The following is a 288,358-nucleotide window of genomic DNA, read 5'->3' on the forward strand; positions in this document are numbered from 1 at the left end:
ACTGGAGAAAGTTTGGAGGGCTTGTCCCCCTGCTAAGTTCATGGCAGAAGAAATTAATTTTAGCTGGGGATTTCCTAGTACATAGTTTTGGCAGTCTTCAGCCACTACACCACACCTAGTGTCTAGCAAATACACTGGCACCCATTTCTAAGCTTAAAATAAACCAGACTAACAATGTACTGCTGTGCATGTTTACATAGGACGTTAAGTATGGCTTCCTTCTGTTACATGATTGCAAAGTCTACATTTGGAATCTTCCACATTCATAACCATCACATGCCCTTCGGTTTCAAATAGGCAACCGGTACTTGAGTACACATTACTTCTCCGATGCACCAATGTGTAGCTAACTTCAGACTAAACCAAATAGGTTTTGAACTTTGAAACACTGTTATGACCAAAGAGATTCTACTGTAGCCATATTCCAGCATTTTGCAAAACTAGAGGACAGAACTGTGTATGATGTTCAGTCGTTCAGTTGTGTCCGACTCTTCGTGACCCCATGGACCAGAGCACGTCAGGCACCCCTATCCTCCACTGCCTCCCGCAGTTTGGCCAAACTCATGCTAGTAGCTTCAAGAACACGGTCCAACCATCTCATCCTCTGTCGTCCCCTTCTCCTTGTGCCCTCCATCTTTCCCAACATCAGGGTCTTTTCCAGGGAGTCTTCTCTTCTCATGAGGTGGCCAAAGTACTGGAGCCTCAACTTCAGGATCTGTCCTTCCAGTGAGCACTCAGGGCTGATTTCTTTAAGGATGGATGAGTTTGATCTTTTTGCAGTCCATGGGACTCTCAAGAGTCTCCTCCAGCACCATAATTCAAAAGCATCAATTCTTCGGCGATCAGCCTTCTTGATGGTCCAGCTCTCACTTCCATACATTACTACTGGGAAAACCATAGCTTTAACTATACGGACCTTTGTCGGCAAGGTGATGTCTCTGCTTTTTAAGATGCTGTCTAGGTTTGTCATTGCTTTTCTCCCAAGAAACAGGCGTCTTTTAATTTCGTGACTGCTGTCACCATCTGCAGTGATCATGGAGCCCAAGAAAGTAAAATCTCTCACTGCCTCCATTTCTTCTCCTTCTATTTGCCAGGAGGTGATGGGACCAGTAGCCATGATCTTAGGTTTTTTTTGATGTTGAGCTTCAGACCATATTTTGCGCTCTCCTCTTTCACCCTCATTAAAAGTTTATTTAATTCCTCCTCACTTTCTGCCATCAAGGTTGTGTCATCAGCATATCTGAGGTTGTTGATATTTCTTCCAGCAATCTTAATTCTGGCTTGGGATTAATCCAGTCCAGCCTTTTGCATGATGAATTCTGCATATAAGTTAAATAAGCAGGGAGACAATATACAGCCTTGTCGTACTCCTTTCCCAATTTTGAACCAATCACTTGTTCCATATCCAGTTCTAACTGTAGCTTCTTGTCCCACATAGAGATTTCTCAGGAGACAAATGAGGTGATCCGGCACTCCCATTTCTTTAAGAACTTGCCATAGTTTGCTGTGGTCAACACAGTCAAATGCCTTTGCGTAGTCAATGAAGCAGAAGTAGATGTTTTTCTGGAACTCTCTAGCTTTCTCCATAATCTAGCGCATGTTCGCAATTTGGTCTCTGGTTCCTCTGCCCTTTTAAAATCCAGCTTGCACTTCTGGGAGTTCTCGGTCCACATACTGCTTAAGCCTGCCTTGTAGCATTTTAAGCATAACCTTGCTAGTGAGCGCAATTGTGCGGTAGTTGGAGCATTCTTTGGCACTGCCCTTCTTTGGGATTGGGATGTAGACTGATCTTCTCCAGTCCTCTGGCCAATGCTGAGTTTTCCAAACTTGCTGGCATATTGAGTGTAGCACCTTAACAGCAGCATCCTTTAAAATTTTAAATATTTCAGCTGCAATATCATCACTTCCACTGGCCTTGTTATTAGCAGTGCTTTCTAAGGACCATTTGACTTCACTCTCCAGGATGTCTGGCTCAAGGTCAGCAATCACACTACCTAGGGTGTATGAGGCCTCCATATCTTTCTGGTATAATTCCTCTGTGTATTCTTGCCACCTCTTCTTGATGTCTTCTGCTTCTATTAGGTCCTTCCCACTTTTGTCCTTTATTATAGTAATCTTTGGACGAAATGTTCCTTTCATATCTCCAATTTTCTTGAACATATCTCTGGTTTTTCCCATTCTGTTGTTTTCCTCTATTTCTTTGCATTGCTCGTTTAAGAAGGCCCTCTTGTCTCTCCTTGCTATTTTTTGGAAATCTGCATTCAGTTTCCTGTATCTTTCACGATCTCCCTCGCATTTTGCTTGCCTTCTCTCCCCCGCTATTTGTAAGGCCTCATTGGACAGCCACTTTGCTTTCTTGCATTTCCTTTTCATTGGGATGGTTTTCGTTGCTGTCTCCTGTATAATGTTACGAGCCTCCATCCATAGTTCTTCAGGCACTCTATCCACCAAATCTAAATCCTTAAACCTGTTCTTCACTTCCACTGTATATTCATAAGGGATTTGATTAAGATTGTATCTTACTGGCCCAGTGGTTTTTCCTACTTTCTTCAGTTTAAGCTGGAATTTTGCTATAAGAAGCTGATGGTCTGAGCCACAGTCAGCTCCAGGTCTTGTTTTTGCTGACTGTATAGAGCTTATCCATCTTTGGCTGCAGAGAATATAATCAATCTGATTTCAATGCTGCCCATCTGGTGATGTCCATGTGTAGAGTAGTCTCTTGTGTTGTTGGAAAAGAGTGTTTGTGATGACCAGCTTGTTCTCTTGACAGAACTCTATTAGCCTTTGCCCTGCTTCGTTTTGAACTCCAAGGCCAAACTTGCCAGTTGTTCCTTTTATCTCTTGACTCCCTACTTTAGCATTCTAATCCCCTATAATGAGAAGAACATCCTTCTTTGGTGTCATTTCTATAAGGTGATGTAAGTCTTCATAGAATTGGTCAATTTCAGTTTCTTCAGCACCAGTAATAATAATAATAATAACACTATTAGTGTCAGGACGGCTAACACTAATTAAAATCACAGCAAAAACATAAACACAATCAATTTAAAATAACAGATTAAAATACAAATTTAAAAATTCAATATTAAAACTGCAGTCTCAATTTTCAAATAACCCACCAATAAAAGAATGAAACATAAGTATCAAACAGAAACAGTAGTTGGTGCATAAACTTGGATTACTGTGATGTTAAAAGGCCTGCCTTGGATTCGTATCGAGATCATTCTATCATTTTTGAGATTGCATCCCAGTACAGCTTTCGACAATCTTTTGCTGACTATGAGGGCCACTCCATTTCTTTTACAGGATTCTTGCCCACAGTAGTAGATATGATAGTCTTCCGAACTGAATTCGCCCATTCCCGTCCATTTTAGTTCACTGATGCCCAGGATGTCAATGTTTATTCTTGCCATTTCATTTTTGACCATATCCAGCTTACCAAGGTTCATGGTTCTTACATTCCAGGTTCCAATGCAATATTTTTCTTTACAGCATTGGACTTTCCTTTCGCTTCCAGGCATACCCGCAACAGAGCGGCCTTTCAGCTTTGGCCCAGCCGCTTCATCAGCTCTGAATCTACTTGTACTTGTCCTCCGCTCTTCCTCAGTAGCATGTTGGATGCCTTCCGACCTGAGGGGCTCATCTTCCAGCGTCATAACTTTTATATGCCTGTTGTCTTTGTCCATGGAGTTTTCTTGGCAGGGATACTGGAGTGGCTTGCCAGTTCCTTCTCCAGGTGGATCACATTTAGTCTAAACTCTCCGCTATGACCTGTCCTTCTTGGGTGGCCCTGCATGGCATAGCTCATAGCTTCCCTGAGTTATTCAAGCCCCTTCGCCACGACAAGGCAGTGTTCCATGAAGGCAGTGATTCATGAACTGTGTATAGAATCCCCCAAACAGAGATTATTACCGATTTGCTTATTCTGAAGGAAATTCTGAAGTTTGGAAGTCACTGAGTTGAATAGTAAACCAGTAAGAGATTGGATAAATAACTATTTACTTTATATTAATTATCCCTGGTATGCTTAGAAGGCTTCTGAGTTATGTAGCATCAAAGTTGTTGCTAGCAAACACACACATACACCCTGCAGCCAACCGGTTCCCTTTAACAATAGTATTTTATTACTGCAGGAAGAGCGCTCAGGATCCTTAAATTTCTTCAAAATATTTACAGATAGGCATTGCGTCAGAAATCATACTGCCCTTACATTGGCTTAGTCATGAATTTGAAAACAGCTTCTTGTTTGGGTATAAGGAGGGAAATCCTCCGCTAAATAATGCAAGTCTACTGAGAAAACAAACTTACTTGCTTTCAAATCAAGTGATCTCTGAAACAGTACATCTCTGGAAGCTTCAAATGGCAGATTAATTTCCATCATTAATTTCCAACATATGTTTCACAGAGCGTTAACCATAACCATATGCTCTCAAAACACTATGCTTGAATGCCGTTTGCCATTCACTCACAAGGGCAAGCGCCTTAGACAAGGGTGGGTGGGGAGAACCATTTTCTGCCATATCCGCCCATGAAAAAAATAAACGATAGTCAGAGGTTTCTACACATACACACCTCACATTATCTCCATCCTCCTAATGAAAGCAAGAGGCTTTATCACAGCTCAAGGACATGTTCCACACAGACAGAATAATTCAAGGAAAGTGTGGAGCAAGGCTGGTGGAGAGGGGGTTGTCTGGGGAGCATGCATGGCTTGGGAGAGTCCTGAAGGCCAGGCAGAGAGGTCTGAAGGGCCACATTCAGGTTTGGGGGCTGAGGTTCCCCACCACTGCCCAAGACGTTTATTGTGGCATGGTAAGCGACTGTCAACCTCATGAGAGGCAGGAACAGAACAGTAACACCATTTGTTTTGAATAATTTGTCTCTTTCTGTAGTTCTTTGCCCCATTTCTTTCCCAAGTTACACCTGATTCCTACATATCTTCAGATTGCAAAATCTCACAGAAACAATAATAATATTGAGGTCAGTAGAAAAGTACTGGCTCAAGACAGCAGAGGATCTGGGCCAACATGCCACATTTATTTATCTCTCCTGCACTTGTACTGACATTCCTGCCACAACAGCAAAATGTGTTCCACAATGGTCTGGCAGTTCCCAGGAGAGAATCTCTCCGAATGAGATTTATAACAAATCTGTATTGCTGTTATATTTTATAACCATTCATATGGGGGAATTTCTGTCTTCTGTGCAGTTCTAAAATACTTTATTTGGTCTGCAACCAACTGCAGGATGTATTCTAGAAACAAACAAAAATGAAGTATCCTTCTAAGAATCAGTCCATAAATGTCTTAGTCACTCCAAACACATGAATTTTGAGGGAAATGGTTATAGGGGTTTTTATCTTTAGATCAGCTGGATTTGAAACGCTGTGGTCAAGGGAGAAACAGTATTTATCTCTATGAAAATCAACAAAGGTAAAGGGTGTGTGATGTTCCATATAGGGAAAGAGATAAGCTATTTTAGGATTGCTGCCTATGTTCTCCAAGGGCATTTGACGATCCTCTGTCATACCTGGGATCAATCTAAAACCTTATAATGAATTATTGACTCTACTCATGCAACAAATACTAGTGATTGTATGGGGCAATTACTCTCAAAAAATACGGATGATGGCAGTAAGCTAGTGATATGCTATTGTTTATACCAGGAATGGGGAACCTGTAGCCTCCAGATGTTGGACTCTGAGCAAAACAGACTGACTTGTGAGATTACCCTTGCTTTGCTATGTTGTTGTCTATGCCAACTAGGGCTGACAGGAGTTATCTGGAGGACCACAGATTGCCCATGACATCCCTACACTCTTCACTTAGGTAAGTTCCATTGAATACAGCATGGCTTACTTCTGGGTAGATATGCATAGGATTGCACTGTTAATGCTGATCAGTTACCCAGGTTTCAACCACTTGCAATGAACCCTCTTCATGCCTGCTTGTAAGTAAGGCCAATCGAGTTAAGTGGGACTTACTCCAAGGTATGCATGGACAACCTCTGTCACACTCAAGGTTTATCCAATGAAACATAGGCTACTTGAAACTTTACATAGTTGGATTTTTCACTCTGTGGCCGTAGCATCTATAAACAGGATCAAAATGGGTCGGGGTAAGAGGATGCCACTGGTTTCTTCCCATGCCAGCCACAATTTTGCTAGGGCATTGGCATAGGAACCAGCCACATAACAGAAACCTAGTTGTGCAGAAGACTTCAAAGATCCTCTAGTGTCTAACCTAACCCTTGCTGAAGAAGGAAATCTTCTGTCCCAGCATCCCTGATAGGTAGCTAGCCAGCCTCCACTTTTAAAATTCTAAGGAAGAAGCAAGGCAGTCTGTTCTACTGGAAGGGTGGCAGACTCGCCTCCCTTAAAGAGATTTTTAATCCACATACTGTACATGGGTCCCAGTTACAGTCGCTATTGCTGGGGGGCTCAAGCCCGTGCAAGGGTACCAATGCAATACAAAGAAGCTCGCTTGATGGTGAAAAAGCTATTCCCTCTTTAACCCCCTTAGCTAAATAATTATGTGGGACCGTGTGTTTGCGATCAGTCCTTCGGGTTTTACGTGGGTGTAGTTATCCCAGAGTGAGTAATAATCCACCTTGTTTCGGGCGCGATTCCTTCTGCCCAGATCCTCCACAGACGGAAGCTGATCGCTTCGAATTCGCAGATACTTTGTGAAGGAGCGGCAATTTCGACGTGCTGCTGCTGCTGCCCGGGCGCGAAGCGAATGCTCTGGGCGAGGGGAATCCCCGCCTCATTTGTAGCCATTCAAGCACCACGTGCACGATGCGGCTCCCAATGGAGCCCCGCATCTTTCTCCTCGAGGGGATTTCCCCCCCGTCCTGCCACTTTCGAGTTTCCCTCCTCCTTTCCCCCTCTCCCCTTCCGTCTGAGGGAAGGCCTCTCCGACGCCTCGGAGCAAAAGAGCCTCGCTTCGGATTAAGGCCCGCTCGCGCGGCTGCTCTGATCTCTGGGCCTGGCCGCTGCAGGGGATTTAGTCCTCGCAGCTGCGGCAGCGCCAGCGCCTCGGCCGCCTGACCCAGCCACCCCGTGACTCTCTGCATTCAGCTCGGCGGGAGAAACATGAAGCAAAAAGCCCCCTGAAACCGCGAGAGGAGGCTGCTTTGGGTGCTTGGCTGCCGTCGGGCCTGCTGCTCCTCCCTCGCTCGCCCCTCATGGCCTCTCCGAGGCTGGAGACCTTCTGCTGCCCCAACCGGGACGCGGCATCACAGCTGCTGCTCACTTTCCAGCCGCAGGTCTTCTGCGGGGTTTGCTTGGGCAGCGCCTCGGCCGGCCTGGCGCTCAGCGCCCTGCAGCTGCTGCCCAAGAGGGGCCAAGGCGCCAGGAAGGTGCCCAAGGCGGCGGCGTCCTCGTCCTCCACCATCCTGCTCCTCATCTCCGCCTGCGACATGCTGGGCGCTTTAGGTAAGGAGGCCACGCTGCTGGCCAGGGTCGCCCCCTTCTTGCTTTCCAATGAGACTTCTTAGCCGCGTGGTGGTGGTGGTGGTGGTGGTGGTTTTTTGGGGGGCGGGGAGGGCGATGGACGACTTTTGCATTGGCAACCTGTCGCTTGGGGCCTCAATAGGGTTGCAGACTTGGAGGGATGGTTCAGATTCCGTCTCCATTCCCGTATGGGACAGCTGCATATTCCTGCATTGGACTAGACTAGATGATCATCAGGGTCCTTCCCCCATTACATGATTTCTGTTCCCTTCAAATCCTATTTCATAGAATTGCGAAGTTGGGTCGAGGGTCATCTAGTCCCAACGCAGGAATCTTTTGCACAATGTGGGGCTCACGATCCTGAGATAAAAGAGTCTTATGCTGGACTTAGCTAACTTAAATCTCAGGGTTGTGGGTTTGAGCCCCATGTTGGGCAAAAGTTTCCTGCATTGCAGGGCGTTGGACTAGATTTCCTGCTTGGTCCCTTCCACCTATAGCTTCCTGTTGAGACTGCATTCAGTGGCAAACCCAAATTGACCTCTGTCTCATGTGGTCAGCCTCCTGGTCACTTGCACAAGTGTCCAAGAATGTACTGTACCTGGTTCTAGGATTCTTACGATATCCTTCCTACTTTTATTTTTCCAAATGGACAATTGAAAGGCAAGGGACTATTTTGCCATGGTAAATTGTGGGTGAAGCAGTGGGGGCCGGGGGCATGATACAGATCCAGCCTGCACAAGTTAGCAAGAGGTTAAATCCCCTCTACCATCTCATTCCAGGATCAAAAACTAAAACCGCCTCTCCACCATTGAGCTACATGACTGACGTTAATTTATAGTTTAGTGGCCACCAAGTCTGTTTGTACGAATGGAATTTTAAAGCCCTACTCTCGGTTGTCCCTCCCTCCACCTCCAAGTAAAAAAATAGTGTTTGTTCTGATATTATTATGCAAGAATATATAACACCAGGGAGAGAATTAATGCAACTGACGTTAACTTATAGGGAAAAAATAGTGGGGTGTTAACAGTCATTTATTAATTTCAAAGCAATGTCTTAATGGAAGAAATAGTGCATGTATTTGAAAATATACTTTTTACATATTTTTAGATGTACACTAAGTTGGCTTTAAATGTCATAAATGCAGCAAACTAAGACCCAAACCAATGAATTCAAGCGACAAGAAAGGAGATTCCAACTAAACATCAGGAACTTTCTGACAGTAAAAGCCGTTGGACAGTGGAACAGACTCCCACGGGAGATGGTGGACTCTCCTTCCTTGGAGGTTTTTAAGAAGAGGTTGGATGGCCATCTGTCATGGATGCTTTAGCTGAGATTCCTGCATTGCAGGGGGTTGGACTAGACGACCCTTGGAGTTCCTTACAAGTATACAATTCTGTGCTTCTATGAAATACACACGATGCTACATTTTCAGCCAAAAAATGCTTCCAAAGCAGCTAAGCATGAATGAAAAACAATGAAACTTCATAGGACAGGAAGTTGTGAGATGGTATGTTGAGATTACATTCAGTGGCGAACCCCAATTGACCTCTGCTTCATGTACTGAGCCTTCTGGGCAATTGCAATAATGCACCCGATTTGTCCAAAAGTAATGAACTGAAGTGACAGAGTAGAAAGAAGTTAATGGTTTAGTTCAGACAATAACATCAAATTGTGGCTTGCTTTGCCATTACATTGAAATTGGCAAGCTGTGGTTTGCAATTACCCACCAAATCAGAATTGAAAATCCATTTCAAATAGTAGTTTCCCGTTCTGATTTCAGGTTCCATAGTTTTCAAATTCAGTTTTGCACTTTGTGTGAACCCAGTTGCTCTCTTATAGATGGACAGCACTCAGTGCAAAGAAACTTGCATACGGGGTTGATACATTTTCACGTCGGGGATAGGAATGGTCGCGGGTGCCGGGGTGTTTTTCCGACGGCTTGGAGCGCTGAGCGGGGCTGCTGCGGTCGAGGCGGCCGCCTACGAGGCTCATGGTTTCCATCGGAGTGACCGAGATGACTACTTAAAAGAGCTCTACGAGACAGCCAACAAATACAACTTCCTTCACAGCCTGGCCCTCCTGGCTGTTTCCCACTGCCGCTATCCCATGATAGCCGGCAGCATCCTGTCCCTGGGCATGGGGGTGCCCTCTGGTGCCCTGTATTACCACGCCATGACAGGGGACCCGGTCTTGACCAAGGCGGCCCCTTATGGTGGTTCCCTCCCCATCCTTGACAGGATCGCCATGGCCTCTTGACACCCCCATTCCGTCTCCCTGTGCACCCTCTCTCTACCATCGCTGGTGCAGCCAGCCCTGCCCCTCATTCTCCCTCTTAGGATAGCCAGAAGGGAACCCTAGGAGAGGAGAGATCTGCCAAATGTCAGAGTGGGATCCCTTGAGGTCTTTAGCTCGCCCGGGACGTGTCTCTATCCCGCGTCTTGGAATTCCCTAAATGCCAAATCCCTTTTTAAAAGTCAAGATCCTTTTTTTTCAAAAAATCGCAACCAGATTTGAGTTTGTGATGGAGGAAGAGCTTAAGCCTCGACATGAAATGTCTGATCAGTGCTTTCAGTTGGTGCTAAATTGGTAATAAATGATGAGAGTGGTTTAACTTTTAAGAAAGAAAGAAAAGAAATTTGCATAGTTATACATTGTCTATATACCATTATTGCCTTTCCCCTGCCCTACAAATTTAAAATCTCAAAATGATAATTCATTTGGAGCTGTCTTTGGAGCTGAATCCTGTTTGATGACTGGTTGGTAATTGCTAAGGCTACAATCCTGTCAAGGAGCAAATACCGTTGATGAGACCTACTTCTGAGCAAATGTGTTTAGGATTGCTTTGTATATGTTCTAGCAAAAATGCAGATGAAGAGACTAATGCCCAGTTGACACAGGCTGTGTCCCATTTTCCTCCTCCTCCTCCTCCACCACCTGTAATGTTTGGACTTGTATTTGTAAATACTGTGCATCCTGTATACTGTGTATACTGTAATGCAAAAGTTTGGTTGCAACATACGTTCTGCTTGAAAATGACACTCTCCTTTCTGCCCCCATCTTCTTTAACACATAATTGCATGATAATAATTCGAGAGCAGGCAGCAAGGCGGAACTATATCTAGATAAGAAAGCACAAAGGCAAAAAAGCTAGACCACAGCAGCTTCAGCACCTCAGGCATACCATAGTAGGATTTGGTTGAAACAGCTGAGCTTTTAATCCCTGAATTGTCTCAATTCATGAATGAAATCCGTAAGTCTGATCACTGGTCACTCACATGACGGCAGTTTGAAGACTGGGAAGGCGAGCATGTGATTCAATAACTCTGGGAACTTTGTGCCCTTACCTTTGACTCCTTTCTAAGGATGGAGCATGCAGGATCACATAGCATGACAGCGCCCATTGCATCCTGCTAGGAACAATCCCTTCACTTATTTTGTGAATTGGTATATTTATTATATCACCATGTAAAACTGTTATATCACCACACAAAGAGAATGGCAGTCTTAGTCCTCCCTTATAATAATAATTATTAAGAAGAGACCTGCTGGATCAAGCCAACACCTTATCTAGTCCAGCCTCCTGGGCTCAGTGGCCAACATCATGCCTGGGTTTGGGAAAACATTTCCATAAACAAGGTGAACATAGAACTTGCTAGAGTCACAGCACATTAAAATGGATTTTTCCTCCTCCTCCTTAGGTGTCATCTTCAGATCAACTGTCTGGTTGGGGTTCCCAGACTTCGTAGCAAACATATCTGTGGTGAATGGGACGGATGTTTGGCCTGCTGCCTTCTGTGTAGGAAGTGCGGTAGGTAACAGATGTGGCCATGGTCCACGCAAACTGGTTTGTTTATCACATTTGCATTCTAGCTTTCATTTGTGGAGGTCAGGGCAGCATGTGTTTGGCCTATTGCAAAATCCTGCAAGGTGAGTTAGGCTGAAAGCAAGCAACTGGCTCAAAATTGGCCAGTGGGAATCATGGCTGAGTGGGAATTCCCACAGGCATCTCTTATCTGATCCAACAGTCTGTGGATCTGTGCCATTAACTGTGTTAGGGAAGAGTGCTAGCAAGGCCCCAAGAGCCTAGATAAAAGTGTTTTTTAATAACAAAGAAGCGACTCTGAGCTGGTTCCACAGAAGGCACTCCCAACTGCTGCAAGAACTTTTAAGTCTGTTGGCAAACTGGGAACTTACAAAATGGAAAGCCTCAAAAGCGATACCATAAAATCCTCTCTCCTGAAGTTCTTGAGCATTTATCCATACCTTTTCAAAATGGTTGAGTCACCTGAGGGAGGAAATCAAATAACGTGAGCTGGGGTGAATTTGTGCTTTGTGGTTGGAAGTTGAGATACTGCACTGCCACCGTGATGCACCCACTGTGGGAAGCCACCTAGAAAGGCCAGCCAAGCTGCCAGTGAAGATACGCAAGTGGAATGACTAAAATGGTGTGGAATTGTGGGAAGAAGTTAGGTGGTGCAGGGAAGGAGCACACTTAATGCTGTTTGACTTGTGCTGCCTTCAAAGGCTCAACTTTACACCAGCTCCAGATGGACCTGGTGCAATACATTTCCCTCTTCAATGGGAGGGTTTTTTTTTTTTAAATACCCCCTTACATCTGCCCAACCCACACTGCCAGTTGAGTTCTGATGTGCTCTCAGTATAAGGCATAAAAAGCAGGGAATTGATAAAAGATAGTCTTCCTTCTCATAATAAATTTTGAGATCCCCCCCAAAAAAATAATGATTTTAATATTGTCGTTGAAAAAGCAATCCATCAATTGCAGTCCTGTGCACATTTACCCAGGAGTAAGCCACCTTGAGGACAGTAAATCTTCTAAATAAACATGCCCAGGATTGTGTTGCATAGTTTCTTGAACTAGTTAGCAGTCTTTGCTTTGAGTAACCAGCATTTTTTTTAAAGGGTGAAATGGATCTTTTGGAATCGGGGCTGAGCAAGGGGAAACCTTTGACTTTTCAGAGTTACAAGAAGCATGATTTTTAACTGTGGCTTTTCTGCAGGTAAACTCAGCAGTTGCCACTGGGGATAATGACTAATTAAGAGAGGAGACAAATGACTGAAAGCTCAATGGAGCCTTAAACACCCAGAACTCCAGGAGCTGAAGAGAAAGTAAAGGTGGAATAATAAACGGTTGCTGGACCAATTTAAAGGGGAAAGAATGCAGCAGAATTCCAGCCTTTGCAAGGAAGAATGTTAGAACTTGTAAACACAGACATGAAAGATCACTTATCTAAGGTCTAGTTGTGGGAAAAAATGTGAATTATCTACAGATAAATGCCATGGAATTAGCTTGATTGAAACCTGCACATTCCATGTTTCCACCGGCCTTTCACGAGGAATATATGTAGCAGAGCTTACTATGCAGATAATCCTTTTCTCACAGCTTTTTTTCCTCCCGTTTTTGGTGAAGCAAGAAATAGCCACTTCTTATCAAAGCGATTCATGTAATAATATTTTATTCCATGCAAAATGCCGTACTTTAGATAGGCAGGTTCCTCATGAATATTCCTAGCTGGATGAGAACCAAGTATGGAAGTTGATGCCTGCCTGTTCCAGTTGATGCATTTTTATACCAGGGCTACTCTTGTCTTTAAGCTAAGGCAAAGATAGGGGACCTGTAGCTCTCTGGATGTTGTTGGACTCCCAATACCCATCAACCCCAGCCAGCATTGCTAATGGTCTGGGATGATGGGAGTTGTGGTTCTGGAAGACCCAGAGGGCCACGGGTTCCCCACCCCTGATTGAAGGGGTAGTTCCCACCCATTGGGTCAATACCTTTCTCTGGGTGACCAACACTTTTGCTGTCATAGGGTGAGAGCCCAGTACTCTGAATTTGGCTGTGCAGATAGACAGCAGCCATTTCTGAAGTTGTGGCTAGTTTCTCCAGCTACTGCCATTGCATGCATTTATTTGCTGATTTCATTTCTACCCCACACACATTGGCTTGCGCTGCGATTTCTCCATGTGACTGGCAAGTTTATCAGGAGCGGGCAGTATAGTGGGAATGGTGAGAACCAACCTCAGAAAGCCTTGCTTTACTTGCAGCATTTGACAATCCTTTTATGTCATCAGGTGTCCTTTCCTAGGGGAGGAAGAGTCTGAAGTCAAATTACGTTTTACATGTGTAACGTTTGCGCGAGGCAACTGATCAAATCATACGCACAAGAACTGAGCCTAGGGCTAATACTCAGTCACTTTGATGTACACTTTAGGATGTAACTTTTCAAGTTTAAGTGTCCCAATATTTGTCTGTTACTCTCTGCAGCTATGAAATACAAGATTCCCCTCCTCTTTTTTTCTCCCCCCCCCCCACAGATGTGGATCCAACTCTTGTACAGTGCTGGCTTTTGGTGGCTGTTTTGCTATGCTGTAGATTCCTACTTGGTGGTTAGAAGATCGGCAGGGATGAGGTAACGACGTTAAATAAAACCACACTTTAAAAATAGGGCAATATTTTCAGCATTATGTTTTTGTTCATGCCTCAATGTACATTCAGATCTGATCTGCCATTGTTACTTTATTTGGATGAAAGCTTGCCTAACACTAGCCTGGGTTTACCTCATGAGTCATGACTACTTTTGAATATTCTTTGCTAGCAACTCAAATGACTTTTGCTTTCCTCAGTTTTCCACCAGTGTGTCGATTTCTTCATTGAAGTTTCCCCAAATGTCAGTTTGTAGTTAATACACACACGCACACAGCATTCCAAGAACTGAGCTGCAAGATTTGTGTCAAACTCCTTACCAATAACTACCGGTAATTTGTTTCCCAAACCGTTGACCTCACTGTTAAAAGGGAGGAACACATGATGTGTGTAATGCTGAAGCAATTTCTGACGTCCAAACCTTTAACTTTCCATGTATTTCTAGTACAATTGTGTTGTATCACATGATGACGTGGGGCCTGGCGATCTTGCTGTGCGTGGAGGGAATTGCGATGCTATACTACCCTTCAGTTTCTAGGTAACCTTTAAGTTGATTAGCTTTTATGATTCACACAATGTTTCAATGGATTCAGTTGGACATGGCAGATGGCATAGGTTTGTCAGGTTGTGGCAGTTGCTTAGGCCATGGCTTATTCAGCAGCCCACCAGCTAAAAGCCAGCTCTGCCATCTTGGCTCTCGGTTGGTGTGAAGTCCACGTGCATCTGAGGAAATGAGCTCGGTAACGTGGACCAAGTTGCAGCTGGAAGGCATGTGATGCAGACACCTTTCAGAAGCCAAACAGGCCTGGTTCTGGTCATATGGATGGGAGATTTCTTAGGGACTCTGCCTACACTGTCTTTGCAATGCATGTGAAGAATAATTGAATAAAACCTTTGCTTTAATATCGGAGCTGGCTCAATTAAAACCTTGAGGGTCCAAACCAGATGTTCTGAGGTAAATATCGTATTTTTCAATGTATAAGACGAGCTTTTTTGACCCAAAAATGAGGTTCAAAATTTGGCTCGTCTTATACACTGGTAGTGCTGAGGGGGGACATGCGAATGGTTTTTTGGTGCGAGCCTGAGATTGTAAGTGGTGATTGGCCGCTTGATTGTTTTTGGGGGGGGTGCCAATAATCGCTCACCTGCCAGAACATAGCACACAACCACTCGCGTCACAGAAACCACCTATCAGCTCCCCGATCGCCGCCAGCAGCCGCCAGTCATGTTCCCGCTTGCTGGGACAAGGGCAGCTGTCTATTGGCTGCCGCAGCAGCAAGCAGGACAGCTAATGGCGGCGATCAGGCAGCTGCGACGCAAGTGGTTGTGTGCTGCATTCTGGCAGGTGAGCGATTTTCGGGATTCCCCTCCCCCCCACAACAATCAAGCGGCCAATGCCGAAAATGACTCACTCGCCGGAACGAAGTGCCAGCCAGAGTTTTTACTGCCCATTTTTCTCCCCGCCCCTTCAGTTGCGAAAATGGTCTGGAGCATGCGATTCCCCATTACGTCACAACCTACGTTCCATTGGTGCTTGTTCTTGTGGCGAACCCAGTCCTTTTCAGCAGGACAGTCACCGCTGGTAAGATTCCAAATGGCAATCAGAATTTGCGCGTGTGAATGAAAAACAAATATTAGGAACGCGTCTTAACGGATCATGGTTCCTTTTTAAATCAAGGGACGTAGGTAATCGGAAGGAGAGAATTGAGAACTTCTATGAATCAAAAAGTGGCTTCCTGAATAGATTACACCTCCGTACCCAGAAACTTTCAGAAAACTTTTAGAGGGATTCAGCATCGTGCTAAATGATCCTTCTGCCAGGGCAAGCATTTTGGAATGCCTCCCTTTATGTGCTCTTCCAGAAGTTCTCCCGATCCCCTCCCCCCAAAAATGAGCCAAGGGGTATGCAGACTAGGAGAAGGGGAGAAGTAGAAGTCTGTGCCAAGGGCTTTGGCTGACAGGACTCAATAGTTAAATTCTGCCCGTTATTTTATCTTCCTTAGAGGGAACCTGGTACTCTCCAGATGTTGGACTGCCAACTTTCATCATCCCTGACCATTGGCCATGCTGGCTTCTGCTGGTGGGCTTTGGTTTCATCAACATCTCGTGGGCCATGGTTTTTTTTTTAAAAAACAGACCTACCATATACTTCTGCCTGGCTATTACTGTTGCTCTTGCATAGTGCCAATCTTAAGAACAGATTGCATTAGTGACGTTAAAGTTTGGGCCCAACTATCCTGTGTAAGTTCTTTTGAAACCATTTTAATGGGGCTTGGACAAGAGAAGCAACATAGTGGGATGTGCCATTGATCTTCACTGCTGACCTTAAAAATGGCTGGGCTTTATCTCACGGCGTGTCCATTGCATTTTATTTCTCCTTTCCAGTTGCATCCTTACTGAAGGGAAGACAAGGGATCTATACAGAGAATGAAAGGCGCCTGGGGACAGAGATCAAAGTTCGCTTTTTCAAAATCATGCTGGTGGTCATTATTTGGTAAGACACATTTCCGCCCTTCTGCTTAATGGAATAGTTCCTTTTAACGATATTGTGCGGGCAAATGCATAGGCTGATGTTGCGTCAGCTCCATATTTTAAAAAGTCAGTTTCGTTTATCTGAAATTTTGACCCAGTTAGGGGTTTAGGTTTGTTTACATGTGCTCCCCCTTTATACAGGGGTGGGGAACCTCAGGCTCAGGGGGCAAATGTATCCTTCCAGACCTCTCTGCCTGACCTTTTGAATTCTTCCCAAGCTACCCCTCCCCCACTGCATCTGTTTCACATCCTGAGTGCTTTTGCCACCATGGCATGTCTCATTGAACTCTGAAAATGCCTCTTTCCTTGCCTGGACAGAGGTTGTGTGAAGGGGTGAAATTTAGAAATTAATCAAATGTACAGAGTTACATTTCTGATTGTTGCTGTGCCCCCCCCCAAAGGTTGCCAAGAAGGGAATGTGACCCTCAGGCTGAAGGTTTTCCACCCCTGCCCTTTATATGTTGCTGCTGCTAACAGCTACTTAGAATTTTCCTCTTTATGGTGCCTACAGCAATGAGGGTTCTCTCCCCTATCCCCCCCCCAAACCTCATATACCACAGCCCAGTACAGTGGTACCTTTGGGTTACAAACGCTTTGGGTTACGTGTTTTCAGGTTGAGTACCGCGGGAAACCCGGAAGTACCGGAAAGCGCCAGATCGCATTACGCGTGTGCGCAGACGCGGCGCTGCAGGTTACGAATGCTGCGGGTTGCGGACATGCCTCTGTCACGGATTACGTCCACAACCCGAGGTTCCACTGTATGCTATGGTATGAATACAAATGACCAAAATTAAATTCTGCAACTGACAAGCCTAGGGGCGAGTGGCATGTTAAAATTTAATTTTAGATTGGTTTCTCTGCCTCAGGCTGCACAAAGGGATTCCAAGGCAGGGAGATTTTGTACATGCATTCATCTTCTTTTATACTACCAGCTTTGAAAATTAGCGTTCAAAGGGAACTCTGCAAGCTCTTTCTGCAAATGAGTACAGCTATGCTTTGAAAACAAAGAACATGCATCTCTGCCTTCTTCTCTTGGTGCCTGTTATCAGCTGGTCATCGAATATCATCAATGAGGGCCTCCTGTTCTACCTGGAAATGCAGCCAGATATCAACGGAAGCCCCTTGAAACACGTCCGGAATGCTGCTCTGATCACGTGGATCATAATGGTAAGGGCTTAGCAATGTTTTTTTAGGGCTTCCTGACTGGACCTAATGGTCACGGGTCCCTTTTTTTAAAAAACAAGTGTCATTGGCAAGGTTGCCATCCAACAGAAAAGGGAGTCCCCAAAGACCTGCAGGGTGGGGCAGGGACAGAATTATCCTGCCGAGGACAGTGCAGTAAGTGATGAATTTGGAAGTTCACTGGATAGACAGAAGTGCCAGCCGCTTCATTTTTCTTTTCTTTTGGCTGCAGGTGTCTACAATACACGCAGTAATTAACTGCCAGGGGAATGTTTTAACTTGCTTGGATGCGGGCGGCGCTGTGGTCTAAACCACTGAGCCTTGGGCTTGCCGATTAGAAGGTTGGCAGTTTGAATCCCTGCGACGGGGTGAGCTCCCGTTGTTCGGTCCCAGCTCCTGCCCACCTAGCAGTTTGAAAGCACGTCAAAGTGCAAGTAGATAAATAGGGACCGCTCCGGCGGGAAGGTAAACAGCGTTTCTGTGCGCTGCTCTGGTTCGCCAGAAGCGGCTTAATCATGCTGGCCACATGACCCGGAAGCTGTTTGCGGACAAACACCGGCTCCCTCGGCCAGTAAAGCGAGATGAGCGCCGCAACGCCAGAGTTGTCTGCAACTGGACCTAACGGTCAGGGGTCCCTTTACCTTTACCTTAAATGAAGGGGACAAGAGTTATCATACATGAATAGCCTGGAAATAACATTCCCAGGAGTTTTGCCAAATTCCTCTCTGCTTATCTTTAGAAGTGGGGTGATTTTGACAGACATTTTGCTACAATGGCTTTTCAGATGGGATGGATGGATTTAGGGAATGTTCTTGCATATCTTTACTGCTGCATTTTATTATTTGTCGTATATGGCTTTTCAAATGGATTTTTTAAATAAAAAAATTCTCATATACAGTGGTACCCTTGTTCTCAAACTTAATCTGTTATGGAAGTCCGTTCCAAAACCAAAGTGTTCCAAAACCAAGGCGTACTTTCCCATAGAAAGTAATGCAAAATGGATTAATCCATTCCAGACTTTTAAAAACAATCCCTAAAACAGCAATTTAACATGAATTTTACTATCTAACGAGACCATTGATCCATAAAATGAAAGCAATAATCAATGTACTGCAGTCACACAATCAATCAATCAATCAGTAGCTGAACTGGGTTCCACACAGTCACAAAAACAAAACAAAAAAGCTGCAAAAACAGACAGACCTCAGCATAACACTCAAAACGGAAGTGTGGCACTCAAATCGGAAGCGTAAAACTCAAAATGGAGCACGTTCGGCTTCCGAAAAATGTTCACAAACCGGAACACTTACTTCTGGGTTTGCAGTGTTTTGGTTCCAAGGCGTTTGAGAACCAAGGTACCACTGTATGCTGCCTTGGGAGGTCCTTATACTGAAATGTGAAGTGTAAATAATTAAAACTGAATGAATTATTTTAAAAGGACCATGGTTCTTCATTACTCATGGCCATGTTAATTCTCGCCCTGCTTTTTGGTCCTTTAGGGAGTACTGAATCCAATGCAAGGGTTCCTTTTTACATTGGCTTTCTACGGATGGACGGGCTGGAAGTTGGACCTGCGCTGGAGAAAAAGCGAAATACCATGGGAATCGATGTCCACGTCAACAGCTGCTGAAAATGCTTACAGCTTGCCAAGTGGAAACTCTGTGAATTTCCCCGACTCAAAGAAAACGACAGCGGAGCCAAACCATCAGGCAGATGAAACCTTAAGCATGCTGTCTGAAGGTAATATTGGCAGTGATGAGAGGCTACCTAGGAACTCTCCTGTCTACCAGGGCTGGTAACTTTTACCATCTCAGGGCTGCTTCACCCTTGCACTCCTCTTGTTGGAAGACATGCATGTGGCATAGATCATATTTCAACACTGTTGATTCACCTATTCAGCTGCCAGTCAACACAAAGTGGAATTAAGAAGTGTACATGAATGTGTGATCTGGAGAATGTGCGATTCTGAATGAGAGTTTATCCTTCCCCTTGCTCACCAGTACCTTACTTTTTTTTCTTGTACTATCTTTCCACTCATCAAGACAGCCTTGCTAGAGAGAAAAGCAATGTGGAAGTTAAAAAAGTCAACTTTTTGACAAACAGTGCACAAGAATACCACTGTCAGAAGGTTCCTGCAATGTTCAGAACTTATTAGCATTGTAGTTTCTTTTGGCATACTTTGTTTTCTTGTCTCCTATAACTTGTATATCTTACGTTACATGATTTTGTTTAATAAATATATTACGGAACCTTGTAACCCTAGTAGCTTTCCTAGTTAGCTGAGGCTGCAACATTGCTGTGTTTTATTAGAAATACCTCCAGCATTGTAGTTTGAGCATCAGTTTTGGCCTTTCCCTTGTGGCATGCAGAAGAGCTTGCTTTCTTGAGCCAACTTTGGCATTTATTCTTTTCCCAACAAGGGAAAACATTTTTATATTACTGTACTCATCCCTGTTCCATGCTTCTTGATGTGCTTTTGCACCTTTATGAAGATGCCTCTTGACATAGTTGGCTTGCATAAAAGCACTGCACCTTCTCAAGGAAGTTGGCTACAGCAGCCTGAAAAGGAACGCCCAATATTCGGATTCAAAATATTACATCAGAAACACATGCAATTTACTCTTCTAGCTGGATTTGTATTGGGGATCTTCCAGTCAACTTTCATCTACGTACTCTGCACAATTTTGAATCCTAGCTTTCCTTCACCTTTTCTGCTGTCAACTCTTTTTAAGCAGAACTAAAGAAACCCAAAACACTCTGAGATGGCTGCAGTGGGGATCAGTGCTGCTTTACGGCAAGACTTGCAGGCCTGATTTGCCATGGGGCTGGTTCAAACTTTCCCCTGAGGTTGGACTCCTTGAGACCTCACTCACTATTGTTAGTCTGTCCTCCCAAGTGCTTATTTCAGCCTTTCTACCTTAAACAGAAGGGGAAGGTAGATGCATAAATGGCTATAAACACACATCCTAAGTTGTGTCGTTACACAGGTGGAAGTCAAACACAGCTGCTGCGCTACCTGAACCCTGTTTGTGTGGCACAGGACACCTTGCCTGTGGTAGATTTCATAGTTCAAACCCAGCTAGAATCCCTCCCAATCTTGTTTCAAGGTACACGATTAGCAGGGCTTCAAAAGGCATCCTGCTTCAAGGCTTTTTTTTGCACACAATAGTATACACCAGCCTTTCCCAGTGTGGTGCCTTCCACATGCTTTGAGCTATGACTCCCATGGGCCCCAGCCAGTGGTTCGGGATGATGGGAGGTACAGCCCAAAACATCAGGAGGACATCAGGTGGGGCAAGGTGTGAGAGTTTTAGCTGTACACCTACCTAGTCTCTCCTTAGCAGCCTTTTGCTGCTAAGTAGCATTGGTTCTGGAAGGCGGTTAACATTTAGAAAATAAAACATCCACTTAAGATGCCATTTCATCATCCTTTTTAACAAAGGAAAAGAACAACAACCCACTTGTTTTTTAAACATGTCGTTCCATTCCCTCACTCCATCACGTAAACGTTAGAACATAATCATGCCTTTCTGTTTACAGAGCCAAAGGCCTGGACTTGTGGGTCAAGATTTCTGAAGAATTCTTGAACAGAAACTGCCAGGCACACAAGAGATGCAGCATCCAACTGAGCAATGCAAACCCTTAACATTTAACTAAGCAAACAAACCCAATGAACCCCACTGTGAAATGTGCCAAAGGTGGCTGGTCTTTGTGATGTCAGCTAGTTGTTTCAATTTCTTGCCTTGGCAAGAGCACAGGATTGGGGATGGGGACAAGAAGAACACAAGGCTTATGACGCCTACATGTTTTTCTTATCTTACTTCTGACTGGCCATGCCAGATGCAGCATGCCTCTGAATGCCAGTTGTTGCAAACTGCCTAAGGGGAGAGTGCTCTTGTGCTTGGGTGCTGCTGGTGAGTTTTGCACAAGCATCTAGGTGGCCACTGGATGCTGGACTAGATGGGCCATTGGCCCAATCCAACAGGTGCTTCTTACATACCTTCTAACCTGGGCTATGTTATACGTGAGCTATATTAATGTGGCTTGAAATAAACTCTGGCAACAGAATTGGTTTGGAAATTCTTGTCGTGCTACCACAGTGGGAGAACATTTAAACGACGTCTGTTCCAATACAGGCCTATGCATGTCTACTCAGAAGTAGGTTTAAAGAAGCAGTTTCAGGGATGCCAGTCATGGGCACTACTACAGTGTGTTTTAAAGTAAAGCCACCTCACCACTTTACAGGAATCCATGGCAGATGTTTTTGCTTGGGTTCAACTCATGTTTAACTGGATCCTCGGATACATCTTGCACATGGCCACTGCCCAGATCTAGACAGAAGAAGGCTTCTGCAAGAGAGACTGGGAACTGGAGCCTGAATTTAGTGGACAAAAGGCAACACAGTTTTGATGAGGCAAGAGCCTCCATGGTATGTCAGCCCCAAGCAATTTTGGTTACACAAACCAATTCCTTCTTGGAATAGGGCTTGAAGGCCTGAGCGCACACAGTCCATGGCCACTAACTACATTCCAGCATATAATTGTGAATGCTTAAAAATAAAATAAAATTCAAGCCCCAGGATTCCTGGCATTCAGATTTTTTCTGGTCAGGGCAAACTAGGGAATAAGTATACTATTCTAATAAAAACATGGCAGGTAAACAAATAGTAGGCTGTGGAAAAAGCAAGCAGAAGGCCCTCATTACCTCAGACAGCACTAGAAATCACTCCTGTCTGAAACATTGGAGATCTGTTATAAGTCTACTGAGCTGGATGGGAGCAATGACTCAATATAATTAGTGCTATTTTTCTAGAAAAAGAGGTGCTGGAGCTTCTCTTATAATGGCAATGGCACCCACCTGAGAGGTGCTAGAACTGAGTTCTGGCTGAACTTAGACGCCCAGCTTTTTCCCTGACACGGACTCAAGGCAGCTTACAGATAAAATAAGAACTAAATATCAACAGAATTTTGTGTGTGTGTGTACACATACACTATTCAAAACAGATAATTACAGTAAGAACTCCATGGCACTAGCCCTTTCATTAAAAGCAGTTCCCAAAAGCTTGTTGGAATAAGGTGGTCTTCACCTGCCAACGAAAGGACAAGGAGGGAGCCAGTTTAACACCTCTAGGGAGTTCCAAAGTCCAGGAGCAGCCACCAGGAAGGCCCTCTCCCATGTCCCTACAAAGCATGCAGTCGTCTGTGTTCCTAAGGCACACACAGCTCATTCAGATACAAATTTCAATTCCAATTTCTTTGATACTTAAAGAGATAGCTAGAGTACTATAATTCAGTACAGGCCCCTCTCTAGTCGCAAGAACAAAGACTTGATATGTCAAGCATCTGCTATTAATAAAGAGCAACAGAACATAATTGGTCTTTCTCTGGTTCAGAAGAAAGGGCTTTGTTAAAAGAAAGCAGATCCCACTCGGTCCATTAGCGCCTGGATTGAGACATGCTGAAGCGTGGGTTAGAAGAGTAATACTGTAAACCAAATATTGTGCTAGAAGTGAAGAGAGAGAAAACAGACACACTCCTATGGGGCATGGGTGACAAGAAGTTTGTTGCTAGTCTGTGGCTTGTTCACATCAGTTCTGATTGGACTTCAAGTAGATATTGGGGAGATGTTTTTAGAGGCCTTTAGTTAGAATGTCACACACTCCATACATTTTTAAAAATTGTGCAAAACTCTTGCTTACCTTTACCCTAGCTTGCTGCCACATTCAGTCTTATAGAAAGAGATCTACTAAACATTTCATAGGGGTTATAGATTCAGAACTGTTGATGCCAATGAGCTGCAAATAAGTTCAGCCATCAACTCTCAGCGTGTGTGACCCAGGGAAAACATCAAACACTTCTATGCAGCAGCTGCTTTGGCATTAAAAGAAAAGAAAAAAAATGAATGGAAGCCTTTCAGGCATAAGAGCTCAACTAAATTCTGTATTTTCTGTGGAAATGTCACATGCTTTATTCCAGGTCATGAGGTCTTTCCTAGTTTTAACATCTTTGCTCAAGCCACCAACAATTCTTTCTCCAGACTTCCTGACTCTTACACCTGATAAGCTACCCAACATCTCCCTAATGCCTCATGGAACAACACAATCATCTTGAAAATACCGTTTCTATAATACAATACATAGCAGTCCACACTAAAGCAAGAGTCACTGTGCCTACATAGACATCCAGTCAAAATACTTTGTGGTTTGACACACTGGTACAGCGAAATCCCTGCTCTGTAGGGTTAAATGCAAGTTTCATGCTGTAAGTTTCCTTCATTTTTTCTTTAGTCAGCAAGAGAAAGACCAGTTTCTTCAGCCACCCCTCTCCCTCTCTGAATGTAATGAGAGATCTCTCTCTTTTTGTCTTGCTAGGTTCTGATGCTAGCACAATTGAAATCCATATCTCAAGTGGAGCCCATGAATTAGATGGTAATGATGCTGATGTTGAATAATTGGAAACTGTGGAGGACACCCTGATTCCCCCCCCCCAATAAAAGTCTAGCATGGAGTGACAAACAAGTCTTCCTCCTTTGAAATTCAGATTTGCCACCACTCTTCTGCCAGCATCTCCCCAACAAGCCTGATCACGCTTCCCTTGACTGACTTTTGACGGCTTTCTAGTCCTCAGTCTGCAAAAGCACATAACTAATTCTGAACATGAGCCTGAACCATGTTCAGATTCAGTAGCGATTGTTAAAACATTCCTAACCACATAATCACCACTGTGCTTTATTTTTGCCTCTAAACGTTGCTGGGATGTGTAAAAGGTCCCAAATGTCATGATACACACACACACACACACACACACATGAATACTGAAAAAGTATCACAAAGCTTTCTTATTTTTACTAATTTTCCTTTGCTTACCTTGGTTAATTCTAACGAGACACCCACACAGACCCTACAGACCAAAGGACACTATTTAGTAGACCTTTCAGAGATTGAAAATGTGTTCCTTGCTATTCCTTTCCATCCTTGTGACACACTATAAACTGTTGATACCTCTTCTAGTGGGTCAATCACCTTGATGTGGGAAAAGGTTTTTGCTGTTTCCTGACAATTGCACTGGCCAGACTCTGACACTGAAGTAGTGCCACCCAGGTGGCACAGTTCAAAGGTGAGGGGGGTCAAAGGGCAGCCCTGTCTACACACTCCTGTTGTGTTTACACACTTAATTGATTTTTTCCAGTTAATTTTTTTAGTTAGAGTAAAATATTTAGTTTTATTTTATTTGAAGATTATACCTTGCTTATAATGACAGCAAAATCAAGCAATGAGCTGCAGGTTTACAACCATCATTGCTGCTCAAACGCCATAGCGACAGCTTTCTCGTATTCTGACATAGGGTCCTATCCAACTAAGCGATGCTCAGAGTAGACCTTCTGAAATAAATGGACCCAAGTTAGTCATGGCCATTAAATTCAATGTGTCTACTCCCAAGTAGGACTAGATATATAACCCATCATCTCAAGCACAGCCAGTGGCGGAGGAAGCCTCTCCGCTGCCCGGGGCGGTGGAGCGGAGGCACCCCCTGGGGGGCAGGGTGTCACGATGCACGTCGGCTACACTACGCATGCCCCGAATTTCCGGGCATGCGCAGTGCATCCGGGCCGGCGTTGCTGCTCCCGAGTCCTGCGGTGAGCAGACAAGCGAGCGGCGGCTTGTGGGGCTGCCCCGTCCGTCCATAAAGAAGCATGGACGGGGTGCCGGGCGGTGGGGGAGGGGCCGGGGAGTGTCACCCCCTCCCCTGGAACGTGGGGTGGCCCGCCCCCTACACCCCGCCCTTCCTACGCCACTGAGCACAGCTCATCACTGAAAAGTTCACCTTTTGCATTATTAACTCAGCAAATGGTGAATTTCTGCATGTGAATCATTCCCAATGGTACCTTCAGAATTATGAAATCTTGGCTGGTAAATATTATTTGCTCTGCCCCTTTAAAAATGACAAGCTAAGTAGGTCCTGTCAACCTTTTTGGAGCCTGAACAGTAGCTGTGGGCTATCTCTGGTCCACCAAATGTTCCTCAACTACAACCCCAACAGCGCCCGAAAGCATGGCCAGTGGCCCTGGAAAGTCGAAGGAAGGAAGGAAGCCACAGTGCACCTAAGGAAATAGGCAAATGTTAATGGCACAGGAAGAATGAGAAACAACACACACAGAGATTTCTAATATCAAAATATAGCAATTTATTCAAGACACTGAATATGATCTGTTGATTCTCTCCTTGAAACAAACAAACTACAACACACAAGGTGATTTGCTGAAAGAGAGTGCGGGTTTGTGTGTATGTGTGTGTGTGTTTATAAGAGGGGAGTGGGTGTACAGACAAAATGGGGTGAGGGGAGATGTTGATTCAACAGAACCCGGGAAATGCTGAAATGAGAACCAAGCCCGGCTTCAAGTCTGACACAGACAATAAAACTTCAGAAGCCAGAATTCAGACTTAATCAGTGAGTGGCTGAAGTAACAATTCTGCAATTGATAAAGAACCGCATTTTTTTAGAAGGCAAAAAAGAAAACGAGAATGAAACAAGGACAAAGTAGAACACCCCCCACAAAAAAACCACAACCCTTACATTTGACAAAGTGCACTTCACTTGGCTCTAAAGTTAGTTTTTTTAAAATAAAAATGCAATCTCATATATGTCTTGGGGGACTAATATGCGTTGAACCCTAGAAATACTGGGCTTTTTGATGCCCCATATAAGGAACCCAGTGTTTACCAAGTTAAAGATGCAGTATCCCCCTCTCCCTGGGAGCTTGCTGGTCAATTCAGGGGGCTAAATGTCTCCAGAGGCAATTTCTGTAATATGTCAAAAATGTTTGCGGAGAAAGGATTAGCTCTTTCAAAATTCCAAAAGCTATTTGTTGGCTTAGACCAGTCTAATCTTATTACCTCTTACAGTGCAATCCTATGCATGTCTACATTACTTGGATACAAGTCCCACTGGGTTAAATGGGACTTACTGCCAGTTAAGTGGGGGTCGGTTTGCAGCTATTTAATACCTTCGGCAGTTGAGCAGCATTTTAAAAAAGTAAACCCACTGCAGATCTCCCTAACCTAGCAGTATTTGTAAACAGAAATAGTCAGCAAAATAACCAAGTTCTGTCTACACCCTGTGAAACACTAGACTTATTACTCAGAATAAAAGTAAAAACAATTGCCCATTTTGAATAAAATGGCAGAATTGGACATTATTCAACGTGGAAATATCTTCTGCAAGAAATGTGGGATTTTTTAAAAAAAATGTTGAGAGTTATCTGGATATATGACTCAGAAAAGAACTATCTATTTTTAAAACTCTAACCTTCTGAAATGATGTGACATATTGACATCACTAAGACTTGTCAATTAAATTAAAAACATGCAAGATATTTTTTTTCTCTTGAAGAAGATTCTGTTTTACAAGAGAAGCTATGCCTGGTTTCTTTTTTGTTTCTTTGTTTTAGCAAATCATGAGGAGGAAATAAAAGGGATACTGCATCTTTAAATCTGTATCAGATTCCATTCAAATTGGGGTTTTTTTTTGTTCTGAATGAGTAACACAATCCAGTCTACATCTGGTAGAGATTTTAAGCTTCTAAAATTGTGTTTTAACATAAAAATACTTCTCTTTTTTCCAAAAATACACTGGGTTCTTTCTTTTCCCAAAAAGTCATCTTTCTCCTGTAAAAAGCGTTCCCGGCATTGCATTCTTACATAAAGCACTTATTACACAATTTGTTGAAAGTGCCCTTGAGACCCTAAGATCTGAAGCATGGAAGTATTAAGAGAAAGAAGAAGCTGGGAGAGAAGAGACAAGAGTGGAAGGGGCAGGTGTGGGGGGCGGGGAGCAGAAAGAAGGGGAGAGAAAAAGTCTGTTAAAACTTTTCATTTTGCCCACCTGGCTGCATTTTCTGCGGGCATCAACGGAAGAAAGCAAAACAAAACAGACGAACAAAAACATGGGCACAATAAAGAAAGAAAAGAAATTCAGTTCAAACCTACTATGCCTGTGATCCTCAAAGGCTATCATATTCCAGCTGAAAGGGGGGGAGGGGAAAACCCATTGAACAAATAAAAGTAGTCTAGAAAATAGAAAGTGTTGTGATTACAAAGTTGTGTGTGTCATCAGTACAAACTGGTCTTTGAATGTCCTTTGGGAGAGCAACAGTAGTGTCCAGATTGGAAGGGGGGGGGGAAATACAAGACCACATGGAGGAGGATTCTTTCTCTCTCTCTCTCCCCATTTTGGTTTATCAAAGCATTTTGCTTTATAGGATTTCTTTTTTTTAATTATTATCATTTTTGGCACAGCTTTTCTCTTCTTTTCTGCAGCCATCAGAGCGAGTTCTCAGAGACCCAAACCAAACACTACGGGGTCTTAGCTGGTGGTGGCCTCTTGCTTCCAAAGGCTGAAGGTTCCAGGTGGAAACCATCCCCAACCCCTCCCCCTACGTGATTGTGTCTTAACTCCTCGGTGAAGGTTATGGACAAAACATTTTGCAGGCTTCTGCCGCCTGGGAGAGTTGCCTTTGTTGTACACTCTGGGGTCCCCCCCCGCCTAGTTTCTGTTTGTTTCCCCCTGTTCTTGCAGTTCTAGAGATGTTAAAAAATAGTTTTGAAGAGTGCTTCTACCCACACATTCAATGCTGGTCCATTTGCGAATTTTCTTCTAAAACATTTACTTTCGCAGGTCTAGAACACAAACCTAGAAGGCAGAGAGAGGTGGAAAATGATCAAAAACATTGTTCAGATATCTTAATATTGTTCACTCGTAATTGCAATGATCTGGGCGATCCAGCAGAGAATATTGAACAAGGGGAAAGTATCACAATCAGAAAGGTTCAGTTCACACAATCAGCCAGTTACAGGTCCTCTCTGCATGCTGGAGAAGCAAACATATACTCCTAAAACACACACTCATGAGAAGGATCCTCAGCATGTGAAATAATGCAATAATCTTGGGAGTCCATTTGGTTCTTGGAGAAAGCATACCACAGAGTAGCAGCATTCTTACAAATCACTGCTTCTGCCATCTGTTACAAAACACCATCAAGAGCTTAAGCTAAGACATTAAAGGTTACTTCATGGATCTGTTAAGTCTCCCAGCTACAAAAAGCTCTGCAGGATGTTTCAAAAGGATGAAATCAGCTGGAGACTAAATGGTGTTCCTTCCTCAAAGTACATATGGATGTGAGTGCACTTAAATGCCTCTGGATACTGCTCACTAACTGACAGGTCTCTAATCTTATCATGGGGGAAGGACAGTTTTAACAACCTGGGAACTATGCTCTTTTATGGGATAGGAACAATCACTGAAAAGACTCACCGATCCATCTGATGCACTAGCCCCCACTTTGTCTCCTTTAGCATTCCAGCAGACTTCAAATATTCCTCCAGTGCCTCTGTAGCTATGTACTAGAGTTCCATTCTAAAAAAAAAAATTTGAATCACCACCACCACCATTATTATTCAGGCAGCAAATATTTCTTGCTCTGCATTGTGTGTGTGTTTCCACAATGTTTCTAAGAAATACATGCAAATTATGCTTGGATCAAGGGCTCTAAACTTCAGGCCCAAATGCAGCCCTATCTGGCCCTTGAGACTCTCCTCTCAGGCTGCGCGCACACGCGTGCGCACCCACCCACCCTCTCTTTCCATGCCATATCTCTCACTGGCTCTTCTCCAGGTCCTCCTTGAGTGGTTTTGCCTTGGTGGAATGTTTCCTTGGGCTGTAACAATGCATCTTGCTTTCCGGGATGGAGTGTGTGTGCATACCTGTAAACCTCAGGCTTTTTCATGGTTTGAATGCAGAGGAAAGGTAAGAGACAAATCCATTGCCCCGCCTACTTCTGCCACAGGCTCCACCCACCGCTGGCATGTGAGCTCAGAAGACTGACCCCGAGAGAGTGTGCTCCTTGCACTGCTCTGTTGACAATGAAAAGGTCAAATCCAGGATGTGGGGGGGAGGGGCAGGAGAGACCGCATAGAAGCCTGCAGGCACAGCTCATTCCCAGCTTCATAAACCATAGTTACATCTGAACCAGGGCATTATATTCCAAATATATGGAGAATATAATACCCTGGGTTCAGATGCAACTATGGTTTATGAAGCTGGGAATGAGTAGTGTGCCCACACGCTTCTACGATGCCCTCCCCACTCGTTCAAGGTGGAAGAGCAATGGCAGATTTTCCTGGATGAAACATCTTTTCCTAACCCATAATAAATCTGCTTCCTGGCCTTCTTCAGGGGCAGACATAGGGTTCTACACATATGCAGAGGCAGCTGTTTCTCTCTTGGCTTTTAACGCAAAGTCGGACGAAGCTGAATCTAGATAAAAGTGGTTGCACTACACTGAACTACTCATATGGCCAAACTATATACATTATGCCAGCCTCTGCCAACCTGGTTCCCTCCAGATGTTCTGGACTACAACTCCCATCATCCCCAGCTAGCACGTGGGAGTTGTAGTCCCAAACATCAGCTGAACACCAGGTTGGCAAAGACTGCACCATGCTGAGTATGTAACATAGAGCTACATCTCTGTCTTTCCCTCTTTAATTTCAGGTTAAAGAAAGCCCAATTGCCGTAGGGACAGAAGTATGTGAAGACAGAAGTTCCTCATTGCTGTATGGTGGGAGGAATCTATTTTCACCCAGACTGGAGCTCCCTTCCTTGCACAATGTGGCCGTACAGAATACCACATACATCTCCTTCTTTGACAACAACATGTTGATGCCACAGGATCACTAGTACTATGATAATTTTTCATTGTCAAATAAAGCTTCATTTTGGTACCGTGGACTGTCTTCCTACAGGTCTATAACCTGAAACATCTGGCCAGTAAAAATGTGAAGAACTGCCTTTTAATTAAGTTTTATAACATCTGATGTAACAGGGTTGTACTTGGGTGAGTAATTTTGCTCAACAGCGACTGCAAGTGTCTCGTCTGCTACGGAAAGCAACGCGTCTCTCTCTGGGTGCTTCTGGTGCAACGTTGACTCTCGTCTTGCCAATTCACTCCCCCCCCCCCAATTTGGAGTAGCTCAAACCCACTCCGATTAGATATTTTAATCTTTGGATTAGACTGCATGCACATTTCGTGTGTGGTAAGGAAAGGAGCACAAAACTCTCCTGCGCTGTCACAGAATTTCTGGTCCCGCTTTGCAATTCTCTCTCCCCACACCTGCCACAACTTGTGCCATAATAAATATGTTTAAAGCTCTTGGTTGTCTCTGGTACATATAGCGAGGGTAGGGGACCGCATTCCCTTCTGGGAAACTACCTTTCTGGGAAGGGAGCATGTGCCAGCAGCAGGTGGGGCAGGAGGAAAAAGGAGATAAGAGCCACAACTGTGAATTTTTGCTTTGGACAGGCTAGCTTCTGCACACACTCCTCTCTCTCCTCTGTCCAGACACGCAAGAACCATGCTCCCAGAGTTCAAGGCCGCATTCTATCCTAGCAAAACAGGAGGGTGGCCTGGGGGGAAGCTCCCAGAGTCCCAATAAAGATAACTGTACGGCTCCATTTGGCTTCCAGACCTGAAGCTGCCTAACCCTGGCAAACAATATTACAGACAAGCTTTTATTTCAGTTAACATTATATCCAAGACATTTCTCATCGCTTGGGTGTGAAATTTCCATACCTGAGTGTTCCATATATGGACACACTTGTCAAAGGACCCACTGGCCAAGTATTTTCCGTCAGGACTAAAAGCTACGCTGTAGACAGGCTCTTGATGTTTGGTTAACATGTGAGTGCAGACTCCTCTTTCGACGTCCCACAACCGAACAGTAGAGTCGAATGAAGCACTATGGGAGACAGGAAACAGCAGGCGGTTTCACGTACCAAGCGTTGTCAAGGTTCTATCAAACTTCAGAACGTTTTCTTCTTTGCGCAAGTGGTGTGCGGTCAGTGAACTAGGGGCACTAGGCTTGTCCCCTAAGTGTCCCCCCAGCGCCTCCTTCGCAAAGCCCGGGAAGCTTCTGCCCGGCTTAGGAAGGAGGCGCGATGCTCCCACACGCGATGTCAGCCCCACAACCCCTCCAATTGCCTGCACAAGCTAGCCCCTTTGGCCCTAACTGTTCACCTATGAAAAATTTCACCGCACACCACTGCAAGTACCCATACATCATTCGACATGAGCACGGCCAGTGTAAGGTTTTTTAGGCTCCTAGAGAAACATTTAATTTGATCTCAACTCCTCACTTTAACTTCTGATTGTCAGTATTTGAGGGGGATTTTTTGGGGAGGAGGGAGTAAACTTGGTGTTCCAATTTCAATTTAGCTATGGACTTGACTGGGTGACCCATAATTAACCTACCTCATAAGGTAGCTTATGAGGATAAAAAGAGGAGGACCCACGTATGGACCTCCCAAACACCTTGTAAAAGGTAAAAAATGTAAAGGACTCCTGAACGGCTAAGTCCAGTCAAAGGCGACTATGGGGTATGGTGCTCATTTCGCTTTCAGGCCGGGGGAGCCAGCGTTTGTTCATAGACAGCTTTCCGGGTCATGAGGCCAGCATGGCTAAACTGCTTCTCGTGCGACAAGACACCATGATGGAAGCCAGAGCGCACAGAAATGCCATTTACCTTCCTGCCGGAGCGGTACCTATTTATCTCCTGGCACTTTGATGTGCTTTTGAACTGCTAGGTTGGCAGGAGCTGGGACCGAGCAATGGGAGCTCACCCCGTCACGGGGATTCGAACCGCCGACCTTCTGATCGGCAAGCCCTAGGCTCAGTGGTTTAGACCACAGCGCCACCAGCATCCCTAAACACCTTGTAGGATGGGTGGGATACAAATGAAAGAATCCCTATATACATAGTTAACAAAACAACTAAAAACCTTTCTGTTTATTTGAGCATGCATAACGCTGTTTCGTTTTTACCTTGCCAACATAATATTAGAGTTTGGGTTGTTGGTCCCTGGTCCCGTCGGACTCCATTTGATAGTATAAATCTCTTTGTTGTGTGCCTGAAGGTCATGTACACACACATCTTGCTTCATACTCCAAATCTATACAAAATCAGAGGGGAATAAAATCTGCACATTGAAATATTTTCTCCAGTTATAGGAGAGCTCACCAAGAAACATTTAAGAAACGGAACTGAAAAACGTAAATAAAGGCTAACATTTCATACAGTATTTCTAGCAACAGTTCTTTAAAATACGTCCCAAAGAATTACCTTTAATGTCATATCATCTGAGCACGACGCTAGAAGCATCCCAGAAGGATCCCATTTGATAGCATTGACCTCATTCTGAAATTTAAAAATAATAAAATTGGTGACAATTCTGTATCAAACTGCACTGTACCTTTTTATCCAGAAGAGGGCCATCTGGGTTTAATTTATAACAGCAACAAATAAACTATTGCATGTTAAAATTATTGGTTTGGTTCTTTCATTTGTGAAACAAGAGAAATGATATCTCATTAGCTAAATAGATTTATATAGACTATTTCATAGGATTAAAGTATAGTTTGCTGCCTTCTTTCAGTTTTATTTGCACAAGAGAGAACAAGTCCTCCTAGGGGAAAATGCCTGATACCAAGTCGGACAATTGATCCATTTAGTTCAGTATTATCTGTGCTGACTGACAATGGCTTTCCAGGACTCCAGGGAAAAAAAGTATTTATCATGTCTACTTTGGAGATGCCAGGGATCGAAGATGGGACCTGGCTCATGCAAAACATCTGCTTTACTACTGAACAACTCCTCCTTCAAGTAGTTACCTAAAATTGTGTGTGTGTGTGTGTGTGTGTGTGTGTGTGTTTCCTTCTGCCATTTGAGAAGGGAAAACTACTCACCAATAAGAATTCATTACAACACAATCCTATGCAGGTTTACTGAAAAGCCAATCCCTTTAAAACTTCATGGAGCTTACTCCCAAGTAAGTGTACAGATGAGTTTGTCACAAGGACTTTATCATCCTGCATTTATCATCATCAAAGTCTTGTTTTCTTGCAATGCTTCATTTGCACTTGTTCTTAAGAACAATAAAACACACTTAGTAGAAAGAAGAAGCGGAGGATGATTCATATATATATCACCCCTGAAATGTTCCAATGGTCACAGCAGTAACTGCAATAGGTTAAAAGGGCCATTTAAACTCACCGTATGGCCTTGAAAAGTTTTGACTGGACGATCACATCCTAGTCTGCATACATGTATGCACATGTCCGTGCTGCAGGATGCAAAAGTAGTGTTGTTCTGCCAGTCTACATCCAGAGCAGGGGCTGCAAAAGGGGAACCAGAGAGAGGGAACATGAGGACACCTTGCAAAGAAGCAAATAGACAAGGCTCCTTTCCCACTTCCATATAATGACTGGTACTTTGATTCTAGTATCCCCGCAATGTCATGATCAACATCCCAGGAACACCTGCACAATACCAATGTGTTGGGGTGCAGTAATAAGCATGCACCAAGATTCCCATTCCATCTCTCTCAATAATCTATTGATTAAGTTTCCTAGGTTGGATTCACCCAGGAAAAAGTTGAAAAGAGAACCTGCTAAAATTCCAAAAAAATACAGTCAAGGGCTTTCAAATAACGTAACAACAATTTCTACACATACAGTCGTACCTCTGGTTACGATTGCTTCAGGTTGCGTTCGTCACGGGATACGAACGCGCCGAACCCAGAAGTACCGGAATGGGTTACTTCCAGGTTCAGCAATTCGTGCATGCACAAAATGGCGTCACACACATGCACAGAAGCGCACCACGCACATGCGCAGCGCTTCAGGTTGTGGACCTTTCAGGTTGTAAATGGGGCTCCAGAACGGATCCCGTTCACAACCAGAGGTACCACTGTATTTGTCCTGATGCACAGAGCACATCTTGGGTACAAGCTGTTTCACAAAAACGCAACTGGTGTGCCTATAAAAACTAAAGACGCGGCAGCACACTGATACAGTAACATATGGCGGGATCTTGAAGGCTACAATGGAGTGGTCATGAAAGCTTCAGTGACATTTTTCCAACAAAAGGCAGGAATCCAAACGCGCACACTAAAAGTTGTCTTTGGTTCCCACCAAAGCATAATTCCAATATGATGTCCTGTCCTGGGTTCCATCTATCAGGCAGGAACAATCAGCCAGGCTATGGAGCTGGGTCTTTTCAGAGATGATTGCTACTGTATGAAAGCATAGCAGACCTTTTCTGAATTACTTAACGATCAACTGGTTTATTGTGATTTGTGTTTTAAATGTGAAAGCTTAAGCTGCTTTGCCTTTTGCTAAAATTAAAATGTTTAAAGAAATACATGGACGGCTTAATTAGCCTTACCTGAGTGGAAAGGAAACTGCTGTTTAGCTTCTCCTGTATGAGCATCCCAAATTATTGTTGTCTATGTTGGTGGGAGCAGATAGGGAGAAAAAGACACACATTCAGTACCAAAGAAAAGCAGGTTTCACTATGAATCACACTGTTGTTGACTGCTGAGAATTTCAGTTAGTCAAAAAACTCACAAAAAGGCATTTGTTCTAATACAACACAGATGTGGATGTGAGGGCGATCTGGCTGCGACATCTGTCACCCCATTGATCGCCAGGGTTGATTCGGCTGATCTGGCTGGCTAGGCGGGTGTCCCCTTCCTCCCTCACCGCTCCATGTGCGTCCCTCCCAAAGCTGCGCGCTCGGTGGAAGAGGACGACCATCCCAGATAGAAGGAGTGTACCGTTCTTCGGTCAAGGGTATACGATAGCTGCGCTCCCCTGCTAGAACCTCCAAACAAGCTCAAGGTCCATTTGTAGGAGCACAGATAAGAAAATCTAACATGGATAATGATCTGTCCTTATTACACAGGGGAAGATTAAAATCAGTCTGAGTCAAAAAATGATGTTTCTGTAAGGAGACCAAATATCAATTTCTTCACTTGAGCAAATCTCTCAGGTCCACACCACAAATGATGCTGTACTAGGCCTCCTGTAAACTGCAGTGTTATGTTGACAGGTGGTCCTTGTAACATCCAGCATGTGTTTAGGTGAATTTTATGATGCCTCCACAACCTGAAATTGATAGCCAATAACGGAGACACGGTAATGTTTGCATCACAATTGAGACTGATGCTACAGACGCTGCAGCAGAACTGGTCATATGATTTAGATCAGGTCCTTGGTTTTCCTCTACATAATTGAAAAGGTAAGCAAGCTTGGAAAATTTCAAGGTTTGTATAAGAACAAGATTTGCAGAAGCCCCAAGTGACTTCACAACATATTGCACCAAGGGAAGCTGTGATTAGGCCCCTTTTGAAAAATCTAGTTTAGATCTTACACTGCGACAAGTAACACCCTGTTTCCAACCATCCATTTCTAAGCAACGTAATGGAGTGAGTAATGGTCTCTCTACTTCAAGCAGTGCTGCAGGAAACTAATTATTTGGATCCATTCCTTTGTGTTTGAGGTTGCCTCAAGTCTGCTGATACCTTCCTCTCAATGTATAGATAATGCAATTTGAACTACACCAGAATCCACACTTTTGAGAATGAATCCACTATCAGTATACCTGATATTTTCCTGTGACATATTTTTAGGCACTGGGAAAAACAGATGTGTACAAATGCACATACACACGTGCATGAAAAACCTCTGACAACATTGAAGAGGAGAACTAACTATGCCATAGACACATACAAACAAGCAGCCTGTTTCAAGGCAGGCTGCACATGTAACAGATTTACTATCCCTTAAGAAAGCAATCACTCAATTTGATGAAATCTAGGCTTTCCAAAACACCTCCCCCCGCTCCCAGATGAGCAGAAATAAAATTTTGCTGAATTCCCAAGAGCTATTCTATACTTGCAAGCTATGCACCTCAACACTTACTTTATCAACTCCAGCACTTAAAATGTAATTTCCCTTTTTGTTCCACTTCAGAGCAAAGATGGGCCCTTTATGTTGACCTAAGGTGCTTGCAAGATTTCCTGCAAAGTATGAAAGACAATAGTTGGCTGCTTCAAATAGCTTGGGAGTTGAAATAATTCAGCAGCACGAAACATATAATTATTTGGAAACAGGTACTGTTATAAATCTTACCATCTTCTGTCCATATTCTTGCAAAGCCATCATAAGATCCTGTAGCCAACAGCGTCCCATCAGTCTGTAGGGATGTTAACAAAGAGAATCAAATGAGTGTTTTCTGCAGGAAGCACACAATATTCTGAGTCAGCTACAACCCACTAACTTGTCCTTCAAACCCCAAGTTTTCAAAAGCAAGCAAAACTAGATGCTCCACAGGGCTAGAGCAAGCATCATTACTGGGTTGTACCCAAAATTAAAGCCTGGCACTCTTGGCACCTAGAGGGAAACAAGACAACTAAAGCAGCATTGCACTGTCAGAACAATTAAACCACTAAGAAACAAAATTGTGACATAATTATTTTTATGAGGTATTTTAGCTGAGCTGAGAGATTTCATCCCCTTACCCTGCCAAACATGGCAACAAATCTATATTCCTCCCTTTTCCCTAAAGAAGACCACTGAGAAAAGAACAGAACAGAACAGCTTCAGTGGAACTTTTACATATATTTACTTAATTCCTCTTGGAGGCAGTAAGAATTAGAAACATGGGCTAAAGCCCTTCTGTTGGCTAACAAGACTGTTCTGCTGCACTGTGTATTTTGGGCCTAGGGACCGCAATAAAGCTGTGTGTGTATATTTACTGATACAAAAGTCCCAATTAATTTTGATCATTACAACCATTAATTTCATTTACTTTATCCTTTGAGCAACAACTGAAAGATTACTTCATTAAGAGTCTTCATAGCTTCTTGACTATGTAATAAGCGCTTCCTAAAGTGCTTTACAGTTCAGTGCTTTGCACACAACAAACCAACTTACTTTATGCATTCATTCATACATACATACATACATTAATGCATACAATCTATAGGCCACCCAATAACCGATGTTTTGGGGAGGCTTGTTTTTCCACCTGCCAAAATGTAACTGTTTTTAACTTCACAACTGGCAACTTGAGGAGGTGATAATTGCCTGAGACCTCATCTGAACTGAATGAAGTGTGGAGTATCTGGGAGCATTAGATTCTTGAAGGCTAAAGTATTTCAAGTGGAAACAGCTGGGAATAAAAGCCAGTTTCCCCAAGTTAACATGCAAATATGTGTTACGGTGTTTATTTTAAAATATGTTTGATATCATGTCAAGTGATATATAACCCCTGCCTGTGGCATTTGTTCTGTGATAGCTATTTCACACATGCAAGCCATCACCTGAAGTTCCATTCGTCAAGTGTGAACATTCATAGTGAACTCATCCGAAGCTCGTATGTTGTAGAAAAAGGAGATATATATAGTTCTGAAGGGGGGGGGGAGACTTGTCGGCCGCAGACAAAGTGCAAGGAGCAAACTAAGAACAATCCTTGGTTATAGATGGTAGTTTATCCAAAGTGAGACAAACCATGACCTCAGGTTTGGATATAATGCTAAGCCAAACCATGGTTTAGGCCTGGGTAGCATAGTGGCAGCAAGGAGAGGAGCAAAGGGACTGTGATACTTGCTCCGAGAACCCACACATTTGTTCAGTGCAAGCTTGGCCATTGTTTCAAACATTTTATTTTTCACCTAGGTTCAAATTTCCATTTAGCCTTAAAGCTCACAAGCTGACTTTGTTTCTAGTCACATACATCTCAGCCTAGCCTACCTCACACATTGGATGCGAGGATAAAATAGGGAGGGAAGGAACTTTGTTTTCCGCCTCAAGCTCTTTGGAAGAAATGAGGGTTAACAGTGTAAGTAAAGAAAGTAACTCACATGTACATGCTGTGTGCTTTCTCTCCTGCGTGCCACACCTAAGAGAATAAGCTGGTGCCTTGGCATTTAAGATGGTGCACCAGAAAGCTCTCGTTCAACAAAGAAGCTCAGCTATGATTTGGAATGTTTCACGTGACTTGGAATGTAGGTGGAAGCAAGCAAGCATGAATGAATGAATGAATGAATGAATGAATGCAAGAGTGGATCACACTACTGGCAGAACATGCAAAGGAAGGAGAAATACCCTTAATGCATCTGGAACTCATACGCCAGAGGGCATGAGGAACCTCTCCATCCTTAAGTTGCACCATAAACTTGAAAAGCAGAACCACAAATGACTCATGGATCTGCTTCTCAAGGCTTCCTGTTCAGTGGCCCTTGGCCAAGCCACTAACTCCTAGCTTCAGCCGGTAATATGAGGATAATCACATTGGTCCACCTTATGTAGTTGCTGCAGGTATCATAGATATAATACACTACATTTATTAATACTATTTTTTATTTATACACTTTTGATCGCTGACTAAGAGCACATTTTGTTACTATCCATGGGGGGGGGGGAGCTTCGTCTATTTATTGGTGGAGAATAACAATTGGGATAGGTTGCTATATATAACGATTTCCTCATATTTTTAATAGTGCAACTACAGCCATACGGCTCATTTCCCAGTCCTATTGTTTGCATTCATGTCATTCACACTTCTGCTCCTTCTTCTGGAGCTCTGGAGTTTAAGATTAGAAAACATCCTTGTCTGCCACAACCCCCGGGAGCTTTAGAATGTTTTGCAGAAAATTTATTCCATAGTGCGGAAAAGAGGATGGCAAGTGTGGAGCTATCTGCATTTTTATGCATGACATGCAGCAAAGAGGACAGATAACAACAGGATACAAACTAGATTTTCACTGCGCTGGGAAGAGGCATACGTGATTTTGCAAGTGGGAGACCTGATTCATTTGCAGACGGCAGTAAACACTGCAAAGCAAGGAAACCTTTAATCTTACAAACCTAGTTGTTTTGGCTGAGTTTGTCTTAGAGACAGCATAAATCTTTTACTCCAAATGAGGCACTCCAGAACTCTTGCATTGTTTTTGCAAATTAAAAGTTCATTACACTATTTATCTGTACATTTTTTTCCAGCTGTATACCAACCACATAATGAAGTCTATTCTTTTGTGTATTTGAATAATAAATTTGTTAGTCTTCAGTTCAAGAACAGTGATGCAAAAGTCATTATTTAGCAAGGAACCGGGGGTGGCACCTGAGCATGGTGCCACTGATAGACCCTCACTTGACATCAACCAGGTTCCCCGCCGGTTCCCACCACAGTGCTGCTGCCAGTCACTCACCTCACCCCGCCCGACCCCCTGGACATGTTTCAGTGATGGCCATTGGTGGTGCTTTTGAATGGGAGCCAAGCTGGTGCGCAGACCTAATCTGCAGTGGCCACTTGCCGAGTTAAATTACCCAGAATGCAATATCTGACCAAAATCAACTAGTGTTGCATTTTGGGTAATCCAACATGGGGTCACAGCAGACTGGAGTCACAACCACTCGCCACTATAACACGTCCGGGGGCATGGCTGGAGGCGAGGTGAAGGATGGGCAGCAGCAGCAGCAGCAGCCTTGGGTTGGCTAGCAATAGGCTCTTCAGAGCTCCAGAACCCTTGCCAGGTTCCCCAATGATGCAGGACTCTGACAAAAGGACAATAAAATATTTTTTAATCTTATGGGGTAAGTCATGGAAATGGGGAGGGTGTGGTGGGCAAATCCTATTTCTTACATTGAAGATTTGCTAGATCAAAGTCTATCAAGTAACAAGCGTAAAGTAACAGCATGGAAAGACTACAAAACTTTTTTAATGAGCTGTTAAATATTTTGTACTTGTTTGCAAAGAGGAACTAGAGCTACTAGGCTACGAGACTGAATAAATGACAGAAGCACTGCGAGACTTTTACACTTGAGTCGTTTAACTGGCCCACAAGCCATTCAGAGGTGATGGAAGAACTGCTTGCCCTTTCCAAAACAATCATTCTACCTACCTGCTCATATATGCTTTAAACATTTCATCCCACCTTTTGTTTTCTTTTAGGTATGTGGATGACTGCCACACATAATGACATGGAAAAATAAAGTGTTTCTGGCAAAATGCTGCAATTCCAAGGGTCCTCCATATCGCTGTCACGGAGTAGCTTAGCCCTCCTGAAAGAGATCAGCTGGTGTGCGGGGATCCCCCTTATCGTATATAATCCCCCTATGCACACTCCATCCATCATGGTGACAGATATTTTGCTAGTGTAAAATAACACCAGGTTGGAAAGGAAGCACCAAAATAACTTTAAATATATAGCAATCTACATTTCACAGAGACTTTCAAGAGTTTTAGCCAGAGGTCGGCAAGGTTTACCTCGCCTGGGCCGGTTCACTCCAGCGGAGATCCTTCTGCGGGCCGGATTGTGCGCATGCATTAGCACGCGCACCCGCAATTTCCAGCGTCTACGCAGATCCGATTTCTGGCGCCACGGAAGTGAGTCCCCACGCCATGCTGGTTTAGCGCAGCACGCAGGAACTCGCTAAGCAGGCAGCTCGGTTCGGGGGTGGCTCGTGGGCCAGTTAAACGACTCCTGTGAGCCGCTTGTGGCCCATGGGACTTAGGTTGCCTACCCCTGGTTTTAGCAGTCAACTTACATTCCAGTCCAACGATGTTACATCCTTATTGCTGGGAACATCATGTCCTCCTTCTCTTATGCAGTGCCTCAAGACGAGTTGAGTGGAACTACCATTACTGTTCTCATTTAGATTCCATATTCTGGCCGTAGAGTCACCAGATCTATCAAGAGGAAATGTGTTTGTCATGCACACAGAACAGGATAGGAATGTATATTTGTTAACACACAGGAAATGTTGTTTTTAAAAATCCAACAAACAAATAGACTGCTTTTCTTTAACAACAACAACAACAACAACAACATCGCAAGGCATGTTCAACAACAACATGATGAAATAATATAGAAACCGAAAACGATTGAGTAACAACAACTCCAGCACCTCACAACTTCCAATTTCTAACCATAACACTATAAAGCAAAACTGCAGTAGTAATGGTATTTGGAAACCTGACAAAACAAGGCTAACAAAAATGCACTACGAAGGGCAAGCCACTCTCTTGCAAGCTATTTCACTAGATGTTGGATTTTATTAGATGCTGGGGCCCTAGCTAGTAGCTATGTTTTAAAAGGGGGCTCAGGTAGCAAGCAAAGGCTTTCTGCCTGAGAACCCTAGAGGGCCCCTGACAATCACAGTAGACAATATGGCGTAAGATGGAGGAAGCAGTCTGACCCAATACAGGGCAGCCTCCTGAGTTCCTATAGTTGGTTTGAGAGAACACATTAGCCACAATGTGTTAAGACTATGTATATCATAACAATGACATACAGAGAGGGCACCACATTACTGATGCTACAAATCAGCACTGACTAGAGATGAATGCAACTTAAATACAGTGAGAACTGTTCTAACCCTTTAACTTACCCGGATGCTAGCAGATCACTGACAGGATTCCAGGCACAGATGAACACCTCTGATTCATGACCCCGGAGGACTGTTGCTTTGTTAGAAGGAATTTCAACATCCCCATCAATTTCCATTGGCTTTGAATGATTATCTGCACGACAAAATACACACATTGAGGTAAGGCAGTGATTACGTACTGTTAGTTATTCCTTTCAGTTTTGCTCTGTTTTGCTTTTTCAAATTTGCAGCATGTTACTCTTAGCTGTAATTATTTACAGAGAAGACTGGACAAAACCATTTAATTCCAATAACATATAACTTATTTGATTGCTTTATGCTGGCTGCATAAACATACACTTTCCTTACCAAGATCAGAAGGAAATGTAACTCTCTACATTTAAGAACAGGCTTTTTAAGCAAGTCATATTTAACACTATGATCTGGGTGAACTGCTGATAAGATGAGATTAATTATAACAACAATGAAAACCGCACACAGTGATTAGTTTCTGCTCCCTTCTGTACATTGCAAACTGTGCAATTAATGACAAGAGATCCTATAGGGAAAAGTAACACGTAGTTATACTGCCAAATTTTATTTACACATGGATAATTCCCAAATAAATTAATCTTTAATCCTAGAAATATAACATCCAAATGGGGGTTGGGGGAGATAGGGAAATAGCTGACTCAGAAACAGTAAGGAAAAACGGCTGAGACTTAGGGGAAATTCAATTAGACCACTTCCCCAAGCCTACCTACTGAACATAACACTGAGCAAGAATTTGAACTGTGGCTGCCTTATATTGCCTAGCTGTGCACTACTCTGCATATCTTTAGTACAGTGATGTTGAGATTAAAAGTCTGATTCTCTCCATGTTTCCTATAGTAGACCAGTTCACACTGAATCTGGGCCACTTTGCTCATCCCCACCCACACAAACCATGACCCCTGATGTAGTGTTATATCCAAACTGGGTGTCAGTTAATTTAGCTCACGCAAACGTTAAGCAGGTCAAGAACAAGGCGGTGCTGCAAAACATGGTTTGTTTGGAGCAAAGCGAAACACGGTCCCCATTTCAGACATGTTTCTCCCACCCGCTAGCAGGGAGGAGAAAATGTTCATGTGAATGAGGTCCCTGACAAAATGCAGGAGTTGAAGTTTCATAACTTAATTTTAGAGTGCTGGTGCCTATTCTATGTTGTCGAAACTGGGCATATCCTTATAGACTCAGACATGTGGTTAGTGCTGGCAAGCCTTGGGAATCTTGGTCTCAATAGAAAGCAAGCAGCTAATATGTTGGGATGTATCATGATCCTGAAAACCTGCAGCAGAATGGCTGCAGAATAACTATTCTCTGTGTCTTCATACAATTTTTGAGAATTGTGAACTCAAAGGAGTCTTCGTGTTCAGAGCTGTGTGGTTTTTAAATAAATCAACATTCTTCCCCAAGGTAACCCGAATTCCATGCCAAGAATGTATCAGTTTTGTGTTCTCCATAAAATCATGCAAGTTAAATACAAGTGCACATATCTGCATAATTTATTCTTCTAGTCAGAGGCAAAAAGGTAAGGAGCTGTGCTAGGTAATATAAGCTCTGTCTTGAAAGCCTACGGAGTCCCCTTCCCTGGGCTTCAAAAATCCAGAAGGTATTGGACAAAGATTTTCTACAGCCACAGGAACCTGGTCCCAAGTTGTTCAGGGCTTTATATGTTAACAACCAGACCTTGCACATGGTGCAGCAGCCAGTGCAGTTCCCTTAGGAAAGATGCAATAGGTGTTCCCCTCAAAAACCTGGCAGCAGCATTCTGAACCAGCTTCAGCTTCCAGACCAATCCCAAGGGAAGCTCTGCATAAAAAATAACCACTGCACTTCTCGAGGTGATGAATTCGGAGCCCAGACCCAAACCAATGGTTGTGCTGCAGTTGCACAAAATCTGGCACTCGTGAGCCACACGAATAGGAAGCATACTTATTGCATGTGCCCCATTCTCCTCTCCATTCACAGTGGCTTCTCCATTCTTTGGTGTGTTCTGCTGTGGGACAGCAGTTGTCGTTGCTGTAGAAGCTGTGGTGGCCGTGGTGGCCGGTGCTGTGACCGGTGCCGTGCTAGCTTGCTGTTGAGCTAATTTCTCCCGCAAAGCCTGCTGCCGAGTCTGTACCACGTCAGGCATTACTGCGTCTATCAACGATAGCGACTCTATAGGCCTGCCGTCAAACACTGTGCCGTCCTGAGGGAGGGGAAGGGAAATGAAAAGAAAACGAATTAGGAGGCTGAGAGGACAAGCGACACCCAGGAGAATGCCAAGCAGAATACGATTACGGAGCCATCTGTAACAACCTTCTGTAAGAGAAGCCTCTTGGCGAGTTTTTAATCACCACACTCTGGACTGCTGAGCACACAGTGACGGAACAACACTGGATTGAGTATTCTTGTTGAGATACAACTGGTGCCCACTAACTGTGCTTTCCAGAAACAGTTGCAGTAATTTTTGTTCCGATGGACTTTCCCAGCTGTATAAATGAGTCTTTACCACAAGCATCCATTTGTTAGGGTTTTAGTTTTGCCTTAAATGTATCTGTTCTTTTCATGTTTATAAATGACTTTAATTGTTTTTAATAGCCTTGAGGCAGTGGTTTTGAAGGTGAATAGTAGTAGTAGTAGTAGTAGTAGTAGTATGGCGTCCCCAGGCAGAGCTGGGAGAGACGCTCAGGAGCTGCTATTGGTCACTGTAGACAACACTGAACTACATAGACCAATGGTCTGACTCAGAATAAGGCAGCTTTCTAGGTTCCTAGAAGAGCATTGGCTCTGAAAAGGCATTCTGGGATCAAAGAATCACTGGAAGGAACTCTGAGGATCATTCTAGTCCAACCCCCTGCAATGCAGGAATACACAGCTGTCCCATAAGAGGATCTTAGCTGCAACCTTAAGAGTTATCAGTCCCATGCTCTAACCCAGTGTTTTTCAACCACTGTTCCGCGGCACACTAGTGTGCCGTGAGATGTTGCCTGGTGTGCCGTGGGAAAAGAGAGAGAATTACTTTATATATAGTCAATATAGGCACAGAGTTAATTTTTTTAACATTTTCTAATGGTGGTGTGCCTCGTGATTTTTTTCATGAAACAAGTGTGCCTTTGCCCAAAAAAGGTTGAAAAACACTGCTCTAACCAACTGAACTATCCAGGCTCAAATTCACCCCATTTCACCTTCACTTCTGTGATAATTAATAAGAATGCAAAAACCAAAGGCCCTTTCAGTCTAGCCTTCTCTTTCACAAGAGAGGCTAACTATGTGCCTATGAGAAGCCCATAAGCAGAAGCTGAGTGCAGCAGGACTCTCCCTACTAGCGATTCCCAACAACTGGTATTCAGAGGCACACTGCCTCACACACAGTCATCATGGCTAGTGACGACTATCTACTACATCTATAAAAAACAAAATTCATTTGTCAGTTCCTCTTGACATGTTTGTTCAGGATGAAGTCTAATCTGAAAATATTGGAACTACAGAGTATAGGGGAAGAAATCTGATGGGAAGACAGTATCTTTCCATGCCCCTCTGCTTTACACATGTGCTTCTTCTTCTTCTTTTAAGATAACATACTGTATTTTTTGCTCCATAAGACGCACTTTCTCCTTCTTAAAAAGGAAGGTAAAATGTCTGTGTGTCTTATGGAGCGAAGGCACTGGACAGCAGCGGGATCCCTCGAGCGGAGAGAAGCCATGGCTCCCAGCGGTGAGGGAGGGACGAGCAGCCCGAAATCAGGCTGCTCCCCCTTCCCCCTCCACCGATGGCAGAAAAGCAGGTGAGGGGGAAGCAGCCTGAAATCGGGCTGCTCCCCCTTCCCCCACAGGCCGCAGATTCCAGTCTCCTTTGTACAAAGACTACACACACACACACACACACACACACACACACACACCCCTTGACTTGATTCAACACACCCACACACAGCACACACACACACCTTGTGTTTATTCAACACCCCCACCCCGTTATTTGATTCAACACCCCCATACAAATACACAGACACACCTTGACTTGATTCAACACACACACACACACAGCTCTTGAGTTTATTCAACACCCCCACCCCTTTATTTGATTCAACACCTCCCTATGCACCCACACGCACACATGCACACACACTCCTTGACTTGATTCAACACACACACACAGCCCTTGAGTTTATTCAACACCCCATCCGTCCCTCCTCCCAGCTTGCTGTCAAGCCAGCAGAGCGAGAGCCGCTAACACGCTCTGTGCAGCTCTTGCTAGCAGCCTCCCCTTTCCCCTCAAGCCTTGGGAAGCTTTGGGAGCGGCGGGCAGGATGTTCACCGTTGCCCCGCGCTCAGAATATTTCCCCCCTTGTTTCGTCCTCTAAACACTAGGTGCGCCCTATGGTCCGGTGCGCCCCATGAAACAGCAAGAGAATTCAAAGGAAGAGCCCTTCTCAATGATTTAATGTAAACATCATTACAAAGAAAATCCAGATGCACAAAGCTATCATTGTTCCTCCCTATTAGCAAATGATGCCAATGAATGGCTTCTTTCTTGGTTGGTGGCATAGCCACCGGGAGGTCTACGGAGGGCTAGCTGTTCAGGAAGACACCAGGATCCTCCCTTGTATTTTTAGCTCTTGCTCTCTCCTATTCTTAGAGACACATAAGGCAATTGTATCCAATTGCTCAGTAAGGCCTAAATCTTTTCCAACCCTCTGGCACTGTAAATATACTTAATTGCTGACTATTCTGTATTGATTCCTTGCACAAACGCCACCTGGTTATCCCTTCAGGACAAAACTGTGGCTTGCTCTTGGGTAAGAGTCAACAGAGACAGGCAAGAGCTAGGTTCTTCAGTATCTAACGTACTCCTATGCACCCTCAAGTGGTGTGTGTCTCCACATAAGACAACACAGCTACTCACCTCATTGATGCTGATCTCTGCTTCCACATACTGCAGGCCTTTCTGAAGTATGGAGATGAGGGCAGCAGGTGGCACTAGTGTCCCATTGATGTTGGATTGGCTAATATGACTCTCTATTCCAAATGTGAAGGCTGAATGGGAGAAACCTGAAAGCAGGAAGGGAAGCCATGATAGAAAAACCTAAACACTCCTTAATGTGACACACACACCCTGACAACAGCGCTGCCCAAAACATTTGCCAGCCTAACCATTTAGGAGGATCCATTTACCAGATAATGTCGGGTGGTTACAAAGAACTACAACGGCCTCCTCCTTCTCCTAGTGTACTTTGCGGAGAATGCAGACTTCGCAGAGAAATAATTCGTGCTAAGCCGAAAGATGTTCTTTTTAAAAAACAAAACAAAACAAAAACACACACCATTCTGATGCTTAAACTCTTTGCACAGTGCACAGGTTGAATTTACCTACAATCCAATGCTCACAACAAGGGAAACATTATCTCATGCAGAACAAGACAAAGGCACCTTTTCAACCTTCTGCCCACAGTTCTCATTACCAACTCAATCCGACATGCACAGTGCAACTGTTCCAACAGGAAATGAGAACCAACCAGTCATCCCCAAGAGGTAGACTCTCTACTGCATGATTCTTTGCAGGCAACAACAATCTGGAACGGTACCACGCTGGCCCAGTGCAGACGTAATGCTGCTGGTCCATTAGCTGCAACACCATTCGTGCAATTAAGAATGGCGTGATTTTTGTAAAAAAGCAAATTGCAGATGTGGGACCTCAAATCAGACATGGGACCGTTTCTTTTTAACCCCCTCCCCCCTGCTGTTGTCCTAATCTGAGTCAGAGCCCCTGTGCCTGCCATTTGCATTGGGGGTTGGAGGGTCTCTTTTTTGCTCTAACAGCTGTCCCCCCCCCCAAATACCTAAAGGAGATGTGGGAGCCCTGATCATGACCATGGTGGGGAGGCAAAGAGTTTCCCCCCACAAAACCGCTCCCCACTGTGGGAACGCTTATATAATATAGTTGTTCCTTACTTAAACCTGCACAGCAGCAAACGGCTTGCTGACTCGTTTGAGTCTTTCATCCTTTTCTTGATTGTCAATCCCTTTATCCCTCTCAAAATAAAGATACACATGAATCTGATTAATAACTGAAATAAAGTAATTTACTGACAGATTCATTCATGTACATATTTAGGTTACAAAATTGGAGATATAAACTGTCCCCAGCTCTGATCAGTCCCCACACTAGCAATTTAGGTTTAAAAAGCTATTCACCCAAGAGGGAAGTGTGGTTCATGTGCAGTCATGAAGTAGCACAAGATTTCTGTATGTCTGGTCTAATGAGAAGGCAGAGCTGTGCTGCTAATCTAGACGCCAGCAAGATGCTGGAGGAAATATGGATAGTAATGGAGGAAGTGGACAGTGAGAAATAGCTCAACAGAGGTCCCTGATTTTCAGCCCTTCTGTTCCATAAAGGACATCTTTCTCACAGAGCTGAAACCAGCTCATCTACTGCTGTATATACATATAATCAAAGGAGAGGCAAACCGGATTCTGGAAGGGAGTTGAAAACAAACCATATTCTTAAGAGGCATGAGCTATATCACAAATGCTGGTCAAAGCTGACCTGATGAATAATCTGGTAGCAACTGGGAGTTTTGGCACACAAGCATTCACAGAGGCCTTGTAGGTGAGTACAGATATTTTCACCGCCATTCAGTTGGTGCTGACATCTGCTCTGCATATTTGGTTACTGAGAAGGCGATTAACCACCCACAATGGTGACAAACTGCATGCTCTTGAGTCTTCAGCTGGCGGACTATTCACTGTCAGACTGGACAATGCTGAGACTTTAAGCTGTGGCACAAAACCTTACTCTTCATCTGAAGGAAGACCAGGTGGAACCCTTAGAAGCAAAACTGATTGCTGTGTGAGATGTTCAGGGTTCCAGCCAACTAACCATGCTCTCGTCCAGAATATTCCATACCATTTTCTCCCTCCCTCGGTTTTCTATGCCGCCTCCTCAGGCTCCTCAGTCTCCTCATTAGGCTGTTTGGGCTTCCTGCCTCCCCAATTTATTGTTACCTAAAGGTATTTACAGTTTTTCAAACTTTAAATTCTCCCAAGTCTGCCAAGTTCTCTCTTATAGTATGTGGATGGTTTTGGCTTACATAAGGAACCACATAGGGACGTGGGTGGCGCTGTGGGTTAAACCACAGAGTCTAGGGCTTGCTGATCAGAAGGTTGGCGGTTCAAAACCCCGCGACAGGGTGAGCTCCCGTTGCTCAGTCCCACCTCCTGCCCACCTAGCAGTTTGAAAGCATGTCAAAGATAAATAGGTACTGCTCCGGCGGGAAGGTAAACAGCATGAAGTGGCTTAGTCATGCTGGCCCCATGACCTGGAAGCTGTACACCAGCTCCCGCAGCCAGTAACGCGAGATGAGCACCGCTACCCCAGAGTCGGACACAACTGGACCTAATGGTCAGGGGTCCCTTTACATTTAAGAAACCATACTCAGACAATGAGCTCACTGTTAGGACGTGGGGTGGGGGTGGGGAGATTCTATTGCAGCCAATGCAGTTTTACATGTACAACTCTACTCTGGAACTCTGAATTTAGAAATTAAAAATGTTAAGAATGGAAAAGATTCAAAGGAACAGAATAACCATGGTGCAGTTCAGTCTTTGATGGCCTCCTGCCATCTAGATGTTTTGGCTGATAGGAGTTGTACTGGGAGCCGGGGGGGGGGGGAGCCCTAGAGGACGCCAGGCTTATTTGCAAACACTTGCTAACTAATGACAGCTACTGTTAATGGTGGTTAGCACTGCTGCAGATGCAACTGTAGAAGGAAGGAAACATGCAAAAGGGTATAAACCATCATAACCATGATGAAGGACTGACCTAGATTATGAATACCAACTAACCAACATTACACCTCAATGAATTCTTCTACACACCATTTGCTGCCAACAGGAGGCAACTTCACAGCAATTTCTACAGCAATTAATATTTGTGTAACCATGAGCAAAACCTGAGTGGATAAAGAGCTAGGTATGCTTTGTTGTGATTTTTACAGTCACAGCACTGCTGGTTTAGAGAGCTGCTGTGATTACAGAAAACCGCTGCAAAAGGGTACCAAATTAAAAACATCAAAGCTAAGGAAAACTTCAGGACTGGAAACACAGAAAACTCATCAATATGTGCTACAGAGATGGCTTCGTAAGAGACGATACTGAAAGCTTAAATATAAATAATGTGCCTAAGCAATTTGGTTTTTAAAAGACAACATCAAGGGCTGTGTAAGGTCCACTGGGTGGTTGCTCATGAGTAAACGGCCAAAACTCTGTCCTGTCTTTTAGCAGTTTTATTGTGCATACCATTTACAGTGCAGAGCTAAAAGTTCATGTCTGTATCAGTCACTTGCAGAATCCGGGAGTGGCCCCTTCCGGCTGTGACCCCAACATAAGAGTTTCGGTATACACAATCTCCGCCTCCACTCCTTACGTTTCACCCCTCTGCGCACTTGGGGCGATGGAAATGGCGTGTCTCCCCCCTCTCCCGCGGAGCGAGGGAAGTGCAAGGTCTCTCCAACATCCCCAGAGCCTCTGCTCTCCAGCCTCTGAGCTGCCTGCCCCTCCGCACTGGAGACATCGCTGCTTCCTCCGCTGGAGGAGGAGGTGCTGCTGGTCAGGTCGGGTCGGGGCTCTCTGTAACATCCCGAAACCCCTTCCACCACCCTGCGCTGAGTCGGGGACAGTTCCCTGACTGGCTGGCTCTTGCAAACTATTTTAAAGCTGGGCTAACTTTCTGCAAGTTACTTTTGCAGCTGAAATTACTGGAGCACAATTATCACCATATTATTACCGGAGAATGAAGGTAACATTACAAAAACTTTGGGGTAAAGCACCACAGTTCCACCTCAAGCAGGAAGTTGTCTTATAACATTCTAAAGTGAAAACGTCTCAGCTGCCAAGAGCATGATTAGTTTATAAACTGTGCCCCTTTATAGTGTGACGCTGTGAGCTGTATTCTCTTTGAAAATGCATGTAACCAGTCCAACCAAGTCAATGGCCTCTTTATTTTATTTTTTTAAAGGGGAGAGTGCTATAAAGCTTGTGATCCATTCCTGAAGTGGGAAGTAGAATATATATTTTTAAAAAGCAAAACAAAACACACATACTCCACACAACATCATGATTTAAAGAAGTGGAACTTCACAAAATCCTGAAGAAGTTATTTAATGTTGAAATTTGTATATGTTAAAATAGACCTGCCATTGAAGGCTTGTCTAATAGTTTGTCTACGTATATAGTTAAGAAAAAAATCAGCTTCCTCTTCCATCACACACACATTCACTTCCTGTCCCATAGACTCCTAGCTCCAGCTTCCTGGAATGCCCTGGGTCCTTTTAGAACAGCCCATGGCTAGGTTTTAGGACTTGCTGCTTCTGTGTCAGAAAACTGACCTTTCGCTTCCTACAAGAAAGCAGCACTGTTTTTGCAAAAACATTCTACAGGCTGAACTTTCCTCTGCCACAGTTAGAATATTCGTGAATATTCCAGGGCTCCATGAACAATTAACTATGCCCTATGGACAGAATAGATGCAGGTGGCGCTGTGATATAAAGCACAGAGCCTAGGGCTTGCCGATCAGAAGGTCTGCAGTTTGAATCCCCACAACAGGGTGAGCTCCCACTGCTCAATCCCTGCTTCTGCCCACCTAGCAGTTCGAAAGCACGTCAAAGTGCAAGTAGATAAATAGGTACCACTCGGCGGGAAGGTAAACGGCGTTTCCGTGCACTGCTCTGGTTTGCCAGAACCAGCTTTGTCATGCTGGCCACATGACCCGGAAGCTGTCTGTGGACAAACGCCGGCCCCCTCGGCCAGTAAAGCGAGATGAGCGCCGCAACCCCAGAGTCGTCTGCGACTGGACTTAATGGTCAGGGGTCCCTTTATCTTTATGGACAGAATGGAGGAAGGGGAAATGGACTAAAAATAATATTCCAGTGTTACCAGTTTGCCTGTTAGTATTCTGAAAACACAACAGATCCTTCCTTTGGAGTTTTCTCTATAGCAGCTCCAGCTTCTAAGAAGACAAACAACCATTAGGAGAGTGAGGGAAGAATTCTGAAGCAGTGTGTGTGGATGTAGAATTAATCACGTGTTCCTGGAATGGGTGACTGGCCCGCTTCTGAAAGTTTTGAAGTGATATGCATTGAGTTCTACAGGTTTGATTCCCTCACAATGGATTGATGGGCCGTGCTTGTATTTTGCAGTCCAGCATCCAAAAAAGTAAAGCCAAGGAAGGAGGAAACGGAATGATAATCTGCTTCGACGTCTCATATAAAATACTACTTTTACACCAGGGCTTCTCAAACGTATTTGTCATGGTATCACTTCTCAGGTAAAAACAAAAAGATAAATGTGTACGCAACTCAGGGCTAATCAAATACAACCACTGCAGGAACTGCTTGAAGCGGCCTCTGTATGGTAGTTACTTCATGCAGTGAGCTGTTAGGGTAGTGGCTTGCTGAATAAGTAGGTCTCCATGGGGTGTACTGTCGCCACCAGCAATGTCTGACAGTAGTGGAAAGACAACTCTTGGAAAACCAATCCACAAGGCAATCCAGCGCATATGAAATGGCTCACTTTACGAAGCATCCATCACCCAGAAGGTGGCAGGCATATTATGAGAAATAGCCCCTAAGAAAACAATGATCGGCAGAGCCCAGCACAGATTACATGAAAAAGGAGAGTGTTTCCTCCCACGGAGACGTTGGAGGAAGAGAGAATAAAAATAAAAATAAATGAGTTGGCCTAATGTCACCCACCACAATCATTCAATTCAGGATGCGGAGAGAGAGAAATATTTCGCCCATATGAGAAATGGTGTCCAGGTGTCACAAACCCACACTTGTAATTATGAGAAATCTCCAGATATATGGGGGACAGCTATTCTACTCCCTCTTCTGATGGCTTCGGAGATGAAAGTCAGAGGAATCTATTCTCTCCATTCGTAAGAAAACAAATGGGACCACTCTTAGATCGTGATGCCAAAAAGCAACTTCCACATGACGAACATAAACAGAAATAGCATGCTGCCCTATCAAATAGCAAGCAAAAAGGGAAACAATTCAATCTAAACAAGGTAGTAGTGCAACATGGGGGGGGGGATGTAGCAAAACCATGTGAGGCAACATTTAGGCTGCATTCACACGGCGACTTATTCAATATCCCCAACAACTGCAAGTTTCTGCTGTATATTTGAGTTTTCACACAAAAAGCCACTTCCAGAAAATAGAATACAGTGGACCCACAATTTATGCTCCCTTTACATTCGTGATCGCAACCTGCAATTTTCTACTCTCAGTTTATTTATTTATTTCCCCTCCAACAGCACACCCAGGAGGTTTTCCTCACCAGCCTCTGGGAAAGAGATGCAAGGGCTCTGGAGTAGTCCCCCTTTGTGGGGGGGGGTCGGAGGGGGGTCCTGACTTTGCATGATTCTGCCTTTGTGCACAGACACCCCAGAACCGATCCCTCACGTAAATGGTGAGCTAACTGTATTACACATATATAGTGCTCGTTACAGGTAGGTAGCAGTGTTGGTCTGCCATAGTCAAAACAAAACAAAATAAAAAATTCCTTCCAGTAGCACCTTAGTGACCAACTAAGTTTGTTCTTGGTATGAGCTTTTTTGTGCATGAAGAAGTGTGCATGCACACGAAAGCTCATACCAAGAACAAACTTAGTTGGTCACTAAGGTGCTACTGGAAGGAATTTTTTTTATTTTGTTTTGTTTTGATAAATAGTGCTCATTTGCGTGTTATTTTATTCTGCTTGCAGCTCCTTTATCCTGGAAAATAATGGGAATAAAGTGATAAAATTTGGGGTGGTACACCGGCATGCTTTTGAATTATGGTGCTGGAGGAGACTCTTGAGAGTCCCGTGGACTGCAAGAAGATCAAACCTATCCATTCTCAAAGAAATCAGCCCTGAGTACTCACTAGAAGGACAGATCCTGAAGTTGAGGCTCCAGTACTTTGGCCACCTCATGAGAAGAGAAGACTCCCTAGAAAAGACCCTGATGTTGGGAAAGATGGAGGGCACAAGGAGAAGGGGACGACAGAGGATGAGATGGTTGGACAGTGTTCTTGAAGCTACTAACATGAGTTTGGCCAAACTGCGAGAGGCAGTGAAGGATAGGCGTGCCTGGCGTACTCTGGTCCATGGGGTCACGAAGAGTCGGACACGACTGAACGACTGAACAACAACAACAACACCGGCATACAGTTTTTTTCTTGGTATTTTCATGGGGAATCACCGGGGAACAGAAGGACGCATATGTAGAAAGGGTGCAGTGAGGTTTGTCCAATGATGTTTGTTATGTCACACCAAACCCACTGGTGTGGTGTGAATGAAATTTAGTGTGACATTCTGGTATATCGGTCAGAAAGCCACAATTCCATAGCACTTCAGTGTAAAAAGGAATATTAGAAAACAGTACAGAAGACCTAGCGTTATAATCAGGAAAACTAATGCCATGGATATTCTTGGTAGGTTTGTGAATCTAGCCCATAATGTCTTCCTTTGCTTACAAAGGCTGGATTTCCCCCACTCATTACAAGGCACCTGGTGGGAAGGAACACACCAAAATGAACATGATCCTGCCAGCATTAGGATTTCGGGTGCATTATTAGTTTGCTCATTTTCAAATGATAAATAAAAAAAGATAAAAATAAATAAATTTATGATATAAAATGTATAATTAGAAAAATAATGTAAAATAATGGATACTTTAAAAAAAAGTAGGAATGAATATTAGGAAGATATCAGACTTCTAAGATGTGTAGATATTCCTATAAAGGCAGCAGAGATCTATGGAAGCCATCATAATAATTTCCAGAAATGAGACTTGGATAAAGACTTAAATGCATCGTTGCAGTTACAAGTAAGTTTTGTCTTTTTAAAAAAAGAAAAGAAAAGAGGAAAGCAATTTCGTCAGCACCCCAACCGTATGTCCAGCCCTGAGTAGTTCAAACTGCCAGATATGTCCACTGGAAAATATCTCGCACTGTATAACATCTGGGCCTTGGGAGTGCCTTCTGAGACAATGTGGGGGAGGGGGAGGAAAGAGGAAAAGATGTGTAATGAGATCCTTGGAAATAGTTTCCCTAACCTTTAAATGGCAGTGACAGACCTGTTAGTAGATGCCTAACAAAAAACATCTTTCTAAAGCTTTTTTTTATAGCCGTGCACAATGAAGATGAAGTATACTGAAGAGTCAGTTACTTTTTTAATGCTTGCAGCACTGTAAGTCTTGCTTCTCCAGAATATTCTCCTAGTTACAAAACATTGTCTAGCCCCCGAATGGTGTGTGTGTGTGTGTGTGTGTGTGTGTCCCCGTCCGTCTATCCATCCATCCATCCATCCATCCATCCATCTATCAGGCATGTTTTTGCCATTAAACTGCATCTGAGGGCGATGGGCCATCATCAAGACTTGTTCCTTCCAGAGGGACTCACTCCACTATTCTACTCAGTGTGGTAGCAAGAAGTCCAAATGCACCCTTTTTTTAAGGGGAGGGGATAAACAGGGACAGGACACAAAGAGAGGACTGAAGCCCTCATGAAGGAATCCACCAGGCTGTGGATTATACAGTGGACTCATGATCTGATCTCACTGGATTGGATCAGGCGAGTCTACCTTGGAAGCAGAGTTCTGTGGGCTCTTCCTGCATCACTACTGTCGGGTACAGGATTTCAGTGTAAGCCATTAATTTAAGATGAGAATGATTACAATAATAATAATTATTTCCGAAGACCCAGAAAATGCACCCTGTATTACAGGTTATCCTGGGAACTGAGGACAAAGGATCTTCTTTTTTGAACTACATAGTGGCCAAAATTAGAGCACACATGACTGTTTGCTAAAATTCAGTGTGTGTGTGTGTGTGTGTAAATAGTAAGTGTGTGTGTAAATAATAACCTTTTTGTTGGGTTGAATGCCAGTTCTTTTCAATATCTGCCAAGAATATAAAACTACTGAAATTTTAGTCATCTGTCAAAGGAGGAGAGGAAACATCTTTTCTAGGAAAGTACTTCTAAAAACTTGAATAAGCTAGCAAAGATTATCACCATTTAACAGTTCTTCTTCATTACAGGTTTTGAGGAGGAGGAGGAGGATAAAATGAAACAAATCCTCTTTCCTATTTGCATACTGTGGCATTAGAATGAAAGGGCATTCCAGATTCTGCCATTCACTGTACCTAAACTTGCAGATCCATAAAATCTGAGATCTCTTCAATTTGGCCAGGATACAAAACAAAACCCTCTTTTACCTACACAGATGAACATTCTTTTCTGCTCTTTTTCCCCTTTGTGTGTGGAGGGGGGAGGAAGAGAAAGGTTGTAGGAGGCAATTGAGACAGCATCCAGATTCTTTTTATAACAAGGGAAATTATACTCTGCAGATTTAGTCCTTAACTGTGCTCTGCAGTCAGTCAAAATAACCACCAGTAACCAGCAACACTGAATAGGCCATCACTGTTGCCACACGTTAATGAGTTTGCAAGGATTTCCAACATTGAAATTATCCACAATTGCTCACTGCAGCTTTTCTAGCAGCCAAGACCGTGAACCCTCATTTTCTTTAAATTCAATCTAACTGCAAAGTGCCCCATTCAAATATTACACCACTCTAAAAGCAATGTATCAGTAGCTTCCAAAATAACTAACTTCTAGAATAATGTGGCTCAAAAACACCAGATAGTTCTTATATACGTTGTTCGCCAATTATTCAGAATCTAGGGCAGGAGTCACTTTCTCATGTGTGTGTGTGTGGGGGGGATCATTAGATGCAGCAGATAAATTCAACCTAATTAAATTCAAATTAAAACCTGAAAAAATATTAAGATGTTTCTCCTCTTTTACAGTTGCCCGAGTGCAAAATGTGTGTTTGCACAATGGAGCTGTCTCCCCTCTTCTCCCTCCCCCACATCTGCTCAAGGAGTTTCCCCAATCTTCCAGAGCAGATTTGGGGAGGCCATGGCGTGTGTGTGTGTGTGTGTGTGTGTGTGAGAGAGAGAGAGAGAGAGAGAGAGAGAGAGAGAGAGATTCTGCAAGTATGAATTTTCGCGCTTGTGTAATGAGTTAGTTGGATACTGGCCCTTGGTTCTAAACTCAGATTTCTATGCATGACAAAACCAGGAAAATCCTGTAGAAACTACTTTGTGATGGCTGTTCGTAATCAGATCTCTCAAAGATTTTACAACTACACATGGACTGTGGGAATACGTTACGTTTTCAGGTGCTCCTGCTCCTTGCCGCTGCATAGTAACCTTTCGCGCTATGCACGGAAGGCAAAAGGATCAGGCAGAGGTTTGCTGCCTGGATCCCTCCGTGCTAGCAGCAAAGCGTGCCAAAACAGCCTTTAGTAACGGTCGGAAAGAAGTTTCCCACCCGGAAACTCATCCAAATACTGTGTTGTGATTGGTCAATGTTGATGTTATGACGTTGTTCAGTTTACTAATAAATGGCCCCTGCTCTCTGTAGCGGTGTGTAGAGTGCGCGAGACAAGCCAAGAGAGAACAACCGTGCGAGACAAGCCTAGAGAGAGAGAAAGCGAAAGAGAAACCAAGCCGCACAGAGTAGTAGTCGGGAGAGCGCAACTCCACCATTGACTGCAGTCTTTTATTTCTAAATTTTATTTGGCCGCCTTCTTAGTTTTGGTCACCTCTTTTATCCTTTCCTTTTTGGAACCTCAAGCCTTCGTAACTCCAGAGGAGCCTTCGTGACTCCAAAGAAACCTCCGGAACTCCAAACAACAATCTCACGACCTTCAGCTTCATAACCAACGGACCCATTCACGGCCAGTGGGAGCAGGCACTCCGGGAATTACTGGCTGTCCCAGATGTTGGTTATCCCCACAATGGACTTTAAATAAAGTACAATAAATGCTGTTTCCACTCACTTACTTGCCTTTTTTATCGGCAAATGAACAATTAAATCAACCACAGCTATACACTCAATACAAAATTCAGCAGAGAAAATTCTTAATTTTACTACCATATTTCTTTCAAGCTGAATTGTGGTGAAGGGGGTGATTTGTGGGGCAGGGATCTTGCAGCTGGGGAGGGGAGAGTTGCAGCGCACATGGTGACCTCAACTGTTTTTCTTTCTGATTTGCAGATATGGAAACCAGTTTGGTATTTTCCTACACCTGAAAAGTGGTAAATAAATGTTTATAATAAATACTAAGGGCAGGCTCGGACACTTATTTAGTGAAATGCAAAGTGCAAGATATATGCATTTTAGTTAACAAAAATGAAGTGTAACAGTGGGGATAAATGCTACTATTTGTAAACTGTAAAATACAATGTATTGTTTATACCTCTAAATCTTGCTATGTAATCTGGCAACATTACAGTCAAACTTCTTTGCTAGAACACTCTCAAGGACATATATAGCACATTGCTCTAAAAAAAAAAAAGTTACCTGACTCCTGAAGATAGCGATACACCAAGAAATTCACTTCATCACTGGTTATGCTCATCTTAGCCCCACCTCAATATGATGAGGTCTGCAAGAAGTGTGATCCACGCTCTGTTTAAAGAGGAAGAATGATAAAACACAGCTTTGGATTACAATCACCTAGTTGTTTTTATTTAAAAATTTGTTTCTATGGCCACATACTAAGGTATACATTAATTTACATCTGAATTACAGCCAAAGTTCAAAATGAATTGACCACACGAAAATCATCATCATCATCATTTACGGAGTTGGAACAGCAGTTAACAGAAGTCTTGAAAGAGCTTTCCCCATGCATTGACAACCTCGCCATCAGATTACTGCAATGGGTTGAGCTGAGTCTGGTACAGAACACAGTAGCTAGGTCAGGGGTCAGCAAACTTTTTCAACAGGGGGTCGGTCCACTGTCCCTCAGACCTTGTGGGGGGCCGGACTATATTTTGAAAAAAAAAATATGAACGAATTCCTATGCCCCACAAATAACCCAGAGATGCATTTTAAATAAAAGGACACATTCTACTCATGTAAAAACACACTGATTCCCGGACCATCTGCGGGCTGCATTTAGAAGGCGATTGGGCCACATCCAGCCCCTGGGCCTTCGTTTGGGGACCCCTGAGCTAGGTTGATTGTGGAGGAAAACTACTCTCAGTGCCACGAAAATATAAGGCCCTCTGCAGCTCAGAACCAGGTTACTTTAAAGACTGCCTTGTCCCCTGTATACCCAATAGGTCAGAGCAGGGCTTTCAGTGTGGCTGCCCCTGTTCTGCAGAACAGCATTCGTGTTGAGATGCTGCAGACACCCACTATCAGCACTGAAGGCAGTTTTGCTCTGACAGGCTTCTCCAACAGAATGAATGGGTCTCTGCCATAAGTGTCTATTTTGCATTTTTTTCAACACACACACACACACTTGCTGTTTATAACTTTTTTTTGCTTTTTGCTATTTTCATTATGCATGGTGCCATGGTGCTTGCGCAGAATGCAATAATAATAACTTTGCATATAATTTTAGCACAGTGCTGCTCTCAGCGATTGCAAAGGACCTAAAGCCACCAGGCTCAGAGATGTAAAAACACATGGCAGTGGAAAAGCTGCAGCAGCAAAACCCTGTCTAGGTTTTTCCAGCTCTCCAGCAATACGGATCCGCTTGACCTCCCCTGGCACCTACAATTCTAGGTCAACCATACTCTATTTTTAAACAGGTCAAGTAGGATGCCTCCTCCCCCCCCCATCCATAACTATAAATTAGATTTGTGTCATAATGCATCATTAAAATCAAATGCAAACATTGGAGGACAAACAAGGAGGTCTATTTAGAACTGAGGCAGAATGTCCTTTTGCCCATTTGGCAGCACGGTGCAGCAATTCGGGTCATAAAGACCTTCATTGTTCTAACCCAACGTCAAAGCATTAAACAAGAGTTACTGACACCTTCCTTCACTGCAGAAACTACATGGTTTCCCCCAAAGTGTGTGGGGGGGGGATATAAAAGAACCCAAAGCAAAGCCCCCTTATCTGGCACTGCTTCACCAGGTGAGGTAGCACTTAAGACAACACTTAAGAAATTATTTGGCAGCGAATATGTCATAAAAGTACAAACTGAGTAACTTAAATATAAGAACGCCTATGTGTTTATGACCAAACGAGCCTCTTTTTCAAAGAAAATATTGTGCATTAAAAATAGAAGGGCTGTATTAGCTTTTAAACACATAAATATGCGTAGACAATGCATCAAGAGGCCATGTTTGTTTGTCTTTCAAGCTACAATACTTCTCACTACAGCAAAAATAACTTGATCTGGTAGCTTCAGTATTTACACTGCCCCCTCTGCCCACTGGAAAGTATTAAATTACATTAAACAAAAAATAAGAAAGGGCAGGTTATTAGCGTCGTAGCTGGCCTCTCTTTCCCTTCACAGCTAAGAGAGCCTTTGCTCCTTGAAAATGTGCTCAGCAATCCCTGTTGCTTAAGAGTGGCATCTGCTGCTTTAAGTCAGCTATGCTCATCTACAGGTGTCCCCAGAAGTGAAGGTCATGCATGACTCTAGCAGATGTCCCTGCATTATTTATGTGAGTCGCTCTTCGGAGCTGTGTGGTGCTTTTATTTTACTGTCCTCACATATTTCGTCAACAATTCAGATTGATTACCCTCACTGACACTAACCCTATAGTTTGACAATTATGGCAAATTAAGACCCTTCTTCTAAGCGTTAATTTTATTTACTGCGGTTATTTGTTCTTCATACAAAACGAACCTCCGTATTATTATTATTAGCTCTTGAGGAAAAGGCTTGGTTTCTTATCCTCTGTTCCTCTTCCTTCAGATGATTTCCTAATTAAGGCTCAGCTTTCAAAAGCATTTAATACTTTTTTTGGGGGGGGGAGTCTTAAAAGCACCTATCAGGAATATTCAGCAGTATAAGAAAGACACAAATGATAAAACGATGGTGCAAAATGGGATCATTGTTTTATCTTAAAGCCCAGTCCTGCAGCTAGAGAAAAGAACTGTTTTGTACATGAAATACTGGCTGTCATACCACTGCAAGATTAGTGAGTCGTCAGCTAAGCAGGTTGCGACTAAGCAGTCAACCAGAAATAGCCACTTTGGCACTTGAGTCAATGCCAGGATCACACAACACTGTTGCGCCACACAGAAATGGCTTGTGGTGGACAGGGAACATCTCACTCATTCATCCTTTCTACAGGCATTTGTGTCACTATGGAACTATTATGATTGTACAGTGGTACCTCGCAAGATGAATGCCTCGCTAGATGAAAAACTCGCTAGACGAAAGGCATTCGCTAACGAAAGGGTGACTCACAAGACGAAGTTTCCTATGGCTGTGACTTGCAAAATGAAAACGTTTTGCGTTTTTTTTTTGTCAAACTCTGCTTCCTCCGACCGTGCTTCACAAGACAAAATTTTCGCTAGACAACAGCACTTGCAGAACGAATTAATTTCGTCTTGCGAGGCACCACTGTATATAGCTTTGGAATCAGAGAGTTGATGCTTTTTCTTGTTGCTGAACTGCCCCAAGGTCATATTTAGCAAAACCTGAAACTCTAAAGATGCATCATGCATACATACAAACAAACAAACAAACAAACATACCAAAGTGCCTTGTAGCAGCTGGATGCTTCCATTAAACAAACAAACTCTTATTTATTTATTTATTTATTTATTTATTTATTTATTTATTTATTTATTTTTATGGCCCAAGATTTGTGATGCACCAGTCTGGAACATTTCTATTTAAAACAATAATTAAACTGCCAAAAATATTAATGAGTTACTATATTTCAGTCCACTGCAACATTCAGGGACTGAGCTACAAGATTCAAGATTGGTTCCAATGTAATAATGTATATTCAAATAATGGTCACACAATGAATGCATGTAGATAGACAAATCATATTGGAATGAGAGATTCATAAAATAGGTTTAGCCCAGTGGATCCTTCTATATTACTGACCCTTGAAAATTTACATTGAAAAACCCATTTGAACTTAGCATTTTTATGTATTTGTCCTTACAGAATGACACATAAGAAATCATGAATGAAAGAATACAGCCCTTAAGGGATATGGATACTAGTGTGCAGTCTGCAACAGATTTTCTGAGTAATTTCTGCCATGTTTGTTTAATCTCCCCCTGCTTGGTTCTAATTTATGACAGAGTTCAAACATATTTATTGAAAAGTTTTTATGAATATGAGATCATTGAATGACACCTCGACTGAGTGTAGCTCAAAAAACCACTTCTCAGAGCTCTTGACAGTACATAATATACACATAATTTTATTTGTATGTCACCTTTCCAAAGTTAAATCCATGCTCAAGGCTTACAACATGAAAAAATGTAATTACAAACATAACAAAATTAGTCATAAACAATAAATAAAATATCAAAAAGTATCAATAACAGGAACAACCACCCTCCAAACAAAACCTGCTGAACAATACACCGGCCCAAGACTGTTTAGCAGCCTCAGCTTTTGTAGCTGGAGTCAGTCAGCCAGAGTCCCGCCCTCCCAGGCCACTTGGAAAAAGGCCACCTGGTCTCTCAGTATTATGAAGGCATTCCTGCCAAGGGTCCAGCCATCAATGTGCAAGGCTGCATGTAACACACTTACAGAACAATCCCATGTCGATGGCAACACAGGAACACACAAAATATAACTTTCCTGCTTGTTTATTTTACAGTTCTGAGTTTCAAATGGAGTGGTTTGCAGGCATGTATACAATGTAATAATGGTCAACCTTTGAAGAAGCCGTTTCCCACCTGTTGTCTGCCAGGTGCTTAGGACTACAGACCCCATCATCCCTGACAAATGACCATGCAAGTAGAGGCTGATGGGAATTGTAGTCCAAAACATTTGGAGCGCACCAGATTGTGGAAGGCATGTTTCTGAGTAGCTGCAGTTCCATGGGCTTGTGTCAAATACCTGTTTCAATAAACCATATACACACACTTTGCCAGTCAAGGAGCCATTCTATAGATGCAGACATGTTACATTAGTACTGGCCAAAGTGATGTGAATTCTATAACTAAGCTATATTTTAAAGGGCCAAATGTTATTTGTTTATTTATTCACGTTCTTAGGCACTTACCCCTAAAAATAGACTCAAGCCCATTTACAATACGAAAGTACAGCAATATAAAATATGCAAAATTAAAACAGCCATATAGCTGCACTGACAATTAGTGGATGCATTTCTAAGAATGTACCACCACTGCCTCCACACACCCCACAAAAAATACCAAAACAGACAGCAGAAAAATGCATGGGAGAAGACAGCCTTTGCTCGCCACTGAAAAATATATTTACGTCGGCACCAAGAATATAGCTCTTAGTAACAATCCAAATATAGCTATTAGTAACAATATTTATTTACATGATCAATGATTCTTTTTTATCTTGATTACAATCCCTTTATTAATTAGATTAGAAGCCAAAGGAAAATCATTGTGTCTATAAAACCGCTTAAGTACACAAATCATAAATAACCTACATCCTCCTTCAAAACAGCTACTTTTTTCTCTCCATTTGCATTAGCATTCCAAACACCTACATCTCTGGATGCATTAATACATTTTGTCCTGAAGACAGTAAACAAGAATTTGCTTGGCATAAATAAACCACTTTGCATCTTCATACACACTGTTACTATGCAATGCTAAAAAAAACAAGGCTTTTTTGTTGTTTGTTCCTTCCATCTACACTTCTGCAGGTGCCACAGGACCAACCAAATACAGACAAGAAGGATGAAGGAAACAGAGGATGCCCTGGCTCACATGTCGTCATGTGAAGGTAAGCTGTGCCTAAGCATGAATGTGCAGTCTCCCAGGAAGGAGATGGCAGCTATTTAGCTCCTTCCTGGGTGTTTTGCTTTTGTACAATGCCAAGTTGTGCAGTGGCTGAACAGGTCATCCAAAGTCAGTTAGTTCTTAGCTACAGTATGTGTCTAAGGAAGATAGAGCTTAACCACCAGTTCTTGTTCAGACAACACTCAGTGCAGCATGGCAACAAAGGGGACGAGCAAAACAGCTGCAAGTTCCTTTCCAGGAAATCACATGTTCACACAGATCATGTGAACAGGTTCCCTGTGCATTCCGAGGCAATCTTTTCTTTTCCATAATGAACACTTCAGGCATCTGTGCGCACAGTAATCTTGCAGCTAATGTTTTGCATTTAAACAGCCCTGTTCCTTCAGGTGCCTCGTACTTTAAGCAAAAGAGTGCCTGAGTTTAGTTTTGTATAGTGTACCTTTTCTTCCACTGTTATAGCATAGCCTGCTGGTATGCTTTAAATTTACAAAGGAAGAACACAAACTTTGGCTAGGATTACTGGGAACAAGGTCAGAGCTTGCAACTTACTGGGTTTGGAGGACTCACTCAAATCACAATTTGCCAGTTCAGATGTAGCTACAAACTGTGATTTGATCAGACTAGAAAGTACAGTAGTACCTTGGTTTTCGAACGCAATCTGTTCCGGAAGACTGTTCAGCTTCCGAACCATTCAAAAACTGAGGCGCAAAGGGCAGTCTGCAATTTCAATGGGAAAAAATTGGGTGGGTGGGTGGACTCATCGGAAGCCGTTCGGCTTCCAAGGCGCGTTCGAAAACGAAAGCATTTACTTCTGGGCTTTTGGCATTTGAAAACCGAAAAGTTCGGCTTCCGGGACGCTCAGAAACTGAGGTACCACTATAGTCTACTAAGTAAAGTGTGTGATTTGGCAGGGAGCGGAGAGAGAGAAAAGAACATGGATAGCTCAGCTGGTTAGAACATGGTGCTGACAATCCCAAGCCTGCAGGTTCAATCCTTCTATGGGACAGCTGCATATTCCTGCATCTCAGGGGGTTGGAATATATGCTCCTCAGGGTACTTTCCAACTCTATGATTCTATGACTGAAGAATCAGAGAATAAGGTGTCTGAATGAAGCCTAAGTATGCAATCTTGATTAAACAATGTAAGAAGTGATTTGCCAGATCAAAACAAAATAAAAAAATAAGTGGTATCTGAAGAAGTGTGCATGCACACGAAAGCTCATACCAAGAACAAACTTAGTTGGTCTCTAAGGTGCTACTGGAAGGATTTTTTTATTTTTTATTTTGTTTTGACTATGGCAGACCATCACGGCTACCTTACCTGTTGCCAGATCAAATAAAGGTTCTCCTCCTTTAGCATTCTTTGCAAGAAACCCAGTGACTAGCAGGTATTAGGTGGTTCACCTAAAATCAAACAGTAGTCCAATGGTGGATTGCTATATGCCTTCTGCCAACACCTGGGATAGCACACATCATAAATCACTAACTAGCTCCCTGCATCTAACTAATAATTGTTCAGGAGCAAAAATCAATTTCCCTCTTAAAAGGCTGCTGATTATAAAGGATTGGTAGGGAGCCTACTGCAGTAAGATGGGCAAAATAACTGTGCCCAAACGATAAAACAAACCCATTTTAAATCACAAATGCTTAATCTGTCTTTGAATTGCTAGAGCAAACTCAGTTTAGTGGACAATGCTGAAGTATCAGTTCTGCAAAATTACGGCCTCAGGACTCTGATTGAATATGCAGAACTGGCAAAGCTGACGGGAAGATCCAAAACCAGCGCAACGAGCTGTTTGAAAAGGACTGGAGTAAATTTATACAATATATGAGAGAACATTGTAAACATTTGAAAACGTTTGCAGGTTTGAGTTAAAATACTTTGTAATGTTAATTTTTGGAACTGGTTTACAATGATCAAGGTAAATTTTTAAGTATAGAAAGAAAGTAAATAAGTTGATATAGAAATGCTAAGATGAAAGTGAATATTTATGAATGCCAGGGAGTGGGAGCGGGGGAAGTCAAGGCTCAGGGTGAGCAAAGCTTCAGGTGATGATAGGAATGGATTGTGACTATGGTAAAAAATGTAAACTTAATAAAACTTACTCAAAATAAAAATTAAAAATAAAAATTACGGCCTCAGGACTCTAGAGGAAGAGTTGCTCAACAACAACAAATTCGTAAGAGTCTTCCGACAAAATTGGAAGAAAGATTAAGAGTGTACAAGTTAGGGAGTCTGAAATGCATTCTGATTTTGCTTCTCCAAAAACATCGATCGTCATTATTTGTCTGAATACTACTTTTAATCATTTCGGCTACTGAAGATGGTAAGCATCACTGGGCCAGTACTTTGCTTCTTAAGCACATGAACACTGCACAGCAAGACCATATGCTACTACATCATTTTTATTCTTGTATTTCGTCATCTCTTTCTCAAGCACACTGGGATGGATCTGGACTTCATAACGCTTAGAGTAGACCCACTGAAATAAATAAAACTTACCAATTTAAACATTTAAAGTCCCACTGAGTTATATCCAACTCAGTTCTACTCAAGAGTAGTGGCCCACCCAAATTAATGAGCCTAAGTTAATAATGTATATTAATTCCAACAGGTCAACTCTGAGTAGAAAAAAACACTGCATACATTGGTTCAATAGGTCTATCCTAAGCACGACAAAGTCTGGATCCAACACACACACACTCCATTATCAACTATACAATATACTGGGCTCCTAAAGCAAGTTTTGTAAAAATCTTATTTAAAAACAACAACAACCCAGAATTCTATCTCCCCTAAAATCCTTTTAAGCCCTGCATTTTCAAGCTGTGCCCTATTTATAGAATCACCAGATGTTACATATTTTCCTGATCGCTTTCTGGAGGTGATGTAGGACATCTTTATTTTTATATAGTCCAGATGTTTGGTGGCAGGTTGTTTTTTAGCATTGGATTATTTTACCAATAGTTTCTTTTTGAAAATATTGTTAGGTACCCTGAGCCTATGGAACACAGAACTCAATTATTTTACATCTTGAAGTTACTAAAGAATCACAGGCACTTCAAGCTAGTGCTTTACTGCAATCCAATGTAGAACTATAGCCATGTGTTGGTATTTTAAATTGTTCCAGTTAATTAAAATTTCAAAAAATAAGGACAATAGGAGAATCCGTGTACTGAAATTACCTGTCCGAATCTTTTAAGCAGAATAAAAAGAAAACCACAATTCTTTCTTTTGAGGTAACTGTGCAGCTGCAATACAGCTGAGAAGTGTGTTCTATGCCATTCCAAGATTAAGCACCACAGGACAAAGAATCACATTGATGTCTTATACACGTAAGGAACAGAAGTCCATTTATTGAAGAAAAGATGCAAATAAACTACCAGTCTTCTCTTTGCAACCCCTCACGTATGCCCCTTGCACACTTTCCAATTTCTATTGAAACATACAAAAAATGCTTTACCCACCAAACGAAGAAAAAAGTTCCTGCACTATATACTATATATTACGATCTACTAACAGCAAATACACTATCCCAGAACAGATTTTTATGGAGCCATAATGGCACAACCACAAATAGGGAGGTATGAGCAGGCATGGAGGCTGGGAGAGAACCCTAAGGTTTCTGGAAGTGCAAATAACCTTTTTTGGGGGGGAATTATCTGATTGTGAGGCAGGAGGATCCCCAAAACAACCCAATGAGGACTGAGCATTGTTAGTGAGCATGGAATACTGACTGTTTTGCAGGGGAAGTACAGAAAACCAGGATGGTGGTAGTGGAATGGAGTATCCTGGGAAATGGTATAGCTGGGTAGCATTCTCAAGAAGAGCGCTGCATGCCTACAACGTTGTTGTTCGCATTCAGGATCAGGAATAGTTTTTTGAGGGCAGGACAAACTTGCAAGCCCCTTCCTACATGCCAACAGTGATCCAGTCCCATATAAAAAGCCTCGAGTCACGCAGGAAACGTTTTAAAATTAATTTTAATTCCGAAATTGTTTTTTCTGCGATTTCAAAACTACACCTTGCTGGGGTGTAAATCGCTTATTGAATAAATAACAATAAGCAACAACGCCATGCTTCAGAGCAAACACACAATTAAACTGGTAGCCAACTCATACTCAAAAGAGTACAGCCACTGAAATTCAACAGACGCTGCCTTGGTTCACCAGCTAAAACTTGCCGACGATTTTGTAACTTTTGGGTTGATCTGCCTGTCAATGTTTGGAATTTGCTTTATTCTGACAGACCAACACAGCTGCAAAGCTCTTATAAAATTCATTTTAAAGCTTCATTTTTCTGGCTTTTTTTGGGGGGGGGGGGGGTGTTCACTGCAAAACCATGAATTCTCAAACCAGTCAATTTCTCTTGCATTCTTCATAGTTGAAAGATAAAATACAGTAGCTAGGTGGCTTAACTCTGTGTGTGTGTGTGTGTGTGCGCACACACACACACACACACACACACACACACACACTCTACCAATAGTAAGGGCTGTTATACTGTCCCTGGAATCAATGCCCTAGCTTAATAAGACATTTGTGTCCCCACCTTTCTGCCTAGGCACAAAAAATTCTGGGACTGGTGGGTCTTGAGAGAGCATATGCAGAAGTAGACATCTCTGCATTTCAACAATAGCTGCACAAGCACACTATCTGTTCCAGAGAAGGCCCTCGCTCCAGAAAATCCCGCAAGGTCTGGGCAATAGGTACGGGGAAATTATTTTTCATAAAACATCCTGGAGCATGATCTACAATTTAGCCTACTTTTTCCCATCATCGTAATGGGTAGAGTGTCTTCTTTACAGAAAACAACCCCTTACCCCAAAGGAGCCTTTTGTTTGTTGGAAGAACACACTGCTCCACGTCCTTGTTTAAAGATAAAGAACCACAAGGAGAGAGAGCAGATGCTCTGAAGTTGCCTATTAATAGCAAGCACCTGGGCAGCAGTCAGAGCAGGTGCAAAGGTCACCTGGTCATAGTCTTCCCCTTTGCATAGTATCATAGAGTTGGAAGGGACCATGAGGGTCATTCTAGTCCAACAACCTGCAGTGCAGGAATATGCAGCTGTCCCTTATGGGGACCACAGCTTGTGCAAGGCAACAAATGCACAGATCGCCTCTGTGCTTTAGAACAGTGCTTCTCAGACTACCTGATGTGGCAGAGCCGCAATTGGCCTCTGAAGCATCCCACCAAACCTGGGCTGTGGTAGAGTCACCAGGGATCAGCAGCTGATGTCTCACGGATGAGCCCCAGTCTGTGGACCACCACTTTGATTAGCCCTACCCTAGTACCCTTTGCAACCCACAGGCGTTTCCCAGATAATGAGTTTGCTCAAAGTATGTTATGATTGATATTCCGCCATTTAAGCCCAACGTTTAGTAGACAGCCTTTGAGTAGCCAGTGAAGGTGTAGAAGGGAGATATGAATTGGTGATCCATAAATACAATACAATACACAGGTGGGAAATGTGGGAAAGCAGGGGTTGGAGGGGGGCAGGAGAAACATTGGGAAAGTACCACAAAAAAGAGATATATCTTTCAAACTGGGCAGTTCATCAAAGGTTAAATAGTTCATCTATCTGTCACGGTCTGGTCTACGGGTGAATGAAGTCCCGGCAGAGGATGTCAGGATGGGGGACAAGATGGCGACGTGGAAGCAGGAATGCGAGTCCAGAAACCCAGGGTCCAAGGGTCAGGGAGCAGAAAGTTGCGAAGTCAAAGGTCCGGGGGTCGAGAAGCAAGGGGTCATGAAAGCAAAGGTCCGAGGGTCGAGAAGCAAGGAGTCCAGAAGCCTGGGTCCGGGGATCAGGAAGCAGGAGGCAGGAATCAAGAGGCCAGGCGCAGCAAGGCAGGAAGCTTGTTGCTGTGGCAAAGAGCCGAAGCTGACCTATATCCCTTCCCGGCTCTTGCCACCAGGTGCAGCGAGTTACCAAACGGCCTCACCTGTGCGGCCGCGCCTTGCCTCTCCAGAACAAACTTAGGAAGGCCTCAGTCCTGCAAAGCCCTGCTGGTCACAGGGCCTGGTTCCTGCACGCACTTCTGACACTATCTACATACTACTGAAGTGAACTTTTTGTTGCTCATAGAAGAGCTGAGGGTGCCTTAAGGGCAATCCTATGCATGTTTACTCAGAAGTAAGTCCTACCGACTTAAGCGGTGCTGAGTGTGCGTAGGATTGCACTGTACAATTTACTTAAGAAAAACAGGGTGCCTTAGCTGCCAGCAATTTCAGAAACACTGCCATAGATATTACTGGTATACACCCCCTCCCTTTCCCCCCCTCCTACACTTAAAACCTATTAGTTTGCTTGGTTTACTTTTCAGTCCTCAGCTGGTTTTCTTAATGACATCAGCCTCCAGCATTTAAGGTCTGAAAGCACAAGTGGATCTTTTCCAATTCCCTTGGCTCCACAGTGAAAAGGGTTTTTGCTGTATTGATCTTTTCTTCATGGCACTTTGCTGAGAAAAAACAACAACAGCCCTCTTAATTAGTGTGATTGTGTTGTATTCTACATCGTGACCTACTTTTCTAAGACACAAGAACTTCAGTGAGCCTTTTTTCTTTTCTTTAAAAAATAAAAATAAACCCTGAGCTTTAAAAGTTTTTGTAAAAAAAATTATTTACACATTATCCTAAGTAATCAAGAGCAAGGGGGAAAGGAAATATGAAAATAGCTTTAGGATTAAAAACGATTCAAGTTAAAATAAACAAGGAAGATTAGCGGCATTAAGAACACAATTATTTGTGAAGCTGGCTTTAGACAGTGTTCCTATGGTGGACGGATATGTGGAAATTACAGTAGCTACATTCATGCAATACACTTATGAATTGAGCCCACATACTCTAATTATCTGGTTTATAAAGCAACTAAAGCTGACAAATTTAAAGTTTTTTTAAAAAAGGCTTCCTGGATTAGGGCCACCATAGCATCCGGCAGGTCAAGGGCAGAGCAAGGAAAGCCCAGTTTCACTCCATGAAATCTTAATGTGATATAGCAAAAATAGTCTTGCAGATATAAGCCATTTTAAGTATTATGAACTGCGCCCTTGAGTTCACAATTTGTTTTTAATGTTTGATGTTTCATTATGTTTTTATATATACTGAAAGCCGCCCAGAGTGACTGGGGTATTATTATTATTATTATTATTATTATTATTATTATTATTATTATTATAATGCATAAAAGGGGGTGAACTCACAACCATGTTACAGTGGTACCCCGGGTTATGTACTTAATCCGTTCCGGGTTACAGTACGTAACCTGAAAAGGACGTAACCCAAACAATTCGTTCTGCGCATGCGCAGACCGAAACCCCCTGAAAAAACCGCGAAAAATGCTCTGCGCATGTGCGAATCGCACATCGGGTTGCACTTCCGGGTTAGCGGAGTTTGTAACCCAAAAAGTACGTAACCCGGAGCGTACGTGACCCGAGGTACGACTGTACCTTGGAAAAGGTTTGTTAAGAAACCTCCATATACTGAAGCAACAGGAATGTGGAGCGCCAACTTATGACAAGTGAGTAGCATGCTTAACACCCATAAAGGTAAAGGGTAAAGGGACCCCTGACAGTTAAGTCCAGTCGCAAACGACTCTGGGGTTGCAGCGCTCATCTCGCTTTACAGGCCAAGGGAGCTGGCGTTTGTCTGCTCTGCAGTTTTTCCGGGTCATGTGGACAGCATGACTAAGCTGCTTCTGGCGCAACTGAACACCGACACCAGAGCAGCGTAAGGAAATGCCGTTTACTTTCCTGCCGGAGCAGTACCTATTTATCTACTTGCACTTTGACGTGCTTTCGAACTGCTAAGTTAGCAGGAGCTGGGACCAAGCAATGGGAGCTCACCCCGTCGCAGGGATTCGAACCGCCGACCTTTTGACTGGCAAGCCCAAGGCTCAGTGGTTTAGACCACAGCGCCACCTGCATCCCGCTTAACACCCATACTTCTCTGCAAATGTTTCCTAGGCCATCTCCCCCTTACTTTTGAGTTCTGAAACTTGGGGGGAGGGCAATGAAAAACAGCCCAATAGAGTACCTGAAAGGGAGAACTGCCATGGGTTCAGGTAAAATCAAGGGAGAAACAGGTCCCTGTGCATATCAAATTAAGAAGAAAACGGCCCTTGTGGGAAAATGTACTTGTCAACATACAATAATCCAAGGAGAACAAAATATGTTTTATGAGAAATGATTTTGTTCTATTAAGTCAGTCAAGAGGTATGATTGGCTTCCTTCATCAACCCATGCAGCTTTATGGTGTGATATTACAGGCCCCCTTTCTCTTTATGCTTCACTAGCTGATTACTTCTATGACGATTCCCTGATTGCTCTACTTTGTATTGTATATTTGTGGGTTGTAGACTTGCAGGGATTCGTGGGTTGAATATTTGTGGGAGTTTTTCTGTTTTTTATCTGTTGATGTAAGCAAATGTGTAGGTGTTTATGCTCCAAGTTTTATTGTTTCTTGGTTTATTTTTGTTTGATATGGAAAAGCTTAATAATCTGCTCTTCAAACTTTTTTTTAAAAATGAACAAGTAAAGCACACACACGCCCCTTTTAAGTCCTTGTCTTTGAGAGTGCACTACACCTCGATAACTGTCCTTGCAAAACATATCAATCACATATTGAGCTCAAAGTGCAGTGGGATGTCGGCTGGATCTGCAATCATTCCATTTCAGGTGTACATAATGGTGTGTGATATAACCATTTCACTTCTTTTCACAACTTCCAAAAGCCTCCCACCCCGGGCACCAATACTCCATCCTTCCTTTCACTACATTATCATTCATTTCCCTTCTCTCCTACAGGTTCTATCATCACAACAGCTTCTGAAACAGCCAATGTAAACCCACTAAAGAACACACATACACCCTGCTCAAGGGAATCACCACAATCATGCAATATGTTTTCCTCAGAACTGAGAGCCTGTCAGGTTCATATTAGACTTCAATGCATTTGTTAATGGATCCAGTTAAAAATTAAAGCATCATGTCTCCTTCAAAATAAGGAAACGCAAAGCAGCTGTAACCAAAATGCAAAGCAAATGTCAAGCAGAAAACAAGCGCTTAACTCTTATTATCTTTTCATTGTTAGCAATAAATGGAATATCATTATAAGTCGCACCAAATTGCAAAGCCTGCTCCAGTCTTCACCATCTCATCTTGTGCCAAGAAAGCACAGCATACAATAATATAATTTACCAATAATGTTACTATGTAAGCACAGCTTTAAAAAATATTCTGCTAACCCATATGTCATACAGTATTTGGGACGATTAGAAACATTTAACCCATATGTACTGGCACAGTTAATATCAACTGCCCTTGATATCCTCAATCTGCCATGCAGCCTTGAGGAATCTAGTGTGTCCTTTATGACAGCTGCAGAGTAAGGGGAGGGCATAAAGATGCAGCTGTCCTCTTTGCCTTTAAACCTAACTGTGTCACCTGTTAATTAGCAAGGCGGGTGGCAGACATGCTCTGGGCAAAGGGATCAAGAACTAGATAATCAGATGGATTGATCTCTGAACTGAGCCTCTCATTACTGAGTGCAAAATATACAGGAGAATTGCAGGTGGGCAGAGGAAGGGGAGTGGGAAACAAACAAACCAGGGTTTCCTGCATCCAGATTTTTACACAATACATGCTCATGCAAAAGGTATTCTCCACTCTCTCTTCTGCAGTGCACAATTCTTGCTCTACCCAAAAAAATCTCAGCAGATGCTTGGTGAGTGGAGCAGGAGATAACATGGACCCAGATTCCTCTTGCCTAAACAGACACCATTAAGTGTTAGACTTTTTGCCTCAATTTCTCAGGCAGATTTGTTTTTTAAAAAAATAAGACAATTTCTGGCAAAAGAGTCACAATAAGGGAACCTGGCAATTTGAATTGGGCGAGTATTTCACAGTTGCGACACTACCACTGAAGAGACGCAAATCTCTTATGCTTACTTGTCAGATATTCCACAATGGCACCAACAGCAAGGTGACCAGCATCTCAATTCCTGGGCAGGATTATATGGGAGTGAGCGGTCCCTAAGCTACTTAGGGCTTTATAGGCTAGAACCAACAGATCAAAGCCAGCAGAGCTGAAATAAGACCCAAGTAATAAGCTCTGACCTGCAACAACTATAGACAAACATCTGGCCGCCATATTTTGGACCGACTGAAGCTTTTAGGCTGTGTTCAAACAGTAGCCCCACTCACACTACATTGCAACAATACAGTCTGGAAGTAACCAAAGAATGAGTGACTGAAGCCAAATTTGCCTTCTTTAATAAATGGCACCGTTAGTGTATTTGCTGAAGCTAAAACACTCCTACCAACCACCACCAGCTGAGCATCCAGGGAATGCAAAATTCCCAAGCAACAAACCCATTCCTTCAAGACGAGTGCAATTCCATCCAGAACAGGTTGAACCACTACATCTGAATTGCCAGTGTTCTTGACTAACAGGGCCTCTGGTTTGTCTGAATTAAGTTTCAGCTTCTTAACACCTATCCCACCTAATGTGAACTGACTCCAGTTTATTACTTCTACTGTCTCCCCAGGACAAGTCAATGGGAACGAGATACAGTAGAGCTGTGTGTCACCTACATGCTGTTGACACCTCTGACCAAACTTCTGGATGACCTCACCTATTGGTTTCATGTAGATATTCAAAAGCATAGGAAACAAGACAGAACCTTGAGGTAAGTCGTGACATCTTATGTTTGAGTTGGTCATTCTCAGCCTAAATCCACTGAAACCACTGACTTAAAGGAGGCATAGGCAAACTCAGCCCTCCAGATGTTTTGGGACTACAACTCCCAGCATCCCTAGCTAACAGGACCAGTGGTCAGGGATGATGGGAATTGTAGTCCAAAAACATATGGAGGGCCGTTTGCCTATGCCTGACTTAAAGTCTATTTATTAATGGATCTACTTTGTATATAATTTTGGATATAACCCATACACACACGACGGTTTAAATAGTAACAGTAAATATTGACATTCAATATTTATAATAAATGTTCGATATTTATATTGAAGCCAAACTATATTATAAAATATAAATTAATACACATTCACTATTTATGATGCTCACACTATGACAAGTAACTAACAATTGCTTCCATAAAGAACAAGCTTGGAAATGGTGGCTAAACACTGAAGCGACAAAGAGAGACAGGACGAACATTTTCATCACACAGTAACAGAAAATGTTAGTAGCTAGGACAGAACAATCCCTATCGCACATGGGGCGGAGGGCAAAAAGCAACTGTGCCTTTATCACAGTATTTTACAAAGTATTTGTATTTACTAAGCAAGCACACTGTCATGCATTTTCCACATCACAAGGTGACAAGGTATTCAACTCAATATTTGCACCATTTCCAGTTTGGCTTTTGAAATGGCACTTCTTAGGGACCAATTGTACATGTCATCCATCAGTAAGTGCAAAACGGATGCATGATATCACCAGGTATGATAAATATGAGGTTTGATCAAATAGAGATCATTATGATTTCACTATAATGTTTTCTTCTTCTTCTTCACTATGATGTTACAGTTAAATTAGAGGGGAAATTATTTGTAAACAAAACAAAAATACTTTGAACACTGGGACCTTTCCAATTAACTAAATGGCAAGCTTGTTGGTTCCAGGACCCTGGCAAGATCTTTGTACAGCCCTAGATGGGCATTAAACCATTTGACATGGGGGCCTTCTGTCCAGCAAAGCCTGCCACTGCCAATCTGCCAGTTACATTCTCCTCAGGGAACATGTTTTACAGCTCTAGCCAATTCAGCTTCCATTGAAGTCTGTGGGAATGAGTTTTAGTAACAGTTTCGGGGGTGGGGGTGGGAAGTAGTCCTGCTCCTCTCTGAGAGTCTCAAAACAATATTTGAAACATGTACATAAAGGAGAGTTTACCTATAAGTGATTGCAGTACAGCAATGTGAAGTAGTATGAGGGAGACACAACTGTTCCAGGGTAAAGCCAGCAGGCCTGAGGTAAATGCCAAAGCATAACTTCCAGACAAGTCTAACATTTGGAATTTGGCATCTGGCATATTAAACTAAGCCTTGATCATGGGGCATCATATAATGTAGATATTAAGACACAATGACTTATCTGTAGTTACTCTTATAGGTCTGGGGATGCAAAATGGGGGGGGGGGAATATAGCTGGTGAGCAAACATTATTTATATTCCAAATGCCTACTTGAACGTGGGTGTGCTGGGCAGCTATTGAAACAGCGTTATGAAAAATGTGAACCGCAAGAAGTCTGAAATCGAGAACGAAACTATCTGATGGTTAAAAGGAACAAAACAACGACACTGAGGCATTTTATTTTTGTATAGTTAAGTTACTGCTGTTGTATTCAGTAATTCCAAGAGAGCAAACACAGAGAGTGACTGCCATTCTGCTAGTGGGGCCCCTCATTTTTAGACCGGTAGGCTATAGCAAGTGAATCCCAATGCATGTGAAAGGCATTGCACAATCCCCCAGTGCAGCTGCTCCCAATTGCACAACATCAACTCTCAAACTTCTTGTGATGACATTGCATTGGATCTCACTGGTTCATGGAAGACGGAAGCGTTTTTCACAAATATACTGACATGGTGACTTGTTTTCTCATTACGGAGGGGGTTAGTGTGCTTAACCACTTTCAGTGGTTAAGCAAAGTGCCACAGGAGATAAGTCCTTTGGTGATCAAACTCCATTTATGGAATGCCTTCTTCAGACATGTAAGAGAGACGCTTAACAAGTTATCGATATACAGGCACCAAGTTAAAGCCATCCGGTTTACAATGGTACCCCGTGTTACACACGTGATTCGTTCCGGATCGCACTACGTAACACGGGCATGCTTAACACGAACACCCCCCCAAAAGAAAAAACCCGGAAGTTTGCGCAGTTTTGCGCATGTGCGAAGTGCGCAGAATGCTTCTGTGCACCTGCACGTCGCGAGCTCTCCAAGGAGCACTTCTGGGTTGTGGAGGTCCGTAAGTTGAACGTGCGCAACACGGAGTGTACACAACTCGAGGTATGACTGTACAAGTCTTCTAATTATTGGTTCATGGTCTGCCGTTTTTTCCATTTTGAATATCTTACTGCTTCTTTTGCTAACCTATGGCTTTTATTATGTCAGTTTATTGTTTTTATTATGTTACCCGTTTTATTGCTTTTTGTCTGCTGGTGATGTTTTTCTGTATCATCATCATCTGATTATATTTATTGTTTTAGAATGATTGTTTAATCTTTTTTAATAGGTCAAAAGGAAGCATGTGCAATTAAAATAAATAAATATTGCTTGTCCAACAACTTTTAGAAGTGAACCTGAATTGAGGTGGCTTTTTTCTATTTTAAGAAAATGGAACTTTCTTAAGGTGACTAAACATCCAAAGAATAATAATTTGGAAAATGGGTCAATACACATAATTTTCATCTAAAGAGCATATCACCAGGGTTAAAAATACAACCAATAAATAAGCATTCCCTGCTACAGGATGACTTAGAAAACGAAGTCCTGTGTACAAGTCTACAGTGTTGTTTAAAGGGCACAGATTCCAAAATGGCACCTGTTTGGGATCATGCAACTTGACTCTACACCCACTGAAGTGATTCTGAGCTCACTGATTCAGCAGTGCTGCAGAGTTCAGGTATTCTGACTTGAGGGCCATGCATATTCATTATTATAAATGTCGTGCTAACTTGTTATTCAAGAAAATCATTTGCCATGTGACTCAGTACTGGATCAGTGCTGTGAAAGCAGCCTACAGTAAACTAGCAAAATAGGGAAAAGTTTTATGAACCTGGATAGCTTTCAGAAGGGTTATTTTATTAATGTTTAATAATCTACTTTGAACTGAGGAGCAGAACACAAATGCAAATTATCTCTCCATTATCTCTCTGTAACATGGTAAACAGCAATCTTCCATATGTCATATATTATAAATTTCTCTAGGCATCTTCTGATCAAAGCAACTTATTATCCCTCCCCTCCCCACCCCATTTATTGTACCAGAACATGGTATTTTTCAAATTATACAAATCAATCTGTTTTTTAACAAGGCATTTTAACTGAAGAAGAAAAAAGTGTAAGCTAATTTAGGCTTCAGTTGAATTATCTTGTTAACACAGGAAAATCCCACTTAATGTTATGGTCTAAAGGCAGATTTGACACAGGAAAGCAACAAGCATCGACATCTGGTTGATGCATAGGTGAACCAGGAACCGTAACTTCACTTGAACTGTGATATTTCCTAGGCACCATGAAAAACATGTTTCCTATTTATTTTCTGGAGTACTCCTTATGAGAGGTTTGAAGCTGATTTATTTCTACCATAGTTTGTTGCTTCATATGAAAACAAGAAGCAATGGTTAAGCAAAACCAGAAACAGAAGCTTCTTAATTCCTCTCAGCTGCAAGTGGCGGAGGGAGAAGCATGTGAGTAGTAAGAAGATTGCTATGACAATTATTTAACACCAACCATGCTGCAGGAGATGCAAGAGAAGAACGTTTATTGGTGGAATATTTGTGATTATCCCAGTAATATAACTATTCACCTCCACTAGTCTTGCCACGTAAAAATAATTATGGTGACTTCTGTTTTTCTAATAATCTCAAAAATGGCAATTGTTATAATCTAGCATTTGTAAAACACTTAGATAAGGAATCAAAATGCTATGTTTCATTTATTATGGAATACATGTAGAAATTAGATATCCAGTTCTTTAATTGTTTGAATTACCTGGTCGTGAGACCTCTGAGCTGTTGAAAACTGCTTCTTGCAGGCTGCTGAGAAGAGGTTGGGGGTTTGAGTTACCATGGAGATCTCTACATTCGACAATGGAGAAATCTAGAATGAGAAGATGCCATGGTTAATGAGATCAAGTTTGTACAGAAAGATAAGACCATGCATGTTCCCTGCTCCAGTTTATTACCCATTACCAACATCATGTGATTGCCTAACTAAGGGATAACCTAGTACATTCATATGTTCTGCTAAAAAGAGGCATCATGGCTACTGGAACGCAAACATTTGAACATAGAGAAGTTGTGAGACACGCCTGAGAATAGCTGAGCTCCACATCACCTGGGTAAAGCTGAGAAGTATGGCATACTCCTTCTGAGTCCGGGCTGGGATACCTCCCTACCTACACCAGCGTTACTTCTCCAGGAAACTAAGACAATACTAGAATGGACAGAAACTACAGTGTGGGTACCTCTGATGTAGCCCAGGGCTTCTTTTATTACCCCAGTATGTGCAGAAAATTGCTTCAGGCGCCCCATAGCTCATATCTAAGAGAAAAATGCCACAGCTCAATATTACAGTACATGTTTTCCATCCAAAAAGGCCCTACATTAAATCCCCAGGTTTTCCAATTGAGAGAAAAAAATGTAGCAAATTTAGGAATACAGTGGTCCTCAGGTTAAGAACTTAATTCGTTCTGGAGGTCCGTTCTTAACCTGAAACTGTTCTTAACCTGAAGACCACTTTAGCTAATGGGGCCTCCCGCTGCTGCTGCGCCGCCAGAGCACAATTTCTGTTCTTATCCTGAAGCAAAGTTCTTAACCTGAAGTGTTATTTCTGGGTTAGCGGAGTCTGTAACCTGAAGCGTCTGTAACCTGAAGCGTCTGTAACCTGAGGTACTACTGTAATCTGTACCCAAGTCCTGACGGGAGTCCTGCAGATCGGTGATCTGACTCAGTATAAGACCAGGTGTGGTCTGAGAACAAATAATGCAGCCATTTGCTGAAGCTAAGCAGGTCTGGGGTCTAATCAGTGTCTGGATGGGGGGACACACCAAGCCCCATGTATACTGCCTTGAGTTCCGTAATGGAAGTAGGATGGGCTACGAATGTAGTCATAACTCTCCATTGGTTTTTCCACACTAATCTTAAAATTTAGTTTGGAATAGCAACAAAAAAGGACAAAGAGGCTAAAAGGGATGCCTGCAACCAACCCAACTTCTTCAAACTATTTTCATATTTTATTAAATTAAACTGATTACTGAATAATAGTTTCAATGCCACCATTATGAAATGTTTTTATTTTAATGGAAGGGTTTGCTGAAAGTGTCTTAAAGTCACATGTGCAGAAGCCTTGCAGTATAATCCTATGCCTGTCTGCAGGAAAGTTGAGTCCCACTGAATTTAATGGGGCTCACTTCCAAGTGTGCACTGAGGCATAAAAAATAAGCTATGAATACTATGAATAAGTCAGTCTCTATTACTTTTTTATTTTTAGAGCATCCTATCTTTTAAAAATGTTATTAAAAACAACAAAAATACAAATAACTGTTGGATGCAGCTGTGATATCTACCAGGTATTGTGTGGTTGTACATTTAATTGTCTGAAAAAAGCTCACATCTAATGGAAAATTATCATAAATTCTTGTTATCTTCTATCACTGTAATATTTCCAACAGCTTATTATTTTATTTAAATTGCTTTAAAAATAAATAAATTATCGTTTTGAATTAAGTTCCACTCCACATTACACTATGCATGTGCATTACTGCAGTAAAATGTGGCTGAGTATCCCTGGTATGCATGTGTGAGGCTGAGGAAGTTGAAAAGGAAACAAAAAGCCAGAGAACCAGGAAATTACCTATAGCAATTGGCTATTTCTTTCTACCCCTTTTATATCTACCCCTTCCTTTTTAAAGATTCATTTCCCATTTCCCCTTGACTTTCCATTTCTCCTCTTTTAACAGGAAGTCAGTGTTTTGTGCACAGTTAAGCATGTGTGGAACTCATTAGAGTGTTTTTGGTTTACCCCTCCCCCCAGACTTTCCACACTTCTGCTGCTGAGACCTCCCTTTTTGTCCATTTTGGTTCCATAAGTGTGAGCATTCTCGGAGGGAACAACAAAGCAACAACTCTTACGTAAGTAGAACATCATTAACCTTTTATATTTCCTTCCATTGCCAACTGGAAAAAAAACCATAATTAACGTTCTGGAAACACTTCAAATGTACTAGATAATACAACATATCATGAAGATGTCTTGTGATCATACAAACCTAGGAGCTGATTCATGGCACACAGAAGTAGTTATTAGGGAATAAGGTAGCAATCAGATGGGCGGATAGAGAGCATCTTCTGCAGGCTGCCCATCCCTGGAAGGGCAGAGCCCTCAGAACATTAACTACCAGCACAGGTGATTTAATGCTAACTGGGACATTTTCAGTTTTTTTTGGGGGGGACACACACACACACACAAACACTCCAACCTGTATGGGGATGCAGATTTCAGTTCCTAATAACAAGGAGAGGTGTGCCAATTTGCAGAATTCATAAAACGAATGTTTTGTATTCTTTCGAAATGATGAATAGCTTTAATATTCACAAACGTTCCCCAAAGGATAACCTCCAATTTTTCCATGAAGATCACAGTCGGTAGCAAACGGCAGCGTTTTCATCCATAAACATGCCGTGAAACTGAAAAAAATTGAGGCCACGATGTTTTCCAAAAGAAGAAGAAGAAAGAAAAGATGTTTTGAGGCCAGAAGACAGGCACACAAAGAGATCTGTGAGGAAAGCACTACACAGCTGCATTGTGATTTTCCATCCGAGAACACATGGCATTGTGATGGCTGCTTCCAATAACCATCTAACAAACTCATTACCAACCAGGATAAAATCTGCACGGTATCTGTACCAGTTTCCACTCACACTGCAATTTCCTGCTAAATCTAGCAGGCTAAATATTACCTCATAGAGAAATGTATTGGTGACTTGACACCTTTGCTCCAGCAGCAGCCTATCCCATCCTGCCTGGATAACTCCAACTCCAGCCAGAGGCCAGAAACAAATGTGTGCTACCCTACCATCTGACGCACCTTCTTTTTCTCCAGTTACTTTACCAGATATGAAATCACCTGTTCCCTTGATCTTGTTCCCACTTAAAAAAAAAATCTATTGGCCCATCGATTCTCCCTTCTGTACTGCACACTCTTTCTTCCAGTTCTTTCCCTTTAAGTCAGTGCTATTAAAAATAATAATAATGATACCACCTCTCTTCTTTTTTGGGGGGGGAGGGGCAGCTATTGACCTTTTTATTCTTTTTCCATGTCTTATTTCTACTAGTTCTGTTCTAGGCCACTTGCAATCTGTTTCCCTCCACCCCTCCTGTTTTAATTCAAATGAGAATCCTTTGTTATTTTCAATTATATTCTTGTAGCTAAATCATAGGGTGTTTTAGCTGTGCCTCTTAGAAGATGACTCGGCCTTTGGCACAGCCTTTATACTTACGCTTTTTATACTTGTGCCTTTTTTTAGCTTTTCATTTATTGTTTTATCATTGAAGTGATTTCGTTTTTGAATCTTACTTCAATAGGAATTACTTGTGGAGCAGCAAGAAGCCCCCTTCCCCCTGTTTTCTTCTTATGGCCCCCGTTATCTGTTTATCATTGACACCTTTATGGAGATGCTACAACTCTACTGTTCTTTTATATTTCTCCTTCACTTACCCTCATCTCTGCTTCTTTCTCTGCTGTGTGGGTGAAGGGCCATTTTCTCGAAGTTAGCACACAAAGCTTCTGTTTACATTCCTGCTTTTCAGTCTCTTCCCAACATCACCTTTTCTTTTTCCGTTTCTGATAATGTTGCTGTTTGCAACAGATCCCTGTGGGAAGCCTACAGAAAAGACCTGAGCGCATCAGCTCACTCTCCTCCTGTGCTTTCCAGCAGCTGGTATTCAGAAGCTTACTGTGTCCAACTATATGTAGACTAAATGTAGTCATCATGGTTAGCATCCTCCATTAAAGGGATGTGGGTGGCGCTGTGGTCTAAACCACGAGCCTCTTGGGTTTGCCAATCAGAAGGTTGGGGGTACGAATCCCCACAACGAGGTGAGCTCCCATTGCTCTGCTCCAGCTCCTGCCAACCTAGCAGTTTGAAAGTACGCCAGTGCAAGTAGATAAATACCGTATTTTCCGGCGTATAAGACGACTGGGCGTATAAGACGACCCCCAACTTTTCCAGTTAAAGTATAGAGTTTGAGATATACTCGACTGCAGATTCTCCACCCAGCGTATAAGACGACCCCCGACTTTTGAGAAGATTTTCCTGGATTAAAATGTAGTCTTATACGCCAGAATATATGGTAGATACCACTGCGGCTGGAAGATAAATTGCATTTTCATGCACTCTGGTCTCCGTCACGGTGTTCCGTTGTGCCAGAAGTAGTTTAGTCATGCCAGCCACACGACATGGAAAGCTGTCTGAAAGCGAGATGAGCGCCACAACCCCATAGTCGCCTTTGACTGGACTTAACCGTCCAGGGGTCTTTTACCTTTACTTTTTTATCCTCCATTAATCTATCTAACCCTCTTTTACATTCATCTTAGTTGGTGGGCATCAATACATATTGTGGCAGTGCATTCCACAGTTGAACTATGCACTGTGTGAAATTTGTTCTTTTGCCTGCCCTGGAGCTTCCAACATTAAACATCGCTTAAAAGCCCCAAGTTCTAGAGAAGGAGAAAAGTTTCTCTCTATCCATTGCAGATTCCTATACTTACCTATCAAGTCCTGCCTTGCTCACCATTTTTCTAAACTACCGTAAAAAACAAACAAACCCAAACCTTTCCTCACAGAGGAGAAGCTCCAGCCCCTCAATAATTTTGATGGCCCTTTACAGACCATTTCAGAGTTCTACAACAGACATTTTGAGGTGTGGAGACCAGAACGGTACACAGTACTCACCAAGATTTGTATAAAAAAACATTAATGATATTGGTACTCCCCTTGTAATGATTCCTAGAACAGAATTTGCTTTTTTTTCCACAGCAGCAACACAATGGATCAACATCATCTTCAAGTAGACACACTACAACCCTCATACCTAGTCAGTCACTGCCAGTTCAGACCCCATGAGTGTATACTGTGGATTTTTCTGGCCTCAACATGCCACACTTTACGCTTGCCCTGGACAATTTGCTATTATCAGAAAACCCACTGTCATCTGGGCACCAGGTAGTACAGGCTCCCACAGTAAAAAGCCTAGTTTTGGGTTGCTACCATAGGCCCATGCCAGCAGTGTATATATAGGTAGCAATGTTTGGAGGAAAATGCCAAGTGGGCACACCAACGTAGGCATCATCACCTACATGGACCCCAAGCATGCAGAGTGCTGACATCAGGCCTGGAACAGAGGAAACATCTGTTTTATTGAGAGATTGCTAGGGCCCAAGATTTGCTCACACTTGCTTTTTAGAGAGCTGTACAGATCGGAATAAAATAATGTATATATTTACAGCTACAAATGCAACCTAGTTTGTTTCTTGATATTCAGCTCACAGTTGGGAAAATATGTAGAGAATTCACACAGACAGTGCACATGCAATATTGAAGGGGGGAAATTAACGTTCTCATGAATATTACATAAATGCACCATTCTCTGCCCTTTCTTATTCTAGTCTTCTTTTCTTCCTCAATGGATGCAGACAATATACACAGTAATTATAGAAACTCGATCCCATCTGCTAACCAAGCTGGCAGAAGTCTGGTGACCGATTGATTTCCATGAACTTAAGTGCACCTATTTCTGCAGAGCACTACACTGTAAGTAAGAAAGAAAAAGTCCATAAAAGTAAGAGATGGTGTGTACCAAGCAAATCCACAGGTATTTTTTGGTAGGCTCAGCAGCTGTATATAGATAGAAAGAGGATCACATTTTAAAAATTTATTTATTAATTCATTTTTATAGCTAATATTTTCTCTCTCTCTAAAAGACATAAAGTAGTTTACCACAGGAACACCCTTCCATCAGATATCAAGGAGATAAGTATAACTTTTAGAAGGCAGCCCTGTATAAATAAGTTTTATTATGTTTTTATATTTGTTGGAAGCTACCCAGAGTGGCTGGGGCAACCAAGTCAGATGGGGGGGTGGGGGGGGGGTTACAAATAATAAAATTATTATTACTAGTAAAGAAACTTCCATACCCCACAATGAAGCAACAAAAACAATATTCTATTAAACATGCACAATAGAAATGCAATAAAGGAAAAGGTTGTAGCTCAGTTGCACAGCATCTGCTTTGCATGCAGATGGCCCCAGGTTCTATCTCCAGCATCACCAGGGCTGGGAATGTCTCTTGCCTGAAGCCCTAGGCAGCATCTGTCAGTCAGTGCTCAGCTAGATGGACCAACAATCTGACTAGGTATAAAGCAGCTCCCAGTGTGTCATCCTATATATGTCAATCAAACAATCTGAAAGCAAATCTAATCAGTACAAATAATGGGAAGGTTTTTGCTCCAGTTTCAGATACACTACCAGCGCAGGACGTTTGAGGGGAGGGGGTTCTAGTGTGTCTTGAGAGAGAGAGAGATTGAGATTATGAGTTCTACAGCATTAGGGGCATTGCAGAAGTTCTTATGGGAACAGCACACAGCTTAGCTTTAGTGAATCTCCATAATCTGGTACCCCACTATCAGAAGTAGCCACAATAGGAAAGATAGGAAAGCAGGGAGGCCATAATAAATGGTACATAGAAAGCTGACTTTCTCATAAAGGAAGTAAAGAATTAGTAATGTAGACCAGGCATAGGCAAACTCGGCCCTCCAGATGTTTTGGGACTACAACTCCCATCACCCTAGCTAGTGTGGTGTAGTGGTTAAGAGTGGTGGACTTGTAATCTGTGGTGAATCGGGTTCGCTTCCCCGCTCCTCCACATGCAGCTGCTGGGTGACCTTGGGCTAGTCACACTTCTCTGAAGTCTCTCAGCCCCACTCACGTCACAGAGTGTTTGTTGTGGGGGGGGGGGGAAGGGAAAGGAGAATGTTAGCCGTTTTGGGTAGTGATAATGTGGGATATCAAATCCAAACTCCTCTTCTTCTTTTTCTTCTTCTTCTAACAGGACCAGTGGTCAGGGATGATGGGAGTTGTAGTCCCAAAACATCTGGGTGGCCGAGTTTGCCTATGCCTGATGTAGACAGTAAGAGGAAAGGGCACAGAAAATAAATAAATAAATAAATAAATAAATAAGGAAGGGCTGCAAATGGTAGAACATTTGTTTTGCATGCAATGGCCGCTGGTTTGATCCCTGGCATGTCCAGCTAATGCTAGGGATGTCCCTTGTCTGAAGCTCTGGAGAAAAACTGCCAGTCATATAGATAATACTGATCTGGTGTAAGACAGCTTCTTATGTCCCTATGGAATGCAAGAAAAACAATTTCTCATAGATGACCCTTCCTCTGACTGACTATCTGCCCATGGCCTGTTCTTGGGAAGGATAAATCACTAGGTTGACTGGACAACTGAGACAACAGCAAGTTCACAACCATATTGTGTGGAAGTAAGTCAAATGTAATAGGAACACCTACTACGTGGTATGTTTCTCTGTTATCGACCATCTTACTGTCACGAGTGCCTGGCATATGCCCAATATACAGCATCTTTTTAAAAACACCTATCAATCAATCACGTTTCGAGAACGCATTAAAAATAATATGTATCCATACCAGGATAGGCAAGATTAAGCATGCCATGGGGGGGACGGGACGAGGAAACATACCCATCAGATTACCAGTAAACTGGTATGGCTTTCTGAGAGTGAGAGAGCCAGCAAGATGCAATGCCCACACAATGAGGATAGGGGTAAATAAAGTGAATTGCATCCGAAAGCAAACACTGACATCTGATATCTAGTGTAATATGCTCTCTGAGGCTACCACTGACAGATGCATCTAGAAACAGCTGTTAACTTCTGAGTGGTTTTAAAGGGCAGCCCTACAAGGAGCACACCAGAGTTAGTGAAACTCTGAAGTCATAAGGCTCAGATAATGGCTGTGAGGTCAGGCACTTAGGAGACAATTGCAATCAAGTGATCAGACACAGATACCTTAAGAAAGGCACTTTGTGCTCTTGGTGCCACCTGGGATCCCAGGAATGCATAGCACTCTCCTGATCTAAATTCTGATTTGAAAAGATCAAATCATATTATTATCTGGATGCATGATAGCGTAAAAAGATCTGTAGAGATATCACACCAAGTAAAAGCGTAGTTGTCCCTTGAATGCAGGCATGGCATACAAATCATACACGCCAATAGTTGCTGAATCAGGAAAATGGATCAGAAGCTGAATTAAAATGTCTTCTTGGCTATTTATTGCTGCTCTCCATTTCATGTCAGCTTCCTAGAATCCATCCAGCACAAGCTTGAAAGGATAATGAGTTTCTGAACACAAACTCTAATGGGGCACGTTGCATCAAAGCTTTCAGCAATTGCCTGGATGCTGCTTCCCAGCAGTACTAAACAACTTAAATATAATTAGCTGGAAGCCCTATGGGCTACATTTCCCCGCTGGAATACCTCTTACACTAATCCATTTATCAGGCTGACAGATGACTGAATCATTGGTAATAGGGGCCCTATTCCATTAATACTGCTGTAGTCAAAATGCTAGCTTGCCATTATTATTATTTTTAAAAACAATTGCATCATTGAGAGCAGGTAAACAGAAAGGAAAAGGAATATACACACCCACTCACACCCCAACCTTTTTTCATTGATAGCATAGCTTGTCAGGAACAGAACTATTCTGGATATTCAAACCAGAAAACAATTGCTTGCTCAATATATACTCATGTATGTCCAGAAAATATCCCAGACATATCCAAGATTTGTCCACTGATAATAGCGTTTGGGCGGAATTGTCAAAAATCAGTTAAAATGTCTGGGAAAATCCATGTGTATGGCAGCCCAAAACTAATTTGAGCTCAACAACTTTGCCCAAAATGAAATTTCAACAACAACTTTGCCAAAAAAAATGCTCAACAACTTTTGTTTCAGGATTTTCACTTTTTGAAATATGGTAGCCGTAACTAATGATTTACACAAAACAAATAAGCAACCAAACGAATCCATTTTATACGTACAGTGCAGAAAATAAATCCTGTGTGTTTAATACCATGGTCAACAAGACCATGTGGATGCAAGACTTTTTATGTGCAGAAAAATGGACCACTAGGCATAGTTAGTATACTTCTTTTGCTGGAACCATTACATGTAGGTTAGAAAGCCATCTTGCACTTGGCAGCATGTAACTGTTAACATAACGATGTATTGTTCGCCATGGATATGTCTGCTAGGTCTGTGGCAAACTCTACAAAAGGCATCAAGTGGCAGGCGGGGAGGTGGAGTTATGTAACACCTATTATCAGACAGGAGCGTATATTTGGCCTTGATAGCAGTGGGTTATGGGGGGGAAATGGAATGCATTTTACATTAAAAGCTTTATTACAGTACTTATCGCTAACTTTGTTCTAGCCACAAGCCCAATGAAAGGAAGTGCTATTACTCAGTTTCAGTGCTGTTACGGAAGCTTTTCCAATTGTACATCAACGAAAAATATCACCTGAATTAAAGGAGAACTTCTGGCTGGCCCGGCCTCTAGGAGATTCTAATTTCAGGCACACATAAACCATTATGATGTTATGGCCAGCCCATACAGAGTTTTTCTCTTAGCCGCTTATTCCATTTATTGCACATGATCATGTGGAGAGCACTATGGAGTGATCCATCAACATGTGAATTCACTCAGTGATGGAAATAGCTACCAATATATCCATGTGCTTCAATTCAAGCAGCACTCTTTCTTTTCTGATACTGTACCTAGGAACTGTTGGGATGGTTGGCATGATGGGAAATGCCTCATGTGAACAGGCACCGAGTTAATGAAAAGAGCAGATGGGCCAGAAAACTGGTTTCAAACAGATTTAAGACAACGACCAGAACTGAACCTGAACCACAGGCAGTATGTTTCCAATGGAATATAAACCAGAGTGGCAGCAAAATAGGACCTACATAGGTGTAGCATGCTGTATTAATAGAAACAGAGACTGAAAGAGTATTTCCTTTGTGGTTTAACCTTGAGTTCAATTCATGTTCAATATAGCATAGTTAAAAATAACGACACAGATGGGTTCCATGGATATGGCTCGATTCCTTTTTCCAACAGGTTAGAAAAAAAATTCATTTAACTCATGTCACATGCTGGCTGGGTGCCTTTGTATTTGAGGGTAGGAACAGAAAAATGTGGGGAAAGAGAAATTTATCCCAAACAAGAAAGTGCAACAGGGCATGGTAGGTTAGATAAATGTATTCACGGGGGGTGGGGGTGGGGGTACCACTTATCCATAGTATGTGTGTGCTTAGAGAAAGTCATTTTCGTCACACACAGGGGTACACAAATGTTAGCTTGCTAGTCAGCCAACTGTTGCATGGGGTGGCCACAGTTCCCTTCCCCCATATCCTCTGTAAGGGTGGATCATCTGTTATTTCTGCAAGGTATGGAAAAGGTCAGAAACTGGAGGAGTCTCGCCCAATGTTCAGAAAGGACTCTGCTGTTTCTTACTTGCCCAAAAACTACAATGGAAATTACGCCCCCAGGTCATGGATTTGTGTGGTGCTGGGTGTCCCGTTTTCCAGAAGGTTGAGGGCACTCTCTTCTGAAAAGTGTGTATGTTGATTCCTGTCCACAGACTAAGTGACTGCAGTCCAAAGCCCCATTATATATTTTGAGCTTTCTGTCTTAGCTTATAAAAACGGCAGAAGCTCAAAAGTATGGCTGTGGTTTATTAAAACCTCCACCGGCAAGCAAATTCAATATAGAATAAATTAGCAAACTTTTCGCACTGACAAACTAATTGTAAAACAGAACCTAGGAATGGCAACATCTGCATGGGGATCTATCAACCTGTAACAAGTCATATAAATAACATGACGTTTGGCAAAGAAGTTGCAACTGCTTTTATCACGTGGCAAGTCAAGTAGATAAATAGGTACCGCTCCGGGGGGAGGTAAACGGTGTTTCCGTACGCTGCTCTGGTTTGTCAGAAGCGGCTTTGTCATGCTGGTCACATCACCCGGAAGCTGTACGCCGGTTCCCTCGGCCAGTAAAGTGAGATGAGCGCCACAACCCCAGAGTCATCCGTGACTGGACCTAATGGTCAGGGGTCCCTTTACCTTTACGCCACTATGGGCATTCCAAAAGTGTGCCAGTTATAAGGCCTGACTCGTACATTACTTTTGCAACTCTGCTCCCAGCTGACAATGGTAATATCTGCAAATGGTGTTGCTAGCTCAGCAATGCCATGGGAAGGAATCCTGTCATCTGCCTGACCCATGTGATTCCTTCTCTGCAGATGCTACCAAGGCAACATGGGAGTAAATAATGTGGGAGCAGGTGCCACGACACATGGGGAGAGCATGTAGCATCTAAGCGGCTCCACAGGGCACTGCGCCATCTTCGTCACAAACAGGGAAAGACCATGTTGACTTCAAAAAAAGTGGGGAAGCAAACACATTCTAAAAATTTCACATGGTGAAAGCCCCTACCCGCTAAGAGGCGAGTTGATCCTCAAGTTCAGAATGCAAAGAAAGGGAAATGTAAATAGTAAGCTGCTAACCAAATTCTGATTTAGTTCTCCCCGCCGCCTCATTTTATTTTTTCCAAACAATACTGCAGTGCAATAAATGGTTTAAAAATGGTTTTAACAACTGCTGATTCTGTATGCTAAAGTTTGAAAAACGCTAAATTTTGTGAACAACTGGAGAAAAGAGATTTTCATATCATAACATAGTAGCTGACATACCAGGCTTGATTCACAAGGGGTTCAGATTTCTCAGCAAAACTCCATAGTGGATTAAGCAAATGGATTCCTTTTAGCATTGTTTTATTCACAGGATTTAAACATAACCATGCTGTAATTGGTTTTTCACAGAAGGGTAGTATTGGGGCAATAGGCACCACATACAGCTAAACAGCTAGTACGGTGCAGCAGGAAGGAACCCTGAACACAAGAAATCCACACTGCAACATTTTGTTGCAGGTCCCACTAGTGTTTATATATCCCATATCATTTCAGTTCAGCTTATGATCTGGATCTTAGCACTGCACACTGTTTTCAAACAACTGGCAAATGATTTCATTTAATAAATCAAAATGATAACTCCACCAACATGTTGGCAACCCCCGTATCTGTCCAAATGTTCACAATCCCCTATTTGCCAACACTGTAGACTTTTGCCAACAAATGAATGACATTCCATTTATAAAATATGCCACCTCTGTTGGATAAAAGTGAACATTAATGCTTTCAAAATGAGCATCAAAACATTTGCGGTGCATAATGGTTTTTTTGGGGGGAGGGGTTGGCTAATTACTAACATTGCTATGTTTTCATAATTCTTCCCCCTATTGGAGCAACTTTCTGATTTGTGAGCGAAGATATTCAGAACTATTTTGCATTACATCGCTACAGACAACTGGGGGACTTTTAAGAATCAACAAAATTCACATGGTATTTTCAAAGGTAGTACGGGGAAATGTAACTGAAGCTTACATTGTCGAATCAAAAATTACTATCTCACTCTCTTTTCTCAAATAACAAAAACTGTTTAATTTCTACAGGGAGATTCAGCAGATAAACAATACCACACAAAACAGCAAGTGAGGACACAGGCATTGTAACATTTTTTTGGGATAGAATAGACAAGCCCCTTAAAGTCAAATAACATGCCTTGCCATATTTCTATAGCTAAAAGGTGTGTGTGTTTCATCACCTGCTGAAAACACTTCTGTTTCACTAAGCATTGTCAGAGAATTAATTAAGATTCACTTGTTGGTCATTTGTTCCGTATTTTATGACTTCATTTCATTTTAATGCTTTTATTGTGCCCTGCCATTATATTTTCTTATGAGTTGGTGGGTCTTATAAATAAAATACAATAAATCTGGAGAGTCACGGGTTCTCCAGCCTTGACTGACATCATCATAGGAATCATAGGAACTCAGAGAGTTATAATTCAAGTGGTTTCAGACATCAGGTTTGTTTTATGCCCGTCCACATTTTGTCATCTACCTGTGAAATCCACTGCAATTTCAAATTAACCCCTGAGCTTTGTTGCGAATGGTTGTGAGGGCAGATGTAGATCAACAACCCATGTGGAGAACCTACAACTGGAGATTTGGCTATCCCCACTATCAGAAATCAAGCTGTGTGCGTCAGTCTGCTATTTATCTCTAAATCACAGGTCCAGCAAAATCATGAGGCAGAGTTGTGGAAGTCACTTCAGAATGCCAGTCTGATTCATTTTTTATATATTCATATTTTAATGCCCATTTGCAGACGGAAGTAGTACGACCCTGGAAGGACTCTCCCATTTGATTTTGCACACAGCATAATTTGCTTCAAAAAGAAGGGACACTGTTTTATGAAGCAACGCCCATCCACTGACATAGCTGCAGGGGCAATTGCGACAGCATTTGAGTCATGCCGGATGAGAAAATAATTGGAATAAGGTCCTCTGCCCCAGTATTCCACAAGAAGTCATCTAAAAATGTACTTCTTTGATTTAGTGCAACCAATAAAATGTTAACACAAAACTAATCTAGATGAAAATTGTGTAATGCCCAGAACAACAGTCTTTCCTGCCATCTTAAAAGCCCTTTGTAAGGGATGCAGCCAATAAAAGCAACCTCGCTGAGCAAAGCAGATACAGTCTATAAGTGTCACCAACTAGACATAAGTATGCGTAGTTAACTGCAGGGGCGTCGCAGGGGGGCGGAGGGGGCCCCGGGCGGCCCTGCCCGCTGGGCTTTTTTAAAAAATATATATATTTTTTCTTTTTAGGCTATTTTCGGCACTGCCGGGGTGGAGTGATTCGACAGTGCCAAAAATAGCCTAAAAAGAATTTTTTTAAAAAAGTAAAAAAAAAAAAAAAAAACCCCAGTGGGCGGGGCTGAAAAATAGCCCCCCCTTCCAGCGGCGCAGCTCGGCGTGGAGGCAAGGGGCAGGCCAGCGAGGTGGGGTGCCACCCCCTCCTCGCTGGGCCGCCTCTTGCCTCTTTGCCGAGCTCCGCTGCTGGCTGGCTTGCGGAGCTGGGGCACGGAGAGGGGCGGGCCAGCGAGGAGGGACACCCCTCCTCGCTGGCCCGTCCCTCTCCCTGCCCCGACTTGCGCGCCACCAAGGGAGCCCGTGCAGCGGATTCGGGAGTCTTTGCACCCCGCAAAGACTCCCGAATCCGCTGCCCAGCACCCCTTCGTGCAGCGGCTGCCCACGCAGGCACGAGCAGCCGCGGCTCGAAGGGGTGCCGCCGGCGGGCAGAGGCTTTGGGCGTCTCCCAAATCCGCCGCCCAGCACCCCTTTGTGCAGCGGCTGCTCACGTAGGCACGAGCAGCCGCGGCTCGAAGGGGTGCTGCCGCTGCCGGGCGGAGGCTTCAGGAGTCTCCCGAATCCGCCGCCCAGCATCCCCATGGTAGGGCATTGTGTGCACCATGACGCACGCACGCACCGCAATGCCCCGCCCCCAGGGGTGCCTCTTGGCTTCCCGCCCCCGGCAGCCAAGGGGCTAGGAACGCCCCTGGCTAACTGCATAATGGACAGTATCTGAACTCTGGTGGATCATTTGCAAATATATATATCATCAATTGGGCTTTTGGTTCTTTCAAAAGTCATGCTAATAAGTACCTTGCATTAATTAATATCTGCTAGGATGTGGCTATACCAGTGCAACATTATAGAACCTAAAACTGCAATGATACTATTCTAGCATTGCAACTCTTCTTCTTCTTCTTCTTCTTCTTCTTCTCTGATTACTCGTAGCCGAGCAAGATTGTCTTCCATGAACACAGTTTTAGCAGTGAATCCGTAAGTGACTGTGGAGGCAAATTCTGGATCCACATGTCCTTCTACAGTAGGGACATAGGTTTCCGGGCAGGAGCTGATCACCTTGAAGGTTTGCCAAACGTGCTTTTCTCTTAGCATTGTTCTCTCTTTCATCCTGAGTTCAAATGTCTTCAAAGCCCATGACACTTTTGGTAAAGGCTGCTCTCCAATTGGAGCACTAGCAGGCCAGTGTTTCCCAGTTGTCGGTGTTTACACTACTTTTTTTTAGATTTGCCTTGAGAGAGTCTTTAAACCTGTTTTGTTGACCACCAGCATTACACTTTCCATTTTTAAGTTCGGAATAGAGTAGTTGCTTTGGAAGATGATAATCAGGCAACCGAACAACATGACCAAACACATGGGCACAGGATGTCTGGCACATTCAATTTTTTCAGCATTCTGTATTTATTCAGTATTTAGCTATTTTCTAGGTTTACAGTATAAAATCAGTTATTACCATAGCAGACGGCAAGTGTCAATGAAACACACCTGTGAGCTCTTTCTCCCTTGTAGTCTTTAAGTATTTCCAAACTGCCTGCCTTGATTTATTTTTATACATTTATTTTTTAAAGAAAATCTGTAAAATGCACAGGCTATCACTACCATTCATTTGCAACATTTGAAAGCCTAAGGCCAAGACAAGCAGATATTCATCATTCTCCTCCAATAATTCTGAAACGCTCTGTGGCTTTGGATGATTATCCTTGTAAAAATGACTTTCGACTTGTTGCTGTTCTTCCAGCATCATGAATGCAGGGTGCAGTGTAACATAAATGCATGGTCCAGCACAAAACAGTTCTGCTTAAGGATACCATCCAAAAGTGAACTACTCTTGTGAGCCAGAAAATATGCACCTGTCCCCTTCCAGGACCAGTCCCATAATATATTGACCTGCTCAGAAAGTAACGTGGCTACCACAAAAATTCCTGGCTCCCCAAATAAGCAGCAAACTGCAACATATGGACTCATCTCTAGAACTGCACTATGCAATTCAAATACAGATTTGGGATACACATCCGTCCATCTGTACTATTTGGTTTTTAGGTATGTTTTCAGATATTTATATGGCTCATACGTAAGAAACGAAAAAGCCACGTTCCATGAAATCGTAAGCCATAGTATCATAGCCAGTTGGGAGTTCAACAACATCTGAAGGGAAGAGGTTTCCCATCCCTGTGTCAGACTGATGTTTTGACCTGGCATCACACCTGAACACATTGTTTGGTGGCAGTGAGCTCATGTACATATATGTAATGGTGCCTTCTAGATTAAAAGATAATTCTCTATGAATTATTGCCTGAGCACAGCAGCTCTGCCCTGTTCCTGTCAGGTCCCAATCTTTGACCCACAAAACCACAAAGGCCTTCTGGCAAGCAGGCTGGAGAACCTACTTAAAGTCCATGCCCTTATTTGGTAAACTATTTGGAAGTATTGTTGACTCAGTTGTGGACTGTTAATTTGCTATTTGCTAGTTTGTATGTATAGGCTCCCCTTTGTTTCCCCTGCCTCACTGCCCCCCAAAATTACAGCAAAAACTGATTGGTTGATTTCCCTGCTCAAGGAGACTTCTCAGACATGTGTTCCTCTTTCCTTGCATTTCTTCATGTGAATAAAGTCGACCTTCTTTTATAGCTCTTCAGGAGACAGCACTTAAGATGGTCATTAACCAAAAAAAAAAAAAAACATTTAAAAGGCTCCTCCATTTGGAAAAGTAGCACAACTGTCCCAATGAATGCCCACAAGTTTGAGTCAGTTCTGGCTTTGCTATTCTGCTGCTTTGCAGTCTCCAGCTGTAGAGGCATTTCCCCATTCCATTATTTGCCTCTCAGAAGGTAGTTTAGCGTGGCCACAGGTACATCACAAAACAAAAACAAAAGGGGAAGGGAGAGGGAGAGGGAGAGGAAAAGCAAGCACCCCCAAAGAGAGCATGGAGCTGTATAAAATATGTGCATGCTAATTTATGTGTTTAGGTGCACCATTCCAAATAATTAGTATAAAGTTAAAAAGAAATACGATGCATCTCATGATAGTGGGGAAGACTGTGACCAAGTGAGCTTGTCTGCCTACTCACTCTGCTGCCCAAGTGATAATTGCTGATAGGCAGTTTCAACCTCCACCACAGTTCTGCCTTCTTTAACATGGACTTGAACCTCATAGCCCTTTGAATGAGATGGCACCTTCAAATTCTGTAACCTTGGTCACATGACCACTCTAATTTAGTTCCTTCAAATCTTCCAGCGCCTGAGATATCTCAGCATCAAAGTGCTCAGATCAGTCAACCCTCAAGCTTTCTAGGCAAAGTAGGCTAGTGCAAACCTTTATTTAACACTCCAAAGACAACATTAAGAAGTCTTCGCTTTAGTATGAGCATGCTGGATTTCTTTTTGAATCTCAGAAAGTCAATTGACCTTTTACATTTTCCAAATTAGCCACAGACATCCTACTTCCTCCTTTAGTAGATTTATAGCTTGCAATTCCACATGTCCAAGTCTTGGATAATGAGCTGCTTGTGCTGGAGATGCACTGATGCTTGCTAGGTTGCCAGTTTGACATAAAAAGAGGACATTTGTGCTTATTCAGATTCTTGTGTTCTTAACAAGTTTCAAGTTCAGATTCTGATACGGATAAATCTGCTTGGGGTTGAATAGCAAATGTCAATTTATTTAAAGTCTAACTGGAAATTGGTGGCGGGTGAGATGTTGTTGAACACAGAGAACTTAAATTTTGCCACTTTTAAGATTTAAAACCGGCACAGCCAATATACACGCACATCTCTATATTATTTGAATTCATGAGTTTTACTTTCATGTAAACGTGAAGGTGATTTGCAATAATGCAATACAAACAGCAAAAATGGGCTTAGAAACAATCCAAAAAAATAACTAAATGCAGGTTAACCCAGAAGGCAAAGACCTAAAAATAAACCTGACTGCTTCTCTCCCTGCTTTTCATACAGCTCTGAAAGATTGTGAAAAGAAAAATGTCTTCAATTGTTTCCAGAAAGTACAAATAGGGGGTGCCTGTCACATCTCAACAGGGATGCTATTCCACAACAGGATGCTGTATGATGAGAATAAATAAAGTCAGTGATGGGACAACCCTCATATGAATCATGTACTGTATTTTTCCATGTATAAGACGCCCCAAATTTTGCACATTATTTTTAAGGGCAAAAACCTAGTCTTATACATGGAAAAATACGGTATATACTAGAGTATAAGCCGACCCGAATATAAGCCGAGGCACCTAATTTAACCCCAAAAAACTGGGAAAACTTGTTGACTAGAATATAAGCCGGTTCACCACACCACAAACCGATGGAGGAGGAAGGAGCACCCTGAAAGGGCTGCTTTCAGGCTGCTCATTCCACTTCCGCCGCCTTTGCCACAGTCAGCTCCTATGCCTTCCCTTGAGAGAGGTGAGCGGTGGCGGTGGAGGGACAAGCAGCGAGGAAGGAGCCCTTTCTCGCCACTTGTCCCTCTGCTGCCTCCCGCCTCACTCAAGTATAAGCCGAGGGGGGCTTTTTCAGCACATTTTTAGTGCTGAAAAAGTCGGCTTATACTCGAGTATATATGGTAGTTGCTCCATCACAAAACAGTGGAAAGTTCATGAACAAGAGTTGCAATTATGAAAGAAGTTCAGCCACGCAACATGGGAGCTGAAAGTTTGTTGGCACAACACATTTGTTTCAGAATACAAGGGCCATGATGGTCCTGTCTCAAAAAAACATCTGGAAATCCCCTAGTTTCATTCTCATCCTTGTTCCTCACAACTTTGTGATGATCTATGAAGTTCATCTGTGCACAGAATCAGTTAAGTCTTTTATACTGAAGCATCCCTGTTGACGGGACACAGTATGAATGTGACCCACTTACAAGTTTCAACAAGGACTGTAACTCACAGTAGGAGATAAAGTGAATGACATAATCAGACATAGCTGGATGCCCACCCAATTTTCAAATGTTTGAATGATTTGCTATTTTCAAACTAAAGGAAAACAGCTTTGATTCAAATAGGGTCAAGAGTGAAGTCCTCACTGACCAGTTTAGGAAAATAGGAATATACAATACTTCTAAGTGGGAAGTACTTCAGCCTTGTAAATAAAGCCACAAAAATACCAGCCTGATAAAAAGCTAGTGGAATATCTCCCTTGTACCAAGAAGAGCAATCTGCTTCGCTCTGGTCACTTTATTTCCATGCTAGCCCAATTGCTTGCCTGCCTGAAATTCCTGATCATGTATAAGTTGTTAAACCCAAGGTTAAACTATCTGATGATCAAGTGATTCATGCCAACTAACTGATACCATCAATTGATGTCACTTCCTGAAACGTCAACTGATGATCTAATGCTATATAAAGTTACTTATTCCATGTCCCTTCTCCATCACCTTTGTGCTCACATGCTATTATACATTGTAGTTTACAACATAATTTATTACAGAACCACCATCCTCCACACTATTAAAAGTCAACATCTTTTTCAACTTTATCAACTGGAGTCACCCAACTCTAGATCGGTCCCAAATACACACATAAGTGTCCACTGTAGCTGACCATCACACTGAAGCAGCTTTCTGGCTTGTTTCACACTCAGATCAATTCACAGCCGGATATTAAACATGTGGAAGAAATCACATCATCACATGCTGAAAATTGATCTAGACTTGTCACTAGACAACCACTTGCTATGTATCAGCCTAAAGGATAGCTAGGGCTGATACTACAAATTGGTCCATAATCCACACCTCAAAATAGACCCCTGAAACTTATACCAATGTTCCCCATCTACTGTCAGAGAAAAAATATCCCAGACATTTAATCAGAAAAAAGAATGGATACTTTTTTTGTTATCACTAGCAAAACAAGGCACATCAATCTGTTTCCAAAAGAATCATAGTTACAAGGCATTTTAGAGAATCTGGCATCACATTGCAGATAATTTTAACTATGGTTTACTGGAACAAGCAAACTTCAGTTCACAACTTACGAAGCACACTGGCTTATTTCAACAGATCATAATCACAGTTTTGGGTTTGGAGCAACACTAAACTGTGGTTAACTGAAATCTGAAGAGCAAATGTTCAATCTCCGCCTTGTGGTTGTGCTAGTGGAGGGAGCTGATGACCTAAGTATCATGAGCATAAACAGAAACCATAGTTTTTCATTTTGGCTGCACCAGGCAAAACTATCCTGCACAAGTTGGCTCAAATTGTAGGAACCGATAGAGGTGTTTTGACCCAACAGTTGCCACCTTTATTCTGTCTGAGTGCTTGCTATGCATGCATTCAGCTCTGACTGTTGTTGACAGAATCCTGCCCAACCAGAACCCACAGGAGACCTCCTCCAAGAAAGACCAGTGGGACCCCAAAGAGGACCCCGGCATAGCTGGGGATGTAGAAGAACACATTGCAGACCTAAGACATCTCAAGGCATCTAGCCTTATGGACATTTCATCTGGGCGTTGGAAACTCAGTAACAAAGGCAGCAGAACACTCAGTGGGAAGCCCAAGAGACAAGATAGGAGTGCTTATTTGCTACCAAGAAGCTTTCCCACCAGGGGGCTCCTTGGAAGGAAGAGTCTAATCAGGAGGAGGGAGATGTCATAGAAGGTTCAGTTGTGAACAATGAGCCAGTAAATGGCCAGGAGGAGGCGACCAACCAACCGTGAAGATATACCGCTAAGCCACTCCTGAGTTTCTCCTGAGTTCTTGCAGGGTTAACAGCTGCCCCACAAGCTTCTCTGTCAAGCTGTCTCTTCATCTCAAGCAATCTTGCTCAGTTCTTGCACTAATACTGTTTGCTGGTCACAGACAGTTGTGCACGCCCACTTGAAGCACAAACAATTTGATATCCACGTTGCTAAATATCCATCCCACCCCTCCCCCCGACAGAAACAAACACACACACAAAAAGCCTAGAAAAACAGAATATCTGACAAAGAGAAAGATCCGAGACGCCTACATGCACAACATTTTACAAATCTATGCTTCTGGTTTTATTTCCAGTGGGGCCAAGTATATGTGATTATGTTTCCATGTTCTCAAATACAGTCTTGGAAACGGATGCCGTCCCTCCCTTTTTCCATACAGGGGCTGACCCCTGCTGACTTTACACCCAACCTATTTTGTGTTTACCATATGTAACCACTATCAGCAGGGGAGGAAATTCCAAGGCCAAGGTTTAACCTACTGCACTTGCAAGAATCCTCTCAAATAAAGAACATTCCTTTCACAGATGTTTTATGTTTAGCATTTCCCTGAAAATACTTGCCGGAGTCATGGAATTTTTCTAACCCACCAAGGAGACGTGTGACCCTTGCTGAAATTTTAACAAGGATGCTCCATGCAGGGGGATCATGATGAGTGTGTGTGTCTGAGAGAGGGGGGGGGCAATGCTCTTCAGAGGAAAACTATAAGGTGCTTTAAAATTGGCTCGTAGCAAGGGATCAAGACAATCCCCAGAATAGCACACAGGGTTAGGAGAGGGGGTCCCCATTCCATCTGGCAAGCTGCAATGCTTGTGCAGACTGACTGTTCATAATAGCATGACACTGAAATCCACCCCAAGTCTTGAAAAACGGCATCCTTTGAGAATACCGTATATACCTGTGTATAAGCCGACTTTTTCAGCCCATTTTTTGGGCTGAAAAAGCCGCCCTCGGCTTATACTCGGGTGAAGCGGGCGGCTGTAGAGGGACAAGCGGCAAGAAAGGGATCCTTTCTTGCTGCTTGTCTCCCCTGCCCTGCCGATCCCGCATCTGTGACTGCTCTCTGATCCCTCGTCCTGCGGGGAGGGAAAAGTGGGGAGAAAGCGTTCCTGGCCGCTTTTCTCTCCCCATGCCTTGCGCAGAACACGCACAGCACCGAGGGATTGGAGAACCGCTGCGCTGAGACTCTCTGATCCTGTGCCTGCTCTGCGCAAGGCATTGGGGAGGGAAAAACAGGGAGAAAGTGCTCCTCAATGCTTTTTCCTTTCCGATGCCTTGCACAGAGCAGTCACTGCTCTGTGCGAGGATCGCCTCTTCCTCCTCCTCCCGTCCCTTCTCCACGAAGAGGAACAGAGGTAGCGACGGTGGCAGTGGGAGCAGGAGGACGAGCATCGAGCAGGCGCGCGAGCCGGCTCAGTCCCAGAGAGCCTGTTGCTTTTGCCCCCATCCCATCCCAGCTCAGTCCGCCATAGAAACTGCCCACCCTGAAACTATCCACCCCTGAAACCTTCCCAGAATCTGCCCCCTTAATTCCTCCCTGAATATGCCCCCTCCCCGAGCCCTCCCTGTAAAGAAACACTTTCTTTCCAAGCCCTCCCTCTTAACCACTGCCCATCCCAGCTCTGCCCACTGTAGCAACTGCGCTGAGACTCTATGATCCTGTGCCTGCTCTGCGCAACGCATCGGGGAGGGGAAAGCGGGGAGAAAGTGCTCCTCGATGTTTTTTTCCTCTCCGATGCCTTGCACAGAGCAGTCACTGCTCTGTGCGAGGATCGCCTCTTCCTCCTCCTCCCGTCCCTTCTCCCCGAAGGGGAACAGAGGTAGCGACGGTGGCAGCGGGAGCAGGAGGAGGACGAGTATCGAGCAGGCGCGCGAGCCGGCTCAGTCCCAGAGAGCCTGTTGCTTTTGCCCCCATCCCATCCCAGCTCAGTCCGCCATAGAAACTGCCCACCCTGAAACTATCAACCCCTGAAACCTTCCCAGAATCTGCCCCCTTAATTCCTCCCTGAATATGCCCCCTCCCCCTGAGCCCTCCCTGTAAAGAAACACTTTCTTTCCAAGCCTTCCCTCTTAACCCCTTCCCCCATCCCAGCTCTGCCCACCCTAGAAACTACCCAGCCTGAAATTTTCCCAGAATCTGCCCCCTTGCCCCTGATGCCCTCCCTAAATATGCCCCACCCACCCCTGAAACCTTCCCAGAATCTGCCCCCTTCCCCCTTAATCCATTCCAGAATCTCCCCCCCTAATTCCTGCCTAAATATGCCCCCTCCCCCTGAGCCCTCCCTGTAAAGAGACCCTTTCTTTCCAAGCCTTCCCTCTTAACCCCTGCCCATCCCAGCTCTGCCCACCCTAGAAACTGCCCCCATCCCAGCTCTGCCCACCCTAGAAACTGCCCACCCTGAAACTTTCCCAGAATATGCCCCCTTGCCTCTCATGCCCTCCCTAAATATGCCCCACCCACCCTGAAACCTTCCCAGAATCTGCCCCCTTCCCCCTTAATCCATTCCAGAATCTCCCCCCTTAATTTCTCCCTGAATATGCCCCCTCCCCCTGAGCCCTCCCTGTAAAGAGACCCTTTCTTTCCAACCCTTCCCTCTTAACCCCTGCCCATCCCAGCTCTGCCCACCCTAGAAACTGCCCACTCTGAAACTTTCCCAGAATATGCCCCCTTGCCCCTGATGCCCTTCCTAAATATGCCCCATGCACCCCTTAATCCATCCTAGAATCTGCCCCCTCCCCCCAAAACCTTCCCAAAATATTCCCCTTGCCCCCTGAAATGTACCCACAATATGCCCCCTTACCCCCTGAGCCCTCCCTGTAAGAGACCCTTTCTTTCCAAGCCTTTTATTGGTATTTATTTTTATTTTTGAAATTTACCAGTAGCTGCTGCATTTCCCACCCTCGGCTTATGCTTAAGTCAATAAGTTTTCCCAGTTTTTTGTGGTCAAATTAGGTGCCTCGGCTTATATTTGCGTCGGCTTATACTCACGTATATATGGTATGTGGTAAAACATACTCCTTTTCAGAAGCAGAGGTTCTAGGTAGGTATGTAAATTCATATTTTTATGATGTGGTGGCAGCTCGGCCATACTGCATCATACAGTAAATTATGTTTCAACCAGTCACTTCCAAGTTTCCACTCGGTTCATAAATAAAGCTTTATTTTATCAGCATTCTGGTTATTATTGAGCCACTCGGTGTGTGTTTTTATTTCCTGCCTACTGTGCTGTTGGTGTTGTGCATTTATTAATGTGACTTTTATAATGTTGTTGTTATATTTTATTATGCTGGATGTGATGTATCTCTGCCCTGAGATCACATGGTAAAGGGCAGATTAAAAGTAGGGAAGAAATAAATGAATAATTTCCATTTTTTAAAAAAAGGACAGGGAAGGAATTTATGGTTGCGTTCACATGACATTTTATTCCAGAGTCAATGAAGACTGGGGACATGTTTTCTTCCTCTACGCAGTCTACACGTAATCTAAATCTGTGTTACATATTCTTGAAAATCGCTTCTTGAGAAACTGGTTTCATTCTGAAAACAGAAGTTCGCTGAGATTGATTCTGCATTACTCCACAGGGCGCCCATGTGAAAAACAGATGTAAGCAGTCCTGGCGATGCAGAGGGTCTATATCAGGGGTCAGCAAACTTTTTTAGAAGGGGGCCAGTTCATCGCCCCTCAGACGTTGTGGAGGGCCAGACTGCGTGCGCACACACAGCGGAGGGGAGCTTCTCTCTCCCCCCTCTCCCCCTCCCCTCCCCCTGCTTTCCTACCTCCTCTGCCACTCTGCCTGCGGTTGGGAGCCGGTGGCGGTGGCAGCGCCTCTCCTTTCCTGGGCGCCAGACGCGGGACCAGCAGGCGCGCCAAGCTCCCGCCAAAGCCCTGCGACACGCTCGTCACAATGCCCACAGCGCGGCCATGGATGGAGAGGCCAGCAGGTCGGTGGCAAGTCTGGGCCGCACCTTAGTGCATGGGCGGTGAGGCTTTGGGTTGTCTGGCACCAATCAGAGTCCAGCTCCCTTCCTCCGCAGGGAGGGGAGAAGCCAGGAGGAGGGAGGGAGGAGGCACCGCCGCGGTGTGTGTGAGGAAGGAAGGGAGGGAATGGTGCCCAAAAAATTGCAAAAAATGGCGCGCCGATCCAAGCGACGATTCCAGGACCATCCGCGGACCGGATCCAGAGGGCAATTGGGCCTGATCCGGCCCACAGGCCTTAGTTTGCCGACTCATGGTCTGTATTGAGAAGCTTAACTCTTGGCAGTTGAATTTTCAACAAATGGCGTTACTAGGACAGAACTTTATCTCCACTCCAAGAGTACCAACAAGTGCTCCCATGGAAAAATGATGCGTGGTGCTTGGGAAGAAAAGCCTACTCTGACACTGCCATGAACTGGCCCTCACCAACTGGAACCCTATAATGTTACCCTTCCACACATGCCCTAACCCATCCAGGACAGAATTTTACTATTAATAAGCAAAATTATTGCTTGATTTCTGCCTTTTCATGGTACCCTTTCATAGTCTGATGTGGACTACTTCGCAGGGTTGTTGCAAATATGAGTGCAGGAGGGAGAAGAACTATATATACAGCTCTGAAGTCCATGGAAGAAAAGATGTGTGATCGCCAACCCTGACTGCTTTTAATCAGATAGTGCCAGGGTGGGAAGTGATCAAAAGGACACCTTGACCAAACTTGCCTGAACACATGACCCTCTACATATTTGCCCATGTAATCTAGTTAATAGTTTGTTATAAATGGAGATCAGGGCACTGTTCTGTAAGTATCTACAAAATACACAACCCCATATGGTTCAAGAGATTTCCCTTTCTCCACTGACAGCAGGGACTGAATCATTCCCCAGGCCTAAGACATATTCTGTGTTTATTATCCTGTGTTTGTATAATAGCTGTTTCCTGAGGTATTTTACTATCATTTCAGCTGACTACTCTTGTGCCTAAACATCGTGTCACATATGTTTACAGTGATAAATCAACCTGAAATCTAATTCCAGGCACATTCTGGTAACGTGATTAAATGCTATGTGATGTTTATGTTTTACGGCATGCTCAAAATAAATCTGGGTGTTTTCCTCTGGAGCAGCTTCTAGATTGTATTTATCTTGAAACAAGCAACTGAAATGACAATGGTTCATCAGATATTTAATTTTGTTCCTAATAGTTTTGTTACTGCGGCTGTTGACTCTATTTCCTCTCTATTTGATTTAACAACTTGATCCTTATTTTTTAATGCATGGATTCGACCTGCATAAAACTGCTAAGTCTCAACCCTACCATTCTGCCTAAGGTTTGCAGATACCAGAACGTCGAGAATGGATCCCAAGTAGTGAGCTTCACCTGAGAGCCAGTGTAACATAACAGCTAATAGCACCATCCAAACTATACATTTAAAGCAGTATCATGCCACACATAAGACTTCTCCCAAGGAACCCTGGGAAATTTACTTTGTTACAAAAACTGGGAGTTGTTAGGATATGCCCTGCTCCACGCACAGAGCTACAATTCCCAGAGTTCCACAGGAAGACAGGTTGATTGTCAAGTCTCTCTGAAAACTGTTGCTCTCTGAGGGGAACAAGGGTCTCCTGACGTCTCTCGGCAACCTTAACAAATCACAGCCCCCAGGATTATTTGAGAGAAGCCATGACTATTAAAGTGATACAAGAGTGATGCAAGGGAGCTGTAAATATATGGTGTGGACTTAGATTGCAGGACTTTGATTGAAGGGACCAAGGTTCCAATTCCTACTCAGCCATTAAGCTCCTAGGCTGACCTTTGGTCAGTCACTGCCTAACCTATCACCCATCTAACCTATCTTTCTTTTGAGGATTAAAAGATGAAGGCATCATGTATAATGCCTTTCACCCAAGGAGCTCATGCAATTATACCTTGAGCTCCTTGAAGGACAGGTAGAAAATTAATGTGTGTGCGCAGTTTTTTGTGTGCATGTGCAGTGTTAGAAACTCAAGATATATAAGCTAGGCACCAAATGGCTCCTTAAACCAAGGTTACAGTTACCAAAATGGAATGTCTACTTGCCATTTTGGGGCAAGATGTCTCTAAAGTCTTGTTTTTCAAGTGGTGCACTGACTGTGATCGATTATCAGCTAAACATATGACTAGTTCAGATGGCAACCTTGAGCTAGGTTAAGAACTTTGAGAACTTAAAGAAGAAAAGTCACTTGATCCAGAAACAGTCCACATATATATTGGCCTATTCCGACCTCTTTTTCTTAATGCTGACTACTCCTGCTCAGGCTGCACAGAAAAAAGCATTTTGGTTCCTGAAATTCATCCCAGTTGTGCAGATAAAATATAACTTAACAGAATTCTACAGGATGGCGTATTACTGTGTGAAAACAGTCAAGATCCAATGGTCCCCAGGCATGCGCCTCCAGTTGGTGGAGATGTCAGGCGCTATCCTGGAGCCCAGGAATCTTCACCTGGTTGCAAGTGGTTGAGAGCCAGGTGCAAAATTCTTGTGGCACCTGGCTAATTTTGAACAGAGAGAGAGAGAATGCTTTAAATGTGCCTTTAAGAAATGCTGTGTGTTGATCACAGAAAGGGCTCACTGGGCCCTCTGGAAGCCTTTTCTGAACTTACAGCCTAAATTTTGCACTGAGGACCAACTTGCTTCTTTGAGAACTGAGGCGGAGGACACTAACCTTGACAAGGAAATCTTTATGGAAAGATAAACCATCAAGCTGCAGTATTAAAAAGCTTAGGAACAAAAAGTAATTTATTATCTAAGGAAATATTGTCTTTTCCGTTGATTATTCAGAGATAAATATTGATCCAAACAGCTGTTGCAGAAGAAACAACTAGCTTAATTTTTGTCATGCAGTAAAAAAAGCCATCAAACAGCACTTAATAACATGCCTTTGTAAGCATTAGAAAAACAACAACAATGCGACAAAGGAAAAGAACTAAAATGACCATTGTATCTATTTCTGGCTTTCAGCAACCATCAAAAGAAAGCTCCTCCTCTCAAGCTTCTGAAAAACTGGCCTGCTTTACATAAGAACTTATTTTATGCAAAAGTGGCGATTTAAAATGCACTATTACAGAAAACCTTGTGACCTCAGACATAGCTGTTCCTATAAAACCAGTCATAATGTTCTGTCTCTCTATCTTTGGCACATCATTATGCATGATATTAATATTCTAAAAAATAATTTAAAAATTGTAGCAAATACTGTAGGAAAAGCATTCCCCCCATGGTACTGTAAAGCAATTATGTTTTAAAAACAGCAACAACCACCAACACCAGTATTACCATTTAATTACAAGAGCAGACATCTCAAAATAATATTTTTGACATGTTTAGTGGCACTTCCTGGTTCAAAACAGGACGTCCTTTTTTACTAGCTTGGCTAGAATCCATGTTTTGGTTAACAAATATCTCAGAAAACCAAGTCACAGAGCAACCTTGAAAGAAAAGGGGGGGGGGAGGAGATCTTTCATGAAGTATTCCCAAAGGCTAAATGGGCCAGGGAAACAAATTCTCATGTTCAGTTCCTCATTTTCTCTTGTAAGGTCAGCTCTAGGGAGGAAGGTGGGGGTAGGTGGGGGAAACCACCAACACAACAATTTCTTCTTACACTGTTCTGCTCGAAAACCAGATTGAAGTGCTTGATAAGCCACTGCTGTGTTCCAAGCCTGCAGCAATCAGAGGGCGGTAGGCCTGGGCGATATATCGATGTATTGCCCAGAACCAGTATGAAGAGCAGACCGCGATGTCGGTTTCCTCCCTCCAGCAGGCGCTGCTAGCAGAGGGACTCCAGAGCGGCTGCTGCTTCACCAGAGATATATCGCTGAGTGAAACCGCCATCCCACTCTGCCCTCATACGATGGAGAGGGAGAAACAAGGTGTATCGGCGAGGTGCATCTTTAAACTGCCCGACTGAGGAGTGTGCAGCTGCGCTTGCCTCAGTCAAGCACAGGTGTCAGCAAGGTTATCAGGCCATGGACCGAATCAAGCCCACAGAGAGCGTCCGTAGGCTGGACATGTGCAGCGTGATGCCGGAAATCACGTTGCACATGTCCGTGATGCCGGAAATCACGTCTGCATGTGCCCAGACGCCAAAAATCGCGCCTGCACAGACGCGATTTCCGGCATTGAGCTGCACATGTCCGGTGCCACGGACATATACAGATACGATTTCCCATGCCGCGCGGCAAGTCCCCACACTGCGTGGTGCTGGTTTAGCGCTGCGTGGGGGGTTGCCGAGTAGGCGGCTTGGTAGGCGGGCGGCTCGTGTGCCGGTAAAATGGCCTTCGTGGGCCACATCCGGCCCATGGGCCGGAGTTTGCCGACCTCTGGTCAAGCAGTTAAAGGAGTCCCCGGCCCAGCGCTGGATCCCGCAAGCTCTGTGAAACTGCTCCGCTCCCCACAGCAAGCAGTTAAAGGAGCCCTGAGACTCCGCCCACTTGGGCATGAGCGGCAAGAGCACCGGGGATGTCTCAACTGGGGTACGGGGGACCTGAGAGCCCAGGTGAAACCACCTCAGCTCTCGAGGTGAGAGCTGGGGCAGTTTCACCCAATGTCTCAAGGGCAGAGGCCAATGCATCTCCCCCGCCCCCCAAACATTGCAGTATATCGCCAAACCACAATGTTTGACTGGCGATACATCACCATGTTGAAAAACTGATTTTGCCCAACCCTAGAGGGAGGGAAACAACCAAAACAGCCACAAACAGGTAGCGACCATATCAATTTTCATCCTTCCCCATATTTCCTCAGCCTAACTAGTACAGGGGGGGGTGAAGAAAGGGAACAACAACAACAACAACAACAACAACAACAACAACGGTGTCATATCGGCATCAATGAGCATATGAGAGTTTCAGTGTTTTTTGCATATGCCTCAGCCACGAGGTGGAAGTTACCTTAAGGCTTCCCGTCATCACAGCTCTAATTTATTATCTAAACCTTTCAAAATGGGGCTATTCTCTCCATGTCAAAAAGAAAGTTATTTGTGATACAGTGAGACAGTAATGTGTCTTTTTGTACACTGTGTGACTTACCAGAAAAATCACTTTCAAAAAAGATTTCATATCAGTCATAATAAGAATGTGGACAACTCAAAGGGAGCTACGAGATGTGCCTAACTGCTGTGCGTGTGCTTTGCTTTTGCAAAATATGGAGGCGACAGGTTGCTGCCCCAGAGAGCTCACAATCAGAAATATGGCACAGGGGAGACAACTAAGAAGGGAAGGGAGAGTGTCTCAGGACAGGCTGGGGAGATGAGAAACTTGCCCTCTTGCAGTTTTACTACCCAGCAGGAGACAAGGTTAAGGAGATTGTGTCACATTACCTACCGCTGCCCATCTCACATGCAAGCAATCATGTCACAGCTCTAGCCTGTTGTCTTTAAAGAAGTAGAACTACACATTCTCTCATCAAAAGCTGTCATACCATATATTGGTGAGAATGAAATTAATTTCAGTAGCTCTCACTCCCCAAATCTGAACTTTCTTCTTCAAGCTGGCAGGAATAAAAGGGGCAAAAAGCAAAACAGCCCCTAATACCGCATAGCATTTCATGCATCTTGTTTGTTCAGAATACTGAAGTCCCTATCGCTTCCGGCAGTTCAGCTGTTTACCTAAGTGTGTGTGTGTGTGTGTGTGTGTGTGTGTGTGTGTGTCTGTTTGCATGTGTGCATGTGGAGGGACAAGGAGAGAGTGAGAGAGAAACAAGATAGCTAAGCCTAATCATTTTTCACTTCTTAAAATAAGGAAAAAAGTACTAAAGTACTACAGTGGTACCTCTGGTTAAGAACTTAATTCATTCCGGAGGTCCGTTCTTAACCTGAAACTGTTCTTAATTTGAGGTACCACTTTAGCTAATGGGGCCTGCCGCTGCTGCCACCGCAAGATTTCTGTTCTCATCCTGAAGCAAAGTTCTTAACCGAAGGTACAATTTCTGGGTTAGCGGAGTCTGTAACCTGAAGCGTCTGTAACCTGAGGTACCACTGTCCTACACAGAGCTAGGAATTCACCATTATAGCAAAAGTTCAGCAACAGATGTGTTACTGCCCTGCATCAAAGTCCATTATGCTAATTTGTACAAACCAATTACAGCAGCACATCACAGCCACATATTTGATTGGGCTCTTGGTTGTAAGAACTGTTTGCTGGCACTAATTTGAAAAGCGCTGCTTCCCTTTTCACAAATAAATATTTCATCACCCCTTTTAGCATCCTATGGTTTTGTCAGATGTATTTGATGCAGTTTATCAATTAGTATATGGATATTTTAACCACAGAACTTTCTGAGCTAAAGTGGGTGATTTCATATTTACAGTAGACAAGATGGGGGGGGGAGAGAGAACAGGCCGGGCAAATAAAAACTGGATCTTTTGTTTCAATTAATAAACTCAGAGGAGTGACCCGTTCATACTCCCTTTAATGATGCTTCTTTGGCTGCATTCAGATGGCGCTTTATTCCAGCTTAACACTTTATGTGATCTTCCTTTTCTGGAAATCGAGTGGACTCTAGCAGTGGTTTAGTGCTCATTTCTGTGTTGTTTCCAGGAAAAAAAACCCATTTGCAATCCTAGAAACCCATAATGTTTGGGGAATTTTGCTCATGTAATTTGATTCTGGACTATGCAGTGCCTATCATGGGGGGAACAGAAGCACCAACAGGAAATCTCTAAAGAAGATTCAGCACTCTTGAGTTCAATTGTGTCTAAAAACAATAGTCTTGTGGCACCATGAATACTATAATAGAATTTATAAGATTAAATATACTCTAGTTCACAAAAGCTTGTGTGATAATTAATTTTGTTAGCTTTTAAAGGAGCCACAAGACTCTTTATTGGTTTTGCTGCAGCAGACTAACTTGGATATCCATCTGGAAACTGTATTTAACATTTTTGCAGACAGGCCGTAAGCCAGAATTTGTGCTTCACACATGGTATTTGTTCAAATAAGAATCTTTTAGGATAATGACACCCCAGTAGTTCCTGCTATCTTAGCCAATACACTCTGGATGGGAGTCCAATCTCTGTCTACAAATGAGGGTGGGGTACCATAATGCGGACATAATATAGATCTTAAAACCTGATCTTGAATTATTGCTATAATTAGAAATGCAAATCATTCAGATCACAGCAGATCAACTGCTGCCTACGTTATTTGGACAACGGGTTTTTACCCACACAAAAAATTAACTGCAGAGACTACCAGATCTCCTGCATAACAAAACATGAAGTTCAGAATTACCTATGCCAACCTGGAAGCGATAAATCTTGCAAGTGACTTATGCCTCTAACACCTTACTAACCAAGACTTCCAAGTCTTTAACACTGTTAAGCTATTCTATATCAGAGCTATCCCATGTGCCACTCGTGATATTCTGATTTCTTATCCTGTTTTAGCTTTGCTGTGACAAACTACTGTTTTAAACTGTAGTTTAAATTGCTGTAACCCACCCTGGGACCTTAGGGTGAAAGGCAGGTCATTAATAATAACAAAATATAAATAATACTGGGTGCCCTCGCTGACAAAAATGGAAGAAGCCCACACTTTTTAAAGTACTGTGCACTTGTAAAGTATTCTGTGGTTTTATCTTGAAGTGAGCCATGGGTGTAAAATGTTAAGGTATAACATTATACACCCATGGCCCACTTCAAGTAGATTTGCTTGAAAGGCAAGTATGTATAAAGGCTATAGGGAAATTGTTGCACCCTAGATAGCCTTGCAGCAGCTGTTAGGGTATAGAAGGTGTAAATTGATTTCTCCAAAGAAGACTTCACTGCACCATAACTAGGTGGTGGCTGGCAGGCCTGCAATAAACCCCATAAAAATGGCTTGCTAGAGGCTAGCCAGAATGAGGGAACGAATCTATCCTTTGATTCAGTTACTAGCAAGAATGTGATGCTATCCATGATAGATATGGATATATACCATCTGCCCGTAATACTTGGAAATGCATTACTTATTTGTTTGCTTTTGTATATAAATGTAACATTTTGTATTGGGAACCCATGCAAGCAGTTGGACGTGAATCACGAATACTCCCTTGCTTGAGAAAGGCAGCTGTAGACGACCTGCAAGACCCACCCAGTAGTTATACAAAGGGTGGAACAGATCTGGATAGATTTCCTGGCGTATTTCCATGTTAAAATTCCCTACATTATATTGACAGATTCCCCTTTAAACATGTAGCACAGCTTTACACCCACCCGTTTCCCAAGATAGCTTGAACTTAAACACAAATTTCATTCTTCCCAACATTTGTGTTTCTTTTGATCCCTGAAATCAGGCAGGGAAGTGGTGGAAGGAGGGACAAATGCGCGTGCGTGCGCACACACACACACGCATACACACACACACACACAAAAGATTCCTCATTGTTTCAGCAACATCCTAGTATTAATCACTTTATAAACAATTTCAGTTTCCTTCCCTTCCCAAAATATATATGTGAACAGAATGGGGATGATACACACACTTTAAATAAAAACTTCAAACAACCAAACCAAAAATATGCTTTAAATAAAGGAGGCTCTTATTATTGTGCCAACTCCTGTAATACAGGAATTTAAGTAATTGGATTGTTGTTTTTATTTTGATCATGTATTTTGTGGTCTTATATTTTGATTTTATTCTGTGAAACGCCCTGAGACCTTCGGGTACATTGTGGTATACAAATTCAATAAATAAATCGTCATCGTCATCATCATTATCATAATCATCTCACGAACCTTCAATATCTTCAATATTCATTAACCAAATTTAGAATTAAGTACATTTGTGTTTTAGAGCTGGAAATGAATGTTGGCTTTTTATAAACGAGTTAACAAATGAATTAGTTTCAAATTTCCTTGTATATATGCAAACAAGGAAGGAGTATTCATGACAGCACACTGATCTATAAATAGGGCTTGTCAAGTGTGTTTCTGAACGCGAATTTGAAACAGAGCCCAAGAGAGTCAGTCTCTCTGTCTCTCTCTCCCCAACTATGTAAATTTACATCTTTCTGCCAGCCATAAATTTCATAAAATGATTCAGTTATAAACGGTTCCCAAGGATACGACAAGTTGTGGTAAACTGCATTGAAAAAGAACAAAACAGAAAAGTGCACTGCTACATACACACAAATAAACATTTAACCTATTTATTTGTTTTAAAGTTGTCTATACCACTCTTCCTAAAAACATCTAAAGCAACATGCAGACATAAAAAGTGTAAAATATGTAAGACGAATCAAACTAAATAAAAACTGTCAGCACAAGAAACAGGAGCACTAATCTGCCAGGCACTTAAAAAGTTCATTGGAAAAGAAAGGTGCCAACAAGCCTTTGAAAAGATGCAGTAATAAGACCACATGAAACTCTTAGGAAAGGACATTCCAAAGCACTGGGGCCACAATGGGAAAGGCCCTGTTCCTTTAGAGGACCAATCTGATCTCCACAGTGGTAGAATTCAAAACATTTCGCTGGCAGATGTCAACTGATGGAAAGTCCTATATAAGAGTATGAAAGATGTATTGGCTGTAGATGTGCAGTCATTAACTATTTTAATAGCTTTTTATACAAAAGTGCTATAACGTCTCACTACACAAGTAAAAGGAAGACTGAAGAGCTGCTCCTAAGAACATATACAAAATAGGATTGTAGTGTGTTTTAATTATGCACATTGTTTAGAATTTTAATTTCTATTGCATATACCTCGTGTTTTGTCCACCTCATGTTGCGTCTTTTCCCGTTACGTCCTGCAGCAACCCGGAAGTACCAGAACAGGTTACTTCCAGGTTTCGCCGCTTGCGCCTGCGCAGAAGTGCCAAATCGCACCACACGCCTGCGCAGACGCAGCGCTTCCAGTTGCAGGCATTTCACGTTACGGACGGGCCTCCGGAATGGATCCCGTCCGTAACACGAGGTACCACTGTTTTCTAAGGCATGGGCCCAGTTCAGTCAATCGGCAAACTTCACACAATTGTCGGAGCTCATGAATCAGCATGCTTATGATTCATTAGAAGTTGCGTAGAGAGGATCACATGGTTAGAGACAATAGATGTGCAATTCTGTGTGATCATGGCAACCCTTCCCCCTTTTAGTCACTACAGGGGTGCAATTTGTGATTGCCATGTATGAATGGTACCTCACCAAGGAACTAGTTCATAGGAACTCACCTTCTCATAAGCCACAATGTACTGCAAGCCTACACTCGCTCGGACAGGTGAGGCTACTGGTCACTGCAAGTTCATCACAGTATGGTGAAGTATGCATTTGAAAATGCAATTTCGTTAAATTTTATTTTGGACTGTTAACAGAAAAATAAGTATTGGGAATATTGTTCCCATGCAAAATTGCTTAATTAAAGACAGCGAAGATCTTGAAAAGGGCCTCATTCCCAAGCTGTGCCCCAACACCTAGGAAATCACCTTTTCAGGCACAGAAGCTGTTGAGCTGCTGAACAATGCAGGAATTTCTACACTGTCGTCAGTTCTATACAACCAATTTTCTGGGTAACTGAGGGTTTATTTGCATGTAACCCACCTGTATACACAATCACTCAGCAAATTGGTTGTACAAGAAAATTATCCCAGAACATTGAGAATCATGATTAACAGTCCAAAAATACAATTAACAATCCAATTTAACCAGTGCCTGGTTCCATGGCAAGTTAGTACAGGGAGAAAATTGTTTCAACCAGCCTTCTATTCAGGGAGTAAGACGCATTATAGTAATCCATTCTCTTGATCAACAAAGAATCAAAGATGATGCTATTAAGATGCTTTAGGCAGGGTATAAAGATGATTTGGGATTTTCAGGCACTACACAGTCTGATTTCTTCTGATTAGGAGCAAACTATAGTCTGTTGCTTCAGCTGTACTGAACAACCTATCATTTGCGTAGTCTATGGTTTGTCAGCAAACCAGGGATTCAAATCATAATTTGAACTGGAATTATAATCCTGATTTGCAAACACAGAGCTCATTAGACTGGAATAGACCATACGGTTATCAAGTTCATTGCCTTCCCCAGGCAGCAGCATCTATACCTAACTCACCTCCTCAATTAACACAGACCATCCATCATAATCCAAACTACAGAGCAAAACAAGAATAAAGCATGAATGTTACTTTAGGTCATTCAAGCAAACGAGCAAAGATATTTATATCTGAGAATTTGAATGCTGTAGCTTTCTTTGGACACAGGTAGTAGAAAAGGAAATGTGGAGGCTAGATGAAAAATGTGTACACTTTTTCAACAACATTGTGTTTTGCAGGAGCGTTCCATATTGGGATTAACGATTGCTGCAACAAAAATATTTTATTTTCTTGGAGATGTATTTGGTTTTTTTTTAAGTAAGGTTGCCTCCCACCTTCATTCAAGCAAAAAGCACACAAACTGGTTTCTGACATATCACACCACTCATTATTATTTTTAGCACTTACTTTAAAATGTATCAATTATCAAACTGCTTTTTATCCATGTATCTTAAAAGCGATCAAAAGCCTGCCTCCCATGAAGTAGCTTTGTTCTCTTACTGACTATCCTAGCACAAACACCATCATAAATGGGATGGGGGAGGGAAGCATACCGTGTTGTTGTTGTTTTGGAATACAAAGGCATTTCTCCTCCCCTTAATTAACTTGGTTCGTTTGTGAGGATCTGTTTAGCCTATCTAATTATTTTGATTCCAATTTCCAGCCTTATCAGGGGCTCAGTGGTGCAAGAAATCAAAATGCCTGTCTTCTCCATATGTGGCAATCTAAAAAGCTAACTGCTTCTCATTTGCTGAGCCATCACTGCATGGCCCAGGGGGCCCGTCAGAATACAATTTACGTTCAGTCTTCTAGAGCTGGCTTGAAAGGGTTTTCCCCATGTATTGAGTGAGGCTGAGCATTTCATATTATACCATTTCAGATATGCTGCTTCTTGTTGCATCATCTGTCAAACCGCAGCAAATTCAAACAAGGAGCAGTATTCGAGTAGAGAGTTCCTCCATTTATTTATTTTTTAAAAAAGAAAGGTATCAGACACCTTTTATTTCAATATACTTTAAAAAGTCACAAAACCAACCTTGAAAAAGCCCTCTCGGTGGGACCAATTTTGTGAAACTCTGGAGCAGTAAACACACAGCAAAAAATAGCAACTGGGCAGAGGTTAATTTCACAGAGGAAAGACCCACTGTGAATGTAGCCAGCCAGCTGTCATTTAGGCCCACATTTATTGGTCTTCTACATCACATAACCAACCTCAGAAACTTGTGGGTTGTGCTCCATCACAGCTTCGTGTTACATGGACATATCAGTTTCTCCAAGGAAATAGAATAACACAGAAGCACTGTGGCCGGCAAAAAATATGTAAGGTATTTTACAAACTCTTGCGCAAGTCATAATGTTGGCTAATATTTAAACGCACAGTTTGGCCAATCAAGGATTTTGGCATTTTTCTTATGGGTCAACACAGCCTCTCCTCCTCAAAATGAAAAACTATATAGCTTTTGCAAGGTCAATGTCCAACAGTATTAGTAATAAAAATAGTATCAATTAAACGCCACAAGCGTAATAAGAGTGATTTGCATGTTAGCGCGCAAGAGCTGTAGGCTTTTATTTTCTCCCATTTTTATTAGAAATATAATATGTTTGGCAAGCTGCCTGGCCTCCCTTATGATGATGAATGCTGTAACAAACAATTTGCTGTATCTTTAGAGAAATGGTCAATTCAATTACATTACGCCAGAAGCTCTCCTATCCTTCTTTGCCAAATGTCTTTGCTACAGACAGCCCATTTGTATTCCAGCACAGTAGGACACTTGTTTTATTGACGCATACAGCTCTACTTAGGTACTATCAACAGAACACTATTTCACTCCTCCAGCTCTCTGCTTCCTACCTGCACGTTCATACGCTTCCCCCCTCCGATTATTAGGATTTTCAGCTTTAGTGACTCCAATGCATACGCATTACTAATTATGTGCCTGAAACCAAGAAGCTATCACCAAACAACAACAAAATACTTTTGCTTCCAATTATGGAAGAAAGCTCTTTTGGGGAGCTGAAGGGGGGCGTCAGCAGTAGCAACACTTTCCAATTTAGATGATTTAAACACTGCATTTAAAGCAGGGCCTCAGATTCCACCTTTGAGAGTACACCACTAATTGCTTCTGTTTCCTCCATTACTGTAGGAGCTTGTTTTCCTCAAAAGGATCAGCCGAGACACTTTCTAAATATGAGAACAGGCCAGGCCCCATCAGTAATAAACGTATTTTCAGGTCACCTGAAAAGGATGCCCACTATTTACAACGCAGGTTCCTCCCCCCTTCCCACCCCCACCCCCCAAAATATCAGTCAAGGAATACCAGTTTAGCAACTCATTAACTACAGTCTCTCTTTTAATTTACTTTGGTTGGTGAGAAAACCGCACCTGCTCTCCACTACAAAGACTCACTGTGTGCAAGAAGGAGAATTAGCATTATGTCGACAGCTTCTGATTGGAGCCAAGCGAAATCCGGAGAAATATAAACCTATTCCATTTATCACAGGCACAGAATCATCATAAAACGCAACCTGCTAGTCCCCAGGAATCACTTAAAACATCCAACCTCTAAACGAGCTTGTAAAACAACAGATTGTTCTTTGAAAGGTGTCTACTTCTAAATGTTTCACAGTGGTCATGATCAATTATCGTATTTACAACCTTGTAAAGCAGCAGTGTCTATATATTTAAACACCTAGGCCAAGCACATGGATTAGAATTCCTCCCTGCCCCCACTCAGCAAGATACACAGTAAATCTAATAAGAAACAAGAGAGATATTTAACCATGGCTGCAAACTTTCATCTGTTCATTAGTTACAATTCTGCTAGTTAATCTGCTTAGTGCCAATTATTATCTGTGAGGACAACCCTTTAACTGGTGGCTCCAAGAATTCAGGGCACACTTTGTTTTGTTTTGTTTTTTACTACCGGTAAATATCTCTCAAAAAAGACCACAGCAAACTGGTAAACAAAGGCGGTAAACCAAGGTTTGGACATAACAAAACTAAAATTGCTCTGCTGCAATTTCTCTCATCTTATTATGGCTTTATTGGTTTATTTTAAGTGGCAAATGAGTATTTCAATCAAATAAGTGAAACAAAGCAAAACTAACTAAGTCTATACACAGTTGCATGAGAGTAGGCCTCAATTTCCAAGATTAGCTGCTCATGTATTTATTTCTTAAAATTTACAGGGCACTTGGTTGTAAAAACAAACACCCAAACAATCCTCCAAGTCCAAGCTGTTTACAAAAATGTAGCAAATGCTACACTTACTCAAGGAATACAACCAGTTGTTTTAATTCAACAGGGTAATAAACACTAATACATTTCACAGAAAAGTGGAATTGTGCTGTATGTTCATCTCTGTAGTAGAGGCAACATAGTTAGCTTCACTATAGGAAATGCAAACTTCACTCACTGCATAAATAAGATGAAATCATAGCTTTTTGCAGTTTTCTCAGGTTCAGTAAATACTAGTGCAGCAGAATAATACTGGATATATCTTGATTACAATAAATATAGTTGGTATACCAATCAGTGGCAATAAATGCCGTAAATTGGAATTGTTCATGAATGGTGTTGGGTCCCACGTAATGTCAAACCGTGCAGTTTGCCATCCTGGTTTAGAGGGTTTGTGAAAACCATAGTTTGCAGTTTGTGAGGGGAGTCTAGGAGCACACACCTCTTCCATATAACACCAAACAATGGTTTGCAATTACATTTAATTGAACTCACTGTTAAGTTATTCAGGCTATAACTTAGAAGATGGACATTTGCCCAGTACATTGGACAGAACAGCAACAAAGTTCCGTTTCATTAAACCTGAATTCACGCTATAATTCCCAATGAATAAGACTAATTGCTTTACATATTCAAGTACAATACACACTGGACATATTCCAACAAAAGTTAAGCTATTTTAAGCTCCACTGGTTTCAATTGATCATGCCCATTGCAATTATACAATAGGAAAATAATTTCAGTAATTCACTTACTCTGGGGGAGGGGGGGATGCTGTCAAATCCCCAGCTTTCCCCAATTTCACTTCAGGCCAGTTTTCTCTCTTTTGATACCCTGTTCAAAACATAAAAACAAAAGCAGATTTATTACTACTACTCAAGATTAAAACTACTCAAAATACTCTAAAAATTGAATGAACAGAAGCAAAACCATATTATCCAAGGACACCATCAATCAAAAAAGGCTGCTCAGATTACTCTTTGCATAGATGTTGTTCTTAGTTTCACATTGCTCCCCATTATTTCTGCCAAGGAAGAAAGTTGCACAGATCATGTTGGCCGTGTTCAGATGTAATGACAAACCATGGCTTACCTTTATGAGAATGAGCAGGTATATGTGGGAATACGTTCTAAGGTGCTCCTGCACCTGTTTGCTTTATGTTTTCTTTAAGGTAACCTTCCGCACATCGCAAGGAAGGTAAAAGATCCGGCAGAAGGTTTGTTGCCTGGATCCCTCCGCGCTGGGGGCAAAGCGCGCCAATTTAGCCAATGTAACGGTCAGTTAAAGGTTTCCCGCCCAGAAACTAGCCTAGAAACAACGTTGTAATTGGTTCATGTTAATGTTGTGACGATGTTTAACTTCCTAATAAATAGCCTCTGCTCTCTGTAGCGTGTGTGGAGAACGCGCAAGACAAGCCAGAGAGAAACCGAAAGAGAAACCAAGCCGCACAGAGCAGTTGAGAGCTTCTTCACCATTGACTGCAGTCTCTTAGTCTTTATTTCTTTTATTTCAAAAAAGTTTATTTGGCCTTCTAAGTTTTGGCCACTATTTAGCTTAGCCTATCTTTCTTATCCAGAAACCTCCGGAATCTCCGGAACCTTCAGAAACCTTCGGAAACCTTCAGAAACCTCCAGAACTCACAACAACTACCTTCGGATCATAGCCAGCGGACCCTTTCACGGCCAGTGGGAGCAGGAACTCCAGGATTACTGGTCGTCCCATCTGCTGGCTATCCCCACAGGTATAAGTCCTGACGCAGTCATATATCCCTTCCTCCCTCTTGCACAGAGAGGTAGGAATCTTTTGGTCCCAGTTTGTGGAATCTTAGTTTCCCCTAGTTTCTCATCACTGTGCAAGAAGGGAGGGAGGGGAGTTGGAAGAATGAAAAGCCACGGTTTGCTCTCATGGCACCATGGTTAGGAGTTACTCTTGAGCAAAGCAGTAGTGCCATTTTTATTTTTAAGCGTAGAAACTGAAAGAAGCCTTGAGCACAGCTATAACTTATAAAGTACTTTTAATATGATTTGGGCACGCCATGCTCCTTCTGGGGTAGTTTGTCCACCTTTGGTTCCCACCCTGCACTCAGCTCTCACTTGTGGCTTCTAGTTGCTGTCAGCATGAGACAGTGGCCATACCAAAGGAAACAGCTTCAACTGGCCAGCTAAACCAGGTCAGGGTAGCCGATGGGTCTCAAACCCTCAGTGAAATAGGGACTTTCCCTGCATGTGAAGACAGGCTCCAGTGGATTGGGCAGATGAGACCAATAGCGGGTCCAATGGCAAAAGAGCCAAGCACCCGTGCGCATTAAACCATAGCTTATTTTAAATTATGGTTTAATGTTTCGTGAAAACCAACACACTGGCCGCAAATACAGAGCTTGGGCAAATCATTTTACTTTGGCTTCCAGCACTGCACACCATTTCTCAATTCTAGCTGCAAATACGTAATACTGAATTTAGCAAGAGTGGGAAGCAGATTCTGGTTGCATAAATCTGTATGCTCAACAACTGAAAACTTGATTATAGGATACAGAAGTTAAATGATGGTTTGTGCCCTGGTAAAAATTGGCTGGAATTAATAATATCCATGTTGCATGGTGCATTCCACTGCCCTGCAAGTGCTTTCCAAACACAAAAGAGCTGTATGAATCAAGTATTCCTGTGCAGAGGCTGAACCATGTGGCTGCATGGATTCAATTTTATTTTGGAGAGGACAACCGTTCAGTAGTCTTGCTATGTCATCCTTCAACTACTCTACACGTCTGCTCTGAGCAGCTGCTTTCCTTTCATTCTGATGACAATGGCTACTATTTATATGGGGTGGGGGAAGAGTACTCCTGCCAATTCATCTATGACAAGCTAGTGTTGAGCTGAATCATAAGCCCTAACTTCTCAATCCCACTAGTGGTCTATAATGCTCCCACTGCTTCCATCAATACTTCATGGCAGGGGCTCTGAAGATGGGCAAAGGTGACTCATTGGCCCCGTTTGAACATAATGCTGTGCATCGTAGTGTAATAACGGCAAGCCACACTATCTTCTCCCCTCTCTTTTTCTGTGGTCATTGAACGCTTTCATACCCAATTTCCATTAATCACAGTCTAGCATCTCGTCAGAAACCTAAACTGTGGTTTGTTATGTATCGTATGGTTAAATAAATCTGCCTCATAATCCATGATGGTTTGTTTCAAACTTTGTTTGTCAGATTCAGACAATTTAACAAACAGCAGTAACCTAAGCTATATATTCCAAACTCCTCCCCACAATTTGATGAAGAAAGGGTGGGTGGGTGAACCTGAGACTCACTGCAGCTTCATACTAAAATGATGGTTTACCATGGCGTTTAAACCAGATCATTGTGTTGGTGGCAGGGAAAGGAAACAGGGACTTTCCTAGGCATTTTGCTGACATCCCATCTCTTCAAGCACTGTGCTACCTACAACTCACTTCTTCTGCAGTTGCAAAGGTAGGGAACAGCCCCAGAAAAAGCAAATGAAAAATCAGTTGGGGCAAGTGAGTCTATTGAGCCTCACACTCTCATGTTGATCAGAAGTATTGAGTTTACTGAGTTTAAAATATTGTACTTTAAGTCAGGGGTTTTCAACCTTTTTGGATCCACAGCTCCCTTGAACAACTACATTCTTTCTGCGGCACCCCTGTGGGCCTCAGGGGTCCAGTTATGTCACCCCTTGCCTACAGAGCTGGCAGTCCCTCACTGCTTTTCGAACTTCCTCCCTTGTGAAGTGTTCCCTCAACCTCCTCTGCTCTCCCCTCTCCTTGGGAGTCCTCTGGCCAGCCACTGCTGCCACCCCGGTCTCTGAGCTGAGAGGTGCCTCCTCACATTGCGCCAAAGGGTCCTGGGAAGCACCCCCTGGCCAGCCACAGAAGCACCATTCGCCTGGGGAGCTTGTAGCCAGAGCTGCTGCAACAAACAGCTGCACAAGCCTTTGGGAGGCAGAGACACAAGAGGAGCGAAGGAAACACAGAAGCCAGTGTTGCCCGCGGCCACCATTCAAGGCACCCCGGGGTGCCACAGCACACTGGCTGAAAACCATTGCTTTACGCTTAGAGAAGGCAGTATGTAATGTTTAACTAACTGAAGGACACCATGCTCTTTCTATGCTCCTCCCAATGGGAACATGCAGATGGAGACAGATATACCCCTGGCTTTAAGTCATTTACATACTGCTGTCTTGTACATTATTTACTATAAAGCTTGATGACTAAGCTCTTTGGCGACGAAACATCTGATTACCGGAATGGCGTCCGAGCACTGAACCACTGATACCTTGGGTTACAGACGCTTCAGGTTACAGACTCCGCTAACCAAGAAATAGTACCTTGGGTTAAGAACTTTGCTTCAGGGTGAGAACAGAAATCGTGCAGCGGTGCAGCAGCCCCATTAGCTAAAGTGGTACCTCAGGTTAAGAACTGTTTCAGGTTAAGAACAGGCCTCCGGAATGAATTAAGTTCTTAACTCGAGGTACCACAAGTGGTCTCTTTATTACTGCTTTTACAATTGTTTAAGAAAAAAACTATATTGGAAAGAAACTACTTTTGCCACTTTTATAGACGTTGATTGTTTGTTTACAGACAGTTGCCTTGGTGGTATTATGTTGTGACAATTGCAGCAGTCATTGTTTCACCACCCTGTTCATTGTTTTAGTGTATGAAAAAAGTCAAGACCCAGGTATCCCCAGGCATGCACCTCCAGATGGTGGGAAACACCAGGCGCCATCCTGGCAGCTTCACTTGGTTGCAAGTGGCTGATAGCCAGCTACAAAATGCACCTGGCGAATTTTGAACACTGATTTCAATATGTATTTATTGTTACATTTACATCCCACCTTTCCTCCAAAGAGCTCGAGGTGGTGTGCATGGTTTTCCCTGTCCTCATTTCATCCTCAAAACAGCCCTGTGAATTAGGTTAGGTTGAGAGGCAATGGCGTCACGCAGTGAACTTCATGGATGAGTGAGGGTTTAAACTCTGGTCTCCCAAGTCCTAATCAAACACTCTAACCACTACACAATACTGGCTTTCAATATGACATCATTGTAAACAAAATCCAACTAAAGATACTTACAAGTTACATAAAAATTTCTATTCAGAAGAAAGAAAACTTGTCGTAAGAACTTAAAACCAATTTTTATTCAAGTAAAATAATCACCAGTGGAAAACATTTCAGTATGCAACTTCTTTCACAAATGTTTACTGCAGAGAACTGCAGAGAACTTTGCCTCTAGAATAGTGCCTATAACCCCTCTCAGGGTGCAGGCTCCCCCAACCTGACAACCTCCAAATGTTTTGAACTACAACTCGTGTCATCCCTAGCCAGCAGTGAACAACATCTGCAGGGCACCAAGTTGGTGAAGGTTGGCTTAATGCATGTATTTCCTAACCTCACATCCTTCCTTCTGAAAACATGAGCGTGGATACCAAAATGCCACTCCTCACCTCACCAAAGTATGGTGAGCTGTGAAAGAATCTAGATAGATGTTAACTGGAGATGGTCTGAAAATACTATCTGAAGAGCCAGCCAAAACTCATGCTGATATGTTTCTGTGCTGGGTAAGAATTTAGTTGCAGCACGCTCCAACTGCAGACTGAAATCTCCTTAACACAATTTTCCAGTGACATTACCTGCTACTTTGGTTCAGTTCAGTTAAATTTATTGTGTCTCATGAACAGCCATTACACACATGAAAATAATAACACAAATATGTTTACATTCACAGGACTACCTAAATACCAATAATTATCCAATTTGCAAATGTGTAAGTGTATTAGCAAAATCCTAACAAATACTTACAATGAACTGTATTTGTGATGCATTTCATATTTTATATGAGGCTGTAATGCTATGCTCACTTACCAGGGAGTAAGTCCCGTTGAACTCGGTTGAAATTGAGTACAGGATTGCATTGCAAGAGTTTTGTAACTGTTTTGACTGGAATCCATTTGGTGTAGGTCCACCGATGGACAGTATCCATCAGCAGAACAGCTGAGTGGGCAAACTCCCCTCCATAAGAAACTCCAGCCCCAAAATTGTCTCCCATACAGTTTCCCATTTTGTCATCAGAGATACACCTTTTTGATGCAACCACTTTTAATGTTTTGTTGTTACCTAGTGAACTTTATTAGGTGACATACGAATATTGTTAAATAATACATTAAAACAACACTTTATTTTAGAGACGCATAATTGCACATATAAACCAAAAACCCGTAATGTTGGCCTATAAAAACTACTGGGATTTTCTTCACAATCATCTGCCTGTTGCAATGAGCTTGAATAGGGCAGAGAACCTATTTGCTCAAAGATGTACAAATAAATGGTTATGTCAACATAGCAATTATGCAACATTTTCCATCCTTAGATGTCCTAATACATAATAAAGGAAGTAATGATTAACTCAGTTTTACAGAAGCTTAGCAACATAATTGCTATAAAGACAACATTTTGAAAGGCAGATATGTAGAACGGCTTTATATTTGATGCAAACAGCTGAGAGGATACAGGTGTCAGGACTGGGCAAGATCGATGGATATGACCATACCCAAAACTTGCCTAGAACAGAAGTTGCTGGACTATGACTCCCAATAATTCCTGATCAGTAGGGCTGATGTATGTTGGAAGAAGGCTACATGGCTTCCCAACCCTGCCCTAGAATATGTTATTGAACTGAAGCCTGAAGAACAGAAATGCAAAGGATTCTGCTCTTTTGATCAGGCATGGGAAGAAGGCCTGGGCAGTCCAAAGGCTTCATATTTCCTGCCAATCTCATTGGCCAGTATTTTGCCCCCCACGTGCCCAATTCCCTTCTGAGCCTAAGCACACACAGGCAACGCTTGACCCTCTTCTGCTTAAAGCCTCAAAGCCCTTGACTGTGAGAGTGGTTTATGCTTCCACTTATGCCTTTGAGTTGCGCTTCCTCTTTTTAGGGGTATGCAAGAGGGTCCCTCCTTCTCAGGAGAGAAGTGAAAGCAGTCATAAAGGCCCAGAATCAGATGTTCTCTTCTTCAGCAGACATGTTTTTGATGGAAAAAAGACCTTTTGGGGGATTCCAAATCATAGTACAGTCATACCTTGGTTGACGAACGTATTGGCTCCTGATCGCAGCAAACCTGGAAGTGAGTGTTCTGGTTTGCGAACATTCTTTGGAACCCAAACGTCCAACACTGCTTCCTTGACTTCCAATTGGCTGCAGGATGTTGGATGTTTTAACCATACAAGCCCATTAGGTCATGGCTAATATGCAGTATGCGTGCATGTATGTATATCCATATGCATTTATAAAGCATTCATGTCCCGCTTTTCCATTTAAATTTCAGCCAACAAAAAATATACCGAAGATTAAGCACACAGGGACAGCAAGTTTAAAATTTAAAATATTTATATCTCAGCTTTCCGTAAAATGCTCAAGATAGCATTCCAGGAAATATAAAAACGGAAAAGCAGTTCAATATGCCAAATGCCTTTTGAAATAAGAAGGTCTTCACAAGATGGCAGGAAACCATCTCAGAGAAGGGAAGGCAAACTTCTCCCGGTAGGGAGTTCCTCACCCTAGGCAGAACCACAGACAAGTCCCCTCCTGTATCCCAATGAATCTAACTTAAATGTTGCAGGGGCATAGAAAAGACACTCTTTGGTAGATATTCATAGATATCCCAGTCTTAAAACATCAAGGGGTTTAAATTTAAGGACCTTCATGTTGAAGCATATTTTGAGTGATGCCAGAAGCAAATAAGGCTGTTGCAAAAGGGAAGTCACATGCTCCCATTAACTAGCTTCAACCAAATATATAACTGCTGTGTTGTAGACCTATCCATTGTTAGGAAACTATCTGTCCAGGGACCCTGGGAGACCTCCTCTGAGGATGAGGCGTGGGACTCCAGAGAGAATTCCAGTACAACTGGAAGAACCTGCTAGAGTCCTAAGACATCCAGAAAGACCTAGTGTCAGGGGCATCTCACCAGCCACTCACCACCCACAACCACTACAATAACCTCTACGGTCAAGCCCTCCCTCGACCAGCCTTAAGATTAAGGCAGCAGACCAGTGGAAAGCCCAGGATCTGCCAGGAAGTTTTAGCAACAGCGGTCTCTCACAGAAAGAGAGTTTGCTCAAGAGAAGGGAGAAGTCTGAGAATATTCAGGGGTGAACAATGATGTAGCTGGTGATCAGAAAGAAGGGTTGGCAGTGAGGAGATAAGCCTCATTTGTCAGGAATGCAGCTCCAGCTCCAATCCTGAGTCACAGATATCAACATGTCCTATTCCACTACCCACCTTTCCTGTTATCTGGGCCATTTATATTGTCAACAACTAAGCTTGCTAGAGAAGCACTTGGATAAGGAGATGGAGATGTCTGTAGAGGTCAGAAGCACCAAACTCCACTTTTCGGCACATCACATGGTATCATGAAGATGAAATGTCTGCTGGCCAGAACTTGCCTGGCATTTGATTGTCCCATGGCCAAAACATCCCTTTGTTGCTCCTGGGGTAAGTGGACCAAATAGAGCTGGGAAGATGGTGCATAAATTGTAATAGTTTAGGATGACATAATCCATGAATTAGGTACTGGGAAATGTGGACGTTCACAGGGCTGGAAAGTACACCACTGAAGATGATAGAAGGTCATGAAACAAGTCTAATAACCAGGGGGGAAACCTATTGTTTCCTTGCCATCCTGAGATTTTTGCAAAGTGAAGCTCCTGACCACAATTTTTTTAAAAAAAAATAATCCTGGTTCTAGGCTTATGGGTGCTCATATATGATAAGGATGTTTCCATGTAGGCTGATACTTTAAAAAAAAACAGCAACGGTTGGTTTTGTTAAGTCTCAGCTGTGCTTTATTTGGTACCTCTCATTGTCTGAGATACTTAGAACTGCATGCCAACTGTACAATCATGCAGTGTTAGAATTTGCTTCCATTATGTAACACAACTGCTGAGCCGCAGAACATTTAAGAACTAAAGAATGAAAAGATAGCCCTAATTAAACAGTCAGTTCCACATTCCTAGGTATTCGTTGACCTAGTTTGGAACACCACACCCTACTGTGTTGTGAGGGTGGAAACAAGAGTACCTCGGAATATCTGCTGGCAAGTTGACACTTGCAATTTAATGGTTTGGCATGCTATCACAGCAACTATTCTTTGTTCCTTAGCCAAACTTTGGCAACACAGGCTTCACAAGCTAGACTGATATAAGCACCCCTATGCAACAAGTAGGGGTTTGGCCTGGGTGAATTATTTGAGTATCGGACCATATAAAACATACCATAGATATAAAGCAAACCAGACTGCGGGTAGAGGATACTTCAGCATTTTAAGTCATGTGAATAAAAGGCAAGTGGTGGCAGCGAAGAGAAATAAATATTTGCTAAATCTAAACTCAAGTTACAAAAGTGAGATTGACTTGTATACGCGTACTTAAATAAAACAGGGTTTTCACCATTATAGCTGTTGTTTCTGAAGAAGAAGAAGAGGAGGAGGAGGAGGAGGAGGAGGAGGAGGAGTTTGGATTTGATATCCCGCTTTATCACTACCCGAAGGAGTCTCAAAGCAGCTAACAATCTCCTTTCCTTTCCTCCCCCACAACAAACACTCTGTGAGGTGAGTGGGGCTGAGAGACTTCAGAGAAGTGTGACTAGCCCAAGGTCACCCAGCAGCTGCATGTGGAGGAGCAGGGAAGCGAACCTGGTTCACCAGATTACAGGTCTACCACTCTTAACCACTACACCACACTGGCTCTCAAGGTGGTCCTTTCTAGAAAGGTTCCTACTTTTCAAGAGTTGCCTTGGGCCAGCAGTATCTGCTCAATCCTATCATGACTACCATTTATTTTTTTGGTCCACAATATCCTGGTATGAAAATTGGAGGTGCGATGTGTGATTGCACAGAGGACCAATTGTAAAAGCAACCACTATAATTAAGCAACCCTGTTTTCCCTTTTTGTGGCTTCTATGCAGTCACACTGAGGTGCTGATAGTTTTCTCTCTCCGAGTGTCTGACTTGCCTTAAAAGTAAAAGTAAAGGTACCCCTGACCATTAGGTCCAGTCGCGGACTCTGGGGTTGCGACGCTCATCTCGCTCTATAGGCCGAGGGATCCGGCGTTTGTCTGCAGACAGCTTCCAGGTCATGTGGCCAGCATGACTAAGCTGCTTCTGGCGAACCAGAGCAGCGCACAGAAATGCTGTTTACCTTCCCGCCGGAGCGGTACCTATTTATCTACTTGCACTGCATGCTTTCGAACTGCTAGGTGGGCTGAGCTGATTTGCCTTAAGAACTTCAATTCTAGCAGAAAGCCCCTGCAAATGTAGCCAAGCTATTTACTTAGAAAACATTAACTGGGATTCCCCCAAGCGTCTCTATTGGGACTAGTGCTTTTTAAACATTCACAAATTATCAGAAAGTTTTAAATCAGTAAATAAAGTTGCTAAGGCAACTTGAATTAGCAATTGGAGATAATCATCCTGAACTCTGGTTTAAAAAAAACCCATAACAGATCCACAAGTATCCCAGGAGAACTGGGGTCTAATTATATAGACCAAGAGAATGCTAACATAAAAGCACTACTGTAGGCCTCTTTTGAGGAATTGGTTTGTGTGCAGTCCTATGTGTTTTACTAGGAAGTAAGTACTGTACTGTGAAGTTCAATGCTTCGTCTTGGGTAAGCTCACGTAGGTTTGCAGGCCAAGTGCTCAATCAAACTTGCACACTAAAAGTCATTTCATGTTGAACTGTGAGAGCAGCTGTGTTCCCATCTCCCGTCCCTTAATACAGGAAGCAAATCTGGCTGGTGTTTTTTTATTTCTTTCTTTTTTTTTTTTAAGGAACAGGAATGCTCCTATACAAGCTGATGTTCTTGGCCGCTTTCAGTGTCTATTCCCCTTCTGCCAGCCAGGAGAAGAAGAAAAAACATGACAGGGATTTAACATTTCAAAGACTGTCCTAAAACACAGAAAAAATCTTATTTGTGTAAATAGCCAGGGAAATCGTTCTTCATTCATGCGTGTCAAGGCTGGTTTCTTTTATATCCTTGCAGTTGCCATTCAGTATTTATACATCTGAATTTTGGTACTCTTTTAAATAATAATAATAATTGCAGAGTGTGCTATAGTGTAGTTTTAAATAAAAAGGAATTAAATGACTACAACAATTCAATTCTCTTGACACCTTCAAACTGTTCTATTAAATTCTGAAATCTTAAAAAGCTTAATGCTCCAAGTAGAATTAATTGTTAAAAGGTATCCTTTATTAAGCAATGATATAGTAATTATATGCTTCAGAGGAACCTCTAACATCTTGCCAATGGAACATGTGACCACATACACAGATCGGAGTATTCTTAACTACAAATTAAAGCCATGTTTTCACTTGCCTTATTAGGAACTTGGCTTTCATTCACATACATTTGGATTTATGGGAAACAGTGGGTGATGGGCAGAGGCTGGGTAGCATCAGAAGGGTACTACAGAAGCCAACTTCTCCATTTGTCCTAAATAATGTTTTCTGACTTTGGCAAGAATAACTCCCAGTGAATGTTGTGCTCTGCTGATCTCAGCCAAGATATAAACTTGTATTTTCAACACTCAGTATCTACCATATAGGCTAATGGAAACTTTACAGACCACATTTTCCTTCTCACAGCAAAAATGTCACCACAGATGAGATAACAATCTTAACATCAGAGAAAATAAAAATAGCTTTTTTTTAAAGCACCCCTTGTTTCCCTCCTTGCTGGAGCTGGTTCTGTCCACTCTCTGCCACTGCGATGGGTTTACTTGCCAACTTTCTAAGCCTTTTGCCACTCAGTATCTCTGAATCTAGTGGATCTCATCTTCTGTTTATTCTGTTTATCTAGAAATTTTATTGGGCAAGGACCCAACCCCCACCCCAGAGCATATTTTTGGGTGTATGCAAGGGGCTGCAAGGGAGAGGAGATGAGAGAAAAGGAAAGGGAAATTCCATTACAAAAGTGAAAACTGTTGCACAACCGGGATACCACAACTGAGCATCATCCATTCATACTGGGAATCTAGGTGAGTCACCACTATGATCAGGCATCAGGTATTTTTATGTTGTAAATGGCCCTGTGATCTTCGAATGAAGGGCGGTATGATAACTTACTTGCTCGCTTACTTACTTACTTACTGAATGATTAGGTAGGTAGGTAGGTAGGTAAATGGAACCTGGAAGAGTGTCTGAACTACTGACCTAGTTCACATACAACACAAAACCATAATATAGCATCCACAAGCCCCTGCAAAGCATCAGCCTCAAACCCCCACTCCCACCCCCCTCTCCTACTCGCACATGGCCAGGAGTAGAGCCAGTGTGGTGTAGTGGTTAAGAGTGGTAGACTCGTAATCTGGGGAACCGGATTCGTGTCTCCGCTCCTCCACATGCAGCTGCTGGGTGACCTTGGGCTAGTCACACTTCTTTGAAGTCTCTCAGCCCCACTCACCTCACAGAGTGTTTGTTATGGGGGAGGAAGGGAAAGGAGAATGTTAGCCGCTTTGAGACTCCTTCGGGTAGTGAAAAGCGGGATATCAAATCCAAACTCTTCTTCTTCTTCTTCTTCTGATGCATTTATAGGTCCTTCCCACCCCACCCCCCCAAAAAATAAGGGTCTTAGGTAGAAACCAGGGATTCTGAATAAAATCCAAAATGGTCAGTTTAATAAGCCAGCTTCATAATCTGTGGTTTGAAGCTGGTTTATTATTACACAGAACAGAGTTTGTTTTAAACCAAGAACTCAAGTTCATATGTAAAGCCAAGATGCTTTAAAAGCAAAACTAAGCTGGACATAAGTTTTTGTCTCTGCCACGCAGGAGAAAGTGAAGGGAGGAGAGGTTTGTACACAGTTTTGACGTTTTGTCTATGATCAACAGGTACATAAAAGTTAAGAAATAAAAACAAAAATAAACCCTGTAACAGAGACTAAAGAACCTACCAAAGGTCATGCGCTCTTCTGTGCCATCTGAATGTGCTTCAATCACTGGACAAACCTTCTGGGTTTATAGGCTTTTTTACTTATATGGTCTTTATACCCCATATTTCTCCTCTGAGAGCAAATGTTCACTACCCGTGATTTCAGACTAAAGGAGAGTTTGCACAAGCAAGTTCTTCCTACCTTTGTGACTTTGGGCATGAAAAAAGTTCAAGTCTGTGTTTTGCTGCTCCATCACACATGTATGCAACCCATGTTGCTTTAGGCATCAGCACTACAACAAAATTAGATTCACCAGGTGAGATTTCATATTTTAATGTGAAATCTCATCTGGTGAATAAGTAATTCTAGGGTCCACCATACACATTGCCCAGGCTTGCGCCTCAGGCAGTCTACTTTGGTGCTGCTACCACAGTGGTCTTACTTCATTGTCTCTCAAGCAGGGGTGCCAACCTGAATAAAATATTGTGGGGGTCCAGGTAAGCCCCGCCCTACATAATCAATCACATGGCACAGTGCATACACACCATTTGAATGGGAATGCCTATCAACTTGGGGGGGCATCCCCCTCAGACAGATGCCAACAACTAAAAAGTGATAGCAAAACTTTGATAGGAAAAGCAGTCATATTAATGATGCCTTAGTTACCCCTTTTCCTCCCCTTCTTTTTAAGAAACACACTGAATAAAAGGAAAGGATAATGTTACAGTATTTGAAAGTTAGCCAGATATTCATGTAGTATTTCTACATTAGATACCCTTATGCAATTTAATACTGTGCATTAGGTTCATCATAATCATGATATTCCAAATATTTAAAACATTTGCCAATAAAACAAGTGTCTAAGCATAGCCACATTGCTAAAAATAAAGAAAATGCCTGTTCTTTTTTCAGAGCTTATCATCTCAATTACTAATAGACAAGAAACTGAGATAGTATACTATTTCAGAAATAGCATTTGAAAATTCTTTATAAAAGCCTTGATCCAGCAAATTCATATTCTATAAATAATATTAAATAATACTCTGTCATTTACATCCAAGCTTCCTTGTAAGTCATAGAAGAAGAAGAAGAAGAAGAAGAAGAGTTTGGATTTGATATCCCGCTTTTCACTACCCGAAGGAGTCTCAAAGCGGCTAACATTCTCCTTCCCCTTCCTCCCCCACAACAAACACTCTGTGAGGTGAGTGGGGCTGAGAGACTTCAGAGAAGTGTGACTAGCCCAAGGTCACCCAGCAGCTGCATGTGGAGGAGCAGAGACACGAACCCGGTTCCCCAGATTACGAGTCTACCGCTCTTAACCACTACACCACACTGGCTCTCAAGGATTTGAGGATGAATTGAGGGAAGCCTTGGTTCTGCAGTATCCGAAACCTCCAGCACCCCTGCCCCCTCACCAAAAAAAAAAAAAAAGACAAGGAAACCACTGCCATATGAATTTTGGCTCTGGGGTATTTTGTTGTTGTTGTTCTCTCCATTTCCATATTTGAAATCCACTTCTTAAAAGTAGCTGGTGCTTTAAATAGAGATACACCTAAAAAGTTTTTGAGAAGGAGCTGAGACTCTGCTATGGAAAAAATACCCACTATTATGAGATAGGTTCAAACAATCGTTTTCCCAGGCAAAACAAAACAAAAATTGTGCTTCCCAGTGTGGATGAAAAGTAGTAAAATAAGAAAACTGGAATTGTTTTTCGTTACAGCTTCACTGAGGAGTTTCAGGAGAATGGCCAGCCACAAAGGATCTGGGCCTAATTTTACCTCCAAGTTTTTTGGTGCATAAATCAAAACACCTGACAAAAAGTGAAACCAAAAGGTTGAAGGTTTCAGACAATGTGTGGTAATATTTGCACTATTACCCATCTGTTACAAGGCCTGCCTCGAGACAAGGTACATTGCACCATTTGCTAGTCATACAACAAGCATTGCCACTCACCTGAGAGAGTCTGGGAATTATCTTGTGCAACAACCTCTGTTATGTAATGAACAGCTGCTGCTCACTGCATCTGAATGGTAATTTAACTAGCAATTGCGAGAAACCTGGTCTCTCCACCCCCCACCCCTTAGTATTTGCCTATCTCTTGTGACTAAACACTGGCAGACAGAGCTCAGAACACATATTCAAGAAGCTTCACTGTGGGAAGACATTTTCATATTGTCTGGATCGCAAGTAATAATATCGATCCGTATAGGAAGACTTAAATATACAGCAGTGGAGTGAATGGGGGAAATGATTCAATTACACCGGCAGCAGTGTACTTGGGGCAAAAGCTTAAGCCGTCTTCAGGCATCCAAAAGGCGGCTTCAACTCAGGGTGGATTTGGTTTAAATCAAATCAATTTAAATCACCATTTAAAACACTAGTCAGTAAGACTTGATTGAAATCACTCGTCAGTAAGACTTGATTGAAATCACTCGTCAGTAAGACTTGATTGAAATCTTTTTTTTTTTACAGGAAGACTCATTCTTGCTGGTATAATCTTAATATTTACAACAAGATGAAGGTTTCATTTTTGGAATAATTTTCAGAGTAGTTTTTACAGTTATATGAAAAATTACTGATTTGTTTATACTATTAGAAATACATTAACAGATATTTATGAAATTATTGTGGGGTTTAATAAGTCACCGGTAAGTTTATATTTGAACAACTATTCTGCTGTACTTCATTGGAAGGAGAAAAATAATCATTTCCTTAATAACAATTTATTTAACTAAAACAACAACATTATAGCATATGTATCCATGTTTGTTAACTGATGTGGTTAAACGATTTAGAAAAACAAAAACAAAAAAACCTTAGAATGAGTTTTAGCACACATGAAGAACGTAAAACAAATCCTTATTTCCTGATGAATAGCCATTGGACTATAATGTAACTTAAATAGAAAAATATCTTTATAAAGCTTTTTCCTCCAAAAGCATTTTATTTTAAAATTCCGATTTAAATTTTAAAAATCCGATTTTTTATTTTTTTCATTAAAAAATAATAATTGATTTTTATCCACCCTGCTTCAACTGGGTAGGAGGGGTACAGGTGCGCCACTCCCTCCTATCCATGCCAAGGTCTGATGATGATCACATTCTAACACGGTTAGAATTCTTCCTAAGACTGGGAAGCCTGAACAAGGGGGAGGGCTACCTATCGAAGAGAAATCTGGGGACCCATTGGGAAGGGAGTAATTGCTATTTGGGGCACCACATGAGCAGGGTGGGGGGAGAGGATTCAGTCCAAGAGAGTAGAAGTAAATCCTGAATCAAGTTCTAGAGGAGGCAGCAAGTGAGATAACCCAAGATGGGCAAAAGGCCCACGGAAGAAAGCAAAAGGTTTCAAGGGCAAGAGACAGGTAGTGTTGTTCAAGATGGTCAAAAGGTCAAATTCCAAGAGCTAGAAACAGGCAGTGTAGTTCAAAGGCAGGCAGGCACGGAGGCCAAATTCCAAAAGGAATGGGAAGGGAATAGGAACTTAGCTGGGAAAGATCTTCTCTGACAAATTACCGTAAGAGCAAAGCAGCAGCAAGTTCTGAAGCCAGAGTTTTATGTGGCCTAGTGGACCAGCATTAGCGCCCTGAGACAGCAGACTGGGGACTCAAGTAAAGAGGGGCCTGAATTGCAGAGCTGGTGGCACCCTTGGTGCATAGAGCTCAATGCGCCAGGATAATGGTTGGCATAAAGCCCTGGGGGGATAAGCAGTGAGACATTGGATCCCAGCTGCTAAAAGACCCCATCTGAAAACAGTCCTCCCGCCCCCGGGAATCACAGGTGACCTAAGCAAGCAAGGAAGTTGGGGGGGGGGGAGAAGAATCCAAGCCAATGGCTAAATGTTTTCATCAGAAAACATAGTCATATATTGATTTGAACGTGTCTTCTGTATAAATGAAAGTTATTTTTAAAATTGCCCACATCTCAGTCCCTTGTGTGCATTTTAAAGAAACTTTCCGCAATCCAGTTTCTGTGATCTTAATTGATTTCAAACGCATACTTAATGGTTGAAAACAAACAAAGGAGAAGCCATATTTAGCAACAAATAAAAAAACACAGCAGCTTAGGAAGCTGACATTTACTGGGGCTTGTAGCCACTGGTAGACTCATCTTCAATGAATTTCTCTAATCCCCTTTTAAAGCCGAATTGAACAATTGCGCAAGGCAAACATCTCTATATTAAGCAAGATCATATTAGCTAGGTCTACTGTGCAGGACGGCAAGCTAATTAAATCCTCAGCCATTAGGCAGTGGCTGCATTTCCGATACATTTATTAATGGCTAATAATTATGTTAATGCCAATATTGTTTAAAAAGTAGCTCCACCACTTTTCACACAACCACATAAATGTATGTGATTGTAAAGTCTCTTCATTCCGCCACAGCACTCAGCATTCCTAGCATATTAGTCCTTAACAACCTCACTTCAGGGGAAACATGGTGGTGCAAAGAATTCCAAGCGTGCAGGAAAATGGTTCCTTGCCCCATCTCTAGGTCAGTTTTCCTGCAAATGCCAGGAAGACTTCACAGTATTGAGGAATGGAATCAGGAGGTGAAAACTCCGCAGAAGCTTTTCTTGCATTGTCATGCAGGTGAAGGAGTTGGTTCATAAAACCATTATTCACAAGAGGGGGCTTTTATTCTGGTCTGCCATAGTGTGTGTTAGTAGGAGAAAACTACTGAATGCTTTGGGGAGCACACTAGAATTTCTGAAGGAAAAGATCTGCAGCAGACTGGTGAATGTATCTGGTAGTTCTCGTCTTAGATTTTAAATAAATAAATAACAGGAGGGCGCAGAAACAAAGTAAAAGGCAGTAAGAAATAATGCAAGAATTGCCAACCAAGATTTATTACACTTCCATGTGGTTTTGGAACACTGGCTTTCTTCTCCAGGATGACTCTACAAATAATCAAAAATTAAACTCAGCTATAGACATATAATTAAATTGTATGATGTGTTACTTAAAATGTAGCTATTGTGGAAAACAATAGAGACGTCACGGAAACAATTGTGTGTAGTGTGTCAACGCAATAATAAAAACACTTCATAGGTTCATCTGTACATGTTGCATTAATCTAGGTGGAAAATTTGGGATCCACTTTGTGCAGAAGCTATCTCTCTGACTCATGGGAGGGTGATGGGAAAAATCATTGCCAAGGGGGAGCTACCATGCTTTTCCTCGCTCTCTCCCCGCTGATTCAACACAGAAGCATGCCTGGTGAGGGCTTGGGTCTTAAATATATCCTACAGCCTGCACGATAAGAAATCCTGGGTCGCTTCCACAGAGCAGTGAGCGAAAAGAAAACAGCAGGACACCAGGGCAGCAGTGGGCATTCCCTCAGCAGCTCTAGCCAATTGGAAGGTCAGAGGTCAGGTTCAGCAGTGCCTGCAGAAGCACAGCAGCATACTTGACAGCCACCCGAGGTCTGCCAGCAATGGGACAGCCCTTCCTTAGTTGCGTAATCGGCAGCCCGCTCATTGGTAAACTCACATTGGCATCCTGAAGCCAAGAAATGCTGATTGACCAGTTTCTGCTGGCGTTCAGCAAAAGGAAGAGTGCTGTGGCACTGACGCGTTGCTTGTGGGCTTCCTATAGGCATCTGACTGGCCAGTGTAAGACTAGGATGCTGAGTGGCAAGGGAGGGAGGCTCTGGAAAAGGTGGCAAGTGTTGCATGCCAGTGCGATACAAGAGCAAGCTAAACAGGCCCTGAGAGGAGGAAACAATGGAAAAGGTGTGCTAGGTCTTTACCTAGGGGCCAGTCTTTACCTAGGGGCCAGTAAAGGGACCACTGAGCAGTCGTGTCCGACTCTGGGGTTGCGGTGCTCATCTCACGTTACTGGCTGAGGAAACTGGCATACAGCTTCCGGGTCATGTAGCCAGCATGACTAAGCCACTTCTGGCGAACCAGAGCAGCGCATGGAAACACCATTTACCTTCCCGCTGGAGCGGTACCTATTTATCTACTTGCACTGACGTGCTTTCGAACTGCTAGGTGGGCAGGAGCTGGGACCGAGCAACGTGAGCTCACCCCATCGCGGGGATTCGGACCACCAACCTTCTGATCAGCAAGCCCTAGGCTCAGTTGTTTAACTCACAGCGCCACCCACATCCCTAAAAGGTGTGCTAAGGCAGGCCAAAAAACAGTGGCGCATGTGCCATATTTTTATCTTAGACTGGCTTGGCCCATACAGCCAAGAAGATGCGCTGTGCTGTACTGTGCTGTGCTAAAGGGTGGGGCATCTGGCCCATAACATCCAACAATGTGTAATAATAATAATAATAATAATAATAATAATAATAATAATAATTATTATTATTATTATTATTATTATTATTATTATTATTATTATTTGTACCCTGCCCATCTGGCTGGATTTCCCCAGCCACTCTGGGCGGCTTCCAACAGAAATCAAATACAAAAATATCACACATTAAAAACTTCCCTAAAAAGGGCTGCCTTCAGGTTTTTTCTGAATGTCAGGTAGTTGTTTATTTCCTTGACCTGTGATGGGAGGGCGTTCCACAGGGCGGGCGCCACTACCGAGAAGGCCCTCTGCCTGGTTCCCTGTAGTTTTGCTTCTCGCAGTGAGGGAACCGACAGAAGGCCCTCGGCGTTGGATCTCAGTGTCCGGGCTGAATGATGGGGGTGGAGACGCTCCTTCAGGTATACAGGACCGAGGCCGTTTATGGCTTTAAAGGTCAGCACCAACACTTTGAATTGTGCTCGGAAACGTACTGGGAGCCAATGCAGATCTCTCAGGACCGGTGTTATGTGGTCCCGGCGGCCACTCCCAGTCACCAGTCTAGCTGCCGCATTCTGGATTAATTGCAGTTTCCGGGTCACCTTCAAAGGTAGCCCCACATAGAGTGCATTGCAGTAGTCCAAGCGGGAGATAACCAGAGCATGCACCACTTTGGTGAGACAGTCCGCGGGCAGGTAGGGTCTCAGCCTGCGTACCAGGTGGAGCTGGTAGACAGCTGCCCTGGATACAGAATTAACCTGCGCTTCCATGGACAGCTGTGAGTCCAAAATGACTCCCAGGCTGCGCACCTGGTCCTTCAGGGGCACAGTTACCCCATTCAGGACCAGGGAATCCTCCACACCTGCCCTCCTCCTGTCCCCCAAAAACAGTACTTCTGTCTTGTCAGGATTCAACCTCAATCTCAGCCTCAGGCTAAGCAGACAGCCTGAGGTGCACAGTCACCGCTGTGGACATGGGGGCAGGGGAGGGAAGGAGAAAATAGATAAGAAACAAAATCTCTTGTATCTTTTTATTTTTGGTACAGGGATCATTTCTATAAAAAATAACACCTGGGCTGGGTTGGATCCATAGTGCAAGGGGATGGAGGAGACTCGTCTGCTCTTAACATTCCCCCCCCCCCCCCGGATATAAATCATGCCTTACTCCCCATCACCACCACTACTTGATCCACTTACCAGCTGTGGAGCAAGTAACATCTGGAAAATGTCGAGAACGGGAAAGCTTTACTACCCCTTGCCCAAAATAAATCACATGTCTCACCAGCCCTGCTTTGTCACCACTTTAAGTGCATCTGCCTGGCTGGAATATGTCCTTGAGTTCTGATAATGCCTCTCACTTGCCCCATACACACACACAATTCTGTAGTTTCAAGAGGATAGAAGGACAGGGCACCTGGGTCATTTGGGCTCAGTTCTTTGGGCTGATGTGGGAAGAGATGAGCCCAGCAACATGGTTAGTTTCTCCTTCCTTCCTGCATCCCAAAGCAAAATGAAAAGTGGTAAAGATTTCTCTCTAGAGACTCTTAATTTCAGGGATGTGGATATGAGCCCCACATTGGGCGAAAGATTCCTGCACTGCAGGGGGTGGCACTAGATCAATGGTGTCCAAACTTTTAAGAGGGCCAGATTTGATGAAGCGAAGGGCTGTGAGGGCCAGCCAAAGGACCAACCATAGTTGTTGAGCTTTTTTAAGGATTGAACTGCTACAGGGGCAGGATGAAACCGACTGGCAGGCCGGATTAGGCCCCCGAAACGGACTACATCGTTCCGATGGTCCTTTCCAACACTACAATTCTGTGAGACTCCCTCCACACCTTTCCCCTTCCTTGCATTTTGTGGAAAGCTCAAACTTGCTAAGGTCACTCCCTCAACAAACCTCTCAATCCAAAAGTTCTAAGGCAGAAAAGAAAAGCATTCTGCATATACTCAAGTGCATATGCTCTTTAACTTTAATTCTATATATGCCCACTCAGAAGTAAATGTGCATATAGGACCCTGGAACAACGAAAACTCTGGAGAGCCCTGGCTTCAAAAATAAAGCCCTAAAACAACCGTTCTGTTCTTATTTAACTTATTTATTTTTAATAATTTATATACTGGCTATTTATGTATTATTTTTTTTTATAAGAATTTATTGGCATTTTTCTGTAACAAACATATACCCACACCCACACCTACAATTAAACAAATGCAAAACAGATAGAACAAATACATACAATGTCAAGCTTTCTTATTGCATCTTTCTAGAAAAAAAAATTTTTCTAATTCCATATCTTGACTTTTGACTTCCCCTGCCTTTTCACCTTCGAGTTTGTATCCTTGATCTATTTTATAACCATTTCTCCTACAAAAAAAAAAAAAAACATTAACTTCAATTGTGTAATTACATTCAATTATATCTTCAACATTAACTAAAAATGCATCATCAAAATAATACCTCACCATTTAATCTTCTAAATCCATAAACTTAATCCACTTAAATTCACTTTGCTTATACTCCACCTCATAGATCTTCGCAAATCATTCGCATCTAATCTATCTCTTCTATCCTTAAGGTTGCTGCTAGTAACATAAAAACTTGAAATATCTCCTTTCATGTTCAAATAAAAAATATAACAAAGTGTTGTTGACAGTATTCACCCTCCGATTTCAATTTACCATATCGGGCTGCTTACAATTTTACTTAATGCTTCACCCCACACCCCCTCTGTCCATTATTCTTCTCCTGATGGCATCGGCGCTGAACTTCCACATCTCTTCCCTCTCCAAGCGTCCACAGATCCAGGCACAGTCCAAACCTCTCCTTGCCGCGAGTTCAGAGGTGTCCCTCTCATCATCTCTCAGCTTCTTCGGTTCTTTGTAACATTCCTTTTCTTCTTGTAAATACCTTAATTCTATGTCCCTGGCCCCCGAGCTCACACCTCGGGGACTGGATATACGAAATCTTAACGTCGCCTTGGGGCTGCCACCCCCAAAAGGCGAATTTCTTCTCCGAAGTAGCTCATTCATTTCACTCCATCTTTGCATCCATCCTCTCAGCTCTTTGGCAAGGCTTTCTTCTAAAGTATCAAAAGTTTTGTAAGCCTCCTCTGTGGGCAATTGGTTCCATTTCAGACCCCCACACAAGACTTTGACTTTTCTATAAAGCAGTTCCACCTTCAAGGCAGTGAGTCTCTGTTCGTCCGTTAGTCCAGAGTTCAGTGCCAGTTCAAGGACGAAACCCAGCATACTGGCAGAGGAGGAGGAAGCGGGTGTCATATTTCTACTCCCCTCTTTGTTCATCGCCATTTTCCTGAGCTGGAGCGCAAATACCGCAACTTTAAAAAGAGATATTTTCCTCTAGTTAACTTCCCAAAAGAAAAGTTTGCCAGTGTCCTGTGTCAATTTTAAATACATTGTAACCAGTTCTGTAGCAGCAATCACTCAAATTGGTTAGATTCTTGAGCTCGAAGGGAGGGAGGGCAGGCTGCCATTCTCCTTCCCCCCGGATCGTTCCAAAAGCACGATTTCTAATCAAATTCTTTACTCACGACCACCGGGTTCTTTTAGCTCCGTTCTTCACAGGTAGAACTTGGACGCTCACCGCGGGCTCTGTCGCCGCATTTGCATCCCGGTTGGGGCATGTCCCCGAAGCCCGGCTCTGTTTGCCCTTCACCCCCACTCCCCCTTTACAGGGGGGGCAAGGGAAGGGTTCAGAGCCTCCGCGGGCGCAGCCGGGGAGCCCAGGGTGCGGGACGCTCTTCCCGCACCCCAACCGGAGCCGCGCGCTGCGGTAGCGCGGCTCCTAACCCCCAGGATGGACAAGGCGCTTCGGACCCGAAGCAGCCTTCGACCACCCGGCGATGGCGTCGCCGCCGGAAGTCTATTTATGTATTTTTTTTAAGTGGTATATAAGTTCTACTCAGGTGCTCTGCTCCAATCAGTAACTGAGGAAGGCTTGTTTCCTCCCTATCTCCCTCATGCTATCAGCTATCAGGGTGCAGTTACAGTGGATGCTTCGGTTGCGAATGTGATCCGTGCGGGGGGGGGGGGGACATTCGCAATCCACAGCACCACGTCTCCGCACATGCGGGTCACGATTTGGCGCTTCTGGGCATGTGCAAAGTGTGATTTAGTGTTTTTGTGCATGTGTTCCGGTACTTCCGGGTTTGGCACGGTGCGCAACCTGAAATCACAGAACCTGAAGCGGCCATAACCCGAGGTATGACTGTATTACTTTTTAAGTGTGTGAGATACTAACTCCTGATTGACTTGTCACTCTGTTAAGTTTAGAACACATTCATACCCGTAAAAGCAGCACACACAAACAAAAATCACCCAATGCAAAGAACAGCATGAGATAGATATGCTGCTGTTCACTTGGAACAACCAAATTCATTACTGCCAGTACTGAAAACTGAGAGGCACAATAAGCTCTGAACACCCACTTACCTATCTGTAAGATTCTAAAATTTGCACTCCTTTAACATCTCATTAATAACATCTTTGTTATTCTGGAAGCCTCCTGGGGATTTTAGAGGACTAAACTGCAATAAACCCAAGGTACATAAATGAAACCTATTAAGGCCTTCTCAGTCAATAAAAGCTAATTGGATCAAACAATAGCAATGAACCGCAGATAACCTTTACTTGTGAATAGCAGAGGTCATCATGGGACATGCTAACCAAACCATTGTAGGAGGGATGCAGTTTTGTACTTTCCCCAAAAGACAGAAGGCAGCAGAATGTCATATAACCACATGGCTGAAGGCAGAAATTCAACCTTAGTATCTGGTGCTAGCAGCATTAGCCCACTCACTGACCTCTTTAGAGCAATTCCAAAGTCAATCAGCGAGTTTAGGTGTGAGCACAAGATTTATAAATATTTCTACATCTAACAAAACTACAACATCAATGGGAAGCTGTGAAAAGCACCTTTCGGCAAAAGTCAGGTGGGTGGTGGAACCATAATCATAATCATAATTTGTGTATATGCCTCCTATCTGACTGGGCTGCCAGTCAGATATGATTTCAGATGGTCAATTTGATGTGAATTTTACCTTATTTCCCTATGGCACAGTTCATCAGTAGGATAGATGAGCAACATACCAACTGCAATTATTGTTAAAATCTTTGCTTAAGCAGCAGGAAGCCTTTACTTTCCAGCCCCACACTTTTGAAAACAATTCAACAGCTGGAAGGCCACCCCTTCAATTAAGACACTGACTTTCAAAAAAATATTCTAGGACTGTTGTGGTTCCTAGAAGTCTACTGTTTGTATCTCAATGAGAACATTAGGTGATCAGCTTTCTAAGCACTACCAGTGTACAGTACAGTGTCTGGTTATGAACGCTTCTTGTTACGAACGCTTCAGGTTACGAGCTGAATGCGACCTTTGCCCCAGGATGCGAACGGATATCGTGCGCCAGAGGGGCATGCACAGCAGGAGGCCCCATTAGCGAAAGCATGTCTCACGATAAGAACGGTTTCAGCTTAAGAACGGAACTCCGGAACAAATTAAGTTCGTAACCAGAGGTACCACTGTACAGTCAAAGGACCGCACAGGGTGTGCTCCAGGACAAACTTACAGTTCACACTGACACCCAATAACTTGGGCCACATGAACCAATGGTAAAGACATTGTAGCAATTATGGAGCAATGGGATCAGCTAGGAAGTGCTCCCACTACATCTAATTCAAACTTCCTTCCATCTCTCTCTCTCTGATATTGAGCATTGAGGAAGCCAACTAAACAATTTGCGTCTTGGGAAACAGCAACATCTTCTGTTATCATGTTGTACTATCTTTATTTGGAGCAGGAGTCCTAGAACATGCTCTGCACTGCAATCAAGCTTCATGACAGACAAACTGACACAGAAACTGCCTTCCCTAAAAGGTAGAAATTTAGAATTTAAAACATTAAGACCATATGGAGTGCCAAGTTGTCAAAATACAAGCGCTTTGGTAATAAAATATTTTTACAAAATTAGCACCATCTAACAGATTAATTGATATATCCACTCTTTCCCCTTAAAATAGCTGCATGCTATCACGCTGGTTATTGGAAAGCATCAAACTTAAAAAGAAAAAAAGCAGTCCTTGCTGCAGAAACCACCATCTGTTGACAGTACTTTGTGCCTTGGTACCCATGGAGTAACAGGACAAAACCTAATTTATGAACACTCTGGAATGGCAGACAGCCCACAGATTCAAACTGGTGCTTTGCTAAGCAAAAAATACTGTAGCTCTGTTCTCTGTTAGACAGTCTCATAACACAATAACCTAATAGTGCATCCTATGCATGCTTATTCAGAAGTAAGCCCCACTGAGTTCTAACCCCCAGGTTAGAGTGTAAGAAGAGCTGGATTAGGTCAATGGCCCATCTAGCGCAGCATTCTGTTCTCACAGTCGCCGACCGAATTGCCAACAGGAAGCCTGCAGGCAGGACCTGAGTGACACTCTCTCCATTTGCAGTTTCCAGCAACTGGCACAACTTCCCATTGTCATTAGGCAGGTGCCTTCCTGTACTCCTCTCGACCCCTGCTAAAACCTTTTCTGTGTAGCCAAGCCTACTTAAGACGTGCGAAGTGTATTTTAATCTGTGATTTTAGCTTAAAACGTATACTTTCAACTGCAGGTTTTATTCACTTTGCCCTTTTATAAACTAGTTGTTAAAATTGATCATTACTCACAATTTTAGCATACATTTTCTGAACTTTGTAAGTCAATTAGTGGGTTTGTTTAGTTAAGCAGCGTACAATTTTCGTCAAATAAATAAATTTAGAGGCATGTTGCCTTTTTCATATGAATGGGTTATTTGATATTTCTCGTTATGTGTGGGTTCACATAAGACGTAATCTGTAAGATTTTAAAGCAGGAAGATGGCCAAACACAGATACACAGAGATGGAGATATGAAACTGGCATGGCTATATCTTATTCTTGGACTGGAAGCTTGTGTACAAATGTCAGCAGGAACAGCCTAATGTTATCTTCTATGGAGTACCACCTCCTTGCCTGCAACAAAAAGGTAAAGGGCCCCTGACCATCAGGTCCAGTCGTGTCCGACTCTGGGGTTGCGGCGCTCATCTCGCTCTATAGGCCGAGGGAGCTGGCGTTTGTCCGCAGACAGCTTCTGGGTCATGTGGCCAGCATGACAAAGCCACTTCTGGCGAACCGGAGCAGCGCACGGAAACGCCGTTTACCTTCCCGCTGGAGCGGTACCTATTTATCTATTTGCACTTTGATTTGCTTTTGAACTGCTAGGTGGGCAGGAGCTGGGACCGAGCGACGGGACCTCACCCCGTGGCAGGGATTTGAACCGCCGACCTTCTGATCAGCAAGCCCTAGGCTCTGTGGTTTAACCCACAACGCCACCTGGGTCTCTGCCTGCAACAAAGGGTTATCTAAACTGGAAAATGTAAAAAAGAAAGAAAGAAATGCAGATGGCCTAAGCCTGTAATTTTATACAGAAGTGGTGGAGAAACTCCCACCAACTTTAAATACATTCCTTGTTCTTCCTTTGTAGCTCTGGCTTTTCCTTGCCTTCAAGCTGGGAATGCAAAGGAAAATTTGCACATTGCAGACTCAAGCCATGTCTGCAAAGGGAGATTCCTCATTTGTAGAAACAGCTTGAGTTTAAGTTGTGGCTGCAAAAGAGGAACCTGCTGAAGTGAACCGTGAGAGGTGGGACAGTTCCCCACCGGATATATGCATTTTCTTGGAAACAAGTGTCCCCAATCTCAGTGGGACCTGCTTCTGAGCAAACCTGCACAAGACTGCATCACCAATACTAGCAGTCATTTAAAACTGTCACTTTAATAATGGCTCTTTTCAAGCTCTGGCGAGAACATAATTTTCATAGACATACAGATTTGTTCAAATCAAATTTGGGCATTAAAAATATTGAACAAGAATTAGATAATCACTCAGCACCTTGGTTTCAAAACTTGTAACTTTTGTATGGCTGTTGGTTTCTGTGCCAAAAAAAATACTTTGCATCAAAAATTTATTAAGCTTTGGGATTTCCACTATAAAATGGATCAAACGGAAATTATGTGAATATATAGGAACAAGATCTTAGTACAGCCATTCATTTTTATTTCTGGGAATATATTTGTAATAATAATCTTAATATTATTATTATGTACCAACATGAGAGAAACCCATTTCAATTTAATCACCACATGATATATTGTCTCAAGAAATTACATGAAATAAGTAACTGTGTACAGCACTTTGTGCTGGAAATATTAAAAAAGAACCTATTTTCCCCCAGATGTGATTTACTTGTCCAACTGCAGCAAAATTTTGGACTAGCATCCATAAAACTACTAAGGAAAGTACAGTACTAGCTTACTGAAGCTCCATTACTTATACCGTATTTTAAAGGCTATTTATTATTTTATTTAATGCATTTACATCCTGCCTTTGAAGATTAAACTTTCACAAGCCAACTTAAGAGTAATAAATATGGTTTATTAAACAAGGCATTAAAAACAAAACCAGTAATTAAAATAGCAAAAACTAAAACATGAAAACAAATAAGATGAACAATAAGAAGCTGAGCAAATTAACAATATTTTAAAGAACAACCGTTTCAGTGTATCTGAAGAAGTGTGCATGCATACGAAAGCTCATACCAAGAACAAACTTAGTTGGTCTCTAAGGTGCTACTGGAAAGAATTTCTTATTTTATTTTGTTTTGACTATGGCAGACCAACACGGCTACCCACCTCTAACTGTTAAAGAACAGCCGACTGTCTTGCAACATCATAAAATATATTACGACATAAGATTTCGCGGACTACCAAAAGACTTTTTGTTGATTTTGCTGCAAGAATCTAACAGACCTACTGCTCGGGGAAATAATGTTAAACTCCAATTAAAAGCCACCAATGAGAGGGACATACAGTACAAGCCTTCTGGGGATTCCAAAGATGTGGCTCCACTACCAAAAAACCCTCTGCCCCAGGTATGCTTCTTGGGAGTGGGCCAGAGAGCAAGACCTTCAAGGCTGTTCTCAGAGCAGGCTCATGAAGATCGAGGTGACCCTTGTGCCCTGGTCCCAAACCATTCAGGATTTTAAAAGCCAAAAACAGCACTTTAAATTGAGCCCATAAATAAATGGCTAACCATTGCAACTGGTAAAGAATTGGTGCAACAGTGATTTGAATGCCTGGCCTCAAGCATCCTGGCAGCTGCACTCTGTATCAGTTCAAGTTTCTAAACTGTCTTTCATAAAGGGGGGGGGGCTCCACACAGACAACAGTTCAGAAATTTGGTCTGGAGGTAACCAGGATATGTAACTGAAAACAGACCACAGCTGGCAAACCACCAACTTTTTAACTATATATAATAATCACCACTAAGGCAAGTCATTACTGTAAAATTAAAAAGTGATATTAAAACTTAAGAAGAAAGGCAAAACTGCAATGGCTTTCTCCAGCCTGGGCTTCCTTTATTAATTACCAGTCAATTAATGCTCTGAACTCTACAAACCTGTCAGTTTCAATTATGGTTTTGCATATTCAATGGCTCTCCCATTGTTCTTCCCTTTTGGGATTCTGTATATTTGTATGTACAATGCACTGCACTTTGGCTGATGGTTAGAACACATGTGCTAAAGGAGAATAAGCATAGTCAATAAAAATGTAATAGAAAAACATTAACTGGTCTGTAAGCAGCTGCTAAGCATATCTCTCTGTGTGTGTGTGTATTGGGTTTGTGTTAAGTGTGTTTAAAACAAAACATTGTTAATATTAACCACAGATTGTTGGTTTGGATGACATCGCATGCTGCTGCTAAGAAAAACCAGAAGCAAAAGCTTCTAAACACAACTACAGTGGTGCCCCGCTAGACGAAAATAATTCGTCCCGCGAAAATTTTCGTCTAGCGGGGTTTTCGTCTTGCGGAGCGGCAATGGGAGCCGCGCTCCGCAAAACGAAAAAAAAAATTTTTTTCGTCTTCCGAGGCAGCCCCATAGACTTTTTCGTCTAGCGGGGCAGCCTCCCGCTAGACGAATGCTTTCGTCTAGCGAGTTTTTCGTCTAGCGAAGCATTCGTCTAGCGGGGTACCACTGTATAGAGGAGAGAAGGAGGAAGAAGAAAAAGAAGAGAAGAGTTTGGATTTGATATCCCACTTTATCGCTACCCGAAGGAGTCTCAAAGCAGCTAACATTCTCCTTTCCCTTCCTTCCTCCCCCACAAACACTCTGTGAGGTGAGTGGGGCTGAGAGACTAGCCCAAGGTCACCCAGCAGCTTCATGTGGAGGAGCGGAGACGCGAACCCAGTTCACCAGATTACGAGTCCACCGCTCTTAACCACTACACCACACATGCTGCAGCTCATTCTCATCATGCTTAACTATGGTTTAGTGTGACAAATGAACCAGGCAATTTTAAAAATAATTGTTATTACATATTCATATGACCTGAAACCACAATTTATATGATGATTTATAAAGGACAGAGATAACTGCAAACCCATGTCTGTATAGCCCAATTCACTCTAAGCTCTCTTGCTCTCTGTGTCTTTGTGTTTACATACACACACAAATAGTGCAAATAAAATACAAACAAGCAGTTTTCCCCCTCTGCTGCTTCTGGTTTCACTCTTTATTCGGAAAGGTGACATAATGTGGAGAGTTTTATTCTAACTTCCGCTTTGTACTAGTTTTCTGCAGACAAGGAATTCTACATGCAGGGAGCGTTCTAACATATAGTACAGCCTTCTACAAGTTTATTTATTTTTCTGAATGCGTAGAGGCATTCTACAAGGGTTATTCACACCCCATCCGGAAAGCCTAAAATCAGAGGCAAAATTAATGGTGCTAATTAAACTCAAGCATGGGGTAAGGGCTTGGGTGTTTGTTTACATATATTATTTTGCATTCATTTTTCATTTACTAAACTAAGAGGTAACACTAATCAACACTTATCTTAAAAGGCTTCCCAAACATTAATTAATTCTCTTAGTACTCGGGTAAGAAAGGTGAATAGGAAAGTAATTTAAATGCCTTTATAATTGCCAAGTTGTGAAAGCTAGCACCCTACTAATCACCTTGTTAAGATTATATGGTTCCTTTCCCACTCTTTTACATGGAGCTATTGAAATTGAATTCAGTGAAGAGAGATGTTTTAACTCTGTAGTAGTGTGAAATTATTAGCAAGCCCCATAACTGCCTTGCTTTAATAAGTGTGCAGGCTGGATGGCAGGCCCCATGGCTCAGGGACAAAGCGTGTAATAAGTCCTTCATTCAATCCCTGCCATCTCAAGTAGACAGAAAAACTTTTGAATGAGACACTGGAGCTGCTGCCCACTGGTGTATATAATATTTGGGATGAACCAATTGTCTGCCATATTCATGTCTCTCTCCAATGCAGATATGGATCCACCCCATCCTAAATGCAGATATTCTCCCCCCCCAACACACCTCTTTTTGTACTTGTAGTGCTCAGCTTCCCACTACTGTAATTCTTACATGTTCACAACCTAAAGGTCATCTTGTACAAAGATGCAAAACACCTTCCGTCATCTGGTGGGATTTTGTTTCTCATGCTTCAGATTTAGATGTCCAATATTTACCATCCACAGCAGCTCTGGAAATATGGGTGTCTTGGTTTATATTGGTGCGTTACCACTTCTTTCCTTTTCATTTTGCATATGGTACGATGGGATAGCCTGTACATTTGGGTTGTCAAAATAAAATTAAAGAAAATGCAAATATTGTAACAATAATGTGGGCAGCTTCGCGCGCCTCCCCCCCCTTGTTGTTCACACTCTGCCAACACTCAACACTCATTGAAATTACGTTAGGGAGACTTTTTGGGGATGGGTAGGTAGATTAATACTTGCAATTAAAATGCTGGTATTAATGCAAGTCAAGACTGCACGGATAGCAGTCATACATGTATCTCACCCCTGAAACAAAATCAAGCCAAAGCCAACTGGAAAGTAGGAAGGAGGCCAACAAATGACTAAGGTACAAAGCAGCTGCCAAACTGGCAATAAAATTAGTATATCTTTATAATAAACAACTGAGGCCCATGTTTTCACCTCAAAAACAAAATCCGCTGTGTACATTTCACTGTACACCATGAAGCTTATTGCTTTTGGCAGGACTTTGTGAATCAATGTGCTGTAGGCTACTGGAATGTGTTAAAATCAGCATAAACTCATCACAGTGCTTTTCCAAGCACAAATCTTATGTAAGAGTTGTACTTGCGCTAATCAAGATAGCACAATAGCCCTCTTTCATAAGTGGCATCACAGTGCAAAATTATTCATTTCCCAAATGCTGAGCTGTAAAATACTTGGGTTTTTTTATGGTGAACTACACAATGTAATACTCCACAGAGTGATGTTCTGTGGGGCAGGATTAATGAACTGCTGATAAGGCTGGATTACAAAAAAGGAACAGGAGTCCATAAGTAAAAAAAAAAAAATCCCCTGCAATTTGCTTCATTTCCTTTCTAAACAAAAACAAAATTAAATTTTCCTTTCAATAAAAAAACAGAAATGTTGTGTTGTGCTGTATACTGCTTCCTGTTTCATAGGTCATTAATAGGTCTTCCTCCCACATAAATTAGCATTTGATATACCCTTTTGCAGGCTTAGACTGCTAGTGTACCCTGGGGATAGCAAATGGAACTTATGTGTAGCTGCAAAACTTTTTGAAGATTTACTTTTGAAATCACTTCTTCTCATAGAATCAATGTCAAATTTTAATTAACATGCCCATTAAATGAGAGGATTAAAGTACACTGGTCTGTTTATCAAGATCAGTTGACTAATCACTCAATGTGAGTCAATTACTTTGGCCACCAGCATACGTTAGGACTCACACAGTAAACTGGGTAATTGTTAATTTTACATACATTAATTTAATTCTGCACAAACGCTAAGTATTTGTTGCTTAACACTGAGGCCAAGCAAAGAAGAAATGGCCCAGGTCAGGTAGTTATTAAGGTGCCGTTTGCACATTTACAATGACAATTATGTCTTAATTTATCAAAAGTACTGTAGCAGGAGCATACTCCCATCTCCTATCGGGATCTCAGCTCTGCATCAGGACAGAGCTATGTATACAAGACAGAATTCTCATAAGTTTTCATACAGCCCTTTTCTACCTTCTGGCTCAGCAAAGCACACAGTGACATTAGCCTGGTCACTTCCTGGAACGGAAGATGTCTGCAGCTCCAATGGAAGGACCTGGCACACCAAAACCTTCCAAAGACCAACAGCTACCTTCAACATTCAGAGCACAATGTTTTGGGATCCTGGGCCTCAAGGAAACTTCAAGTCTGGGACACAGCCAGGCAAGCCACCGTGTATGGTGCGTTCTCAGATTTCAATATGGAAGAGCCTTTCATTCCAGGTAATGAGTGGTTGCATTGTCCTATGCTCCACAGAAGCATGCCTTGCCAAAACCTGGGGAAGGGGGATATATAATACCACATGGAGCATGCCTTAGTTCTGTAGCTTCCAGGAGTGAGCATGAATGCTATGGAGCTGTAGCTAAATGGGAATGCTTTGAGCACTGTTCTCCTTGTTTGCTTAGCTTCCTTGAAAAATATTCCTTGCTACTCAAAGGGTCAGCTTCAGACCTAAATGGACCCTCAGAAACCTGCCTGCTGCTGGGCCCCTCTCCTACCTCAGTGAGGCTCTGAGTGTAAGCATTTTTGGTAGTGGCAGAGGTGCATGTACCTTTTAATTCTCCTAAATGTCTTGGAGCGGGACATCAGAATGGCTACTGCATACAGTTGCCCAAGGATGAAAAGTGTGGAAAGAGAACTCCAGAGAACTTGTTTTACTATCCAAAGCCTGAGTCTAATCTAGTTAAGAGTACATGGTAGGACCTGAACACTGTTCACAGGTGGACAAACTAACAAAGTCTGCAGGTGTACATGGTCAACTGAAGTTACTTCAGAGGGGACAAGGCAGCCTATCTACTGTAGGCCTTCAGAAGCATAGTGGAGGGCACAAAGGGATGGGGAGACAATGTCTTCGAGCCTAAAATGGCGAAAGAAATGTTTCCAGTTCCCTTCTTCCCCTCAGCTACCTGCAGAGCTAGAAATTAACCAGGCACCAGGTATGTTTTGCAATTGGGACGGGTCAAATTGCGACCACATGAATGCCAGTTTGGTGACTGGGGAAAGCAAAATGCCTTTTCGAGAATGATCTGAAACATTTTCCTTGAAGCTTGAATTTGTTTTATCCTGGAATGTTTTATTGGATTTTTAATCGCTCTGAGATTTTTTTCTTTAAAGTATAAAGCGGTATACAAATGAAATAATAACAACACTAACAATAACAATACCCATTGCAGGAAAAGCACCTAGACATTCCATTGTGGCGACCGTAAGGTGCCATTTGGCGATTAGATTATATATCTTGAGTTTCTAACACTGAGTGCCTTTGCCTCCAAAGGCAGGTCTCTACAGAGGGTGCCCAAAACTGGATGTAATTCAGCTATCCTCTGGCACTCCTTGTTAAGGATATCTTCCTAAACCTCCAGAGAGGTTTATGGGGTGGATATGTGCAGGCAGTTGTACAGGAAAGACACAGGAAGCTTTTTTCCATGTACTTCCGTTAACTTTCCCTAGAATTCAAGGCTACATGTGAAAATGTTGTAATACTTATGAATTAAGCTTATTAGCCATTTCTCTATAATGTATAATCAGCATACAATAAGACAAAGAGTAACTAATCTATTATTGCTGCTGCTGCTGCTGTTTTGAGAATGGTCCCTACAGTATTCTAGGCAGCAGGGACAGCGAAGGGACAGAATGTCTCAGTGTGTTGTTATTTACTGGGGTTTAAGAGCAGTGACATTAGGAAATGAACCTCCACAATGGTTTTAAATGGCTATTTCTGCCCCAATTTCAAGACCAAGTGATTTCCAGCAGAGAGCTTGGCAGAGTCTGCAACATATTTCAGCTTCTTCGTTTTGGAATGAGCTGGCAGTGGCTGCCCAGGAAAGGGATTTTAAGGTTGTGGTGGGGAACAGCTGAATGAAATAATCACCAACCAAATGATGCGAAAAAAGGTAAATTCCATCCTGGAGTTTGCTATTGCAAATGAATTTGAAATAAAACTGGTTTATGAAACCTTATCAACACTTTTACCACTTCTTTCCTTTCCCAATGCCGCAGAAGACAGAATCGGGATTCAATATGACCTTAACAGATTGGGAGATTGTAGACCCTCTTTCACTCGATGTTTTTAAGCAGAGGTTGGGTAGCCATTAGCTGAGATTCCTGCATTGCAGGGGGTTGGAGTAGATGAACCTTAGACTTCCTTCCAACTCTACAATTCTATGAGCCTATGAACATTATTACCACACTCTACCCCAAACTACAGGGACACGGGTGGCGCTGTGGGTTAAACCACTGTGCCGCTTGGGCTTGCTGATCGAAAGGTCGGTAGTTCGAATCCCCGCAAGGGGGTGAGGTCCCGTTCCTCTGTCCCAGCTCCTGCCAACCTAGCAGTTTGAAAGCACACAGTGCAAGTAGATAAATAAGTACCACTCCAGCGGGAAGGTAAACAGCATTTCCGTGCGCTGCTCTGGTTTCGCCAGAAGCGGCTTAGTCATGCTGGCCAATTGACCCGGAAAAACTGTCTGCAGAAGCAGCAAACACCGGCTCCCTCGGCCTTTAAAGCAAGATGAGCGCCATAACCCCAGAGTCGTTCACAACTGGACTTAATTGTCAGGGATCCCTTTACCCCAAACTACTGTATTCCTTACAGCACAATTTCTGTGCTGTATAGTTCATGCATGTTGCTATGTGCCAGGGGTGAACTGAAACACTTTTTATTCCGTTTATTTTGGCTAAATATTAAGAAGTGTTCCAAAAATAATAATTCTTAGAGAAGTCAGATAAAGTTATAGACCAGTGGAAACAATCCCAGGCATGCTTGGAAGTAAACCCAACTGAACCCAGTAGGGTTTACTCCTGAGTGAACAGTATGGAACTACTATGAGGTTTTGCTGCTATATATTTTGATACTATACATTGCCCTTAAAATTTCTGTATTCTAAGGGGAATCAGTTAAAATACAGGGATGTCTAACATTCTCCCTTTGCAATATGCCATATAGTTTTTTTGCATTTTCAGGGTAACATAATTCAGTAGGTGACTTACAGTGGCCCTCAACAGAGCTTTATTTATACAGGAAGATTCTTCACTGTGTTCACTGTTTTATACAAATACCGTATAACAGTTATATAATAAGCAGTTCTGAGAGAGAGAGAGAGAGAGAGAGAGAGAGAGAATACACCACATCCCATAGTAATATTGACCCTTCCATATATTCCTCCCAAGAACTAAAACAAAAAAACATTTTGCAGAGCAGGCAATTATTACTAAGGGGGGGGGGGTGTAGTTCCACCACAACTGTTGTTGTTGTTCTTGTTCAACCAAGTTGTCCAAGTAGGCCATTTGATATAAACCTATAAATTGCACCCATGGGAATTGGGTTCTTACTGTAAGGAGGTCAGCTATTTCCTTCTAACTAAAAATAGGCAAGTGAAGGAAAGACACTCAATTTACTAGCTGAAAAATAGTTTACAAAATTACTTCCATCTTGCCTCATGATAAAAAATATGGAAAATATGAGACTGCTCACAAGAGTCAGAGGCAGATTTCTGCTCCCCCGTACTTCAAATAAGGCTGGAGCACAACCAGAATGTACATTAAAATAGTAATGAAAACTAAGAACAGCCAAAAAGTACAAGGGAAAATGCCAGAAAATGTATTCTTTTCCCAGGGAGAGTGGTCTTGGCAACAACAGAATTCCAATGCGGATTTTTACCACCACTCCCACAAAAATAGTGAGGCAATATGATGGGGAATTCGAATGAGTGGGCAAAAATGCGCCTTGTTCCATGTTTTATAACAATACTAGACAGAAGTTGCCACTCCAGATAGGATGGGCTACAAAATGTAGGTTGACCCCTTGTGGCAGGGTTGAGGAACCCGTGACCATCCAAATATTTCTGGGCTACAAATGCTGGTTGGGACTGATGAGAGTTGGGAGTCCGACAGTATTTGGGGACCCACAAGTTCCCCATCCCTGCTTTATGGGGTTCACTTCAGGTTGGCACATGAGTCTGCAAGTTTTGGAAAAGAAAGGTGGCAGAATCTCAGAGGTATGTGGATTGGTCAAACGAAAGATATCACTTGAAGCCAACACAGCAACGGAAATACAGTAATGTGGAAAACAACTGACATTTTTACATCTGAAGTACATGCAAGTGTGAAGAAAAGAGTCCAAATGGACAGTGCTCTCTAGACATTGGCTGAAAGCCACTGGTTTAAATATATACCGGTACTTTAGGACCCACCCTATTCTCTTGACAGTGATTTGTTTTAACCATTTTCAGTATTTTTTATTTGTTGTAACCCATCCTGGGACCTTCTGGGGGAAGGGTAAGCAAGAAATTAACAAACAACAACTACCCTGGCAGGAAGAAAAACTCATTGTGAGATTACAATGGGGAAAGCAGTGGACAGGGATGGTGGGCAAACATTCCCCCTGCCACCATGTCTCTGCCACAAATCATCTCCACTAGATACCACTTTGCAGAAAATAAATGGTGGCTGGTGGTTTGCAAACAGAAGTTACCCAGAGACATATCGTTCCAGCTTTAGAGAGCAAGTATGGCTGTGTTGTGTTTCCAGTCATAGAATCATAGAACTGTAGAGGATCATTTAGTCAAATCCTCTGCAATGCAGGAATATGCAGCTCTCCCATATGGGGATTGAACCTTCAACCTTGGCTTTATCAGCACCAGCCGCTCACCAACTGAGCTATCCAGTTCTCCTATACAGTGGTACCTCTGGTTACGAACGGGATCCGTTCTGGAGCCCCGTTCGTAACCTGAAAGGTCCGCAACCTGAAGCGCTTCTGCGCATGACGTCATTTTGCGCGTCTGCGCATGCATGAACCGCCAAACCCACAAGTAACCTGTTCCAGTACTTCCGGGTTTGGCAGGTTCGTAACCTGTGATGAACGCAACAAGCAGCGTTCCTAACACAAGGTACGACTGTAGTCAGAGCATCATTACTGTCTTAAACAGCTCCCACCACATTATTGCTATTCCTGACCATGTTATTTTGTTAAAATTTCCTACCATATAAAACAGCTAATGTCAGGGCCACAACAAAGCTTCCTTATCAGATTTTAGTGGGAGGAGAGTTCTATCCTGCATCTACCAGTATTTTACCCTTTCTGAAAAGGACCCTGAAGCCAACTGGAAGCCAACTGCTATCACACAAAAGGTCAAGTAAAAACCCTCCTTCCGTCAGGAGCCGGGCAATGCCATTTCAGAACCGCTTTCAAGGAAGCGCCACATAACATGCAGTGAAACAGGTAGTCCTAGAGGTTAACCAGGTGTAAATGATGGTAACAAGATCCTGTTCATAACGGATTCCTCCCGCCATGGCATCGAAAAACAAGTTTGGAGTCAGGTAAAGATCTTGATGGGGAATAAACACACCAAGTTCATTATCCTGTATAATTTATTCAGATTGTAGAAGACGGGTTATATTTATTATGCACTTAATTACCATCGCGACTGGATTTAAAAATAAAAATTCATATAAAGCTACGCAGTCCTGAGCCTTTGGGGTTTACTTGTAGAAGGAAACAAAAGCTCAGGAACACAGGCCCATTTCTCAAACATATACCAACCTTCTTGGTAGTGGCACCTGCCCTGTGGAACACCCTCCCACCAGATGTCAAAGAGAAAAACAACTACCAGACTTTTAGAAGACATCTGAAGGCAGCCCTGTTTAGGGAAGCTTTAAATGTTTAATAGACTATTGTATTTTAATATAATATTTTAATATTCTGTTGGAAGCCACCCAGAGTGGCTGGGGAAACCCAGCCAGATGGGCGGGGTATTAATAATAATAATAATAATAATAATAATAATAATAATAATAAATTATTCTTATAGTATAATTACAGGTGTAAGTAAAGCAGAACCCCAGAAACCCCCCCCCCATTATCCTCTGTGAACACGATTAACCCCTCTGTGATCTTGCACTGCGGAAAACCACAAACATATCCACATGTAATGGTCCAAATGCTATAAAAATGGAAAGCAAATATATTTATTACAGTAAGCAAGCATAGCATGTAAATGTTTCCTCAGAAACTACAATGAGTTTACACAAAGCAACCTAAGCCCTATTCAGGCATTCTTGATCCCTCAGAGGAGAAGAGAAAGCGAGGGCGAGAGTGTCAGTTCCACCAGCCCTGCCACCTGATTTTCTAGGGTTCTGAGTCACTCAGGAAATAAAGGCAAGATATATAAACGTAACAAAATAAACATAAACAAGAAAAACAAAAACGGTATGCATAGCTGAGGCTTCCTTCTTCAGAAGTTATACCTCCAGCACACAGAGGGCCACGGTGACCACGACAGGGCGCAGAGGTAGCTCGCCTCCACTCTTCCTCACAACATTGAGGGATTTTGATTTTGTCAGCCTGGATAGCTCAGTTTGTTATAGCATGGTGCTGAGAACGCCAAGGTTTGCAGTTTCGATCGCCATATGGGATGGCTGCATTGCAGGGGATTGGACTAGGGCCCAGGGGTCAGCGAACTTTTTCAGCAGGTCCCTCAGACCTTGTGGGGGGGGGGCTGGACTATATTTTGGAGGGGGGGAAATGAACGAATTCCTATGCCCCACAAATAACCCAGAGATGCATTTTAAATAAAAAGCACACATTCTACTTATGTAAAAACACGCTCATGTAAAAACATGTGGGCTGGATTTAGAAGGTGATTGGGCCAGATCCGGTCCCTGGGCCTTAGTTCGCCTACCCATGGACTAGGCAATCCTTATGGTCCCTTCCAACTCTATGATTCTCTAAACCGGGGACTATACAGCCAAGTGGAGAATGCCTTAGAACTCTATGGTCTCAGACATAACTTGTTCCGAGGGCACCAAGGGATTGCAATCCCAGCACAGCCCTTATTAACAACTTCAGTATTAAACTTGATTGGCTGCCACTATGATTTCCAGTGCCATGTTTATGGGATTTTCACCATAGAGATGACATTCTACTGGTAAATACGCCCATCCTTTTCTTATGAACTGGGCACTTGGGACTTCTCCACAGTTGCCACTGGTATTTTTTTTTAACTCTCCAGAGATAAGACAAGTACGTCCAAAGTTTAATGGAGCAGCATCAGCAAACTATTGTTTTAAATAAGTTCACCCTTTATTTAACTTTATTTAAAGTTCAAAGGGTGCTGGGCTAGATGAGCCCCAGGCCTAAACCTGCAGGCTCTTCTTGTGTTCTTAAGGATGTTAGCTTAGACCATGCAGTTCTTTTATTAAAATCTGTGCCAATTTAATGCTAAGAAAGATCCAACATGTTTTCAATATTAAAGTAGACTTGTTTTCCAAGAGTGATCCAATTTGTTTCACCATTCCACTCAAATTATCATGTGCACGATATATGTTCTCATAAGGTGGAAGGCCCTGAAACTTTGTGCAGTTCAATACAATGTTTGTTTACTTGGAAGCAAACAAGACTTATTTTATAGTGGAGGGGTGGGGAACCTGTTGCCCTCTAGATATTGCTGAACTCCAATTCCCATAAGTCCCAGCCTGATAACCAATGGTCAAGGATCATGGGAGTTCCAGTTCAGCAACGTTTGGAGGGCCACAGGTTTCCCATCCCTGCTCTAGCTGAGTGAGTTGAGGATCACAATCTTTGACAATAGATTAAAAAAAAAAAGATTCACAGTATACTTGGGTACCTCTATTCATGTATACTTGGAAATAAGTCCCATCGAATTTAATGGAGCTTGTTCTCAAGCAAATGTGCACAGGATTGCTTTCTGAGGGATACACTGGAGGTAGCAATGAGCTAAACTGACAGCTATATGGTACTATTTGATTTAAAATGTTTATGGAATCATAGTATTGCTTACATACTCTGCAGTGACAAATGAAAACAAGCTCTCTTCAGCCACAGATAATCATTCAGACAAACCCAAGGTTAAAATGATACGAGACTATAAACAGTATCATTGCAGCAGCTTGGGTAAGTGAGTGGCATTTGACCAAGCCATTCACACAAAGCTCTAGTAGTGACCCAAAATAGCTATCAAGAAGCTGAGGCTAGGAGACCACTGAGATTCACTAAACATGTAAACAAACCTCCTGCACACTGGCTGTTTTGGAAAAACCAGCAAGTTAATAACCTCAGATTTTCCTGTATGTATTGCATAATCGAGGCGATGGGTCTTGGGACACACACTGTTTTGGATCACAAAAAGATAGATTAGAATTCCATTTTGAAAAAATGGTTGAGAGTCTCCTTAGGTGTGGGCTAAAGGAGGGGTGTAAATCCACCATGTGCAGTCATGTGGCAAGAAAGGTTTAATGCATTAACCTTGTCTCTGCTGTAGGAAAACACTTGGTTTAAGGTTAACTAATAAATGGGTCAAGGTAGGAAAGATGTGGCCTTAAATCTGGCACAGAAATAGTTCTGCATGCATGACTTACTTTCTGTTTTTTCTTACTGGAACAGCATAGGTAGCATTTAAGAACATTATAAAGCGAAAATGCCACATACAAATCCCATTTCGCCCTCAGTATTTATTCTCACAACCATCTGGCACCAAAACAACCTTTCATCTGGCTGTTTTCTTATTGGCTTTTAGGGCAGAAGGCTCTTTATCTTGTGAATTTGTAAAACCAATGTACAAGCAAATATATTGTAGGAGTAGCTTCTAAAACACTTGTTTGAATATGCTATGCTCTTTGAGAGGATTATATATGTATACAGATACGGATATACACACAACACACACATACATATGCAACAGTCTTGCAGCTGTACATCTTAAAGAAAACTTTTGAGAAGGTGGGGGAGGGGTGTGCCATGCATTTATGTGTCTTGAGAACCCAGTATGTAATTAAGTAGGCCAAGGGGTCATTAGCTGAGCACCACTCTGCGACAACAATTTAGCCTCACACCCAATTAAAATCAAAATATTAGGTCAGCAGCTTAGATAAAAGAATAAAACACAGTTTGTGCGTATGTAGACAAGATTAAAAGGAGGGCATAGCAAATGGTGCTGGTAACATTAGCTAGACAGGGGCAATTATAAAAAGGGAACACTCCTTGGATGCAACAGGTTGCCTTTAAAACATCCACAAACATGTTAACACAATGCATCCTGAATATTCCCCCTTACTGATCAAAGCATCCAGGTTATGGACACTACCCAAATCAAAGGAGAGAGCAGATCCCCTTTGCTGGATCAAACCTGCCCCCCCCCCCACTCCACACAGCAATGAACTCCACAGCTTGCTGATTCAAGCCCTGGAGATGAATGGGATTCCCTTCCCCCACGCCGAGGCTTATGCAAACTCCTATCTACACCATTTTACAGTGGGGAGATCTCACGTCCCCCTCCCCCCACCCACCCAACTTAAAAGGCACACACAGCACACCCAACACCCAAGTTTTTGCCCATCCCTCTCAACAACAACACCCCCAGATCGTCTGAGACACCCCCCTTCCCCCACACACGGCAGGATAAAGGCGAGAGACCAGCGAAAGCGAAGACGGGCGCCTCTCTCTCTCCTTCCCCTCCCCCACCGCAGCCAATACTTTTCGACAAATCGATCCATTCGGAGTCCAAAACAGAGCCAGGAGCCTCTTTTTCGAAAACAACAAACCGTTCGGGGACTTAAAAACACACACACACACACCACCAACCAAGTGACCCTGGGGTGAGGGGAAGGGGGTGCCAAGAAACACACACACAGCACGAAAAAACTAAAAAAAAAAACAAATAAAAGAGGGGGAGGGAACCCAGACACCTCTATATGAGGCGCAAACACACCACAACAATAACAACAACAACAACAACCACCCTCCCACGGGCAACAATGCTGCAAAGGGTGGGGGGAGGGGTGGAAGCACGAGGAAGTTGGTAGCCACGCTAGGAAACATGGCAAACAGGCGCCGAGGTGCACATATAGATATATATATATATAGACACACACATACACACGAGAGAAGCCCCCCGCCCCCCCCCGGCAGCCAACTCACCTCGGTGGGCGCGCGCCGAAGGCCCCGCTCGCGCTCCGGGCAGCAACAGCGGGGAAGCCTCAACTTCTGCAAAAGCACACATAAGGCGGGCGGACTTCCTCTCTCACTTGCACTCCATGGTGGCGACGGCGGCGGCGGCGGCAGGACTGGCACTCCTCTCCGGCTCTGCCCAGGTCCCGAAAGCGTGCAGGCCGACGACGACGGCAAAGCTCCGGCAGCCCTCGCGCGCCCGGCTCTCCCTGCTGCTGCTGCTGCTGCTCCACATATACACACGCGCGCGCGCACACACACAATACACACACACACACACACAACCGGGCAGCGGGGCCCCAGAGGAAGTTCCCGGGGAGGGAGTGGGGCGAGGGCAATGGAAAGTTTTTTTTTTTTTGGGTGCGGAATGGCGGTCAGGAGGTGCTGCTGCTGCTGCCGCCGCCGCTCGCTACTTCATAAGCAGTTGTAGGGCGCTTGGGGTGGTGGGTGGGTGGGTGTGGGTGTAAGTCCTAGGAGAGTCTTCCTCCCCAGGCACACACACACAGGGAGGCGAAGCAGACAAACACATGCGGGGGGGGGGGGAGCGCTTCGAGACAGCTCCTGGAGTGGGGTGGGTAGGTGGGGAAGATCCGCATTTGGATCTTAACGCATGGATGTGTTTGTTTGTGTGCCTAAATTTCTGCTCAGTCTTAAGTGATTTGCAAACCTCCCCTCGGAGAGAACACCGATACCTACCTCCAAACATCCAACCAATGCGAGCCCCCTTCCCCCCCCCCGCCCTGGGATGCTTGTGTGTCCCGAAGTAACTCCTTAGTCACTTGGAGGGGATTATTGAAAAGGTTGTTTTGTTCCCCCGAAAACAAAACACACAGCAACACCCGCCCCTCCCCCGCTCCGGCATTCGACTGAAATGTTAACCCCCTGGAGTCAGCAAAAAATGGACCAAAGGTAGGAAATAAAGAAAGCCTACGTTTGCTTCGTGGCTGTATCCCTGTCAATTGTGTCCCCCCCCCCCGTCAACATTATTTTCACTGCGATCTGTTCATAGGGGGAGGGGTGGAAAGGATCATGCTGCTAATGGAATTGGAACAGTTCACCAGGTTTTTAACTCGACGAACAACTAAATTTAGCATCTACTTTCCGTCATTTACATAACTGCAAATAAGTAATGCACAAGACTCCCCTTTAAGCTGCCAGACGGATCCACTCTTTTTATTTATTTCTAGTTTCTCCCCCCCTTTTTTGTAAAATTATTTCCTCTTTGCTGAGCCACAAAGTCCCGCACCGATTTTGTCTCATTTTAAATGTCACCTAGCAATGGAAATCGGAACACAATGAATGATTTTGCAAATTAAATATTATATAATTGGGAGTTCACCTAATAAAGACAAGAAACAACACGTAATATATTCCCTATATACTTACTGAGTGATTTAAAACCACTGCTTCTATGCAATCATTATACCACATTAAAATATAGACTTACACCGTCTCCATAATTGTGATTCAGCAGAATAGGTTTTATTATATATGAGTTGCCATTCAGCCCTTAAAGCAGATGTTGATGTTCTTTTGTATTAAATTAGCCCCCCATTCCTTATTTTTCTCTAGGCTCCTACAGCTTCATACTGAGCTATAACATTCAATCCGAAGGGGGTGGAAAAGGGAGCAGTACAAAAAGCAATGCAAGTAAATGATGCAACATTGCCCTGGTTACATGTGCCTCCCATCCCCCAACCTCTTACTGGCGAGAGTGCTCTGTTTTTTCCGCCTGCAGGGTCACATTGTGGCTGATTGATTCTCCTTTCGCCTTGCTCAGTCATTCAGATTTGGAAAGTAAATAACAAGTTGACATCATTACAGCTCTCTGCATTACTGTGACACATTCTTCTGCTACCACACACTCTAGATTAGCTGCGCAGAGGTGGGGAAAACCCCTCATTGCTTTAAACGTGGGATTTGTTGATTACTGTGGGAAGGCAAAGAAATTCAAAAACACTGTTAGGTTCAGAAGTGAATATTAATATATGGCTGGCGTGTGTAGATTAATGTGGGGGGAATAAGGAAGGGAGGGCTAATTTTAAGGAGCTAGTATGATGACACAGTTGTTAGAGTGTCAGGCTAGTCATACATTAACTTTACTGGGTCACCATGGACTGCTCACTATTTCTCAGCCTAACCTACCTCACTGGGTTGTTGTGAGGATAAACCGGGAAAGCATGCAGAAGCACTTATGTCACCTTGAGCTCCTTGATGGAAAGGTGAGATATAAGTGTAACGATAAAATAAATGCTGTGAGTTTCATTCACATTTACTTGGAGGCAAGTCCCATTGCTTTCAGTGGAATTTGCTTCCAAATAAGTGTGCATAACCTTACTGATATGCAGCTCAGGCAAATATTAACCATGTATCAATATTAGCATGTGTCTTAGGTGTGATGAAAGCTCCCATATGGAACAGCCCCCTGGCTGTAGCTTTATGAACAAAATAATATACCGTACATGCAGATGGGATCATCACACAGTTCCCTAATGGCAATTTGTATAAGCTCCGTGTATTTTAAAGGAAGTGCTCTCACTGATCACCTATCAGGTGATAAATGGTCCCTCTGGCACAAATGTTTATTTCTCTGCATGGCAGGAAGAGCAGTATTACTCCAGGCAGATCCACACCATACATTTGATTTAGCATGTAAAATCTGATATTTTTAAAAACACAATGCATATAATACTACTGCCATTTCATAGCAGCTAGCGTCGCATTCACATAAATCAGGGGTGACTAACCTGCAGCCCAGGGATCTGATCTACCCCCTCCCCAATAATATTTCTATTGCCTGAAGCAAGAAGAAGAAGAAGAAGAAGAAGAAGAAGAAGAAGAAGAAGAAGAAGAAGAAGAAGAAGAAGAAGATTTTAACAGTAGACATAGGGCTAGTGTGGGTGCAGAGGCAAATTACCTCTTCCTGTATCATCTGTACAGATCAGCTGAAGAGGAGGATGTTTGCAGATGTGCAACGTGCATGTTAAAAATGTGGGATGTTGTCACCCATTTTTGACCACACAACTGCTGGCATGCTGCCCTAGGAAAGTTGGCCAAGGGTGAATGTGGCTCCCAGGCCAAAAAAGAAAAAGAAAGGTTAGCTGCCCTGATAGATGCAAGCAAATAATATTAAAATATGGGGGCACAGTTCTTGGTCTTATGCTGATTCTGCCCACCGGAGGGTCATATGAATAGGGTTGTAGGTTCTTAGAGCTTGAACACAGAACAATCTTCTAGGTCTAGGAGGATAGGAATGTTGTTGTCATAGATCAGTAGTAGAATACATGCTGTGCATGCTAAGGTTTGAACATCTGCATGGAGAAGCCCATGTGCACAAGCTTTCATCTATGAAACAATTTTGGGGGTGTGATAAATAATAATAATAATAATAATAATAATAATAATAATAATAATAATAATAATAATAATTTATTTCCCAGCCACTCTGGGCGGCTCCCAACAGAAATAAAACACAATAAAACATCAAACATTAAAAATCTCCCTAAACAGGGCTGCCTTCAGATGTCTTCTAAAAGTCAGATAGTTGTTGATTTCCTTGACATCTGATGGGAGGGCGTTCCACAAGGTGGGTGCCACTACCAAGAAGGCCCTCATGCAAAATGTAGAAGCAGGAGCAGAGGTGGAGCCCCACAGCCCTGTTCTACCTGCAATTCCCTTCCACACATTACACACATGAAGGCAGTTTCTGTTATTTGGACATCAGTGGGGCTGCCTTCCAGGAAAGGACCGTGCTGAAGCAGAAACCTCTGGTGGGATTGCCCTGTCCCGTGTGATGCAGTTATTCAGATAATATGAGGCAGCATGGGAGTGAGCTGCTCTGGCAAACGTATGAACCAAGCCCGTGTTTATTCGAGGCTACTAGAATGACTGCTTTAAAATAATCCTTCCAGTGAAGGCAGTAATACCCGGTCACAGCCCCCAGGCTGAAAACCTGTGAGGGCTTTTGACATATGGTTGGCAGCAACACGAATCCATAACATATGGTGCAAGCAGTGGAATCTGTGACACCCACATTATTTAAAATTAGATCCTTCAAAACCTTAAAGCGTCTCTTTGTGTGCTTAAGTAGAAACATGATCATAGCTCTGCGTACATGGCATTCACAGAGACTTTTTAATTTTTTAAAGTGAATTAACTTATCACTGGAAAACGCTGTGCTATGGGTTACAGGAAGTTATAAGCAGAGAAAGGGGGCAACATGCTTCAGCACAGCAAACAGCATTTACCAAAGAGCACAGAGGAATGCAAAGAAACAGCAGCTTGTGAACTTACTGCCAATAACAAATTGTCATGACATAACACAGAGGCAGCCAATAATGTCTTGAAGCCAAACCTGTCAGGGCTTGTTATTTTTGAAAGACTCAGTACCTATATGGTTAAATTAGCAGGCACATTAGGGAGGACTTCAAAAAGATGGCTGTCTAGGAGACGCATGGGAATAGCCTAATCTCCTATTATCTTTCCCAACCTTATGTTTCTAATATATACATTAAAGTAAATACTGCACCAGTGCCCTTTTGCCAGACTAACAGCCGACCAACCACTGGAGATTTCTTTCAAAGCGAGTTTCTCATAGGCAGGAGAGTCTAGAAACAAGAAAGAAACATATGCTGTGATCACATTATAAGTATCTCATTTTTAACGTCCCTGTTTTATTAAGTAATAGAGACAGATAAAACAAAATTTCAGGAAACCCTTGATTAAAAAAAAAAAACCGAGGTAGCAGAAAATGATGGAATCACTTTCATTCTAGGGGTGATTTGAAGTGTGCTATGCTAAATAAGCCCCATGATTCCAACCTCCTTAGAAATGTATAAATTCTGTCTTATGCAATCAGCTCTACATAACCAGACAAATTCACCCTTGCAGTGTTATTATTACTGATTTTCCGCCATTCATAAGCTTATATGTATTTAAAGGGCAATACAATAGTATTCATTAGTGGACACACAGGCCATGATTGATAGGCCTGAGCTAAACATAAGATTTCTCACACCCAGAGGGTTTAATATTTCAGAAGGTACCCTCGAACAACTCTCAGAAGACATGATTTAACTGACTCTTAAATTCCACAAGTTTTTTTTTAAAAAAGGAAGTTTCTGGAGATTTGGCACAAGGATGAGTCAGCCCAGATTGCTCAGTTGGCTAGCGCATGGTGCTGATAATGCCAAGGTTGCAGGTTCGATACCCATATGGGACAACTGCATATTCCTGCATTGCAGGGGGTTGAACTAGAATAGATGATCCTCAGGGTACCTTCCAACTATACAATTCTATGATTTGTAGGGCAAGGGGGAGTTACACCTCTTGTGTACATCATTCCCTCCCTCCAAATTCCCCACCCCCTTTTTAAAGCATTGTGTCAAAACTCTATTTTTAAATCTCAGGAAGATAGGTGTTTCTAGAAAACCTTCAAAGAGAGAAACTGTCAGGGGGAAATGTGATTTTTCTGCACCCTTCTGGAGTGTAGCTATATGTTTATCCTAAGATAACAAGGAGTCACCTCCATCCTACAACACGCCTCTCTGGAGGGTCCGGGGCCTTTACTGAACCATGTGGAATGGGGTGTGGAGACTTGGATCCTGACATAAGTTGGCTTATGTCAGGATCCAAGTTTCTAGAAGGAATGTTTCCCTGCCCCTCCTCCTCCATAAGTCTCCCTTCAGAGATACCATTCCACATTGTTCAGCATCGAGCTCTTCCAACCTTTTTCCTGGTTTTTCTGAAGTTGCAGGTAGAAGGAGGGAATAGAAACTTTACTTCCACAAATTTCTGAATTCTAATCTTAGGATCCAAGTCATAGTGAATATTGCTGGTTTAGGGGATTGACTGATGAAAGTCACTGGGAAAAGAGGGGACAGGGAGGGCTGTGGTCCATGGTCTTATTTTTTATTTTGTTTTGACTACCCCAGAACTGAAAGGGAGGCTGCAGAAAAACCTAGGATGCCACTAACTATAGGCTATGCATATGCAGTTGTAGTTGACTTGACTTCAAGTCTCTCTGGTCCAAATCCAACATTTTATCCACTATGTCTGTTCAAATCTCAAAGGTACCTACATTTCCTCAGGTTCATTTCCTTTAGATGCTCCTCTTGTGATTAAATATTTGATCTAGTTGTTAAAGCATCCTCAGAGGTGCAACTAAAACAGCGATTTTAGAACTGAAATCTAGGTGCAATTTTTATGAAAGTGAAGGAACTAAGAAGGAGGGTGACAATTATAGTTCCAATCGTCATCCAACTCAAATTTGGGGGGAAATCTAACAAGATAATTGTTATTGCTCATAAATGGATTTGTGTGGGAGAGTTGCATTCACAGCTTCATTTTAATAAACTACCTTTCTCAACTCTCTTCTTTGCTTTTCAACATTCACAACACTTTTTTTTAAAAAAAACTTAGATTAACAAAGAACCACAAACATCACTAATGATAATAATAAACAGATACGTGCTTGGCTTAGTTCCATCCAACACCTACTCAAAATCAATGGGTTCCTTTCTCTTTAATTTTATTTCAAAGGCAACGAATCCTCAGAGTTGTAAAAGAAAGTTAACAAAGTCAGAGATGCAAGAGAGCCTAAAACTCATTTAGTCCAATGTCTTTTCTTAAGACATATGAAGCATTCCTGAAAGATTCCTGTCTAATCTTTCCTTCAAGGGCAAAGATTTCACAATCCCCTCAGTCTGCCTGCCCTGTTGACATCTTGTCTGTTAGTTAGGAAGTATTGCCTAACATCAAGCCTTGTTTAAACCAATATTTAAAAAATAATAATCATTAAATCCTACTTCCTCCCAAACTTGAACAGATGAAGCTGACTTATTCAATGTCAAACCATTGGCCCATCTCACTTCCTACTGTTTGCTATGAGTTCAAGCTATTCTGTGAGGTCCTTCTCAGGCCTTTAATGGGAGGTGCCCAAGTCTGAATCTGGCCACTTACAACAGTTATAGTGCTTGTAACTGAAGTAGCCCACAAGGAGTAATGAAAAGGGAAATCGAGTCCCAAAGAGACAAAACTTAATAAAATGATAAAAGCCACTGAATCTTAAAGAACCTACCTGCTGTGTGGCAGAGGGAATGGTGCTGTTGGATGAGGTCATTGGCTAGGAGACCAGGGCTAGTACATGACAACACTATCACAGCCAATCAGCATTCACACTCAAAATATGCAATTATGCCATCTCCTTCAGGACACAGGACGGAACTCATCTGCATGCATCACCACCGGTTCTATAGTCAATCGCCATGTTTGGTGGGAGGAAAGGAAGAGGGGAACTGTGACACATGCATGGGAATTTATTGGTGTTACCCACTGGTCTTTTATAAGCTGACCAAAATTAGAGGATTGCAGCTAGTTAGTCAATAAAGATCAAAGGTGGAAATTATCAAGTGCTAGAACACTGCACTTATTCTCTATACTTCAACCACACACAATGTCCATAATTTTAATTCCAGAAAATATTAGGCCCCTTTATATGTTTCATTTGTATCAAATGCTGCCACAGAAAAATCACTTCAATATGGGCAGGTCTCCACGTAGGTCTTACAACATCAGAATATGCTCCCCCTGCACACCATTTGAAATACATGGCAGGAAACGAAGCAAAAACTCTCTGGGAAGCATGGGCTACACGATTATTATACAATGCAGCCAACCTATGTGAAGATGTTTCAAGACTGAGCCCTAACTGTACTCAAGCGATATTTGCCAATAGCCACTAAGATTGGCCCCTTGGTTCCATTTGTTAAGTGCCGCCATGTTGAAACAGCTCATAGCTGCAAACCATTTTTTTGTGGCTTCTGAGGTAGTTAAAGGAATTTCAAGCTGCCTCAAACCGTGAGGAGTTGCATTTGCAGCATTGCAACCACACTACTAGCAACATGGGAGACTTGTGTTTAAAGCAGCAACCACGCCACTGTTTTGTGTATGAACTGGCTCTTGGCAGGAATGGTGTAACAGCTGACACACTGGGATATTTGCAAACTTCTTTCTAGCACCACTTGGACCCCCAGAGCCACTTAGACCTCAGGCAACTACATTGCTACTTCAGCCACCAGACTCATCGATATGACTGAGTGTGAGCTTCCAAGCGATGGCACTGTAATGGCCTGGGAGCCAAGAGGCCAGTAGGTGTGTTAGATAAAATATGGCAGCCACCAGGCACCAATTAGAACAGAGTAGTTGCTTGGCTTCCAGCCTATTATAGCACTGTTGCTGGGCAAACTTGTCCACAAGCAGGAGTGTAAATGCAAGCACACACAAGTACATAATTATACTGAAGAAGCATATAAAAAGCAAATAAACCATAATAGAAAGAGGACAATCAGCAAAGCACGATGGGACAACGTATTGAAACCTTGACTGCTATATGACATTGTACTTTATCCTTTGATAAATCAGGTTAACAGGAGACTACAGGAATGCAATACAAATCCCTTCTTGTTCAAGCACCAAACATATCAGAAGTACACTATGATGGGGAAAAATTAATTGTATCAGTTAATCCAGAGGAAGCTTGGACAGCACTTTGGAAAAGCAGTGTGTTGTGGAAAATATTACAGTGTTGCAGAAGAAGAAATAGTTTTAATAAACAAATGGGCTGCAAAACTGGAATGATCTGTGATCTGGCAAAAGCTCCCTTTCTTTTTTTTCTTTTTTTAAGCCATCCATCCTTGTTAGCCACAAACGTTATGGGAATAACGTGGTGCAAATGTGCTTCTGAGTGTCTTTGCAGTTGCCTTTACCTAAGCAGAATAATATTAACAATAAATCAGTCGTCTTCATACAAATGCCGTGTTCCTTCATAGATTTATTCAGTTGACAAGAAGTCAGAGCTATAAATTAGTCACAAAGTGTTCTGCACTTGTTCAAAGGGGAGAAAAAGAAAGCTCTCACAATGCAGGTGACTACGTTATCAGAAGTTTGTTATACTGGCCTGTTCCAATATCGCTGCCCATACACTTCCTATAGCTGTCGGTTGGCTGCTTTGCGGGCAGCCTAATGAGAGCAGAAGCCAATCAAACTGAAAACAGAGTTAGTTGTTCTGTGCAGCCACTTTTAACATCCTTTCATAGGAGGTCAAAAAGTTTTATGTTGAATTTTTCACTGGAGAAATTATGTAGAACAAGACAAAGGACATGGGAAAGTGTTCACCTGCAATTTTTGGAGTACAGAGGTTTTCCCAGTTTTTAGGAACACACACACATGAGTTTGCCTGGTAGCTGTTGGTGCTTTGTAAATGGAGTCAGGTCAGATTCGGCATTGCAGAATAATCTAATGTAACATTGTGACATATCACACATGACTTTATGTATTAGCCTCTGTAAATGGAAATGGCAGGAGAGAGCAGTTTTTCTCTCCCATGGACTGATGTGTCTTGTATCCCAGCCAATCCTAAAAAAATCTCAGATTAACATTTTAACTTTGTACTAAAGGGTTTCCTTTGCTGGCAGGATGACATGCTAAACAATCTCTGTACATGCCCTTCCATGAGTTGAAGACTCAAAATCATGCAGTGAGCATCCATGAGAAAGGATGGGTAGATTTGAAGCTGACCAAACTTAATACCCCTGCTTGCCAATGAGCAGCAGCAGTGTCGAGCCAAGGTAAAACATATTCTGATAAACCCATTCTATTTTAAATAGCAGCTGCACAAAAGACCAGTTCTCAAACTTAATCCATTCCCGAAGTCTGTTCCAAAATCTAAGCGTTGCAAAACCAAGGCGCGCTTTCCCATAGAAAGTAATGCAAAATGGACTAATCCGTTCCAGACTTTAAAAAAACAACCCCTAAAACAGCAATTTAACATGAATTATACTATCTAATGAGACCATTGATCCATGAAATGAAAGCAATAATCAATGTACTATACTATAAAATAAATAAGACAGTATTGTAGATGATAAAAATTAATTTCCCCCCTTACCTGCACTGATGATAGTCATTATTTGGATGGGGGGCTTTTATCCATTTCCGCAGTCCCACAGTCAATCAATCAGTAGCTGAACTAGGTTCCACACAGTCACATAAACAAATTAACCAAAAAAGCCTCAAAAACAAAACCACAAATTAAATAACAAAAACAAAAGTGCCAAACTTAATCCATTCTGGAAGTCCATTTGACTTCCAAAATGTTCGGACACCAAGGCGCAGCTTCCGATTGGTGCAAGTGCCCCGGAAACAATAGCCGACAGCCGCATTGGACATTCAGCTTCCGAAAAATGTTCGAAAATCGGAACACTTACTTCCAGGTTTTAGGCATTTGAGAACCAAGGTGTTTGAGAACCAAGGTACCACTGTAGTTAACTCCATGCATTTCATAAGTTTTCTTTCATATTTAACCCAACTGACTTCCTTTTGATTAATCATGCACAGGACTGGCCTTTTAGACTGAAGGCCTATACATACTTTTGGGGAGTAAGCCTCATCATTGGACTGGAGTGGAGGGGCATATGATTTTGCTTTTAATCTCTCATCTTGGGGATTTATTTTCCCCCTAAAAAATATATCAAATAATCCAGTTAAATCCTATGCAAGTTAATCACAAATAAGACTCCATGTGTTCTATTAGGGTTGCTCCCAAATAAAAGGGGCAAAATATTTCAGTTGTAGCCATTTTACAAACTGTATTCACACATTTACCTGGAAATAAACTCAACAGAATCCAACGGGACTTGATTCTGAACAAGTATGCATAGTATTGCTCTGTTAGATTTAACCAGTGCCAAAGTTATAATTTAACAATGCTTCAGATCTTAATCCAGGAATAGAGAATATGTGAAGGACAAACACAGGTTGTGTGGGCTAGCTGCCAGTTCCTTAATGGGGGTGCCAGTTTAGATTCAGCATTGCAGAGGAGTCCAGCATAACACTGTGGCATGACCTTGAAAATATTTCATGTCAATATGAAAACATGAAAATTAACCTGTGGTGGTGGTGATGATGGGAACACTGTTCCCTATGGTCTTCAGCCAACCATTGGCAGGCTATTAAACCACACCACAGATCTAAAATTCATTTCTAAACATTTTGCCTCTGCAAATAGCTAGTGATTGAAACTGATAAGTGAAATTACTAACCAGAGGGGAAATTAGGAACTTTTATTTGTATTTTTTTTCTTGCCCGTGGTTGTTGTGATGAATAGAAGACAAGAATGGAAAAATAAATGAAGAACCATCTCCATTACTTTTCAACTAAATTTTATACCATTTTCTAAGGCACAGAAAGTAGTATAAAATTTAGCTGGGAGCAAAGTAAACTTTCCAAGACTTTAGTGCTTTTTTGTTTTCAGCCAACATAGCTATACATACTTAGAATTTAGGAAGAAAAGAATATGAGGATATGGAAGTGGCTATCCATGTGTTTATAGGAGTTTCATATGACCAACTTGTAAAGAATGCTGTGGGTATGTAAATGGTTCTTGAAAAAATTTGACATGGTGGTACAGCACTGCTAAGACTATACATCTAGTAATGACAATGTTGTTGACATGAGTCATAACACTACATAGCTTTTGGAGACACTAAATAATGCAGAAGGATTGTTTCTATCATTTACCCTTTACACACTATGCAGTTTGAATAAATTTATTAATACAAACCATCTAATATGCATTAATCATTAAGCAAAACAATAAATTTTAATTACACTACATTGTCTTGGTATATTGTGAATACAAAAAAATTGGTTAAGAACCATCAAGTTGCTATTTTGCATCTGGAAATGGTTATATTCCATAACTGCCTACATAAAAGGATGCTTCTATTGAATGCCTATTAATGCTTTGTACTTAGCACAACAAAAGCATCCATCAGAAAGGTTATTTGTTTCTAAATTCTGGTTCTCCACAAAATCAGTTTCAGCCTTTACTAGGTAAAGGTAAAGGGACCCCTGACCATTAGGTCCAGTCGCAGACGACTCTGGGGCTGCGGTGCTCATCTCGCTTTATTGGCTGAGGGAGCCGGCGTACAGCTTCTGGGTCATGTGGCCAGCATGACTAAGCCGCTTCTGGCGAACCAGACCAGCGCACGGAAACGCCGTTTACCTTCCTGCTACAGCTGTACCTATTTAACTACTTGCACTTGACATGCTTTCGAACTGCTAGGTTGGCAGGAGCTGGGACCGAGCAACTAGAGCTCACCCCGTTGTGGAGATTCGAACCGCTGACCTTCTGATCGGCAAGCCCTAGGCTCTGTGGTTTAACCCACAGCGCCACCCGTGTCCCTTCAAGCCTTTACTACTTATTTTTAAATGGGCATCCATTCCCCCCAGAAACAATAGCATCCCAAAGCTCTTGTTTATCAGCCATCCAGCCTTTGTTCCCTCTGGTGGCTACAACATTGGCTCCACCTACACAGTAGGGTCCAGCTCACTGGTGCTGATGGTATGACTGACAGTAATTTGTCACATCAGCATACAACTGTGTCCAGAAAAAGAAACAAGTACGGTAATTGATACTACAGTTTGATCTTTGGCCAAATGTCCCACCCAAGGTTAATCATGGGCAGCGTTGAGTCCAGAAAGTTAGTAACAATTGTTGGATTTCAGGGTAGTTATTCTTCCTGGAATTCCGCCCTGACTTTTGAATCTAGGGCAGTAGTTCCCAATTAGCTAAGCACTGCAGACTGACTCCATATTTTTCAAAAGCCAAGCCTTGAACCACCTACTTTTGAAAATGTTGATATCTCTGTGGTCGTTTTTGATATGTGAATGGTGCTATCATACCCTCCAACATGTACCAGGATGCATGTCTTCCAAGCTGCACTTCCACGAGAGTCATGTGACCTGTGCTCTCGCCCAAAAGAGAATGTTCCAGACAGTTGTCGGGTATGTGGACCACCAATTGGGAACCACTGATCTAGGGTACCAGACAGCATCCTAGGGCCCAATGCAACACTGTAAAGCATTGCAACACGTGCCTTTTTACATGGTCCAATGAATTGCCAGTTTGTTGAGGCTTCTTGAATATATGGTTTCCACTTACCAGTATCACCATCCTCAGAATCATCAGCTAGGGAACATTTCTTTGGTTGCTGCTCTTTCTCATCTGGAATGTTTATTTTGGTATGTATGTATCATGCTCTAGTTGTTCCCCTGGTATGACAGGATGCTGTAAATGTTGTACAACTTGCAGTTGCACATAGGTAGTGGTACCTCACTGGGTAATTGGTAAAAAAAATCACTATGAAGAAATGAGGACACTTCACTTTTACAGTCTGCACCCATGGCAGAAGACATCAAAGAAATCTCTAAGTTACAATATATTCTGCACCACAGTGACTCAGGTTTTGCTATTTCCAGATACCTCTTTCCCCATATTGCTTGTTGAAATGTCTTTCTGAAGACTCTGGAACAATATTTAGATCTGCTTACAAGTGAACATATTTCTCACAAATGTCAATCTTGTGTGAATGCCTATTTGGACATTTAGATGACTTACACCGACTTGCATGTTTAATTTAAGGTGGATGTACTGATGGTTATTGTACCCTTAATGTGAGTTGATGCTGTTCTTTGTCCCCCGTCCTTCATTTTTTGTTTCCTTTTACTTCTTCATAAAATCTGCTATTTAAAATCAATTCAAAATTTTTTAGATATGCTAATATAACAATCAAAAGCATCTAGAGGTTCAAAATAACTCGAAGTATCATAAGCCTGTAAGGAGTTTATACCCCCTCTGCTAATTGGGGTACTGAACATTGCTTCTTTGGCCATTTGGCAACTAATGCCACTTGTTCAGAGTTTGTTAAATAACACCTCTGAACCATCCTCTGTTCCTATTTTGGCCTGCTATATAGGGTGGCTTAACAACTGGTGCCCCAGGATCTACACCCACTATTGTTTGCAGGCCTGTGTCAACTGGTGTAAAAAGTGCTTGTAGCGTTTGCTGAGCACCCAACAGTTCCTTTGTAAAATTATTTTTGTTGCGATATGAACCATGAAAACAGCTGATATAATTTTTCCATCATACTTCCCTAGGGACAAAGTTGTGGGTTCCCTCACCATAAATGTTAACTTGCTGCAAGTGCCCTGACTCTGAACGAACCTTTATCACTTTAAGCAAGGGATCCAGGAAGGCCTACCTGGTTTGCTGAGGATTTCCAAAGAAACAAAGATAACGATGCTATAGGTTTGGGAGGTCGGTGGGTCCCTTCCAAACAGGTGATCCTGCACATGAGGGGTAGAATCAATCAGCGGAAACCAGCCAAACCTCTTCCTTTGTTAAAGTAACAGTCTTGGCTGGCCAGCTAATTACTGTGTATAATAACAACAACAATAATAACAATAACAATACATTTATTATTCATATGCTTCCCATCTGACTGGGTTGCCCCAGCCATTCTATGAGGCTTCCAGCAAAATATAAAACCACAACAAAAAAACATTAAAAACTTATCTATACAGGGCTGCCTTCAGATGTCTTCTAAAAGTCATGTACAGGTAGTTGTTTATCTGTTTGACATCTGATGGGAGGGCTTCCACAAGGCGGGTGTCACTTCAAGAAGGCCCTCAGAGCAGGACCTCAGTGTCCGGGCTGAACTATGGGGATGGAGACGCTCCTTCAGGATTTACAAGTCCAAAAATGTTGCCATAGAAACAAATGGGTTGGCCTTTTCCCACTTCACCTGGCTGAATGCCACACCATCCTAGGATGAATAGGCCCAAGTGAGCTGTGAATGTGAGTTTTGTATGAGTTGGGCTGATGCTGGAAGCTGGGGTCACAGATATATGCTTGCCTGGGGGCTCCCCTTAAAATACAAATGGGGGCAGCAAGGATAAGCTGGAGTGTTAGCGCTGGGAACAGAACACTTACAAAAAGAAAGAAAGAAAAGGGGTTATCTAAAAAGGGAAACAAATTTAGTAATTTGAGAGGAGATAAGATATTGCAATGGATGGCACTTGAGGTTTATGTCCTTGCTGTGTTTCCCAGTTCAGTTTTCAGTTGTTGTGCTTCCCTCAATGTGCAGAATATGATAGCACGTTTCCCAACTGCGGGTATGAGCACAACATCTGCAGTGTTGCCCAGAGGTCAGTCTTGGCCGTATTATATAGCAGACAACTTCACTGATGGCTAAGAGCGGCTTTGGACATTAAGGAAGCACTGAAAACAGATGCATGAGTGAGTTATTGCAAATCTCTGCTGCCTGGGCACCAGATACGGTTACAGGCAATTCCTACATTTCATTGCGAATGTAATTCACGTTCAAATGTTACACTGGAAATGTGAAATTTGATCACAGAGGTTTCTCATGCACCCACAGCCGGTGCTTTCCTGTAACAGTTGAAGCAGGGACAGGGAACCTGTCGCCCTCCAGATGTTACCGAACTACAACACCCATCATTCTAAACTATTGGCAATGTTGGCTGGGGGATGATGGGAATATCTGAGAAGTAGCATTAAATATTTAACCTGTTCCATAAATTCTGTGTAAGAAAGAGCATATGCTTCCTTGCAACTTATCTCAGTAATTAAGGTTAAATCAAGGTTTCTGTGGTTATGATGATAAGTATTTTGTTTTTTCATTTTGTATTTTTATGCTGTGAACTTCCCTGTGGCCTTTAGCTGAAAGGCGGTATACAAATTTAATAAATAATAATAACAGTAAGAAATACCAATCCTTTATTACCACAGAATTACACACTCTCTCCCACCCACCCCTTTTTGTCTCATTCTTCCTTCACGGGGTTTACATGTTGTTAAGGCAAGTTTTAAGGCTGCAGCGCGCGAACAGCAGCACAGCGTCTGCGCAGTCCACCCAAGATGGCGGGCGTGAGCAGCCGGCACCCTTTCCGACTGTGCGGCGGCATGGCAACTTTTAAGGCTGCAGTGCGTGAACAGCAGCACAGACACTGTCACGGCGCATGTGTCGTGCCATTGGCGCGTGCGCGCTAGGGAGAGGTGCCCCGCCCCCAGGGGGGTGCCCCCGCATTTGCCGCCCCGGGCAGCAAAGTGGCTCCCTACGCCACTGGCGTCTATAACCTGAGATACTACTGTACTCTCATTTTGACTCAAGAAAAATCACCATTTCATAGTTCAAATTGGGAAAATTAAATACAGTAAATGGGCAAAAGTACAAAGACCATGCATTACACCGGGAAAGGAAATGAAGCCGCCATCAGAGGTAGTAACAATGAAACTGACCAATCACCTTGCTAGATTCCAACTCCTATTTCACACATTAAATGCTCACTTCCATCTGAGACTCAGGAAACACCGTGACAGGAAATGAGGCCACCATCGTGGGTAGCAACGGAATGGATCATTCACCATGCTAGAGAAGAAACTATTTTTTTATTTTTTATTTTTAGTTTCTTCTCCCATTAGATTCACAAAATGTTTATGGGTATGAGTACCCCTGCATCCCCCCAGAAAAAGCACTGCATTTAACTGTTGTAAGCATTCCTTAGTGGTGCTCAGGGTTTAAATGCTGGAAATAATGAATGAAAACTAGTTGACCACCTTGTGATGTAGGATGTTGGACTAGATAGGTCTTTAGCAAGATTCAGAAGGGTTCTTACATTCTCAAAGACAACACTAAGAAATAAAGGCGTTTTGGTGCAATTCCTACTGCATTTCTTGCACTGTTGAAATTCCATTACTCTTCCACACCTCTAATAATGTGAATAATTTCAAAAGGTATGAGAAATTGCTTATTTCTCTTTTATACCCAACTCCTGATATTTTACACATCTCAAATTAGCCTCCTTACAGTGCTTAGGTTCACTTTTTAACAGCAGTCTGTGTAGTACCCTCCTAGGGAAGTATGCCTGAGGGGGCAACAAAAGGAACAATTTCTAATTTCTATAATTTTATGATTCATGCCCACATACTAGCAGAGCTAGGAAGCTATGGATCACCTTTAAGGCATCACATTTCCACTTATGTAATTATAACACAGCTTGCTATATGACAGGGAAGAGTCACGGCAAACTCAATTAGTAATTAGTTTCTATAGATACATTCGTTACGATCAGTGGGAATTTTGTGTGTGAGAAAAAGGGTGCTACACACCAAAATTATGAGGAATGATTCTGAAGTACAGCAAAATCTATGCAGAATAAATGTGAAGTTGTTGAAACCTTTTCTGTATATTGCAGTAACATGCTTCAGAGCATGCAAACATTTTTTAAAAATATATATTTCTGTGAACATACTAAGACAACTTATCAAGGGGCACCAGATACCACATGAAGTGGATATATATATATCCCCTCAGTTATCCTTTGGATTTGATTTGTTTCCATATAAAGAAAACAATAGAAAACCATAGTAGTATTCAAAGGAGAGTCTAACTGCACTAATACAAGAGTGTTAAAGAAGATGCCCTGCATTCGCCTTGCTTTTGTTGTTTTTATTTCATTTTACATTCTGCATCTCCAAGTAAACCCTGCATTTCAGACAATAATAATAATTATTACAAACACAGGCTGCCAAGGTGACGTACACCAATTAAACACAGATGGAAAAAAACAATGAGTTAAAAATTGCCATCAAAGGTTGAAGGTTGGACAGATTGCTTTGATAATGTCTGGGTCACCTAAGAAAAATAATACACCACTTTTCTTTCTCCTTTCGTCTCTAACGCATAACTGGTGACAATCCAGTGCACAGATAACTTCTGTTAAAATCAATGGTGCTTAAGTGTACACAACTCTGGATAGACCTGTCCAGTTTGTTTGAGGATTACACTGTTAAAAAGTGGGCAGTAAGTGAAGGGGTGCTATATACCTGAAGGAGCGTCTCCACCCCCATCGTTCAGCGCCAAGGGCCTTCTGGCAGTTCCCTCACTGCGAGAATTGAGGCTTCAGGGAACCAGGCAGAGAACCTTCTCGGTAGTGGCTCCCACCCTGTGGAACGCCCTCCCATCAGATGTCAAGGAAATAAACAACTATCTGACTTTTAGAAGACATCTGAGGCAGCCCTGTATAGGGAAGTTTTTAATGTTTGATGTATCGTGTTTTTAATATTCTATTGGGAGCTGCCCAGAGTGGCCGGAGAAACCCAGCCAGATGGGTAGGGTATGTATAAATGTATGTATGTATGTGCAACGAACCTCCACTTCAAACTCTCCCCTTGTTACTAAGTGAATTTCTAATCAGGTGTTCTGGGTCAACTTTCAATCCACCCCACCTGTCCCTCTGAGGTCCGTCTGTTATGTCAATCCCCTTTTATTTATAATCTGGGAATTTCTTAGTAACGGGAGTTTTCCTGTCCAGCGGCCGTGGCCGGTTATATCCTCTGCTCTGGGCTTCAGGGGTTAACCTCTCCTTTGCCTACAGTTTGGGGTCTCTCTTTCATTAGATCCCTCACTATATCAGTTAGCTAAGCCCTCTTAGCAACTCTGTGGCAATGCCAAGGTTTCCGCCTGCTAGCCCCTCCTGAGGGAACTCCAAGACACAAACTATCACCCTGCAGGTCAGTTTTGTCTTTTCCCTGAGTTCACCTCCTCATGAGCATACAGTACATAACTCGCTGGACCAAATGAACGACGATATTTTTTTAGCTCAACAATAATAAGTCTTTATTTCATTCAGAACATAACGGTTTCAGTAATGGAATCGTTTATAAGCTTAGTTTCATAACAGTGTAAACTCTTTCTTTCAGCATCATATACACATCTTCAACCTATCCTAACCTACCCACCACTATCCTGGCCCCACGCCCTCCTTCTTCCAGTCACCACTCTCCCTCTCTAACGGCTGCTCCCTCCTTTTAAAGAGCAGAATGTCCCGCCTCCCCTGGGATATCTGCCACTCAAACTGGGGTGCCCATTAACTCATAAAACACCATGGGTTTCTGAAAATCCCTTAACTTAGATCCGTTTCGTTACAGTATGTATGTACGTATGTATGTATGTATGAATGAATGAATGAATAAATAAATAAATAAATAAATACCGTAAGCCCACACACACTTGACAATAGATAGACTGATGTCCAGGAAAAAAGACTTCAGCAATCCCTCCCACCATTGCACCCAACGTGTTTTGACTATATGCGATTTTGGCTTTAACTGTGATCCCTGGAAAGTAACCCCTATAAAGTTGCAGGCTTACTGTACATTGTTACTACAGGAACGCAGCAAGCCGTTTTGGGCAGGGATCACATTATTGCTTTCAGTACCTAATATGGTTTTCTGTTGGGTTTGTCCAAATATCAGAGATCTCTTACTTTAATATGTGATGTTGTAAACCAAGGTCGCGTTGGGGCCTTCTTCATCTGGCCCTCAGGACTCATCATCCTCATAACCAGCCCTGCTCTGCACCCTCCTCAAGTGATTTTGCTTGGCTGGAATACGTCCCTGATGCCTTTTGCCCACTTTTCGCATCAGGCTCAACCCACCACCGCTATGTGGTCCCTTCAAGGTTGCCCAGGAAGAAATGTGCCCTTGGCCTCAGAGAGGATCCCAACTTTTGGTGTAAGTCAGTGGTTCCCAAATCCACCCCCACCCCCCACCCATGAACCACTTGAAGATTGCTGAGGTTTTTGGAGGGTCACTAAATGAATTTGTTTTGCCTGTTGCAACAACCTTAATGTACTGTAACAGATGCTACATGATTTTAAAGTGTTATCTCCATCATTTGTTTATTTCTTATATTGTATAAGGGAGGGGTAGCGCAATGGGAAAACACAGGATCTGCAGGCAAAAGGTGCCAAGTTGAATTTCTAGCACCTCCGCTAAAAGGATAAAAAGAAACACTGCTAGGGATGACTCTGGGCACTTCCACATGGCAATGTAAAAGGTAAAGGACATCTGGACTGTTAAATGCAGTCAAAGGCGACTATGGGGTTGTGGCGTTCATCTTGCTTTCAGGCTGAGGGATACGGTGTTTGTCCACAGACAGCTTTCCGGGTTATGTGACCAACATGACTAAACTGCTTCTGGCACAATGGAACACCATGATGGAAACCAGAGCGCACGGAAAAGCCGTTTACCTTCCCGCCACAGCGGTACCTATTTATCTAGTCGCACTGGCATGCTTTCGAACTGCTAGGTTGGCAGAAGCTGAGACACAGCATCAGGAGCTCACCCCATTGCACAGATTTGAACCGCTGACCTTCCGATCAGCAAGCCTAAGAGGCTCGGTGATTTAGACCACAGCACCACCTGCTCCCTCAGCAGTGTAGTGTAGACTTGGCGTTTTTCATGCATGCAAGTTTTGCACAGCATCTGTGCCATGAGGTTCTTATTACTTTTCAGTTGCTTTCCTAATGATCCCCAATGTGGAATTTCATCTTCGATGCCTGTGAAGCAGAAGCAATCTGCAATAGTCACTCAAAACGGCTTCCTGTACAAGCGTCTTGTGGAGAACTGTCCCCAGATCTGCCGCCACCTGGCAGAGAGCAGATCCCAAGTGTTAAAATGTAAGGCTGGAGCCTTTCCAATATTCAGTTAAAAACATCAACACAGCATTATACTATGGCAACAAAACAAAAAAGGTGTAAGTGGTGTTGTCATATCAGTTCAGGAGTAAAAGCAAAAAAAGTATTTTGAGTTTACTTATAAAGGCCACGACCCATTTGCCCAAACTTCACAGGTCACAACCCACAGGTTGAGAACCTGCTCTATGAATAAGTTAAACAGCACAGATTCCAATACAGTGGAACCTTGGTTTTCAAACATAACCCGTTCCAGAAGACCGTTCGAGTTCGGAAACGTTCGAAAACCAAACACTCAATACCTCAAAACGGAAAAATTAATACAAAAAACTCAATATGAAGCCGCATTTGAAAATGGAAGCATTTACTTCTGGGTTTATGGCATTTGAGTTCCGAATCATTCGTCAACGGAGACGTTTAAAAACTGAGGTTCCACTGTACCAATTTTGTTGAGACTTTACTTTCAACTTCCCTCCATTAGAGAACTGTCCATTTATCCTTGCTCTCTGCTTCAATTTAAGCACAGGATTTATTGAACTAGCATTTCCACTGGGGGGGGGGGAGAGACAAAGTTAATCTGCATCAAGCCTGAGACAGTATCCTGAAACACTCAGAATAAAATAAAAGGTGCCTCTGCATCATTTGAACAAAGTAAACAGAAGCCTAAGGAAATCAATAAGATGTTCCCTTACTCATCCATCCAAAATGACTCACTGGCTCAACAACAAAAACCAGGAAGGAAGGATGCCTCAGTTCTTCAACTTTTTAGTTGTTTTCCACCTTTCATAGCAGTACTTCACATGCTAGGAAAGTAGAACAATAAAGAATGGAGGTGTTACCAAGTCCTCTCCCCGTCTGCCTCTGTATTCCTGTACAAAGGAAAGTGATGTAGGGAGCCACACTCTATAATGCTCATATTATCCAGCCATACAAAATACTGGTATCTGTGGGTGTTTTCACAACTTTACTTCACCAAAGATGTTGCTATTTTTTACGTGTGTGTTGCCTTCAATGTGACAATTTTTCATCACATATGCTATTTTATTTATTCATTTATTAAATTTGTATCTCCCAAAGGAGCCCAGAGTGGCAAATCTCCCAAAATGATAAAACAGGCATTGACCATTGATAAAATCTCCCATGGTTCTTTTGATATACCGGTAATTTGTTCAGTTTTTAAAATACTTTATTTTCCCAAATGTAGTTTATGGTGACAGCTTCTCCTTTTCTCCTCTACTTGTTTTTTTTTCTGTGATGGTAGCTATTATAGTTTTGGATTCTCCCATGTTTTGAAGGAAGCAGTACTGATGCTTTCTAGAATGTTTTCTGTACAAAATAAATAGCCAGGCCGACGAAGTGAATACAAGGCCATTATAATATGAAGCCATATCATGGGGAACCTGTGGCTCTCCAGATGTTGGATTCCTAGCCAGCATGGCCAATGGTCAGGGAAGCTGTAGTCTAGAAACATCTGGACGTACATCTAACTAGTTCTTTCCCCCCTTCCATTTCCATTGGTGTGAATGGAGAGGACAGGACAGAATACTGTAAAAATATGGAAGATACCTAAAAAGAACCTCCACATTCAGAGACAGTATATCTTAGTATACAAGATGTTGGGGACAGACAGTGAGGGAAGATGGTTGCTTTCATATGCTGCTTATGGCAGTGCTTTTCTTCTAGGGGAAAAAGGTGCTGTATTGCATAGTCTTGAGTACTTGCAGAAAAAAAGCACTGCTTATGGGATTCTTTGATGGATCTGGCAGGATATCATTGGACAACTTCTTAACATCACTGAGCCAGCAATTGCGTGTCGAGACCCCAAAGCCGCCCTCCCGGGAATGAAATAAAAACACCAGGACACAGAATATAAGGTTAATGTTATTGGGCAAAATTTGGCCACAACTTTATTGGTTACAGCATGTGAGCGGTATTGGCTTAGGCATTGAGTGGACCTGACTATATCTGACTCCTGCCCGCAGAGCAGGAAGTCCAGTAAGGTTAAACCACTGATAGGGGGAGCCCTGTCGATTCAGACCAACTCGAGTTTCCCCTGGGTTCCAATGGGGTCGTGGCATGGCCCTAGCCCCGCCCTGGGCTTCGGACAAGATCCCACACCCCCGGATTCCTTTAACAGACTACCCTTAAGCTTGGAGGGGCAGGCGATGGCCAGGCCTCCCCTCCCCCATCATTAGGTCACTCAATGCCTAACCGCCACCTTACAAAGTTGTGACGATTGCTAAGTGGTAGGCGAAAACCAAATGGCCCAGCCAATCTGCCAAGTGGAAAAATTCCTACCAGGCCCCTGACAAGGGCAGGCGACCAACCGAAGTCCAAAGCAAGGCCATGGGGTGAAACCTGCCTACAGGGAAGGGAGGGAGGGTGGGAGATCCGAGGAAGCGAGCCGAAAGGAAGTCTCTTGGCTCGCACCTCACCTTTTGAAAGGGAGCCCCCGGCCACGCCCCCAGCCGGCTGATTGGCCTGTTGCCTGCTGACGCGGCTGGGGACTCCTCCGAGGAAGGAAGTGGGGAGAGCGGCTCCGCGGTCCACCGCAACTCCTCCCCACAAGGAAGTGGAGCGGATCTGTAGCATCAAGAATGCTATGTCCCATATACATTTGCACATACTGGCAATGAGGGGGAAATACCATCTCCAAAACTGTCTCCAAATCAAGGTACAAGCATTTAATGAGTATTCATTTTATCTCATAGTTCATAGAGAGAGCTCTGCAACTTGGAAATAAAGTACAAGAAAGCTGGACCTTTGGGGCTTTTTATAGTTCTTCCAAGGAATCTAAAATATGACCCAGCGTTTGTTGCATTTAAAAACGACGAAAGTCATAAAGCATAAATATCAACATCTACATTACGCAACAAATATATATATTATAATACCTTGTGTTTAAACGACATTTTTCCTCTGTGCTAAAAAAATATTTTGGATGCATTATCTCACTAGGCTCTGGGAAAAAAAACTTTGCAGGTATGCTAGCATTTCCCCAAATTACAGGATGGGTGTAGAGAGACTGTGCCTTGGTTTAGAGAATGAATTGTGGAGTACCCTGATCAAATCTCATGCCAGCCATGAACTCAGAGTACTCCACAATTCATTCTCCAAACGAAGGCAGAGTTTTACTAACTCTTATTTAAAGCTGAGGTTCTCAGCTTTCCCTTCTGAAGTCGTCATCTAAAATACCTGCTAAGACTTTCCCCTACACAACAAACTGCAATTACATGGGTCGGGGGAGACCGGGAGTGAAAAACAATTTACTAATACCGTATATACTTGAGTATAAGCCTAGTTTTTCAGCACACTTTTTGTGCTTTAAAAGCTGCCCTCGGCTTATACTCAAGTCAACCATTCCTTAAGAAGTGTACAAGAACGGTGGTTCTTTACTCTCCCCAGGCATCTTGTTCCATTCCTGAACTGCTCACATAAATGCAAACTTTAGATCCCAGAAGGCAGAAAGCCTATCAGTTAAGGAAGTATTAAAACCCCACAGGTGCTCACTTTCCCTGGCTCCTGCTTAAACAGGACAGGATCCCAGCCTTCTCTGTATAACACAAGGGAACATTGCGCTGTGAGTTAAACCACAGAGCCCTAGGGCTTGCTGATCAGAAGAATGGCGGTTCGAAACCCTGCAACGGGGTGAGCTCCACAGCAGCAAAGGAGGAAGAGGAAGGAGCAGCTCAAAGGGCTGCTTTGGGCTGCTCGTTCCTCCTCTACCACAGTGGCAAAGGTGAACCGGCTTATACTTGAGTCAATAAGCTTTCCCACATTTTTGTAGGGAAATTAGGTGCCTCGGCTTATATTTGGGTCGACTTATACTCGAGTATATACGGTAATCCACCAGTCCCTCTTGCTCTTGTACACTGGTAAGCTCCCCAGTCCCCACCCTTATTTTAACCTCTGGTATACACAGTGCTCATCTTTTATATCTCAGTTAATTTTTCGTTTGCCGCCCCTTTGAGCTTTGCTCTCAATTAAACAACAAAGCAAACCTGTATTTTGCTGTGTCACATATCTTCTTCTTGAGAACATGTTTTCACACTCTACCTTTACTCTCTCCCCCCTCACCTCACGCTCTCCGTTTCTTTGGTATTGATTGTACCCAGAATGAAGCGTCTGAAAGCAGCCTGTGTTCATTCACATTTTAGGACTGAACAGACAAAGGTGTATTTTTCTGACTGAGTACACCTGGGGTCTGAGGTGATAATGGCAGCTTTCTGTAGCTGACATGTGCCAGGTGTTTGCCCTTTACTGTAATGTAAATTGAACCAGTTCTGTGAAAATGTCACATAGTTTGATATATTATTACAGCAATTTTGTGTATTCATTTCCCTTGTGTATCACAACAATTTGTGACATTTAAATAATAATAGCCCAACACCACAGCAGAATTTTCAGGGTATGCATTGATGGGTTAGAAAAGGACATTAAACAAAATTTTGATCCTGCGTATGTGAAAATATACATGGCAAAACTCCATTCCCTTCTGTCTCCCTTTGTTTGAATTTTTGGCCATTGGCCTCAGTAGAGTCAATGAATTCATTCACCTAGGCTCATCATTCTAGGAAGAAACCAAATCATTCAGGGAGAAGGCAGGAATTGCCGTCTGTCTATAATTTTTAGGGACCGTTCCTATTTCAAACGGAAAACTTAACCTGGACAGAGTTGACTGCAATTTTCTGAAAGCAGAATAGTGTGTCTGAACCAACTTCAGCCAATCCGGCTTTTCATTTCAAAAATATGTTATGGGGGAAATGCTTTAGAAAGCAGAAGATAGCAATATTCGTAGAAATGTAATGCAGAAGTATGCACCAGCAGAAGAAACAAAATGGAGAAACACTCTGGCATATCGACTCTTCTGCTTTCTTCCTATTCTATACTATAATTCATTATGATGGACTAGTGGTATGTGGATTCAAATACCAGATTAGTCATCATTTCCCCTGGTGATTTTAGGCATGCTTTTTTGCCTCTTATCTGTGAAATGGGAATGATACTGGCCTACGACGTAGTATCAGCCATAAGCCTTGGAGAGAGAATAAAATAAAATATATGAGTTATCCAGGCCTGTTGAGAAAGCAAAGCTTGCCCTTTTTGAATTAAGTTCTTGTATTCCTTTATTTCCTTGTTGCATTTTGTGAGTATGTACACACAGTTAATTTATGACCTTTCGTTTGCCTGGTGTTTGCAAAACATGCTAGCATTGTTTCTTTATCTTCTCATTGTTTCCCCTTTCTGCATATTATTTAGTAAAATCCTTTCTTTTTACTATCTTTTGCTACATTCAAAATTGCTTTGAGACTCTTTTTAAAGTATAAGATGATATACAAGTTTAATAAATACAGCCAAACCTGGGTTGTTGAACGTAATCCGTTCCAGAAGCCTATTTGACAACCGAGGTGCAGCTTCCAATTGGTTGCAAGAGCTTCCTGCACTCAAGTGGAAGCCATGTCGGACGTTCAGCTTCTGAAAAACATTCGAAAACCAGAGCATTTTCTTCTGGGTTTTCAGTGTTTGGGAGCAAAACAGTTCCAAAACGGAGCTGTTCAGGAACTGAGGTTTGACTGTAAAATAAAGTCACTCTGCTAATATTGATGTTTGCTGTAATTTCTCCCCCACTTCTGGTTCTTAGCTGCCCTTCTTTCCCTCTCTCTTTCTCTCTCAATTTTGACTGCTGTGTAACTATCTTTATATTACTGCCTCAATAGCTTTTCTAGAGCCTGTTTCAACTTCTGACATGTTCTGGCCTATTTTATGTACATGCAGATAGCACCATCAATATTTATTTCAACATCACCGAAATCAAGGCCTACACATGGTAATCAAAGCATGCATAATATCAATCATCAAATAATCTAATGATCAGCTTGGTGGGAAAACAAACAAAACAAAAGGCTGAGACTGCAAAGGACTCTGCACAGACAAACTTCTGTAGTAAAAAACCCCCCAGCTTATTAACTACGGGTGAGTCACTTTCTCAACACAGACTTTTTCTTGTGTGGTTAAAGGCCTTCTCGCATGCCATTTATTATCTCATGCAACACAACATCCAGAATTCAAATAATAATTTTAGACATGGCCAAGGAACCTGGAAAGCTGCCTTATGTTGAGTCAGACCACTGGTCCATCTCACTTAGCATTGTCTACCCATTGATTGGCAGCAGTTCTCCAGGATTTCATCAGTTCTCCTTGGATGGAAATCCAGGGATTGGACCCGGGACATTTTTCATGCAAAACATAGGCTCTACCACTGAGCTATTACCCTTCCTCTAAGGACCTTGGGGATGCTGGTAGGATTTTTGATTACTGCTGCTTTGAACAACAGATCCGGATTCCAAGCTCTATCACAAATTGCTTTTGAAAGTCCCCTCTAGATGCCATTTAGCATAATGGGGTAGATCAATGGTTCCCAATTGGTGGTCTGCAGACCTCAGGATCTCTGTGGCACCATTTGCATAACAAAAAAACTACCATAGATATATATATATAAATCTAAAGTAGGGGATCCATGGCTTGGCTTTTGAAAAACAGGGGGTTCACGTACTTAGCTAATTGGGAGCTACTGGGGTAGATAATTCTGTTTGAGGAACACAAAAGCCCAATCTTTGTCAACCTAGAGCCTTCTAGGTATTTTGAACTACAACTTCTATCAGCACTGGCCAGTACACACTGAGCGAGTCTGGTGGCATACCCACCAGTTGTCCTGGTAAAACTGGAACATCCTGGTTTAGAGCATGGTGACCATTTTGGGTGCCTTGCTCTTAGCCCATAATCTTATGCAGTGTTCCAAAATGCACATTTTTTAGTGTTGTGCCTTCAAAAAGCACTTTTTCTGGGTCCATGGTCTCAACCAAGAGTACAGACCTGGAAGATGGTGCCCCAGTTTTGGACCACATAACGCTGAAGAATATGTGATGGGAATTGTGGTCTAAAACATCTGGAAGTCTCCAGGTTGGTGAAGACTGCAATAGCCCTATGTGGACATTATAGCTTTCATGCAAATCAGGGTTCCAGATCTTGTGTGAGCCTTCACATGTATAACTATATGCACATCGACCTGCTCCCTACAGATGATCATACTAGAGGAACATCTTCATGTGTCACAGTGGGTGAGGTGGGCCTCTCCTTGTATTCATCAAAACAGGAACTACCCTGCCCACACAGGGCTAATCTCAAAGCTTGTTGCAGGCGTTTCACTTGCATTTTACTATTAATAAATGTGAGGGCCTGCTAAGTTCTGTCATTTACAGCACTGTAACTATCAGAGGCAATGCAGCTGTTCTCCACATTCCTGGAAGTCAGGTCAGCAGCTGAATCTGAGGCAGCTGAAGTGAAGCTTAACTTTAAAATATAACTGCTCAAAATCTCAATGCATCATAAAATTTATATTTCAACTTCCAGGATGGAAATATATCCAGCCAGATTATACATTTCTAGACACGTTAAAAACCATTGTTAATCATGCTCAGAATATTTAGTGCAAGTATTTCCCAGTAAGCCTCCCTCATGTTTCTTCAAAATAATTTTATTACATTTGTACCACAAAATAACACTCTGAATGTGTGGTGTGGTTGTGGCGCATGTTTGTTCTCTTATGGTTAATTACTAGAGGTCTGCATTGGTTCAGTGTACCCTGAATAATGAGGTGAAGGGGGTGACTCACGACAGAATCTAACATAACTGTGTTAGATCCAACTGTTAACAAGGCAGATCAGGGATTTCAAAACCTCCAAGTTGCTCTGTTTTACCTTGGTCTTTCCAAAACATTAAGTGCTCAGCCTTCCCCCTCCCACATTTCTGAGAAACAAAGCCAAGCTGACTTGGGAAATGGCCAAAATTTGAGAGGGAAGAGGGAGGGAGGGGTTGAATATTTTGTGTCTACAGACAGGCCTAGCTTTTCATCACAGTGAATTAATTTCTCAATGCACTTCAATCACAGGACTTTGGGGGTAGGAATAAACGAGCTATTATTCACATGGGTCACAATTCCCCTCCCAAAATTTTGGCTCTCAGAAGAGAGGAGTAAGTGGCGAAGTTACACTACTGAGATGGCCTAATTCTTGTCCGATCATTCTTTTTCCTAACAATTACAAACCATAGCTCTCTGTTTTCTTCAGGGAGGGTACTGCCAGGAATAGGGGAGTGGTGAAAAGAAAAAACACCCTGTGATATCCCAGTATTTACAGAAAAGGTAACATCATTAAGTGTGAGAACCCCAGGACCTATTTGTCTCAAATTTGGAAGGTTTCTTATCCAGGGACCAGTGATGTACACACTGCAACTGGTAGGACGGGGGAGGGGGGGAGAGAACCCAAACAGTAGGTCAAGCCAGAACCAACTAAAGCTAGTTTGTCCCATCTTCCTCCCTGCTGAGTTCTACAAGGGATAACACTGAGAATTAGGAGGAAGAGCAGGCTGAAAGCCACTGCCACTTCCTGGACTGGATTTAGTGAAGAAGGTGAGCAGGTGGGAGCTGGCAGAAGGTCCATTGCGGTTGGTGGGGCAGTGTCCCATTTGCCCTAACACACCAGCCTCCTTTGCCAGAAGCACCTTCCCACTCACGTCTCCAGTTTTCAAACGGATGCAAAATCATAGCTGTCTTGTCACAAAAGACCTAGGGGTTTCCCACACAAAATGTAAAGTATTCCCTTGTGGGAGAATACAGCACCTATATTTCTGAAACGTGACAGGTTTGATCCCCTCAGAAAAGGTGGCCATGCCTGCAGTTTGCATTCAACTCTGGCAGAAAATAAAAAAGTTACATGAGTAACTTTAACATATGGCAGCCTTAATCTACTCTGGAGAAGCGCCTTTATCCCTTCCATTTTTCCATGGAAGTGAAAAATGTTATATCTGTTTTTAGATTCCCAGTTTTAGTCAATGGATGCAAACCAGAGCTTTGGGTTTATAGATTCAGAATCAGACCCCAATAATGAATTGAATCGGAACGACACAGAGCACATTCAAAACAGATCGGGCTGTTTCCAATTGCTACAGCTACAAGGCAAATCTTGTTGTCACTGCACACCCCTAATAATTACTTTTCAACATGGTCGTTCTGATGGTGCTGACAGAATCCTTGGAGAAGTGAGGCTGACCACATGTGCTCTTGATCCTCGACTTTCCTTACTGCTTAAGGCAGTCAGAGGGGGTCTGGCTGAAACATGTGACAAAGATAAATGTTGTCTCAAGAAAAGGCGTGGTTCCAGCAAGTTTAAAAAGAAGCAAGACCTTTCTGAGAGCCAAACTGGACATGACATTAATTACACAATGGCAAGCACCATGTCTACATTTTAATGTTTATTTAACTCTGTAAGTTTTAGACTCAGGACCATGGATCATGAGAAAGCCCCTTAAGCCTTCCCTGCAACACTGTGGTCCCACTGAAAATTACCTTCCAAAGCTGCTATTCAGTTTCCATTCCACTGGGGGGAAATGCAGATAGGGAGATTCCTCCCTGGAAAAAAGGGCTTAAGAAGGGGTTACATACAACAGATTGTAGCCTCCATAGCTGTGTTTTGTATAAATAAAAAGGTGGAAAAATAATATATGACTAACTAATGTATTTTGATCCTCATTCAATGAGAAAAGTTTGGGTGTGTGTAAAACTTATGGGGTTATTTGGAACTGCAGGCAGCGCAGGAAAACTGCAGGAAAATCCCATTTCATGTTGTTAGCAAGGAGGGGTGGGAGTTGCAGGACCATGGATAGGGCTGTGTAGGCTATAATAGAGGCAGAGAGCCACTTCTAGCCTCCCCCTTTTGTGGAAAACAAGTCTTAAAGGGCCAACCCTCTGACCCCAATATGGGTCCTCTTCCTGCGTTTCATCGCCTCCTGCCTGGTGCATTCACTGTTCCGATGAGGTGTTATGGGAGGCATTTGGTTCCTCGGGGGAAGGTGCCCATGAGGTTCCTGCCTCTTGTTCTACAGGCCCTGGTGGGTTGGGCAGTTCTTCCTGTCTGACAGTCTTAGGCACAATGGTCTCCTGATCATTCAGCTCAGAGTCCTGAACCTGGGCTGAAACTGGCACTTCCACAGCCTCCAACTCTGTTTCTGGGTTGCTGTTAGATTCAGAGGTCATGATATTAACTCTGCATGGGTGGGGGGAGTTTTTGATGGCATGCTGTTTTCGTTTTCTGTGTCACCCATACAGCAAAAATAATAGTAAAACGTGTATATAGAGGTTGATATTCTAGTATATATTTGGCAAGCAGAAGAGGTCTTAGCTAAAGTGCCATGGGCTGCCTAAATGTGTTCCAAAATTGAAACTTGAAGAAAACAAGGAAATAGAGGAAGAGGATGGCTTTCTTTCTGTCGTACTTCAGTCATCTCAGTTTAATATTTCCCAATCTGCTGCAAAATGAATTAGGAGCACATTCTAAAGCAATTAATTAAGGGTGAAAACAGATGTGATAAAAAAGGAAAGTGGTTGGAAGGGGAGATGACGTTTCGAACTTGTAAGATCTGGTGGTGCAGGAAAAAAAACTGTCGAATGATGCCGCCTTTTCAAAGTCAAACATTGCAAAATCCAACAGAGACACAGGCCATGCTTGAACTTGCCACATTTTGCCTCTGCTCTTCTTTGGTCTGGAGCCTATAAAGTCTGGCAGGAACAGACGACGATTTTCATCTACCCTTCTTCATAGAGTGCAGCAATGTGAAAATAAAGTGGTAAAATCACAGCGTGCGGGAACTTTATCGCCTCAAAAATGAAATGTGAATTGGCACTCAGAACGTGTCAGTCTATAAACTGGTATAAACTCTTGACTGTTACATGCAATATTTGGTTTGGAAACATTATCACATCACATCCCCATTCCTTAGAAAATGAGAATAGGCTCCAGATCAGGAGAACCAGACTTTTCTCAGTGTTAGCAAGAGAACCTTTAATTAATGGTTAACTTAGGCCAGTCTTACTGCTGCTTTCCCTCCTACAGCAGAGAGGTCAACAATCTTCCTAAAGGGCCTACAGTCCTGTCTCTGTGTGGCAATTCCATCCTGTTCTCAAAAGAGGAAGAATGCCCTGGATAATTAAATCCCTCTGTGAATCTAGATTTCCAATTTGCATAGCACCAAGGCTGTCCTAATAGACACATTAGATTAATGATAAAAGTGTTCACTGAATTTCAAGTGCACCTTATGTGAATTTATAGAAGTTTCTATTTTTTAAAAAGAACATTTTTTCCCAGATGAATGCAGAAGTTATTAAACATAGTGTGATATAAAGCTGCTGAACAGCTTGAAGGAGATTAGCAGCTGAGAGGCTCCTGAACTATGGTATTGAAGATGAAGCATGTGTTGTTTGAAGATGAGAACCATAAAATGTAGGGTCGGGGGCTTAAATTATAGAATAAAGGCTATAGGTCCTCAGACCTGGCTAGTAGCAAGAGCCTTTGACCCAAGCGGACGAATACCCCATTTGTATGGGGGATCTAATTGGGACTGCTGAGCAGCAAAGGACTATTGGTGTTGTAGAGCCCATATCATTCCTTGATTTAACAAGTAGATGCAGGCGATGAAGCAGGCTGTAAGTTCAGGTGGTGGAATATTTGCTCTGAAGGTCACCAAATGCTATTAAGTTGCATAACTCTGCCTAGCAAAGCATCAGTAAAGGTGGTGAAGATGTACTTAGCCACCTCAAGTAGATCCTCAAGGAGCCATTGAGCAGAGTTGTTTCAGGTAGGCTGGAGGCTGGTTGTACCAGAAGTGGTGGATGGGCATCTAGAGCACTTCCCTAAAAAGGGCTGCCTTCAGATGTCTTCTGAAAGTTAGTTGTTTATTTCCTTGACATCTGATGGGAGGGTGTTCCACAGGGTGGGTGCCACTACCGAGAAGGCCCTTTGCCTGGTTACCTGTAACCTCACTTCACGCAGTGAGGGAACTGCCAGAAGGACCCTGGAGCTCACTCTGACAGGAGGCAGCAATGGGGTCCAACCTAGATGGTTTCAGAAGCGGATTAGACAAATTCATTGAGGAGAGGGCTACCGAAATCTCTGCCTTCGCCGTTGGAAGCAGTAATGCTTCTGAATACTCGTTGCTGGAAACCACAGGAGGGGAAAGTGCTCTTGTGGTCAAATTCTGCTTGCAGGTTTCCCACAGGCAACTGGTTGGGCACTGTGTGAACAGAATGCTGGAGAAGATGGGTCACTGGCCTGATCCAGCAGACTCTTCTGCTGGATGGCTGGTAGGGATGAGCAGGGCTGCAACCTTCTTAGTGACTGCAACTGGGCTATGGAGCTTCCTTTCAATGGAACGATGGGGAAAGAGAGGTGATTTTCATCCATGTGCCCTTCCCCTTGGCAACTTGTGTCCTTGTTCCAAATCTCCTTTGCACAGTTGGAAGACTCTTCAAAACAGCACTGGAGGTAATGGAGGAGTCTCCAGCGGGAAGGGGGAATTGGCAAAAATGGCCTCTTCCTAACTCTGTTGACAGAAGCCTCTATTGGAACCAAGCCCCTTCCATAGACAGAAAAGCGCTGTTGAACTAACCCATTAAAGTTAAAATCCAAAGCAGACTTACTTAGGACTTTAGTAGGGTTTATTTCTGAGTAAGCAACAATAATAAGATTGAATTGCTTATCTTCGTCTAATGGGAGAACTGCCAGTTGCTGTATTGCCTTAAATACCAACATGTTCTCCAGTATTAATCAGTTTTAAAGATTTGGATGCAAAATGCAAAAGCTTTCTAAGAGACCCGTGAAATGTCTTGTAACATTATAGTTGCACAACTGTGAATCCAGATTCTCAACATGGAAGAGCAACTCCCTAATTGAAAAGTTTCACATATATTTATGCAGGGATAATGATGATGAAATAAAATCTTGGCTTGCAACAGTGTGTTAGAAACTGGCTTTTCAGTCAGAACTAGCAGATGTCTTGAGACTCAATTGAAAAAATATTTTGTAAAATTAGATCTGTCCTCGATTATGTTCCCATGAGAAAAGTTAAAAGAAGAGGAAATTATGTAATGATGCACATTTCTTGTACACTCTTCTATCAGTGACTTCCTCGGTACTAATTCTGAACATTCCCGTTTTATTGCCATTAGCCATTTAGGCATATTCCTTGAAAGAGCAATAGCCTTAATTTGAATTATAACATGTAGATCTTTATATTAAATTTTTTGGTTCACATAAAACAATAAGCACAAAACGAATAATTACAGAATCAATGTTATATATACACACTACATACATATACTTTGTTGTTGTTCAGTCGTTCAGTCATGTCCAACTATTCGTGACCCCATGGACCAGAGCATGCCAGGCACGCCTATTTTTCACTGCCTCCCGCAGTTTGGCCAAACTCAGGCTAGTCGCTTCGAGAACACTGTCCAACCATCTCATCCTCTGTGGTCCCCTTCTCCTTGTGCCCTCCATCTTTCCCAACATCAGGGTCTTTTCTAGGGAGTGTTCTCTTTGCATGAGGTGGCCAAAATATTGGAGCTTCAGCTTCAGGATCTGTCCTTCCAGTGAGCACTCAGGGCTGATTTCTTTAAGGATGGATAAGTTTGATCTTTTTGCAGTCCATGGGACTCTCAAGAGTCTCCTCCAGCACCATAATTCAATATACATACGGTACATATACACATGCACACAAATATATGTCTGTGTCTATATCTATACACACACAAATACACACATGTAAAAAAGTAAAGGTAAAGGTACCCCTGACCATCAGGTCCAGTCGCGGACAACTCTGGGGTTGCGGCACTCATCTCGCTTTATTGGCCGAGGGAGCCGGCATACAGCTTCCGGGTCATGTGGCCAGCATGACTAGCCACTTCTGGTGAACCAGAGCAGCGCACGGAAACACCATTTACCTTCCCGCTGGAGCGGTACCTATTTATCTACTTGCACTTTGACGTGCTTTTGAACTGCTAGGTTAGCAGGAGCAGGGACCGGACAACGGGAGCTCACCCCGTCACGGGGATTCAAACTGCTGACCTTCTGATCGGCAAGACCTAGGCTCTGTGGTTTAGACCACAGCGCCACCCGCATCCTTACATATGTATGTATGTTGTTGTTGTTCAGTCGTTCAGTCGTGTCCGACTCTTCGTGACCCCATGGACCAGAGCACGCCAGGCACCCCTATCCTCTACTGCCTCCCGCAGTTTGGCCAGACTCAAGAGTCTCCTCCAGCACCATAATTCCAAAGCATCAATTCTTCGGCGATCAGCCTTCTTTATGGTATGTATGTAGGAATGTATAATTTCCTGTGTTCTTACATTAATGCCACTCACTTAACATCTTCATTTTGGTATCATTATACCTACATTGGTTCCTCTGTTTTGCACCGATGTAACTGCTACTCATTCTAGTAACCCAGTTAGGGACCCAGGTGGCGCTGTGGGTTAAACCACAGAGTCTAGGACTTGCTGATCAGAAGGTCGGCGGTTCGAATCCCTGCCACGGGGTGAGCTCCCGTTGCTTGGTCCCAGCTCCTGCCCACCTAGCAGTTCGAAAGCACGTCAAAGTGCAAGTAGATAAATAGGGACCGCTCCAGCGGGAAGGTAAACGGCGTTTCCGTGCGCTGCTCTGGTTCGCCAGAAGCGGTTTTGTCATAATGGCCACATGACCCGGAAGCTGTCTGCGGACAAACGCCAGCTCCCTCGGCCTATAGAGCGAGATGAGCGCCGCAACCCCAGAGTCGGACACGACTGGACCTGATGGTCAAGGGTCCCTTTACCTTTACCTTTAACTGCTACTCATTCTAGTAACTAGGCCATCAGAAGGCTCCACAACCATTGCCAGAACAGAACCCAATAAATTCTAAAGTTTAACTTCCTACAACTGCCCTAAACACCAAGCCATAACTCCAAGGAAAATAAGTAATTTTGGGCCAAAGTTATGTCATACCTGAAGGAGCGTCTCCACATCCCTTCAGATGTCAAGGAGATAAAGAACAACACCACTTTGAGAAGAAATCTGAAGGCAGCCCTGTATCGGGAAGTTTTTAATGTTTTAAGTTTTATTATGTTTTTATATATGCTGTAAGCCGCCCAGAAAGGCTGGGGTATAAATAATAATAATCATTATTAAATAAATAAATAAATAAATAATCAATCAATCAATCTTGGGTTGTGTTCAACGTAGCACTGAGAACTCCTTCTCCTCTTCCCATGTGCCCTCTAAATCTTTTGTGATATTCCCTTCATCCTCACAGGGCAGATTTGGGGACAGTGTGGGTCGGGGCTGTTGTGGAGGAGGAAGGAAAAATCCCATGGTGTTAGTGCTAATTCTTGCACTAGCACAAATATTTTGATTAATACCACCCATTAAATGTTTGGTTGCATTTAATGTGGTGGTTGAGGTTTTTGTTTTTGTTTTTTTAAAAAAATAGCAGGTGGAGTGGAAATGACCAGGACTGGGAATGTGATGTGCGAGGACAGGAATTTAGCCCCCCGCCCCCACCCCACCCCACCTTGCCACAGTCCTAATGAAATCCCTTCCCAGCTGCTGTTTGCCACAGAAGTGGTTGCTATTGGTGCCACGCACATTAAATTTGGCCATGCATTTAATGTAATGTGCAGTCTGGCCCTTAGCTGAGTTTATTCCACCTTCCCATACCCTCACTTTAGCTCTAGTTCATATACCATGTGTGGCGTGCTTATTTCACATGATAGGGCTGAAAGAGGCATTAGTTAAAATTCCACTCAAATACTTCCTCAGGGTTAGAAACAGAACAAAACAACAGAAGCTGTCAGATCGTATTGGGAGGGGACCTCGTCTTTTTAAAAGTGAGCATTGCAAAAATAGATATGGTAATCAAACATCTTCCATAGACCCTGACTTCTGTAACTAGAAGAAAGTTAAAAATATTCTTCCATTGGAAACTGAGGATAGAAAACAACATCTGAATTACATCACATCCACTTTAGGTACATTATTTAATCCTTGCATGGTTGATCTTTTAAGGTTTATGTTTTAACAAGTGTTTTGGTTATGCCCATGACAAAATCATGCCTATAACTTGACAAAATGTATCTGTGCCTGTTGTTTTATATCATTATAAAACAACAGGTACAGATACATTTTTATCTGTTTACCACTGTTCCTCAAACTTTGTGAGTGTATGTCTACTTTTCATTTTCAATGAAGAAATGTCATTGGAGTAATCCTACGATTGCTTGCTTTGCAATTGAGCAATTCTGGTACCCGAGTGCAGGGCCTGGGGTTTTGGTAGAAGTACAGCCAGTAGTAAAAAGCTTGCGGTTTGATCATGTTGTTAGTGTTGGCCAGCAGAGGGAAATGGGATGAAAATGTGAAAATGGGCTCTATATTGTTTGTTAGTCTTTAAGGCGTTCCTTTTTGTTTTTTGCTCCAATGGTCGCACATCATCTACCATACTGGAAAATGTGCCTTTTTTCCCTACACAGATTCTGACAGATTCAGCACTTGTATTAAAGTACCAAAGCACTTCATCTCCTTTATAAATTCTGCCCGATAGCTCCCCTACAGAATGGTTTTACAGCATGGTGTTATACAATAAAACAGCTGACTGCACTATGCGGCAGTGTTCTGACAATAAAATTGGAACTCTTGAATGTTTGTCCTTTCGAAGGTGACCTCGGGCTCTGGAGAAATGTCCCAGTTGCAATCAAACAATTGTTTCTGCTGCTTTCAGGAAATTAGCACAAGTCTGGTTGTGGGGGACAACACAGTATAAGAGAACACTCACTTATGGCATCATGTGCTAAGCCACTCATGATGTGATAATGTCCTAGGGCAGGGTTTCTTAAACTGCATCACAGCAAGCCTCTATAAATTAACAGGGCAAAGGTCTCCAGTTTTTTCAAGTGTGACTAAGGAGGAAAAGAGCTGAAAGGAAAAAGGGAAGGGGGAACCAGTCACATGTAACTGACCATCAGGTGGTGACTTCCATGTATGCAAAGGCTGATCTTTCCACTCACTCAGACACATCCAAGGTCCAGTTATCAAAATCTACTGATGACAACTCATATGGCACGCATGGCATGTGTAAACTAGGGCACTCTGAATAGCAATACTGATTGTAGATTAGTTCAGGAGCATGAAAGGAGGGCACTGTCTCCTGCTGCCATCTTAGAAGTATTCAGTCAAACATACTGCAAGGTTTATTAACAAGGAAGTCCCACTGTCTGCAATGGGGCTTCCTCCCTAGTACGCATGTTTTAGAGAGGACAAGCTTAGTGTGGCTTTTCTAAAAATGAAAATGCTGGATTGGCCTGGCGTCATTACTGAGAGCTAAGATCATGCTGTTTATTGTTGACAAATGCCAAATAAGGTCTGGTGTAGACATAATGTTACCTGATTTCTGGAACTGGGCTTTGTATGACAGCCACCAAGTGAGAGGATTATGCTTCTGCATAATGATTCCCTTGCTGCGTCAGTGTGTTGTCTGGTAAACAATTATTTTTCTTATTAGTATTCGTAAATTGCTAATTTTAACTTTAAAAGCCCACTGAAGAAAAAACCCCGCTGCTATAAAAATATAACTGGAGAACTGCAATGGTTTTTTATTGTTAATAAAAAAGTAAGCAAAAGACCAAGTAAAATGTTTTCCAAAGACTCCCAGTAACCAAATATTCCACCTAAAACTAAATATTTTTATTGCCTATTATTATTATTATTCTTAAATAGCATGCAGAAAATTGCAAACAAATCTGTTTTTAGTTAAAATAAAGTTGGTTTGCAAATGTTCAGCTGGCTCTTAAACAGACACAGTGTGTTTAGCAAATCTTTTTCACAGTTATGTTTTGCCAACTTTGTTATAGGAGAAAAAAACGATTCTTTTAATTACAAAACGCAAATAGAAGAAAGCTACGGAGTGCTAATATCTTCCTGCGCAAACTAAGTCTACTGAACAGGCTGTAATTGTAAAGCAACAGGGGTGTTTTGCAAGGAGAAACAGAGTGTAGTTTTATAAAATCAAAAGTCTCCATTACTAAGCATATATACCTGGAAGGAAGGAAGGGCTTACTTCTGAATAAACATTGTTAGGACTGGGCAACAAATATGGATACAGCTGCCAACTGCTATACTCTGTATGAATGAATTCATGTGTCCTTTGCATCTACACACCATACATTTAAAGCACATTCATAGCACTTTCAGTCATGACTTTCCCCCCAAACCATTCTGGGAAATCTGGTTTACCAATAACAGAGCTACAATTCCCAGCACTTCTAACAAATTACAGTTCTCAGGATTCTTTGGGGGAGTTCCATCTTAAATTATTAGGTACACTTAAATTACATTCACTCTTAAATTATTAGGTACACTAAATAGTAATAGGAAATTAGAATCTTTAATGAACATTATCACAATTGCAGATAATCTAAGATAAAACACATTGTTCCTTAGCTTTCCGCTGCCAACAATGGCCCCATTAACTACAAAATGCAGGGTTTTCGCTGCAAAATGCTTGTGGGGGTGGGGAGACAACTGTAAAAAACTTCAGCACAGGTTTGGAGAGGATCACAAGTTCATAGTTAATTTTCCTCCCACCAAACAACAGTTCAAAATATGTTTTCTGTAATAAGCTACTTTAAGAAGAAGGGTCAGCCCCTGTTTTACAACCTCCTCGGTACCAGCCAATCCCAAAAGAGATGAAAAATTCTCATAAACTGGTACGGTATTTTAAATCCCTTGCCTGAGGACCTTTCCAACTCTGCAGTTCTGATTCCTATTTGGTAGGCAATTCAAGCAAGGGGGGGGGGAGCCCCACAATGGGTTTCCTTGACCTTTTCACCCATTCCTCTGTCTAAACAGAGGACAAAGGTCAAGAATCAGCATCTAGCTGATAGTCATCTCCCTTCTTCCTCTTACAACTTCAGGCTTTCAGTGTACCAAGTTTGGGGTTGGTGGGATATTAACCTAAGTGGCCAAAAGCAGATGTCTGTGTAGCTTACAATGGAGGAGCAGAGAGGGAGGAAGTGGGGAAATGTGTCAAAGTTATCCTTTCATTTATTACTCAGCTATGAACAGGAGACAAAGCTGAATAGCTTCAGCTGCAATATATGAATCAGGGTTTTAATGAGCTGTTCCTATGTAGTATAGTATAACCTAAAAAATATTTGTGGGATATGGATATCTTTTAAAAATCAAGCACTGCTAGGAGTTGTTTCTTGTTGTTTTCCAAGGCATTTCTTATCATTTAAAAAATCAGTGCAGCAGAAGCCATTTTTTGTTCTGAAAGTGTGCCCCAGAAAAAGAAAAGGTTGAGAACCACTGATCTTGGTGCCTAACAAATTAAGGGCTCAGTAGGAGAGAAGTTGCATTAACCTTGTTAACTTCTGTAAAGACCTGCAACAGAATGTTGCAGTGTTTCCCAACCCCTTAAGAACAGTTTTGTCCAGGGCACCAATTAACAGAGAACAAGAGGGTTTTTTTGGGGACCATTGAGGACCTCTTGATACTGAGGAAGGTGGAAAGGAAGAAAGACATCATTTTTGGTTCCTGCCCATCTCAAGACCTTGGCCTGCTGCTCTATACAGCCCATTTCATGTGCTACTTGCATGATGAAACAATGCAGGAGTTAAGGGGGCTAAAGTGTGTCCTCTGTTTAAGGTGGGAAAGCTTGCAGAAATAGACTTCCCCAGGTCCCTGAACCCAGTGGGATCAGGGCTATGGGATCTAGGGAGATCTCTGCAAAGAAGCTTCTCTACCCCAGAGGTCCAATCTAACATGGGGACCATGAGGACAGGACAAGGAAGAGCCATGCATTGTCAGGGGAAAGAGTAGGGCCATCGCCTCATATCCCCTTTCTGTCTGCATTGCTCCATCCACAAAACTAAAGCATTAAGGGGGCTTATAGGGGCTTGGGCTGACTGCCAGTCCTATACCCGATCATTTATTGCTATATCACTGGAGTAGTTGTAGTTTACCTCACACAGTTACACTTCCTATCATCCTTAACGAACTACATTTCTGAAGATTCTTTGGGGAAAGTCACGTGCATTTGATGTGCTTTAGAGGTATAATGTGGACTTGCCCTCCACTCTACAAATATGCCAAACATCAGGTTCCTTGGCCATTTCCCCCTTCTGCTCCCAGGGCAGCCATGGAAAGATCCAGAAGTTCAATGTGATTGGGACTGTACAGTATTGGGTTGGGACTATTTTTAAGTCTCGTAAGTTATAAGACTCTACATTTCTGCATACCTTGGGCATCCCCCAAGTATTGAAACCACTACTGAACTTTTTTTTGCAGACCCAATTTCACTTCTAATTTGATAGCCATTCAACCATCCATCATGTAACAGACATTATCATAAATATTGCTTCCTGCTGTATCCAGAGGTCCTTGGGTGCGATACAGATTGAGTAATTAAATAAAATAAACATTTGCTTATTCTGAAATCAGCACTGCTCTGTCTTGTGAAGCATGTCGTAAAAAAGAACCCCAGTGGGCGAGATCCACACATGGAGTCCTTGTGCTGCTGAGGCAATAGTCTCATTTGGTTTTTTTCAGAAGTGGGCTTACCTCCATTTTTCACATAGGTATAAATATTATGCTATTATCTCCCACAGGCATTGCCCAATTTTTGCCCACAGTGTTGAAGTAGGTGGGTCGTGACAAGTTGGGTAGTGTCTGCACAGCCACATTGAGCAGTAACAGTGATGACACATAGATGAGTTTTGGGTTAATGAGGATGTTGGCTGTACCTCAAAAAGTATTTCATAACTCTTGTTTATTTAAAATAATTTCCTGTCTCTCTGCCTGGTATATCATGTTTGTTTTATTACGGTAGGAAAGGTGGGCTGTGGAATTACAATTCTTTTGACACTAAACCACTGAAGGTCAATTTATGGTTGAAATACATCTGATATTTGTTGTGTACAAATAATTTTCTGTTTATTCTTTCTAGTGAAATATTGATCTTTTTTTTTGCTTCTAATACTTGTTGGGGCTATAAAGTTTGTTTTCTAAAAGGTACATGCCAGTTTGTTTATTTATTACAACACACACACACAAACACACTCATGCCTAAGTTATGTTGCTGGTTCATCAATGCCAATTTCAAGTTTAGCCAAAGGCAGCCATTGACTTTGGCCTGTACTTCACCGAGACTCAAAAAAACTTTGCTTAGAAATTGCTTCATGACTTCATGAGTGAGCATTGTCCCCATCTTTTCAGCCTTGTGAAATGTTCTGTGGAAGCAGTGGGAATAAAGGCGAAGGACATTTCCTGGTTCGAGGTATGGGAATTAATGTGTGTGCCTCTGTGCAAACTGGGGCTGTCATTCCCGTTGGTGCAATGGGATCAGCAGTGATGCTTCTTTTCCTAGGGTGCTTCTTGTAACTGGGAACTCTAAGACTATGGGAAATTTGATGTGCCATAGATCTGAGTTTTTAGATTCAATATAACATCAGTGGTATACTGGATGCATTAACACCTGACCACAACTACTGCCTAGTCATAGTTTTTTAGAAAGGTATTTACTACTGTGGTACAGGGAAATTCCATACTAGTATTGTAATGCAAACACCACATAACCCCAAGGAAAATTCAATTTGTCAGAGTTTAAGATAAAAAAAAAAACACCAGCTAAAGAAACGGTAGGTGTTACTCTCTGAATTCAGTTTTTCCTGCACAATCAGCTCTCGTACAGCAGAGCACAAGATGCTACGGAATGGTTTGCACCATTTTCCATGTTAAGCATACATAGAAGTGAACATAAGACATGTTTTCATAATGTGTCACCAAACCCTTGGAGGAAAAGGATGATTTGCTGGCAGCCCCACTATGATCTCTGTGGGTTTGGCAGTGGGTGAGCATGAGCTATGTTTGCAGGGTCCATGCTTGTGATCAAAGACTTATGCCTGGGTTTCCAATCACACAGAGGGCAGATCCTCACAAAGCATTTAAAGCACATGACTTTTCCCAAATAATCCTGAGAGCTGTTGTTTCCCCCTCACAGAGCTACCATTCCCAGCACCCTTGAAAAACTACAGTTCCTAAGATTCTTGGAGTGGGGTGGGGAGACAAGCTTTAAATGTGCATTGAATAAACTTTTAACTGTTTAGTGTAAATCTGCCTGGCAGTTGTACACTGAATGTGGGGAGGCTGGGGTGTGCCACATGGGCGCATGGAGGTTTAGGACAAGGCTAGTGGTTAAGATCTCCTCTTACATATACATATTTTATATTTAAAATGATTGGGATTACATCTTTATCCTGTCCTTCCTCCCAGAAATTTAAGATGACCCACGTGGGAGCTATCCCATTTTGTGAGATGCAAAGTGGATCACAGCTTTCAGTGCACACCCACTGCTGGTGTTTGAAGTTACCCATGACGTTAGCAGCAATCAATACATACCTTTGGTTTCTTAAGAAATAATGCCATTTCCCCTGAAACCAGCTTGCATCTGATTTGAAAACATAAGCTGCAGTTAAGGTGAGGTGTGTACACTTAAGAAACCATTGCACACGTGCAGATGACAGCGTCATTGAATAGGCGGTGTTGGGATGGTGCAACTGCAGGGGAAACAAATCAGGTAATGCACATTGGACATCTCTGCCCCCCCCCTTGTGTGCACAGCAACATGCAAATATGACTCAAAATGCAGTGGGGAAGGGGAAAGCCTCAATGAGTTTTAAGAAGCTAAAGCATGGGTAGGCAAACTAAGGCCCGGGGGCTGGATCTGGCCCAATCGTCTTCTAACTCCGGCCTGCAGATGGTCCAGGAATCAGTGTGTTTTTACTTGAGTAGAATGTGTGCTTTTATTTAAAATGCATCTATGGGTTATTTGTGGGGCCTGCCTGGTGTTTTTACATGAGTAGAATGTGTGCTTTTATTTAAAATGAATCTCTGGGTTATTTGTGGGGGATAGGAATTCGTTCACCCCCCCAAAAAAAATAGTCCGGCCCCCCACAAGGTCTGAGGGAGAGTGGACCGGCCCCCTGCTTAAAAAGGTTTGCTGACCCTTGGCCTACATCTACTCTGAAGCAGCCCTTGCTGGGTCTCTAACATCTCTAAAGAACAGTACTGTATAAGCATTTCCACATACTTTGAGGCAAACTGGGATGTTTTCCCAGACTTCCTCTTTCTGCAAAATCCCAGACAACCTGGCAATGATGGGGACTCATGCTGATGGCTAAATAATAATAATAATAATTTCTGCTACTACATTCGGAAGCTAGCAACCTCCTCTCTTTCCCGTGGTTAGCAAGCGCCCATTCAAAAAACCAGCAGTCCAAACAATTACTGGGTTTGAACCCATTCTCTTGTTGCATTGGGCACGTTACAGACCCTGCGCTGGGGAAACACATTCTCTAACATGCCGTGTTCTCTCTTGCGGTTTAAATCGCGGATCACAGAGCACCCTGTGTGTGTTTGCGTGAGAAAGAAAGAAAGGGAGAGAGAGAGCGCACAGACCTACATAAATTCCCCTCCTCCTTCAGCCTCAGCAGAGCGAACACAGTGCGCGGCTACTCGAAAGTGCTTGGTAATTCTTCCCCTACTCCGGGAGCTGGCGTTGACCTCTTAACAAAGAACAGGTTCAATCTGCTTCCCCTCCTCCACCCCGGGAGACTGATGAGGGTCACATGACCTTTCTAGACAGCACAGAATTGGGATGGTAATGTGTGCTGGTGGGGGAAGGGAGCCGGCAGCCCGCACACTGCCGCGCTGTGCTCCAGCCTCGGCGGGGGGGGGGGGGGAGAATGCATGCCACAGACTTATTAAGATGCAAATGCCAAATATATTTTTTTTACCAGACTGTACGAAATTTACAGTTTCCTTTCTAGCTTTGGCAGAGACAACGCTAATACACATTAGGGTTGTTGCTGCAAATTTTTTTTAAAAAATATTTTTTTGATGGTGCGTTGGTGTTTTTTTTTATAAAAAAAAAACAGTAAATGAAACGTAGGCGATGGTTCTTAAGGGCTTATGTGAAAACAGGAAGAGGGAGGATGTGTGCAAAAGAAAATTTAAAAGAATCTCCTAGCAGAAAGAGAACATCTTGCAGTGAATATTAGGACATGGAGGAGGGATCTTCTTCTATAGATACAGATATAGGAGGCAGGCAGGGATTACTCCCCCCCCCCCAATATATTGTGCAACTGCCTACTTCACTAGCTTTGCCATATATGGTCAGCGATGGAACAATTACGATTTTTTATTATTATCATGCAAATTGCCACTTTAGGATTCAGGGAAATCAACTAAAGTTGAAAACTAAGTGAACATTATAAAAACCAGAAGAGAAAAACACATTGGTTACAACTCCAAAATCCCATTTTCAAGTGGTTTTAACAAGTATTTTTTTAAACAACAACAACAGGCAGCTCCTGATTATTATCAGAGGACTGAGGCACATTTTGTTTATAAGGTCACACCCATATGGGTTTTGCCCACCTTCGCTTATTATTTTAAATTCATTTTTTAAAATTGGAAATGTTGATTTATTAATTTGATATGTTTATACCCCTCCATTTAGAGTCAAAATCTGTTCCCATTGTCTTTCAGGCGAGGGCATACCAAGTATTTAGAAATTTGCAAACGTAAAAATAGAAAGCTTCCGTCAGAGGGAAGCCACCAAGCCAAGTGGCTCTGTAGAAAACAAGGCAGGAACAAACTATCATGGAGGGCAAGAAGACATTAAGAATGGACATCTCAATCCAATCCAGGTCACATCAGTAATTGTTGCAATTATTGAGCCAAAATGATAGCTGATATCTGAAGGAATGTGTTTCCCACATCCACCTGCCTGTGGACACCCTTCTCCAGGTAGCCCCTTCATTAAGTAGGGGGAAACATCAGTCTGCGGTCCTCATTCCGTCCACCAGGCTCACAGAGCGATTTCAGCCAAGTCAAGGCCACCTGCCCTATATCTGTTATCCTATATGACATCAGATATGGGGCACGTAAAGACCTGGCTCATCCAAAATGGGTTTGCAGGTATCATCACTCAGCTGTGGCTGCAAAACCCCATGGGAAGCTCTATGCTCAGGGTATTGCTAGATCCAGCAACCACCTGATTGTTGGGTCCTGCCAAACACTTTGCCAGGGGTTTGGCAAAAGCCAATTGTTGGGCTTGCAAAGTGCTCCGCAAGACTCAGGCAGCCAAAGAAGGTCACCTGGCATCACTGTGATGGGCAACTCCGCCCACCTGTGAAATGTCATCCATGGTGGGAGGATGAGGTAACCATTTGGCCTGCTGGCTGGATCTAATTCACCACTCTTCCTTTGAATTATACAATAGACATTGCAGTATGCAAGGGTAGACTTTAGGCTTTTGCTTCCCACCCCCTCTTACTGTAACCTAAGATCTACCAATTGGAGCCAGATGCAATCAATCAATCAATTTTTTTTTACAGATAAATTATTTAATATTTATTGTTTATACCCTGCCCACCTGGCTGGGTGTCATAAGTCCCACAGAGGTGCTTTGGAGAGATATTGAAGAGAAATAGGAGCTGCTCAGGGAGTTGGACCTAGGCAACCCTGAGGAGCAAATGTGGGAGGTAGAATTGGGACCTTGAGCCTGGGGAGGCGGCCAGTAGACTGGAGAATGGAGAGCTGGATTCAGGGGGGGGGGGTTCCAGACAGGTTGGAAGAGGAATGTTTTTCTCCTGCAATACCAGACACCTCTAGTCAGATTCCTCCTGTCTTTGAGGTGTCTCTTCTAGAGGAGGCAATTGAGAGCAAGGGCTCATCTAGACTTCTGCTTGTCCCACCACTTTCCCCTGGGAAAACCTGAACTTTGCTGCTGAATTGGAGCAAATGTCAACCAGGAGTTCTGCAGTTTGACATCTGCTCTGATTAATGTCCATGTTTTTTAGGCATAGGGGATGACCAGACGTGTGGCTGAAAGCCCTAAGTTGAATACTGAGCTGCAGCCGACTCTGCCTCTGTTTCTAAGGTCTTGCAGATGCCAATCCTGGCACAAACCTACCTCACAATCCCAAACCACTTAAAAGAATGCCCATTTGCTTGCCCCGCCCCAGCAACCCAGATGCTTGCTGTGCCCACTGCTGATCTTCAGAAGGAATATGCAGGGGATGTGTTGCTTTTTGGATAGGTGTTGTAACTTGCACTAGCCATGTATCTATACCTGCACCTTGCCTGTATCTGCTGCACCTTGCAGTCTGTGCCTTGCCTATGCAGTGACTGATGGACTAAAGACTTTGGCAGAGGCCAAACTGGGAAATCGGGTTCTACCATGAGTAAGAGCACGTGTTGCGATCGGGACCTGGCAAGACACATCCCTTCCTGTGGGGTGTGGCCGGCAGCCGGCCTTAGCAGCTATAGGGCAGAGAGGTGTTGCTGGGCAAAGCTAGATGTAGCAATTTGTGATGGACAGCTCAGCGTCCTATATATTCCTCTGCACGCAGGGTAATCTTTCTCTTGGCTTCGAGCTTCTGATCACCCATCCCGCCCCCCCTCTTTTTCTTAGGCCTCTGCGCTTGACCTTGCAACTGCCTGTCATGGGGTCGTCTGCTTTTCGGGCAGAGGCCCAGTAGGAATTTGTCCATCTGGCTGATTGGCTGTGCCTTTTGGTTTTGCCTACTGCAGTAGCAACTTGTCACAACTTGTAAGGTTGGCGGTTAGGCATTAGTTCCTGTGTGGATTGCTGGTTTGGGCGGTACCCATCCAGAATCATGATAATACTGGGAATTCCGTTAAAGGAATCCGGCGGCTCTTATGCTTTGTCCGAACCCCCGGTCGGGGATAGGGCCGTAGCCAGAGCCCCCGGGACCGCTGGGGAGGGGGAGGTTCTGTCCCCAGCCTCCTTAACTCTCCCCAGCTGCATTCTCCCGACGCTGACTGGAGGTCAGCAGCTGTCCCGGTAGGACAGATAGTCTGAACCAATGCCTATGCAACCACTCACCGAATTTGTATTTTAAATAAAGTTGTGGCCTAAATTATTGCCAAAAACCCAAACAAAATTATGTCTCCTGTGTCAAGTCATTGGGGGGGGTGACTTGAGGTCCTCGATACGCAATCTGAGTTCTTCATGCAGCAGTGAGGGCCAGGACAGAGTCAGATGCAAAACAGTGGCTTGCAGGGTGGAACTAATTACCTGCTGCACTACATGAACTACATGAACGACAGGCACCCACAAATACAAATCTACACCTAATTATTACTTATCAAAGATTCTATCAGCCTAATTTAAGAGGGTGGAGAGGCCTATTTGTTGTCATTGTTAGACAGCTGGGTGTCAGAAATCCTTGCTGACCTCCTTCAAATTACCCAGTGACCTATGAGTAGATCGCAATCTACCTTCACCCTCTCCAAAAATTACAGGCCTCTCTTCATATATGACACACCATCTCTTGTATTATTATCTTTTAAGTAAGATGAACTAGCTTCACCCTGTACAGTAAAAAGAAAACAGCAACCATAAAGTTTTCATAAACCAAGATAATCTAATTACAATTCAAATGGTTAAATGGTAGAAATTCATATTAAAACCATTGCAAAAAGTCAGAATCATTGCTACATGTTTTTCAGATTTTAATTTCTACAGTAGGCCTAACCCATTGCGTTTCTGGAGGAGTATTATTAAATCTCTGGTCTGAAAAGAAATTTGTGATTTAATAGGCATAGTGATGAGAAAATAAGACCTAATCACAGAGCATATCCAAATGGGGAAAAAACCCGCTGCAGCTGCTTGGATGGATTACAAGCACTACTAATACTCTCATTTGAAACTGATGCTGCAAAGTACCGGTAAAATACAAATGAAAATGTGTTTTTTAAAACTCTTGTGTGTATTCAAACAAAGTTTGATTCTCCTTTATCACATACTAACATCTAGAACTCAAAACAAAATAAAAAAATTCCTTCCAGTAGCACCTTAGAGACCAACTAAGATACCATCTGAAGAAGTGTGCATGCACACGAAAGCTCATACCAAGAACAAACTTAGTTGGTCTTTAAGGTGCTACTACTGGAAGGAATTTTTTTTTATTTTTTATTTGTTTTGACTTTGGCAGACCAACACGGTTACCTACCTGTAACTGTTTCTAGAACTCATTTTTATTAGTTATCATGGATGGACTTTGGTGCAACACAGCTGAGGGCAGCCTACTATGTAATGCACTTGGATAACTGTTTAGACAATAAACACCACCACATTGTTTAAGAAGCACATAATTTGCTGCCTTTCCTTTAAAATGCACAGCAGTCTGAACTCATTCTTTGCCTGCTTGCCACTGCCATGCATTCTAAAGTGGAAACATACAAATAATATGCATGCACATACTTCACAACTGATGTGTGTGTTTTACATTTTGGAAGTAGAAAACACAACATGAACAGTGAACTAAGCTGAATTGCGGGAATTTAATCTCTTCCAATGTGTTTTATCTCACTCGGATGCTACAGTAGCACACCAAAACACAATTTTTATTTATTTACCATAGCATTGGCCTTGGCCTGGAGCAAGATGGGGACTCTGAAATCTTAATTTCATGGCAAGTAGAGTATAAACACAAGACAAAGTACGATAATATAATGACAAAATTGCGGGGTTGGAAGGAATCCCAAGAGTCATATAGTCCAACCCCATGCAATGCAGGAATCACAACTAAAGGATCTCTGTCCAATGGCCAAGCACCTTATGCTTTAAGACCTCCAATGAACAAGATCCAGTTTCAGAGGAAGTCCATTCCACTGTGGAACAACTCTTACTGTCAGAATTCTTTTCTTAATATTTATTTGGAATCTCCTTTCTTGTACCTTGAATCCATATGTTCGGGTCCTACTCTCCGGAGCAGGAGAAAACAAGCTTGCGCCATCTTCCAAGGGATGGGAAAAGCTTGCTTTTTCCTGCTCCAGAGGGGAGGAGTCAAACAGATCAGGAATAGTAGATTGAACAGTACAGAGCAAACACAAGTGACCCTCTAGTTTTTGACAATTGGTTTCATGCATTTTACATCATATTAAGTTAGCCCTCAAAGTCTTGCCCTAGGACAAACAATTCTGAGAGGTGTGAAGTGCAAATTCCAATTGAGTAAAGGACTGCAGAGAGAATGCATTTTCTGTCTATAACGGTTTTTTTTCCTTTGAAGGAAACATCAGGAAGGGTACAAAATATAAAGTGCTAACCTGCAGTTATATCTACATCAGATTATTCTGTAACTACTGTATGAGTATGTGTTCTTGGTCCTCCCCCCCCCCCCCAGTTTTCATGGGGACCTTCAATGTCTTGCTGCAGTTGATATGTCACACATTGTCCGGCTGAAAACCTCCCCACAGCAAAACCTTAAAGTTGGCAGACGTAACAGCTTTTTAAAGCATATCTCAAGTTCTTGTTTTATTAGTCATTTCTAATAGCAGTAGGGCAGAGGGGTTTGGTAATTGGACTTGGAAGAACTACTATGCGCCTTCCTTTCTTGAGGGGAATTCCACCATGAAGGAAATCAAATAGAAAAGGCACTGTTGTCCAAATCAGATTAATTTTGGGAAGAGTGCAGGGAGATTTAGGGCCTGTTTTGGAACACTGATTTTTTTTGGGGGGGAGGAGGGCGCCTGTCTGGTCACAGAAGTATCTGGGTGTACAGTGACACCCATCATGAAATAACCAGTTGTGTGCACCTGCCACCCTTCATAGGATTTAGCTGTTAGCATGTGTTGAGCAGCCTTAGGGAGAAGCAATTCTGAATGGCGTCTTGGAAGAGATGGGGGCAGGGAATGGGGGCAGATTGATGCACACGATTGGCTCTCTGCAGGCCCAAGCAACCACAGTCCATATGCATTACAAGCACTTTTACCACAGCTATCAAAAACCCACAAAACAGCAACATTTCTTCTCTTTTTTTAAATGATGAATCTCTGACTAGGAAATCAAAAGGCTGAGCACAACGGGGTCTATTTTGCCAGTGGAAGAAATATATCATAGAATCATAGTTGGAAGGGACCCTGGGGGTCCTCTAGTTCTGCAGTGCAGGAATCCTGCCCACAACCACCCCTGGGTAGGATTAAATTAATAATAATAATAATAATAATAATAATAATAATAATAATAATAATAATAATAATAATAATTTTATTATTTATACCCTGCCCATCTGGGTGGGTTTCCCCACTTCCCCAGCCACTCTGGGCGGTTACCAACAGCACGTTAAAAGCACAATAGAACATCAAACATTAAAAACTTCCCTAAACAGGGCTGTCTTCAGATGTCTTATAAAAGTTAGGTAGTTGTTTATTTCCTTGACATCTGATAGGAGGGCATTCCACAGGGTGGGCGCCACTACCAAGAAGGCCATCTGCCTGGTTCCCTTTAACCTCATTTCATGTAGTGAGGGAACTGCCAAAAGGCCCTCGGCGCTGGACCTCAGTGTCCGGGCTGAACATTGGGGGTGGAGACGCTCCTTCAGGTATACTGGGCCAAGGCCGTTTAGGGCTTTAAAGGTCTCCACCAACACTTTGAATTGTGCTTGGAAACCACCAACCTTCTGGTTAACAGCCTGACCCACGGCACCACAGGAGGGGAAGAATATGTCAGCGGCAGCATGCTTTTGCTGGGAATCCCAGGCTTCTACAGAACAGATGCTGTTGTATTCAGAGTCTTGCTTGTGGGCTTCCCCTAAGGATCAGGTTGGCCACTGGGAGATCCAGATGCTGGACTAGAGGAGACCTTGGTCTGATCCAACAAACACTAATGTTCTCATGTGCATGTGGACACTACTCTGCAGGAATGCAAAATCTGAATGGATTTTACATATCATTTAAAAAAACCTCTTACAAATATTCCTTCGCATGGATTCTTCCATGAGAGAAAATTATTACTGCAGAATTGGTCGACAAGACACCAGGACTTTGAAAGCTGCCATATATATATAGTATGGTGAATGTTGGCAATCCCTGGAAATGCCTCCTAATGGACTATTCCCCCACTTTTCAGTCCTACAAAAGTAAATGCTGATGCTGACACCTCGGTAACTGTCAACGTTTACCAGCAGCATGGTTGTGGCTGGGGGTGGCAGTGGCAGGGAGACACCTGGCCCCCCCATCAAGTAAATAAATAAAAATACTAAAGTAAGGAGTGCCTGGCGTGTTCTGGTCCATGGGGTCACAAACAGTCAGACACGACTAAACAACTAAACAACAAACTGAGCTATTGAGTGACAGATAACTCAGTTCTGCCCCACCCCCAACGTAACGCCTGCTTGCCTTGAAATAAACCCTGGCTACGCCCATGACCAGCAATATCTGTAATTTTCAGGACAGGGATTGTCATCATTTATATATAGAAGTTGACATCACACCATATACCTGATCATTTCCTGTAACAGAAAGCCACACATAGTGGGTTGACTCCAGGGGTTCCTTGCATGAATGAAAAGGAACTCGGCTTCCTCGGGGATCCATGATTATTGTTGTTGTTCAGTCGTGTCCGACTCTTCATGACCCCATGGACCAGAGCACGCCAGGCACTCCTGTCTTCCACTGCCTCCCGCAGTTTGGTCAAACTCATGTTGGTAGCTTCGAGAACACTGTCCAACCATCTCATCCTCTGTCGTCCCCTTCTCCTTGTGCCCTCCATCTTTCCCAACATCAGGGTCTTTTCCAGGGAGTCTTCTCTTCTCATGAGGTGGCCAAAGTATTGGAGCCTCAGCTTCAGGATCTGTCCTTCCAGTGAGCACTCAGGGCTGATTTCCTTAAGAATGGATAGGTTTGATCTTCTTGCAGTCCATGGGACTCTCAAGAGTCTCCTCCAGCACCATAATTCAAAAGCATAAATTCTTCGGCGATCAGCCTTCTTTATGGTCCAGCTCTCATTTCCAAACATCACTACTGGGAAAACCATAGCTTTAACTATACGGACCTGTCGGCAAGGTGATGTCTCTGCTTTTTAAGATGCTGTCTAGGTTTGTTATTGCTTTTCTCCCAAGAAGCAGGCGTCTTTTAATTTTGTGACTGCTGTCACCATCTGCAGTGATCATGGAGCCCAAGAAAGTAAAATCTCTTACTGCCTCCATTTCTTCCCCTTCTATTTGCCAGGAGATGATGGGACCAGTGGCCGTGATCTTAGTTTTTTTTTATGTTGAGCTTCAAACCATATTTTGCGCTCTCCTATTTCACCCTCATTAAAAGGTTCTTTAATTCCTCCTCACTTTCTGCCATCAAGGTTGTGTCATCAGCATATCTGAGGTTGTTGATATTTCTTCCGGCAATCTTAATTCCGGTTTGGGATTCATCCAGTCCAGCCTTTAGCATGATGAATTCTGCATATAAGTTAAGCAAGCAGGGAGACAATATACAGCTTTGTTGTACTCCTTTCCCAATTTTGAACCATTCAGTTGTTCCATATCCAGTTATAACTGTAGCTTCTTGTCCCACATAGAGATTTCTCAGGAGACAGATGAGGTGATCAGGCAATCCCATTTCTTGCCATAGTTTGCTGTGGTCGACACAGTCAAATGCTTCTGCGTAGTCAATGAAGCAGAAGCAGATGTTTTTCTGGAACTCTCTAGCTTTCTCCATAATCCAGTGCATGTTTGCAATTTGGTCTCTGGCTCCTTATACCAAATCAAACCATTGATCCACATAGCTCAGTATTATCTACACTGCAGGTGGGCAACCTGTGACCCCCAATCTCATTTTATATGGCACCCACTGGCTGCCTCCTGAAGTTGCTCCCCATCCCATCAGAATTCATTCCTCCATTTCCTCCACTTCTTTCTATGTAGTTTTACAACTATTGGACGGTGCAGTATTTTAAAACCTAAGGGAGCTAGTCTTCTGCTTTGAAAACTGGTATTTATTGTGGATTAGCTAATCCATAATACCGGTACTTTCGTTTCTGTCTCCTCCCATCATTGGCTCTGCCTCTACCACTGTTGGCATTGCAGGCCTCAAAAGCTTGCAGCCCTGAGGGAATCTGGCCCCCAACAGAAAGAAAGCTGTTTTCTCCTAGTCTACATTTGGAGCAGGTGGTTCAGGCAGGAGTCTTTCTTGTCCCAACTTGGAGATGCTGAATTTTAATATGGCTCCTTCATGCAATGCATGGGCTCCTACATTGTTATTATTATTTGAATTTATATACCACCCTATATTACATGCTATCCCTGAGGGTTTCGATCAGATTTTCAGCAGCGTTCAGTGTGAAAATCCTGTTCCATAACCAGACCACTGGTTGCAGTTTTATCAATTCCACTCTTATCAGATGTATGTGCATGCATGTTCAGCCTTGTATTCTTTTCGTAACTGAAAGCCCTTGGAAGGCACAAGCCAAAATGTGAATCCCCATCCTTGCATTCTTTTTGCAGTGAAAAAATAAATCTGCATTCTGCCCCCCCTTTTTTCCTTTGCTGAGTATTCAGGACGCCTTCCCTTCATAGCTAGCAGAAATGTTGACCTACTTCTTAGGAGGCAGGGACAAAGCAAACCATTTTGTTCTACATGGAAAAATAATTTTCTACCACATACACCTACCACAGTTATTTGTATTTTCCTCCAAAGCGGAATACACCTTAAAAGACCTTCCAGACTGGAATACCTGTCCCTCAAAATTGGAGTTCATGTCTCCCTAAACTTTCTAATGTTTACAAGACCTGTGGGTGTGTTCAAACAAGCAGACTTTCAGAATAAATTAAGTGGTGACTTGGGAAGCTAAGTAAGTAGGGGAAATAAATACTAAGCTGAGCTGTTACTCTGGTAGAAAACAAACAGTAGTTTGTCATTTGCTGCTTTACTACATTTGAACTTCATTTGACTGACTGACACGCTGCAAAATGCTTAGGCTGGAGGACAAAAATTACCTTCACAGGTTTCCTTCTGTGTCATTTAATATGGCACACAGTCTCAATTTCCAAACAAGTTTTCATCGTTTCAATTTTTCTTTCACTCTGCCTGCTCTCTGTCCAAATTTGGCAGCCCAAGGAAGACGCACATACCTACACAGAAGATAAGGAGATCTCGTGATGCTACGAGGTGTAGGAAACTGGAAAGTGTAGGAAGCCACTGAAAGCAAAATACTATGGCAAGAGCTGAGAGGTTCTCCCTCTCCTTTCAGTGGTGGAGAAAATTACAAACGGAGACAGAAAACCTGTCAGGATCTAATAAGCAACATCATTCCCATAGATAGAGCAGCCATGGGGTTCTACTTTATAGAGGACAGCCCTCTGTTTGAAGGCGAGTCCAGTCCAAGTCCAATTTCAAATAGATTAAAAAAAAAAACCTATGACAAGGGCACCTGTTCACAGCATTCTCCACTATTTCTACTTAAATTATAGTGATCGGGTCTTAAAAAGCACCTATACATATAAAACAGCACATGCAAAAATTATGCAAATATGTGTCCTCTTTGCTGCCAATGTGTAAGTCCCTACGCACAGGCTAGTTCATGCACTCTCCTGGTCCTTCAACGTGACTGTATAGTAGGGGAGCAGACAATGATAACAGGCTGCCCCTGGTCCTCGGCAATGCCCCCTGCCTGCCCCCTGCATTGCCACCACTGGTGCTACTGCTTTAAGGCTTTCTTGAATGCTTCATGATGGCAATGCTCAATAATTCTTCATGTGGAAGGGGACAAAAAGGAGTGTATCTGTGGTCACTGGGCAACCACTAGTGTTTCCCACATTGCATTTCGTTTCTTTAAACAGAAAGCAACCGGGGACATTTGCATGGTTGCCTAGCAATCACCCACTGCTATTCTCTCTATCCACCCCGCTGCTCCCCTTCCTCATTACAACTTACTGAGCTAAGCTAACATTAAGCTGGCTGGCTGGCAAGTCTGAGAGATCTGTATATGCTGTCTTCACTGAACATACACCATGTTCCTAACCCTCCTGTGCAAATATTTCTGTTTTGTTAGATGTATAGTTTAATGTCTGCAGGAGATCCCTTTTTCTTCTTCTGTTTACAAAAAGGAGGCATCTGGTGGCTAGGTCAAAGAAATTCTCCTTCCCCACCTGTGTTTGAAATCCCAGAGGAATGTATATAGTACATATTGTAAATCTTTCCTGTCACAGCTCTTTCTAGCTGGCTGGGTTTTGTGGGAGGCTCATCTTTCCGCTGCATGTTTGTTACCTTACATGGTCAAAAGAGGGGATTCCCTCTCCACATGACAGAAGCTTCTATGGATGACTGTGATTTTTTGTGTGTGTCCATATTTTAATCTATGGCCAAGCCAGCAGCAATCTCTGTACTTATTACTCCTACAGTAGGTCACAGGGATTATTTCAAATGTGCAACATTTTCATTAGCGAAAATCTTTCCAGTGCAACTCCTCCTTCTCCTTCCCCCCCCCCAAAAAAAAATTCTAATGAAATGAAATGCTCTGGCTAGCAGGCATATGGAGGATAAAAAATAGATACGAGTACACAGGCAAGAGAATCCAGATTGGAAAATGTGTGCAACATGGAACTGACTCCAACTGTAGTGTTAAAATGCAGGAAGCAATGTGATACATTAGCTCCCTTGATAAAGCACTCTTAATTATGATGTCTGTGGATTTTTTATTAAAATATGTTCACATCCCTTAGTTGTGTGGATATTAGCTAAGTGCATCAATGGCAGTTTATATGAGCAGAGGTACATGGTAAGTAAACTGATGTTTTAACAGTTGTCTACATATCACAATACTGTGTGGATCCCATTGCATACTCATGCAGTCCAATCCTAAACATGTCTGCTCAGAAGTAAGCCCCACTGAGTTCAATGAGACTTAGTCCCAGGTAAGGTGTAGGAATGCAATCTTATGAATTGATTGGCAGGTTATTATGAGTTATCTGTAAAGAACACCCTTGCCTAGAGGCCGTTAATTCCATGTAAACTAGCTGAACAAATCACCAAGAGGTACCGGTAAGTGCAATGTTGATATGAATCAATAATTTCTTTGGTAATTTACTCATTTGCCATGTGCGCTTTAAAAACAGATACATGTCCTGTCGTTTATTGGATTATAAAAACAGAAATTGTAAAGACATACATACAGTACACATAAACAGAAAAAAGCAACACAACTTGATTTATTTGGTCAGATTCTGTGTCCATTTCCCTTGTTTTTCTTAAAAACAGAAACCTGAATGCAAGACACGCTACCATGCTTTTTATGGATAAAAACGGTATGTTTGGGATATATAGAAAAAATTATCTGAGAGCTGTGGTGTTATCCATTTTCCTTTACACATTATTTTGTACAAGGCAGGTAACAAATTGATTCAGCTGGGATACTGAGTGTACAGCATGCATGTTTATTTTGAATTTTCTCCCTAGTAGGTGTGTTTAGGATTGCACCACATACATGTATTGCTGTCCAAGTGCCTTTCAAAGTTTAACACAAACTGAGTTTTAACTTTGAATTATTATCCCATAAACTTCAGCCACATTATTTCAGTAGCAATCTACACAGCTGTTTCCAAACTCCACATTTCAAATTAGCTGTTCGATGGAAGGTTGGAAAGTTCAGCTGAGAAACCATTTGTTGAAACCCGGCAGTCACAAATAACCCCATTTAAATTACTAGGTTAACCACACCTAATGCTTTCATGGACAAATATTCATGTGTTTAGCATCATGCTGCCTGTTTCCTCAGTTCAGGCCAGTTGGCATTTATTTATTTGTTGATAAGGATTTTACCTTGCCCTTCCTCCCATGGGAGCTCAGGGCAGCTTACAACAATAAAATATATAACATACAACCTTTAAAACACAGTTCAAACCATAACAACTATTTAAAAGAGCAGCAAAGCAGCTAAACAGATCACAGAGTGCTTAACACAGGCTGTATTGTCAAGGCCCGAGTAAACAAGTAATAAATGACTGGACTAGATAACCCTCATGGTCCCTTCCAGCTCTACAATTCTATGATTCATCTTTGGGGGCAACCTGAATGTTGCCTAGCACTTCCACATGTGGGATGCTGCCACGGAAAATGTTTTCTCTTGGGTTCCCTTCCTCCTCACCTCAGCCAATGGTGGAATAGACTTCAGTTTGTTTGGTATTGGGAGAAATGCTCTAATAGATACCTGGGTCTTGGACCATTTAGGGCTTTATACGCTGAGTACAAAACCTTCAGTTGGGTCCAATAAGTATCCTGGCGGCCAGAACACATTTTACAGAATTGGAGCGATGTGATGTCACCATGCTGTGCTTTCCCGAAGTTGAGCCAGAGCATTCTGCACCAGCTGCACCTTCCAGATTGTTCTCAAGGGAAGTGCCACAAACCATAATCTGTCAGGAGTATTACCAGACCAGGGCATGGGTTACTGAGGCTAAACCATCTCAATCCAGGAACACTTGAAATCTAGGAGCCGAGATGCATCTACTCCTTTAGGGGCAGTGCTACCCCTGTTAGAACAAGCTACCTTCCTAATCCCCACTCATGCACTGCATCTCCTTCTTGTTGGGATTCAATTTTCTTTTCTTGGCCGTAATCCATCTTGACATCATCTCTAGGCACCACTCCAGTTCCTGCACAGCCTTTCTCGATTCAGATGGAATAAAGCGATAGAGTTCGGCAACATCCACATATTGGTGACACCACACCACACCACAAAACTCCCTATGGCTTCATGTACATATTATTTAGCATGGTGGACCCTGTGGCAGGCTCCATAGCTCAACTGCCATGGGGTTGAGCAGTAGTCTCCCAATTCTGTTTTCTGGTGATGACCCTGCAGGTGGGAATAGCAACATCTTAATATGCGCCCTCGTTTCCATCCCACTCAGCTGCCCCAGGAGGATACTATGGTCAATGAAAGCCATTAAGAGATGAAGGAGAAAGTTGTACTCCTTCTCTCTCTCTTTTGATACAGGTCATCAACCAAGACCACTTTGGTCCCATAAACAGGTGAAAAGTTAGGTTGAAACTGGTCTCAATAATCTGGACTCTTACATAGGAGATGAAGACCTCACTCCTTTCTGGCTCTCAGCCAGGCCCTGATCTGGACAGGTATTATATGATGAGCTTTCACCTCCTTCTAAACAGGCTCATGTGCAGCTAGCTGGACTCTTTGCTGGCAGCTCTGAAGTGGCTTCCTGTGTTGCCACCTCTTCTGCTCCTGGGGTAGATATGGTTGGGTATGATAGAGAGTTCCAGGGGTAGGGGCAGGGATATTCAGAGCAAGCCCACTTTTCACAGTTGAGGTATGAAGATCTGCTGTTGGGACTTGTTCCCCCTCTTCCTACTCTGAGGAGACCTTAGACATGACATGTGGGAAGAGTGAACCCTGAGACAGGCCCTAGTCACAATACCCTTAAAGAGCAAGAATTCTGAAGTTGATCAACGTAGCCAGAACATTGTCATTGGCATCAATAAAACAATAAATGAAACATAGTGGATAAAATATAATAGATATATTCTATTTGACAAGGGTATTGAGTGGAGCAATCAATATGATTTTTACCTTTGTGAGACAGCCTAGTTGCGGCGCGCACCCTTACTCCCTTCTATACAGTGCTTTTTTTCCTTAAAAAATGTTTAGGGGTACTCATTTGCTTACTCATATTGAAATACTGCCCCTCAATGAGGCCAAACTTAGATTCACAAAATGTTTAGGGGTATGCGTCCCCCTAGAAAAAAGCACTGCTTCTATAACCTCTGTCTTGGTAAGCAAGAGGCATTATCAGAATTTAGGGACACATTCCAGCCAGGCAAAAATATTCAAGGGTGTGAAGATGAGTCGGTGACCAATGTGGCCTGAGGATGTGGCCTGTGGAGGGTCCTGAGGGGCCAGACAGAGTGCCCCCCCCAAGTCTGAGGTCCCCCACCCCTGTTTTAGGACATGACTAGCCAAAAATGCCACTCATGCATACAGTTGCATACGTCAAGCTCCATTGCAGCTTGACTCTAAATCTGTTAAGTTTTCGGATAGTCAATGGTCAAATATTTTGCTGAGGCAGACTGACTGACGGCACTTTAATAATGAATTCTAAGAACTTCTCTTGTACAAAGGAAATGGGCCATTTTAAAATAGAATGCACATTTTGGTCAATGTGGCTTTTTCATTCAGCTTCGAGCTGTAGGATATGCACTTCTGAAAATGCCTTTGAGGCCACAAAACTGTGTATAGCTATGCAGCATCAAAGCCTAAAACCACAGTTTTGTGATTACTAATGAAACTTGGCATACAGCTACATGTTATTTACACAAATGTATCTTCCAATGCCTGTGCCTGATGAGCAAATAGTGTGTGTGTGTGTGTGTGTGTGTGTGTGTGTGTGTGTGTGTGAGAGAGAGAGAGAGAGAGAGAGAGAAGAGAGAGAGAGATGGGGGAGTGGGATATAGAAAATTGTAGAATGGTGGCGTTGCAAGTCTTTCTTGCTCTTACCAAATCTCCCCTTCACACGGCTCCCCCAAGCAACTTCCTCCAAGTCAGGGGCGTACCCAGGATCAAAACTAGGGGGGGGGCAAGCCATGGTCCCCCCCCCCCGTTTTCCCAGAGTTGTCGACCTTTTGGCTGGCGGGGTGGCATGACATGGGCCCAGGACTCCCGTGATGCAGGGGGCAATAACCAGAGGCGTAGTAAGGTTAGGTGCAGGGGCATCTTAAGCATATCCGGCGCCGGAGTACAAAGATCCCTCCGGAGGGCGCCTCCCATTTCCCACATCATACATTCAACACACATTTAAAGCACATGATTTCACCCAGAGAATCCTGGAAACTGTAGCTTCCCACTCACAGAGCTACAGTTCCCAGGATTCTCTAGAGGAAGTCACGTGCTTTAAATGTGTGGTCTACTCTAGAACTGGCGTCAGCGGCTGAACATCTGCTTGACATGCGGAAGGTCCCTGGTTCGGTCCCTGACATATCCAGGTATGCTGGAATAGGACTGCATAAAAATCCCAGAGGGCTGTTGTCAGTCAGTGTAGACACTATGGAGCTAGGTAGGCCAGTGATACAACTCTGGTTAAGTTATCCCTCTATAAAAGTAATATTTCATTTCCTCAGGTCATGTGTCCCTTGTTAAACTGGCAGAAAAGGAGGGGCCCCACCCATTTTTTGCACCTGTCCTGCCCACCACTAGTATGTCACCCCTGAGAAATGGCCCTTCATGGAAAAGGTTACCCATTCCTGGTTTAAACTACCTTTTTATGAGTAGCTTCTAGCTTCATTCCAGAATTACAGTATCTGATGTTTACATAAACATTTTGGAAACAGATTTGTCAGGGGTTGGCTTCATAATTTCTCAAACTTTTTGGAGTCCTCTGTCCATAGGAAGCCCAAGTGAGCCAGTAGTATTTGCTCAAGTTTGCTTGGTATTCTTCTTCCTCACTTACTGGAAAATTAAGTGTCTTCCTTGTATTTTTGAAGTAAAAGGTAAAAGGTAAAGGACCCCTGGACAGATTAAGTCCAGTCAATGGCGACTATGGGGTTGCGGCGCTCATCTCGCTCTATAGGCCGAGGGAGCCAGTGTTTGTCCGCAGACAGCTTCCGGGTCATGTGGCCAGCATGACTAAGCCGCTTCTGGCGAACCAGAGCAGTGCACAGAAACACTGTTTACCTATTTAACTACTTGCACTTTGACGTGTTTTCGAACCGCTAGGTTGGCAGGAGCATGAAAAAAAATTGGATTAAGCAAATAAGAGAGCCAGGGAAGTATAGCAGTTAAGAATGTTGGGCTAGGTCGGACCTGAGGGAGGCCCAGGTTCAAATCCCCACTCAGCCAAGAAGCTCATTGCATGACCTTGGACCAGTTGTCCTCTCTCAACCTTGCCAACCTTGCAAAGTTGTTACAAAGATGAAAAGAAAATCATGTTTACTTCCTTGGACACCTTGGGGGAAATGGAGGAGTATAAATGTAGTAAATAAAGAAAACAAGCAAGCAAACAAACAAACAAATATGGACTGTGTTACTGGAAAGGTACTTTTCCCCAAGTCAAACCATCTAGCTCAGTACTGCATACACTGACTGGCAGCAGCTCTCCAGGGTTTCAGGCAGGGGAGATTCTTAGCCGTACATGCAGATGCCAGGGAGGAAAACTTGGGTGCAAGGTGTTCTAACCACTTAAGGGGATGACCCTCCCCTTAAGACATAGATACATTGGAAGCCACATTATGCAAAATCAAACTCTTGGTCCATCTAGCTCAGTATTGCCCACACTGACTGGCAGTGGCTCTTCAGGAGTCTTTCCCACTTCCCAGCCCTAACTAGAGATGCCAAAGATTGAACCTGGGACCTTCTGCATCAAAGTAGATGCTCTGCCACAGAGCTATGACTCCGCCCCCTGCTTTATTTGCAGATTAAATAAATAGCTGGAATGTTGGGAATTAGAAAAAATGAAACAACCAGTTATTCCCAGACTAGCTGGTGGGGGGGGCACTCCAGCCATGCTTAGGGCCATTTGCCCCTCTACCCGCCTTACCCAATTCCCCCTTCCCTACCTGGCTGACTGGGGAGTGGGCTCCACTCTGCCAAGGGGGGATGCGACAGAGGTTGGCACCCTCTTCCAACAAAGCCAAGTTTGCTCATCTAGTCTTCTCTTGTTTCCCCCACCTGGCATGGACCTGGGCTGGGAGGGATGAGATGGAGCTTTACTTTCCTCCTTCCCCTCCCTCTTTGAATCCAGGTTGTTGGGAGGGGGGTGTTTTCCCCAATGCATTGCCTTTTTAACCCTTCTCTGGCCCCTTCAGCCACAGATTCCTATGAAGGTCACTATGTAGCATCTTGGTCAATGCTGAGGTTCATGGACAGGAATTTTGAAGTCGTTTTTTATATCTTGCAAACCCCGTTCTTCCCTGTTATGCCTTGTTCCTGCCCCGCCACTGTTCCACCCGTTTTGCCTTTTTCCAGGTCCAAAAGGATCTATGAGTTGGCAATTGCCTGAAATGGTCTCCGGCTGTACAGTTTCACAATATGAGTATTTATTATCATCGCCAGCCCACCTTTTATTATTTTCACAATATGAGTATTTATTATCATCGCCAGCCCACCTGGGAAATCCTTCCCAGGAAAGTAACATTTTTAAATGCATTGAGAAATTCATTTTAAAAAATTAAAAAATTCCTTCCAGTAGCACCTTAGAGACCAATTAAGTTTGTTCTTGGTATGAGCTTTCGTGTGCATGCACACTTCTTCAGATACACTGAAAAAGAAGTCACCAGACTTAAATGCAAACTTGATAAAGACTTGAAGGCAGGAAAGTGGAAAACAAAGGGTTAAATGCTGCTGGGCAAAACAGTAACTAAGGAACAGGGAGAAGCCACAACAAAGAGGGTCTTAACAACAAGGTGGTTTTAACACAGCAAAAGGCAGGGAGGGGCTGAACAACAGTAATTGCTAGCGGCAGGTAAAAGGACGCTGCGAAACACCAACCCAGGAGATATTTTTGCTAGCGGTAGAAAAGCAGGGATTTTAAACAACTCAGAAAAAGGGGGACAGAGGGAAACACCAACTTCAGAGCAGTAAAGTAACTTTAAAAGGGGCGAACCAGAGGAGTTGGGGTGAAGGAATGACAGACAACACAACGCCAGGAACAGGCAAGCCCTCCAAATATTCCCAGAACACAGGGAGGGAGGGAGGCGTGAGAGGGAAGAGCGAAGCCTGACGCAGGGGCAAAAGCACAGTGAGCAGAGCCGTCCCCACAGCAGCCCGCCGCTGTGAGCGCGCTCCTCCTTGCCTCCGGGACAGGAGCTGCCTTGGGCAAGGGGGGGGGGCAAAGGGAGGAACTTGGGCGGCAGGGACAGCAGCCTCCTTCTCCGCTCCTCTCCTCCTGGCCCGCTTCTTCCTCAGCCTAAATGGAAGCGCCGGGCAGCCCGGGATGCGGCTCCTCTTGCCCGGCGCCGATCATTTTTGCTTCTGGGGGGGGGGCAGCTGGCTTCTAGGGGGGGGCAGCTGCCCCCTCCTGCCCCCCCTTCGGTACGCCCATGCTCCAAGTACAACATATTTGTACCCTCACTTGGGGGTGGGGGAATGATTTGGGATGACAGCAGCTTTCCTCCCATGGCAGGTAACAACATGGGTGGGAATTTTCATCAGTGCTGCAATATATTGTAATTATGCAATATAATGGGTAGTTTAACCCCGAGAAACACAAATTATGGCCGTTTCTCACTAAATAAATGTTTCTGACCCGGAATAGATGTGTACAAAAGATGGATGTATGACTCGCTTTGAAACAGATTGAGGTGGATCAGCACACACAGCTGAAACTCCTGTGCCTAATAGATGGGCCTGGAGCCAGGCTTCCTTTTCTCAGGAACAATGTCAGGAGTTCAGAGTGGGAGAGAAAATGGGCAGGGCCAACCTCAGATGTACAGACTAAGCCAGAAGTGCTTGCACAAGAGGAGCCCATTGTGCCAGTACATCCCTGGCCCAAAGGCAGTCTCATGGTTCGCCTCTGACACAGTTCAGAAGCCCTAAAAGAACCAGTTTTCCTCACTCCACCAGAGTCCATTACTGCTGGGTCTCTTTAAAAGGGGAAAGCAGGCAGAGCTAGTTGCTGAGAGAGATGATACTGCTGTTTAAGGTTGCCCCCAAGACTGAGGGGGCCCAGTACATGTCCTGCATGTGTGACAACATGCACGCATCACACGAGTGACGTGCACCATGCGTCTCACACATGTGATGTTGCATTGTCTGGAGGAGGCAGAGCACTCTGGAGGAACCGGCCTCTGTAGCTGTGACACATGCACAACAATGAGGGGGCCCAGTCCCCTTCCAACAAATATTGAGGGGGTCAAAGACACCTCAGCCTCCTTGGTTGGTGCTCTAGAGTTGGTTAGGCAGCAACCATGGTGTGGTCATTCCATCGGAAAATGATTATTTTGGACATTATAGTCATTTCAAACCAGGAAGTACTGGGAAGGATTAGTGTATATAAGGAGATGAAGGGGAACACATAGAATCATAGAATGGTAGACTTGGAAGGGACCATGAGGACTGACTAGTCCAACCGCCTGCAAAGCATGTAGCTTCTTCCTGACAGCCAAACCACAGTAACTCTTGAATTGAGCTATTGTGTTTTGGTGTGCTTAACAACTACCCAAAGGTGTCACGCAAAAATGCCCAGATGGTTTGGTTATGAGGAGCAACCCACCCAGATCACTGTTTTATCAGCCAGGTTACAATTTTAGATAGTTCCACAGTGCTGTTTCATTATGACAGCAGCCAGCGCACACATACAACACTAACAAGAGAAATGTTTCTACTTTACTGTAGGCTACTTCTCTCTCCCCCCACCCCCCTTAACCACATACTTCATCTCTCAACCCACCACCCCCACTCTGAACAGTGAAACAGAAACCTTACGCTTAGGCATTTCCCACAAAGTTAACACGCACACACCCAAACCCTGAAAGCTGATTTACTGTTCATGTGTGAACAAATAAAACCCCCAGAAATCTGTTGTTTTAAGCTGAGTGCACACAGCTTGTCCCTGCAGCTGTGTGGCACGCAGATGAGGTCATCCGCATTACAGAGCCAACAATGTCTGTAGGCCTGCTGCCCGAAGCCTCCAGACAGCATGAAACAGGAAGGCAAAGAATGTGTGGAAGACAGAGCAAGCCGTATTTTGCTCAGGAGAGAATTCTGGCAATTGTGAGGCCAGAGATTCTCATCTTGATTCCTACCATGACAACGAATTCAGCCTATAAACACTGAGGAAAACTTCACACATTTAAGGTTTCATTGGGCGTGCTTGGAAAATGCTTTATGTGTACACTATATATGGTATGGTATGAACATGCCAAATACATATTTGAACTTGTGGATCATGTAGGTGCTTGTAGGTGTGGCTCCAGCAGCACCAACTGGATTTACTCAGTCCATTACACTGCATATTAATTAGGCCCTCTGCAAAAAAAGGTACAATTTATCATTTGCTGAATTTTTTGTATAGATGCAAATTTCATTTCATTATATTTTTAGGGTTGCATATGTCCAGATTTTCCCGGACATGTTCGGAATACTGCAGTTGGCAGCAGTGTCCAGGCGGAAATTGGGAAAGTGTCTTGGAAAATTCAGACACATGGCAGCTCATGTCGGCAGGGCCGTTTTTGCCGTTTCTCCATAAAAATAGCTCAAAAACAGCTTGACAACTTTGAGCAAAACTTAAAAAAAAAAAAAAAAACTCAACTTCTCTGTCTGGATTTTCACTGTTTGAAATATGTCAGTCCTCATTTATATCAAACCTTTCCTCTTCGAAGAAACTCAAGGTGGCATTGTAGGGTTGTTGTAACCCACACACCCTCAATTGTTGTTGTTTAGTCGTGTCCAACTCTTTGTGACCCCATGGACCAGAGCACGCCAGGCACTGCCTCCCGCAGTTTGGTCAGACTCATGTTGGTAGCTTCAAGAACACTGTCCAACCATCTCATCCTCTGTCGTCCCCTTCTCCTTGTGCCCTTCATCTTTCCCAACATCAGGGTCTTTTCCAGGGAGTCTTCTCTTCTCATGAGGTGGCCAAAGTATTGGAGCCTCAGCTTCAGAATCTGTCCTTCCAGTGAGCACTCAGGGCTGATTTCCTTAAGAATGGATAGGTTTAATCTTCTTGCAGTCCATGGGACTCTCAAGAGTCTCCTCTAGCACCATAATTCCAAAGCATCAATTCTTTGGCAATCAGCCTTCTTTATGGTCCAGCTCTCACTTCTATACATTACTATTGGGAAAACCATAGCTTTAACTATACGGACCTTTGTCGGCAACATACACTCAATACCCCCCTGCAATATGGATGTACTAATGATAGACTTTATTTGATTAAGTTGTGATTCCTGCGTTGCAGGGGGTTGGACTAGATGACCCTCAGGGTCTTTTCCAACTCTATGATTCTATGATTTGTATTTGTAACCACCCTGAGACAAGGGAGGGGAAATTATGACACTTCCAGAGGGAATATTTCTTCCTTGCTTATAAAGAATAAACACTATTCACAAAAGGGTGATCCTGTTTTTTGCCGAGATGAGAGAAGACAATTCATCTGTCAGATTCATTCCCCTCTCAGTGGCAGTGCTGAGTTTTGCTTTCTAATGTCTGGGAATGTGAAGCGACTAAACATCCTTGCATCAAAAGAATTGCCAGTTGTGAAAGTTGGAAGTTTCAGTTGCTATGTCAGAAATGTGCATGCATTTTAATCTACAGTAAAGCAGTAAACATATGCATGATTTTCCATTCGCTGGCGACTGAAATGTGTGTGCACACTGCTATTTACTCTTTGAGAATAAAAATCAAATTTATACTTCTTCCCCTAAAGCTAGGAGTAGATTACACTTTACAATTACACACACACACACACACACACACACACACACACAGAGGTTTCTTGCCTCAGACGAAGGGTGTACAGAACTTCTGGTGCTTATAAAAAATATCCAAGGAATTTTAGACATTTTAAAAGCTATATGGTACATATTATTCATAGCATCTAATTACCTGTATTATTTTTCTATAATGCAGAATGTATAATGGATGTAAAATGAGAATGTTGGAATGAAAGCTATGTGTCAGACAGGTATTGTACTATTTTATTTTACATTTGCAACAACAAAAGGGATCAAGAAATAAAACATCTTCATTAGAAATGTCATTTTTGCCATAGTGATTTTTTGGTACTGAAAAATTGCGAACGTAATAATTTTGCTTCTTATTTTTCTACAGACATCTTTTACATATAATTTGTCACCCTTTGAGAAACTATGCGTTTCAGAAAACGCTTTACACTATAGCTGAAGTTTGTGATTAAGGTGCTCAAGAAGAGGGTGTTATATTGCCTTGCAAGTTCCAATCTAAGAGGAACACCACAACTAACTGAATTTGATCACTTATTCCAAAAGCAAACTAATGAATCATCTTACTTTATCGGTTTTTAAATGAAGCATGTTTCTGTCTAGGGAAGTGCAGAATTGTGACATTTCTTAGGAGGTTGTAGCGATGGCGGCGAGTGCTGCATTTGGTGGAGAATAGAAGCATGAAACACTGGAAGCAGCCCTATACAGAGTCAGGCCATTGGTCCATGTAGCTCCATATTGTCTACATTGACTGGCAGCAGTTCTCCAGAATTTCAGACAGGGCGTTCTTCCCAGTCCTAACCTGGACAAGCTGGAGATTGAATCTGGGGCCTTTTGCCTCTGTATCAGGTGGTCTACCACCAAGCGATGAGGGGCACGTGACCCAAGGAAATAGGATTAAGAGGCACGTCTTAAAGCACTCTATGGGCACTGACATGTGGCAGTCCATCGTGAACGTGGTACTGCTTATGCATACATGCTTTGCACAGCTGCACACAATGTCGTCCTGCTCAAAAAGCCACCCCATAGTCCCCCCCCCTTTTTGTGGGAAATTCAGTAAGTAAAAAAAAACAACCTGTGGAATTCCAGATTAAAGGGGGAGATGGGGTGGCATTTTGTTGATTATATCATCATATAAAGATAAAGGTAAAGGACCCCTGGACAATTAAGTCCAGTCAGAGGTGCCTGTGGGGTTGCGGCGCTCATCTCGCTTTCAGGCCGAGGGAGCCGGCGTTTGTCCACAGACAGCTTTCCAGGACATGTGGCCAACATGACGAAACCGTTTCTGGCACAGTGGGACACGGTGACAGAAACCAGAGTGCACGGAAATGCCGTTTACCTTCCCGCCACAGCGGTACTTATTTATCTACTTGCACTGGTGTGCCTTCAACTGCTAGGTTGGTAGAAGCTGAGACAGAACAACAGGAACTCACCCCGTTGCAGAGATTCGAACCGCCGATCTTCCGATCGGCAAGCCCAAGTGGCTCAGTGGTTTAGACCACAGTGCCACGCGTGTCATATGAACACTAAAAAAAAAAAAATTGCATGCATGTGCAGCATTCATGTCACAATTGCTATATGGAAGCCCTCTGCATTGGAGGATGAAGACCAAGTGATGGTGACATACCTCACATCTGTCCTTTTTTTACCACTTTGGAATTATAGAAGGAACCCCAGTCTCTGATTCCACCATGGGATGTTCTGGGATTTCGGCCTAGGGGACCAAAAGAGCACAGAAATGTGTCTCCACTCCTCCACATGCAGTTGCTGGGTGACCTTGGGCTAGTCACGCTTCTCTGAAGTCTCTCAGCGCCACTCACCTCACAGAGTGTTTGTTGTGGGGCAGGAAGGGAAAGGAGAATGTTAGCCGCTTTGAGACTCCTTCGGGTAGTGATAAAGTGGGATATCAAATCCAAACTCCTCCTCCTGGTTTCACACCTTTGCTGTCCGGCTGCCGCCGCCAACCACCACCCACACAAGGAGGGCTGCAGCTTCTGGTAGTATGGTGCCACTTCTGGAAGCACATCACTGTGGCCCTCTTTGTACGTGTGTAGCAGTGGCAGACACGGAGTGGGTGGGTGGGCAGCTATGCACAGTGGCAAATGCACACACATATGAGCCGGTTCAGTGGTGGCAGGGAAGGTCAAGAGACAGTGGCGAGATGGTGTGTATGCCCCTCTCTGAGTAGGGATGTCCCACTTTGTTTTTGGGAAATGTTGGTACGTATGTAGTGATAAAATGCTGAAGTGTAGGAGTTCGTTACAACGGCCGCTATAGGAGAGTCCCAAAATGCAAGCAGGCATGCTGAACCTACGGTATATAAATCCCAGAGTGTAGCAGTTTATAGCATACCATCCATTTTATTAAGCTCAGCTGACAGTTATACAACAGTGATCTGGCAACAGACGATGTACTGCTCAACAAGCTGCTCTTTGGCTGGAGACACACAGGGATACAGCCCTGATCAACCATGAAGTTGACTGGGTCACCTTGGACCAGTTACTTTCTTAGCCTAGCCTGCTGCAGGGGGTTACCATGAGGATAAAGTGAGGTAACCTACAACCTTGTGCAGCATTGCCTCCCTGCACTCGGGGGAAGACACGAGATACTAACATGAACATTAAAGCACCGTTCTGTGCTCCATCTACCATTTCACACGCTGGTGAAGACCATTCTGTGCTATTTCTAGCAGATTATGGGATAATTATGTAACTGTGTAACATAATGCAAAGAACAGATACCTCTGAGTCTTACAAATGCAGAGGAATTGCTCTTGGCCAGGTAAATGAATGAATGCAGGTCCTGAAAGACCTACACTGGCTCCCAGTACATTTCAGAGCACAATTCAAAGCTTTAGAGCCTTTAGAGCCCTGAACAGCCTAGACCCAGTATACCTGAAGGAGTGTCTTCACTCCCATCATTCAGCCCAGACACTCAGGTCCAGGGCTGAGGGCCTTCTGGCGGTTCCCTCACTGCGAGAAGTGAGGTTACAGGGAACCAGGCAGAGGGCTTTCTTGGTAGTGGTGCCCGCCCTGTGCAATGCCCTCCCACCAGATTTCAAGGAAATAAACAACTATCTGACTTTTAGAAGACATCTGAAGGCAGCCCTGTTTAGGGAAGTTTTTTATGTTTGATGTTTTATTCTGTCTAATATTCTGTTGGGAGCCGCCCAGAGTGGCTGGGGAACCCCAGCCAGATGGGCGGGGTATAAAATAAAAAAATAAAAAAATAAAATTATTATTATTATTATTGCTATGTATCCCAAGCTTACTCTATTAGGAAACACCACTGTATAGATTCTGGGTCCACTAACAACCTATAGCAGGTATCATCATCCATTTAAGACCCAGGACCTAGTTATAACTGAAATATGCATTTGGAGACCCATTTCTTAATTACAATATATTTGCATGGTGGTAGTGCTCCTTTTGCGACCTACCTTACATCAGGCTGAGATACACTAATGGGACCTGACCCATCAACTGAGGACCAGTGACCTAGAAGAATGAAGAATGCCTTGACATATCTTAATCTCTCCAGAGCCCTTAAGACAAACTTGTGCAGGCCTTTGGAACTGCCTAGATCCTGTGACCTTAGGGCAAGTCCTCAAATAACCAAACTTTTTAATACTAAGGGAATCTCTCTAAATTGCAAACTGTCGTTATAACCACCATTGCAGATAACATGGTCAAGTATTTGCTGTGAACAAGGTACCAGAGCTGTGCTGCTCAATTACCGGTATACCACTGGGACCAAAAAAGAAAAAAAGGGGAAAAAAGAGGGGGAGGAGGCGTGATTTATGACAATCACAAGACGAAGATAAATACCTCTGGAAACGACATAGATAAGCAAGTAACCAGAAGCCTATTTGGCAAGAGGGACATCTCTAAACACCAGATAAAGAAACTGCAACTACCGGTATGGAACTATAGAAATGCAATTATTGCATTTCAAAACCTTCCAATGATTGTCAAGACTAGGTAAGATGTGGCATGTGAATTCTAACTTCTTTAGATTCCTGCTCTTCCTGTTTCTTCTAAATCTTTTATCAGGTGATTGCAACAGCCTGTTAAGTCCTCATTCAGGCATTCATGTGGATCAAGGTGTTAGGTTTAATAAAAATCCATCTGATAAATAACTATTTCTGACACTGCATCTGTTAATTTACCCTACAGCAGAGCCCATTTCAGAAGAGCATCTGTTGTTTGTGTTTCTCCACATATCACCAACTGCAAGTTACAGCCTTCATTCAGACTGTAGCTCATTGATGTCTATGGCACTGAAAGACAACGAGGCTCTGGACAGAAAAGACAGCAAGAGTGAGCAAACGAGAGCAGCATAGACTAATGTCACATTATTAAGTAGTGGGTGGACATAGCAGATGACACAGATTTCTCCAAGCAGCTCTTTATTCTTAAGCTGGAACTGAACTGAACACAAACAGCTCAGCCGGCCTGCTTTTATAGGCTGACAACATTATAACAACAACAGCCCAGGGTTTCCCGCCTAAATTAACTGACGTGGACCTGAGCGAAAACTATATACACAAAACCCCTAGTGGCCTAGGGTGAGAACTTCAATACACAGCACATATAAAGTTCTTTTGCATTGGGAAACATCTTGATGGAAACATTGAGAACCGTAGGCTATGCTGCATCCTGCCAGAGATTCAGTTGGTTGGATTTAGTGGCAAGCTCAAGGTTTCACTCTAGCTCAAGCATTTTCTTTAGGAAATATAAATGATAATTTAGCTCCAGGATAAGATACTGGTTGAAAATCTGAAGAGGAACTTTCCATTTTGGGATTAAACTAGAAGTGGAAGAAGCCAGAAGGAAAGGATGGGCCTGCAGCTAGGTATTATCTGAGCAAATGCATGATTCCAGTGCTGTGTTTGAGGTGGTAACAAGAATGTGGGGAAAGGGGACCTCAGCGAAGGTTTGCCTGCACAGATGTTCGTAACACCTGGTAACTCATTTCAAAGGTGCTTGCTAAACACACTGACCAACACACATATAATGGTAGCTTGGCTGTTACACCAACGCTACACTCCATAAACATAGAAAACTGCCCTTCAGATGTGGATGGGGGCTGCCTGTTGTAACACTTATATGGATAAATGCTTTGCAGGCAATAGCATCACGTCTAAGCTGCATCTTAGTCTAGGGATAAGGGGTTACAGGTAGGTAGCCGTGTTGGTCTGCCATAGTCAAAACAAAACAAAATAAAAAATTCCTTCCAGTAGCACCATAGAGACCTACTAAGTTTGTTCTTGGTATGAGCTTTCGTGTGCATGCACACGAAAGCTCATACCAAGAACAAACTTAGTTGGTCTCTACGGTGCTACTGGAAGGAATTTTTTATTTTATTTTGTTTTGACTAGGGATAAGGGTTCATCCATACTTTTGCTTTACCATCACCTTGGTTGTATTCTGTACCGATTAATCCCCCTGTTTCCGAGAGCTTTTCTCCTTTGCCTCGCAAAAAACCTCACCTGCTGCTTCGGATCTTATCAGATGTGCGGAAAATCTGAAAAGAGACTTTGCTTAACCGAGCTTCAGTTCAGTAAGGTCGGATTTTCATAAGCCACAGCCATGGAACAACAAGAAACCTCTTTCTCAACAAAAAAACAATAACCCAGCATCCCCTCTCAGACTCGGGGGGGATTAATTGGTACACAATAAAAGCAAAATACAGGTCAAGCAAAAGTGTGGATGAGGGAAGAAGGGACAGTATTAAAATCTGGTTGTTGTTTTGAAAAAGGAGGTATCTTAATCCTAGAGGATTTCTCCTCTGCGGCACCTCTAGTAACCTTCAAATTCAAGTCAGGCATGCACGCATGCATATATATATATATATATATATATATATATATATATATATATATATATTCTTGCCAACAGTAAGCTTGAAAAACATTTCAAAAGCACTAAACTTAAAGGTCACAATTTATACAGTCCATAAAGCCAATGCATATAACTCTTGGTATGGGAACTTTTTTTCTACTAGCCAACTTGGAGTCATTAGATAGTGATTAGAAATGCAATGCCACATTTTCCCAGTATAAAGTTGACCCTTACCAGGAACTGGAGTCGCAGCTGTAAACACTATCAAAATACCTTCAGCCAAATATTCTGCTGAGGATTAGAATTTCTAATAATAAGAGAGAATGACAAAATGTCTGTAACGAAACTCTTTCATAGTGAAGATCCAGTTGCAAATTCCCCTACTGATCTATAGATAACTTGCTGGTGACTGAAATCTGAATAATTAACGGACAAGCCTATGAGGGTGCTATCCTATATACTCAAGTTCCACCAATTGAGGGGCTGCAGAATTGGCAGAAGTTCCATTACGTTCACAAAATTTGAGATACGCTGCTCCTAGCAGTGGAACTGCCTAGGTACACTTGCAAAGCTATTCTGGCAGCAAAGATATACCAGTAGGTCAGCTAAAAAGGGATGGTGGTCAGGACATGGGATGATGTGAGGGACTGTAGGATATGCCCTACATGGATATTCCCTACCATGACACTCCCATCAATGGTTCAACTTTCAAGACTTGGTGCAATAAATTTCCCTCCCGCTGATTTCCTTTGCAACTGCACCTTACGTGCTGCATACCTGGTGTCAGGTGCGGGAGCAGGTGGACTTGGCTAGGGATAAACAGCCTAATTTTACCTGCAGGATGGAGTTTCCTCATGTCTGTTTAGGATTGTTCTGCCTAGTGATTAGCCTGATTAAATGTACTAAATTAAAAACTTCCCCTCCTTCAAAATGCCACTGTTGTATAGGTAGCTCTCTAGCTACACAGACCCCCAATTTTAAAATTTAAAGTTGCAAATTTCTTTTTATGCTCTAAACTGTATGATTTTTAGAGGAAAGTTTTCCTTTTATTTTCTGTCATCCATTGTAAAGGCCTTTGGCTATATACAATAAAAATTGACTTGAAGACCTCTGCTGTAACTTTGAAAATATTATCCAAATTAAATAAGTTCAGCAAAGTTTTTTTTTTTTTTTTAATACTATGCTTTAAAGCAATGTCAGTAACACGAATAGAGCAAGAATGGAATGAGCAATGTGTGATTTTACTCAGTATTGAAAACATGGTTAAAGTTTCGGTGGGAACATTTAGAAGATCTGAACTGAACTAGAGGCCCACTGTAAAAACTTCGTTCCAAGTCTAGGTCTCCTGACTGATATTTGTTATATTAAAACAACAATTTCATTTTTAAAATACTCCGTTCTATTAAATTGTTACCATACAGCCTATTTTCTTGAGAAATACAGCATCCAGACAGAAAAACTGCAATACAGTACATTGTGTAGAGTGTCCTCTGGGGAAATGTAGTGTCATTTGTTGCACTTAACTGCCACAACCTCAAATCTCTTATTTTGCTTAATATAAATTTCTTGCTGGTAATTCTGGAAGAGAATAAGCAAGGCCTAATTCTTCTTCATTTAAGCAAGATGGGTACCGGTATATGGTACGTGGATATCTGGCTGTTCGGCAGGCATAGTAGGAAGGGGGAGACGTATCTGAAATGATAAATACTGTTCTGGGTGCTTTTAGAAGAGCAGCAGGGTATTAATGTTATATCATTTATTACAAATATCCAGTGGAAAGAAAACGAATCAAAACAATGTGGGGAAGGATTCCACCCCTCCATTTCCCATTCACATCTAGGACACAAAAATGGAAAAAATAAGAGCTATGGAGAAGGAACACAGAAATGGTCAGGAATGTAACTGATGTGTAAAGGGATGGATTAAATCAAGAGAAAAAATGGATTGCTATAGATTAAGTACAGGATTGACTAGGGACACCTTGGGCTTGCTGATCGGAAGGTTGGCGGTTTGAATCCCCACAATGGGGTGAGCGCCCATTGCTCGGTCCCAGCTCCTGCCAACCTAGCAGTTCAAAAGCACGACAAAAAGTGCAAGTAGATAAATAGGTACTGCTCCAGTGGGAAGGTAAACGGCGTTTCCGTGTGCTGCTCTGGTTTCGCCAGAAGCGGCTTAGTCATGCTGGCCACATGACTCGGAAAAACTCTGCAGACAAACACCAGCTCTCTTGGCCAGTAAAGCGAGATGAGTGCCGCAACCCAGAGTTGTTCATGACTGGACTTAACTGTCAGGGGTCCTTTACCTTTACCTTTTACAGGATTGACTACTGGTGTAACCAAGAATAAGGGGAAGACTTGGAAGGATTATCATAGTTACAGGCAGGGGTGCCAACTTGAACAAAATATTGGGGAGGCCCAGGTAAACCCCACCCTACATAATCAATTACAATATGCGGTGCACGTGCACCACACCATTTCAATGGCAGTGCCCATCAACCTTGGCTCAAATATTTTATTGGGGTCGAGAAGGAACCTCGGCCCCCCAGAGTTGGCTCCTATTTTTACAAGGACAACAGGGATGGTGGACAGATGAGGAAGTTACCCATGTGCCCTACAGAGATGGGGAAAGGGAGCAACTGCTCCCATTAGATGTCACTCCCACCCCTTGTCTACCATCAATTCAAAAGCCACATTCTAATTAATTTTACTGTAATGCAGTTGCGAAGATCCTTGAAGTGGTTTTTACTTTTTCAGAGCAACACAAATACAAGCAGCAAAGAACCATTTCAGGGAAATTTCCCCTCCTTTGATCTTGCTCTTCTTTTCTGAGAAATAATTTTTTTAAAAAAAGCTTTGCATAGAATAAAAGGTTCATGAAGTAGGGCCAACATATCACATGAATCTGCCTAGGCCAAGATTTAGAGAAAAGTTGGTCAACTCTAAAAGGAAGTTATGAGTCAAGCACTGCCTCTATAGTTTGAGAAAACTGCATGCATTTTAAATACATGCCGTGGAGTTATGCTTTGGCTTGGTCTCTGTTAAGTTGTGGGTGGACACAGCAGACGACACAGTGATTTCCAAACAGCTCTTGTTTATTCTCAGGCTGGAACAGAAGTGAGCTGAAGGCCTCAGCAGCCTGCTTATATAGAACTCAGCTACAAAGCAACAGTAACAACTTTCTGTAGTTAACCAATCCCTGAACGTCACTTTTCAATCCCTCATTTGCATATGCGGACCTGAGTGAAAACTGCAGCAGAATGAACTATACACACACACCCCTATTGGCTAGGGTGAGAACTTCAATACATAACAGTCTCAGTAACCGAAATGAGGCTGGACTACCATGTATCTGTGGTCTGTGTTGTGGCTCACTACTGTACAGAAATTTATGCAAAATTCCCACCTCCCATACATAGATTAATAGAGAACTATTGCTTTGTTGTTGTTGTTGTTGTTCAGTCGTTTAGTCATGTCCGACTCTTCGTGACCCCATGGACCAGAGCACCCCAGGCACTCCTGTCTTCCACTGCCTCCTGCAGTTTGGTCAGTCTTAGCTTCGAGAACTAATGCTTCAATGCTGTGCTATTTGGTAATTAACAATGCAGCCTTGAAACCCGCCAAAGAAAAATGCACCTTAAGCAAATTGGTTATGGATTTTATTTAGGAAAATAGTAGACTATTTTTGCTAGTTATGTGTATTGGTAATCAAGGCACTTAAGCCCTGCTCCTGACCAGTAGGAAGCCTGCTTAGTGTGCATGCATAACACCCCCCACCCACCTCTCCATTCTTGGATTCTGTGATATCACTAAGAACCTCCCCCTACCCTATCATACTCACATTTGCAGCTGGAAGGCTGCAAACATGCAAGGTGGTTGAGGTATGTGTGATGCCAAAAAGTGGAAAGTGGTGATGGCAGAAGAAATAATTGTGTTTTTTTTTAACACTGCAGCACATAAAAGAATTCCAGTTCTTCCCACAAAATCTATGAACCAAAGGAGAAAAAGGAAGACCGTGACTATGGACTGCAAATCATATGTACTCACAGCTATTTCGATTTTCTGATTTTGAGTCCTTATATAGCCCAAACAGCACAGTCCTCAAATAAGGAGGAATTTATAAAAGGTTTACAAAACAAAAACATTAGGGGGAAAGGGAAATCTTCAAGGAGGACCTCATAAAATAACACGAGGAATGATGACTCAGCTCCGTAGTGGTCAGGAAAAGGTGAGAATTACAGCATGGAATGGAGAAGGGGGGGGGGGAGAGAATCCAGAAATCCAGGGCAAAGGGGCAACAGAATGCTTCCAGCCAGCCATGAGTTGAACCATCCTATCCTGTAACATTTTGTTAGAGGCTCCACTTGTTACATATAAATATAGATAACAATACAGCTTGTCAACTCACTGAACTTCTCCTTGTAGAGCTGCTGAAAAGCTTGACCAAACAAACAATTTTCTTTGCTCAGCACAGCTGGATGTTGATATTGCTTGTATCGTATGAGTAAGTTTAACAAACATGGTTTCAGGTTTGTAGCTATCAAAGAGCAGTTAGGCCCAAAGTTTAGCCCTGCTTGGAAACTGCAGTAGTTTCCAAGTTTCAGTCAATTTTTTTTTAAAGCAAAAAAACAGCTTACAAATGTCATTGTTTATGACTCTGGCAACACTTTCAAGTACTAAAATCATTGCAGCAGAAATTTTATTTTTACAATTTACAGCTGTTCCCTTTCGGGCAAAGTAAACCAAGAAGAAACAAATTAAACACTCTCTGTTTGGAAGAAACAAGTCAACTGTCCAAGGCTCTCTATGCTTCTACAATCGAGTCCAAACATATTTTAGTTTCAACACACCCTTCCCATATGATCTGCTGCCAGGACATTTCAAAAAGATTTTATATTATCCCACACCTACTGCTTGTGGACTCCTGTTCAATGATGAAATAGTTGAGGACTCTCAAAGGACAGCGAATGCCTGACTGGTTTCCTTCTACAATTTGAACAGGTATCAAGATTTTGTAGAACAAATAAATAAAAAAGGGATGGGGTGGGGAAAGCGGTAATTAAACATTAGAAACATTTGCTGCCTGCCAAAATGGCTGTTTGCACCTTAGAAACTAGGTGGAATATATCAGTGCTGTTAAACAGGCCTCTTGGACTAAGTTTTCTACTCTCATTTTCTGAAGCCAAACTGCGTGAAAAAGTAGATACACCAAACCTCGGTAAACTTTCTTCGCTTTCCTTTGCTAGAGTTGCTTTAGTGTTTACATTTCTAAGCATGGGTAGCTGGATTATCAACCTCTATTTTTATCTGAGGCACCCCCTAGAAATAAATTTAAGAAAAACGAATATCCACACAAACACACACAATCACACCTTATTGAGGAAGGAAGCAACTGCACTTGAGTACACAGGCTTCACTCTTGCCCTGTCTCCAAGTCCGTCATCTAATCCCTCCCACCAGTGGTGTAGCATGGGTTGCCAGTGCCCAGGGCCATGCGGAGGGAGTGGGTGGGAGGGAAACAGACAGAGTACACACATGCACATTTAACTGCCAAATGGCGTCTGAATCACCCTGGAGAGGTCACTTTCTGGTTCACATGGAGAAGCAGTTTTCAGTTTCCAGTGATGGAAGTGCACAACTGTATTGAGGCAGCACTGGGTGTTGAAATTTTTTGACCTGAACAATTCTGTCCCTGGGGCAATCACCCTCCCCATGCTACGCCACTGCCTCCAACACACCATCATTTTTCAAACAAGAACATGAGCCGGTGCTCGTCTGGATATTATATGCAGGACCACAGCACACAAATTGATGCACACAAATGATGCCATGTAAACATAGGCTGGCTGCAAGCCCAATGATAACCCACATGTTCCCAAGGTCATTGTGAAGTGGGAGCTGGCTCTTATCACCAACCACTAAGAAAAGAGATAGCCATGTGCCTCCCTTTTTTTTGGGGGGGAGAGAAGGGAACAGTTTCCATATTACAGATGTCGTTTCCAAAACACAAACTCTCCTGCATGAGCATCAAATAATTTTAAAGCCTTGTATAATGGTCTTTAAAGATGCTTTTGCCTTGTATCTTTTACACATGCTCCCCAAGCACAGGAGCCTTGGAAGTGGGATGTGAGAAATCGGCACAAAGGCTAAGAATAAGGTATGCTAAATTATATGGAAACTTGGAAAAATTTGATACCCTTTCCGAGACTGAAACTTGAAAATAAACACAGAGCCTACAATGAAAGAAGTTAAAGCCTAATATAAAGTTAAAGCCTAATATAAACAGTCAAGAACTGTATCAGTTTATAATTGAGACAACTGTTCTCATAAGGACCTTCCTTGGCCAGACTTACCCTTCCATTTAACAGGTTTTGGGTCTGTTTAAAAAACACATAGTTATTGCTATACCGGTTTAACCACAGTGGTGAGATGGCTGCAAGAGGTATGTTTCCAAGATGATCTTATTTCATGTAGTTTGAAAATACTGTCCTACCCAGTGCAGTACCTCCTATTTCCTCTACATGCAGTCCTCCGATGATAAAAACGTGATCAGTCTGGAGTTTGCATTTCATTTGGCACACCAACAGAACACGCCTTCTTTAAGTCAACAGCTCCTCCACCAGCACAGGCAGGAACTTTGAAGCGCTTTAGAGTGAAGTGGGCTGAGGTTGTAGTGGCCTCTAGTGGCAAGTATCTTGATCCATGAGCTTTTAACACCAACAAATAAAAACAGCAACTTTTGGGGGGTTGGGGAGTTGGGTGGGGAGAAAACTTTCAATGAGATTTGAAAAGTGCTCAAGCGGACACTTTTCAGTAATTTTCTCTTTCAAAGGGAATCTGGGCAATTCAATGTATTACACATGAAATGAGTAAACTGAAGGTTCTCTCTCTCTCTCTCTGTCTCTCTCTCTGTCTCTCTTTCTGTCTCTCTCTCTGTCTCTCTCTCTGTGTGTGTTCTGCATTAAACCAATCTCTTGAATTAAAACAAAAAAAGAGTATTAATATATTCAGGCGGCATATAAATAATAAAATTCTTCTTATATCTAAAAAACACAGGTATAAGATAAAATACAATGGGTTTAACAGCTAGAAAACTAAAGGTAAAGGGACCCCTGACCATTAGGTCTGGTCGTGGATGACTGGAGTTACGGCGCTCATCTCACTTTATTGGCCGAGGGAGCCAGCGTACGGCTTCCGGGTCATGTGACCAGCATGACTAAGCTGGGCACGGAAACTCTGTTTACCTTCCCGCCGAAGCGGTACCTATTTATCTACTTGCACTTTGACGTGCTTTTGAACTACTAGGTTGGCAGGAGCTGAGACTGAACAACGGGAGCTCACCCCGTCGCAGGGATTCGAACCGCCGACCTTCTGATCGGCAAGCCCTAGGCTCTGTGGTTTAACCCACTATTCAGTTAAGAGTTCTGCAAACTATAATTTTTGTTTCAGGCTTTTTCATATGTATGCTCCTCTTTCGTTGCACCTGCTGCTAGCAAAATTCTAGGTACATGGAAAAGCCTGGCGTCTGTGTGTGTGAAAATTATTCTGCACGCTAATTTGTAGTTCATTCCATACATTTGAAGAGGAAGCATATATCTTGCTCATCTGTAAACTTCTCATCTGTAAACTTCCTGTAAACACTAGCAGGAATGCCAACAAAAACAACCCTAACTCTCCTTTATACAATGTCAGCTAACTAGGGTTTATTATTTTTACTTTTCACTTTTTAGTTCATTCCGACTAGATTTCCCCCCCCCCCCAGTCGCAGCATTCCTACTAGCCTCTAGCTGCTCCACAAGTTTGCCCACAGGGAAAAGAAATTGAACTCTCATTTTGACAGGGCTGTAGTTTAGACATGACAAAACAGTGGATTTAAACCATAACAAGCTATACAGGGAACAGTGAAAACTTTTTTTTTTAAATAAATATAACTACTTGTTTTGGAACTGTTTCAGTAACAAACATACTGACAGGCATGTAGAATATAAACAAAGTAATACATCTCCCCCCCGCCCCAAACTAACGTTACCCCTCCTAAATATACACAGGGAAGAAACCTTCCTAGGTTACCAGTATCAAAAATGGAGTTGTCTCACATTAACAAGGAGAAGTAGAACCTGGGCCTTGCATTAATTGGATTGTTCAGCCTTCAGTAGACACAGATCACTTTATATTTCAGTTTTCGACATGTTTAAGGTCAGTCTGTTTTCAAACCTCTTACAAAACGCCACAATTTTCCTACACCAACCATGCTGAAACCCTAAACCCTTCCCCCCACTAACATGTTGTACGTAGTACAACATTATTCCAGGAGAATTTTAAAGTCTTATACAGTATTATGCTTCAGTGTTCATGACTCTTTTACACACACACACAAGCAAACACAACCCATATTTAACTGCATTTCTATAACAACCATTTTAATTAAAGACCTTCCTTATAAATTACACACACAGTACAAACAGTAATCTCTCACTGCTTTACTTCGTTACAGGCCAAATAAAACCCTAGAAGAGTGTGGCAGGAAAATTAGGAGAATGCTTTGCTAATTCCAAGAAGGTATGTATGACTGAATAATTATACTCATTATGGAAATGAAACAAAACTTTTGTCCAGAACTGTAAATGGGGCTCTTCTCATTATGCTGAGTTTATGCTCTGATTACATTTTTTTGCATCATTTACTTCCATCATAATGGTTTCTGTTGGGGGCATATGAATGGTATGACATGAGATCATTCTAGTTTTCAGAGAAAAGAGATTTCTAGAAACCACTTCCGTGAAGACTTGCTACCTAGATATTCTTGGATGAGCAACCAAGAGGTAAAAAAAAATGTATACACTAACGGCCCTTAATTCCACTGCCAGATAGGCTGTAGGCCATTCTCTTGAATGATGGTTCTTTAAAATATTCTCATTCTCTAATATTGTAATAGCTAGGCTACATTCATCATGCAAAACGCAAGAATAATGGGAACACTTCAAGCCAATTGTCTGGCCGTTTAACTGCATTTGCTATCATTTACAACCAACTAAAAAGCTATTTTAATTTTATGCATCGGAAACTAAAATGCATAAAGATTCCCTGTAAGGATCCAAGGTTGGGATTGGGGGAATGGAAGGGAAATCTCAGTTTGGGTTGTGTTAAAAATTGAAAAACTGCACCTGTCAAGGAGAAGTCTCACCTAGCATGTTCAGAACCTGCAGATTTTTAGACAAGCTCTTAGTTTTGCAAAGCTAGTACAAATTTTTAATATTAACTTTCAAAGGAAAGCATCTCTGTAAAAGACTTGTTTATACTCGAGTAAAATGTGGATTTGCATCTACCTGTCTTCTGATTAACATAGGAGTGTTCACATTCATGGTGTTTTGGACTTTCCAAGGATTGACAAACTTCACAGTTAAAGGAAGAAAGCTCCAGGACACGAGGTGGGGAGGACATGGTGTAGATGCCCCTACATTAATGGTGAGACAGGCAGGGGCAAATCCACATTTGCTCCAATGTGGAAAAGTCCGAAGTTTGTCCACCCCACCCATGAAAGAAATGGCAATGTGCTGATTGATTGTTGCCTTTGTGAGGTCATTCAAATAGATAGGAATGTGCTTGGTCATATGCCAAGTCTGCTGTATGGCTGGGACTTGAGGAAAGGAAACTGGCTGTAGTTTTGAGCACAGTTATTCTTCCAGGATTATCATTGAAAATCATTATTTATAAAATTATTAATACTGCTCTTCATCTAAGGATCACAGGGTGGTTTACAGAATACACTGCATGCGATTCACCTGGATCCAAAACGACACAGTTGCAGCCTTGGAATGTATCTTGGCATACACACAGACCTTTGAACAATAAATAAATAAATAAATAAATACATAAATCCCAAGGACCTCAAAGTCTTTTTTTTTAAAAAAAGGATTTTACTCTTTAGGAACCTAAAGTTTTACTGTATCCTTTTACTTATTTCACGGAATTAGTTTACCGCCTACAGTGGAACCTTTCTTTTCGAGCGTTTTGGAAGTTGAAAGATTCAGAACCCGAACGCTGAAAACCCGGAAGTGAATGCTTCCATTTTTGAACGCGCCTCAGAAGTCAAACAGCTTCTGGTGGCACGTTTCTCCATTGAAATTGCCGACCAGCCATTGCGTCTCAGTTGTCGAACGTTTCGGAAGTTGAACGGTCTACTGGAATGGATTTCATTCAACAACCAAAGTTCCACTGTATTTGTAAAAACTTCTAAGTAGCTAACATCAAATATATAAAATGATCAATGAACTATTAAAATGATCAATAAAAGCCAGAATTTTAAAAATAGTTCATGTACAGTGATGGCCAAACTTGGCTCTCCAGCTGTTTTGGGACTACAATTCCCATCATCCCTGACCACTGGTCCTGTTAGCTAGGGATGAAGGGAGTTGTAGTCCCAAAACAGCTGGTGGGCAAAGTTTGGCCATCACTGAGTATAAGAGTAAGGCAAATCCCTCTTTTGACCCACTCTGTTTCACTGTTGAAAAGCAACACACAATCATTTGTCGGATTTCTTTTGTGTAATGTGAGAGAAACATTGCTGGATCAGGGCAGAGGCTCACCTAGTCTAGTATTACGTTTTCTCCAGGTGTTCTTACCATAGACTGGCCAGATACCTATGGGAAGACCACTAACAGGACCCAAGTGGAGCAGCACTCTCTCCACTCATGATTCTTAGCAACTGGTATTCATGCCTCCATTTTCTCATTGGTCTGTTAACCATTGATCACATTTGGAGCATGGCAGAGCAAGCTAAGCCAAGGTAGGGGGAGGGAGAGGAAAGTTCTCTAGCCACCAACAAGGCAAATAACTCTGTAATAAAATACATATTTTTAAAAAGATGTCCCCTTCTGTAATAAAACTCTAAAGACTGGGGATGTGGATTATGGTCTTGGCAGATTAATGAGGGCCAAACATTATTACCATTAAAAATAACACCATCACTTGCTCACATCGGGTTGCGTCCTTGTGATGGCTCATTTGTTCAGAACTGAAAATGGGAAGCTGTGGAGCTATTGCCTTAACTTGGGTATTAAAATTTCAAGCCTTGGGATTCAGATATCTTTAATGTAATCCGTAGATGCAGTAGCCCATGCAGAAGAGCCTTCCAGCATAGTCAGCACTAACAAAATAAGGTATATAAAGTACACCTTTTCAGCTTTGCGGAAAGGTTTAATGTGGAATATCTAGCAATATTTTGTAGCAAAAGTTACCGGTAAGTAGGTTCAGGCATGTTAATAAGTGGCCAGTTGCAATATGAATGATGCTATAGGCATCACTGAGGAGGCCTGTATAAAGTTCTATCCAGGGGGAATAGGGATGATGACTAATAACAGAATAATTGGAAAATGTCAGCATTAGTGCAGCAATACGTGACAAGGAAGAAGAATAAGTGATCAGAAATCACAATGGCAAAACAACTGATTAAACAACTGTGCTAAGGAAAAACAAGATCTCCAGAGACATTGAAGAAGCAGACAACTCAATTAAAATCCAAGTATTCACCAGTGTGATGGGGGGAGGATCGCTATTTTTTTTTTAAAAAACAACAAGACAATTTCACAGGGAAGTTGGTCTCGGCCATCAAACAACCAAAACCTAAAAATGAAATGGTAATTGTGCTATGTCACAGGTCTTCGATTGAGGTCAGTTAGGTTAGGCGGTGTAAGAGACAGGGCCTTTTCCTGTACTGAAAATGCATTTATTTATTACATTTATGTCTCACTTTTCCTCCAAGTACCTCAAGGTGGCATACATGTTTGGAGTGGGGAAGATTGGCTCATCTACGTCTCCCCTACTGAGTTCATAGCACAGCTGACATTTGGACTAGTGACTTCCTAATGGAAGTTTCTGCATTAGCTTCACCGCATTAGGCCACGTCATCTTGCATTACTAAGAGCGAGACTCCAGAAGCCCACCTGCTGCAAGGCATAGGCCAGTAAGCCTACTACATTCAGTGTCTGGTCCCCTTACATTTTGCACTGCGCCCAACCTGTTTTTACAAGGCAATGAAACAATTGGGGGTCACAGATGATAGGGCTTGTGGATTTCAATAACAGGCCCCATTGCTCCCCACTCCAACCCACTTCAAAGAGTGGTTGAAGTTTTTTTTTTAAAAAAAATGCAGTTCATGCTGCTTCTTAATTTTCCGGAACTGGTGATGTCTAAGATTGCTGTGAACAATAGGAAAGTGGGTGGAGGTGCCTTGGGCTTCCTTACACTATTGACTTCTATAAGAAATTTTAACACCAACGTGTTCTACTTAGTTAACTGCTACATGATGGATGTCCTTAGGCTTTGTTGACATATAAAGAACCATGGGTTCTTCAGTATGTAGGATAGTCTTTATGGTTGGTCCTTTTCTCTTAACCCGGAGGTGTGTTTTTGTATACCGGTACTTTAAAAAAGCCACAAGAGCCTTGACATTTAGCATCACTGTTAAGAGGCAGTCAGCCACCCACAGATCCTTTAGCTGGCTTGCTAGAGTTACAGAAAAAGCTACTTTTCATTAGGAAACACAGACCTTCGAAGCTGCCTTGGTCTGTGCCTAGTGCTCTTGGCTTGTTCTCTTTCTCATTAGGCTATCAAAAGTCCACAACAGGGCTTACCACTTTCCTCCCTCCCAGCAGCATACAAATCAATATGGTTATCCTGACCCAACAACCTAGCTTCTCCCACACATACAAATAAGCCACACTGCAATCCACTGAATGGAGTCGACCAAGCTCTGGACTGGACCCCTTAATCTCTTGCAATATTAATAAAAATAAATAAACAAAGGACCTACAGGTGTGATGCTGACACAGATCCCTACACTAACACTATGCGACAGATTAAAAGAACAATACCCCCATCTCCCTCCCTCCCTCTTTCTCTTCCCTTTCTTTTTCCCCAACCTCAAGATGTCTACAACAAAAGCATCTCTCACTACATGTAAACAAACTACACTACATGAAAAACACCCTATGAAATGAAAGTGGCGGCGATAGACATGCTCTTCCCTGTTTACTTGTTTGTTTTGTAACACAAGAACATCTTTAATAAAAACGAAAAATTGTTTTTTAAAAAACCGGGGCGTACCATTTTACCAACTTAGCAGGGAGTGATAGGTTTCCAGCAGTGCCACTTTTCTAAGAAAAAGAGGTGCTGGAACTCACAATGAACATTTCCCTCGCTCTCTTCGAATGGCAATGGCGCCCACCTGAGAGGCGCTGGAACTGATTTCCAGTGAGTCCTGGCTGAAAAAAAGCCCTGGTTTTTAGCCACGTGACCATGCCACAAGGCCTGTATCAGCTTATGGCAGTCCTACAATGCCAATATATTTCTTTCTTGTTCCTATTTGGATTAGATTACATGGCGCCAGGGTGTACTTAAGGCCATTTCCCCAGTCCACATTTGGCCTGCCTCAAAGTCTGCCCCAAAGCACCCCACTGTCCAGAAGAGCTTGCCCCTACCTACACATCAGCACACACCAGGTGTGAATGGCAGGCCTCAGCCAATTGTCTATGCGTCACTGTCATCTTATCATGGGGAAGAGCTACTGAATGGAGAGCCAGGCAAAGTATGAGAAATGTATCCCTTTTTAACACAGACCTACTTCATAAGCTATTGTCAATGAAAATTTGTAAAGGTATAAAAGCCGGGGAAATTCAGAAGCAGCCTCCGTTGATTTCCAAGCAAAGCTACACTTAATATGTTAGAAGATAAGGCACACTTCACATTTTGCTGTAGAGATGCTTTAAATGTCATTAATTATCACCTTTCATGAACCACACTCTTCCCAGACATTGAGGTACTTTACTAGCATATTTAAAATCTAAGAAGCCGTGCAAACGCAGTTCTCCCCCCCTTGCTGTTGTTGAGTAATTAGCAGGCAGATAATGAATTCTCCTTTATGTCTGCAAGCTGATGGACTCCTAATTTCAGGGTCTCGGAACAAACCGATTGCATTATGGTGTTGTGTCACATCTAATTCCAAGAGCCAGAGGGGAAATAAGCACGTTTATTATTGATTGGCAGAATAAGAGAAATTCATTATCTCTCTCATTTTCCGCAAGTGATGTGATTTTCTCTCGGCACTTTAAAGGGGAGATTGCCCATGCAGAAAGGAAGCTTAGAAATCAGATAGAATTTGAAATGAGTGTATTTTACTAGATCTGGATTTCAGGGCAATGATTAAGAGAAGCAGCACATTATCAGCACACACACACACACACACACACACACACACACAGCTAGCAACAAGTGTACAGGAATTAATGACAGCCGACATTAAAGGTGGGGGAGGAGGAGAAATTGACACAATATATAGGTTTTTGCGTGCTAGTCCTAGAAGCCAGGAAATCAAGATAGCTGAATTGTCCCCTGGTCCTTTGCATGTCCATTCAGAAACAGACCAGACTGACTTCAGTCAGATATCCCCAAGTAAGTATACATCGATAGTGGTCTTTGTTTATCCAGTACAGCTTCAAAGCTCAATTACACATTGCATCAATGAAGGAGAGAGGGCAGGGCTGATGTGCGGGCTATTTAAACCCACCCAACCCCTCTCCTGACCTCTTCATTCAGTGGGCCCCCACCCTACTAACACTGTAAGCCGAGGCCGATCTTCTGGGGAGCCAAGCAGGGATTTTTGGCTCATCAGCCGATTGGTTTTGTTGGTGGGGTTTCTTATTTCTTTCTATTTTGCCTACTCTGTACTGATGTGGTGGCAGTGCTTTCCTTCTAGAAAGTACTGGTATTCTAGGCGGTTGCCCTGGGTGCAAAATTTCCTCAGGGTCAGGAAAAACGAATAGATGTAAAACAGTTAGATGTTTTACTAGAACTTCATTAAGATCTTGGTGTACAGTTACGTATTACACGATGCATGATATTTCAATGACTTGCTGCAACACCATACCTTTTTCTGTACTCTCAGTACCTGACTGTGTGCATGCCTATTTTCACCACAGGGCTATACCACCCAACATTCTGCTGGGACACGGGCTCATGCCTCCTTTCCCAAGCCCAGGACACGTTTTTGCAGCTTAGGGAAGGAGGTGCAATAACTCTTAACAGCCCAAGAGCTCTCCCACCACCTTCCAAGTCCACTCAAGCTCTGGGAAGGAGACAGCGAAGCTCTAGGATCTGGTCAGCCTCGTGTCTCCCTCCCATGCCCAGGAAGCAGGGAAGGAGGTGCGGTGATCCGGTGGGGTCCAAGAGCCCTTCCGTCTCCCCAAAGATGGAGGTACTGAATACTGTTGCATACTGTCGGGGGGGGGGGGGAAAGCACTGAGTGGGGGGGCGTATTTAATTTGGGTGTGTGGGGTGTGTGTGAGTGTCAGTTGTTAATTGGCCACATTGGTGGCAGTTATGAGACAGTTAAGGTTTGCTGAGCACCCTTAGACACCTTTAAAGGGGAAGGTTGTAGACCTGAGACCTGCCTTCAGGGCTGTGTAACTTGATGGCATGGCTATGGAGCACTTGTAACACCTGCCTGGACTTGTGAGGCCTGGCTTGGTTTTTAGATTTTGCACCTTGGTCTCTATGTGGTTCAGTTTGGGGTTCAAATATCTAAATTAATGTGGCCCAGTTCACTCAACTTTGGTGTGTGTGTGTGTCTTTATTTCCCTCTGTCATAAGGAGCTATAATAATTTTCTCCACAATTCAAGATATAACTAGGAACCTCTTTTAAATCAATAGAAAGTATTAATGGGACTAGATGGTACCGTCACCAGGCCTGCTTGCCTTAAGTCCTGCTTTATTCGGTGTTGGGGCCATGCACAGGGGAATGAAATGAATTATTAAGATCTTTGCTGTATTCCAGTGCTAAAAATAGCTCTTTTGCAGGAGGCTGGCATGCCCCTAGAGCTTCTGCTGCAAGGGAACTCGCTTAGGCGGAAGCATTTGTTCAGCCCAATTGTTCCAAGTTTCCCTCGCATTCAAAGGCATGGCAGCAGAATCAATATTTACACAGTCCTGAAAATGTGCATGGTTTGGTGGAGACAGGAAGACAGGAGGAACACAGGTGAAATGCCTGTACTTCAAAATCACAGGGAAAAGCCAGCTTGGTTCTAGCTTCAAATGATTCCGAAGTATATGGTTAAAGTTTATTCCCATAGCTGACTTCTTGACAGTCAAAAAGCTGGTGAAACATAATTGAGCATAGGTGACATTTATGCACAAATGTTTGCTTTCTCTTCAGTCTAGGAAATTCTTAGATACTTCCTTCTCCAGTATTTCCCCCATATCATGAGAATGCAGGAGGCACTGCTGTACAGGAACTAACAAGCTTTTACTTAAAAGTTTTCTGCATGGTAGCTGATCATTTTATTAGCATGTAGTAAGGAAGGTATCAGTTCAACATGCAGCTTGCTAAACTGTTGCTTCAGAAAAAGACAACACACCTGACATAGTTTATGCTTCTGTAATGCATAAAGGGCAAAGATAGCAGCTGATGGGGCTGAGGAATGACTGGATTACAGTCCTGTTAAGACCTAATTTAATTGCTTTTCAAACCAAAACATATACAGATCCACCTTTACCACTTCTGCAAACAGCCTTCCATTTTAGCATGTATGTAGAGCAATTTAAAAATACAATGGTACCCCAGGTTGCGTACGTAATTGGTTCCGGGTTACAGTTCGTAACCTGAAAAGTATGCAACCCGAACAAGCACGTGAAAACCCGGAAGTAGCGGTTTGCACATGCGCGAACGTGTCTGCGCATGCACAAACTGTGCAGAATGCTTCTGTGCATCCGCGCGCTGTGCGCGTTCCAGGTTGTGCTTCCAGGTTACTGGAGTTTGTAACCCGAAAAGTACGTAACCCAGAGTGTACATAATCCGAGGTGCAACTGTACACTTGTATCATATGTACTTTGACCTCCAAATGACTTTAATTCCATGCCGTTTCTGTATACAGCGCTTTAACAATAGTGTGCCCCCATCAGTAATCTGGCTGTCACGTTCTGCACCAGCTGGTGCTTCTGAACTAGACCCAAAGGCAGCCCCACCCAAGAATGCATTACAGTAATCCAGAAATAAAGTTATCAACACATGTGCTACAATCCTCAGGCTATCACTGCCCAGGAACAGCTACAGCTGGTGAACCAGGCAGAGCTGGTGAAAGGCACTCCCGGTCACAAAGGATGCAACCTAAAAGCCATTTCCAGAAATCTAGTGGGAGTTTAGCAACATTTCCTGGTTAATTAAAGTGTAGAACTGTGCCTTGCTAATGTGGCCCAAAAATTCATTCCAGCATCTGAACATCTGGCATACCAATTGCATAGATATAGATAGAGAGATAGATAGATAGATAGTCCTGAACCTGTGGCCTACCTGCCAGCAAGTCAGTATGCCAAGTCCAACGTTCAGGGGTCAAGCCACACATCCAAAGCTCAGGAAACACAGTCCAGGGTCTGTCCAAGTAGCCAAGTCCTGCAGTCAGGATGCAGTCCAGAATCAGACACGAAGCACAGTCCCATAGAAGTGCAATAACATCCAAACCAAACTTCATCAACATGGGCAGCTAACCATACATAGCACCTCCGCTCTGCTGCCCTTTTGTACTTTACCGGCTGATTGCAGCATCTGGGCTTGATGAGGCATGTGACCCTCACCTGCTCCAGCTGAGGAATCACACCCCTCCTCCCAGAGTTAGTCAGCCCCACCTGGTCAGCTAGGGAGCTGGGCTCTGGGCCCTTGCCTGCCTCAACCTCCTAGAGCAGCCCTTCTGCTGCTCGCTACGCCAGCCGTGTTTGTGGAGACAGGGGCCCCTCTGGTTCTGGTGATGGGTCCTGCTGCTCTGGTTCCTGTGCATTGACTCCCATCCCCTCGCCATCCTCCTTCACTCTGTGAGTACTTCCTTCCCTTTCCCCTGCTTGCCTTGCTACACCCCTCGCAAGGATCATCTTCCTCCTCCCCACTGTTCTGTCAGTTCATGACATATATAGAGGGGGGTAGAGACTTTGAATTGCTGTTAGACATGGAAAACATTGAAGTTGGACCTGAAGCCCTCTAAACACGTTTTATCAATAATTGCTAGCTTTTGAGGCAGTGTATTACAGAAGAACATTAATTTGAAAGTGTGTAAGTATATGGATTATCTGAGTTCAGCCTACTGTTCTCGGTGAATAACTAAGGAAGAGAAAGATTTACTACGGACATTTCAAGACAAACAAAACATAAGCCAGATCAATACCCTAAACTGCTGTACAAACCAAGGAAATTAATTGACCAGACATTTCCTGCCTACTGCAATGTTTTCATATGGGGTTGTAGCACTAGCGGTTGGCCATGCTAGATAGATGGGTTTGTCTGCAAAGTTAACATGAATTGCTTGTGGCTTATTTGCTCATAGGGGAAGCCAGTCACTATCACGGTCAAAGGCTCCTTTCTGAACAAATCCAGAACTGCCAGCCACAAGTGCTTCAGGGCAGCTTTAAACGTTTTGTTTTAAGCTTTTCTTGAGTCTCCTACATAGGTGGCCAACATTGTCCTGTTGTGTTCCTCCCAGCCCCCAAGACAGGGTCAGGCAAGGTGTGTGTGATTCTCTCAGGAAATGTGCACTGTTCATAAACTGCTGCTTTTTGTAGTCCAGATCACATGGCTCTGTATATCCTAGTCCATGGAGTGTCTAGACAGATAGATAGATAGATATCTAGACAGATAGATAAGAATTCAGTGCTGATCTCACCACATTGAACTGGGCATGGTATTGCTTAACCTCTGGTTGAGCTGGTCCCTATGTAATTTTTTTTTTTTTTAAATGCCAGATGTCCTTTCCCTCCTCTAAAGCCTGATGTTATTAACTTTATTTAGGTATGCCACAACAGCAGCTAGAATTTTGTTGGCTAAAAACTGGAAGACAGAAGAAATACCAAAGATTGAAGAATGGCAGATGAAAATGATGGATTACATGGAGCTCGCTGAGATGACTGGGAAACTTCGTGACCAGAGTGACGACGCGGTGGAAGAAGAGTAGAATAAATTTAAATTATACTTATACTTAAATTATACTTAAAAAACCATTGTATGATAGAAAATTAGAGATAATTTGGAAGAAAGGCTAGACTGTAGATTTGGTTTGGTTTGGTTATGATGTAGAAATTGAGAAGGTATGAGTTAAGATATTAAATAAGTTTAATGATTTTTTATAATAAAACAAGATATTTTAAGATGGTAAGAAATTACTAAAGATGATTCACAAGGAACACAGGAAGTGGAGGCAGGAGGAAGTCAGAACACAATGTAAAGGATAGTTGTTAAGGATAGTATAAGTTTTTTTGTTTTTATTGTAGTTTTTTTTGGTATGTTATAGTTGTAATGTTTTGTATTAGTGTGTTTGCAATGTTTTCATAAAATTTAATAAATATTTAATTAAAAAATAAATAAAGCCTGATGTTATGTGGCTTCCAAGATAACATTAAGTTGAGGCAAAAAATACCTGCTGCAGCTCTGTTTTACTTTCTTACACTTCACAAAAATAAATAATGCAGAATATTGAAATATCTTTCATTGTAACCCATTTGCTTGCAGAAGTCTTTAAACCTGTCATCATCTGGAAAGGAATAAAATACGGTTTATGTGAAGTTAGCATAAAAAGAAATATCAGTTGTTGTTGTTGTTTTCTTCTCAATTACAATGGCAGATGGAACTTTTAAAATTTTTTACTGCACAGAACTAAAAATTGAACGTGCTAGTTTTCCAAATGAAGCCATTCATCTCCTTGCAGCTGCCTACAGGAAAAAAAATCAAAAGTGTTATTCATCTCTTGTAACCTGAGGTGGTTTTGCCCTGTGCAAATAAAGTAGTTGTTGTAGGGAGAGTGATAATCTCTCTGCTGCCGTTGCTCAGTCACAAACGTAGCAGATAAACTATAATGCCTGAATTTAAGGCAAAAGGGTTTTCTTAAATCAGTTCATAGATGAAACCAAGTTTCAAACAAAACATGATGAAAGTCCAAGCTGCAACGTGAACGTAGTATTTATAAAAGCAGTTACTTAATTATCCCTTCCTTCTCCCTTTTTCTACAAAGATTTACTTGTTAATATTAAATGGGTTTTTTGGGGGGTAGAGTTCTTTTTTTATATCTGGGGTTAATGTGGGAAGTCAGGTTGGCACACTTGGCATTTCATTGGCATATTTTTGTATCTCAACCTGTGCTTTTTATGTCATGAACTTTTTTTTTAATAAAAAAAACACCTGTTCTCATCCTCCAGCCAGGAGTGCAGGAGATGGATAGGTTCACAGACATATTTCTTTCTTTTTAGTAGAATGCGGCCAGTCACCACATTGCCCATATGTAGCCAGAGAGCCTAGGCATTGCACAAGTCAGTGACCCCAATGCCTGCAAAAAGCAGGTTACTTTCTTGAAACCTGCTTTTTGTGGGCATCAGTTGCACGTGACCCATTTTTCTGACTAGGAGTTTTGCATTTTGCCCTCACTCACTACTTCATGTGCTCCAGCTGTGGTATTATTTCTGATATTGTTGAGCATGCTTTCAAGCCTAAATGATTGAATGGTGGCAATTGCACACCAGGAGCAAGAATTTATGGAAGATTCTGGATATCTTATGGAAGGTCATTAGAAAGGGGGTGAGATAAACCTCAGGATCAGGAGTTCAAGACCCTGAATGCAGTCCCAAAAATGTGCTCCCTGGTGTCAAAAATGGTCTTCATTTGTTAGGTTATTTGGGGGCAAATCTGCAAGCTCCAGAATCTGGATCACTCCAGAAGCTGTGGAATGTAATGAAGTTTGGTCAAGAATGGTTTAAGCAGCCCTAAATGTCTACTTCAAGGGAAGAAATGTCTCTGTCTGCAGACTGCAGCAAGGAGATAAAGTGATGGGCAGAACATTATTGAGAACGGCGTCCACTCCGCCCCCAGATCAGACGTCACCCGGGAGTGAAGCTGTGGCTGGGTGCCAGGCTCCTGTGGGAGCCTGTTGTGAGGGCGCCTGGCCGCGCCCCCTCCAAAACTTGCCCAGGGCATGCCCCCCTCAGCCCCGCCCACTATGTCACTGGTTGGTGCCCATTGGAACTAGCAGGCAAGAAGGCCAACAAGAAGTTCCCATCCTCTTCCCTGTTGAGTTGTGCAAGGGCAACGCTGAGACCAAAGAGGAAGAAGCTTCTTAGGCGGTGCCACTCCCAGGATGAGTTGTAATTAAGGAGGTGGCTGAGGACAAACTGAGGTTGGAGAGGCAGTGCCTTATTTTCCCTAATGGACCAGCCTCCACTGACGGTACATACGATTGATGGCACAAGTTAGAGGAGGAGTCATAGTTGAGCTGGTAGTTGAGCAGATCCAGTGAACAGGATGAGGTGATGGGAAAGATTCTCTGCCTGTGACCCTGGAGAACCACTTCCAGTCAGAGAAGGTCCTACTAGATGGACAAAGAGCTTGATCTGGTATAAGATAGCTTCCTATGTAAGCCTTACTAAAAACAAAAAAAATTAAATGTGTGACTTTTGGGTGTGGGTGGGTGTGGAATTCCAACCACCTCAATGCATTTTGACTCAAAACCCTCCTGGGAAAATTGTGGGATAACCATAGGAGCCGAATAACAAATGTCTGCTTGAAACAAAAGCACGTAAAAACGTGCATTGTGGTATCCAGCTAACATTTATATATTTTAAATTAATTAATTTAATTAGCATATATGCTTACCACTCCCAGGGTGGTTTGTGATAAACTACAAAGAATGATAAAGCAACACAATATGGCAAAACAAATCAATCATTATAAAACCAGCAATAAAACAGCATTTGATGGATGGATCATCGGGGAGGATTGGGGGGGGCCCTCAGGAGACTCCCATGTAATCACAGCTGGTCATCCAAATGAGTCCCTTCTCATGAAGAGAAAATTAATATTAATTAGAAAGCTGTCAAAAACTCACTTGGGTAAAATGTTTGTCTAACTGATTGAGACATAAGTATTTTTTTCAGACAGTAAAGGGCTCCACTCCACCCTCCCTGCAAGGAGTGGAAAAGTCTGAAGGTCACATAGAAGCATCTTAGCACATTCAGTCACTTAGAAGCCCCCCCCCCCCGACCTCACTTGACGTGCAAAGGTCAGGGATGGAGCACATGAGGGCATTGTGGGGTGGGGGGCATTGGAGGTGGGTTAGTTGTCCCCCTCAGTACTCATGTTTACATCCCCTGCTCTAGCATTGAGTTTGATTTACTTGGGTTTCCTTTGGGGAATACAAATGTTGCATGCCACCTCAATCTCAGAGATTCCAGGCGTTCACTCAGGGTTGGGTTTCCTGGGAATGAAGAACAAGTCTTTTAAGATATATGGTTTATTTACACATATATACAACCCAAGGCTACAGTGGACGGGCTCACAGCATTCAAACTCTGAGAACATCTCGCTTCTCCCATAGCCAGAGCCTTGGATTCCAACCGAAATCAAGCATGTCTCTACAACACAGGCTTCTAAGACTCACTGTATTGTTGCTTGCTTGCAGTCATATGTATAAGCAACTGATCACAAGTTGGCAAACCTCAGTATGGCTTTAGGTGGGTGGTAGGGAACCCAAACCCGTTTCACCTTGTTTGTTTCTAGAAATGCTTACAGATTTATCCCCCGAGCCAATGGGTTCCAAATTTCATTCTCAGTCATAAATACGAAAATACAAAGAAAATAAGTCATTTTACAAAACAGAGAAACTGCAGACATTTTTTTAAAAAGTATTTACCATTTATTGGTGACAAACACTAAGTTTTACTTACATTCCATGGGGAGAAAAAATTCCAGCGTGAACAATGAACTGAAGCAGTACTTAGCTTGCAAGGCTATCGTGCTTTACCTGGACCATATGCAAAAACTTTATTGCGCTCACCACTGTGTGCAATAAACACAACATCAAAAGCAACACAGTTTATATATAAACATAGGTAATTTTTTTCAGCCCTACATGGAGATGTAATTAAGCAGTATAAAGCACTCAAGGAAAATCAATCTGAAACGGCAGACAAATTTAAATCAGCGCCACGTTTATAGTTTCAGCATTCAACAAAACTGCCAAAACTGCTCAAAGTCTATGATATCTTTCTTCCTTTTTTGAGTCAAAATATTTCGGAGAGTTTGGCAAATAGTGCTATAATGTTTTTCCACCCATCCAGTTACTGCTGGAATTTCTGAGTATTACTGTCCGTGTTTAGCAGCTGCTATTTTTGCAGCATTTAATAGATATGGACCCCATAAATAAATGGAAATCTCTTACTTTGTCATTTAGATAACCCAATTGTATAACCAAGGGATCAAAAAGTGGCACATTCAGAACTATGTTGCTGATTTCAGTTAATATTTACTCCAGTATTGGCAAGCTACCGGTATCTTAATGATAACACCAACATATGAGAGAAACCCAATACATAATAATCAGAAAACAATTTTATAGAGAGGTGGGCTTTGTTTTTACATTTTTGGAATGACAATGTAAATGATCATATTTTTCTTTTCAATCTATTTGCCACACTTTAGAGGAAGGTTTTCTTTTCTTTTTTGCTATGTTGCTCATCTCCTCCTTTCCCATTTTCTTTTTCTTCCCTCCCCAAATCCTTTCCTACTTAACTTTCTTTCTTTTTTTCTTGACAAGCAGGCTTGTTCGATGTATAACGGTATTAGCTACCATGTAATAATACAATGGTATTATTATATAAGGGACCCAGGTGGCGCTGTGGGTTAAACCACAGAGCCTAGGGCTTGCTGATCAGAAGGTCAGCGGTTCGAATCCCTGCCACGGGGTGAGCTCCCGTTGCTCGGACCCAGCTCCTGCCCACCTAGCAATTCGAAAGCACGTCAAAGTGCAAGTAGATAAATAGGGACCGCTCCAGCGGGAAGGCAAAACGGTGTTTCCGTGCGCTGCCCTGGTTCGCCAGAAGCAGCTTAGTCATGCTAGCCACATGACCCGGAAGCTGTCTGTGGACAAACGCCAGCTCCCTTGGCCTATAGAGCGAGATGAGTGCCGCAACCCCAGAGTCGGACACAACTGGACCTGATGGTCAGGGGTCCCTTTACCTTTACCTTTAATAATACAATGATAATAAAATTATTTTAAATAAAAAGAAAAGAAAAAGCCAAGAGAGGAAAAGCCCTCGGCCACCTCAAAGCAGTGGTAATTTTTAGGATCCTTCACACTTCCTGAAAGTTTCCATAACTCCCCCTCCAGTTTATATGGGAAAGAAAGGTCCCCTGAAATTGGAGTGGATGGATATTTAGTCTAGCTTGGCTTTATGCATGTAAAGTATATGCTCAGCAAATGAGCAACAGCTCATGCCTATGGCCTATCATAAACATGCATGCAGATTGCAGTAATCTGGTAGGTAAAACTGGGCAATACATATGCAAATTACTGCCATCCATCACTGCAGAACTGGATTTTCCAGTTTTGGGACATGCTGTGTATATCCTAATGCTCTTTTTATGCTAGGAAGAATAACTCTTAATGATGATGAAACCTTTAATATGTGTCTTATGTCTGTTATGTTTTATATTTCATTGTCTTGGCATAATAGGGATTGGATATATACTTAACCTCTGTGTAATTGTATTGTGAATGTAAAAGAGAAACGACAAAGACTGACTTTGGGTGGCCATGTGACTTATATGCGGTATTTCAAGTTATTTTCTAAAATAGTTCAAACAAAAATGTGTTTGCTCAAGGGCACTGAAGTTTCCTATGAGCCGATAAACTGTTTTCCTCCTCAGAGGGAGAAATAGATTAATACATAAGCGGCATCAATAATTAAAAGTACTGATGTGACACTTTAAAAAACATTTTGTTCTCTGTGTGTCTTGCTATTAAATATAAATAATAGTCATAGTATTCTTAGTATTACTAAGTCACAGCCTTAGTAATACTAAGAACAGACCCACTGAAATGAAATGGACTTCTATCTGTTGCATTGAACAGTTTTCAATCAAATAAGATAGCTAGGGCTGTTTAAAAACAAAACACCACTGAGAGGCCACATAGCAGCATGGCCAAGACCTCTAAAGCCTATGCCCAGTGCCACAGATGCAGGCACCGGAGCATGCAACATGTACATCAGGAAGTCTCATCTTGCACCCTCCCTGGTTGGCTGCAAACATGCTCCCAGGTGGTGCATTGCATGGTTTGTGGGAGCAGAACTATTTCCAGATTTCTTGGCCCCCAGAAGTCACTGGGTGGCTACTTTCTCCACCAGCTGAAGGCTCCAAGCAGTCTTCAAAGGGAGCCCCAGACAGAGAGCATCCCTGTAGTCATGAAGGAGAAGGAGGACCCTTGCTGTAGGAATGGAGTGAAGAGGTGTTTGCGACATTTTCGCTTCTCCCATGACAAACACATTCCTTAAATGTGCCCGCAGGCCATGTGTTTGTGACGGCTGGGTGGTCACTAACATAATTTCTGTTTTGCCTTCCCCAGGGGCAGGGTGTCCCATTTCACCCCACTTTGTCTCAGGCTTATGAGATTTCACCAGCAACCAGTGCTGCTGGTACTGCTTCTCCATTGGTGGTGGAGGTGGCAGAACGGACAGCGTCATCAAGGAGGGTGGCACCTCTTGGGCTTCTGTTGTTCGAGGCAGGTGCCTCACCTTGCCTCATCAGTGGGCTGGGCCTGACTTTCCCTAGTTGAATGAAAGCAGGATCCAGAACCACAAGTAGGTGAAGATTTTAATTTGATAAGTGGGTTTATTCCTTTGTGCCTAATTAAAACCTGAATCCTGTTGCTTCTAACACATAACTTTCTCTTTTCACTCTCTCTCTCTATTTGTAGCTTTTTATAGCTAACTGACTACATGGGAGTCATGGAAATTTAAGCCATAGTGCAGAGTTGGGAAATGGGATTTTACCAATCCCTGGCCCCCTCCCCAGTTGTGTTATTCATTGAATATAATGAAACATCTGGAAATAAAAGAAACAGGGTTGTACTTAATATAATAGGTAGGTTGATTGAAATTAAAAATTACCGTCTGCCCACAATACTTTCCCTGATACAGAATATGTTTCAGGCAATAAGATCCAAGAATAATAATGTCCAATAAAAGGACCGACAGATTGAAGCTACACCAAAGGAGTATTATTGGAGTCATTTGCAATTGACATGAATTCTGAATATGATAAAAGTTGCATGAATGGTAGTTACACTTTGCAAGGCATCATGAGAGTATTAATGAATTTTACAAAACCAGGCACATTCAACAAATGCAATTTATTCCAATCAACTTTACTCATGCCTACTGTTATCTATATCTTGCATTTTGTTTACATCTGTTCAAACACGATAGAGAATATGTCTTTATATTAATTTACGCACAGAAGCAGGATAGACGGCGATCACTGCAACACTCATAACTACCGGTACCTCAGAACACCATTACTCAACTGCAAGCTTAATCCAGCAATATTCACAGCTTGCAGACATTTCGAAGGCAATTAGCACCAGCAAATGTAAATCACCAGGTATGTGCATTGTGCAACCAACGCACATCAATAAACCATGCGCTAATCAATTTAGGCTGCAGCCTTATACACCTTTACCTGGGAGTAACATTGATCACAACAGGATTTACTTTTGAATAGTCAAACATAGGATTGCAATGTCAGGGCCACCCCAATCTCTGCCAAGCAGCAGCAAGATTGGTTCCAGGTGCTTACCCAGAGTTGAGTTTCCTTCTGGAAAATTGAGGCACAGCGGAGTCTGCAGGGTCTTTATTAAATATGGTTGGTTTACACATATTTACACCTGAGTTTAGAGGGAGAGAGAGTTCGCAGCATTCACATCATTCTCAAGAGGGGCTTGTCTTTCCCAGCAGGACTACATTGGATTCAGAGACATTTTAAGTGTGTCTGTGTAACAGCCTGTTCCAGCCAGCCACCATGGCTGCTGTCCTTCCATCCCTGCATGGAATTCTGCCCAGTTCCTCCTCCACCTTCCCAGCTGCACTTGCAGAAAACAACTCCTCCCCTTCTGTGTCAACCAGCCCACCAAGAATTTCTGCCATCCTCCCTTATTCCCCAAGTCCCGTGTAAAAAGGACAACATTTCCTGTCACCTATGTCATCACCCCACAACTCCCGTTGGCCCAGGCTCCAAGGATCTTCCTTTGATGCATTCCTTTGACCAGCCCCTTCATTCTCCTTAACTGCTTCTGGAAAAGAAGCTTAGCCTGACTTTTGTTTTTACACTGCTAAATCCAGGCAAGCCTGTTAGGAATCTAGTGGGTGGGTCAGGCCACCCACAAACCCACAACAATAAAAACTTAAATTTAATGAATTCCAAAGTCATTATCTGAGCAGGTTGGTATATCTATATCTATGGGCAGATACAGATATACATTTTTTTTGGCAGATGCAAAAAGTTATCCACATTACCTTCACCAAAACCTGCCTTTATTTTCTCATAGCAATATAGAAGTTTACGAGATTACTGCAGCAGAAGTACATGAGGAAGCAGTGGCACTGATTTGGCAGGAACAGAGTGGAGTGAGTTCTGGGGAGTTCTGGGTTGGCAGAGTTGGTAGCCAGCAGATGTATGTGCACTTGCTGTTTTCCAGTCCCACCAACCTGGATCTCCCTCTATCTACTTCACAGTAAGAATGCATAGGTTAGGAGCACCATACAATGATACCCAAGAACTCTATTTTTAAAAAATGTGGTATAAGTAGTTAAAGTTGTACAATGGCTCTCAAAATTCTTGAGTGGTCCTGGCATGTCTTGGCAAGGTTCCATTTTATTCCAGAATTTCAGATTAACAGTGGCTAAAGCATGCCACATTGAATTTGTCCATTTACCTACTGCATGGATGAACTTAGCCGTGAACCCTGTGATTTATCCTCTGATTCAAACCAATCTTTAAGTAGGAATTCCACTTTAAGGAATGTAACGCTGGAACTCATGACTGTGGAAGAACCAGTTCGACTTTGAAGCTGTCATCTGGCAAAGAGCTGTGATTCAAGTTAAGCCACTATAATTGTAGAGTACATGTTAGGAGAAGTCAAATGTAAGGGCTTTCAGATTTGCACCTCTATTTATCTTGGCACATTTGGCTTTGTTAGTTAATTATGAAAGGTGTGTGTGTGTGTGTGTGTGTGTGTGTGTATAAGCAATTTTCACAGTTCTTAATTCCATGACCTTGAAGAGGTGCTATCAAGTGACGACTCAAAGAATCATTATGATAATAGGTGAGACTGAGAAGAAAATGAATTATTCAGTGGGGAAAGAAGTTACTTTTTGCTTCAGATAGCATTGCATTTCCTTACTCTGAGTGTTGAAGAGAAATGAATGCAGCTAATCTGTCTGCATGAGAGCTTTGCTAATGAAACTTAAGAGCCAAACTAGACGTTAGCTCAGCATTTGCTAACCTAAAGCACTCTAGTTTTGGACTACCATCAGTCCTAAGCAGCATGACTGTTCTAGCTAGGACTGATGGGAGTTGTAGTCCAAAACATCAGGCAGGCACCAGGCCAGAGAAAGCTGCATTACCTAAATATTGTTACAAAAGTTATTTGCTTCCCCCTCTCTCTTCCGAGACAATAGTCCAAGGAGGTTCCAGGCACTCATCCAGGGTCCTTTGGAGAATTGAGACATGGCAGAGGCTGTCCTGGCTTTAAGAAACATGGTTTATTCACCTATTTACACCTTCAGTCTGCAAGGAGGGAGTCCAGATCTTACAACATGGTCATTTCAAGAGGGGCTTGTCCCCTACAGCAGTGTAGTCTTGAAGTCCAATAAATACATCTCTCCCAGCTAGCCTTCAGCCAGTCTACCCAAGATGGACCCCAGTCTTCTTCCTCCCACTTCTCCTTCCTAGCAAACCTTGCTAAAAACTCTCTTTTCCTGTCACTTCAAACCCACACCCCATCACCATGGCAACCTCTGCCCAGGCCCAGGCTCTCAGATGAGCCAACAACTTCCTTTGTCATGGAAGGTCACTCTCTATCCCAAGTGAGGCACGTCTCTTCCCTTCAATACACCAAATAATCAAAATTCTACCATTTATGGATTTCTAGTGGGTTTTTTAAGGGAGGGGGAGCTTCCCCCAATCTATAGTAATGTACTACAGACAGCTGCACATCTAAATTGTTCTTAATGACAGGCATGGGGAGATAATTATCAGGAAGGCATAAGGAGGGTAGGGGAAGCTTATCTTTCCCCTCCCCAGCATGAACTGAACCTGCCCCCTGCCCGCTCCACAAAAAAATCTGTGTGGCTAGAAGTCTTGGGAGAAAAATCCCCCCCCCCCCGGAGCCAATGGGGATCTTTCCCACCAAGCTGCAGCCAAATTTCCAGCAAACATCTAGTCTGGAAGCTCTGCTGCCAGTCAGAATAGACATGACTTTCCCAGAGGAACAAATGGCCCAACCTCAGTAAAAAGTAATTTCTAGGTTGAAGTGTCTTTCCCACTTGCAAGGGAGGGCAATTAGGCATTGTTTACACATTTAATGAAAAGTGATCCTGCGTTTAGCTTGAATGTATGTTAGGTCAAATTTCATGATACGTATTTAGTAGAATCACACTACGGATATGATATTTATTCCTTATTTTTGTGGAGCCAATTTAATCAAGCAGTTACCGTCTTGCTCTGTGTTTACTGCATGTGCAAATCATGAGGTTGCAGCTTTATTGAGTAGGGTCTAGGGGCCAAGTCTCCATTTTGGGGAGTTCAGAGAATGTAATTAGCTTCCTCCTCTATAAGCCATTTTCTGTACACAAGTTTCTAATCTCCAGCTCAGAAAAAACAGCCAATAAAATATGTGTCAGATGACTGTTGAACTGAAATGGTACGTGGGAGAAAAACATGTTTTGTTTTCCACTTTCTTTTGAAAATGTTGTGTAGGAGGAATATATTATATACTAATTTCCCCCTCAAGTGCTAGCTACTCACAAGAGATTTAAGAATTGAACATGCTGCTTAGCAGCTATTCAGCAGAGATGAGTTGAAGAGATGAGTGAAATCATCCTTTTAGTACCCACACATTGGGGAGTGTTTAGATCTTGGTATAGTTTAGTCCATTACAGAGCAATTCTATCTTCCAATTAAGCCTGCTTAGATTTAGGGACCGGATTGCTGTTAAATTCCTTGGTACAAAACAGTGTGGGCTTTAAATGGTGAAGCATTCATGTTTCACCTGTTTCATAACCATTATGCCCCCAGCACACTGCCACGCAAGAAATGAGAATTGATGGTGTTGTGCATTATAGCAGGGAGAAAAGGCCAGCTGTATAAAAATCCTGTTTGCTCTGAGGTTGGTCCCATCGTCAACACAAGAGGTGGCAAAATTATACACATGCCCACTGGAGTCAATGGAGAGCTCTAGATAACTGTCCCTCATCATATCCCTCTCTGCTTCCCAAACCCACAATGGAGAAGAAGATTACAACTATCTTAGCAGCAAATCACCACACACCTTCTTATATAAAACCTTAAATAACTTAGAACCAGGATACCCAAAAAAGTACCTCTCTGTCATGAGCAATCTGCTGATGAGGCCTTCACGGTTGTGACACAAGCTATGGAACTATGGCTAGCAGGCACTTAAGAGAGGGCCTTTTCTGCAATGTCACCCTTCCCTTTGAGACTCGGTACTAGTGGTTGGCCAGGTTGGGTGCATGATAGGGGCCCCAGGGATTCAGAAACCCCTCACTGGATTGACATGAGTGCATTGCCACTAACTGCTTTCATTGCTGAGCTCCTGGATAGCCCTGGGACCTGCTTGTATCACGGGCATCCAAGATAGCAGCCATCATTTTATACTGATGAGGAAACAGGAAACACACAGCAACAGAAAATCCCAGCTTAGTCCAAACATAAGCAGCAAGGACGGCGTCACTAGGTGATTAAAATATGCAACAATATTTTATGCAAATAGCCATCATTTCATCTATAATCCTCGCCATCATTTTCTCTCGGTCTTTACAGTCCTTCCTCCAAATATGGTTGAGTCAGCTGATGACTCTGGGCTTGGAAGGCCCATTCCATAAAAAATACCATGTCCATGGATGCATTTTACCACAGTTACCTGGCAAACGTCCCGAGGAGCCTTGCGACATGAAATTTATGCTATTGAAGCATAAAGCATATGAACTTTAATGGTAAAATTTAAGGCCAACCAAATGCCTTTGGTCAATTATTAAAAACAGCCCTCTATCGTAAACAAACAGCATTTATGTGAACTTGTAATATTAAAACATGCTGTTTGTTATTTTGAGGGCCTTGGTCCCTGTTACTTCTGCAACAAGTAATAACTAAAAGGCTTGTTTCCATTTTCAGTTAACCTTTGTCATAAGCTTTCCACTTGGACACTGATTCCTGTGCTATTCGGGAAGGGAATCAGAGGACTCCCCCTACAAGACCATGCTCCCCCCTCACATGATGCAGGATCTAGATGTGGATCCATTGGTGTGATCCCTACACGCTTCACCTGGGAATGGGGTCATGAAAGGGGTCTCTCCTGTTGATAGCAGGTGTTCCTTCAAGTATTTGGACTTATGGTTGTTTAGGGCTTTATATGTTATCACCAACATCTTGAATTGGGTTAGGAAACATATAGGTAACAAGGGCAAATCCCTCAGGACCAGTGTTATATGGCGCTGTGGTCTAACCCACTGAGCTGCTTGGCCTTGCCGATTGGAAGGTCAGTGGTTCAAATCCGCGTGAGCTCCATTTGCTCTGTCCCAGCTTCTGCCAACCTAGCAGTTTGAAAGCACACCAGTGCAAGTAGATAAATAGGTACCACCAGTGTACCTATTTAAACATTTAAACATTTTCTTTAAAAATGTTTAGGGGTACTCTCATTTTCCTACTCATAATGAAATACTGCCCCTCAATGAGGCCAGACGTAGATTCACAAAATGTTTAGAGGTATGCATCCCCTCAGAAAAGAAACACTGGGTACCACTGCGTTTCTATGCGCTCTGGCTTCCGTCACAGTGTTCCATTGCCCCAGAAGCGGTTTAGTCATGCTGGCCGCATGATCCGGAAAGCTGCCTATGGACAAATGCCAACTCCTTTGGCCTGAAAGCGAGATGAGAGCCGCAACCCCATAATCATCTTTTACTGGACTTAACCGTCCAGGGGTCCTTTACCTTTTACCAGTTAACACCCTGCAGACATATTATTCACTAGCTGCGGTTTCTGAACAGTCTTCAAGGACAGTTCCATAAAGAGCTCATTATAGTAATCAATTCTGGATATTATTAGAGCTTACATTACAGTGGCAAAGCAATCTGTGCCCATGAGCAGCTGCAACTGGCACAGCCGCCTAAGTAAGCAAACTAAGAAAAATGTCACACCTAGGTAACAATGTACCAGGCTTAGAAATGAATGTGTAATATATTGTGACAGCGTTTTTATTTCTTCCTCATTAACCACGTAGATGCGTCTGTGGGAGACAGGGTAAATAATCAGTGGTAGTCCCTGCTGTTCTAATTAGTCAATAACAAAATAAGACACACAGTTCTTCGTAACATTAATTATTCTTTAGCTGTTGGTTAAACAGGATTCGTTCTGTGACATTGGATAATGGAACAATCTGTACAGACAAATGCCCCCAAATCCCGGAGATTTGGTTTGTACTCTGAATAATATAAAAATGATCTGAATAATCTATTGCTGAACTCTAAAGCAGAGATCATACCTTGTACTGGTTGGAAGTACGCTAAGCATATTTATAACTGCATACGGTTAAAACAGAATGTTCCAAAATCTCCCCAGACACTTCAGAATTAATTACAGCTGGAAGTCTGAATGGAGCTGACTTTCCTTTTCTAATGCACAGCTCAGCATCAAAAGGTGGCAGGATGCTAAGTTTATCCCTCATTTATCTTTCTGTCCTGGCTGTCTTTCTGTGGTAGCCGTCCCCCCCCCCCATGTAACAACCGTGAGGCAGAAAATACACAACATTGCTGATAAAAAATAACTGGAATTTCTGGGTTATTGAATACAAGGCTGAAAACAAGGCAAATTTTTCACCAGGTTGAATCATGCCTGATAAACGTGAAGACATAATTCTCAGATTTTAAAAACAATCCCAAATATTTCAAGCCTGGGGGGAGCCCCTTACAAACAAAAATGCATTTAACGCCTGCTAAATAAGCTCAGCATTAGGACATAAGATTTCTTTATGGTTAGGACGTGTTTAAGTTTCTTGCTTTCTAATGCTACACATACACACCAGGCATGCCTACTCTAGGGGGCCAAGGTGTCCCTCGATATTTGCTTGAAGGGAGCCTCTCAAAGTTGAAGGGGCCAGGTGTGGGTCGCAGCTTCAGAGGAGCAGGGAGAGTTAGAGGGCTGGACCCACCATCAACAACGCAGGCATGAACAGACCCAGACCCTACCACAACCATGGGAGACCACACTTGCAAACCCAGTCTTCTTGCTTGAGATGGGAACCCTGCAAATGACAGGCCCCAATCCTTTAAAACTAGATTAGGAGAGGTGTGTCAATTTTTGTTACAGCATTTCTGCTTGCGTTTAGCCATGTATCCTAGACTCTGTGTGCCCTTTGAACCTTGTAAGCTGTATCCTGAGCTGATGCAAAGATCAGGTACTGCATTTGTGCTGGCCCCAAGGGTTTGTCCATGAAGCGAGGTCCAAGTCCAGTCCTGGGTCTAGGGGTCCAAAGGAGGTCAATCCGGCGGGGAGCAAGGCAGGGAGCAGGTCAAGGTCCAAGGCGGGTTCAGGCACAAGGTTGCAGGTTGAGCACACGCTTGCAACTAAGTTGCTCACGCAACTTGGGCTGGGTCTGGCTGGCTTTTATCTGGCCCTATGCTTAGGGCGGTCCCGATCCTCCGGAGACTCGCCTCTCCTCCGGGCCTGGAGGCGAGCACTCCTCCTGCAGACACTTAACTCCCTTCGCCTCTCTGCCCTGAGCCTCTGTAGCTCAGGAGAGGCTGGTGGGTTACTAGACCCAGGGGATGCCTCCGCTTCTTCTGAAGAGGCTGGGAGTGGAGCACCTGCAGGCAATGAGTCCTCCCTCCCATCAGGAGCCAGAGCAGACTCTGCTGATGCCTGCACCTGGGGATCCAGCACAGGTGGGGATCCTTCAGGCTCAAGCCCTGGCCCCAGCTCAGCTGGTTCTGGAGGCGGGGAATCCTGTGCAGGCTGGGATCCCTCAGGTTCAGCATCAGAGTCTGACTCCCAGGCCATCACACCATCCCCCCTCCCAGGCCTCCCCCTCAACCGAGGGGCCGGACCAGGCTTGCTGGGGTAAGCTGCATGGAAATCACGGAGGCAGGCAGGTGCGTGGACGTTTCCCGCTGGTTCCCATGAACGATCCTCAGGCCCATACCCCTTCCAGTCGATGAGGTATTGGAGCTTCCCCCTGCGGTATCGTGAGTCGAGAATGCGCTCCACCTCGTACTCAGGCTCCCCCTCAACCAAAACTGGCTGCGGTCGTGGATTGTCCGGGTGGAACTCGTCGGGCGGGGCGACTGGACTAAGTAGGGACCGGTGGAATACTGGGTGAACCTTGAGCGATGGAGGTAACTGGAGGCGAAACGCCACCGGCGACACCTGCGCAGTGATGGTGAATGGGCCGGCAAATCGTGCATCCAGCTTTCGTGAGGGCCGAGAAGGATGCAGGTGACGGGTGGAGAGCCACACCCGATCGCCAACACGGAGTTCTGGCCCCTCCTGACGATGTCGGTCAGCCTGGGCCTTGTATGCGTCCTTGGCTTGGCGCAGTTGCTCCATCAATAATTGTTGCTGGGACTGAAGCTCCTGAAGCCAGTCTGTCACTGCGGGGACCGCGGAAGCTGGCAGCACGTCCGGGAACAAACGTGGATGGTAGCCGTAGGAGGCCTGGAACGGGGTCTGCTGGGTGGAGGCGTTCACTGCATTGTTGTAGGCGAACTCCGCCAATGGCAAGTGATCGACCCAGTCATCCTGCTGAAAGCTGCAGTAGCACCGGAGGTACTGCTCCAACACCGCATTTGCCCGTTCCGTCTGGCCATCGGTCTGCGGGTGGTGGGCCGAAGATAGACAGACCTCCGTCCCAAGGGTCTGGTGCAGGGCTCGCCAGAAGTGGGATGTGAACTGGACGCCGCGGTCAGAAACCACACGCTCGGGCAGGCCATGCAGGCGGAAGATGTGCTGCAAGTACAGCTGCGCCGTTTCCTTAGCTGTGGGTATGGACGGGCAGGGGGCACAGTGCACCATCTTAGTGAAATGGTCCGTGAAAACCAGGAGGCAGGTACAGTGACGAGATGGGGGCAAGTCCACCACAAAGTCCAGCGAGACCGTGTGCCAGGGACGCGGTGGGACTGGTAATGGCTGGAGCAGACCGGGGGGTCGCCCGGTAGGACCCTTGGCCCGCCGGCAGACGTCGCAACCAGCAACATAGCGTGCCACATCAGCCTTCAGGCGAGGCCACCAGAACTCCCGGCTTACCAGATGGGTGGTCCGGTACCGCCCAAAGTGCCCTGCTGCTGGGGCATCGTGGGACATCTGGAGAACCTCAGCCCGCAATGGTCCTGGTGGGATGTATAGACGACCCTGGTGCAGCAGTAGGCCCTGGTGCAGGGCCAGCCCCGGATATCGAGGGCATGACCCGTCAGACAGTTCCCGGAGCCGTTCCTGTGCCCAAGCGTCGACCCGTTGCTGTTCTTGCACCCGAGCCTGCAGCGGCTTGGCCTCCTGAGTGGCCAGGAATGCGGCTGGTGGTAAGATAGTCGTCGGTACTGCCTGCTGTACAGTGTCTGCGACGTCCTCAGGTTTCCGGGACAGGGCATCCGCTTTCCGGTTTTGGGAGCTAGGGATGTAGCGGATCCGGAACTGGAACCGGGAGAAAAACAGCGCCCACCGGATCTGCCTTTGGTTCAACTTGCGGGTGGTCTGGAGGTACTCCAGATTCCGGTGGTCCGTTCTCACTTCCACCGGGTGTCGTGCCCCCTCAAGATGATGGCGCCAGACCTCAAAGGCCACCTTGATGGCCAGTAGTTCCCGCTCCCACACGGTATAGTTACGCTCCGCCGGAAGGAGCTGCCGGGAGTAGTAAGCGCAGGGTAACAGTGGCGCATCGGGTCCGTGTTGCTGAGACAGGATGGCACCGAGAGCCGTACTGGAGGCATCAGTCTCCACCACGAAGGGACGAGAGGGATCAGGATGCTGTAAAATCGGCGCCCTCTGGAAACAGGCTTTCAACCCCTGAAATGCCACTTCAGCCTCCTCATCCCAGGAGAAGGGCGTCTTGGGGCGCAGCAGTCGGGTTAATGGGGTGGTGCGATGAGCATAATCTGCAATGAAGGTCCGGTAATAGTTGGCGAACCCTAGGAACCGCTGTAAGTCCTTGCGGTTCCGGGGCGCTGCCCACTCTCGAACCGCAGCCACCTTCCCAGGGTCCATCTGCACCCCGTCAGGGGAGAGTCGGTGTCCAAGGAAGTCCACTGACCGCTGGTGGAACTCGCACTTGCTGAGCTTGGCGTACAGGCGGTGCACCCGCAAGCGCTGCAACACGGACCGAACATGACTCTCGTGATGGGCTGGGTCACGGGAATAAATCAGAATATCATCTAGGTACACCACCACGTATTTGTCTAGCAAGTCCTGGAACACGTGGTTGATGTACCGTTGAAACACGGCGGGCGCGTTGCATAATCCGAACGGCATAACCAGGTATTCAAACTGCCCATACCGGGTCCCGAATGCAGTCTTCCACTCGTCCCCGGCACGGATCCGAATCAAGTTGTAGGCCCCTCGGAGGTCCAGTTTGGTGAACATCTGTGCCCCCTGCACCCGCTCCAGCAATTCTGCAATAAGGGGCAAGGGGTACCGGTCTGGGATGGTGATCTTATTCAGGGCCCGGTAGTCATGGCAGAGGCGAAGCTCCCCACACTTCTTCTTAACGAAGAGTACAGGAGCAGCAGTGGGTGAGGTAGAGGGTCTAATGAACCCACGTTCCAGGTTCTTGCGAAGGAAGTCCTGCAAAGCTTCACGCTCTGGCTCCGAAAGAGAATATAGGCGGCTCACAGGCAGCGGCGCCCCAGGCTGTAGGTCTATGCCGCAGTCGAAGGACCGATGAGGCGGCAGCTTGTCTGCTCCCTGTTCCTCGAACACGTCTAAATAGTCCTGGTACACGGCAGGGAGCGTTGACACAGCCTGCCCCATGGGGGCAGCTGCTACTAACTCGGACTGAGCACGGGAACCCGGGTCTGGGAAGCGTACAGTCCGATTGACCCAGTCGATCTGAACATTGTGTGACTCCAGCCAGTCCATCCCAAGCACCAGGGGAAACCGGGGCATGGTGGCAATGTCCAGGGTTCGCACCTCCCGGTGCTGCTGGTAGCACAGGACCAAGGGCTGGGTCTCCCGAGTAACAGCGCCCGAGCGTAGGAGCCGTCCGTCAATTGCCTCCACCTGTACTGGTTCCGGCTTGTTCTGAAGCGGCACCTGATGCTGAGTGGCGAAGGCAGAGTCCATATAGGAGCGGGTTGCCCCCGAATCCACCAGAGCGTGGGTGAGAATCCAGGGCCCACCGGGGGGGTATAGACGCACCGGTATCATGAGGTGTTGCAATTCCACTGGTGAGGGCCCATCATGTGATGCTTGGGTCCCCAGGTAGCCTGGGCCATCAGCTACTGGGGTTGGCAGTTTTCCCTGCGGCTGGCGTTTCTCAGGGCAGGTTCGGGCGTAGTGTCCACTCCCACCGCAGTAGAGACACAGGTTCCCCTCCCGACGCCGAGTCTTTTCCGAGGGGGAGAGGCGAGGCCGCGCTGCCCCGAGCTGCATCGGCTCCTCCAATGACTCAGCTCTGGCCACGGAACTGCAGGGAAGCACCGGCGCCGGGAGCCCGGAGTGCCGGCGGCCCCGGGCCTGGCGACGGTCCTCCAACCGATCGTCTATCTGCAGACTCCGTTGGATGAGGGCATCCAGTGTGGCAGGGCGATCCAATGTGGCCAGCTGATCCAGTATCTCGTCTGAAAGTCCCTCGAGATACTGGTCCCGCAGGGCAGAGTCGTTCCAGGTCAAGTCCTGCGCCAGCAGCCGAAATTCCGTGGCGTAGGTGGCCACTGTGGACTTGCCCTGTTTCAACCGCCGAATTGCCCGATTGGCTTGATTCCCCTTCTGAGGGTTGGCGAACATGGTTTCCAGATGATTGCAAAACCCCGTATAGTCTGTCAGCAAGGGGGAGTCTTGCCGGAGCAGCGGCAACGCCCACTTGGCCGCCTGGTCCTTCAGCAAGCTGATCAGGAAGTGCACCTTGGTGCGGTCGTCAGGGAAATCCCGAGCTCGCCCCTGAATATACAGCTTGGCCTGGGCGAGAAACATGGGAAAGCTGGCTGGGCACCCATCAAATTTCTCTGGCAGGGCCACTGGGTACTTGCCAGGAGCTGGGGCGGCGGCCCCAGGAGCCGGTAGGGCATCCAAACGCTGCTGAAGCGCTGTAACCGCATTGCTTAGCTGCTGCACGGTGTGGGTCAAGGCCTGGTTCTCCTGGGCCAATGCCACTAGCGCAGCCGCCTGGTCTGCCATGGCTACTAGTTCCTCCCGAACGCACCCCAGCGAAGGGGGAGTGCGGGTGTGGCGTGAGCAAACTGTGCTGGCCCCAAGGGTTTGTCCATGAAGCGAGGTCCAAGTCCAGTCCTGGGTCTAGGGGTCCAAAGGAGGTCAATCCGGCGGGGAGCAAGGCAGGGAGCAGGTCAAGGTCCAAGGCGGGTTCAGGCACAAGGTTGCAGGTTGAGCACACGCTTGCAACTAAGTTGCTCACGCAACTTGGGCTGGGTCTGGCTGGCTTTTATCTGGCCCTATGCTTAGGGCGGTCCCGATCCTCCGGAGACTCGCCTCTCCTCCGGGCCTGGAGGCGAGCACTCCTCCTGCAGACACTTAACTCCCTTCGCCTCTCTGCCCTGAGCCTCTGTAGCTCAGGAGAGGCTGGTGGGTTACTAGACCCAGGGGATGCCTCCGCTTCTTCTGAAGAGGCTGGGAGTGGAGCACCTGCAGGCAATGAGTCCTCCCTCCCATCAGGAGCCAGAGCAGACTCTGCTGATGCCTGCACCTGGGGATCCAGCACAGGTGGGGATCCTTCAGGCTCAAGCCCTGGCCCCGGCTCAGCTGGTTCTGGAGGCGGGGAATCCTGTGCAGGCTGGGATCCCTCAGGTTCAGCATCAGAGTCTGACTCCCAGGCCATCACAGCATTCTTCAATAAAACATTTGAGATTTCCCAATCTGAGAATTCAAGGGTGGTAGCCAGGACACCTTCCTCACATGCTTCCGGAACGTTTATACAGTACATTCATTCATCCCAATTAAAATAAAAATTAAAGTGAACGGAATATTTTTAAAGCTGCAAAACTGAAAGGGGATGAGTTCAATTAGTGTCCATGGGAAAAACATCCATATTAAAGCTCCACCATGTTGTAAACACAACAGCTGTTTTTTTTTTAAGATCTGTTTGCAAAGCAGAGAAACTGCCGCTGTCACTCTCACAGGGGAACCTCTGTATACATTCCACATGGCCAAGGGTGTGTGGGCATATGTTTCACATGACATGTGGCACCAGGAAACAGCAAACACAGGAGGTGATTGTGAGAAAATCTCCTATGCTACCAAGTCCTTGAGAGTTTTGGATTTTAAGAAATGCCATTTTTAACCAAAACAGCAAACTTTGCAGTTATGACATACTTCGAGTTATTGCACTGATTTAAAGAGAAAGCCTGATTGCACCCCAAATGGGTCAGCAACAGCTGCACATAGTCATCTCTTGTGTTACAAACCAGAATGAGACGATGTTAGGAAAGGATAAAAATTCTGCAAATTGTTGCTGGGCTACAGTAATGTACAAGAGCAATGACCTTTCACATTAAAGGCTGATCTTTCAGAGTTCTCTTTCAATGCAAATATAATCCTGTAATAAGGAACAATGCCAAATGAGAAATGGTCAAAGAAAGGAGTGATTGGAAAATTCAAGGTTATTCTTGATGAGAGAGGAAAGCAGAAAGATACATAAGATGGGCTGTTAGCATATTGCTGCTTGCAGCTCAAAACAGAGACTCATTTTATTTTTTTATCTTGATAAACTGTTAGAATAGGTCAGTCAGCTGCTCCCTGTAGTACCACCAGGAGCTTAAATGTCAGTGATTAAGCGTTTCCATGGAGATCTATCCGAGTTCCACAAATGGCCCATTATTTACGCCCACACTTCTCAGGATAAGTGATAATGACAGTGTGTTTTGTTGTGCCCTATGATATCTGAAGCTGGTGGTGCAGATGGACTATGAAATGCAATATCAGAGGACAGGGCCAGCTCTCTCAAAAGCAAAGCAAGCCTGCTGTTTGATTTGTGGTTCCCTGAAAAGGTGGCCATGTTTGTAGCTGTCGATTTCTCAGATAGGCAGCTCTCAAATTCAGGGATGAATCACAGCCACAGAGCATTAACACACACACACACACACACACACACACACACTCTGTCTCAAAACAAAGTGGTAATGACGCATCTGCTGCACGGCTTGTAGGATGCATATACATAGGACAGGGGTTGCCAACAGGACACCCATGGGTGAAATTGTGCTCTTGATATCTTCCCCTGGCACCTACAAAGCCTCTGAGTCCCCTTCATTTTTCCCTTAGTCATGAAGTTGTGAGGGCTGTTATCCGTTTCTCCCCTGAAAAGTATGTTGAACTGATGGAGGAAGTGGAGAACATGACACTCTGGAACCCTGAACAGGAGCATTCCATGTGTCGTAGGTTTCAAAGATAGTTTTGAGTGATTCAGGCATGCTGCAACAGTGACACCTGCTTTTAAACTGCCATTGTATAACCAGATAAACACCTCAGAATTGCAGCCCAAACAAGCATACTATATGCTTGGGGCATACAGCAACTGGCAATTCTTTTTGTGGTTTTCAGTTTAGCCTTTAAATCCAGGTCTTTGTTTCTTTTTTACTACCTCACAGCTTGGCTAGAGCCGTGTTCTCTGATTCAGTTCCTAGAATGGCCATTCTGTTTGCTGGCATTTCTGGGAATGATATCTCCCTGCGATAAACTCTGATTTTGTGTTCTGCTTAAGTTAAATCCTTCCAGGAAGTGTGTCTTAACTCTCAGAAGATCAGTCCATCAAACATTCACGACCCTTTCGTATATCTGATCTGCTGAAGTTGTTTGTTTATAGTGCCGGAAGAGAGAGAAACCTCGCAGGTGAAGGCAGCCCCACTGAATGTAGTCATATTGAGTTCGTCTCATCCAGAGGAGCCGAGAAGGCCAGATGCAATCAATGCTACCCTTGGCATATGTGCTGTGGGATCATCCTCAAGGTATGTGGGCTCATTTTAATCTGATCTTGAACGCATGCCAGGCAGAGTTGCTCTCAAAACAGTTGTTAAATTAATTACTTTTCCACTGCCTGTAAGATGAACCTGATCATATGTGTAACAAGGTTAACATTACCGTTGGTTGATAAGGTAGGTAGGAGGAATGAGCTCAACTAGTTCCCTAGCTCAAGGGCAAAGTACTAATAATCTATGGTCAGGATAATGACAGAGGTGCCATCTTCTCAAGCTGACTGTCCTGAACCATGGGGTACCTGGCGGCAAGACCAGGTGCACAATTCCATGGCAACTGCTAGTGCATAATCCGGCAATCCAATGGGTCCAAAGTCTAGCCAGGCCTCTGCAGCTGGGGAAACCCAGCCAAATGGGTGGGGTATAAATAATAAATTATTATTATTATCTAGGGGTCAGGGCACCTGGAGGTCAGCCCTGCACAAGCACAGTCCCGATGAGATCTCAGGACCATCCAAGCTGTGGTCCAACCACCGTGGGAAGGTGATCAGATACAGCATCTCTGCTCTGCTTCCCTTTTGTACTTGGCATAATAAGAAATTATTATTATTATTATTATTATTATTATTATTATTATAATTATTATTATTATTATTATTACCGGTATACCCCACCCATCCGGCTGGGTTTCCACAGCCACTCTGGGCTGCTCCCAACAGAACATTAAAAACACAATAGAAGATCAAACATTAAAGACTACCCTAAAGAGGGCTCCTTTCAGATGTCTTCTAAAAGTCAGATAGTTGTTTATTTCCTTGACATCTGATGGGAGGGCGTTCCACAGGTTGGGCGCCACTACTGAGAAGGCCCTCTGCCTGCTTCCCTTCAGCTTCACTTCTCGCAGTAAGGAAACTGCCAGAAGGCCCTCGGAGCTGGACCTCAGTGTCTGGGCAGAACGATGGGGGTGGAGATGCTCCTTCAGGTATACTGGGCTGAGGCATACTGGGCTTGACAAGGCATGTGACCCTCATCTGTTCAAAGAAGCTGGGTTGTGGGCCCTTGCCTGCCTCAGCTTCCTAGAGCTTACCTCCCACTGCTCCCTATGCCTCAGTGTTCACCGTGTTCATGGAGACAGGGCCCCCTCTGGCTCTGGTTAGGGGTCCTGCTGCTCTGGTTCCTGGGCATTGACCCCCACCTCCTTGCCACAGTCCATCACCGTGTGAGTACTTTCTGCTACACCAACCTCTCCTTCCCCATCCCCTGCTTGTCCTGGTGTGTCCCAGTCCTGGCTACACTTCTTGCTGGAATCCTCTTCCTCTTCCCCGTCGTCCTGACAATTCATGACACTGAGGGGGCCCTGACATGACATCATGTGATGTCCAGACATTGCCCATGCGACGTTGCGCAATGTCATGAGGAGCCAGGTGGCATGAATGCAATATATGCCATGGTATAATATGAAGAAGTAAGGGGGGAAAGTTACAGAGTCATAAATCTCAGGTATTTTCTTCACTATGGTAAGAGTTTGAATTCCTGCTGTGTTGATTATGTGAGAGAAGCAATGGCAAGGAGACTGAAGAACAATAGCAAGTCTGTTTTCTGAGAGCAAATGTCTAGCACCTGGCTGAACTACTGTTCTTGGACTTGCACCTGAGAAGCAGAAGAGCAACACCCGAGTGAAAATTAAGTTGACTGAGGCCATCCTCTAAAACTAAGGAAAAATGCAGCTTGGTCAAAGCTTCTAATTTACCACTGGCAAGCGCTTTGCAGTAGGAGCTTGAAGTAATGGAAGCAGCTTGCATTACATCACCACAATGTAAGATCAGAGCCCTATTAACAGGAGACATGTCTGACTGATCTTGATGGAGGTGACTTCCTTAGGTTTGGTGCTGAGGTGCAACTTTAAATTTGCTTCTACTGAGTTTCAAGGATTTAGCAACGAGACTTTGGCATGCTAAGTGATTCTGTGACCCTTGAAGGGTCAGCGTCCAACTACTTAGAGGGACAAGCTGCACAAGACTGAGCAGTAGCAGGTCTGCGATGCCCTTAGATGTCCGGGGCTTTCTGTGCATGACATTGGCTGACATTGAGCAACCCGTGACCAAGCCTGATCACAGGAGAGCAAAGAATACACTCAAACCTATCCAGAAACAACAGAGGAACATAACCAAGTTTCTATCATAATTTAATTTTGCATTTCTGTACAGAAAAAGAACCCAGTTTTAGTGGCTGACAAAGTGCCTAGGAGTGTATTGGTTGTTTTTCTTCATTAAATGCTATTTATCTTCAGTATTTATTGGACAGGATAATAACAAGACAGACAGACATGAGTGATACAAGAAAGATATTTCCTCTCTTGAGAAAATGCTTGACATGGAAGGGCCATTAAGATATTTCTGATATCTCTGCTTCTTTGATATGAGGAGCTGTCCAATAGCAGGGTCCTTTTTACAAGCTGCTAATTTTCTGCCTTTGAAACCTGTAATTTTCTTTCCTCTAATGATTTTTGAAAAGGACCATGGCTTCTTACAGGATTGGTAAATACTCATGCATCTCTGTGCTTGACTGTAATGATGGGACTGTTAAAAATATTTTTTCTGATTGCTTTAGAGAACATACAGAACTTTTTTTGGGGGGGGCATGATAAGAAAAGGAAATACAATACAAAGCAGCTGGGACACTGCCTTGAAAAATAAACCTGTGAGGGCCCATTAAATGAATACTGTACTTGCATATTGATGAGAAGGCTGTTGTCAATTTGATCAATCTTAGTTTCTCATTTTCACTGTCTTTCAGACGCCCTGTAACGTCAAACTTGAGTTGTTGTGCGAGTGTGAAATAGATTTTTCATGTAATTTCTTTTAGCACATGCAAAAATCAGAGAAGTTATACGAATGAATAAGAGTAACATGGGAAAATGCCTCTCCCTTTTAAAGAGCATATCCTTTATTCAAATGCAGGTTCCAAGGCAAAGGCACAGAAGATCAGCTCATTACAGCAAAATACAACTGTTCCCATATTTATTTTAGCCACTGCACAAGAATGCTGAATTACCAATCATTACTCAGAATCTGGGTCCAAGCCAGCTAACAATAAAATCTATCAGCAAGCCTTAAAAATCTTTAATTGGATTCCATTGTTGGCTGAAGGTATACAGTTTGTTTACAGAACTGATAAAGTGCAGGCAGGGAAGGTCTTGCTACAAGCCCCAGCCTACATCAATGAGCTCCCTCCCAGTGATGGTGGACTTACCTGAGGGTAACAGCAGCATCTGCAGCAGGCACCAGCACTCATTTAATCTGGAAGCTTCCGTTTTAAGATTTCACAATGCCTTGGAAAGTATCTGTTTCAGGGCCATTGTGAGGAATTAAAATGGTTGTTCTCTGACCCACACTGGGTACTACTCAGAGCTGATGGGCATAGCTGTCAAGTTCTCCCGTATTTTAAGGGAAATTCCATTATGCCAAATAGGCTTCCTCATGAGAAAAGGTAAAACTTGACAGCTATGCTGATGGGGGTGGGTGGGTGGGTGGGTTACACATAGAATACCAAAACAATATGAAGGCATGACATTGTCTTGCTCCAAAAAATTCACTGTCTCCATAAACCATTTTCAGATTCTTGAAGGAAGATAGAAATTCAAAAAATAAATAGGCTTCTGAAAGGTCCACCTTTTGGTCTTGTGAGTGGGAAATTTCTTCCTTCCATGGTTAACACACCCTGGTTCAATGCAAGGATTGCTGGGAAAAGAGCGTGAGTATTGGGGAAGGAGCTGAGAAGGGTCAAAAGCCGAATGTGGTAGGAACACAGCCAGAGGTCAGACTGTGGCTTGTCTGTTCTGCAGAAGAAGAAGAATGGAAAAGGTGCATGAAAAAAGCATCCTTGCTTTGATGCAGCACCTCCCAGAAGTGAGATAGGGTATGGACAGATATCATTCCTACCTTACCGTGAAGGTGTTCTGTGTCAGTGACATAGTTCCAAAGTTCTTCTTGGGTCTAGGTTTGTGTGACAGTAGCAGTCTCACACTTTGCTTTATGTGTGTGTGCAACTGTGATTTGTCTTGACTAGCATATGACTAGCATCAAACTGCAGCTTGAGTTATTTTTTTATCTGGCTGCTTCCCACCATTCATCCACCAGAGGGGTGTTATAAAAAAGTCATTGTTTTTTGGAGGAAGCTAGGAATATTGTGAACAGCTGCATGAAATTTAATAGGAGCTTGGAGGTGACAGTCATGGAACTTCGTTCTGTGAAGTGACCAAGGCTGAACACAGACAGATAAATGTAATGCTTCACTGGAAATGTTTTCCATATGCAGACACTTGCCTTTTCTTTCTTGAAGTAAACACATTCATAACTTATCCATCACTGCAAGATGAGGAAAGCTTCCCCGCTTTTGAAAGGGTATGAAGTAGATCGATGATACAATATCAGGATTTGAATCCAAAGTGTACCACACAGTGTCTTCACATCCATCAATCCATTTAGTCACCCACTTGCAGGTTTTTACTCTGCTCTCTACAAAAAATGATGCTGTACTTTATATTGCAGTTCTAAGATGCCGGTGAATTGTTCTTCTGTGTTCACCTTACCATTTTCTTAGCTCTGCTCCCTGTGGCCATTTCATCACATGGCATCTGACTCTACTATTTCTCATGCTGAACTATTGGTGTGCATGTTGTAAACTAGATTTGGCTTCAGATTTGTACTAACACGACAAGCCACAGTTTGTCTTAAATCATAGTTTAATCATGAAGATGCCTCTCTGCTGCTGCATGGGTTCTTACATGAAACACCCCACCCCATTCCTGTACTGCTCAGCCCTGGGCCTCTGTTGGATGACATTGGGTTCTACTATACTGAGAGACTTAGAGGAAATCTTCCACTTTATTCATGCCATGCATTATTTCATACATCTCTGTCATGTCCCACCCACCCCTTGCCATTTTCCTAAACTCAAAAGCTTCAATTGTTGAAACCATTCCTCCTAGGGGAGTTGCTCCAGCCCCTTGGCCATTTGGTTTCCCTTTTCTGAACTCTTCTAGAGTAAGGTTACCAGATTTTTTTTCAATGAATCTGGTGACACTTTTCAACTTCAATGGATTCTGTATGGGGACTGATTTGTAAAACCAGGGACTGTCCACGGGAAATGTGGACGTCTGTTAACCTTCTTCTAGAGTACTGCAGGGCATCCAAGCAGGCAGGGCACTGGGATTCTTGTTCCCTGCCACAAGTAGTGAGTACAGTGGTGTGTGGAATGTAAGTATGGTCCTATGTGCAGGTATCTGGTGGACAACCTTAGCATAATCAGACTCTTCAAGTGTCCCTTTTTTCCAAGGACCATCCCGGATTTACAGAAGCCTTTCCAGTTTCTGATTTGATCCCAGAATGTCCCACTTTTCCTTAAGGTGTCCCTATTTTCACCGGACAAATGTTGGAGGGTATGGACTTATGTGACCCCTGAGCCAAGGAGATAAGTAACTATAGAATATTTAGAAGATATCTGAAGGCAGCCCTGTACAGTGGTACCTCAGGTTAAGAACTAATTCGTTCCGGAGGTCTGTCCTTAACCTGAAACTGTTTATAACCTGAGGTACCACTTTAGCTAATGGGGCCTCCCGCTGCTGCCATGCCACCGCCACACAATTTCTGTTCTCATCCTGAAGCAAAGTTCTTAACCTGAGGTACTATTTCTGGGTTAGCGGAGTCTGTAAACTGAAGCATCTGTAACCTGAGGTACCACTGTATAGGGAAGCTTTTTAAAAAATGTTGAATGTTTTATTATTTTAATACATATATTGGAAGCCACCCAGAGTGGCTGGGGCAACCCAATCAGATGGGTTGGGTTTAATATTCTTTTTCTTGTTCTTCTTATTATGGAATAGGTTGTCCCTATTTTTATCAGAGAAATGTTGGAGAGTATGAGCGTTACATTATCCTAATAATGGGCCAGGAGTGGCGGTGCTGTTAGGCTTCCATGAGGGCTCTAGAATGAATCAAATTACAAAGTGTATTCAATGACTCAATTAGGTTAGAGGTTAGGCAGTTTTTTAAAATGGCATTTGAGTCTTCCGGAGCTCTCAGTCTGGTGTGCATACCTGATGTGAGTACCTCATCATCCATTTAAATCGAGGTCAGCAAAGTTTTGCTGTGTGTGCTACACTTCTTCTTTTCACATTCTGCCAGGTCAATTATGGGGGCTTCTGGAGACAAGAGGCTAGTGGCATATTTAACATGATTATGAACCTGAGGTTCTAAATAACAGTGCTGTTTATTTGGATAATTGTTTTTAAAATGTGCTCAGGTTTTTTGATCAGTCTGTGGTGATGACCCAGTTCGGGAATGGACCTCAGGAAACAATCCTGCAACCATTAGATAGTTGACTCTCTTAATGGAAATCCAGATGCTGATAACTGCAAGTGAAATGGGGTATAGTTTCACAGACTGTAATATTTTTGAGTGTGGAAAAACAGACACCCCGTCCTGCCTTTTATTTTAACCTCAGAAGCCACTGTGTTTTGCTCGGGTCCTTGGAATCATCCTAAAGGAACAGACTCTTCTGTACTTGAGTAATATTTATGGATTTGGAACTGATTAACAGCAAGTCAGCAAAACTTAGTGCAGCAGCAAAGCTGTTCTGGGATTTTTATTTTGCAGGGGTGGACAAACAATATTGCTTACAATGCTGGGTGCATCGTGGAATACTGGTAAGCAGTGATCTCATTTCTAGGGATATACATTCCTTTGCTTGGTTGTTGGCTCTAAAGTAGATGGGGGATTTAACAGCTGTTCTCATTTCCTGAAAAACAAAAGTGCATTGGATTCATTTACTCTTAAGCTGCAGTGCCTAAAGGTATACCCAGTTTCATACACTGTTTGCAAATGAACAAAATTCAACACTGTTTTTAGCTGATAGGTAGGGTTGACGTGGGTGGCGCTGTGGGTTAAACCACAGAGCCTAGGGCTTGCCGATCAGAAGGTCGGTGGTTCGAATCCCTGTGACGGGGTGAGCTCCTGTTGCTCGGTCCCAGCTCCTGCCCACCTAGCAGTTCACATCAAAGTGCAAGTAGATAAATAGGTACTGCTCCAGCGGGAAGGTAAACAGCGTTTCCGTGCACTGCTCTGGTTCACCAGAAGTGGCTTAGTCATGCTGGCCACATGATCCGGAAGCTGTACACCAGCTCCCTCGACCAGTAACACGAGATGAGCGCTGCAACCCCTGAGTCGGACACAACTAGACCTAATGGTCATGGGTCCCTTTACCTTAGGGTTGACTGCAACATGGTCTGCAACATAATCCATAGTTTGTGTTCATGAATATTTTCTATAATAAGATCTTTCATAATTCCAACTCAAGGTTTCCTCTTCTCCTTTTCTTCACATCATACCAAATATATTGGGGTAGGTATGGGTACTGTATAAGGTGCTATTGAATTTGGTTTTACACAGCATAGACCCATTGAAATTAATGAACTTGACCAAGCTAGGTCCATTAATTTCAATGGGTCTGGTCTGAGTAAAATTTTGTAGAATACCACCCATTGTAGACAGCTTCACTTGGATAAAATCTGCATTATTTAAAGGAAACAATCAAGTCTAGAGGGTGAAGAAAATACCCAAGGATTAGTGTCAGACAGTGTTGGATAAAACAAACAGAATTGAAATATGTATTATATTATTATTTCTTTATTTACTAATTTCCATTTATGAATTACTTTCCATAAAGCATTTTGAAGTGAATATATCAAAGGATCTTGCTTCAATGCAACTTGTCATAAGTAAGGCTAGTTTTGCACATTTTTCAGTATGTAAGAGTGTTGTGTAAAAGTTTATTGATAACATTTGACACATTCTGAGGTTAGCCTTTAGTATGGATTTTCTTGTTTTACAACCTTTAAATAAGGATGAATTAAATAATGTGGCAAAATAGTGTAGCAAAAGCAAACAAGCTTTTGAAAGGGGGGGGCAGCTAGTTATCTTTGATTCCATGACTGCACAATCAGTACATGACTGGTTGCCATGCAAATTGCCCCAGGGTAGTGGGTAAGGCAAAACACAAGCTAATTACCAGCTTAACAAGAGATTAATTTGCAAAACATTAGGCTCAGACACAACAGGAGTCAATTCCATGGACATCTTGCATTCCCTGTTTGCTACAGGTGAGAGGCTATCACTTGGAGAACTCTTAAAACATTCAAGTAGGTAGCTGTGTTGGTCTGACGCAGTCGAAATATATATATAAAAAATAAAAAAAATTGCCCAGTAGCACCTTAAAGAAGGGTCTGGTGACTTCTGTTTCAGTGTATCTGAAGAAGTGTGCCTGCACATGAAAGCTTATACACCAAGAACAAACTTAGTTGGTCTCTAAGGGTGCTACTGGACATTTTTGGGCAACTTCCAGCACATGTGCCTAATTAGACCTGGCAGCAGTATTAATTTGGATCACGAAACCATTTCCCTGAAACCACTTCCACCAACATGCCAACATGTATGAAGTCAGGTGTGGGCCAGTTAAAGGCATGGCTATAAAGGAACAATTGGGATCTTAGCGCATGCTCCGTTATTCTGTGGCAAGTGGGGCTACTTGGCAACCAGCTGATTGGCGCTGACAGGGAGCCCCAATGGAACTGGCTGCCTGTATACCCTCCAACACTTTGACATCAACATCTTTGATGCTATCTTCCCGGATGCCATCTTCCCAATCTTTTCTTTGCCAGAGATGGACATCTGTCTTAAACCTCACAGCCCTTCATTTCTAAAGTTGCTGGGCCCATGTGTAGCAGGAGACGAAGTGACTCTCTCGCGCAACCCACATCCTTGATCGTTTGAAACTCAAATGCACTGTGGCAGGCAAATCTTAAAAATAACACAGTGAATATCAATGTCCTGCTTAGGAACTGGCACTAGTTCTACACCTGGGCAGTGGGCCATGTCCAGTGTTTGGTATTCAAAGTATGGATCCCATCCAGGAGAATGCAATTTACTCTGTGTCTGCTGGATTACCTTACATAAGCACACCCTTCGCCTTCTGAAGGGATTTATTTTTGTTTTAATCTTCCACCATTGAGCCAACAAATGACCTTTGAAAGTTTCTGGGGGAAAGTTTGACTTCTAAGGTATGCTGGGACTAAGCTGGAGGAATTTCTGGAATGGAGATCTTGCTAAGTGATTGAAGAGAGAGTAAGAAAAGAGGTTTGTGTTTCTTCACTGAAATGTTGAGGAGCAGTTTGCAGAGAAGCCCCCTCTTCTTGTCTGGCGGTGCCATTTCATATTATATTGCATTACAGTCCTTTTTCAGAGCCTGATGCTGGCAAACTAGGCAGAAGTATCATGTGGAAAGTGGCATATATGTTACCATGTGTGTATGATTCGGATACCACACAAAGGCTGTTCTGAATGGCATCCATGTAGTAAAAACCATAAAGTGTAGGGTTGTGCTTCTCTGGCGGTGCAGAAACGAGGCATCCACAGTAGAGAAGATACTGCTGAAAACAAAATGAATGTTTGGAGATGATGATGATGATGATGATGATAATTGTTGTCTGTTATCCGTTGTTGTTGTTGTTGTTTTGCTCTTAGCTCAAAAGTCCCCTTCAGAATTATATATGTTTTCATTTTGTATGGAGCTGTTTGCCCTACCCCCACTCATCTTGAATACAGTGCATCGTAGTGCCATCTAGTGCTGAAATATATTATTCTGCAGAAGGAGAAATAGAAGGTGTGAGGGAGTACGACTTAAAATGGGAGATTATAATACAATGCAAAATTCTCTCCCGACTTGGCAGGAGACTACCTTCACTTGACATCTTTTCCTGTCACTTCAGACATTCACCTCTGTGTTATATTTGGCTGCTGTTCTTTGGCTGTTCTGTTCTTTTCTAGATGTAGTCATTCAATAATGGAACTTGCACACCTGTCCTTTATATGGATACCCTCCGGGAAATATAACATGGCTTATATTGGCATAGTTATGATCTTGTGGGCATCATCATTTCTATTGTAAAATCTGACCACTAAAATGTGGTGATGAAACGACATTAGGCAATAGAAGTTCAAAGAAAAAAAAAAGTTATATACCATCTCAGCTTCTAAGATTGGTGGCTAGGACTAGGATGCGGGTGGCACTGTGGTCTAAACCACTGAGCCTCTTGGGCATGCTGATTAGAAGGTCAGCGGTTCAAATCCACACGACGGGGTGAGCTCCTGTTGCTCTGTCCTAGCTCCTGCCAACCTAGCAGTTTGAAAGCGTACCTGTGCAAGTAGATAAATAGGTACCGCTGCAGCGGGAAGGTAAATGGCATTTTTGTGCGCTCTAGTTTCCGTCATGGTGTCCTGTTGCATCAGAAGCAGTTTTGTCACACGACCCAGAAAGCTGACTGCAGACAAATGTCAGCTCCCTTGGCCTGAAAGCAAGATGAGGGCCGCACCCCATAGTCACCTTTGACTGGACTTAACCGCCCAGGGGTCCTTTACCTTTACCTTTTAATGGTTCTCCCAATGACCCCAAGGGTGCAATGGCCCCCAAGGGTGGTACAGGGCAGAGCCTTCTTGGTGGCAGCACCCTGGTTTTGGAATTCCCTCTCAAAGGAGATCTGGTTATCTTTGTTTCCTTTAGATGACAATGTTGTTTGGGCCTCTGGAACATAGTGGGACCTTGAATGTCTGAATGTTCTCTGCACACTGTACTGTATCTTATTTTTGGGGTGTGTGTTTTCATTGTTATTTTCATGGTGATGATTCATGCTGTCCTGTAGGATTGTTGTTAGCTGCTCTGAGCTCCTTCAGGAGGGAGGGTGGGGTGTTAGTATTATTTTATCACCACACTATACATTTTGTGTTACTTTTAGCCAGAGCTTTTTTTCCAGCTGGAACTCAGTTCCAGAGCCTCTCAGGTGGGTGCCGTTGCAATTATAAGAGAACAAAGGAGGCTTTCATGTTGAGTTCTGGCACCTCTTTTTCTAGAAATATAGCACTGCTTTTAGCTGACAGTACAGGAGGCTACTACCCATATCACTGCTAGAAAAGTAAGTACTTGAGAACAAAGACATCTGAGAATGTCTTTAAATGTGGCAAGCTAAACAGTCACCCATATTATTAAGTACCCATATTATGGATAATTAAGTTGCCACCAAGAATAGTTTGTTATATTACAACTTAGATTTTATTAGAAAATGTTTTTTTCAATGTATATCCTGCAATTTATATTGGTATTTCTTTCTTTTTTCCTTCTTTTTCTTTTGGTACCAGTATAGTTTTGGTTTAATGAATCTAATTTATTTTACACAGTATCAGACAGGAAAAATAAAAAACCCAAGATAAGCACCATCAATTCTATTTATATTCCATGCCATACATTCAACACTAGATGGCATTGTTAAGCTAAGCCAGTTTCTATCTAAACTCTTGGTGGAGTGTTTGCCCGGAATATTTTATTTCCTAGGTTGTTCTTGTGGCATTTGATATTGTATTGTGGCATATTGATATTGTATTCCCTGTAAACAAGAGTTGCCTGATATAATGATGGCTTCTGCCCTTGAACCCACCTGCACCTCTTCTGTAAATATCAGCTGAGCTGCCAGTTCCTTCCAACATCTTGGTTATACAAAATACATGAATCATCCTCAGTATTTTCAACAACAGGCTAAGTAAAAGAAAGGGCAAAGCCACAAACTGCCCTATGTCACCCTGCCCTTGACTGGCCCTTCTCTGAAGGTTGCAAATTAGAAAGGTCTTCTTGATTGTATTTCTATGCAAGACCATATCAAAGACCGTTGTTGTTGTTGTTGTTGTTGTTGTTGTTGTTGTTGTTGTTGTTGTTGTTGTTGTTTCAACTTGTATTTTACTTTTTCATTAAAATTGTATGCCCAGAGAAGAACAGAAAACACAGACAAGTGCTCACTAAAATAAATAAAAACCTAACAAACATGAAACCAGTAAAAAACCAGCAAATCATTAGGCACAAAAAGCCCAACTATACTAATAAGTTACTAGAGTTCACCTAAACTCGTAGGAAAAAATGGAACCTTATGGATCTAAATAAAAATGGCATTCCAAAGGTTTGGTGAAAAAGCAGTGTGTGTCCCTTAGTTCACCAGCCGAATCTCTAGTGACAGTGGAATAGAGAGCCTTTGACACTGATTAAGTCTTGAGCAAGTTTATAGAGGAGGAGGAGGCGGCACTTAGTGAGATATCCTGACCCCAAGCAGTTTCAAAGCCCCAATAAGCTATCCTAGGTGCCATATGATTGCAGGGTCCAGGCCATATTCCAAATTCATCCTGTAGGAATTTCAATAGCGTTGTGGACTGTGATAAACCTTCCTGCTGATGGAGTAATATCATATTGGATTTACTTATATGGTGACAGAGCCATTATAAAACACATCTGGAGTAACAGACCCCAAACAGCATGGGGCATAGTATGCAGTATAATGCAAACAAAACATACAAAACTTTGTATCCATCCCAAACACACTCTGAGATCATCTGAGCTCTCCTCTTTATTACCAAACTTCTTTAAATAGGGATCCCCTTTTTGTGATAAAGTTGCTCAGCTCTTTCCCTTTGTGCAGAATTCTATCACAACACCCATCAGTCAGCCAGGTAAATGCTTTAACAGTCGGAGCGTCAAATACTTCCTAACTCCATTCTAATTTTTGCAGCAACAGACAACATAACATAGAGATTCTTGACAGCCCTTTCCAATGGAGCCCAGTTAACTCAAGCCTCCATTTCTGCTTTTGGCAGAGAATTACAGCATGCCAGCATAAAAATATTTTCAAAATTTAGGAAGGCTAAGTAAGTTTAACTCCTTATTCATATGAGAATATTTCCAATTACCGGTATCCAAACAGGGATAGAAGGCAAGTTACCAATTTGGGATGGGATCTCACTCACTCTGAAGGAGCAGGCACATAGCTTGGGGTTTTTCCTGGATACGTCTCTGCCACTAGAGACCCAATTGTCCCCTGTGACTAGCAGTGCCTTTTACAAGCTCCATGTGGTTTGCCAGCTACAGCTGTCCATGGCCAGGGGTAGCCTGGCCATTTTATTCCATGTGTTGGTAACCTCAAGTCTGGATTACTGCAGTGCAATCTGTGCAGCTGCACTTGGGCCTGGTTCAGAAGCTCCAGCTGGTGCAGAAAATGGTGGCCAGAAGGTGGTGGAGGCACATGTGCAACAACATGCGAAACCATTGTTTAAACATCTCCATTGGCTGAGCATTTGCTACCCAAGGCTCTGAAATCCTTCTATCCCTGCTCAGCCACTGAGATAATCTGCAGGAGCATAGTTGGTTGTCCCCCGAGTTGGCATGGCTCATCTGGCAACAAGAAACTGAGCCTTTAGTGCTGTTGGGTCTTGAGGCAGGGGCAGATTTAGGGCTGTGTGAGTGGTGAACAGGCACTGGGAACTCAGCTGAGTAGGCGCCACCTCAAAGCCCAGTAAGCGAGGTGCTGGGTTTTGGGAAGAAGGCATGAAGGCTCTGATAGGGTCCTAGAGTCCTCCCGTCTCCTTCCCAAAGCCTAGTTAGTGCTTTCTTAGCTTTGGAAAGGAGGTGGGAGGGCTCTGGGACACTGACAGAAACCTGACAGTTTCCCCCCACAGCCTGGTGCCTTGCTTAGCCGGATTTGGGACGGCAGAGCAAAGGCTGAGGGGGGGGGACACAAAATTTTGGCCTCGCCCAGAGCGCCATAGTCTGCCACTGCCTGAGGAATGCTCTACCAATAGAGATTCACAGGATCCTTTTGTTTTAGTCTTTGAAAATGTGTTCTATTCTTTATAAACTAGTTTGCTAAAAACTTTTCTATTCCACCAAGCTTATGCAGGCAATTAAGCATAACCTAGTGTAGATTAACCTTTAACAGTAGATCTGTGGCATTTTTGGGGTGTGTGTGTGTAATTTTTTTATGTTGTTGTAAACCACTTTGATCTTTTTAATGAATAGTGGTATACAAATGTTTTTATAAATAAAATAAATACAGAAACCCAAGGGAACAAAATCAAGAAGGAATAGGCTTTTAACTATTGAAAAACCCACCCCCTCAATTCTTTGCCTGATGCATGATTTAGCTTTCTCGTTTACCTTTCCACAGAAAAAAAATCTCAAAAACTGCACCTGTAAAAAATGAATCAATCAACTGTGCAGATTTCCTAAAATGGACACAAAGCCAGTAATTGACACTAGTGTCCTAGGCATGAGCTTGGAGGGAGCTCAAAGAGACTTTAAGGTTTAGAACTGTTCTCGGTACACGTTTAGGGGATCCCAAAAATATTCTGCAGAAACTCTATTGTGCCCTCTCCAGAGTGACATCAATACTCCTTGCTCAAATAAGAATGCCAATCAACAGTTGGGCTACAGTTTTAGCTCTGTAGACCTGGAACAAACTGTTCAGATGCTTTTTCACTGATGCTGTGGTCTGAGGTGGAGCTAGCTGCCCCGTCACCCAGAGCGGTGCACATACTGTGCACCTGGAGGTGGGGCCATGGGGGCAGGCGTCCCATGGGGGCGAGCTGACCATGGGGGTGGAGCGAGCTGCCCATGGAGGGCTGCTTCCTGGGCGGGAGGGGGGAGGAGTTGCACTGCTTTGCCAGCAGCCTTCCTCCCTTCCCTCTTTCTTTTGACAGCTCAGGGGAGGTCCCCCCCCCAGGAAGCAGCCCAGGAGTGGGGGGCAATGGCACACCACCTGCCCGCAACTCCCAAGCCTCCCCCGAGCTGTCAAAACAAAGGGGAAAGGTTCGGGGTAGGCTTGGGAGTCACGGGTGGGCGCCGCGCCGAATGTCACCCCCCTCAGTGATGACACCGGGGTGAACTGTCCCCACCGCCCCCCCTTCCTCCGCCCGTGGCTGCAGTACAAAGATAATTGAGAGAACAAAGCTTGATTTTTCATCAGCAAGCAATAAAATGTGATAAATATGTTACACTGACTGGCAAATGCTAGAATTAATAAGCTGAAATGTTGACGAATTACTGTTTGCACACTTGACATATAATAATTGCTTCATTTGTCATGGAAATCTGGGGAACTTAAAATAGCGAGCACTTGCAATGGATTTCTCTTTCTCTCTGCAAATTGCAACTCATTCCACACCCAGGAGATCCAGGATGAATGTCTTTTTTTTATCAGCCACAGGCAATAACTTATAGCATTGAAGACCCCCCCACCCAAATCCTCAACA

At 43.1% G+C, this 288,358-nt stretch overlaps 2 protein-coding genes across 5 annotated transcripts; one reads left to right on the forward strand and one right to left on the reverse strand.

The window, feature by feature from the left end:
* The first annotated feature begins 7,038 nt into the window (after window positions 1-7,038).
* GPR143 (G protein-coupled receptor 143) lies at window positions 7,039-24,074 on the forward strand. The gene is made up of 9 exons (XM_033147437.1): window positions 7,039-7,435; window positions 11,152-11,261; window positions 13,787-13,881; window positions 14,341-14,433; window positions 15,368-15,477; window positions 16,281-16,389; window positions 17,477-17,594; window positions 19,109-19,349; window positions 23,980-24,074. Exons 1-9 carry the CDS (start codon window positions 7,186-7,188, stop codon window positions 24,057-24,059), a joined length of 1,206 nt encoding a protein of 401 aa, XP_033003328.1. The 5' UTR covers window positions 7,039-7,185; the 3' UTR covers window positions 24,060-24,074.
* A 3,799-nt stretch (window positions 24,075-27,873) lies between these two features.
* On the reverse strand, window positions 27,874-159,801 carry TBL1X (transducin beta like 1 X-linked). 4 transcript variants are annotated; one of them, XM_033147438.1, is made up of 17 exons: window positions 159,581-159,801; window positions 118,068-118,146; window positions 78,415-78,522; window positions 58,314-58,421; window positions 46,805-46,950; window positions 43,847-44,105; window positions 41,894-42,026; window positions 41,051-41,192; window positions 36,632-36,695; window positions 36,422-36,519; window positions 34,884-34,944; window positions 33,711-33,832; window positions 32,781-32,855; window positions 32,483-32,610; window positions 31,236-31,401; window positions 28,919-29,020; window positions 27,874-28,297 (listed from the first exon to the last, which is right to left on the reverse strand). In XM_033147438.1, exons 4-17 carry the CDS (start codon window positions 58,369-58,371, stop codon window positions 28,271-28,273), a joined length of 1,581 nt encoding a protein of 526 aa, XP_033003329.1. In that variant the 5' UTR covers window positions 58,372-58,421; window positions 78,415-78,522; window positions 118,068-118,146; window positions 159,581-159,801; the 3' UTR covers window positions 27,874-28,270. The 4 variants fall into 4 exon arrangements, with proteins under 4 accessions (XP_033003329.1, XP_033003330.1, XP_033003331.1 ...); XM_033147439.1 differs by lacking the exon at window positions 118,068-118,146; XM_033147440.1 differs by lacking the exon at window positions 78,415-78,522.
* Window positions 159,802-288,358: the final 128,557 nt, after the last annotated feature.

This window comes from Lacerta agilis, chromosome 4 (genome assembly GCF_009819535.1).
Source record: "Lacerta agilis isolate rLacAgi1 chromosome 4, rLacAgi1.pri, whole genome shotgun sequence".
NCBI lineage: Eukaryota > Metazoa > Chordata > Lepidosauria > Squamata > Lacertidae > Lacerta > Lacerta agilis.

What these genes read in the sequence shown, in the direction of transcription:
- TBL1X (XM_033147439.1), bottom strand. Translation starts at nt 58,371, where the DNA reads ATGAGCATAACCAGTGATGAAGTGAATTTCTTGGTGTATCGCTATCTT. An exon ending in AGTGATCTGCTAGCATCCGG is followed by an intron (nt 41,193 to 41,893) that starts GTAAGTTAAAGG and finishes TCCTCTTGATAG; the next exon opens with ATCTGGTGACTCTACGGCCA. An exon ending in CAGATGATATGACATTAAAG is followed by an intron (nt 32,611 to 32,780) that starts GTAATTCTTTGG and finishes GATTTTGTATAG; the next exon opens with ATTTGGAGTATGAAGCAAGA.
- GPR143 (XM_033147437.1), top strand. Translation starts at nt 7,186, where the DNA reads ATGGCCTCTCCGAGGCTGGAGACCTTCTGCTGCCCCAACCGGGACGCG. An exon ending in AGAAGATCGGCAGGGATGAG is followed by an intron (nt 13,882 to 14,340) that starts GTAACGACGTTA and finishes ATGTATTTCTAG; the next exon opens with TACAATTGTGTTGTATCACA. An exon ending in TACTACCCTTCAGTTTCTAG is followed by an intron (nt 14,434 to 15,367) that starts GTAACCTTTAAG and finishes CCGCCCCTTCAG; the next exon opens with TTGCGAAAATGGTCTGGAGC.